The sequence below is a fragment of the Engystomops pustulosus genome, chromosome 5 (genome assembly GCF_040894005.1).
Source record: "Engystomops pustulosus chromosome 5, aEngPut4.maternal, whole genome shotgun sequence".
In the NCBI taxonomy this organism is placed as follows: domain Eukaryota; kingdom Metazoa; phylum Chordata; class Amphibia; order Anura; family Leptodactylidae; genus Engystomops; species Engystomops pustulosus.
This window is the reverse complement of record NC_092415.1, coordinates 153620765-153885765: the sequence shown is the minus strand read 5'-3', so window position 1 is coordinate 153885765 and position 265001 is coordinate 153620765. Positions and strand designations below refer to the sequence as shown.

At 42.6% G+C, this 265001-nt stretch overlaps 4 protein-coding genes across 10 annotated transcripts; 3 read left to right on the top strand and 1 right to left on the bottom strand.

Annotated features, from left to right (window-relative positions):
- Positions 1 to 45302: 45302 nt before the first annotated feature.
- Positions 45303 to 76868, top strand: LOC140133369 (prostatic acid phosphatase-like). 4 transcript variants are annotated; one of them, XM_072153473.1, is made up of 11 exons: positions 45307 to 45612; positions 54084 to 54179; positions 56216 to 56302; positions 60047 to 60199; positions 62850 to 62948; positions 64704 to 64802; positions 65588 to 65720; positions 65941 to 66026; positions 66245 to 66351; positions 72706 to 72884; positions 73790 to 76868. In XM_072153473.1, the coding sequence occupies exons 1-11, from the start codon at positions 45454 to 45456 to the stop codon at positions 73900 to 73902; spliced, it is 1311 nt and encodes a 436-aa protein (XP_072009574.1). In that variant the 5' UTR covers positions 45307 to 45453; the 3' UTR covers positions 73903 to 76868. The 4 variants fall into 4 exon arrangements, with proteins under 4 accessions (XP_072009575.1, XP_072009576.1, XP_072009577.1 ...); XM_072153474.1 differs by lacking the exon at positions 56216 to 56302 and having other exon boundaries at positions 45303 to 45612; XM_072153475.1 differs by lacking the exon at positions 60047 to 60199 and having other exon boundaries at positions 45303 to 45612.
- Positions 76869 to 87609: 10741 nt separating this feature from the next.
- On the top strand, positions 87610 to 195993 carry DNAJC13 (DnaJ heat shock protein family (Hsp40) member C13). Of its 3 annotated transcripts, XR_011855879.1 has the most exons (58): positions 87610 to 87912; positions 108940 to 109020; positions 116073 to 116148; positions 117335 to 117484; positions 117693 to 117734; positions 118906 to 119106; positions 120272 to 120478; positions 121138 to 121233; positions 122726 to 122817; positions 123640 to 123806; positions 126842 to 126921; positions 133379 to 133548; positions 137169 to 137268; positions 139709 to 139816; positions 140035 to 140190; positions 143322 to 143378; positions 143740 to 143861; positions 145973 to 146048; positions 146332 to 146427; positions 148512 to 148655; positions 150783 to 150797; positions 158037 to 158119; positions 160402 to 160555; positions 162547 to 162650; positions 162746 to 162905; positions 163964 to 164026; positions 164135 to 164236; positions 164480 to 164584; positions 164699 to 164901; positions 167232 to 167316; positions 167537 to 167691; positions 168426 to 168471; positions 169842 to 169996; positions 170447 to 170648; positions 170758 to 170873; positions 172256 to 172334; positions 176960 to 177095; positions 177538 to 177719; positions 177887 to 177961; positions 178710 to 178829; positions 179509 to 179688; positions 180629 to 180796; positions 181775 to 181888; positions 181982 to 182098; positions 183023 to 183200; positions 184014 to 184105; positions 184347 to 184446; positions 184656 to 184730; positions 184855 to 184967; positions 185124 to 185293; positions 186056 to 186098; positions 186222 to 186395; positions 186886 to 187065; positions 187144 to 187284; positions 187573 to 187716; positions 187800 to 187899; positions 192772 to 192880; positions 195097 to 195993. XR_011855879.1 is itself a non-coding variant. In XM_072153471.1 (57 exons), the coding sequence occupies exons 2-57, from the start codon at positions 108953 to 108955 to the stop codon at positions 195192 to 195194; spliced, it is 6735 nt and encodes a 2244-aa protein (XP_072009572.1). In that variant the 5' UTR covers positions 87610 to 87912; positions 108940 to 108952; the 3' UTR covers positions 195195 to 195993. The 3 variants fall into 3 exon arrangements, 2 of the variants coding, with proteins under 2 accessions (XP_072009572.1, XP_072009573.1); XM_072153471.1 differs by lacking the exon at positions 192772 to 192880; XM_072153472.1 differs by lacking the exons at positions 150783 to 150797; positions 192772 to 192880.
- A 14704-nt stretch (positions 195994 to 210697) lies between these two features.
- TOPBP1 (DNA topoisomerase II binding protein 1) lies at positions 210698 to 245579 on the top strand. The gene is made up of 28 exons (XM_072153470.1): positions 210698 to 210866; positions 212177 to 212266; positions 213495 to 213629; positions 213744 to 213887; positions 214005 to 214186; positions 214281 to 214474; positions 215385 to 215564; positions 215780 to 215949; positions 217687 to 217850; positions 218881 to 219125; positions 219472 to 219791; positions 226413 to 226585; positions 227786 to 227997; positions 228318 to 228616; positions 230224 to 230397; positions 231173 to 231285; positions 233666 to 233792; positions 234217 to 234357; positions 237223 to 237313; positions 238064 to 238256; positions 238344 to 238573; positions 238680 to 238834; positions 239183 to 239288; positions 241124 to 241287; positions 242854 to 242991; positions 243264 to 243353; positions 244309 to 244470; positions 245347 to 245579. The coding sequence occupies exons 2-28, from the start codon at positions 212183 to 212185 to the stop codon at positions 245479 to 245481; spliced, it is 4521 nt and encodes a 1506-aa protein (XP_072009571.1). The 5' UTR covers positions 210698 to 210866; positions 212177 to 212182; the 3' UTR covers positions 245482 to 245579.
- An 11491-nt stretch (positions 245580 to 257070) lies between these two features.
- Positions 257071 to 264377, bottom strand: CDV3 (CDV3 homolog). Of its 2 annotated transcripts, none has more exons than XM_072153467.1 (5): positions 263998 to 264377; positions 259947 to 260023; positions 258310 to 258446; positions 257985 to 258144; positions 257071 to 257257 (listed from the first exon to the last, which is right to left on the bottom strand). In XM_072153467.1, exons 1-5 carry the CDS (start codon positions 264346 to 264348, stop codon positions 257131 to 257133), a joined length of 852 nt encoding a protein of 283 aa, XP_072009568.1. In that variant the 5' UTR covers positions 264349 to 264377; the 3' UTR covers positions 257071 to 257130. The 2 variants fall into 2 exon arrangements, with proteins under 2 accessions (XP_072009568.1, XP_072009569.1); XM_072153468.1 differs by lacking the exon at positions 263998 to 264377 and adding an exon at positions 263475 to 263583.
- Positions 264378 to 265001: the final 624 nt, after the last annotated feature.

Genomic DNA, 265001 nt, shown 5'->3' with positions numbered 1-265001 from the left:
CAGCATGTCCCCATTCTGGGCAGTATGTGGTGATGTCAGAAGCATGTGATCAGTCACATGATTCTGACATCACCACAGGTCCTGTAGGACACCTGGGAGAGGAGAGAGCAGTGTGGAGGCTCTCCTCTCTGGGAGATCGGGTGCAGCTCTATATCAGGGCATCACACGATCTCCATTACAGTGGTCAGGAGGGTCTGACAGTGCTGGACACTCCTGACCTTCAGTCTATAAGATGCAGGCACTTTTTAGCAAGATTATTTCTTGCTAAAAAGTTTGTCTTATAGTCCAATAATATGGTATATATTAATTTACTTCAAATTACATGGTTTTACTTGTGATTGTAAAACTCTGTTCACAACATGTCTGAGCGTTCAATACAAGGCATATTCATTGGAACTTCCATCAAGTCCGATGTATTCGAGCGTAGGATGGCGGCTGTATACTAGCCATATAAACAGCAGCTAGCAAACGGCTGCTAATGCTATACAAGTGCATTGTGCACGACACAGTAAGCACAGCGATGTGCACCCCACCGAGCATCACCATACTCTATCTTTTACCAGAAATATGGAGCCGCTGCACGACTCCCTGTGGAGAGGGGAGGAGTGAGAAGCCCCAACTTGGGCGTAACATGCGTTCGTGTACATGAGACCTCAGGTGAATGGAGTTTTATTAAATACATTCTACATACCCTGGGAACTCCCCTGGCATTCATGATATAGAAAATTTAGGGTAACTAAACTTGATGTCAAAACCTTGTTTCAATAAGTGACAAAGCTATTTACTTGATGCCTGGACCACTTCACCTTTCTGGCTGGCTCTGGCACTGCAGTGGCGGGTTAGGGGTGGCCCCAAAGCTTTTCTGGGTCCGCCAGGCAATGTTGAGGGGTCACCATGAGTTGCTGCTCTCTGGAAGGGATGGTAAGGGGTGGTGCACCCCAATGGGAAATAAGTCCAGAGAATCAGGGTCTTCAGTCAAGTTTCCTTTTTTAATTGAGAAATACAGGTGCAAAGCAATACAAGGGCTGACGTCTCCAATCTTCTTCCTGGCACAATAAGGGTTAATGCTGAGGAAAGGCCTGAGCTAGCTGTCCCTCTGTTTCTCAGAAGCCTGGTAACCTGTTTACAGGCAAGGAGCCTTGGGTCTATGGCACAGTATCCCCAACTCAGCTACTTCTTCTGGTTGCTCAGTCTTCTCCAAGCTCTGTTCCCTAACTATATATCTCATACAGCTTCTACCAGTGGTTACATTTTATCACAAAAACAATGACAAGGTGTTTTCCCATAGACTTACATTGAGTCACCATAATATTCTGTGTATACAAGTTTCCAGACAGAACTTGTCATTCTAAAGATCAAGATGTCTGTTTGTCTGGTAAATAAGTCTGTTTTTCTTCTGCAAAACAATCTCTACTATAGCTAGAAAATTACTAATTTCTCTGAGAGATAGAAATACACAGTCAGAAATGTCTCTCAGTGTTCTTTAACCCTTTCTACAAGTTCATATAGATACAGTAATAATAAGAGAGAATGTATATAACAAAACACTATACAGTCATGGCCATAAGTTTTGAGAATGATATAAATGTTAATATTTACAAAGTCTACTGCATCAGGTTTTATAATGGCAATTTGCATATACTCCAGAATGTTATAAAGAGTATCAGCTTAACAGCAATTAATTGCAAAGTCAATATTTGCCTAGAAAATGAACTTTTTCTCCCAAAACACATTTCAACTTCATTGCAGGCCTGCCTTAAAAGAGCAGCTAACATTGTTTCAGTGATTGTTCCATTAACACAGGTGTGGGTGTTGATGAGGACAGGGCTGGAGATCAATCTGTCATGATTAAGTAAGAATCACACCACTGGACACTTTAAAAGGAGGCTGGTGCTTGGCATTATTGGTACTCTTCTGTTAACCATGGTTATCTCTAAAGAAACATGTGCAGTCATCATTGCACTGCACAAAACTGGCCTGACAGGGAAGAGTATTGCAGCTAGAAATATTACACCTCAGTCAACAATCTATCGCATCATGAAGGAATTCATGGAGAGAGGTTCCATCGTTGCCAAAAATGCTCCAGGGCGCCCAAGAAGGACCAGCAAGCGCCAGGACCATCTCTTAAAACTGTTTCAGCTTCGGGATCGGGCTAACAGCAGTGCAGAGCTTGCTCAGGAATGGCAGCAGGCAGGTGTGAGTGCATCTACACGCACTGTGAGGCGGAGACTCTTGGAGCAAGGCCGGGTGTCAAGGAGGGCAGCAAAGAAGCCACTTCTCTCCAGAAAAAAACATCAGGGACAGACTGACATTCTGCAGATGGTACAGGGAGTGGACTGCTGAGGACTGGGGAAAAGTAATTTTCTCTGATAAATCCCCTTTCCGATTGTTTGGAGAATCTGTAAAACAGCTTGTTCGGAGAAGACAAGGTGAGCGATACCACCAGTCTTGTCTCATGCCAACTGTAAAGCATCCTGCAACCATACATGTGCGGGGTTGCTTCTCAGCCAAGGGAATCGGCTCTCTCACAGTCTTGCCTAAAAACGCATCCATGAATAAAGAATGGTACCAGAATGTCCTCCAAGAGCAACTTCTCCCAACTGTCCAAAAGCAGTTTGGTGATCAACAATGCCTTTTCCAGCATGATGGAGCACCTTGCCATAAAGCAAAGGTGATAACCAATGGCTCAGGGAACAAAACATTGAGATTTTGGGTAAAAGGCCTGTAAATTCCCCAGATCTTAATCCCATTGAGAACTTGTGGTCAATCATCAAGAGACGTGTGGACAAACAAAAACCAACCAATTGTTACAAAATGCAAGCATTGATTGTGCAAGAATGGATGGCTATCAGTCAGGATTTGGTCTAGAAGTTGATTGAGAGCTGCCAGGGAGAATTGCAGAGGTCCTGAAGAACCAAGGGTCAACACTGCAAATATTGACTTGCTGCAGTAACTCATTCTAACTGTCAATAAAAGTTTTTGTTACTCATAATATGATTGCACTTGTATTTCTGTATGTGATAAAAACATCTGACAAACACACATAACAACCAGAGGGCAACAGATCATGTGAAAATATATTTGTGTCATTCTCAAACCTTATGGCCATGACTATAGTATGTAAGTTATTGGTATCTGAACATGGCAAAGTGAAGAGGTTTTAATTTTTTATAAAATCTATTGAAACAAGAAAAAACCTATATAAATTTATCCCCATGATCATACCGACCCCAGGAATAAAGAGGAGGTTTAAATTGGAATGGAAAGTGAAAAATGTAAATACAAAGCACCATATTTGGACATTTATTCCCACTTCTCAATACATGGGATGAAATATGACATATGCTCGAAGATGGAGTCTCTGACTGAAACTGCAGAATAAGACCATGTGCTCCCACCCACCAGGGATTTATATACTCCCTAGGTCAGTTGGTAGCACTCTCCAATCAGCTTCCAGCTTGCTTTACAATATCATAGGACATATCATTGGACAATAACATTTGGCATTGTTACCTCTTGTCTTACCAGGCAGTGGCTACAGCTGCAATTACAAAGTTCTTCAGTGGTCGGCCTCTCTAACAGCTTCTGACTTGGGGAGGACACTATTCGCAACTACCACCTTGCCTATGCGTTGTCAGGGGTGTTGCACATGTTATCCAGAAAACAAGCCCTAATACAGCTCTTTACATGGAAAAATAAAAAAAAAGTTTTGAAAGTGGGGAGCAAAAAATGGAAACAAATGAAAAAGGGCCAAATGTGTAAGGTTTTAAAGGGAATCTGTCACCAGAGGCCCTTTTTGTAGCCTCCCCCATAGCCCCACATGCAATTAATAGCATCTCCAATTAGTTTTTATCAAAAAATTTTTCGTGGATTGAATTATAACTTATGTTAAACTTTACTTGTCTCCCTCCCAGCTGTGTCTCCTGAGCGTGTTCATCACAGAGCAGAGTCCCCCACCCCTCCTGTGTAAAATGCTCCTCTTCTTTCAATTTGAAACAAACATCCTCCCTCCTCACTCCCAAGTCACTGCTTGCCCTTTTGCTTCCTCTTCTGGGAATCTGCAGTTAGAGTGAAGGAAGAGGAACATTTTACATAGGAGGGGCGGGAACAGGGCTAGATTACAGGTTGAGCTCACATGACGTGCACCCCGGAAACCCCATTGCTTTGCCCTTTAAGGGGTGCCCACCAAATGTGGCCGATTCAGACTGTCGGATGTCCGCCCAAAATGCCCATAAAATGTGCAGGTCCGGCTCCCCGGCTTTTCTCTGAGCCTGGTTGATGCTTTAACAGCCAGTTCAGAGAACTGAACAGTTCCCAATAGACTTGAGTCTACAGCAGACCGAGCTATAGTTATTATAGGGGGTTCTATATAGTTATTACAGTGGGCTGTATATATTTATTATAGGGGGCTATATATAGTTATCACAGTGGGCTGCATATAGTTATTATAGGGGGCTGTATAAAGTTATTACAGTGGACTGTATATATTTGTTATAGGGGCTATATATAGTTATCACAGTGGGCTGTAGATAGTTATTATAGGAGGCTGTATATTGTTATCAAAATGGGCTGTATATATTTGTTATAGGGGGCTGGATATAGTTATTACAGTGGGCTGTATATACAGTAGTTATTATAGGGGGCTATATAAAGTTATTATAGGGACTGTATATAGTTATCACAGTGGGCTGTACATAGTTATTATAGAGGGGTTGTATGTTATCACAATACGCTGTAAATATTTATTATAGGGGGCTGGATATAGTTATTAAAGGGGGTGGGATATATTTATCACAGTGGGCTGAATATATTTTTATTACTGGGGGAAATGTATATATATATGTATTACCGGGGGCGGCTATATATATTTATTACTAGAAACATTTACTTTAATGAAAAAAATTGTGGGAAGGGCCCTCACCAGTCTGTGCCCAGGGCCTCCACCACCCTTAATCCGGCCCTGGCTCTTGATATTCTCTTGATGAGCTTCATCACCGAAAAGGTTTTCACATCACAGGTGTACCCTGTCAGGTTTAATAAGTGGGATTTCTTGCCTTATAAATGGGGTTGGGACCATCAGTTGTGTTGTGCAGAAGGCAGGCAGATACACAGCTGATAGTCCTACTGATCGGACTGTTAGCTGATTTTTTTCTAGCCATAATTCAAATTCTAAGTAAAGAAAAATGAATGGCCATCATTACTTTGAGAAATTAAATCTGTGCTCTGGGCTGATGAGTCCAAATTTGAGATCTTTGGTTCAAACCACTGTGTCTTTGTGTGATGCAGAAAAGGACTACAAATGGACTCTATGGGGCTCATTTAATAAAGGCTCCGCGGACGCACTTTCGTCGGGTTTCCCAAATTTTTCCATTTTGTGCCGAATTCCGCCTTCGGACAACCCAATGGATTCAGAAATAAACACGGAATTTAAAAAACAAAATGTGTCGCAAGATCAAGCACTTACATGCACCGAGAAGAAGCAGGTGAACTCCGGCGGACCTCGGCGCAGCAGCGACACCTACTGGATATCAGGCGCACGACCTTAGTGAATCCCGGCAGACCTGAATCCTCATCGAACAACGCGCCATGGGATTGCGACAGGACCGGGTAAGTAAATGTATATGCCTGTATAGGCATGGAGGAGGTGTGATGGTGTTGGAGTGCATTGCTAGTGATACCTTTGGGGAATTATTCAAAATTGAAGGCATATTGAATGAGCATATTTACAACAGCATCTTGTAGTGGCATGCTATTCCATCCGGTTCGCGTTTAGTTGGACCATCATTTATTTTTTAACAGGACAATGACCCCAAACACACTCCCAGGCTGTGTAAGTGCAATTTGACCAAGAAGGAGAGTGATAGGGTGCTATGCTAGATGACCTGGCCTTATCCAGATGGTTTGGGGTTAGCTGGACCGCAGAGTGAAGACAAAAGGGCAAACAAAGTGCTAAGCATCTCTGGGAACTCCTTCAAGACTGTTGGAAGAAAAATTCAGGTGACTACCTCTTGAAGCTCATCAAGGGAATGCCGAGAGTATGGTCAAAGCAGTAATCAAAGCAAAAGGTGGCTACTTTGAAGAACCTAGAATATAAGACATATTTAAGTTGTTTCACACTTTTTTGTTAAGTATATAATTCCACATGTGTCAATTCATAGTTTTGATGCCTTCAGTGTGAATCTACAATTTTCATAGTCATGAAAATACAAAAAAACGCATTAAATGAGAAGGTGTGTTCAAACTTTTGGTCTGTACTATAGTCATTATAAGGGACTGTATATAGTTATAGAAGGGGTGTATATTGTTATCACACTGTGCAGTATATATTTATTATAGGGGGCTGTAAATAGTTATTATAGGGGGCTGGTAGTAGTTATTAATCTAGTTATAAGTCACACTTTTGCTTTTAGATGAAGGGTTTAAACCTAGAGAAAGTGTCTACCTGGGTGTACGACTTGCTACATGGAGTGCAGTTATCTCCCTATATCCAACCTATTGTGCCAGTGGCCCCCACTAGCCTTCTAAGGGGAGCCCGTCAAAGTAGGGTTATGCCAGCTTCATTTGTATAGAATTTTGGGCCTATTCCACATGTTGTTTGTGACATTTGAAGCATTCATGTCAATGTAGTTAAGAGTTGTTCAAACTGGGATTGTTGCAGATTACTAAAGATTAAAACGTGATGGCAGCACTCCTACTGTGAGTTGCATGTATTTACCTGGTAGGCAGTTGTCATCTTTTTAGGGGCTTGCAAGCGCCATTTTCTATGCGTGTCCATAGAAGCTTGACAGTGGGGATTAAAAATGGCAGCTTCCAGAGGCAGAAAAATACAAAATGTTTTGCTGGCAGGTGTGGCTGTCTCACTGCTTATTCTAGCTCTGTAGCTCTTCAAGGAAGCAGGGGAGATGCTGTGCGCTGGGGCAGTCATCTCCAGGTTCATGGAAACCCCAGGAGGTGTAATGGCTTGTGCCAAGAAAGCTAGGCTTAGGGAAGATTTAATGTGTATAAAAGAAAAAAGTCGGGCATCATGTTCTTTCGCGGGGGACCAGATAGCCGTCCCCTTTAATCCTGCAGACAAATATGTTTTCGGAGCATAATAACGACAGGACAAGTCGCAATGTAGAAGTCCCTTACCTCAGGGGACAGCCATCTGGTCCCATGCAAAAGGGCATGATGCACAACTTTTGTGCTTTGAGCATTATGGTCTGCTATGTGCTTTAAATCTTCCGTAAGCCTAGCTTTCTTGGCACAAGTCTTTAATCTTCCTGGGGTTTCCATGGACCTGGAGATGACTGCCTCAGCGCAAAGCATCTCCCATTGCTTCCTTGAAGAGCTGCAGAGCTTGAATGAGCAGTCAGACAGCCACAGCTGCCTGCCAGCAGAACAGGGCTCTTTATGATGTCATGTTCATCACGCTTTAATCTTTTGCAATCTGCATCGATCCCAGTTTGAATAACTCTTAACTACATTGACATGAATGTTTCAGATGTCACAAAACACATGTGGGATTGGCCCAAAATGCTATACAAATGAAGCTGGCATAACCCTACTTGGGCAGGTTCCCCTTAGAAGGCTAGTGGGGGACACTGCCACAATAAGTTGGATGTAGGGAGCTAACTGTACTCCATGAAGCAAGTCATACACCCAAGTAGACGGTTCCACTATATGTAGACCTTTCATTCCAAAGCAAAAGCGTGAAATTTAACTGGATTAATAAAGACTGGTGTTTAGCAGACAGGAGCAAGTGGCCAAGGTTGATACTACTTTGCATTGAAAAAGCTGGGAGTGGGGGCGTCCAGATTGTGACTTGCCCTGCCGCAATTATGCTCTGAAAACATATTTGTCTGCAGAAGTAAAGGGGACGGCCATCTGGTTCGATGCAAAAGAACGTTATGCAAGACTTTTTAGCAATATGGTCTGCTATGCGCTTTAAATCTTTTCTAAGTCCAGCTCTCTTAGCAGAAGCCATTACTCCTCCTGGTGTTGCCATAAACCCGGAGATGAATGCTGCAGTGCAAAGCATCTCCCATTGCTTCCTTGAAGAGCTAAATAGCTTGAATGAGCAGTGAGACAGTCACAGCTGCCAGCAGAACTGGGCTCTTTATGATGTCATGGTCCCAGTTTCCAAGGGACCCAATTGTGACACGTACATTGTTCCATGGGATGCAAACTGACCTCATGTTTTTTCTGTGGGCAGTCATTTTGTATTTTTCTGCCTCTGGGAGCGCCCATTTTGAATCCCCACTGCCAAGCTTCTATAAACATGCTCAGAAAATGTCGCTTGCAAGCCCCTAAAAAGAAGATAACTGCCTACCTGGTAAAAAGATGCAGCATACAGCAGGGGTGCCACTATCACGTTTTAATCTTTGGTAATCTGCATCAATCCCAGCTTGAGCAATTCTTAATTACATTGACATGAATGTTTCAGATGTCACAAAAAATCTATGTGGAATTGGCTGAAATTGCTCTACAAAAGGATCTGGTATAACCTTACTTGGATGGATTACACTTAGAAGGCTAGTGGGGGACAATGGCACAATAAGTTGGATGTAGGGAGCTAATTGCTCTCCATGAAGCAAGTCGTACACCCAGGTAGACACTTCTCCTATATGTAGACCTTTCATTCCAAAAGCAAATGTGTGACTTTTAACTGGATTAATAAAGACTGGTGTTAAGCAGATAGAGGCAAGCGGCCCAGGCTGATGCTACTTTGCATTGAAAAAGCCGGGGGTGGGGACGTCTAGATTGTGACTTGCCCTGCCGCTATTATGCTCTGAAAACATTTTTGTCTGCAGGATTAAAGGGGACGGCCATCTGGTCCCATGCAAAAGAACATGATGCACGACTTTTGTTCTTTATACAAGCTGGCCCTACGTGGACGGGTTCCACGTAGAAGACTAGTGGGGGACACTGGCACAATAAATTGGATGGAAGGAGCTAACTGCACTCCATGAAGCAAGTCGTACACCCAGGTACATGCTTCCCCTATATGTATACTGTCACGGGTGCTCCCACGATCCATGTCGCGGACCCGTGCTCCGCTGCCTGCCGGTCCCGTCTCCCTGCCCTGGTGTGTCCTGTCTTCCAGCGTTTCCAGAGGCCTCCGTGTCTCCTGTCTCCGGCGTTCCCATACGCTCCTGGTGTTCCTGTCTCCAGCGTTACCAGGGTACCTCCGTGTGCTTCTGCCATCCTGTGTCAAGTCTTCAGTTTGCCTCCTTGCTTCTTGCTGTGCCTCCCAGGGTTCCAGTCCAGCGGTGTCTGCAGTCCATGCCAGCGTTACCAGTGTTCCTCTGTGGTGCTGCTGTCATCCCAGCCTTGGACTGTTTCCTGCACATCCCTGTACCTTGGCTGCCATCGTGGGCCCTTATACCATCTCCCGCGGTGGTACAGAGGGTCCACTGGTCCACAGACTCCTCCCTCCAGGCTCTTCCCATAGAGACTTTTATTTCTGTTGTCTGTGTGACCCGTTACAGTAAGATCTGGCCATGGACTCCGCCAAGGCCATGGATCCCATCATGGACTGTTCCAAAGACCCATACCAGTTGCTGACAGATGTTCTTGCCCAGCAATCTCATCTGATTTTTTCTTGGGGAGAGGATCTGAGCAGGGTTGCCACTCTGCTCCAACAGCTGCTAGACTCCCGGCTACCACAGGCTCCAATCCTGCAGCTTCCCAGTGCTGCTCCGGCTTTCCAAGAGCCACTCCAGCCTGCCTCCATGCCTCAAAAGCTGTTTGATTGCCAGCAACCACAAGTCCGGCTTCCATGTCGGCCTCGCTTGGCTCCGGTGTCCCAAAAGCCGGCCGCCGTGCTTCCTCAGCTTCCAAGCTCTTATACAGTTTTCCAAGAACCACTCCAGCCAGCCGCCATGCTTCCACCGCTTCAAAGTTCTCCTCCGGCTTTTCCAGAAGCTGCTGCAGAGCCTCCGGCCTTCCCAGAGGTCACTCCAGTGTCTCCACCAACCTTCCCAGAGGTCGCTCCAGTGTCTCCACTGGCCTTCCCAGAGGTCGCTCCAGTGTCACCACCGACCTTCCCAGAGGTCGCTCCAGTGTCTCCACCAGCCTTCCCAGAGGTCGCTCCGGTGTCTCCACCGGCCTTCCCAGAGGTCGCTCCAGTGTCTCCACCGGCCTTCCCAGAGGTCGCTCCAGTGTCTCCACCGGCCTTCCCAGAGGCTGCTCCAGTGTCTTCACTGGCCTTCCCAGAGGCCTCTCCGGCCTCCGGCTTCCAAGAGCCGCTCCAGCGTCCGCAGCTTCCTAAAGCTGTTCCAGCTTTCCAAGAGCTGCTCCTGCCAGCGCAGCTTCCCAGTGCTGCTCCGGCTTCCAAAGAGCCACTTCAGCCTCCAGTTGTACTGCTTGCAGATGAGTCTATGCAAGTTTGTCCTGTTTCTGCTTTTCTACTTAGGTGTTCCGTCACCAAGATGAATTGGAGGAGGCGAAAGAAGAGGCTGAAGAAGAAGAGAAGAGGGGCCCTAAAGGGGGGGTATTGTCACGGGTCCATGTCGTGATCCATGTCGCGGATCGCGGGTACACCCGTGCTCCGCTGCCTGCTGGTCCCCGTCTCCCTGCCCTCACTTACCTCTCCTGGCTCCTGTCTGTGCTCCGGCTCCCGCCGTGTAGGCCGCACGTCTCCTTGCCTGCAGTCGCACGCTCTCACCACTAGAGGGCGCGAGCGCGGACTTCTCAAGTCACAGACTCTTCCCATAGAGACTTTTAGTTCTGTTGTCTGTGTGACCCAAAACCCCACTTCTTTTTATGCGCAACCCCACAGGTGGACCCCTGTCAGTGCAGCAGAGATGGAGAAGTACTTGTGCATAGTACTTTTTATGGGACTGGTCAAATAGCCCGCTATCAAGGACTATTTGAGCACAGATGAACTGTACCACACCTGATTTGTATACTCCAAAGAGGCACATATCAGTAGATGAGTGCCTGGTATATTTTTAAAGAGAGATGTCAGTTCCTGCCCAATAAGAGGGCAAGGTATGGCGTGAAGATGTACAAGCTGTATGAGAGTTCAGCAGGGTACACTTTTAGGTTCAGGCTATATGAAGGGAAGGACTCCACAATAGTGCCCCCAGAATGCCCCCCTTCCTGTGTATTGCTGGAAAGATAAGGAAAATTAGGAATGTTAGGAAAAATCAGAGAGGTCTCCCGAGGTTTCTGCTAGGGGAAAGGCTCAGGAAGCACGAGAGCCGAGCACTAAGCAGCTACTCAGTATTGTGTGTTCGAAATCCGGAAGTCTCGTCTGACACGGTCCCCATTAATACCTCACCATGCCTTAGTGTATTCCTGTATAGCATATAACATGGTGCATCATCTTAAAACCACGGACCAACATCAATCCGGACAGTAAGGAATAATAGGGTGGATCTCACCAGTCTTCGGTACGTCGTCTCCTGGTCAAGCGGTACTGGTCCGGAGATACAGGACCTACTGTATCAAGCTCTACGATCGGTTAGTATACTGACCCCGCAATATTGCTCCCGTTCGGGAGTCCCAGTACTGTTCCTTATAGACCCTGTTTGTCCCTAATATATAATGGGTGTGACGCACTCATCAGGGGAATAAAGTAATGTAGTGGAATATGTAGCCTTGATACTAAGTATGGCTGCAAAAGCTCGACATCAAGGGGTTAGCTATATCGCCTAGGTGTGCTCTAATTCTTCTCCTAAACTCACAGAATGTTTTGCCCACGGATTCCATTTTACATTCACAGACTACTCTATAGATTACTCCTACAGTTAATGAACTGTTTAATCATGTAGGAGTTCCCAGTGACTGATGATGTGAAGGACTTGCATCTCTTCATATAGGGACAGGCTACACATCCACTGCACCCAAAATTGCCTGTGACATTCATTTTGTCCAGCCAAGTCTGGTCCAGATGTTGCCTGAAATAACTGTGAACAAGCCTGTCCTTCAGTGAACGTCCTTTCTATAGGTTACTGTTGGATGCGAGCTGATGGCATTTTTCAGATCTGGGTCCATCATCAATATGTCCCAATGCTTATCCAAAACCCTTTTTGCAGCCTCACCCCCATTGTTAAATGTGGTGATTAGCCTAATAGTTTTTTCCTCTTTCTTTATCACCTGTTTTTTTTGCTGTTAAAAGGTGACTTCAGTCATTCTTAAGGGCATCCTGGAAAGCTGTTCTAAGAATTTTGTCTGGATAGCCTCTTTCCAGGAATCTATGACGTAGATCCCTGACTTGCTTGAGGAATAGTTCTGTGGTGGAACAATTCCTACTGAGGCGTAGGTATTGCCCCTTGGGGATGCCATGCCTCAGGGATAATGGGTGGCTACTTTCCCATCTTAAAAGTGAGTTGGTAGAGGTTGTTTTACGATAAACCTCGGTGAGTATGGTGCCCTCACTATTCTTAGTTTCTACAATAGGGTCAGTTTTTACGGGTTTCAACTGTTCTGGTCCTTAAGGACATCTACAAATGTTTCATTATGCCAAAAAAGATAAAAGAATGTAAAATGTGTGTGCTCCAAATGATATTCTCTTCTGAATCCTGCAGATGGTTCATCCTGTAGACTATTGCCACACATGGGGTATTACCATACCTGTATTTTCCAGCAGAATGATTTTTTTTAGATAAAAACACAATTTTACTTTGCACCATTTACTTGGCATTACATTTTGGCCAGCATGTTGGGGGTTAAAATGCTCACCAAAACCCCATAAATTCTTTGAGGGGTCTAGTTTCCAAAATGGTTTATTTTCTCGGGGGTTTCTATTGCACTGGTTCCTCACAGGGCCTGCAAACATGACATGGCACTCCAAATCCAAACATGTGAAAACAGAGATCCAATAGCTAAATTTCACTCCTTCCGTTCTCATCCCTTCTGTGTGCCCAGCCTGTCAATTATTGGCACATGTGTGGTATTGCCGTACTCAGGACAACCCGCAGAATGATTTGGGGTCTTTGTCTAAAGTGGCTTGGGTTGGTCACAATTAGAGATGAGCGAACATACTTCGCCCGCTCGAGAAAATGGCAGCTCCCGCCGTTTTGCTTTTTGGCGGCCAGAAACAGAGCCAATCACAAGCCAGGAGACTCTGCACTCCACCCAGCATGACGTGGTACCCTTACACGTCGATAGCAGTGGTTGGCTGGCCAGATCAGGTGACCCTGGGATAGACTAGCCGCTGCCCACGCTGCTCGGATCATTCTCTGTCTGGATGCCGCTAGGGAGAGAGCTGCTGCTGGTCAGGGAAAGCGTTAGGGTGTTCTATTAGCTTACTGTTAGGCAGGAGTGATTCTCCAAGAACCCAACAGCCCTTCTTAGGGCTACAATAACGTTATACTTTTTTTTTTTTTATTTGCAGCTAGTACCATATTGTGAGGAATTTGCAGGGGGACTTGCTACCATTGTGTTTAGCTCTTAGTGACACACATATCCACCTCAAACACCAAAGTGGGAAAATTTATTAGGGGTTTGATTTCAATTAGGCACAGTCTGCCATTTACTTTTTATTTTACGTTTATTTTTTTAATAACTCAGTGTCATCTCATCTTGCATAGTAGTGTGCTTTCATACTTGGCTAGAAAATAGCCATAGGAGAATCCAAACGGCTTACTTACGCCTACAGTAGCGTTATATATATTTGATTTCTGGTTGATCTGCTGGTGGCTGTACTTGCTGCAGTGCATCTACTAGCAAATTGTGAGCAATTTGTAGTGAGACTTGCGACCGCTGTGTTTTGCGCTTAGTGACGCACATATCCATCGCAAAGACCGAAGTGGGAAAATTTATTAGGGGTTGGATTTCAATTAGGCACAGTCTGCCATTTCCTTTTTTATTTTACGTTTATTTTGTTTAATAACTCAGCGTCATCTCATCTGGCATAGTAGTGTGCTTTCATACTTGGCTAGAAAATAGCCATAGGAGAATCCAAACGGCTTACTTACGCCTACAGTAGCGTTATATATATTTGATTTCTGGTTGATCTGCTGGTGGCTGTACTTGCTGCAGTGCATCTACTAGCAAATTGTGAGCAATTTGTAGTGAGACTTGCGACCGCTGTGTTTTGCGCTTAGTGACGCACATATCCATTGCAAAGACCGAAGTGGGAAAATTTATTAGGGGTTGGATTTCAATTAGGCACAGTCTGCCATTTCCTTTTTTATTTTACATTTATTTTGTTTAATAACTCAGCGTCATCTCATCTGGCATAGTAGTGTGCTTTCATACTTGGCTAGAAAATAGCCATAGGAGAATCCAAACGGCTTACTTACGCCTACAGTAGCGTTATATATATTTGATTTCTGGTTGATCTGCTGGTGGCTGTACTTGCTGCAGTGCATCTACTAGCAAATTGTGAGCAATTTGTAGTGAGACTTGCGACTGCTGTGTTTTGCGCTTAGTGACGCACATATCCATTGCAAAGACCGAAGTGGGAAAATTTATTAGGGGTTGGATTTCAATTAGGCACAGTCTGCCATTTCCTTTTTTATTTTACGTTTATTTTGTTTAATAACTCAGCGTCATCTCATCTGGCATAGTAGTGTGCTTTCATACTTGGCTAGAAAATAGCCATAGGAGAATCCAAACGGCTTACTTACGCCTACAGTAGCGTTATATATATTTGATTTCTGGTTGATCTGCTGGTGGCTGTACTTGCTGCAGTGCATCTACTAGCAAATTGTGAGCAATTTGTAGTGAGACTTGCGACCACTGTGTTTTGCGCTTAGTGACGCACATATCCATCGCAAAGACCGAAGTGGGAAAATTTATTAGGGGTTGGATTTCAATTAGGCACAGTCTGCCATTTCCTTTTTTATTTTACGTTTATTTTTTTAATAACTCAGCGTCATCTCATCTTGCATAGTAGTGTGCTTTCATACTTGGCTAGAAAATAGCCATAGGAGAATCCAAACGGCTTACTTACGCCTACAGTAGCGTTATATATATTTGATTTCTGGTTGATCTGCTGGTGGCTGTACTTGCTGCAGTGCATCTACTAGCAAATTGTGAGCAATTTGTAGTGAGACTTGCGACCGCTGTGTTTTGCGCTTAGTGACGCACATATCCATCGCAAAGACCGAAGTGGGAAAATTTATTAGGGGTTGGATTTCAATTAGGCACAGTCTGCCATTGCCTTTTTTATTTTACGTTTATTTTTTTAATAACTCAGCGTCATCTCATCTGGCATAGTAGTGTGCTTTCATACTTGGCTAGAAAATAGCCATATCAATAGGATAGCATCGTTTGGTTTTAAAAACTAAAAAACACAAAAAAAAAACAAAAAACACAAAAAAAAGTTTAAAAAAAATTAAAGTTATAACTCTCATTTTCAAAATGTTTAACCCGAGGGCTAGGGGTAGAGGACGAGGGCGGGGACGTGGGCGTCCAACTACTGCAGGGGTCAGAGGCCGTGGTCCTGGGCGGGGTGAGACACCACCTGCTGATGAGGGAGCAGGGGAACGCCGCAGAGCTACACTCCCTAGGTTCATGTCTGAAGTTACTGGGACTCGTGGTAGAGCACTGTTGAGGCCAGAACAGTGCGAACAGGTGATGTCGTGGATTGCCGACAATGCTTCGAGCAATTTGTCCACCAGTCAGTCTTCCACGCAGTCCACCCATGTCACCGAAATCGCCACTCCTCCAGCTCCTGCACCTCAGCCTCCTCCCCCCCAGTCTGCCCCCTCCCAGGAAAATTTGGCCTTTGAACCGGCATACTCTGAGGAACTGTTTTCTGGACCCTTCCCACACTCACAAACCACTTGTCCGGTTGCTGCTGAGCAATTTTCCGATGCCCAGGTTTTCCACCAGTCACAGTCTGTGGGTGATGATGACCTTCTTGACGTGGTGGAAGAAGTGTGTAAAGAGGTGCCCGACGATGAGGAGACACGGTTGTCAGACAGTGGGGAAGTTGTTGTCAGGGCACGAAGTCCGAGAGGGGAGCAGACTGAGGGATCGGAGGATGATGAGGTGACAGACCCAAGCTGGGTTGATAGGCTGGGTGAACACAGTGCTTCTGAGACGGAGGAGAGTCCTCGACCAGAACAGGTTGGAAGAGGCAGTGGTGGGGCCAGACGGAGAGGCAGGGCCAGAGCTGGTGCATCAGCGCCAAATGTGTCAACTAGTGAAGCTCCCGTGGCGAGGGCTCTTGCGGCGAGGGCTAGATTTTCAGAAGTCTGGAGGTTCTTTAAGGAAACACCGGATGACCGACGGACTGTGGTGTGCAACATTTGCCAAACCAGGCTCAGCAGGGGTTCCACCACTACTAGCTTAACTACCACCAGTATGCGCAGGCATATGAATGCTAAACACCCCACTCAGTGGCAACAAGCCCGTTCACCTCCGGCCGTGCACACCACTGCTCCTTCCCCTGTGTCAGCTGATAGTCAGCCCCCTGCCCAGGACCCTGCCACAAAAACCCCATCGTCGCCTCCACGATCCTCCACAGCATCCACCAGCGTTCAGCTCTCCATACCCCAGACGCTGGAGCGGAAACGCAAATATAGTGCAACCCACCCGCACGCCCAAGCCCTTAATGTCCACATCTCCAGATTGCTTAGCCTGGAGATGCTGCCCTATAGGCTAGTAGAGACCGAGGCCTTTCGCAACCTCATGGCGGCGGCCGCCCCTCGGTATTCGGTCCCCAGCCGCCACTACTTTTCCCGATGTGCCGTCCCAGCCCTGCACCAGCACGTGTCAGACAACATCATCCGTGCCCTGACCAACGCCGTTTCTGACAAGGTCCACCTGACCACGGACACGTGGACGAGTGCTGCCGGGCAGGGCCACTATATATCGCTGACGGCACATTGGGTTAACTTGGTGGAGGCTGGGACCGAGTCTGACCCTGCGGCTGGTCATATACTGCCGACGCCGAGGATTGCGGGGCCTACCTCGGTCCAGGTGTTTCAGGCCTACTATGCCTCCTCCTCCTCCCACCCCTCCTCCACCTCCTCCTCCGAACTACCATCCGTGGGCATGGCGCCATCAGTCGGTAGCTCTAGGCACAGCAGCAGTGCCGTCGCTAAGCGACAGCAGGCGATGCTCAAACTGCTGAGCCTAGGCGATAAAAGGCACACCGCCCAAGAGCTATTACAGGGCATCACGGCGCAGACTGATCTGTGGCTGGCACCGCTGAACCTGAAGCCAGGCATGGTTGTGTGTGACAACGGCCGTAACCTTGGTGGCGGCACTGCAACTCGGCAGACTGACACATGTGCCATGCCTGGCCCATGTGTTAAATCTGATAGTTCAGCGTTTCCTCAAGACGTACCCCAATCTGTCTGATTTGCTCACGAAGGTGCGCCGCATCTGTGTGCATTTCAGGAAGTCCAGCACAGATGCTGCCACTCTCAGGGCAGCGCAGCGCCGCCTCCAACTGCCCGCTCACCGACTGTTGTGCGACGTGCCCACGAGGTGGAATTCAACACTGACCATGTTATCCAGAGTTTACCAGCAGCGCAGAGCGATTGTAGACTGCCAGATGTCAACTTCCACCAGAACTGGTAGTCAGGTCAGTCAGCTTCCTCAAGTCTACAATGAGGAGTGGACGTGGATGTCTGATATCTGTCAGGTGCTGAGTAACTTTGAGGAGTCAACACAGATGGTCAGTGGCAATGCCGCCATCATCAGCCTCACCATCCCGCTGCTTGGCCTGTTGAAAAACTCTCTGATCAGCATGAAGTCGGAAGCTTTGCGCTCGTCACAAGAGACGGGGGAAGAAGATTCCCTTGTTGATAGCCAAAGCACCCTTAGGTCTGTTTCTCAGCGCATATCGGAGGAGGTGGAGGTGGAGGAGGATGAGGAGGAAGAGGAGGAGAATGTTGGCGAGACACAAGAGGGGACCATTGTTGAGTCCTTCACTGTTCAGCGTGTATGGGCAGAAGAAGAGGAGTTGGAGGAGGAGGAAATGGACAGTCAGGCCAGTGAGGGGAGTGAATTCTTACGCGTTGGTACTCTGGCGCATATGGCAGATTTCATGCTAGGCTGCCTATCCCGTGACCCTCGCGTTCAAAGAATTTATTCCAGCACCGATTACTGGGTGTTCACTCTCCTGGACCCACGGTACAAGCAAAATCTTTCCACTCTCATCCCTGGAGAGGAAAGGAGTGTGAGAATGCATGAATACCAGCAGGCCCTGGTGCACAAGCTGAAACAGTATTTCCCTTCTGACAGCGCTAGCGGCAGAGTGCGTTGTTCTGCGGGACAAGTAGCGAGGGAGAGTAGGCGAGCAGGCAGCTTGTCCAGCACTGGCAAGGGTACGCTTTACAAGGCTTTTGCCAGCTTTATGTCACCCCAGCAAGACACTGTCACCTGTCCCCAGTCTCGGCAGAGTAGGGCTGATCTTTACAGAAAGATGGTGAGGGAGTACGTAGCTGACCATACCATCGTCCTAAATGATCACACAGCTCCCTACAACTACTGGGTTTCAAAGCTGGACATGTGGCACGAACTGGCGCTGTACGCCTTGGAGGTTCTTGCCTGCCCTGCCACTAGCGTCTTGTCCGAGCGGGTTTTCAGTGCAGCTGGTGGCATCATCACCGATAAGCGTACACGCCTGTCGACTGACAGCGCTGACAGGCTGACGCTTATTAAGATGAATAAAGCCTGGATTTCTCATCATTTCCAATCTCCACCAGGTGAAGGAAGCTCAACCTGAATAATTTATCCACTCCTCCTCCTCCTCATTTTCCTCCTTCTCCTCCTCTTTGTACAGTAAAGCAGAGGAAACTGGCTATTTTTTGACAGGGCCCACTGGCTCTAGCTATAGTACTTTATGCATTTAATTTTTCTGGAGGGCCACCGACCCGGTCCTCTGTTTTAAACAATTTTTGGGAGTGCCACATACAGGCACTCAATCTATTCAATTTTTCTGGAGGGCCACCTACCTGCTCCTCTGGTTTGAAAACTTTTTTGGACTGCCACATACAGGCACTCAATCTATTTCATTTTTCTGGAGGGCCACCTACCTGCTCCTCTGGTTTGAAAACTTTTTTGGACTGCCACATACAGGCACTCAATCTATTCCATTTTTCTGGAGGGCCACCTACCTGCTCCTCTGGTTTGAAAACTTTTTTGGACTGCCACATACAGGCACTCAATCTATTCCATTTTTCTGGAGGGCCACCTACCTGCTCCTCTGGTTTGAAAACTTTTTTGGACTGCCACATACAGGCACTCAATCTATTCCATTTTTCTGGAGGGCCACCTACCTGCTCCTCTGGTTTGAAAACTTTTTTGGACTGCCACATACAGGCACTCAATCTATTCCATTTTCTGGAGGGCCACCTACCTGCTCCTCTGGTTTGAAAACTTTTTTGGACTGCCACATACAGGCACTCAATATTTTCCATTTTTCTGGAGGGCCACCTACCTGCTCCTCTGGTTTGAAAACTTTTTTGGACTGCCACATACAGGCACTCAATCTATTCCATTTTTCTGGAGGGCCACCTACCTGCTCCTCTGGTTTGAAAACTTTTTTGGACTGCCACATACAGGCACTCAATCTATTCCATTTTTCTGGAGGGCCACCTACCTGCTCCTCTGGTTTGAAAACTTTTTTGGACTGCCACATACAGGCACTCAATCTATTCCATTTTTCTGGAGGGCCACCTACCTGCTCCTCTGGTTTGAAAACTTTTTGGGACTGCCACATACAGGCACTCAATCTATTTCATTTTTCTGGAGGGCCACCTACCTGCTCCTCTGGTTTGAAAACTTTTTGGGACTGCCACATACAGACACTATCCAAATTAAATTGTCTCCATAGCAGCCTCCACACGTTGTCTCCATTGCTACCTCCAAAAGTCGTCCATATAGCTGCCTCCATACATCGTCCCTTTATCAAACGAGGTGTGTCAGGCAGAAATTTGGGTTGTTTTCATGGATTCCACATCAAAGCTGTTAACTTTGTCGCCACCCAGCTGTGTTATCCACAAAATATACTGGCAAACTTTTATCATTTACCAATATTATTTCAGCGCTTCTTGCGCATCTGTTTACATTCCCCTCACCCGCCATATCCCAAACTTATAAGAACGCTACTACACTTGATCTTATACAAAAGGTTCTTAGAAGTGCTGTTTGGGGAGTAGCCTAGAGACAGGGGCTTGGATTGGCGAAAGCTCGCCTGGCAGCGGAGCGCCAGCTCCATGCCAAGATCCAACTAACATAGTTTTAACTGCAGCACCTTTAATCTACTACTAGTTCACTGCCTCCATACATGGTCCCCTTATCAAACGAGCTGTGTCAGGCAGAATTTTGGGTTGTTTTCATGGCTTCCATGTTAACTTTGCCGCCACCCTGCTGTGTAATCCACAAAATATACTGGCAAACTTTTATCATGTACCGATATTATTTGAGCGCTTCTTGCTCACCTCCTTTGGTTCCTCTCTGCCACCCATTGGTTTGAAGCCTGAGTCCATTTAGGGTATGTCGCCATGCCACTCTCTAGCCTGCCGCTGCTGCCGCTGCCTCTGCATGCCGTCCCCTATAGTGTCAGGGTCAATTATTGGATGTTTTACATGCTATCTAGCTTCATTCTGTCACTCTGTCATGGCCATGCTGTTGCCCATAGTTTTGGCATAATGGTGCGATTAAGCAGCCTCAGAGGCATCCATGCATGCTGCCCCTGCTGTTTCCTGTCCATTTCCGTGGTGTTTCCATCCTTTTCTGAGGTTCCCAGGTGTTTGGCCAAGCTTCCCTGTGCAGAGCCTTGGTCCCCTTGAAAAATGCTCGAGTCTCCCATTGACTTCAATGGGGCTCGTTATTCGAGACGAGCACTCGAGCATCGGGAAAAGTTTGTCTCGAATAACGAGTACCCGAGCATTTTAGTGCTCGCTCATCTCTAGTCACAATATATTAGGCACTAAAATGACATTTTTGAGATAAAAACACAATTCTTACCTTGCACCATTTACTTTGCATTAGATTTTGGCCAGCATGTTGGGGGTTAAAATGCTCACCACAACCCCAGATAAATTATATGACAATAATCTTAATCAGAAAATTTCAAATCCATTTTGTTTGCTTCCAGAGAAAAAAATAACAGACTTCTCAAATGCTGATTTGAATAGGTCGAGATGATAGGTTCATAAATTGGTGTTACTTGTGGGGGTATATAGCACAGAAGCCTTTATATGGCACTTCCAAACTGAATTGTACACCAAAAGTGTAGCATTTTTCAAATTTCTTGAAAATCTGAGAAGTTGCTACTAAAATTTGAAACCTTCTCACATTCATAAAAAAAATGGAGATGTAAGACAAATTATGAAAATAAAAAGAAGACCAATGGCAAAAGGTTTCTTTGAAACTTTGAAAATTTTAATTTTTTTTCAAATTTTTCCTAAATTGTTGAATTTTTACCCCCCAAAAAAGAAACTGATCACCAAAATGATACTACTAACATAAACTACAATGTCTCACGAGAAAACAATCTCAAAATCACAGGGATATCTTAAAGTGTTGAAAAGTTTCTACCATAGGAAGAGACACTGGTCAAATTTTCAAAAAAAAAGGTCTGAGCCTTAACTTACAAACAGGCTGCGTAGTTAAGGGGTTTAAAGGGGGTTGGATATATATTTATTACTGGGGGAAATGTATATATATATACATATATATGTATTACTGGGGCATGTATTTATTGCTAGCAACATTTACTTTAATGAAAAAAATTGTAAGGAGGGCCCCCACCAGTTTGCGCCACCTAAACCCGGCCCTGGGTGGGGGACTCAACTCTGTGATGAACACAGCCAGGTAATACAGGGGACACAGCTGGCAGGGAGTCGGGTAAAGTTTAATATGTTTTCATTTGATCCATAAATTACAGAATTTTGATAAAAACTGTTTGGGAATATGCTATTAAGTGCTTGTGGGGGCATGTGGGAGGCTAAAAAGGGGTCTTTGGTTCCCTTTAAAGTCCACAGAATATACAAAAGTAGGAAACCACGCGGGACTATTGATTTGTGTTACAGTCCTCATCACATGCACCAATCATCAATAAGTGCTTTTTCCAATTTTAAGAACAAAGGTAAGGTAAGAAAAAAAAAGGAAAAAAAGTATGACGTGCACTACAAATACAGTAAATAACTTTTCTCCTTATTTTTCCATGTATTTTTCCCCTCTCATCATGTGGATAGACTATGCTTCACACACATAACAGGGTGCAATAATATAGGCTTTCAACAGGTGGTGCTCTGTTACTCTTACAATGGTAATTAAAAGATAAAAGATTCTGCTTTTTTCTCTTTTATTAGGAATGCATACTTACAATAGGGAGATATAATACAAGTTCACAGAACCAGCATGAGAAAAAAACATTTAAGGGAAATTTATCATATGCCTGTGCCCTTCCACTTTGCCGTCACTGGCATAGCTACAAAAGTAATAGCAATTTCTTGTACTGTGCAAGAAATTTGCAACTGTGTCAGTGCTTCTATGTCAGAAACTGGCCGCCTACGACTCACACGAATGTGAGGGTCCACATTGATTGTCTGGAATAATGTAGAACTGGTTTTTATGATTTCTTTAAGTAAATAAATTATGACAAAGAAATAATAAACCTTGGGACACACCTTTAATCATTATATGTTTAATAAAGAAAGGGGCTGGCCTACCAAGCTAAAAGAGAAGCACACAAGGATTATGGGAAGAAGAAAGGAGGAGTTAGTCTGTTGCAGGATGATGTAAGAGGAGACAGGCAGGAGATCTTAGGTGATCTGAGGAGCCAGGCTGAAACAGAGGCCGAGTGAGTTAGCACAGACAGAAAAGTTCAGTACATATGAGGAGCAATTGAGACAGTTAACGTTCAAGTACAAGTGTGAAGTCACGTCAAGAACAAGTGTGGGCACTGCCATCACCACAAGGCAAGTGACCTTCTCTATCCATCCCCAAGGAGCCAGCTCTAGTCAAGAAGGGTTAAACATCACGCTGACCCACAGCACCTATCTCCCAGGGGCCCAAATCAACGATCATCCCAAGTGGCATCACGTACTTTCCCCCCCTTTTTCCCCCCTTTTAGTAAGCACTGTATGTGGCGGCCCCTCTTGCCCCAATTTGGAAAGAACCTCGCCTAAGGGGAAGGGGTGCTACATTAACCCTCACAATGATATTACAGGTGTCACTTCAGCATTCCGGCAGTAGGTGGTAGCAATGGGTAACATATGAGTGGAATTACAGAGGTACGATTCCCAATGGTAGCGAGGAAGAGCTGGTCAGACTCTTCCAGCTTACCAGGTGGCTAACTGGCAATAACTTCAAGTACTGACCTATACAGCATTTTTTATTATTGTATTTTTTCTATTTCTTTGTTTTTTTAATGTTATGTTATTATTTCAAGAACTTTCCTTAGCCCACTGAAGACAGGGCAACTGCCCTGTTATTCACACCATTCTAGTCATTATAAACTCTATTTTCCAGCATTTTTGGCTGTTAAAATTAGGGTCCCCATTGACTTCAATGGGGTTCATGTTCGGATCGAAGTTCGGCACAATATCTGGGTCCCAAACTGATTTTTGTCAGCAAATTCAAACTCATCGATAAAGAATTTCAACCAACCCGCTCAATTTTATTCTCCATGAAATAAAAATCCAGGTTCAACTCTGGTCTGCTGTATTGTTAATTATAAGCTGTGACCCTCAGGCACTGTGAAAACTTTGTGAACACACCCGAAAAAGCTCTATGACATTGACCACGGGATTTACAACTCCTTTGTTAGAAACATGTATTGTCCATAGGTAAATTTCTCCACCTTGTATTTGCTGCCGCGGAAACCATTAGAAATGGGCTTGTTTGACCAGGAGAATCCCCCACTATTAGCCCAGTGATAGTTGGCATGCTATGGATTTAAAGACCACAACACAACTTACTTTGCACTGCAGATGCAGCATGTTGATGGAATTTGTATTCGCATACTCTATCCTGCAACTGAAAATTGCCCTAGACTGCCTTCCTACAATTACACATATGCTAATCCTCTGCAGTCTTGTAACACGTGTCTCCAACTTCCAACAGGTCTAAGCCATACAGTTTCTGTGGCAGTCATTAACCCCTTAATGACCGCCGTATCGGATTTTTACGAGGTCATTAAGGGTACTTCTTCTGATGCGACGCCTTTCTACGGCGGTGTGTCAGAAGAAGATTTTGGGACACCGGGTCTTGCTGGTGCCGGTGTCGGGCTGTGATATCATAGCCCAGACCCGGCACTAACACCCGGGATCGGAAAAATAAAGTATATAAAACACAGAAAACGTACATATTTGGTATCACCGCGTCCGTATTAATCTGTACAATAAATTTCAATCAATATTGAACCCGCTCGGTGAACGACAATAAAAAAAACACACGAAAAACTTACCATAATATACAATTTTTCATCAAACAACATCACAAAAATTGTTCTAAAAAGTGATCAAAAAAAGCTACGTTCCCTAATATGATACGACTGAATAGAACAACAATTTACGCAAAAAATAAGCCCTCAACCAGATCTGACAACAGAAATATACAAAAGTTATGGCCCTGAAAAGTTGTCAATAGTAAAAACAATGTGATTTTCTCCAATATTGGTTTTGCTCAGTAAAATTGAGCAAAGATAAGAAAAACTATATAAATGAGGTATCACCGCAATCGTAGTGAACCAGAGACTAAAGATAAAATATTATTTTTACAAAAAGTGCTAAAAATCCAAAATAAAAATTGATTATTTTGTTTGTGTCCCCCTTGAAATAGTTAATAAAATCTCATGAATAAGCTATAGACCCCCAAAATGAATTATCTATACATTGTATCTAGAGATGAGCGAACATACTTGTCCGAGCTTGATGCTCGTTCGAGCATTAGCGTATTCGAAACTGCTCGTTGCTCGGACGAATCCGCTCGAGAAAATGGCATCTCCCGCCATTGTGATTTTTGGCGGCCAGAAACAGAGCCAATCACAAGCCAGGAGACTCTGCACTCCACCCAGTATGACGTGGTACCCTTACACGTCGATAGCAGTGGTTGGCTGGCCAGATCAGGTGACCCTGGAATAGACTAGCCCCTGCCCGCGCTGCTCGGATCATTCTCTGTCTGGATGCCGCTAGGGAGAGAGCTGCTGCTGGTCAGGGAAAGCGTTAGGGTGTTCTATTAGAATAGTGTTAGGCAGGAGTGATTCAACAAGAACCCAACAGCCCTTCTTAGGGCTACAATAACATTTTATTTTACTTTTTTTTGGTTTGCCTGTGGCTGGGCTTGCTGCCATTAGTAGTGCTAGTACCATATTGTGAGGAATTTGCAGGGGGACTTGCTACCGTTGTGTTTAGCTCTTAGTGACACACATATCCACCTTAACCCCTTCCCGACATTTGACGTAATAGTACTGCATCGCGGGAGGTGCGTTCCCGCAAAATGCAGTACTATTACGTCATGCTTCTGGCACCGGCTCCTGAACGGAGCCGGCGCCAGAAGCTGCAGGTGGCAGCTATACATTATAGCCGACACCTGCCTCTAACACCCGCGATCGGAGATTTCTCCGATCGCGGGTGTTAACCCCTGACACGCCGCGGTCGCGCTGACCGCGGCGTGCAAGGGGCATTTCAGAAGAATCGGGCCCCCCCGCGGCGCTTACCGGGGGGGGTCCGCTGCTCCGATCGCAGCCCCGGGACTGCCGGTGCCCAGGGCTGCGCGATCCTCCTGCCGGGAGCCGGGTCCTGCCTTCTGACAGGACCCGGCTGTAACACACTGAGCATGCGCAGCATGCTCAGTGTGTTACATTACACAGTGTAATACATCTGTATTACACTGTGTAATGTGAAGAAGAGCTTGAACAAGTGATCAGTGGATCACTTGTTCAAGCTAACCTGTAAAAGTTAATAAAAATGTTAAAAACACTACATAAAAACACTACATAATAAAAATAATTAATTAAATAAAGTTAGAGTCCCCTAAACACAAATATTCCCTATACACATGCAATAAAGTGAAAAAAACACAAAATCGCCAAAAAACCCCACATATTTGGTATCGCCGCGTCCGTAACAATCCGTACAATAACTCAGAAACATTATTGGACCCGCTCGGTGAACGTCGTAAAAACAAAACCCGAAAAACACGCCAAAAATGTACATTTTTCATAAAATCTCTACACAAAAATGTTCTAAAAAGTGATCAAAAAAAGTTATGTGCGCAAAAATGGTACCACTGAAAAGAACAACTCAACACGTAAAAAATAAGCCCTAAACTAGCTCTGTCAACCAAAAAATATTAAAGTTATGTCTCCGAAAAGATGGCGATGCAAAAACAAATGAGATTTCCTCTATATTAGTTTTTATCCAGTAAAATTGTAAAAATAAATGAAAAACTATATAAATGAGGTATCACCGTAATCGTAGTGACCTATAGAATGAAGATAATATAATATTTTTAGTGTACGGTGTACGACCCCCAAAAAATATGAAAAGAAAGTAAACCAAAATTAACAATTTTCTTTTCACCCATACATTCAAGAGTTAATAAAATCTCATCAATAAGCTAATGACCCACTAAAATGAAGTATTTGTAAAGTGCATCTCATGTCGCAGAAAATAAGCCCTTATATGTCCAAATTGCCAAAAAAATAAAGATTGTATAGCCAATAAAAATTGACAATGCATAATCTGCTCTGAATGGCGCAGCTCCCTTCGATGCCCTGGCGTGTGCCCATACAGCAGGTTACCACCACATATGGGGTATTATTATATACGGAAGAGATTGGGTATCAAATTTTGTGGAGCGTTTTGGTATTTTATCCACTGAGAATTTGTACATTTTTTGAAAAACATATTAATTTAGCCAAAAAAATTTTACTTTCAAAATTGCATCCGATTTTGTTTTAACCCCTGTAAAACAATTAAAGGGTTAACAAACTTCATAAAAGTTGTTTCACGTACGTTGAGGGGCGTAGTTTCTATAATGGGGTAATTTATGGGGTTTACTTTTATTTAGGTCTCTCAAAGTGATTTGAAACCTGAGCAGGTCCCTCAATAGCAGGATTTTGCGTTTTTTATGAAAATGTGAAAAATCGCACCTAATGTTCAAAGCCCCATAACATCCTACAAAAATAAGAGTATGCATAAAAAACCATGTCCACATAAATTAGACATTTAGTGAATGTTAGTTATTATGTTTTTTTGCGGTTATGACTATGTATGGAAAAAGTAGAACATTTTGAAGTTCAAAAATCAAAAATTTTTCCAAATTTTCACCAAATATCTGATTTTCTCATAAATAAATGCAAAACATACCACCAAAATGTTTCAAATAACCTGAAGTACGATGTGTCACGAGAAAACAATTTTAAAATCACTTGGATATGTTAAAGCGTTCCGAAGTTATAACCACTTATAGTGACACAGGGCAGATTTGAAAAAATGGGCCGTGTCAGGAAGGTGAAAAGTGGCTTCAGCGTTAAGGGGTTAAACACCGAAGTGGGACAATTTATTAGGGGTTTGATTTGAATTTGGCAGAGTCTGCTGATTTATTTTTTTTTACCTTTATTTCTTTTTATAGCTCAAACTAATCTGGCAAAGCAGTGTGCTTTCAGTGTAGGCTAGAAAATAGCCATAGGAGAACCCCAACGGCTTACTTAGGCCTACAATAGCGTTATATTTTCCTTTTTTTTGTTTGCTTGTGGCTGGGCTTGCTGGCATTAGTAGTGCAGCTAGTACCATATTGTGAGGAATTTGCTGGGAGACCTGCGACCGTTGTGTTTAGCTCTTAGTGACACACATATCCACCTCAAACACCGAAGTGGGACAATTTATTAGGGGTTTGATTTGAATTAGGCAGAGTCTGCTGATTTATTTTTTTTTACCTTTATTTCTTTTTATAACTCAAAGTCATCAGGCACAGCACAAAATCCAGTTGTGTGCTGTCAGTGTAGGTTAGAAACTAGCCATAGCAATAGGATAGCATCGTTTTGTTTAAAAAAAAAAAAATTAAAGTTTACACCTTAATTTGGAAAATGTTTAACCCGAGGGCTAGGGGTAGAGGGCGTGGACGTGGGCGTCCAACTACTGCAGGGGTCAGAGGCCGTGGTCCTGGGCGGGGTGAGACACCACCTGCTGATGAGGGAGCAGGGGAACGCCGCAGAGCTACACTCCCTAGATTCATCATGTCTCAAGCTACTGGGAGTCGTGGTAGAGTACTGTTGAGGCCAGAACAGTGCGAAGAGGTGATGTCGTGGATTGCGGACAATGCTTCTAGCCATTTGTCCACCAGTCAGTCTTCCAAGCAGTCCACCCATGTCAACGAAATCAGCACTCCTCCAGCTCCTCCACCTCAGCCTCCTTTCCCCCAGTCTGCCCCCTCCCAGCAAAATTTGGCATTTGAACCGGCATACTCTGAGGAACTGTTTTCTGGACCCTTCCCACAGTCACAAACCACTTGTCTGGTTGCTGCTGAGCTATTTTCCGATGCCCAGGTTTTCCACCAGTCGCAGTCTGTGGGTGATGATGACATTATTGACGTAGTGGAAGAAGTGTGTAAAGAGGTGTCGGACGATGAGGAGACACGGTTGTCAGACAGTGGTGAAGTTGTTGTCAGGGCAGGAAGTCCGAGGGGGGGAGCAGATAGCTGGGTTGATAGGCCGGGTGAACACAGTGCTTCTGAGACGGAGGCGAGTCCTATAGCAGAACAGGTTGGAAGAGGCAGTGGTGGGGCCAGCCGGAGAGGCAGGGCAGAGCTGGTGCATCAGCGCCAAATGTTTCCCGTAGTCAAGCTCCTGTGGCGAGGGCTAGATTTTCAGAAGTCTGTAGGTTCTTTAAAGAAATACCGGATGACCGACGGACTGTGGTGTGCAAACTGTGCCAAACCAGGATCAGCAGGGGTTCCACAACTACTAGCTTAACTACCACCAGTATGCGCAGGCATATGAATGCTAAACACCCCACTCAATGGCACCAAGCCCAAACACCTCCCGTGCGAAAACCCCATCTTCGCCTCCACGATCCTCCACAGCATCCACCAGCGTTCATCTCTCCATACCCCAGACGCTGGAGCGCAAAAGGAAGTATAGCGCAACCCACCCACACACCCAAGCCCTCAACGTCCACATCTCCAAGTTGCTTAGACTGGAGATGCTGCCCTATAGGCTGGTAGAGACCGAGGCCTTTCGAAACCTCATGGCGGCGGCCGCCCCTCGGAATTCGGTCCCCAGCCGCCACTACTTTTCCCGATGTGCCGTCCCTGCACAAGCACGTGTCAGAGAACATCCTCCGGGCCACTATATATCCCTGATGGCACATTGGGTTAACTTGGTGAAGGCTGGGACCGAGTCTGACCCTGGGGCTGGTCATATACTGCCGACGCTGAGGATTGCGGGGCCTACCTCGGTCCAGGTCTCAAAGGCCTACTATGCCTCCTCCTCCTCCCACCCCTCCTCCACCTCCTCCTCCAAATTACCATCCGTGGGCATGGCGGTGCTCAAACTGCTGAGCCTAGGCGATAAAAGGCACACCGCCCAAGAGCTATTACAGGGCATCACGGCGCAGACTAATTTGTGGCTGGCACTGCTGAACCTGAAGCCAGGCATGGTTGTGTGTGACAACGGCCGTAACCTGGTGGCGGCTCTGCAACTCGGCAGACTGACACATGTGCCATGCCTGGCCCATGTGTTAAATCTCATAGTTCAGCATTTCCTCAAGACATACCCCAATCTGTCTGATTTGCTCACGAAGGTGCGCCGCATCTGTGCACATTTCAGGAAGTCCAGCACAGATGCTGCCACTCTCAGGGCAGCGCAGCGCCGCCTCCAACTGTCCGCTCACCGACTGTTGTGCGACGTGCCCACGAGGTGGAATTCAACATTAACCATGTTATCTAGAGTTTACAAGCAGCGCAGAGCGATTGTAGACTACCAGATGTCAACTTCCACCAGAACTGGTAGTCAGGTCAGTCAGCTTCCTCAAGTCTACAATGAGGAGTGGACGTGGATTTCTGATATCTGTCAGGTGCTGAGTAACTTTGTGGAGTCAACACAGATGGTCAGTGGTGATGCCGCCATCATCAGCCTCACCATCCCGCTGCTTGGCATGTTGAAAAACTCTCTGGTCAGCATGAAGTCGGGAAGCTTTGCGCTCGTCACAAGAAACGGGGGAAGAAGATTCCCTTGTTGATAGCCAAAGCACCCTTAGGTCTGTTTCTCAGCGCATATCGGAGAAGGTGAAGGAGGATGAGGAGGAAGAGGAGGAGAATGTTGGGGAGACAGAAGAGGGGACCATTGTTCAGTCCTTCACTGTTCAGCGTGTATGAGCAGAAGAAGAGGAGTTGGAGGAGGAGGAAATGGGCAGTCAGGCCAGTGAGGGGAGTGAATTCTTGCGCGTTGGGACTCTGGTGCATATGGCAGATTTCATGCTAGGCTGCCTATCCCGTGACCCTCGCGTTCAAAGAATTTATTCCAGCACCGATTACGCTTGTCCAGCACTGGCAGGGGTACGCTTTACAAGGCCTTTGCCAGTTTTATGTCACCCCAGCAAGACACTGTCACCTGTCCCCAGTCTCGGCAGAGTAGGGCTGATCTTTACAGAAAGATGGTGAGGGAGTACGTAGCTGACCATACCATCGTCCTAAATGATCACACAGCTCCCTACAACTACTGGGTTTCAAAGCTGGACATGTGGCACGAACTGGTGCTGTACGCCTTGGAGGTTCTTTCCTGCCCTGCCGCTAGCGTGTTGTCCGAGCGGGTTTTCAGTGCAGCTGGTGGCATCATCACCGATAAGCGTACACGCCTGTCGACTGACAGCACTGACAGGCTGACGCTTATAAAGATGAATAAAGCCTGGATTTCTCCGGAATTTCATTCTCCACCAGGTGAAAGAAGCTCAACCTGAATAATGCACTCCTCCTCCTCATTGTCCTCCTTCTCCTCCTATTTGTACACTAAAGCAGAGGAAACTGGCTATTTTTTGCCAGGGCCAACTGGCTCTAGCTATAGTACTCTATGTATTTAATTTTTCTGGAGGACCACCTACCTGCTCCTCTGGTTTGAAAACTTTTTTGGACTGCCACATACAGGCACTCAATTTATTTAATTTTTCTGGAGGACCACCTGCCTGCTCCTCTGGTTTGAAAACTTTTTTGGACTGCCACATACAGGCACTATCCAAATTAAATTGTCTCCATAGCAGCTGCCTCCATACATGGTCTCCTTATCAAACGAACTGTGTCAGGCAGAATTTGGGTTGTTTTCATGGCTTCCACATCAAACTTGTTACCTTTGTCGCCACCCTGCTGTGTAATCCACAAAATATACTGGCAAACTTTTATCATTTACCGATATTATTTCAGTGCTTCTTGCGCATCTGTTTACATTCCGCTCACCCGCCATAACCCAAACTTATAAGAACGCTACTACACTTGATCTTATACAAAAGCACCTTTAATCTACTACTAGTTCACTGCCTCCATACATCATCCCCTTATCAAATGAGCTGTGTCAGGCAGAATTTTCAGGTGTTTCACCAGATACATAGTGGAACTCGGCCCATCTGTCGCTGCCATGCTGGAGACCTGAAGTTGCAATCATAGCAGCGCAATATGGATGTCCCATACTGTCGCTCTTAATCATGGAACCATTTCCGTAAAAACAATTAAAAATAGAACCACTATGCTATTCCATTATTCCTAGGTGAAATATTCCAACGACCCGGCCTGCTTTGAAAATTATAATTTTTTCAAAGTAAACGCTTCTGGCCCTCAGGCCCATTTTGGGTGGGGAGGAGCCGAGAGACAGGGGCTTAGACAGGCGAAGGCTCGCCTGGCAGTGGACCGCCAGCTCCATCCCAAGATTAGGCAGCCTAAGAGGCATCCATGCATGCTGCCCCTGCTGTTTCCTGTCCATGTTGCCTCCACGATCCTCCACAGCGTCCACCAATGTCTCATTTCAACTCTCTATACCCCAGACGCTGGAGCACGAGAGGATATGCAGCACATCATCCCCTTATCAAACGAGCTGTGTCAGGCAGAATTTTCAGGTGTTTCACCAGATACATAGTGGAACTCGGCCCATCTGTCGCCGCCATGCTGGAGACCTGAAGTTGCAATCATAGCAGCGCAATATGAATGCCCCATACTGTCGCTCTTAATCATGGAAGTCGTCTCCATGGCTGCCTCCACATGTCGTCCCCTTATCAAAAGAGCTGTGTCAGGCTCATTTTTCTGGGTGTTTCACCAGATACGTTATGGAACTTGGTCACTATGTCGCCACCATGCTGTGTTATCGACTAAATATACCGTCAACCTTTTGTTCACATAGGAAATCATTTCAGCGCTTCTTGCTCACCTCCTTTGGTGAAGCCTGAGTCCATTTAGGGTATGTCGCCATGACACTCTCTAGCCTGCCGCTGCTGCCGCTGCCTCCGCCTCTGCATGCCGTCCCCTATAGTGTCAGGGTCAATTATTGCATGTTTTAGATGCTATCTAGCCTCATTCGGTCACTCTGTCATGGCCATGCTGTTGCCCATAATTTTGGCATAATGGTGCGATTAAGCAGCCTCAGAGGCATCCATGCATGCTGCCCCTGCTGTTTCCTGTCCATTTCCGTGGTGTTTCCATCCTTTTCTGAGGTTCCCAGGTGTTTGGCCAAGCTTCCCTGTGCAGAGCCTTGGTCCCCTTGAAAAATGCTCGAGTCTCCCATTGACTTCAATGGGGCTCGTTATTCGAGACTAGCACTCGAGCATCGGGAAAAGTTAGTCTCGAATAACGAGTACCCGAGCATTTTAGTGCTCACTCATCTCTAATTGTATCGCATCCCGTAAATAATAACATTAACAAAAAAAATTAAAATTTATAGCTTGTACAATGTGACAATACAAGTCTGCTGTGAATGGCGCCTCCATTCATTCTATACTTGGCCGTGCGCCCATACAGCAGTTTACCACCAAGTATGGGGTATCAGTACACTCAGGAGAAATTGGGCATCAAACGTTGCAGAGCGTTTCATCATTTAATTTATTATGAAACTGTCAGTTTTGGCCTAAATTAATGTATTTTCCAAAAAAATTGAAACGTTTCTAAATCGCAAATCCGTATTGTTTTAACCCATGTGAAACACTTAAAGGGTTAATGGACTTAATAGAAGTTGTTTTACATACGTTGAGGGGTGAAGTTTCTATAGTGGGGTAATTTATGGGGTTTTACTATTATTTAGGCCTTTCGAAGTCACTTGAAAGCTGAGTTGTCCCTCAAAATGTGCGTTTTGGCAATTTTCATGAAAATGAGAAAAATCGCACCTAAAGTTCTGCCCCTCATAACATCCTAGAAAAATGACAGGACGCGTAAAATATCGTCTCAACATAAAGCAGATATTCCTTAAATGTTAATTATCAAGCTTTTTGGGTAGTCTTACTTCCTTTCTGGAAAGCAGAACATTTCAAACTTGGAAAATGAAGAATTTTTACAAACTTTCACTTTTTTTCAGAACGAAATGCAAAACTTATCACTTAAATTTTTCAACTAACATGAAGTCCAATGTGTCACGAGAAAACATTCTCAAAATCACCTGGATATATTAAAGCGTTCCGAAGTTATAACCAATTATTGTGAGACATGTCAGATTTGACAAATCAAGTCTGGTTATTGAGTTGAAAACTAGTGTCGGTGATAAGGGGTTAACCAACCTTGGTACCCATAAGTGCAAACAAAGAGTATAAAGTAGATGTATAAAATACATGTTTTCAAATAAACCCTTTAACATTTTGTTGCACTGCCTATTGAGACAAAGGGGGAGATTCATCATAACTAGAAATGAGCGAGCACTAAAATGCTCGGGTACTCGTTATTCGAGACAAACTTTTCCCGACGAACTTTTCAAGGGGACCAGGGATCTGCACAGGGAAGCTTGGCCAAGCAACTGGGAACCTCAGAAAAGGATGGAAACACCACGGAAATGGACAGGAAACAGCAGGGGCAGCATGCATGGATGCCTCTGAGGCTGCTTAATCGCACCATTATGCCAAAAGTATGGGCAACAGCATGGCCATGACAGAGTGACAGAATAAAGCTGGTAGCATCTAAAACATCCAATAATTGACCCTGACACTATAGGGGACTATGCAGAGGCAGCGGCAGCAGCGGCAGGCTAGAGAGTGTCTTGGCAACATACCCCAAATGGACTCAGGCTTAAAACCAATGGGTGGCAGAGAGGAACCAAAGGAGGTAAGCAAAAAGCACTCAAATAATATTGGTAAATGATAAAAGTTTGCCAGTATATTTTGTGGATTACACAGCAGGGTGGCGACAAAGTTAACAAGTTTGATGTGGAAGCCATGAAAACAACCCAAAATTCTGCCTGACACAGCTCGTTTGATAAGGGGACCATGTATGGAGGCAGTGAACTAGTAGTAGATTAAAGGTGCTGCAGTTAAAACTATGTTAGTTGGATCTTGGGATGGAGCTGGCGCTCCGCTGCCAGGCGAGCTTTCGCCAATCCAAGCCCCTGTCTCTAGGCTACTCCCCAAACAGCACTTCTAAGAACCTTTTGTATAAGATCAAGTGTAGTAGCGTTCTTATAAGTTTGGGTTCTGGCGGGTGAGGGGAATGTAAACAGATGCGCAAGAAGCGCTGAAATAATATTGGTAAATGATAAAAGTTTGCCAGTATATTTTGTGGATTACACAGCAGGGTGGCGACAAAGTTAACATGGAAGCCATGAAAACAATCCAAAATTCTGCCTGACACAGCTCGTTTGATAAGGGGACCATGTATGGAGGCAGTGAACTAGTAGTAGATTAAAGGTGCTGCAGTTAAAACTATGTTAGTTGGATCTTGGGATGGAGCTGGCGCTCCGCTGCCAGGCGAGCTTTCGCCAATCCAAGCCCCTGTCTCTAGGCTACTCCCCAAACAGCACTTCTAAGAACCTTTTGTATAAGATCAAGTGTAGTAGCGTTCTTATAAGTTTGGGTTCTGGCGGGTGAGGGGAATGTAAACAGATGCGCAAGAAGCGCTGAAATAATATTGGTAAATGATAAAAGTTTGCCAGTATATTTTGTGGATTACACAGCAGGGTGGCGACAAAGTTAACATGGAAGCCATGAAAACAATCCAAAATTCTGCCTGACACAGCTCGTTTGATAAGGGGACCATGTATGGAGGCAGTGAACTAGTAGTAGATTAAAGGTGCTGCAGTTAAAACTATGTTAGTTGGATCTTGGGATGGAGCTGGCGCTCCGCTGCCAGGGGAGCTTTCGCCAATCTAAGCCCCTGTCTCTAGGCTACTCCCCAAACAGTACTTCTAAGAACCTTTTGTATAAGATCAAGTGTAGTAGCGTTCTTATAAGTTTGGGTTCTGGCGGGTGAGGGGAATGTAAACAGATGCGCAAGAAGCGCTGAAATAATATTGGCAAATGATAAAAGTTTGCCAGTATATTTTGTGGATTACACAGCAGGGTGGCGACAAAGTTAACATGGAAGCCATGAAAACAATCCAAAATTCTGCCTGACACAGCTCGTTTGATAAGGGGACCATGTATGGAGGCAGCTATATGGACTACTTTTGGAGGCAGCTATGGCGATGACGTGTGGAGGTAGCAATGGAGACAACGTGTGAAGGCAGCTAAAAAGACGACGTGTGGAGGCTGCTATGGAGACAATTTAATTTGGATAGTGCCTGTATGTGGCAGTCCAAAAAAGTTTTCAAACCAGAGGAGCAGGTAGCTGGTCCTCCAGAAAAATTACATAGATTGAGTGCCTGTATGTGGCAGTCCAAAAAAGTTTTCAAAGCAGAGGAGCAGGTAGCTGGTCCTCCAAAAAGATTAAATAAATTGAGTGCCTGTATGTGGCAGTCCAAAAAAGTTTTCAAACCAGAGGAGCAGGTAGCTGATCCTCCAGAAAAATTACATAGATTGAGTGCCTGTATGTGGCAGTCCAAAAAAGTTTTCAAAGCAGAGGAACAGGTAGCTGGTCCTCCAAAAAGATTAAATAAATTGAGTGCCTGTATGTGGCAGTCTAAAAAAGTTTTCAAACCAGAGGAGCAGGTAGCTGGTCCTCCAGAAAAATTACATAGATTGAGTGCCTGTATGTGGCACTCCCAAAAATTGTTTAAAACAGAGGACAGGGTAGTTGGCCCTCCAGAAAAATTAAATACATAGAGTACTATAGCCAGAGCCAGTTGGCCCTGGCAAAAAAATAGCCAGTTTCCTCTGCTTTAGTGTACAAAGAGGAGGAGAAGGAGGACAATGAGGAGGAGGAGTGCATACATTATTCAGGTTCAGCTTCTTTCACCTGGTGGAGAATGGAAATGCGGAGAAATCCAGGCTTTATTCATCTTGATAAGCGTCAGCCTGTCAGCGCTGTCAGTCGACAGGCGTGTACGCTTATCGGTGATGATGCCACCAGCTGCACTGAAAACCCGCTCGGACAACACGCTAGCGGCAGGGCAGGCAAGAACCTCCAAGGCGTACAGCGCCAGTTCGTGCCACATGTCCAGCTTTGAAACCCAGTAGTTGTAGGGAGCTGTGTGATCATTTAGGACGATGGTATGGTCAGCTACGTACTCCCTCACCATCTTTCTGTAAAGATCAGCCCTACTCTGCCGAGACTGGGGACAGGTGACAGTGTCTTGCTGGGGTGACATAAAACTGGCAAAGGCCTTGTAAAGCGTACCCCTGCCAGTGCTGGACAAGCTGCCTGGTCGCCTACTCTCCCTCGCTACTTGTCCCGCAGAAGTACGCCCTCTGCCGCTAGCGCTGTCAGAAGGGAAATACTGTTTCAGCTTGTGCACCAGGGCCTGCTGGTATTCATGCATTCTCTCACTCCTTTCCTCTCCAGGGATGAGAGTGGAAAGATTTTGCTTGTACCGTGGGTCCAGGAGAGTGAATACCCAGTAATCGGTGCTGGAATAAATTCTTTGAACGCGAGGGTCACGGGATAGGCAGCTTAGCATGAAATCTGCCATATGCGCCAGAGTCCCAACGCGCAAGAATTGACTCCCCTCACTGGCCTGACTGTCCATTTCCTCCTCCTCCAACTCCTCTTCTTCTGCCCATACACGCTGAACAGTGAAGGACTGAACAATGGTCCCCTCTTCTGTCTCGCCAACATTCTCCTCCTCTTCCTCCTCATCCTCCTCCACCTCCTCCGATATGCGCTGAGAAACAGACCTAAGGGTGCTTTGGCTATCAACAAGGGAATCTTCTTCCCCCGTCTCTTGTGACGAGCGCAAAGCTTCCGACTTCATGCTGACCAGAGAGTTTTTCAACAGGCCAAGCAGCGGGATGGTGAGGCTGATGATGGCGGCATCACCACTGACCATCTGTGTTGACTCCTCAAAGTTACTCAGCACCTGACAGATATCAGAAATCCACGTCCACTCCTCCTTGTAGACTTGAGGAAGCTGACTGACCTGACTACCAGTTCTGGTGGAAGTTGACATCTGGCAGTCTACAATCGCTCTGCGCTGCTGGTAAACTCTGTATAACATGGTTAGTGTTGAATTCCACCTCGTGGGCACGTCGCACAACAGTCGGTGAGCGGGCAGTTGGAGGCGGCGCTGCGCTGCCCTGAGAGTGGCAGCATCTGTGCTGGACTTCCTGAAATGCGCACAGATGCGGCGCACCTTCGTGAGCAAATCAGACAGATTGGGGTATGTCTTGAGGAAACGCTGAACTATGAGATTTAACACATGGGCCAGGCATGGCACATGTGTCAGTCTGCCGAGTTGCAGAGCTGCCACCAGGTTACGGCCGTTGTCACACACAACCATGCCTGGCTTCAGGTTCAGCGGTGCCAGCCACAGATCAGTCTGCGCCGTGATGCCCTGTAATAACTCTTGGGCGGTGTGCCTTTTATCGCCTAGGCTCAGCAGTTTGAGCACCGCCTGCTGTCGCTTAGCGATGGCACTGCCAATGTGCCTAGAGCTACCGACTGATGGCGCCATGCCCACGGATGGTAATTCAGAGGAGGAGGTGGAGGAGGGGTAAGAAGGAGGAGGAGGCATAGTAGGCCTTTGAGACCTGGACCGAGGTAGGCCCCGCAATCCTCGGCGTCGGCAGTATATGACCAGCCCCAGGGTCAGACTCGGTCCCAGCCTCCACCAAGTTAACCCAATGTGCCGTCAGCGATATATAGTGGCCCTGCCCGGCAGCACTCGTCCACGTGTCCGTGGTCAGGTGGACCTTGTCAGAAACGGCGTTGGTCAGGGCACGGAGGATGTTCTCTGACACGTGCTTGTGCAGGGCTGGGACGGCACATCGGGAAAAGTAGTGGCGGCTGGGGACCGAATACCGAGGGGCGGCCGCCGCCATGAGGTTTCGAAAGGCCTCGGTCTCTACCAGCCTATAGGGCAGCATCTCCAGGCTAAGCAACTTGGAGATGTGGACGTTGAGGGCTTGGGCGTGTCGGTGGGTTGCGCTATACCTCCTTTTGCGCTCCAGCGTCTGGGGTATGGAGAGCTGAACGCTGGTGGATGCTGTGGAGGATCGTGGAGGCGAAGATGGAGTTTTCGCACGGGAGGTGTTTGGGCCGGGGTCCTGGGCAGGGGGCTGACTAGCAGATGACACAGGGGAAGGAGCAGTGATGTGCCCGGCCGGAGGTGAACGGGCTTGGTGCCATTGAGTGGGGTGTTTAGCATTCAGATGCCTGCGCATACTGGTGGTAGTTGAGCTAGTAGTGGTGGAACCCCTGCTGATCCTGGTTTGGCAAAGGTTGCACACCACAGTCCGTCGGTCATCCGGTGTTTCTTTAAAGAACCTCCAGACTTCTGAAAATCTAGCCCTCGCCACGGGAGCTTGACTACGGGCAACATTTGGCGCTGATGCACCAGCTCTGGCCCTGCCTCTCCGTCTGGCCCCACCACTGCCTCTTCCAACCTGTTCTGCAATAGGACTCGCCTCCGTCTCAGAAGCACTGTGTTCACCCGGCCTATCAACCCAGCTTGGGTCTGTCACCTCATCATCCTCCGATCCCTCAGTCTGCTCCCCCCTTGGACTTCCTGCCCTGACAACAACTTCACCACTGTCTGACAACTGTGTCTCCTCATCGTCCAACACCTCTTTATACACTTCTTCCACTACATGAATAATGTCATCATCACCCACAGACTGCGACTGGTGGAAAACCTGGGCATCGGAAAATAGCTCAGCAGCAGCAGGACAAGTGAATTGTGACTGTGGGAAGGGTCCAGAAAACAGTTCCTCAGAGTATGCCGGTTCAAATGCCAAATTTTGGTGGGAGGGGGCAGACTGGGGGGAAGGAGGCTGAGGTGGAGGAGCTGGAGGAGTGCCGATTTCAGTGACATGGGTGGACTGCGTGGAAGACTGACTGGTGGACAAATGGCTAGAAGCATTGTCAACAATCCACGACATCACCTCTTCGCACTGTTCTGGCCTCAACAGTGCTCTACCAAGAGTCCCAGTAACTTGAGACATGATGAACCTAGGGAGTGTACCTCTGCGGCGTTCCCCTGCTCCCCCATCAGCAGGTGGTGTCTCACCCCGCCCAGGACCACGGCCTCTGACCCCTGCAGTAGTTGGACGCCCACGTTCACGCCCTCGTCCTCTACCCCTAGCCCTCGGGTTAAACATTTTCCAAATTAAAGTGTAAACTTGAAAAAAAAATTTGTGTTTATTTTTTTTTAGTTTTTTATTTTTTTTAACAAAACGATGCTATCCTATTGCTATGGCTAGTTTCTAACCTACACTGACAGCACACAACTGGATTTTGTACTTTGCAAAATGAGTTTGAGCTATAAAATGAAATAAAGGTAAAAAAAAAAAAAAAACCAGCAGACTCTGCCTAATTCTACTCAAACCCCTAATAAATTGTCCCACTTCGGTGTTTGAGGTGGATATGCGTGTCACTAAGAGCTAAACACAACGGTCGCAGGTCTCCCAGCAAATTCCTCACAGTATGGTACTAGCTGCACTACTAGTGCCAGCAAGCCCAGCCACAAGCAAACAAAAAAAAGGAAAATATAACGCTATTGTAGGCCTAAGTAAGCCGTTGGGGTTCTCCTATGGCTATTTTGTAGCCTACAATGAAAGCACACTGCTTTGCAAGATGAGTTTGAGCTATAAAATGAAATACAGCTAAAAAAAAAAAAATCAGCAGACTCTGCCTAATTCTACTCAAACCCCTAATAAATTGTCCCACTTCGGTGTTTGAGGTGGATATGCGTGTCACTAAGAGCTAAACACAACAGTCGCAGGTCTCCCAGCAAATTCCTCACAGTATGGTACTAGCTGCACTACTAGTGCCAGCAAGCCCAGCCACAAGCAAACAAAAAAAAGGAAAATATAACGCTATTGTAGGCCTAAGTAAGCCGTTGGGGTTCTCCTATGGCTATTTTGTAGCCTACAATGAGAGCACACTGCTTTGCAAGATGAGTTTGAGCTATAAAATGAAATACAGCTAAAAAAAAAAAATCAGCAGACTGCCTAATTCTACTCAAACCCCTAATAAATTGTCCCACTTTGGTGTTTGAGGTGGATAGTCCCCCTGCAAATTCCTCACAATATGGTACTAGCTGCACTACTAGTGCCAGCAAGCCCAGCCACAAGCAAATAAAAAAAAAAAAAGTATAACGTTATTGTAGCCCTAAGAAGGGCTGTTGGGTTCTTGTAGAATCACTCCTGCCTAATTCTATTCTAATAGAACAGCCTAACGCTATCCCTGCAGCAGCAGCAGCTCTCTCCCTAGCGGCATCCAGACACAGAATGATCCGAGCAGCGCAGGCAGGGGCTAGTCTATTCCAGGGTCACCTGATCTGGCCAGCCAACCACTGCTATCGACGTGTAAGGGTACCACGTCATGCTGGGTGGAGTGCAGAGTCTCTTGGCTTGTGATTGGCTCTGTTTCTGGCCGCCAAAAAGCAAAACGGCGGGAGATGCCATTTTCTCGAGCGGGCGAAGTATTCGTCCAAGCAACGAGCAGTTTCGAGTACGCTAATGCTCGAACGAGCATCAAGCTCGGACGAGTATGTTCGCTCATCTCTAATCATAACCAGTTGGTTTAAGGGTGTTAGCTACCAACTTTACAGTCCTCATTTATGTACTTAGTCCGACACCAACCCCGGTGCCTGTAGCCAGAACTGTGGGCAGTTTGTCTCCCCTACACTGCACATAGCCAGCACTTACCCTAAAGTGCACTTTATTACCTGTGCCCCTACATGCTGTAGTGTGCTTGGACCATCTTGAAACTATATGCTGTTGGCCATCTTTTGCCTACCTTCCCATCTGGTCCATAGCCGAGTCATGGGCGGCTCTTTCAGTTACCAAGGGGGTATTCAACACCCCTGCCAACGTATAGGCAATGTGGTAGTTGTGAATAGCGTCTCTCCATGTCAGGATCTGGTGAGCCTGCGCAACTCACCCAGAGGATAATACTAGGAGAATATAATGTAATTGCAGCTGTAGATTCTGCCTGGAAAGGCAACAGCTAAACTGGTGTAAGTAATCATCCAATTATGTGGCTGTGTTGGAAGCTGGAGTGTAATTGGAGAGGTGCTACCACCTAACCAGGGGGAGTATAAAACCCCTGAGCAGGGGCAACACATGGTCTTAGCAGGTCGTCAGAGTGAAAAGAGAGACAGTGGGGCACATTTACTTACCCGGTCCTGTCGCAATCCCCGCTGTGCGTTGTCCAACGATAATGCTTTCTGCCGCGATTCACAAAGATTGTGCACCGGATATCCTGCATGTGTCGCTTCCCTGCTCAGGTCCGCCAGAGTTCACCTTCTTCGTGGTGCATGTAAGTGCATTGTCTTGCAACACAATGTAAACGTTAAATCCCGCGCTCAGTCCGAAAAGGAAATGATGATTACTGTGGGATGTATACAGTGATTAGTAGGTGCTGTATATAGTGATTGCTGGGGGGCTGTATAAAGTGATTACTGGGGGTCTGTATTTACTGTTTACTGGGAGCTGTATAACGTGATTGCTGGGGGAGCTGTATATAGTGATTGCTGGCGAAGCTTTATATAGTGATTGCTGGGTGGGCTGTATACAGTGATTTCTGTGGGCTGTATATAGTTATTTCTGGAGGGGTGTATTTAGTGATTACTTGGGGGCTGTATATGGTGATTACTTTGGGGCTGTATATAGTGATTACTAGAGTACTGTATATAGTGATTACTTGTGGCTGTATAAAGTAAATACTGGGCACTATATATGGTGATTACTGGGGAGGCTGTATATAGTTATTGCTGATGGGCTGTATATAGTTATTACTGGTGGCTGTATATAGTGATTGCTGGGGAAACTGTTTATAGTGATTGCTGGAGGGCTGTATATAGTGATTGCTAGGGGGCTGTATATAGTGATTGCTGGGGGGCTGTATATAGTTATTGCTGGAGGGATGTATATAGTGATTGCTGGGGGGGATGTATATTGTCTTTTATCCCCCCTTTTCTTTTTGTTCATTTATCCCTAATATTATTGTTGTCATAGTTTGTACTTCACTCTCTGTACCCTCTCTGCTGCTGTAACGCTGTGAATTTCCCCACTGTGGGACTAATAAAGGATTATCTTATCTTATAGTGATTTCTGGGGGGCTGTATATAGTGATTACTTGGGGCTGTGTATTGTAAATACTGGGAACTGTATACAGTGATTATTGTGGAGGCTGTTTATAGTAGTTGCTGGAGAACAGTACATAGTGATTGCTGTTCCCTGTCTGTACTACTTTCAATAAGGGCCCCCACCAGATTTTGCGCCTAGGGCCCCCCACCAACCTTAATCCAGCCCTGGTTTGGTTGTGGGAAGCTATAGTGTAGACAGAGAATGTCTTACCCCTGAGGAAGTCACCCTTATGTGATGATACGCATGGGGTCTACCTCAATCTCCCCAACTCTCTGACCAGCCTGACCAGCCTGCACAGTCTCTTCCACTTGGACTTTTGACTAGGACTGTGGTATTGTATTGCCTTGGCATATAACATGTTTAGGGGCTAATTCCTTATGTATTTTTTCCACTTGGTGCTTACTCCATTGTATATATGCCTCCTTATATCTCCACATTCATGGCATGGTGACAGATTGAGCTAGGGAGGAGAGGGTCCACCATTGTCCCTTGGTAATCAGGTACACCTTGATGACGTATCTTCTTAAGTGTTTTTAAATTTGTCCTCTCTTTGTTATTTACAATATTTTTTCAATAAACTTTGTATTATATTGTTGGTCCTGTGTACACATCCAACTGCTTTTTGAGTCTTTAAGGTGATTGTTTTGGGATGCGTGGACTTCTTAGATAAATTACGGTACATTGGTAGTGCCTGTCCTCTCTTTTGGTTTCTCTGCCAGAGAATGGGAGCTGACTGCTATCGGCTTTACCTCTCCCACCTCACAGTGCTAGGTCCTTTATTCTCAGTGAGCGAAAGGTCAGCTACTTATTAGATCTGGAACAGTAAACAGGTGTTTGCATAACAGGGGTGGGTCTTTTGCCACAGTAAGATGTTAAACTTGTTCTGCGAACTCATTTACTTAGGGAAAATTTTGTAATCCTGGGTAAGATTTCGACAGTGAAAACTTAAATTAGACAGTCCAAAAATGTGCCACGCTTAACAAAGTGGTAAATCTGGTTGGATTGCCTTGTCATATTCTGTTAAAAGTAAGTATATAAATAATTTCTGGCTTTGTAAATTTGTTAATTATGTGAATCTAAGTTTTAAAAAATTGTGTTTTAACTTAAATAAAATGAGGTATGAGCAGACAAATGTCAGACGGTAGAAGGTGCCAACATCAAAAGGAAGTTTCATGTAACATTCAAATTATATAATTGATGAGATTTCAGGAGAGTGCTGCTGCTAAATGTCCCAAATTTCCTGAATCAATTAGGCACAAACAGATATCCAGGTTATTCAATGTTGAGTAAAATTCTATGATTATCTGCTATTTATAGGCATTTAAAAGTACATGATATAATCAAAGGATATAAAAATACAAAAGCTACAGTATAATAGACTTATTAACCAAGCCAATAAACTGTTCTGGATGCGTTCATTTCAGTGTAACTGACATTGTGTGTATGAGAAAATGTGAGCCCTGACGCTAATATATTTTACTTTAAACTAAATTTGTAGGTAGTACAGCAATATCTTAATGGCCCAGTCTCATTACAATTTGCAGCTACAGAATCATCCTGTAATTTCTTAAATATGCAGTCTCAGCTCGATTAGCATTTATAGCATCATGCAGAAATATTTTAAAGTTACAGTTTCAGTAGAATTTACAGTTTCATGTATCACGCTGCATCATCCTAAAGGTGTAATCTCTGTATTATTAGCATTTACAACATCATCCAGCAATGTCTAAAAGGATAAAGTATATGTCTGCAACTGGGGCAGGGGCAGGTTGATGGCGACTGGAATCCCGGCTAGGAAAGTTAGGGCTTTTCACAAAAGAGGTGAAAGACAATCTGATCAACTTGAAACACTTTTTGCGATGTAATTGGCCACTCCATGAACTTTTTCTGGCCTCTCCATTCTGGGAATGCATATGCAGTACTTCACAGTGCCTTAAAAAGGAAAATTATTCAACATTTCTAGCTGCCCCTCACTGTCATTCTTGGTCAAGTCCACTTATCACTGCTTATACAGTCTTCTAGCGCATATTTTTATGTTATGTTAGTATTTTAAGTACTTTCTCTAGCTCCTTTTGTTCAGAGCAACTGCCCTGTTATTACACCTATTTTCCAGCCCTGTAGCCCTTGAAGCCCTATTTTACAGCCATTTGTGGGTGTTAAAATTTAGGTCCACACTGATTTCAATGGGATTCGTGTTCCGGTTTATGTTTGTTTGCTCAGATATTCAGATGAACTCATCTGATCCAATTTTCACCCAACACGCTCATCACTGTTGACAACTGAAAATAAGTTTCCTTTTCTTTCTTTCTTTCACATTCTCATTGTCACTATGGGTTCCAGTGGTCAGTCCCACATTGATTATGCCCAACTTTCTTGGTACAACCCCTTTAAGGATAGATGCACATGACAACAGTCTCTCCATTCCCAAGGTGCATTTAAATCGGGAAGAAAATCTGCTTTATATAAAACATACAGATTTATAGTGGAGTTTCATACAGCTCATTCTAGAGAGGATTTATCTTTTCCCGTTGAGAGAAGACAAGTGTACTTTGGATCAGAAAACGGACTTGCTGTCGGTTATAAAATCTGCAAAGTCAATAGTCATAGTTAATTTCCATGGAGAAGGCTATGTGCATAGTAACACGCTAATCTATATAGTTTATATAATCTGTAAATATATAATCTGTAAGATTGTATATGTAACACAATTGTATTAGGTTCTGACTTGAGGGATATAAACTATATGATGTAAAACTTTTCTTGTAGGTCTTTAGACTTTGCACATTATGTAATATGCAGAGGCTGTAATGGAAGCACCCAAATCTATCACTACTATGCAGGAAGGACAGGAAGGGTGAACCAAATCTTCCAGGTGACGCATTCTTTGAACTCACTCATGATTTATTTTACATTTGCATTGAAACACTAGATGGGCTCCACCCAGCTTCCCTAAGTATGCCATGTAATGTCTAAGCACCTGCCAGATCTACCTGTTCAGCAAGGTTACACCATGTCTCCAGGGAGCCACTCAAGATGGGTTTTATCAAGTTATTTTTCCCTTACCTTATGTTTTCTTGTTTTGGGCCAAATAAAGGCAGAGAAAAAGCTGAAGTTTGTTGTTATGGTGAGTATAAAGATTACCGTACATTGTGGTTATAGGCATATGGCTATAGTCATACATTTATCTGTAAGATCTAGAGAATTCCAGATCTAGCAGAGCTCTATCAGTCACTTCACATTTTGAAGCTGTCTTGATTGTACAATCAATAAATGTGCTAATATAAAGTAGTAAGTTAGTCTGCAGCCCCATGTAAAGCTATACATAATACAGTTATTTATATCATATTTGTGTGCTCTGTTGTGTTCAGCGTTAGACCTTTTTTTTACACAGTACATGACTTGTACATATACAGACATTACAAAATGAGACAAATTGGGATTTTAGGTAAATTATTTTTACATGCTTTTTACTAGTGATCATTATTTACTGATTCATTTTTATGATCAGAGTCTTTAATGAAGTTTTCCCACAGGTCTGACCCCTTGCGTTCACAGTCATACCCCAGGTATCAGGCACTAATTCCTTTTTAGTAGGGGATCGGTTTAAATTGTAGACAATCCCTTAGCACAGCACCTCTGTTGCATTGCTATATGCCAGATTTTAGCTATGGTAGCGCTTTTTAAGCTATCATCAAGTATAAAGGAAATCTATCATCAAAATCAAGCATAGGTAAACCAGACACACTTAATAATAGATATAGGCACTCTGACTGTGGTAATCGTATATATATTATATCGTAATCTTATATTTGTTATTACTGGCTTCCTTTCTTCTAAAATCAACCTTTTGCATTATGCTAATTAGCCTAAGGGGCTTTGAGGGGTTTCCAAAGCCCCAATGTTGCAGTGTCACAGGCTGTTACAATGAGCAGAACATATCTCACCCAACCCCCTGCTCCCCCCTACCTCTGCCTGTGTAATCTAGCAGCAGCAGGAAGAGCAGGGGGAGGAGATACCTGTTCTACTCATTGTAACACCCTGTGAAAAGACGTCACTGATGAGCTCTGGAAACAACCCCAGAGCCCCTACGAATCATTAGCATAATTTTAAAAGTTGATTTAAGAAGAAAGGGGGCTATGGATAAAAAATATAAGAAAATATCCGCAGTCACTGTGCCTGGATCTATGAGTAAGTATCCCTAGTTTATCATGATAGATTTTGATTTTCTTTAAGTTGCTGCTACCACTGCTGCCAATACCTGGCAACAGAAGTGACTACTATACAAACACCCTGCTGCATATTGATAGGCTAACGCTGAGGGCTATGACTGGCTGGAGCGAACGACACTTGCAGAATTTACACACTGATTACAATGTGTTTTCCATGGTGGAATAAAATTCCTGCATGCAAAACCTGGGATCTGAACAATAGAAACAGCCATTAATCATTGCAATGTTAGGATACAAAAACACAGTAACGTCATGCTGCTGTTATACTGTTTATTTGAAACATTCAGTCATCCTTTTCTTTTGAATTATTACAATAGCATGGTAATTGACCATTTTCAGCCAAACCTTGACCGCATCACGACTGTATCATGAACGCACTGTGTCATTGACCCTTGAGGATGTGTTTATTTCACAGCATTTTAATATATTCTGAAACACACATCAGATGCTACATTATGATCACCAAAATAGGACATTTTTTTACCACATATATGTGGAGATTAACATGTGGGACAATTCACAGATTCAGGTCCACTTCGATCTTTCTTTCTAGCTCCGGTGGTTTTGGGGATATAAATCCCACTATCTGACCATTGTGATCCTCTCCACTGTCAGAGAGGAGGTGCTGGAGCAAATAGGAGGCATGTGTTATGATTATCCTCACAGATACTATCCAATCAGCATCAAACAATGTAAAGTAAGCTACTGTGGACTAGACAGTGTAGGTATTATCTTTCTAGGCTCATCTAGATGCTGTATTCGCACACTGGATTTACATTCCACTAATGTTCAATTAACATTGCATTAATACTGTGTTTACATAAACACAATGCTACAAATATGCGGCCGCACTTTGGTCGGATAGTCCGACGATTTCTGATCGGTTCCGCATTTAGCAGAGGATTTTGGCGCACGTGATCGGATTTTGGCACATTGGCGCCGGTTTCATGCGGCACAAATTGGGGGCAGGCCGTCGGACGATCCGACGGATTCGGACTACGCGCAGGATTTAACAAATCAAATTGTCTCGCAAGACAATGCACTCACATACACTGGGAAGAAGAAGGTGAAGGTGGACCTGAGTGGGGGAGCGACACATGCAGGATCTCTGGTGCATGATCTTGATGATTTGTGGCAGACTTCATCCTCGTCAGACAACGCACCTCAGGGATCGCACAGGGACCGGGTAAGTAAATGTGCCCCAATGTGAACGCTAGTGAGATGTGAATGTAAAAATGTAAAACGCAAATGCATTGTTAATGTGAAGCCCACATTTACTGAGGTCCATTCACCAGTTTTCTGGCAGACATTGCAAAGGTATTTAAAGGAAACCTACCACTTGAAGTGGCAGGTACAAGAGGGAACTACCGAGCACCAGCTCAGGGTGAGCTGGTGCCGGAGCTTAGTTTTGTTAGTGTTTTAAACCGCAGCATTGTGGTTTAAAACACTTTTTAAACTTTATGGCCGAAGCTGCTTCGGCGCAGGGAGGTACGCGCTCGGCGCACCATGCGCGCGACCGTGCACGCGGCTCTCATTTACTTCCTATGTAGCCGCGTGCACGGTCGCGCGCATGGTGCGCCGAGCGCGTACCTCCCTGCGCCGAAGCAACTTCGGCAATAAAGTTTAAAAAGTGTTTTACACCGCGATGCTGCGGTTTAAAACACTAACAAAACTAAGCTCCGGCACCAGCTCACCCTGAGCTGGTGCTCGGTAGTTCCCCCTTATACCTGCCACTTCAAGTGGTAGGTTTCCTTTAAGATATGTCTGAGACACATTTCTGGCGCACGCTTCACTACTCTTCATGCGACACAAATTTCTGCACTGAGCGTTCTGGTGCTCAGTAGGACCCTGCTCCACATTTATTATTCAAAGTTTGACAGAAGTGTGTTGCAAACCCTATGTTGAAGGTGCACCAAAAAAAAAAAGTGATGCACTCTGTTGGAGCTGTGCAGGGAGCACCAGAAATCCTGAACCTGTCGCACTCTGCACGCTACACATAGTGCAGTTGCACTGTTCTTTTTAAATGTGCGCCAATATCAATTAAAATGCAAACAACAATGTAATTACAAACAATATGTAAATGTCATGTTGACACAAATGCAATGTAAAAGTTATGTGAAAGCAAATCAAAATCACATTCAGTTTACATCTCATTAGTATTTAAATTGCATTTGTGGTTGCGCTTGTGTTTTCATTGTGTTTGTGTTCACTTCACAGTTACTTCAGTTACATCATTTGTACTTCATGTTTGCATTTACATTGTGGTTGCATTCACATTACATTAACCTTGCATGTTAAAAAATGTTTGCACAAAACTTTGCTTTGTGACTTTTAACCCCTTAATGACCGCCCTATCGGGTTTTTACGGCGGTCATTAAGGGTACTTCTTCTGATGCGACGCCTTTCTACGGCGGCGCATCAGAAGAAGTTTTCGGGACACCGGGTCTCGCTGGTGCCGGTGTCGGGCTGTGATATCACAGCCCAGACCCGGCACTAACACCCGGGATCGGAAAAACTCCGATCCCGGGTGTTTAACCCCTTGCACGCCGCGGTCAAGCATGACCGCGGCGTGCAAGTGTGTCCCCCGTGGATCGGACCCCCCTGGTGTGCTTACCGGGGGATCCGATCCCTCCTGCCGCTGCCCCGGGTTCCGACGAGTGACCCGGGGCTGTCGGCTCCTCTTCTCACCGGGTCCTGCCTTCCTGGCAGCATGCTCAGTTACTTTCACTATACACTGCAATACAAGTGTATTGCAGTGTAAAGGCTTGAATAAGCGATCGGATGATCGCTTATTCAAGCCAAGAAGTAGAAAATGTAAAAAAGTAAAAAAAAAAAAAATTAAATCTTTTTATAATATAATTAAATAAATAAATTAAATAAATAAAATAAAAGTCCCATAATCTCCCCAGTAACACATAAAATGCAAATAAAGTATATAAAACACAAAACACGTACATATTTGGTATCACCGCGTCCGTATTAATCTGTACAATAAATCTAAATCAATATTGAACCCGCTCGGTGAACTACGTAAAAAAAAAACTCGAAAAACTTCCCATAATATACAATTTTTCATCAAACACCATCACAAAAAATGTTCTAAAAAGTGATCAAAAAAAGTTACGGTACCTAATATGATACGACTGAAAAGAACAACTGTTTTCGCAAAAAATAAGCCCTCAACCAGATCTGACAACAGAAAAATACAGAAGTTATGGCCCTGAAAAGTTGTCAATAGTAAAAACAATGCGATTTTCTCCAATATTGGTTTTGCTCAGGAAAATTGAGCAAAATAAGAAAAACTATATAAATGAGGTATCACCGCGTCCGTATTAATCTGTACAATAAATCTAAATCAATATTGAACCCGCTCGGTGAACTACGTAAAAAAAAAACTCGAAAAACTTCCCATAATATACAATTTTTCATCAAACACCATCACAAAAAATGTTCTAAAAAGTGATCAAAAAAAGTTACGGTACCTAATATGATACGACTGAAAAGAACAACTGTTTTCGCAAAAAATAAGCCCTCAACCAGATCTGACAACAGAAAAATACAGAAGTTATGGCCCTGAAAAGTTGTCAATAGTAAAAACAATGCGATTTTCTCCAATATTGGTTTTGCTCAGGAAAATTGAGCAAAATAAGAAAAACTATATAAATGAGGTATCACCGCAATCGTAGTGAACCAGAGAATAAAGATAAAATATTATTTTTACGTTACGGTGAGCGGGGGGGGGGGAATGCTCACAATCCAAAATAAAAATTGATGATTTTGTTTGTGTCCCCCTTGAAATAGTTAATAAAATCTCATGAATAAGCTTTAGACTCCCAAAATAAATTATTTATACATTGTATCTCATCCCATAAAAAATAAGCCCTCATATGATCGCATTACCAAAAAAAAGAAAAATTTATAGGTCGTACAATGTGACAATACAAATCTGCTGTGGACGGCGCCTCCATTCATTCTATGCTCGGCCGTGCGCCCGTACAGCAGTTTACCACCACATATGTGGTATCAGTACACTCGGGAGGAATTGGGCATCAAGCGTTGCAGTGCGTTTCATCATTTAATTTATTCTGAAAATGTCAGTTTTGGCCTAAATGAATGTATTTCCAAAAAAATTCCATAGTTTCTAAATCGCAGGTCCATATTTTTTAACCCATGTGAAACACTTAAAGGGTTAATGGACTTAATAGAAGTTGTTTTACATACGTTGAGGGGTGAAGTTTCTATAGTGGGGTAATTTATGAGGTTTTACTATTATTTAGGCCTCTCAAAGTCACTTGGAAGCCGAGTTGTCCCTCAAAATGTGAGTTATGGCAATTTTCATGAAAATAAGAAAAATCGCACCTAAAGTTCTGCACCTCATAACATCCTAGAAAAATGACCGGAAGCATAAAATATCATCCCAACATAAAGCAGATATTGTGTAAATGTTAATTATCAAACTTTTTGGGTAGTTTTACTTCCTGTCTGGAAACCAGAACATTTCAAACTTGGAAAATGAAGAATTTTTACAAACTTTTGCCAAATTTTCACTTTTTTTCAGAACGTAACGCAAAACGTATCACTTAAATTTTATAACTAACATGAAGTACAATGTGTCACGAGAAAACATTCTCAAAATCACCAGGATATGTTAAAGCGTTCCGAAGTTATAACCAATTATCGTGAGACATGTCAGATTTGAAAAATCGAGTCTGGTCATTGAGCTGAAAACTAGTGTCGGTGATAAGGGGTTAATGATAGAGATATAGGGGGATATTTATCAGGACCTCTGCGCACCGCCAGTGGCGCAGAGGCCCTGATATAATCGCAAATGCTAGCTTATTGCTAGCTACGAGATTATTTGCCCTGATCCGCCACCTTCCCGCCAGTGGGGCACTTGCTGCTGCCGGCGACTTTTCATACGTGAAAAGTCGCCTGCTGCGTCTTTTTCTACGCCAGGCCCTGCCTGGCGTAGGATAAACGCTTTGCGGCCTCCCGCCCCGATACATCAAGAGGCAGAAGCCTCTTGATGTATCGGGCTGCAAATTTGCAGCGGCCAGGCTATCATACGCTGGCGCAGATCCCACATAGGGTGTAGGCCTTGATGTGCAGAACATCACTTTCCGGTAACTGTGATAAATGATATCTGAAGTTTTCCCCATTCTAAAAGCATACCTCCCAACATTTGTGAAAATGAAAGAGGGACAAAATGGCGGCACGCGTAGCCCCCTAAGCCACACCCCCAATCACTTCCTGGCCACGCCCCAAATTTTAGCCATATTATAATAATAAAAATGATCTCAATAAAAAAAAAATATATATTATCCTCATTGGGATTAGAACCCAGAACCTGCAGTGTCCATGTATAATAATGCCACAGTGCCCCAACCCACTGAGCTATAATCTCAGTGATTATCTGGGTATAGAATTTTGGTAACTAAGAACTATGACTGCTACTGTTACACTGTGACACAGATTTAATGCCTTGGTATATAGGGAGGGATCTTCTCAGAGATTATTGTAATTATTGAGACTATTATTATTATTATTATGGAGATGATTATTATTATTTTTACTATTATTAATAATCATCTCCATAATAATAAAAATAATAAAATGTATAATAATAATAATAATAGTCTCAATAATTACAATAATAATCTCTACGAAGATCCCTCTCTATATATCAGTGCATTAGTCTGTGTCACAATGTAACAGTGGCAGATAACACTTCTTAGTTACCAGAAATCCTCAGCTCTGTATCACTGGGCTTATAGCTCAGTTAGTTAAGCTCCTGTCTATGGTGCACAAGGTCCTAGGTTCAAATCTCAGCTTGGTCAAAACTTTATTTAATTTAATTATATAAAGAGCTTGTGTCTGGGGAAGCCCTGGAGACCATATATGGACAGATGCTGATCTGACCTGATGAGGTGGTCCCTGCTCTCTCTGCTAAGCCGACACTTCTCTGAAAAGGATTCCCTGCCCGATGTCTGCTCTGGGGAACCCTAGGAGATGCAGTGACCATATATGGACAGATGCTGATCTGAAGCTGATGACGTGGTCTCTGCTCTCTCCGCTAAGCCCGACACTTCTCTGAAAAGGATTCCCTCCCGATGTCTGTAGAAGCCATTCTGTACTGTGAGTTCAGACTTTCAAAGTATTTACTATGCGGACACAGCGCCGGGACACAGCGGGACCTGGGGGGAGAATCCGTGACAATCTCATAGCTGCCCGTGACGCGGGGCAGAGGTATGAAAAACGGGAAAGTCCCGTCAAAATCGGGACGGTTGGGAGCTATGTAAAAGGAACCTGTCATGTAAAATAGTCTGTGCTGTCTGCATGCAGCACATGGACAAGTTGAGCAGATTTGTGTGAAGTTTGTGCTTGTGAATCCAGAGAGAAATCATCATATTCGGTTCTTGACAGTCTTACCTATGTGAGAACACATACACCAATAAACTTTAGTCACTGCTTAGAAAGACACAGTGGACGCATACAAAACCTATAAGAAACTTTTACTGAGTGATGTTCATCAATCTGCTCAGTTCATCCTGCTCTATTACATGCTACACACAGGCTGACAGTGACACGTCCCCCTCACAGCTTTCTAACTTGTATTCATAAAACGCAGGATATACAATAAATCTGTCACTGAGTGCAGAAAATCATTGTCATGGTCCTGCACCTTCTTGTGTAAAATGTCTCTACCCAAAACATAATAATCCTAATATTCTACTTGATTTTTCTGTGACGCCACTTTGAACTCTATTTATTATAAAGTTGCTTTTCAACCATATTCCTCTTCATGGTGTTTCTTGTGCATTACAGACAATGACAATTCTAATTTGCTGCAACAAAGTGCCATTTACGGCATTAAAGGAAATCTATCTATTAATATGATAAACTATGGACACTTACTAATAGATCCAGACACTGTGATGGTGAAAAAAAAACTTTATTCTTCGTTACTTGGCATCCAACAGCAATAAACAGGTTTACAGGGCAACGTCAACGCGTTTCTAGCACTAAACCGTGCTCTTACTCATGACTGAGTGCTCTTACTGAGTCATGAGTAAGAGCACGGTTTAGAGCTAGAAATGCGTTGACGTTGCCCTGTAAACCTGTTTATTGCTGTTGGATGCCAAGTAACGAAGAATAAAGGCGGTTTTATTGTTTACAAAAAACTGGATCCGTGGATTTTTCGTGATCATTGCACTCGTGCAGTCGAGTTGGATCCGTGCTACTTGAAGATTTGACCGCAGATTTAGGTGAGCTGGAGAAAATCTTGATTTATCCATAACCAGGGGACTGACTTTTAACTTTATTTATTATTAAAAATTTTTTAATTGGGCTGCATATTATTTCACAGGTATTTCGTCATGGTGATAGAAGTCCAACTAAGACATATCCTAAGGACAAATATCAAGAAGACTCTTGGCCTGATGGGTTTGGACAACTCACCGAGGTAAACAAAAATGCATAAGAAATTATTCAAATAATAATATTTCATAAAAAATTACAATTTTCTATACTTTATTTACTTTAGTCAACTGTTTTTATATAATGATCCTATAAATATGCAGGAAACAGTAAGGCCCATTATTACAAAGAGTAAAATGTATGTATAAATAAAGTGAAATTCTTTGTAAACCATAAAATAAATGGGGGCAGATGTACACCAGTTTCATACAAACTTTTATATAGTCTCAATTCTAGAGCAAGGCCAGGAATTGTGACTGTTTGTTCCCTTATGCCACTTTCATGCCAAGTGGGCCTGAGGGAGGTGAAATGGGCCTTCTACAGCCAATCCTGCAAACTAGCTATAGCCTGTGCTATGAACTGTTGGACAACTTTGCAACAAAAAAAAACGAATTGTCCAATGAAATCAACCCCTTTAATCCCCTCCCATTTGCAAGAAAGAAGATTGCTTTGTAAAGAGGCTCCATTCTTTGTGTCACATGTACCACAGCTTCCCACAGCAAATAAGTTAGTTGTTTAGGTGTTGGGATCAGAAAAAACCCCTTTAATTCCTTCCTGCAATTATTTTTTGATTTTTATTATACATTTTTAGGGGCAGTTTAAAAAAACCTACCAACAGAAATCTTCCTATTAAGGTAGATCCAATGGTAGGTTCCTTGTAATCTTCAAACTCTAATCTCTCTTTACCTAATAATACAATAGATTCTAAACTAAACTACACTTTATCTAGCTAATATGCTAATTTCCACCAGAGGGTACTGGGGCGTGGTGTAGCCTCTCTGGGGAAAGGAAGCAATGTGACACTACGCCCCAGCACCCTCCCTACCTGCACGTCCTCAAGGTGGTCCTGTTGCTGAAACCCTGGCTCCGCATTTAGTGCCTATGTGCGAGCGCATAGTGGAGCTCCCATCGGCACTGTGCCTTCTGCTGTGCCATGACTGCATCATGGTATGACGTTGGAATTTACTTGGTAAGTACAACATACTGTCACAGGTGCTCCCGCAACCTACATCTCAGGTCGCTGGCTCACCTGTGCCCCTCTCCGTGCTCCTGAATCCTCCCCCCCCACCCCCCAACTCACATGTCCACACTCCTGTTTGAGCGGTCAGTTGTTGCGCGCGCCCTAGGAGAAGGGAACATATGCGCACTGACTACAGAAGATTTAAAGGGCCAGCGCACCATTGATTGGTGCCAGCTATTCCCGGGATTCCTCATAAGCCAGCCTCTTCCTGTAACCCTTTGGATCTTCGTGCCGTTTAGCCATTGAGAAAGCTTGTCCCTGATGCCCTGTATTTCCTCTGCAATTTCCTGTTGTGACCCGGGTTCCTTTATTAACCCTGATCCCGTGCTGCCTGCCCTGACCTACCGCTCCGTCCCCAACTCTGATCCTGTGCTGCATGTCTTGACCCTCTGCCTGTCCCCGACCACGTTTGCCTTGCTTACTTCTGTACTCCTCTTTGGCGGCCACCCCGGACAAAGTCACGCCTGTGAAATAACATGGTGCTACCACGCCACAATAATTCCAACCTGCTTTGCGCCAGGCTCTGGTGAAAACTGGGTACCACTTAGACTCCGGTCCCAGGTGTTGGCTTACTTCATCGTCCGTGGAGGTCCAGTGGGTCCACTGCCCCAGGTGCCTGACACGACACATACTTATGTACAACAAAAGGACAAGTAGGAGGCAGAATTAATAAAATAATCTACATTCTAGTATTAATTTTTGAGCTTATAGGGTACCTGCAATCTTAAAAAAAAAGTTTTGATACATTAACAGTTTTGCTCATTAGAGGTCTGGGTGCCATTTAGTTTCTGATCAGTTCTGGATAGCTGTTAAAGAATACAGCAGGTAGTGAATGGATCCATAAACACAGTAGGGAGGAATCTGGAAAAAGGTGGATATTATTAAAATGTCAGTCTATGACTTTTCCCTTACAGTACAATGTGGTCTTCTAATCCTGTACAAACATCATCAAATAATAATAACATAAACATGAATCAATACTTGTCTCTCCCAATTAACAGCTTGGCATGGAGCAACACTTTGAACTGGGAAAGTATATGAGGAAGAGATATTCTGGATTTCTGAATGAGACTTATAGTCGGCATGAGGTAAATATTTTATTGCTTTCAAAATGTGTTTGTGAAATAATTATACTATACAAGAAGTACAACAAATTCACCTTCAAGTCAAATTTACAGATAATCTTTCTCTGTCCTTGCTGCCAGTTAGAATCTAACATGAGAAAACATGGGTCCACCACAATTACGTTACAGTACAAGCTGTGTCATGTAACGTTCCTTGTACATTTGTCATTGTCACATGACCAGGGTTGATTTTTGTTCACTTGGGAATGGTAATTATGGTTTCTGTTGAATAACAGCAAGCAATGATCTTGAAATCTGTAAAAAATTAATACAGGAGTTGTCTTGGGAAATATATTAATTATAGAAAGTATATTTTTTATCTAAAGGTGGAACACACTTTAGAATTGAGGCCATTCAAATACATGGCTGTCAACTAATGCAGTCCATGGACAGGCCAGGTCTGTCAGGATCAGTGGCAATGGACCCACTGGACCACCGCGGACGATGACGTAAGCCGACACCTGGGACTGGAATCTAAGTGGCACCCGGTTTTCACCAGAGTCTGCTGCAAAACGGGTTGGAATTGTTGCCGTGTGGTACCACCAGGTCGTTCCACAAGGGCGACTTTGTCCCCAGTAGCAGCCAAGGTGAGGTCCAAAGACGTTAGGGAAGGGGGTCAGTACAAACTGTTTATACCTAGATTCCTCCTCCCATTCTCCTCAATGATGTCCCTTCCCTCAGCCTCTCCACTGCTCCACAGCCCTGCCTACGTTAGCTCACTACCATAAGCAATTCTCATGCTTCCAATGTGAGCTGTAGCTTTCTATCATGCATAATGAGACCTTTCTTCACTCCTCAATGTGCATGCGTCGCGTAGACTCTACAGTTGCTATACAGTGAGTGCAACGCAACTCACTATGTAGTTTGCATACCACTGGCGCCTAAGTGTCTAGGCTCCCACACACAAAGGTGCGGCAATGTCATGTTGTCGCTCAGCCTGTGAAGGAAGTTTAGACATTGAGGCGATGGCAGTACACAAACAACATATTGGGGCACATTTACTTACCCGGTCCAGTCGTAATCCAGCGGCGCGTGGTACGGCGCTGATTCGGGTCTGCCGGGATTCACTAAGGTCGTGCATCAGGTGTCGCTGCTGCGCCGAGATCCTCCGCAGTTCAGCTTCTTCATCCTGGTGCATGTAAGTGCTGATCTTGGGACACAAATTCTTTTTTAAATTCCGCGTTTTTCCAAATCCGTTGGGTTGTCCAATGGCCACGCCCCCCCCCCCCCCATTTCTGTCGCGTGAAAGCCGGCACCACAATCCTACCGCGGGTGCGGGGCAATTCGGCGTTAATCGGAAATATTCGGGAAACCCGACGAAAGTGCGGCATTTTGACCCTGTCACTCCCTCTGGGTCACTTATAATTGTGCATAACTAAAAGCTACAGCTCCCCGCACGGTGTTGAGCTTATGTATGCAAGTGGTGGGATACAGGGAAGAAGGTAGGGAGCAACGGAGAGGGTGGGGGAGGGACAGAATTGAGGCGGTATATACAGCTTCTTAAAGGAAACCTGTCATCACATTTGCACATATACAGCCAGTGCAGGTTTCTATAGAGCCCTATTAACTGACACCCTTCTTTTCGCCAAAAATTGTTTCGCTGACATCCACATAAATCACCTTTTATCTTAAATTACCTGTCATCAGAGGGGTGCAGTTTGATATTCTTAGCAGTCTGAAGGATCTGTGATGATGTCACTGGTCACATGTCATAAATGTAACACAAGGCACCGTGTAAAAAAATTGACACAATATTTCCCATCTGTAAATAGAGCATTATACACTCACCGGACACTTAATTTCTAATCAGCCAATCACATGGCGGCAACTCAGTGCATTTAGGCATGTAGACATGGTCAAGACAATCTCCTGCAGTTCAAACCAAGCATCAGTATGGGGAAGAAAGGTGATTTGAGTGCCTTTGAACGTGGCATGGTTGTTGGTGCCAGAAGGGCTGGTCTGAGTATTTCAGAAACTGCTGATCTACTGGGATTTTCACGCACAACCATCTCTAGGGTTTACAGAGAATGGTCCGCAAAAGAAAAAACATCCAGTGAGCGCCAGTTCTGTGGGCGGAAATGCCTTGTTGATGCCAGAGGTCAGAGGAGAATGGGCAGACTGGTTCGAGCTGATAGAAAGGCAACAGTGACTCAAATCGCCACCCGTTACAACCAAGGTAGGAAGAAGAGCATCTCTGAACGCACAGTACGTCGAACCTTGGGGCAGATGGGCTACAGCAGCAGAAGACCACACCGGGTGCCACTCCTTTCAGCTAAGAACAGGAAACTGAGGCTACAATTTGCACAAGCTCATCGAAATTGGACAGTAGAAGATTAGAAAAAAGTCTCGATTTCTGCTGCGACATTCGGATGGTAGGGTCAGAATTTGGCGTCAACAACATGAAAGCATGGATCCATCCTGCCTTGTATCAACGGTTCAGGCTGGTGGTGGTGGTGTCATGGTGTGGGGAATATTTTCTTGGCACTCTTTGGGCCCCTTGGTACCAATTGAGCATCATTGCAACGCCACAGCCTACCTGAGTATTGTTGCTGACCATGTCCATCCCTTTATGACCACAATGTACCCAACATCTGATGGCTACTTTCAGCAGGATAATGCGCCATGTCATAAAGCTGGAATCATCTCAGACTGGTTTCTTGAACATGACAATGAGTTCACTGTACTCAAATGGCCTCCACAGTCACCAGATCTCAATCCAATAGAGCATCTTTGGGATGTGGTGGAACGGGAGATTCGCATCATGGATGTGCAGCCGACAAATCTGCGGCAACTGCGTGATGCCATCATGTCAATATGGACCAAAATCTCTGAGAAATGCTTCCAGCACCTTGTTGAATCTATGCCACGAAGAATTGAGGCAGTTCTGAAGGCAAAAGGGGGTCCAACCCGCTACTAGCATGGTGTACCTAATAAAGTGGCCGGTGAGTGTATGTCTGTAGTTGAATATTAGCAGACGGTCCCTAAGTACAAAGAGACAGGGCAGGGATTTGAAGAGACACAGAGCTGTCAGTCAGAATAAGAGGGTGTGATTCAATGCCAGCCGGAGAGAGAGAAGAGTCACAGATACCAGACATGAGTCACAAAAGCTAATTTACATATCAGAAAAACATCTATAATTAAGGTTCAGTGGCTCACTGGCAGCTAATTTTAGGTGATATGAGAAGGACTTCAGAAAGAACCCTATATCAGTAGGCAGTTTTACTCAGGGTTGTCAAAATCTGGTGACAGATCCTCTTTAATTTTCTACTGCCCCCTCCCCCAGGACTTTAACAGAAGCTGCTGGCAGGAAGCCAGGTAAGGTAAAATAAACAATTATAAAGCACTACTTTTATTCAGGATTTTGACAAAGGGATATTTTAAATTAACAGACAATAGCCTAATGGAATCTGTCATCATTGAAAAATTATCTTCTTGATGACAGGTTCCCTTTAACTTTCAATCTTTGAAAAAATTGAGCAACAAAAAGTAACAGCAGTAGTAGGACCAAAAGTCTGTCTAGTATACAGTATAGAGTGGAAACAAATCTTAAATTATACTAATGTATAAACTACCATCAACATTGTTATAACCATTTGATTAAAAAAAAACAATATTAAGTACTGTCTGGGGCCAAATCCTCGAAATTCCACAGGGGCACAGAAGCTCCATGTATGTACAGTAATCTGATATGATTTGTTCTTCTTTTAGGTTTATGTGAGAAGCACAGATATGGATCGTACATTAATGAGTGCACAGACAAACCTCGCTGGTTTATATCCACCAGTTGGCAGGCAAATCTGGAACAAAAATATGACATGGAAACCGATTCCAGTCCATACAGTGCCTCTCACAGAGGACAAAGTAAGTTTGAGGAATTTTTTGTGCAAACCCATTCTAAAGAGTAAGTCCCAAAATAATCAATAGTTAGGCAAACTGCACTAAGTGCAATTGGCCTGACAAATGTGCATGGTGCGCCTCATTATTAAATACTATTGTTATCTCACGCTCCCTGCACTGTTTGGGGAGTGTGCACCATCTTTTTTATGGTGCATTTTTAACATACAGAGGCACATTTACTTAGCTGCCTGCTGGAGTTCACAGAAAGTGCATTGTCAGACTCCGCTAAGACTCACTAAGAACGTGCACCCGGTATCCTGCATGTGTCGTTTCCCCGCTCAGGTCCTACGGAGTTCAACTTATTTTTAGTGGTGTATGTAAGTGCCTGGGCTTGTAACACAATTTCAAAGCTAAATCCTGCACTGAGTCCGAATCAGTCGGATCATCCAACGGCACCCCCTAAATCGTGTTGCATGGAAGTCAGCGCAGCTGTGCCAAAAAAGGATCACATGCGCCAAAAGCCCAGTGCAGACACCTGTTTAATACCTGTGCAAGCCGTGCAATCCCTGAAAAAGGTGAACAGTCTGACAAAAGTGAGCAGCGCTACCCTTAGTAAATGAGCCCCATTTTGTTGACGGAATTCTTTTTTTAACCCTTTAAAGATCTAGCCCTTTATTGTTTTTTAATTTCCATTTTTCACCCCTTAAATCAAAAATCTATAACAAATTGCACTTCATAGTGATGGTATTTATTATTCCATACCGTGTACTGGGAAGCGTGAAAAAAAATTCCAAATGCTGTTTTCTTGTGGGCTTGGATTTTACGGCTTTCACTGTGCGCCCCAAATTACATGTCTTCTTTATTCTATGGGTCGGTGCAATCATGGGGATAACAAATTTGTATAGGTTTTATAATGTTTTCATACATTTACAAAAATTAAAAAAATTCTAGCAACCTTCTAGCACTAATAACTTTTTCATATTTTGGTGTAGGAGCTGTGAGTGGTGTCATTTTTTGCGACTTTTGATGAAGTTTTCAATGCTAGCATTTTTAGGACTGTACAACCTTCTGATCACTTTTTATAGAATTTTTAATATTTTTCAAAATGGCAAAAAAGTGCTGTTTTCCGTTACAGCGTTAAACGCAGTGAAAAACCATTATTATATTTTGATAGAATGGGCATTTTCGGACACGGTGATACCTAATGTGTTTTGGGTTTTTTTATACTATTTATATTTATATCAGTTCTAGGGAAAAGGGGGTAATTTGAATTTTTATGTTTTTTTAATTATAATTTTTTTTAACTTTTTTTATTTTTACTATTTTTCAGACCCCCTAGAGTACTTTAATCCTAGGTTGTCTGATTGATCCTACCATATACTGCTATGCTACAGCATGGCAGTATATGGGGATTTTCCTCCTCATTTATTACAATGTGCGAATCACACATTATAATCAATGGGTTAAAACCAGTCGGAAGACCTGAGGCTGTCATGGCAACCGATTGCCGCTTCCCGATGATGTCATGGGGAGCGGCGATCTCCAACAAGATGGCGGCGCCCAAGTATTACATATTTTCACACCACTTTTCTTGGGCAAACATTTGCAACTTTTGCCAAATCATCTTTGTGTGATCCTGCTGTTGCCTACATCCTTACATCCTGCATCTGGTGCTAGGATCCCCTTATAAAACTTTACATGTGTTTGTCAGGTGCATGTCACAGCATGGATAACAGACCATGCACTTACCTTGGAAAGCTGTGATTCTGGTGGTTCAGGGTAATGTGCAGAGAAGAAATAATGGGGCACATATTTACGAAAGGCTTTGCACCACACTTTTGTAGGACTGTGCACACTCTTCTAGGCCAAAAATGGCTTGGACAAGTGTTTAAGAAGTGTCTGTGCTGCTATTGTGTTACACGCAACCCTTTGGTGGTGCAGCTAGCCTCCATGCGACACAAATTAAAGTAGTGCCGTTGGTCGGTCCGACTGATTCGGACCAAGCACCGTATTTAACTTGCAAATTGTGTTGCATGCCCTATGTTAAAGGTGCACCACAAAAAAGATGGTGAACTCTGTCAGACATGAGCAGGGAAGCGACAGATTCATGATTTCTGGCCCACGATCTTAGTGAATCGCCACACCCAGCATTATATATACGGAAATAGCATTTTTAGTGCAGGTTCCCACTTTCTAAGTAAATATGCCAGCAATGTGTATCATCAGGGAGTATTATGACTCAAATACATCAAATAAGTATTTATTATAAAAAGGTAATAAAAGAATTTAAGAATTCGGCGTAAATTATTTTGGGAGCTGATGAGGTACGCTGCATCATAAAAATACCTGTTACCTAAAATACCTAAAATATATGTATCTTGGATATCAGAATTTCAGAGCATTGTGGGTGCAATGCTTAGGTTACCCTTTTTGTTCCTTGAGTAAAAAAACCCTGTTACCGCTGTGAACCTGACAAACAGAGGATGCACCTCAACTTCTGAATGCTATAAAGAAAAGTATGTAAAAGTTGAGTGACAAATAGTACAGTCATGACTTCTGGTCTCACATTTTTTTCTATTTCAGATTCAAATTTAGTTTAGACTAGACTCTGAATGTAATTGCTTTATAGGTAATGGATGTAGCGGATAGCTGTAATGCTTTTTTTTTATTTCAGCTGCTTTCCATGCCGCTAAAAAATTGTCCTCGGTACAACCAACTGCAAATTGAAACATATACATCAAAAGAGTTTAGCAATCTAGTTGAGCCATATAAGGTAAGTTATATACTATCTACTTTTAATAGAAAAAGATGGTTTTACTTTTACATAATACGAGGAAAAGCTGCCGTAGGGGCAAAGGCATAGCTTAAGGGAAAGAAATTCCCATCTTTTGTCCATCTTTCACCACTACAAAAGTTGTGCTGGTGTGTTGAAGGTGTGCTGATGATGGATGATAAATATGGTGTAGTATAAGTGTCAGTACCTGTCCATCAACCGCACACCCACAACCAGGTTTGGCGCTAGCTGTCAGACTAGGTAAGTGGTGGCGAACTCACCCTGTGACGTCCCTGCGGGCTAAGGCCCTGCCTAAAGAGGATAAACCGCCCTGATAAGGGCGAACCCACTATCAGGAACCTAACTGACAGTCCCTGAGTGACCCTACAAGATGACAGGGGCGACTTACTTCGTCTGGCAGCTGCTGGTTGCTGGAGCGGAGAGGTAACTGGAATACAGGAATAGACCAGTGTTCACATTGGTTCACAGAACACAGGACTGAGACAGGGAAAGTTGGATAACACTGGGAGAGACACAACACTGAGGGACAAACAACAGATACAGACAGACAAGCAGAGTCGGACGGAATCGGGTCAAAACTAAGATGGCAGCAAAGGTACAGAATCGTATAGCAAATAGAATGGTCAGTAGGCAAAGCAGAAGTCGATACACAGTATAGCAAGAAACAAGCAAAGCACTAGATAACACAGGAGACTGAATTACTAGCAGGTCTGATGGGAGTAGGCAGGTATATAAGGCAGTTCCTGGACACGCCTCCAGCAGCACACTGGGGGAACTGTCAATCAGGCTAGTAACCCTTGCCGGGCAGGGCTGAAGTGCAAGGATAAGGTGTGGCTCAGTTAATCCAAGCCACAGTTCACACACAAATTAACTCCACCTATTCTGCCAACTGCAGATAGAGGGATGTTTCAGCATGGATGTGACAATAAATTGTCTAATGTGCAGACTTTTTCCTATGAAACCCCATTCTCCTTTTCATGGACCACATCCCCTTACATACCGTTGCACCAGCAGTAAAAGTGCCTAAATACATGTGGTGTAAGTTTTTGTATATTTTAAAAAATATCTGTCCACTATTTAGATGTCTATCATAAAGGATTTACTTTGTGTGATGTGAGCAACATCAGATATTGAACTATAATGGTATGTTGTTTATCTGTATACAATCATACCGGCTGTGTTTTATAGCAAATGAAACCTCGTTTCACTTCCCAGCTCTGGTACCAAGACACTACATGACTCCTGTATATATATACAGTAAGCAAGGTTACCATACTTGCACAAGGCCCTGACTTAAGTGTTTGGTGTATTTGGAAAGAGGACATCAGGTGTTAGCTCAAATTAGCCCTCAAATTACAAGTGACATATGAGAGCCAAAGCCTCCTTTATCTTTGCTGGTCAATAAGATCTATTATTTTATGAACCACACTTATGGGATCAGCCATGGCTTGGATGGTGGAGGTCTCATGTATCTGGCCAGTTATCTATCTTAACTAAAATGACCCACTCTTTATCATACAAATACATACCTATAGATGATATATAAGTTTAATGCAAATTAGAAACAATGTGGGGGAATTCATTAAGACTGGCATTAACACCAGTCTTGAAATTACTCCCACTGGCACTCCGGCACCCGCCTTCCAGCCTTCTACCCCACAAAACTGGCACAGAAGGCAAAATTAATCTCGCTCAATGTGTCTGGACATCATAGTGATTGTTTATTTCTTACAGGACTTTATAAATAGTTTACCAAATATGACTGGTTACTCACCCAAGGAGATACAAGATGCTTACAGGTGGTGGATATTATATGATGCTTTACTCTGTGAGGTAAATATAATTGTGCTTTAAATCAATAAACATTTTGCATATTCATGGGTTACTTGTATTGGCCTGCTTCCCTTTTCCTGATTGACAAGTCTCACTGCTGCAGAACAGGCTTGTCTTTCACACCAAACTCTACATGGATGCCACCACTGCACTGATTGCCTGTCTCCTTCCGAATACAGTGTAAAATAATAACCCTAAGAAACCTACTGGAGACAAAACTAGATTACATATAAGGAAACCTAGTGGAGACAAAACTAGATTACACATACAGGTTGAATATGCAGAGCAGGGCTATCTCAGAGGTGAGTCGATGGAGGTATCACAGAGGTTCCCAAACCGTAGTCCACAACAAGTCCAGTCCCCCACATTCCCACCAGATATGGGGCATAGTTCTCAGGATGCTACAACATCTCTAGCAAACAGGTGACACCAAAGGGTAGGTTGTAGCCTCATGGGGTTTCATATCACGAAGTAAGGATCTTGTAGTTGGTCTTTTGGAATGTACCTGAAATAGGAAATTTGGTTAAATGAACTCCTGGACTCCTGGACTTCTTATTTAGCTTACTATTTTAACAGGACATTTACAGTATATGACAGGGGAAAGTCCCAAGCCTCGCTCATTTCCAGAGTAGAGCACACAAGAAATAGCTATTTATATATGTTTATAGAGTAAAGGTAGGCTGGAATGTAGGTCAGGTACAGAAAATAATTGCCTGCTTGGTCATGTGTGTGAAATAGTTGTATTTAAAATAAACTACATGTGGAAAAATGTGAATTTATTCTAGCAAATTCACAATTACTCTCTGCCGGTCTGGGCAACCGATGACGTCCTGAACAAACTGTCTCGGCTATCAGATATTGGCTTGGCAACTATATTTGGAGTATATAAGCATCATGAGAAATCCAGGCTACAAGGAGGTAAGTTACTATCCTCTTACATCTAGTTTTATATTACAGTTTGATCACAGCAACATAACTAACTGTGATGCAGTAAGTCATGTTTCTAAGAGTCTCTGAGAAACAAAGATGACCCATAGACCATGTATTTTGAATTCATTTCAATCACCTGAAAGGACTATTATTGTTCTGATTACAATGATTTAAAAATATAGTAATATGTATTTTCTGTCATTTGTAGGTGTCCTTATGGGTTCTATTATAAAAAATATTTCAAATGCAGCAAGGAATGCCTCCAGCAATCTGAAGCTGATCATGTATTCTGGGGTATGTAAAACATTGAATGTGTGTTTGTACTGTACTGCTATATTTAGTAAGACATTTATGTATAGTAAAAAAAGATGAAAATGATGACAAATCTCACACAAATTAACTTAATGTAATACTTTGTTTGATTGTTTGAAATGAAATTGCAAAAAAAGTGATGTGTTCACCTATATGTGTCTTAAAGGGGTTGACTAGCTTTTACTATTTCTCTTTTGCAGCATGACACCACTATAGCTTCTCTCCAGATGGCTCTCAATGTCTCCAATGGAAAAATCCCCCCTTATGCTGCATGTCACATTTTTGAACTTTATAGAGGTGATCAGGGGTAAGTTACACATGAGCAGTGGCATTGCTAGTGTGGTAAAATATCTGAGGCACGGGTCCCAATCAGCTCTGTATTTAGACTTGATGCTGCCCTAGGCATTTACAGCTCGTATGCCCCCTATTGGTGTCATCAGGTTATGGCTTTTGTCTAGCAGTGGTCTCCCTTCACTAATAATATGACCAGTATTGGCCTCCCTTCACTAATAAAATGTTAAGCAGCGACCCCCCCTCACTAATAACATGTCCAGCAGCGGCCTCCATTCCCTAATAAAATGTCCAGCAGCAGCCTCCCTTCATTAATAACATGTCCAGCAGCAGCCTCCCTTCATTAATAACATGTCCAGCAGCGGCCTCCATTCACTAATAACATGTCCAGCAGAGGCATCCCTTCACTAATAACGGTTCCCAGCAGCTGCCTCCCTACATCAATAAAATGTCGAACAGCGGCCTCCCCTCACTAATAGAATGTCTAGCAGCGGCTTCTCTTCACTAATAAAATGCCCAGCAGTGGCCTCCTTTCACTTATAAAATGGCCAGCAGCGGCCTCCCTTCACTAAAAAAATGTCCCAGTAGCCGCCTCCTTTCACTAATAACATGTCCCAGCAGCTGCCTCCCACCACTCATAAAATGCCCTGCTGTGGCCTCCCTTCACTGATAAAATGCCCAACCGTGGCCTCTCTTCACATGCCTATATAGATGTATCTGTGGTTGCTGGGGGGATGGGTGCCCCAACAACCATGGATACATCTATAAAGTCTGTATCCATTGTTCTTTAGTGGGAGAGGGGCAACAATAATGGATACAGACAATATGTATGGATACAGACTATATAGATGTATCCGTGGTTGTTGAGGGGAGGGACACATATCCCCCCCCCCCCCCTTCCTCTCTCCAACAACCATGGATACAGACATGTGAAGGGAGGCCTCCTCCATGTTGGGGCACAATGGCATGTCACCCTCCTCCCTCCCCCAATAACCATCCCATGACAACCCTCCCCCCCATGCGATAGCCCCCCTGTGACACTCTTTGTCTGAAACTCATACAATTACCTTCTGAGACAACTTGCGCCTTAAGCACGCTGTCTCCTTTTCTCATTCTTATCAAACTCCTGGAACATCTGGTCTATTCTCAACTAACCCACTATCTCTCTGCTAACTAACTCCTCAACCCCCTACAGTCTGGTTTTCGTACTATGCATTCTACTGAAACTGCTCTTTCTAAAGTCTCTAATGATCATCTCACTGGTAAATGCAAGTGTGACTATTCTCTTCTCATTCTTCTGGATCTCTCAGCAGCATTTGATACTCTGGACCACCAGCTCCTCCTCAGGATGCTTCGCTCTATTGGTCTAAAGGACGTTGTACTCTCATGGTTTTCTACCTATCTCTCTGACCACACTTTCTGTGTCTATTTTTATGGATCTCTCTTCTAATTTTTCTCTCACTTTTGGGGTTCCTCAGGGCTCAGTCCTAGGTCCTCTTCTCTTTTCAATCTATACTGCCCCCATCGGACAAACCATCAGCAGATTTGGTTTCAGTATTATCTTTATGTTTATGATACCCAGCTGTATACATCTGCACGTAACATCACCCCCGCTCTACTAGAGCACTACTGATTGTCTCTCTGCCGTCTATAACATCATGTCCTCTCTTCATGAAACGTAAAGGGAATCTGTCATCAGAAATTGGCCTAATAAATCACAACTAGTATACTGTCAGGTAGTGTAACCCCTTCTAGTTTTTGTTTCTTTTATTATCCAGTGTGGTGGCATCATTCAGAAAATCTACTTTGAAGTGAGATGTAAATTGGTTGGATAAAGTCAAGGAGAGAATTTAACACTGAAATTAAGGTGGGGAACTCTGAATTTCTATTGTTCTGTGACTGATATTGTGCATCGGACTTCAGGAGATCTGGTTAGTGATGTCTCTGGATGTAGGACCATCAATTACAGTGGAGTGGGCTTTCTGAGTAAAAGAGCTTGATTTCAGTGTTAAAATTTCTGCCTCCTTTACTTTGTACAACCAATTTACATCTCACTTCAAAGTTGATTTTCCAAATGATACCCCCACACTCCTTCATGCTCCGGAATGAGGTCAGCTGCTTGGAAACATACAGCTAGTGGTTTATTAGGTCAATTTCTGATGAAAGGTTCCCTTTAATCTTTCTAAGACTGAATTTCTTGTCTTTCCACCATCTGCTAACTGACAAAACCCTGACATCTCCATCTCAGTCTGTGGGATAACTATAACACCGAGGCAACAGGCCCACTGTCTTAGGGCTTTGCTGGACTCCGACCTCTCCTTTGAATCGCATAGTCAATCTTTTGCTCATTCTTGCCGCATGTATCTCAGAAACATCCCCAGAGTTGGCCCATTTCTTACAACTGAAACCTCTCAAATGCTAATTGTTGATTGATTCCCTCGTGACTAGACTACTGTAACCCCTTACTAATTGGTCTTCCACTCACTAGACTCTCTCCTACAATCTATTCTTAATGCAGCAGCCAGGCTTGTCTTTCAGACCAAATGCTACATGAATGTCTCCAGTCTGTGCCAGTCACTGCACTAGTTGCCCACCTTCTGAATACAGTTTAAAATAATCACGCTCAACCACAAATCTCTGAATAATGCTGTGCCTACCTACCTCTCCTCTCTTATCACCCAACCTGTGCTCTTAGATCTGTAAGATTAATCTCTACTTTAATTCAAACCTATTACTCACCTCTCCAAGACTTCTCCCAAACTAATCTCTTTAGCAAGCCTATCACACTCACTAATTGTATAAAATTTCACCTCTCGTTACTAATCCATTTTATGTCCTCCTCCCATATGTTATCCAGCAAACACCAGATAAATACCAAGCTCCAGGCTTCATTGTAGTCTTTGGACTTTGTATATGAGATGGCGGCTAATGGCTGGTTCAAGCAGCAGCATTTATATTTATTAAATTATTTTATACTGTTCCCTTATAAAGAATGGCTGGAGCATTATACGAGCTCTTATAGCTCTTTTGTCACCCCATTCTTCCTCATAGACTGTAAGCTCTTGCGAGCAGGACTCTCACTCCTATTGTTCCATATGACTGTTTGTAATCTGTAATGTAATATCATATTTGTATATGTCCCCTATGATGGCACTTATGTGATAATGCATCTGCATACATATCAATGATCACACGCTGTATACCACTAGGACATCCACCCTGCAGGATGGGAGTGCTCTGCTGGTAACCACAGAGAGAAAACTAAAGAATCCAAACAATGAATATTTACAACAATATATAATTACGATTTTATGTTCTAAGTATAAATGTGCTCCCTTTATTAGCTTTATATACTGTGCCCCCTATTAGATATACAGTATATATACTCTGCCCCCAATATTAGATGTGTATACTGTCCCCTCTTCTATATATATGATGCCCCTTCTATTACTTATCTATATTCTGTGTCCCCTCTTCTCTTCTTCTTTAGCAGTAGCACGGGCAGAGCAGAAGGTCACACTATGATGTCATGAGGTGTTGACCCGCCGCGTCATTGTGTGTGCACTGGCAGAGTGTGCAGACCTGGCTCTACCCGCGCTACTGCTGAAGGAGAGAAGAGAAGAGGAGTTGGAAGATGAGTACTTAAATTTTTTTTTATGTGATGGGGGCAGTGGGCAGTTTCTGGCAACCCCCCTGCCTCCCCCCCCGTCCCCCCCCTGGCATTTCCCCTTCCTGTTGAAGAAACAATCAATACAAAAGAAGAAACAACTAAACAATACATATGCAAGCTCCAAAGACACTTTTTCATGCAAAAAACTGATGCAGACACATCTACGTTGCTGAGTGATTATGTATGGGAATATATGCAACTGCTGAGAGGATGTCTAACAATATCGGTATACAAATGTTGAGAGGATAACAGCATGGATGTGAGGTGATGTGTCCCCCTACATATATAGAGAGGGTATAGGGCAGTGATGGCTAACCTATGGCACTGGTGCCAGAGGTGGCACTCGGAGCCCTTTCAGTGGGCACTCAGGCCATCACCAGAGATGACTCCAGGTATCTTCCTGCAGTCCCAGACAGTCCAGTACTTGCTGTGCACAGAGATATTTTAAAGTGACAGCTGTACCTGGGACTATTTTCTGCTATATTGGTGCCTCAGAGAGCTGGTATCAATGACAACTTTGCAATGGCACTTTGCGATAAATAAGCGGGTCTTTGTTGAAGTTTGGGCACTCGGTCTCTAAAAGGTTTGCTATCACTGGTATAGGGTATGGATGGAAGTGATAGAAGTATGGATGTTAAATGTATATTTGATACGGTTATGGATAGGTGAATGTATGTAATGGGTTATGTATTACATTATGAGGATTGAAAAGGGATGTTGTGGGTTTTGAAGTACAATCTCAAAAGTAGAAAGAAAAAACGTATATTTGGAATAGATATGTGTAGAATACGCAAGTGCAACTACTTATCATTACTGCACCTAAAACAAATATATCCATTGTTACCAAAAGAAAAAAAACATTGTAAAATTCTACATGGAGTAGGAGAATTACATATACAGTAAATACAATTCATAGATGAAAAATCCTGAAGCTACATACGTTTCTTTTTCCTCAATATCGCACCCTTCGAAACACTGGGGAAAAAATTTAGACACTGCCATCTCCCAACAGGAATGGATAAAAGCTTTTTCCTTAGTTCATAAGTATTTGAAAAGTTGCTCGCAGGTTGTAGCTTCCATTAAAACTATACTAAACTGGTATTATACTCCAGACAGACTTAGCCACATGTATCCAGACACTTCTCATCTTTGCTGGAGGGGTTGTGGAGCTAAGGAACCCTTTACCATATTCTATGGTCATATATCACATTTTTGGCACAGCGTATTTTAATTACTGAGTGATATTCTATGCAGGCTATCTGCAGCTTCCAAAATTGCCCTGCTGTTAATAGATCTGCCACTGCGCTATACTAATAAAATGTTTGCAACCAAAATTCTTACAATCGCAAGGATCTTAATAACGAGGAGATAGTATTCCTCATCTATTCCCACACTGGAAGATCTTATAGCTGAGATTAACCAGATTTACTCTTATGAAGCAACATTGGCATATGGTTTCCTCATATTCCATAACCTTTTCAGAATATGGCAGCCTTGGATGTCTTCGTCATGGGCTGTGGAGTTACAGTAAATGGATCTCTCTCACCTTGGTCTGTAAAAACTTTCTTGTTTCCACTTCGTGGAAGCAATTTCTGTACCCAGACAATCTCCTGCAAGTGTTCTTTTTCTTGTTGTTAATGGATAAATTATCTCTATAGACAACCAGTATATGTATACAGCTTTAAAGAGGACCTGTCACCCAATTTATCGGCACTAGGAGCTGCTTACTAAAGTAAGCAGCTCCTAGTGCTCGATCAAACGCCCCAGTGTTAGAGTGATAGCGTTACCGGAAACCTCCGGTAACGCTATCTAACACTGTGGTGGGGTACAGTGTAATTGTCGGACAGCTCGCAAAGCTGTACGATGTATTCATGAGGGGGCGGGGTTGGGGCGTGCCTAGGGGCGGGGACTGCCGCCTAGCGCGCGGCAGTCACTGCTGGCCTATGGAGCGGGCTGTCCGATGATTACACTGTACCCCGCCGCAGTGTTAGATAGCGTTACCGGAGGTTTCCGGTAACGCTATCACTCTAACACTGCGGCGTTTGCTCGAGCACTAGGAGCTGCTTAGTTTAGTAAGCAGCTCCTAGTGCCGATAAATTGGGTGACAGGTCCTCTTTAATATGAGAACATATAGCATTGGATATTTGAATTATAAGACCTAAGATGTACGCTTGTAGCTGTTCATTACTATATACCTACTTTAGTAAACCGGAATTTGTGCTTTTATTCTGCTAATAATAAAATTAAATTAATAAAAAATTATTGAAACTGAAATTTAGTTGTTACTAGAGATCAGCAGATCCACACAAAGTTCAGGCCCAGGTTTCTGTTATGTCCTGTGCAGCCAATCCAGAAAATTGATGTCCCTAGCTACTGGCCATAGGGAACACATTTTGCCTATCACAGCCATGGCTAGTAGCTAGGGACATAAATCTGGATGCACGGCTGCCAGTCTGGCAATATGTCTCATAGTACGCAACAGAACTCCAGACCTGAACTTAAAGTCATCTCTAGTATTAACTAGTTTTTAAAGTATTCATAAAGTTCTAGGAGAGACAACAGAAGAATGGCACAATAATAGTAGATTCAAAAAGGTTAAATGAAATATATAAGTACCAAGAAACATAGAAGTTTAGTTACATTGTAGTTTTGACTGGTTGAACATCATCATTACATTTTTCTTTTGTTTAAAATATCCAGGGAATATACAGTGGAAATGTACTACCGGAATGACTCTTCAGTAGATCCATACTTGGTCATTTTGCCAGGCTGCAGTTCATCGTGTCCTTTGGCAAAGTTTACTGAACTGTCATCTTCAATAATTGCTGAAGACTGGGAGAAAGAATGTGGAGTGGGAGTCAATGGGAATAAAAGCTCAGGTTTGACCACATTATGTTTATTTAAAAAAATCCAGTCATTTAGGAGGAAGAAAAATGAGAGTTCTGTTACATCATTGGCCACTTCATGTTATGTTACCAGCGTTATGTTACATTTGCAAGTCTACCCCATGTGTATATCTGATTCCATGAAATCACACCTCCATGGAGGATGGGGAGGACTAGAAGTCCATAGAGGCATGCTGTGATCAGATATATACATGGGAGTAGATGTGAGTGGCCGGCTGAGGAGAACATGTCCCCTCTGATGGCAGGTAATATAACACTAAGTTGAATTATGAGTTTGGGATGGAAACAATTTTTAGATAAAAGAAGAGTTTCAGTTAGTTAACAGGTCTCTATGGGAACCTGTCATTAGTATTTGTGGAAATGTGGTGACATGTTCTCTTTACACTTTCTTCCATAAATTATGGTTAATAGAAAAAATGTGTGATAGTGACCCTACCTGTTCTCTGTTTCCTTCTGGTCCTCATCTGTGTCATGTAACCAGCGAAAATAAATTTTTGTTGACACAATAGAGGGTATATACTCATTAAAATGAAAGTATCAGTAGATTTCTAGCTGTTGCACCCACAACAAATTTACTAAAGTCTCCACTGGAAAACAAGGGAGACTGCTCAAGATTTTTTGACCAGTTTTGACTTGGTCTAAACCTGTCAAAAAATGGGAGAAATCAGGGTAGAACACTGGCTTGGAGGAAAATGTCAGTCTTAGTAAATCCCTCACATGGAAAGGATTTATTCCCAGTGAAATAAACATGAAGGTCTATGTGGTGAGCGTTGATTCATTTTTTTATTGTTCCCTGTTGGAAAGTGGATTTATGTTTTTTCTTTATAATAAATAATATTTATAATAAATTACTTAAGGTGTTTTTTTATATTCTGCAGGTGCTGTTGTTGCACTCTCCATTGCAGTGTTCTTCCTGAGTATCGCAGTGTTTATTATGCTGATCTTATACAGAAGCTATAGGAAAGGTTCCTTAAACTATGAAACAGTGTAATAATTGACCACTGCCTCTACTTGTGGAAATTAAAAAAACAAGTCTTGTGTGGCCCAGGAAACAAATAATGGTGGAAGCTGAAAAGAATGTCACCAGAATATATGCTTTATCCTGATACAACAGGACCATGAAGATAGAAAGAGGAAGATATTTAATCCCCAGGAGCAATGTGAAGGAATACGGAAAAATGAGTGGAATATGTTGGTGCTTTATTAAGATTAATGTTATTATAATTACATAAAATAGAATCATTTAGGCTTGATAAATTCTATTTTATGCTATATTCTCAAAATATATTCTCAAAAGTCATTTTGCATAAAGCTACTCAAAATGTTATTCATCATTTTCAAGGTTGCACTTACAAGGGTTGGCCACTCTACCTCTTGATTTTTGTAATTTGTGGAAATGTGGAGGGCAGAATATTATATAATTTACCAATATACATGTATAAAAGGAAGCCTACTGTGAGAATTCTATTATCAGAAGTAGATCTGATGGTATATTCCTCTAACCTCTGCCCTAATCTGTAATTTACTGGGGGAGGCTACTGGGGCATGAAGTAGTCTTAGCTCTTAGTGCCTGGCCAGGCTAGTAAACCTCCCAGTAGCCTTTGCAGTTAATTTACATATCACTAAAATAAAGTTTTAAAAAAAATTAGGTTAGGTTCCAGGATTAATTAAATTACACATGAGAGAAGATTCCAGGCAGGAAGAATCTACAATCAGATCTACTTCTGATAATAGAATTCTCATAGTAGGTTTCCTTTAACCCCTTAATAGTACGACTCGCGTCGGGTGCAGATACATGGAGAGGGCTAACGGGCTGAGCCCTCTCCATAGCCAGTAAGTCTTTAAATAAAAGCAATATTGCAACAAAGACTTACCGATAACACCCGTGATCGGTGCTAGCACCGATCACGGGTGTTATCCTTGGATCGCTGCCGGCAAAGCTGCCAACCACTTCAAAAAGATGGCGGCACATGGGAGCCGCCATCTTGCCGAAGATCGTTGCTCCTCATCGCGTGGGGCGATCCGTTGTTATGAGAGCCTCGGGTAATTAAAAAAAATATCAAAATTCTAATCACCCCCTTTCCCTTGAAGTCATATAAATAAACAGTAAAAATCATGAACACATTAAATATTGCTGCGTCCAAAAATGCCCGATCTATCAAAATATAATATCGTTTTTTTTTTTTCACTGTGTTTAACTCCGTAACGGAAAATAGTCGAAAATGCCACTTTTTTGGCATATTGAAAAATTTAAAAAATTCTATAAAAAGTTATAAAACTGTCGTACAGTTGTAAAAATGATAGCATTGAAAACGCCATCAAAAGTATCAAAAATAGACACCACACACAGCTCAGTACACCAAAGTATGAAAAAGTTATTGGTGCCAGAAGATTGCAAAATAAGAAAAAAAAATTGTTTTAATTTTTGTAAATGTATGAAAACATTATAGAACCTATACAAATTTGGTATCCCCGTAATCGCAACGACCCAAAGAATAGAATAGACCTGTCATTTTGGCACAGCTTTCATTTCCAACAGTTTATAAAATGAAAGCGGAGATAAGAATAGTTGCTATATGCAACTGAAAGAGTATTGCACTCAGACGCTTCTGATACATCTCCCCCTATGTGATTCATATATTAATTTACTACAATTTACATGGTTTAACTTCTGAGTATGAAGGTCTGTTCACAACATGTCTGAGCCTTCAATACAAGGCTTATTCATTGGAACATTTCCTGATGAAAGATGGAGCACTGTAGACAATTAAAAAAGGGGATGCCCTCATGTATAAACCTATCAGATACCAAAAAAACTATTTTGCCTCTGTCAGGTGCATGGAGCCATATTAAAGGATATCTACCATCAGGATCAAGGATTGTTAACCAAGGTGGTGTGTGCCTGCTCTTTTTCTTAGCTTCCCATGCTCTTGTTTGTACAAAAAAAAGCCTGAGAGGCCTCGGGCTCAAGAACAGCTATGGAGCCCAGAGACCATTAGGCTCATTTGCATAATTTTAAGGGGGTTTGCCCATGAAAGAAAATTCTCAAATTTCAATCCCCTAGTGATGTTTACACAATAAAGATAATTTTAACCCCTTACTCTACAATTTACTTAGCTTTATTGTTGTTTTAGCTCCTATCACTCCCTAGGCTGCTCAGTGTAAAATTCCAGAGTGTGGGCGAGGGCTCTCTAAGCAGACACATTGGGGCACATTTACTAAGAATGTAGGAAACTTCACTAAAAGTGCTATTCCTGTGTATAATGCTGGGTGCGACCGATTAATTAAGAATGTGCGCCAGAAATCATGAATCTGTCACTTCCCCACACTGGCCCGATAGAGTTCACCAACTTTTAACATAGGACAAGCGACAGACTTCATATGTTAATTTGTGTCGCATGGAAGCCATCGCAGCTGTGCCACAAAACGGTTGCATGTGACACAACAGTGACGCAGACACTTCTTAAATACCTGTGCAAGCAGTTTTCACCTAAAAGAACATGTAAAGTCCATCAGAAAGCCCTTAGTAAATGGCGCAAAACCCTTATTAAATGTGCCTCATTATGATTCCTCTGTGCTATGAGATGCTGTGTGCTGACAAGGTGGTTAGATTATCAGGGTCCAGGTTTTTATACATTTTCATTTAGCTTCTGAACATTGTGGTAGTATCTGACAAATAGAAAGAGAGAGTAGAGATGATGATGAGATCCATGAGATGCATATAACACAAATACATCCTCAGCATCCTGCCAAAGAAGGCACACACCATTATGTAAATGTGCTTGGAATAAATTCCTTGATCCTGGTGGTAGATTTCCTTTAGATACATTCAATTTAGGGTAAATAAACTTGATGTCAAAAACTTACTTAAATAAGTGCCATGAACTTGTGAGGCTGTTTTCTTCATCTTTCAATAGTCAACTGTAAAGTTTAATTAATAAAAACTTTGTAATTTTACATATTCTTTGACTCGTTTTGTAATATTGACGTTTACCGAAACTCCAGACAGTTTTTATACTACAAATAGAGATGAGCGAACATACTCGTCCGAGCTTGATGCTCGTTCGAGCATTAGCGTACTCAAAACTGTTCGTTGCTCGGACGAATACTTCGCCCGCTCGAGAAAATGGCATCTCCCGCCGTTTTGCTTTTTGGCGGCCAGAAACAGAGCCAATCACAAGCCAGGAGACTATGCACTCCACCCAGCATGACGTGGTACCCCTACACGTCGATAGCAGTGGTTGGCTGGCCAGATCAGGTGACCCTGGAATAGACTAGCCCCTGCCTGCGCTGCTCGGATCGTTCTGTGTCTGGATGCCGCTAGGGAGAGAGCTGCTGCTGGTCAGGGAAAGCGTTAGGCTGTTCTATTAGAATAGTGTTAGGCAGGAGTGATTCTACAAGAACCCAACAGCCCTTCTTAGGGCTACAATAACGTTATACATTTTTTTTTTTTATTTGCAGCTAGTACCATATTGTGAGGAATTTGCAGGGGGACTTGCTACCGTTGTGTTTAGCTCTTAGTGACACACATATCCACCTCAAAAACTTATATATTTTATTTCTGGTTGATCTGCTGGTGGCTGTCCTTGCTGTAGTGCATCTACTACCATATTGTGAGGAATTTGTAGTGAGACTTGCGACCGTTGTGTTTAGCGCTTAGTGACGCACATATCCATCGCAAAGACCGAAGTGGGACAATTTATTAGGGGTTTGATTTCAATTAGGCACTGTCTGCCATTTACTTTTTATTTTACGTTTATTTTTTCATAACTCAGCGTCATCTCATCTGGCATAGCAGTGTGCTTTCATACTTGGCTACAAAATAGCCATAGGAGAATCCAAACGGCTTACTTAGGCCTACAATAGCGTTATATATTTTATTTCTGGTTGATCTGCTGGTGGCTGGCCTTGCTGTAGTGCATCTACTACCATATTGTGAGGAATTTGCAGTGAGACTTGCGACCGTTGTGTTTAGCGCTTAGTGACGCACATATCCATCGCAAAGACCGAAGTGGGACAATTTATTAGGGGTTTGATTTCAATTAGGCACAGTCTGCCATTTACTTTTTATTTTACGTTTATTTTTTCATAACTCAGCGTCATCTCATCTGGCATAGCAGTGTGCTTTCATACTTGGCTAGAAAATAGCCATAGCAATAGGATAGCATCGTTTGGTTTTAAAAACTAAAAAACACAAAAAAAAAAAAACACAAAAAAAAGTAAAAAAAAAAATTAAAGTTATAACTTTCTTTTTCAAAATGTTTAACCCGAGGGCTAGGGGTAGAGGACGAGGGCGGGGATGTGGGCGTCCAACTACTGCAGGGGTCAGAGGCCGTGGTCCTGGGCGGGGTGAGACACCACCTGCTGATGAGGGAGCAGGGGAACGCCGCAGAGCTACACTCCCTAGGTTCATGTCTGAAGTTACTGGGACTCGTGGTAGAGCACTGTTGAGGCCAGAACAGTGCGAACAGGTGATGTCGTGGATTGCCGACAATGCTTCGAGCAATTTGTCCACCAGTCAGTCTTCCACGCAGTCCACCCATGTCACCGAAATCGGCACTCCTCCAGCTCCTGCTCCTCAGCCTCCCCCCCCAGTCTGCCCCCTCCCAGGAAAATTTGGCATTTGAACCGGCATATTCTGAGGAACTGTTTTCTGGACCCTTCCCACAGTCACAAACCACTTGTCCGGTTGCTGCTGAGCAATTTTCCGATGCCCAGGTTTTCCACCAGTCGCAGTCTGTGGGTGATGATGACCTTCTTGACGTAGTGGAAGAAGTGTGTAAAGAGGTATCCGATGATGAGGAGACACGGTTGTCAGACAGTGGTGAAGTTGTTGTCAGGGCAGGAAGTCCGAGGGGGGAGCAGACTGAGGGATCGGAGGATGATGAGGTGACAGACCCAAGCTGGGTTGAGAGGCCGGGTGAACACAGTGCTTCTGAGACGGAGGAGAGTCCTCGACCAGAACAGGTTGGGAGAGGCAGGGCCAGAGCTGGTGCATCAGCGCCAAATGTGTCACGTAGTGAAGCTCCCGTGGCGAGGGCTCCCGCGGCGAGGGCTAGATTTTCAGAAGTCTGGAGGTTCTTTAAGGAAACACCGGATGACCGACAGACTGTGGTGTGCAACCTTTGCCAAACCAGGATCAGCAGGGGTTCCACCACTACTAGCTTAACTACCACCAGTATGCGCAGGCATATGAATGCTAAACACCCCACTCACCTCCGGCCGTGCACACCACTGCTCCTTTCCCTGTGTCAGCTGATAGTCAGCCCCCTGCCCAGGACCCTGGCACAAAAACCCCATCGTCGCCTCCACGATCCTCCACAGCATCCACCAGCGTTCAGCTCTCCATACCCCAGACGCTGGAGCGGAAAAGGAAATATAGTGCAACCCACCCGCACGCCCAAGCCCTTAATGTCCACATCTCCAGATTGCTTAGCCTGGAGATGCTGCCCTATAGGCTAGTGGAGACCGAGGCCTTTTGCAACCTCATGGCGGCGGCCGCCCCTCGGTATTCGGTCCCCAGCCGCCACTACTTTTCCCGATGTGCCATCCCAGCCCTGCACCAGCACGTGTCAGACAACATCATCCGTGCCCCGACCAACGCCGTTTCTGACAAGGTCCACCTGACCACGGCCACGTGGACGAGTGCTGCCGGGCAGGGCCACTATATATCGCTGACGGCACATTGGGTTAACTTGGTGGAGGCTGGGACCGAGTCTGACCCTGCGGCTGGTCATATACTGCCGACGCCGAGGATTGCGGGGCCTACCTCGGTCCAGGTCTTTCAGGCCTACTATGCCTCCTCCTCCTCCCACCCCTCCTCCGAACTACCATCCGTGGGCATGGCGCCATCAGTCGCTAGCTCTAGGCACAGCAGCAGTGCCGTCGCTAAGCGACAGCAGGCGGTGCTCAAACTGCTGAGCCTAGGCGATAAAAGGCACACCGCCCAAGAACTATTACAGGGCATCACGGCGCAGACTGATCTGTGGCTGGCACCGCTGAACCTGAAGCCAGGCATGGTTGTGTGTGACAACGGCCGTAACCTGGTGGCGGCTCTGCAACTCGGCAGACTGACACATGTGCCATGCCTGGCCCATGTGTTAAATCTGATAGTTCAGCGTTTCCTCAAGACATACCCCAATCTGTCTGATTTGCTCACGAAGGTGCGCCGCATCTGTGCGCATTTCAGGAAGTCCAGCACAGATGCTGCCACTCTCAGGGCAGCGCAGCGCCGCCTCCAACTGCCGGCTCAACGACTGTTGTGCGACGTGCCCACGAGGTGGAATTCAACATTAACCATGTTATCCAGAGTTTACCAGCAGCGCAGAGCGATTGTAGACTGCCAGATGTCAACTTCCACCAGAACTGGTAGTCAGGTCAGTCAGCTTCCTCAAGTCTACAATGAGGAGTGGACGTGGATGTCTGATATCTGTCAGGTGCTGAGTAACTTCGAGGAGTCAACACAGATGGTCAGTGGCGATGCCGCCATCATCAGCCTCACCATCCCGCTGCTTGGCCTGTTGAAAAACTCTCTGATCAGCATGAAGTCGGAAGCTTTGCGCTCGTCACAAGAGATGGGGGAAGAAGATTCCCTTGTTGATAGCCAAAGCACCCTCAGGTCTGTTTCTCAGCGCATATCGGAGGAGGTGGAGGAGGATGAGGAGGAAGAGGAGGAGAATGTTGGCGAGACACAAGAGGGGACCATTGTTCAGTCCTTCACTGTTCAGCGTGTATGGGCAGAAGAAGAGGAGTTGGAGGAGTTGGAGGAGGAGGAAATGGGCAGTCAGGCCAGTGAGGGGAGTGAATTCTTGCGCGTTGGGACTCTGGCGCATATGGCAGATTTCATGCTAGGCTGCCTATCCCGTGACCCTCGCGTTCAAAGAATTTATTCCAGCACCGATTACTGGGTATTCACTCTCCTGGACCCACGGTACAAGCAAAATCTTTCCACTCTCATCCCTGGAGAGGAAAGGAGTGTGAGAATGCATGAATACCAGCAGGCCCTGGTGCACAAGCTGAAACAGTATTTCCCTTTTGACAGCGCTAGCGGCAGAGTGCGTAGTTCTGCGGGACAAGTAGCGAGGGAGAGTAGGCGAGCAGGCAGCTTGTCCAGCACTGGCAAGGGTACGCTTTACAAGGCTTTTGCCAGCTTTATGTCACCCCAGCAAGACACTGTCACCTGTCCCCAGTCTCGGCAGAGTAGGGCTGATCTTTACAGATTGATGGTGAGGGAGTACGTAGCTGACCATACCATCGTCCTAAATGATCACACAGCTCCCTACAACTACTGGGTTTCAAAGCTGGACATGTGGCACGAACTGGCGCTGTACGCCTTGGAGGTTCTTGCCTGCCCTGCCGCTAGCGTGTTGTCCGAGCCGGTTTTCAGTGCAGCTGGTGGCATCATCACCGATAAGCGTACACGCCTGTCGACTGACAGCGCTGACAGGCTGACGCTTATTAAGATGAATAAAGCCTGGATTTCTCATAATTTCCAATCTCCACCAGGTGAAGGAAGCTCAACCTGAATAATTTATGCACTCCTCCTCCTCATTTTCCTCCTTCTCCTCCTCTTTGTACACTAAAGCAGAGGAAACTGGCTATTTTTTGACAGGGCCCACTGGCTCTAGCTATAGTACTTTATGCATTTAATTTTTCTGGAGGGCCACCTACCCGGTCCTCTGTTTTAAACAATTTTTGGGACTGCCACATACAGGCACTCAATCTATTCAATTTTTCTGGAGGGCCACCTACCTGCTCCTCTGGTTTGAAAACTTTTTTGGACTGCCACATACAGGCACTCAATCTATTTAATTTTTCTGGAGGGCCACCTACCTGCTCCTCTGGTTTGAAAACTTTTTTGGACTGCCACATACAGGCACTCAATCTATTCAATTTTTCTGGAGGGCCATCTACCTGTTCCTCTGGTTTGAAAACTTTTTTGGACTGCCACATACAGGCACTCAATCTATTTCATTTTTCTGGAGGGCCACCTACCTGCTCCTCTGGTTTGAAAACTTTTTTGGACTGCCACATACAGGCACTCAATCTATTTCATTTTTCTGGAGGGCCACCTACCTGCTCCTCTGGTTTGAAAACTTTTTTGGACTGCCACATACAGGCACTCAATCTATTTCATTTTTCTGGAGGGCCACCTACCTGCTCCTCTGGTTTGAAAACTTTTTTGGACTGCCACATACAGGCACTATCCAAATTAAATTGTCTCCATAGCAGCCTCCACACGTTGTCTCCATTGCTACCTCCAAAAGTCGTCCATATAGCTGCCTCCATACATCGTCCCCTTATCAAACGAGGTGTGTCAGGCAGAAATTTGGGTTGTTTTCATGGATTCCACATCAAAGTTGTTAACTTTGTCGCCACCCTGCTGTGTTATCCACAAAATATACTGGCAAACTTTTATGATTAACCGATATTATTTCAGCGCTTCTTGCGCATCTGTTGATTACACTGCTGTGTAATCCACAAAATATACTGCCAAACTTTTACCATTTATGGATATTATTTCAGCGCTTCTTGCGCATCTGTTTACATTCCCCTCACCCACCATATCCCAAACTTATAAGAACGCTACTACACTTAACTTGGTGGAGGCTGGGACCGAGTCTGACCCTGGGGCTGGTCATATACTGCCGACGCCGAGGATTGCAGGGCCTACCTCGGTCCAGGTCTCAAAGGCCTACTATACCTCCTCCTCCTCCCACCTCTCCTCCACCTCCTCCTCCTCCGAATTACCATCCGTGGGCATGGCGCCATCAGTCGGTAGCTCTAGGCACAGCAGCAGTGCCGTCGCTAAGCGACAGCAGGCGGTGCTCAAACTGCTGAGCCTAGGCGATAAAAGGCACACCGCCCAAGAGCTATTACAGGGCATTCCACATCAAACTTGTTAACTTTGTCGCCACCCTGCTGTGTAATCCACAAAATATACTGGCAAACTTTTATCATTTACCAATATTATTTCAGCGCTTCTTGCGCATCTGTTTACATTCCCCTCACCCGCCATATCCCAAACTTATAAGAACGCTACTACACTTGATCTTATACAAAAGGTTCGTAGAAGTGCTGTTTGGGGAGTAGCCTAGAGACAGGGGCTTGGATTGGCGAAAGCTCGCCTGGAAGCGGAGCGCCAGTTCCATCCCAAGATCCAACTAACATAGTTTTAACTGCAGCACCTTTAATCTACTACTAGTTCACTGCCTCCATAATAATAATAATAATAATAATCTTTATTTATATAGCGCCATCATATTCCGTAGCGCTTTACAAATCATAGGAAACAAATACAAATGTAATATAACAGAGCACAACATTTGTATGGAACAACAGGAGTGAGGTCCCTGCTCGCCAGAGCCTACGGTTTATGAAGATGATGGGGTAACACGGGGTAAAAGAATATTTAATGGTCAAGCCATTCTTCTTAGGGAATAGAACAAAATATAATAAATGGAATTGCTGTCGCTTGAACCACTCAGCCGTCATCTTATATACCAGGTCCAGGGTGAATGGGACTGCAGAGAAGTTTGGTGCCTGTTGGTTGCTGGATAACAGATGGGAGGACGACACAGGACGGGTTAGTAGAAGAGTTAAAACTTCATGCAGTTAATGAGTGTTATAGGCTTGCCTAAAGAAATGGGTTTTAAGAGCATGTTTGAAACTTTGGAGGTTAGGTATTAGTCTGATAGTCCGGGGCAGAGCATTCCATAGAATTGGTGCAGCTCTAGAGAAGTCTTGGAGACGCGAGTGGGAGGTCCGCACTAGGGTAGAGGTTAATCTAAGATCACTGGCGGATCTAAGAGCACGGGTTGGGCGATAGACTGAGATAAGAGAGGAGAGGTAGGGGGGTGCAGCATTATACAGAGCTTTATGGATGAGGGTTATTATTTTAAACTGTATTCGAAAGGAGACTGGCAGCCAGTGCAGCGACTGGCATGAACTGTAGGCATACATGGTCCCCTTATCAAACGAGCTGTGTCAGGCAGAATTTTGGGTTGTTTTCATGGCTTCCACAACAAACTTGTTAACTTTGTCGCCACCCTGCTGTATAATCCACAAAATATACTGGCAAACTTTTATCATTTACCAATATTATTTCAGCGCTTCTTGCGCATTTGTTTACATTCCCCTCACCCGCCATATCCTAAACTTACAAGAACGCTACTACACTTGATCTTATACAAAAGGTTCTTAGAAGTGCTGTTTGGGGAGTAGCCTAGAGACAGGGGCTTGGATTGGCGAAAGCTCGCCTGGCAGCGGAGCGCCAGCTCCATCCCAAGATCCAACTAACATAGTTTTAACTGCAGCACCTTTAATCTACTACTAGTTCACTGCCTCCATACATGGTCCCCTTATCAAACGAGCTGTGTCAGGCAGAATTTTGGGTTGTTTTCATGGCTTCCACTTGTTAACTTTGTCGCCACCCTGCTGTGTAATCCACAAAATATACTGGCAAACTTTTATCATTTACCGATATTATTTGAGCGCTTCTTGCTCACCTCCTTTGGTTCCTCTCTGCCACCCATTGGTTTTAAGCCTGAGTCCATTTGGGGTATGTTGCCAAGACACTCTCTAGCCTGCCGCTGCCTCTGCATGCCGTCCCCTATAGTGTCAGGGTCAATTATTGGATGTTTTAGATGCTATCTAGCTTCATTCTGTCACTCTGTCATGGCCATGCTGTTGCCCATAATTTTGGCATAATGGTGCGTTTAAGCAGCCTCAGAGGCATCTATGCATGCTGCCCCTGCTGTTTCCTGTCCATTTCCGTGGTGTTCCATCCTTTTCTGAGGTTTCCAGGTGTTTGGCCAAGCTTCCCTGTGCAGAGCCTTGGTCCCCTTGAAAAATGCTCGAGTCTCCCATTGACTTCAATGGGGCTCGTTATTCGAGACGAGCACTCGAGCATCGGGAAAAGTTCGTCTCGAATAACGAGTACCCGAGCATTTTAGTGCTCGCTCATCTCTAACTACAAACTTTTCCTAAGGATATGTCATGACTATATGATTGATGGGTCTTGATAACTAGGCCACTTCACTGGCTCCAGAAAGTATACAGCGGGCTGAGTCAGAAACAGAAGGCTCCATCCATTGGATAATAGCTAAATGGGGGAGCTGCAGCTGTCCTCTATTCTTTTGAGTGGTAGCTGAGCTGCAAAACCGTGACACCTGTGATGTAGCTATAGGAATTGCAGTACTATTACATAAGCGCTAAGACAATCAATTATATCCGCATCTTAAATGGTGCAGTCACACATGGTCTTTTGCATAAGGTGGTCACTTATGGCAGGGGCGAAGCTCACCCGATCACATATGCGTTTCCATTGCGTTTCCAATGAAACAGAAATGTGATTGGGCCAAGCCCAATGTGCTTACGGTTCCACACCTGGGAGGCAAACGGAGCTGAAATACTGGAGAAAATAGGACATGCTCTATATTTTTGTATGTCTCACTTACAGTACGGTGGACATAGATGGCCATATTGCCTATTGAAATTTATGTGGCCGTATGCTACCTGTATGAAAAGGGTATGGTACGGCCAGCATAATAGGCGTTTTCATCCATTTGTGTGATAGAGGCCTTAGGGTGCGTACACACGTACTGTTTTGACTCCGCTTAGAAACTGAATCAAAGTGCACTGGGCGTTTCTGTGGAAATGCATGGGATCAATAACCAACACCCTGTGTCTTGCATTTGAATAATACAAGACAACGGGTACTGGCTACCCATTGCATGTGTTTCCATAGAAAAGCATATGCGAACATGCCATTGCTAACAACTGTTTCCATTTCTAAATCGAGTCAAAGTGGTACATGTAACCACATCCTTATAGGATGGAATCTGATCCGATGTTTGACTGATATAAGGTTTAATGCAACTGGTAACCGATATTTAAATTTTTTTTTGATGATGGAATGAGTCTTACGCTACACGCACATGAACGTATGCCTGCCATGCCGTAGCCGGCGGGCATACATTCGCTATGATGGAGAGGAGGAGGGGTGACCCTTCCCCTCTCCATAGTGATGTATGGCGCACGGGGCAAGCTAGGACATGTCCTAACTTTTCCCTGTGTACGCGTGCTGCACCATATCGCTCCATGCGCCCATTGATGTCTATGGGTGACATATATATGGCCGCAAGCTTGCAGCCGTACATACATGCCCCCTGACGGTCGTGTGAATGCAGCCTTAGTGTATTATTTTCATGTAGACTTAGGGAGGGAAGGAGAACAGGGGGTCACAGGAGAAGGCTGGATGACAGGATGCCAAAGGAGGAGGCTGGAGGACAGGGGGTCACAGGAGAAGGCTGGATGACAGAAGGAGGCTGGAGGACAGGGAGGAGGCTGGAGAACAGGGGACCACAGGAGGAGGGAGGATATGTCGAAATTATACTATGCTTGCGGGTGGGGTAAGGGGCCATGGTTTATGTTGTGGCAAGCTAATAGTTAAAGGAAAGGTACCATCTGATTTGATGCATTATGAACCAAACATAGCTTGAGACTGCTGTAGCTACACTGATGCAGGATCATATCTTGTTTAATCCCTGAGCTAAGTGGTTTTGATGATGAAACAATTGTGGCTGGTTCAGTGCTTCTCCTAGCACATTAGTTATTCACTGCTGCACAGGATGATGTAATCCCTGGGTTGTGCCTGAAGGCAGAATAATCCATTACTGAACCACCCCCAGCTGCTGTGTATGAGTGATCCAGCTCAGGTTGATTAGCCATGTCTTGACTAAGCTCCATGTGTAATGTGTTTATGTAGGCAAGCAGCCTGACCCAGCTTTCCCAAGGTCCTGAATGTTATAATAGTTTTTTTCAGCAAAACCACTCAACTCACAGATTAACCAAGATATGATCCTGCATCAGTGTAGCTATAGCATTCTCAAGGTATGTTTGCTTCATAATGCATCAAATCAAATGGTAGATTTCTTTAATGCAAGTTTGCAGCTGTCTCACTCCTCTGACCAGATATGAGGTCTGTGCTAGGAGGCTTTTTTAAATGTTGAATTCACACAGTATTTAAGATCATGACTAAGGCCATACACCGAAACAAGTCAATTGTTTATACTACGGTGCACCTGTAAATATGATGCGCTATGTCAACTTCACAAGATCCTGAGTGCTGGACCTTCATTCTGTTTCAAATATAAAAGGGCGGTGTGACTTTTTGTCCCTCTTTCTCTCGGTACGTGTGTGTATGTATATAGATACAGACACATTTATATCTACAGCTGAAGTTTACATACACTATATAAAAAGACATGTACGCATGTTCTACTCAGACATGAAATCAGAATAAGCCTTTCCCAGACCGCCCAACATTTTTAGCCGCAAAAGAGGATCAAAAGAGGTAACATGTTTAGTCCCCCGCATAAATATTTTTCACCCTAAAAGTCTTGACTTTTGCTCCATCTCCGAGCAGTATAGGTTCCCCCCCTTAGTGCCATCCATCTCCCTGTCACATAGTAGTCCTCCCGATGGAAGCAGTGACCTGAACGGGTGACCTCTTTTTGCCCTCAGCTCTTAAAGTTACGACTTTTCAGTTTGCTAAGTAAGACAAAACCAAATTAGTTTACACACAATAAGGAGTACGTTTGCCCATTGTAAAAATGGCGGTGCTGGGACTGTAGTCACTTCCTGATGTCATTACGTCACCCATTCAGTCAGCTGACAGTCGCCTGACAGGCACTAGGGAGTGGGGAGAGCGAGGGCCCGGTGCGCATGCGCGCTGCTGCTACTGGGCTGTGGACTGGAGCTCCGGGGAGGGGAGTAAACATGGCGGCGTCCAGTGCCAGTCTTTGAGTCAGACAGAGAAAACGGTGCAGTCTTATAAGCAAAGAAGAAGGGAAGAGCTGCCATTCCTGGAGCGAGAGAACCTCGCAGACTGGGAAGAAGGAGGAGGGACTGCGCGCCCCTGGAGCCGGGAAGGGGCGGGACTGCAGCCCCGGGAACATCGCGGCTGCTGGTAACGTGCAGCTTACTACTAGACGTGCAGGTAAATGACAGGGTCCGGGAGAGGGAGCTGCGATCACGTGATGGAGATCCTGCTCATAAGCATAACCACCCATATACACAGGACCATAGCCTGGCACTGCTCATATACATAGGACCATAGCCTGGCACTGCTCATATACACAGCAGCATAGCCTGGCACTGCTCATATACATGGGACTATAACCTGGCTCTGCTCATGTACACAGTACCATAGCCTGGCACAGCTCATATACACAGGACTATAGCCTGGCACTGCTCATATACACAGGACTATAGCCTGGCACTGCTCATATACACGGGACTATAGCCTGGCACTGCTCATATACACGGGACTATAGCCTGGCACTGCTCATATACACGGGACTATAGCCTGGCACTGCTCATGTACACGGGACTATAGCCTGGCACTGCTCATGTACACGGGACTATAGCCTGGCACTGCTCATGTACACGGGACTATAGCCTGGCACTGCTCATGTACACGGGACCATAGCCTGGCACTGCTCATATACACGGGACCATAGCCTGGCACTGCTCATATACACAGGACCATAGCCTGGCACTGCTCATATACATGGCACTATAACCTGGCTCTGCTCATGTACACGGGACGGTAGCCTGGCACAGCTCATGTACACGGGACGGTAGCCTGGCACAGCTCATGTACACGGGACGGTAGCCTGGCACAGCTCATGTACACGGGACGGTAGCCTGGCACTGCTCAGGTACACGGGACGGTAGCCTGGCACTGCTCAGGTACACGGGACGGTAGCCTGGCACTGCTCAGGTACACGGGACGGTAGCCTGGCACTGCTCAGGTACACGGGACGGTAGCCTGGCACTGCTCAGGTACACGGGACGGTAGCCTGGCACTGCTCAGGTACACGGGACGGTAGCCTGGCACTGCTCAGGTACACGGGACGGTAGCCTGGCACTGCTCAGGTACACGGGACGGTAGCCTGGCACTGCTCAGGTACACGGGACGGTAGCCTGGCACTGCTCAGGTACACGGGACGGTAGCCTGGCACTGCTCAGGTACACGGGACGGTAGCCTGGCACTGCTCAGGTACACGGGACGGTAGCCTGGCACTGCTCAGGTACACGGGACGGTAGCCTGGCACTGCTCAGGTACACGGGACGGTAGCCTGGCACTGCTCAGGTACACGGGACGGTAGCCTGGCACTGCTCAGGTACACGGGACGGTAGCCTGGCACTGCTCAGGTACACGGGACGGTAGCCTGGCACTGCTCAGGTACACGGGACGGTAGCCTGGCACTGCTCAGGTACACGGGACGGTAGCCTGGCACTGCTCAGGTACACGGGACGGTAGCCTGGCACTGCTCAGGTACACGGGACGGTAGCCTGGCACTGCTCAGGTACACGGGACGGTAGCCTGGCACTGCTCAGGTACACGGGACGGTAGCCTGGCACTGCTCAGGTACACGGGACGGTAGCCTGGCACTGCTCAGGTACACGGGACGGTAGCCTGGCACTGCTCAGGTACACGGGACGGTAGCCTGGCACTGCTCAGGTACACGGGACGGTAGCCTGGCACTGCTCAGGTACACGGGACGGTAGCCTGGCACTGCTCAGGTACACGGGACGGTAGCCTGGCACTGCTCAGGTACACGGGACGGTAGCCTGGCACTGCTCAGGTACACGGGACGGTAGCCTGGCACTGCTCAGGTACACGGGACGGTAGCCTGGCACTGCTCAGGTACACGGGACGGTAGCCTGGCACTGCTCAGGTACACGGGACGGTAGCCTGGCACTGCTCAGGTACACGGGGCGGTAGCCTGGCACTGCTCAGGTACACGGGGCGGTAGCCTGGCACTGCTCAGGTACACGGGGCGGTAGCCTGGCACTGCTCAGGTACACGGGGCGGTAGCCTGGCACTGCTCAGGTACACGGGGCGGTAGCCTGGCACTGCTCAGGTACACGGGGCGGTAGCCTGGCACTTCTGGTGTTTACGATAGCAATGCTACTTTAAATGGCATTCTAGCCTGGCATTGCTTGTATACGTAGAACCGTAGCCTGGCTACTCGTGCTGCTTAGTGTTTAGCCTGGCATGGTATACACGGGACATTAGCCTGGCACTGCTGGTATACACAGTGCAGCCTGTATGTGGAGAAGCAGGTAGCTTTGGTCATTTGCCATCTGTGAAGGATTAGACCTGAGCAGGGAGATCATTTAGGTCCCTAGGAACCCTGTTAAAGGGGTTCTCCAGAGCTAACCTGCTCATTGGGGGTTCTCAATGCAAGTTATCCTTTATTCTGTGCTTAGGGGTGAACGTGTTATGTGTCTGGAGAACTCCTTTTATGGCAAATACTTAAAGGGATTAAAGGGAGTCTACCAGCAGTTTTGATAGTGATAGGTGTTGACCTTCTGCTACTAATATACATAATAAGAATCATCCCTTTAATTATTTTCTTACAAAGCCATTTCTTGCTGCAGCTTCACAGAGAATAACTGCGGCCAAGCAATTCATACCAGTCAAGTTATGTGATGGTCAGCACAGTCGTCAGATTGCTAGGCTAACTCTGCATGGCAGCCAGTTTTTCCTTTGGGTTTTTGGTAAAGAAAGGTAGAAGAGAAGCCACGCCCACCTGTCGCTATTCCCAGCGCTGTATCATGCTCTGAGATATGTGGACAGGTAGGCGTGGATGGCCACAGAGGAGGTGAGTACAGACTTGAAGTGTCTGACAAGTCACTTTGAATTTTCTTTCTAGCCACAGCAGTTGCAGAGCTATCAGTTCCAGTATCACAGAGGAGGTGGAGGGGGCGTGTTTTTCTCTAATAAGTAGCAGATTATCATGACACATGCCCCCTCCTCTCTGACAGTGCAGAGGATTATAATTACCCCTTACAGGAACTGATATCTCCGCAACCGCAGGGGCTAAAAAGAAAGTTCAAGTGCCCCTACATTATGGTTATATATATAATCTCCACATATGGGAGGTGGCGGCAGGTCCTCTTTAAGGGGATGCTCAAAGGTGCTCAAACACTGTATTAGGTTGTGCAATGCTTAGGCACAAGTCAAAGCCTTTATTTAATACTGTTAGGTGCTGCCTCCATAAGAATTCATCTAGACACAGGACTCACACTGGCGTGCAGAGGAAGGATGGGTTTTGTTTCTCGCACACTAATAGAGAAAGGAGGATACATTGCATTGAGGTATTATAAACTGACTTTATTGATGTCTTAATGCCACAACGCGTTTCGGGGCTGACAAATGTCCCATTTTCAAGTGTAAAAGACTGGAGTTTAGGGGTCAATGTAGAAATGGAAGCTTCCTTTGGGTTGGCAGGGAGCAGTTTGGAATCTGCCAGTCTGCCCTCAATCTGCAGTTTTGCAGTTGACGTTATAAAAAAGAAAATTTCCACCAGATCCTTCACCTTTCCTTTGTGGAATAGTATTCCAGGATCAGTTCTGCATTGTGCAGTTCCTCTGTGATTAGTCCTGGAATTGTGTGAATAAATTGCCATCTAGGCATATCCCTGAGGACCCTTTTGCTGTCCAATCCGTGATTATCATGTTAGGGCAGTGGTGGCGAACCTATGGCACCCAGACCATCACCAAGCACAAAGGTCACCATGCAGGACTCAAGACCTCCTCCTGCAGTCACAGGCAGCCCAGGACGTGCCACGTTCAGCGTTATTTTAAAGTGACTTGAAGTGCAGGAGGAACAAGGAGGTGCGGACAGAGCTGGATTATCATTGTAGCCCCTTCTCCAGACCTAGGATTCTTTCTTCTCCTTCTTTTTACTGTCCTCAGGGCACCAATACTTTGAAACCTGTTGCTTTAACCGATTCACAACCGACCACCGTGTATTCACGGTACTTCGGGTCCCGGTGCATGGAGAGGGCTCATGGGCTCCATAGCCAGTAAGTCTGCATATTGCAGTAAAGACTTACCGGTAACACCCGTGATCGGTAACACCCGCGATCGCGGCGGCTTCAAAACTGTAGTATGGAAGTATATGATAGAATCGATCAGACAACCTAGGGTTAAAGTACTCTAGGGAGTCTGAAAAATAGTAAAAGGAAAAAAAATTTAAAACAAAATTATAATTAAAAAAAACCCCTTTCCCTAGAACTGATATAAATATAAATAAACAGTACAAATCATAAACACATTAAGTATCTCCGGATGCCGGATCTATTAAAATATTAATTTTCACAGCATTTAACCCCATAACGAAAAATGGTGCCCAAAGTCAAAAATGGCACTTTTTTGCCATTTTGAAAAATATAAAAAAAAACTATAAAAAGTGATCAAAAGGTTGTACAGTACTAAAAATGATATAATTGAAAATATAATCAAAAGTTGCAAAAAAATTTCATCACCCACAGCTCTGTACAGTGAAGTATGAAAAAATTATTAGCGCCAGAAGATGGCAAAATAAAAAAAAAATTGTACAGGAGGTTTTAATCTTTGTAAATGTATGAAAACATTATAAAACCTATACAAATTTGGTATCCCCGTAATCGTATTGACCCAAAGAATGAAGTAGGCACAGTGAAAGCCGTAATATCCAAGAAATATGTATATTTCTTATATTTGGATTTTTTTCCCGCTTCCCAGTACATGGCATGGAATATTCAATATCATCACTATGAAGTGAAATTTGTTACGTAGAAAACAAGCCATCACACAGCTCTTTTTGTGTAAAAATAAGGTGGGGAGTGAAAAATGGAAATGAAAAAACAGGAAAGGGCCTGGTCCTTAACCGGTTAAATTTGCATCTGGCACTTTGTGAAAAATATGTGGCTTTTGCCCTAAAAGGTTCGCCATCGCTGTGTTGGGGTATAAGACAAGGAGCTGGTACTCTACTCGGATTCCCCCACTGCCCCTCAGAAGGAAGAAGGTTCTGTTATCCTAAGGATCCGCATGCCCATCCCTATAAGATCCTGTCAATAAGAACATTTCTATTATTTATGGGAATTCCCTATATGCTCCCTCTAGGCTGTGCATTATACAGGCAGGACATTGATTGAAATTGAAGCCATGTAAATGCTTTGTTTTCCAAACGGTTATGGAAAGGGTGACAAATCGGGAGACGTCTGGCGTTTGTTGACTATAGAAGGCTGTATTGTTTTCCATCCATGTGTCTATTAACTGTAGGTCAGTCGGATCATAGAAGTGAAAACCTAATGGGTGCGTAACCCTTTTGGGTGGCAGTAAGACTCTGTATAAGGGAATCTGAAGTGAGTGTGCAGTGTCCCTCCGCTCTGCCTATATGACCATCTAATCCCTGATTGTAAGCCGCTGTCACTATAGATGGTGTGAATGACACTCTGCAGTGATTCTCTGTAGTATAGTGTATCTCTATGGTCATACATCCTGCAGTCATATTGAAGTGGTTGCTGGCTTGGGCTTCATCTTGCACCACTTATTGTCCAGCGCCGTTTCCTGCCATCAGCTGACTCTTGCTGATCTCAGCACCCACGCGGCTCATGCAGGAAACAATTCCCAGCAATGTGCTGTGGATGTTACATACTTGTCAGTTCTCGTTCTGGGATCATATTGTGTTTCGCTACTTCCTCTTCACATACTCTGGGGCTGTCAGCCTTGTTATGGATCTATGGGATAGGATCTCGCTATGCTGCTGCAGGGACGCTGATGGGCATGTGGTGCTTGTAATTCTCATATCAATTTATGTGAATTGTGAAATATTTTCTATTATTGTATCACATGTTTATATCAGTGTTTCAGATCTTTACAGGGTTATAAACAAAGGAAGATCTTTCTTTCGCATCCCAGTGCAAATTCTGCAAGCCATTTATATTGCCTCCAATATTCTTATATACTAGAGGGACTTTTGGGTCCCTTCTGACTCCTGTTTGGGACATGACCCTGGAAAACCTTATAACTATGATAATGAATTGCTATTGATGCAGATTCTTATCATCTCAATCTCCCACTTTTTAAAACCTAATTATTTCTATAAATGAGAAATTCCTTTTTTAAGGGCTATGAAGACATACAAAGGGGGATATTTAAGTGTATAGTAGGAAGTTATGAGGGATGTGGAACAAACTTTTTTCACTTTCTGACTTCACATCCCACGTTTGTACATTTTTTTTTTTTTTTTTTAATTTTTGATTGATAAAACATAGCATTCATTTATAACATAAATTAAAACTCTACAGCTAATAAATGTCCAACATAGTTATTTAATAACCTTTTAAAGATTTTTTTGGACGCATGTCCGCTAGCAATAGGGTATTGTATTTTACGGAATTGTTGAAATATCAGAGCTTAGTGTTTGCTCATTTACACCTGTGTTCCACTTTTCATGTTCCTCTACTAAGTGAGTAGTGATTTGCTATATACTGCTCTATTCAGCAGTGAGTTAGTTACATGTCCAGTGTATAGATACAGATGGAGCTGAGCTTGTCACATGACACAACCCATGATGTCCTGATGTGTTATCTGTTTTTTTCCATAGGTCTGCAGATAAACTTTCAGAAATAGATGAGAACTGTGAAATATCAGGAAAAGGCAGATACATGACACATATGATAGGATAGCTTTGCGTTAGGCCTCTTACACACAAACGTATGAAACGGCCTTATGCTACCTGTACATTTTTCATACAGATAGCATACAGCAACATTTAATTCAATGTGCAATATAGCCACCCATTTAACCTCTTAAGGATTCAGCCTTTTTTTTCATACATTTTTCGCTTCCCACCTTCAAAATTCTATAAATTTTATACATTTTCCCATGTTCGGAGCTGTTTGAGGGCTTATTTCAGCAGAACAAATTGCACTTCACAGTGATGGTTATTTCTTGCCTTGTTCTAGAAAGCAGGAAAAAAAATTCCAAATGCGGTGAAATCAGTGAAAAAACAAATTTGCACCATTTTCTTGTGGCCTTGTTTTTTTTTTATGACTTTCAATGTGCGCCCCAAATAACACCTCCACTACCTCAGGGATACAAAATGTATATGTGAATAGCTTGTGTACGAATAAAACATTTTTTTTTCACTATATTGTGCTGCTAATACCGTAACTTTTTTGTACAACTGTGTAAGGTGTCATTTTTGTGATAGATGAGTTGACTTTTTCATTGCTACCATTTGGAGGACTGTACCACTTTCTGATCACTTTTCGTAAATTTTTTTATGAGGAAAAAGTTTTTTTTTTTTTTTTTTTTGGGGACATTTGGGGATTTTTTTTTTTTGGGGGGGGGGGGGGTTCAACACCGGGAATTCCCTTTATTATATTTTGATCATACATTTTTTGGATGCTGTCATACCTTACATGTTTATGATTTTATAGCAGTTCTAGGGAAAGGGGGTTGATTTGAACGTTTTATGTTTTATTTATTTACTTTTTTTAAACAATTTTTCAGACACCCTAGGGTACTTTAACCCTAGGTTGTCCGATTGATCCTACCATACACTGCCATACTAAAATATGGCGATTTATGGGCATTTTCCACAGCATCTATTACAATGTGCACCATCTATGTGTAATAGATGGTCTAAATAGATGGTGTTAGCACTGATCATGGGTGTTAGCAGTAGGTGTTTGCTGCAATTCAGCAAACCACATGTCTGTATGACAAGAACTCAACCCGTGAGCCCTCTTTATACATCTTAAGAGCTCCATGACGTATAGGTCATAAACGGCCGTATTGTCAACTGTTCTGTACCGTGAACGAGACCGAGAATATAGAGCATGTCCTACTTTCTCTAGTGTTTTCGCTCCATACACCCCATAAAAGTCTAAGGGAACCTTTAAAATACATGTTGCACCTGTGCTGCATACGGTTGTGGTCGTGCATGTATCCATGGAGACCAGAACAAGTGGGAGGAGCCATCATTTCCCAGCCCACTGTATTTTATACGGTACAGATACAGTTACATACAAATGAACAACCTCATGTATGGATGGATTTATATGGCACAGAAATACAGGACTGGAGGTCCCTTTCACACTGCACGTATGGGGACATATATCACGGCTGCATATATGTTCTCTTACACTGCTATAGCCGACTATAGAACATGCTCTTTCCCATTTGGAGCTGTTCCCTATGGAGAGGGGAGGGTTGAGCAGCGATGATCCCTCCTCCTGTCCAGTGAGCTCCTTTTACTTAAAGGACAAAGGGTATATGTAGCATAATAAAAAAAATTCCTGAGATACAGCTGCCCCTCCCCCCCCCCCCCCCCCAAAAAAGAACATTTTTTAGTTTGGAGATACATCAACCAGAATTGGCAACGTGACCAAATATGTAATATATAGCAAATACCAAATTGGGCTGCTCCACAGGTCCGTGATGTAGTCACTTAATCGGCACAATTAGAAATATGGCCTTGGTATTCTTTGAGGCTTGCTGTATGGTTGTGTCACTAGCAGTGAGGGCTGCTCTTTGTATGCCGTTCCTGAATGACGCTTCTGAGTGTGTGGTGTGTACTAAAAACGGGCTATGGCGCCCCACACCAGTGGACAAAGTAACTACCGACCAGTTTCTAACCTCCCTTTCATCTCCAAACTCCTGGAACGCTTGGTCTATTCTCGACTAACCCGCTATCTCTCAGCTAACTCCCTCCTTGACCCCCAGCAATCTGGTTTCCGCTCTATGTATTCCACTGAAACTGCTCTTTCTAAAGTCTCCAATGATCTCCTCACTGCAAAATCCAAAGGTGACTATTCTCTCCTTATTCTCCTGGATCTATCGGCAGCGTTCGATACTGTGGACCACCAGCTCCTCCTTAGGATGCTTCACTCCATTGGCCTAAAGGACACTGCACTCTCTTGGTTTTCTTCCTATCTCTCTGACCGCACTTTCAGTGTCTCCTTTTCTGGATCTTTCTCTTCTCATCTTCCTCTCAGTGTCGGGGTTCCTCAGGGATCAGTCCTAGGCCCTCTCCTCTTCTCTCTCTATACTGCCCCCATTGGACAAACCATCAGCAGATTTGGTTTCCACTATCATCTTTATGCTGATGACACCCAGCTATATACTTCTGCACGTGGCATCACCCCTGCCTTAATCCAGAACACTAGTGATTGTCTCTCTGCTGTCTCTAACATCATGTCCTCTCTCTTCTTGAAACTTAATCTTTCTAAGACTGAACTTCTTGTCTTTCCATCATCTACTAACCAACCCAACCCTGACCTCTCCATCTCAGTCTGTGGGATCACTATAGCACCGAGGCAGCAGGCCCGCTGTCTTGGGGTTGTGCTGGACTCTGACCTCTCCTTTTTACCATATATTCAATCTCTTGCTCGCTCTTGCCGCATGCATCTCAGAAACATCTCCAGAATCCGGCCGTTTCTGACATTTGAAACTTCTAAAATGCTAATTGTTGCACTTATTCACTCTCGACTAGACTACTGTAACTCCCTACTAATCGGTCTTCCACTCTCTAAACTCTCTCCTCTTCAATCTATTCTTAATGCAGCAGCCAGGCTCGTCTTTCAGGCCAAACGCTACACGGATGCCTCCAGTTTGTGCCAATCACTGCACTGGCTACCTGTCTCCTTCCGTATTCACTTTAAAATAATAACCCTCATCCATAAAGCTCTGAATAATGCTGCACCTCCCTACCTCTCTTCTCTCATCTCAGTCTATCGCCCTTCCCGTGCTCTTCGATCTGTCAGTGACAATAGATTAATCTCTACCTTAATTCGAACCTCCCATGCACGTATCCAGGACTTCTCCCGAGTTGCACCAATTCTCTGGAATGCCCTTCCCCAGACTCTGAGACTAATACCCACCCTCCAAAGCTTCAAACGTGCTCTTAAAACCCATCTCTTTAGGCAAGCCTATCACTCTCGCTAACTGCATGAAATGTCAACTCTCCCTTTACTAATCCATCCTATCTCCCATCTGTTATCTGGCAAACAACTGATATATACCAAGCTCCAGGCTTCTCTGCAGTCTTTTTCACCTTGGACCCTGTAAATAAGATGGCGGCTGATGGCTGGTTCAAGCAGCAACATCGTTGTTTAGTAAATTATTTATTAAATTATTTTATATTGTTCCCTTATAAAGAATGGCTGGACCATTTTACAACCTCTTGTGTCACCCCCTCATCCTCATAGTCTGTAAGCTCTTGTGAGCAGGGCCATCACTCCTATTGTTCCATATGACTGTTTGTTCTTTGTAATGTAATATAGTTGTATATGTCCCCTATGATTTGTAAAGCGCTATGGAATTTGATGGCGCTATATAAATAAAGATTATTATTATTATATTATTATTATATAGTGAGTTACATAGGATGTAAGTAGTGTGAGTAGCAAGGATAATTTGACCACATGGATCAAGTGAAAGAGCTACATAATATTACATGCCATGCCTGGGTAACATGTGTAAATGTTTTTTTTTTTTTTGGCTGTCGATTTTGTTTAAATCCAATGTACCAACACGTATAGGGATGTCATTCATGTTTTATACTTGGCTTCTAGTGTAAGATATAAATCGTATGTAGATATATAAAGCTTCTAGAAATAGAGATTCAGTAGAATATTTATCACCCTTTGGCTCTGCTTAGGTCACTGTGAGCCACTACAAGTCCATGATAACTCCCAATACATTAGGAATAGTTCTGTAGCCAATGTGGGCAGAGAGCTTGGCAGACCATGGCATCCGTATGGAATGAACACTACCAGAACCCCATAAATGTCACAAGTGCGTATTGCTACATACAGCGAGGAGGAAGGAATTTTTTGTGGTATTGCCGACCCTAAGAAGCTTCTATTGTCTTGTCTTCACCGATAAAGGGGATGATCTTCCTCATCAGAACAGCTTTGAACATGAATCACAGGAAAGATCTGTTTCATCCTCTTCTGTAAATGGATTTGAATTGCAATTTGCTTCTAAAAATAATCGCTTTTAATTGAATCTCATTTCCAGATGCAGTTGGTCCAATTACTGTTCCTGTGTTAGATGGTTCTTCAATAAACCACATATTCACCCTTTGGTGCCTTAAAGAGAACCCGTCATGCAAAATAACCCCCCTAAACTAAATATATTTTCATAAACTGCCATTAGAGAGCGTTGCCTCTATCCCTTCATTGTCCCTCTACATGCCTGTAAACCTAAGCAATGAGGTCCTAAAGCTGTATGCAAATGACCTGTGAAATGTCCAATGAAGCATTAGCATATTCAAGCTGTCCACTCTATTCATGAGTGGGAGGTACAGCCACACCCCCAGTGCATGACTGACAGCCTGTATAATGGAGTGAGGCTGTATAATGATGTGCTTCCTGGTGCTGGCGCCCCCTGCAGCCTGTGTGTGTATAGGAGAGATACAACAGCTCCAGGCAGCCATGTTACAGCAGAACATGTCAGATTCATGTGTAGCTGATGTCTGTGTCTCTCACCTGTATATTACGAGGATGCAGCATGTCAGCAGATGCAGCACACACTAGCCATGCTTTACTATACATTACACACAGACATGAGCAGGGGGAGGAGAGGGGAGGGGTAACAGGGGTGACATCACTGCCTCTGACCATGTGACCAGCCTCATTTACATGATAAAAAATAGATGATTTTACAATGAATAATGTATGAAATAACTAGATAAAGGCTGGGATGGGATCCTTGTGAGCTGCTCCAACAGGTAGTAGTGACAGGACAGGTGTCCTTTAAAGGGAAATGTCAGTAAATAAAGTAAACAAATCAGTGGTGATCATTAGAGTTGGGGCTTATTCTTTCTGGACTGTCCGTCATGCATCCGTTAAAAACAGATCCGTTTTATTTCCGTGTCCGCATCAGTTTTTTTTTCTTGTCCATATCTTATCTTATCCCTTTTTCTCTTGTTTCTTTTTCCCGTACACTAAAAGTCAGATGGCTTAACATTAGTTAAAAGAGATAACTGGTTCCCCAGCATCATCAGTGAATAAAACTAACTGCACATTATTTATTTATTTATTTATTTATTTTTTTTGTGAATATTTTTTGGGGCATGTAAACAGACGCATAGCATATCTGTGAAAATCACTTACTTACCTGATTTCAGCATCTATACTTGAGTAGAAGGGATTGTGGCCTGCAGGTCGAGGACAGCTACCATTGTGATATAACATGCAGGACTAGTGTAGTCCCACTTATATCATAATAGTTGCTACACGCAGTGTAAGTTCTGCTATTGAAGAGACATCTCTTATGCTTAAACAATAAAAAGTCTCTTGTTCAATAACTTCTAACCCACAGACTCATCTTTGTTCAATTTACTGGATATTTTGTGACCTCAGCTTCATCCACATCTATATTATGCCCATAGGAGTGGTGGGTCATGTGATCCTGTGGCTGCCGCTTTAAATAATTCTCGAGACGTCCGTGTCATTTGGACTTCTGGATGGTAAAGGGGTTGAACTCTCGTTATGCAATGCCCTTCTGTGACTACCACTTCCATCTCACTGGTAATATGGAAGTGGTGTTAATGGAGGAGGGGGGAATTCCTTAATGGGAGCGTGGCCACCTGACACGGGGTAAGTCTGAAAGCAGCTGACCCTGTGGTTCCGATGGGCAGAAGGGGAAAGTTCACCAGGATAAGCTCAGTATGGGTGACCCTATTGGGCTCTTGTGCTTGCCCTGGTAAACTTTCTGATAGGTTTGAGAAACTGCATCAGGAATGATCCTATTCCTACCCTGCACTTTGTATTTCATTCTATGCCAGGATTGTTCTGTCACATACTCTTCATTAAAAATTTCATATGGAAAAAAAAAATAGCTTGAAAACCTGAACGTGTGATTTCAGCCCTATAGTGATCAGTGATTCAGAGGGCCAGCTTATATGAATGCACCAGAAGTGAAATAACTGTACAGTGTATGCTATAGTAACCTGGAAAGTCTCATGCTGTACAGGACTTCATTAGAGCAGCCATAAACATTTATGGCCGAAGTTTACAAAGGTAATTGCGTAATCTTTCTCAAGTAGTAAGTGAGGTCATTTTCTTAAAATCCAAAAAATCTTGGAAATAAAAACCTTAGGCTTTCCTGTTTTTTCAGCTAAGTTCATTCTGTCTTTAGATTAGGAAGATGCACTGACTCTAGGAATGATCTTTTTCCTCAGATTTCTTGTAGCTGGCTTGGAGCATGCGCCTGCCATGTGTTCTCCATCTGTAGACATGAGGACGTGCTTCTGTACAGCTTTCTTCAATTTATGCAGAATTGGAGCGATGATACATACAGGAAAACAAACCAAATACTGTAAAACATCAGGTTCTTTGCAGAGTTAATTGGAGCCATGGATGTTTTTTTAACGATCTTCCCAGGACTTGTCTCCTGTTCTGTCATCCTGTAGGTCATTATTAGGTCCACCATGTAGTAAATAATGCAAGTTTGTGTAAGTCTATTAAGGGGACCTGTGAATATGCAGAAAAAGGTATTATCTAGCTACAAATGCATTATTGCTCTGTTTCGCAAGGGACCATAATAGAACGCTCATAGGGGGCATTTATCTTTTTTTTTGGATCTAAAATGTAGCCTCTTCAAAGGTTGCTGCATCTGAGTTTTACTTTTTTGCACATGATGTGGAGCCAAAAGCAGGTGCGGATAATAATCGGTTGAGACAAATAATCGAATGCTGTTTCTCCTCCTACTTTTACTCCATTCCTGGTTTGGACATCTAAAAAACTGAACATGTGGTCGCACTCCTCGTAAACGAGAATGTGTGCACTTTGTGGGTGATAATCAGGCACGTGATCCCCTGCTTCCGGCCCTTCTTACACCGATAGGTGAACACACACCACTGATGTCAATAGAAAATGACAAGTCGCTCAGTCACAGAGCCCAGTGAGGCCATGGGATAGCGAGAAAAAAATATCTAGCTCACAGCCAAAATAAATGGTCCTGTGCCTGAGGCCTAACATTGTACAGGTTACAGATCTGAAAAAGTTAATACAAATATTTTTGGTGACGCTGCTTGTCTACAATATATATAATGATCCTAGCATTAATCACTTCCATTTTAGTAAATGTAATGGGGAAGTTTTGTCAACTTGAGTTTTAATGATTTTTTTTCCCCTCTGCTATTTTTGCATTGTAATAGAAGCACGTGTTGGAATGTTCCATTTACAGCGTACTACTACTAGCAAACTTCAGCACCAACACTCATTTGTCTTTCCATTCCTAGCCAGAATAACCTAATAAGTCGGCAAACAAAACACTGGGGAACAGGCTTCGGCCCGATCGCACATGTATTTCCTGTAATTCCGATTGCTAGGCCTGTCCCTGACCCTAGCATTTTGTTTGCAAACTCGACGCTAGCAGCACGTGTGGCCGCACCCTTATAGTATGACAGCAAACAGAGATCTACAAAAATTGTGAGACACTGAACAATCCCATCAAAAAGTCTGGCTATGTACTGGGGCGCGTGCTGTCTGGCTATGTACTGGGGCGCGTGCTGTCTGGCTATGTACTGGGGCGCGTGCTGTCTGGCTATGTACTGGGGCGCGTGCTGTCTGGCTATGTACTGGGGCGCGTGCTGTCTGGCTATGTACTGGGGCGCGTGCTGTCTGGCTATGTACTGGGGCGCGTGCTGTCTGGCTATGTACTGGGGCGCGTGCTGTCTGGCTATGTACTGGGGCGCGTGCTGTCTGGCTATGTACTGGGGCGCGTGCTGTCTGGCTATGTACTGGAAGCAGGGAGCTGAATAGCTATATAATGGGGGGAGGTTGTGACCAACGCCTTTCCCACCGTAGGCTTGTTTCCTCGAGTCAGTAGGTTTTCCTAGTTTTTTTCTGGTAAAATTAGGGGCCTCTGCATAATAATAATAATTAATAATAAATCATTTTTATATTTGGGCTTATACTCGAGTATATATTTGGGATTGTTTAAGTCTTGCACTAACTTAAACTTTTTCAACAGATTAAGGGCTAATAAACTGAACATCTGCTGTAAACCAGTGACATGATCAGTAACTAACACCAAGTGTTTATCTTGTAAATGATTCTTGTTACCAATTGCATGTATTTCACTGAATATGCAGATGCGATCGGCTGAGCCCCGCCCCTGAACCCTTGCGTTGCATTTTCACTCCACTCTAACTCCCTGTTTCTTCGGTTCTGTAATTCACAGAACCACAGGCCTGATGCAATCTAAAAAGATTCTTTAATAAGACAACGGCATCATGGTACTAGGTTCTATAAAACCGAAGTGACCCTTCCCCCGCAGCCTCTAAACTGGACTTTAAAGGTAACAGAGTCCCTTTAACTCTGATACTGTAGGAAGTATGTTGGCAGGGGATCACATTGTGGAAGTAGCCGTCATCCATGAAATGTGAGTGTATGAATTACCAGCTCATACACCAATATCAATGATCACATTGGCAGATGTCCCCAGCCTTGCATTAGAGAGCCGAAATCCACATTGCAGTCTTAGCTTTTAGTGACAAGACACTATATACGGTAACCTTTGCACGGGCAGGTTGTACATCTTGACCTTTGTGTGTGTTAATGAATAATGTCTGTCTCCAATAATCATAGTGACGACAATAGAACCAGTATGGAAAAAGACAGCTTAGTACCTGGCATGTGTCCTGGTGTGGATAGTCAGCACATTTTCTGATGATTTGTGCTTTTTCATGCATAGAAGCCGTCGAGACCTGGGAAATGAATGTAAATATCCTTGGTAAAAGTTTTGTAAAACTTTTTTTCTTCTGTATCCTGTAAAAAAATAAATAATTAAATAAACTTCTGGAAATAGGATTTAATAAGTAGCACATGGTGACCTGTCCAGTCTGTGAGTAACCAGCTTTGATCCACACAGTCTGTTTAGATACAGGCCGGCGCCACCAGTAATGTGGCAATGTTTTGTCCTTAAACTGATTATGTAATTTTTTTTCATTTTACAATTAAAATATTTGCTCTTGTGTCTGTGAAATGTTGCACTTTTTCAAGTTGCTCTGTCTTGGCTTGGGATGTGACCTCCATCACTCCTCTGCTTACAGGCAGCAGGTGCTATGGAATCTTATAAGTGGATTTTCCATCTGAGAGATTACGGTGGCAGGATTAGGTCTTTCCAAGTGACATGTTTCATGGCTTTGATGAATGCTTATCTACTTCTTTATATACGGTGTGCGTGTGTATATATATATATATATATATACACACACACACACTCACCGGCCACTTTATTAGGTACACCTGTCCAACTGCTCGTTAACACTTAATTTCTAATCAGCCAATCACATGGCGGCAACTCAGTGCATTTAGGCATGTAGACATGGTCAAGACAATCTCCTGCAGTTCAAACTGAGCATCGGTATGGGGAAGAAAGGTGATTTGAGTGCCTTTGAACGTGACATGGTTGTTGGTGCCAGAAGGGCTGGTCTGAGTATTTCAGAAACTGCTGATCTGCTGGGATTTTCACGCACAACCATATCTAGGGTTTACAGAGAATGGTCCGAAAAAGAAAAAACATCCAGTGAGCGGCAGTTCTGTGGGCGGAAATGCCTTGTTGAGGTCAGAGGAGAATGGGCAGACTGGTTCGAGCTGATAGAAAGGCAACAGTGACTCAAATCGCCACCTGTTACAACCAAGGTAGTCAGAAGAGCATCTCTGAACGCACAGTACGTCGAACTTTGAGGCAGATGGGCTACAGCAGCAGAAGACCACACTGGGTGCCACTCCTTTCAGCTAAGAACAGGAAACTGAGGCTACAATTTGCACAAGCTCATCGAAATTGGACAGTAGAAGATTGGAAAAACATTGCCTGGTCTGATGAGTCTCGATTTCTGCTGCGACATTCGGATGTTAGGGTCAGAATTTGGCGTCAACAACATGAAAGCATGGATCCATCCTGCCTTGTATCAACGGTTCAGGCTGGTGGTGGTGGTGTCATGGTGTGGGGAATATTTTCTTGGCACTCTTTGGGCCCCTTGTTACCAATTGAGCATCGTTGCAACGCCACAGCCTACCTGAGTATTGTTGCTGACCATGTCCATCCCTTTATGACCACAATGTACCCAACATCTGATGGCTACTTTCAGCAGGATAATGCGCCATGTCATAAAGCTGGAATCATCTCAGACTGTTTCTTGAACATGACAATGAGTTCACTGTACTCAAATGGCCTCCACAGTCACCAGATCTCAATCCAATAGAGCATCTTTGGGATGTGGTGGAAAGGGAGATTCGCATCATGGATGTGCAGCCGACAAATCTGCGGCAACTGTGTGATGCCATCATATCAATATGGACCAAAATCTCTGAGGAATGCTTCCAGCACCTTGAATCTGTTGAATCTATGCCACGAAGAATTGAGGCAGTTCTGAAGGCAAAAGGGGGTCCAACCCGTTACTAGCATGGTGTACCTAATAAAGTGGCCGGTGAGATATAATGGTGAAGTTTAAGCTGTTGTCTGTCACGGATCACGGAACAATAGAAAGTGTTGGCTCAGTTCTACAAACCTTGGCTAGCTGACAGGTGAGCTGGACTGTCTAAGGTGTGTGGAGATGCATCCTATACGTGCTGTAAACTACAGCACCCAGCTGTAAATTTATTCTTACTTTTTTAGAGGAATAACTGAGGAACATCACCATACAGAATTCTAAAAAATATGCTAGAATTGTTGTTTCACTGGGAATACGAGTATTAGTACTATTAGTACTGTTTGTCTAATATAATGCTTCCTTTAATACTTATCCATCTGATTTGTTCGTCATACAGTTGATGTACTTATTAGGCTACACTCACACCATCACATAAGAGGAAACAAAAACAGGATGTTGAATAAAATACCTTTTTATTAGAACAATTAAAACAAATACATTTAAAAAGACAACAGAAACAGTCCACCAATGGTCAAAATAGCTAAATATACATAATAAATAAATCACAATAAGCCTGTATGGAGGTATAGATGGTATAGTTCTCAGAACAAGTCAAGGTATTTGCTTGCAAACAAGTATTGCACATTACCCAGGTAGTATCCCACTGTATGCACGCAGTGGGATACGTACTCCTTTTTGTCTCCTCCCCCCTAAAAGTGGGAAGAGTGAACATAAGGAGCATCTAGTGATTTAATGCTGCAACAGGACACTGGACTCTGTAAGCCAAACCTCTGACTCCTAAAGCATGGTTTAAGTCCTAAATAAAGCTTATTTTTACTCTTGTGATACAATAACAAGTTATTTAGGTAGGACAAAAAATATTTATTGGAATACAAGCTTATAACTATAAGTTTAAAGCGTAAAGTTACTTGACAAAAAATAGTTTTAGCACAACTGGAGAGAGCCTTTGACAACAATTCCAACGATACCTATATCATGCTTCTAGCTTATTCCTATCCTGAGATATAGGACTAATAGGTATATGAGGCTATCTATAAAACCCTCTCAGCTTTTCCTGAAGTGGAATTCCTGGTTGTGACATCAGCTATGTGCAATGATGCTAATAGCACTTGATGTAAACGGGGCATTGACTTGAACATACAGCTCAGCCAATTAGGATGCAGAAAGCAGAATCGTTGGTGCTTGTACAGAGATCTAGTGCAGGGAAGACAGAGCACTGGAGCTCTGCATCATGCTACATCACAAAAAAAGAAATATTAAGGGTGGGTTCACACGTGGCATTAACGTTGTGTTTTCAAACGCATCAGAACAGCTGAGAAGAGGAGATTTGTCTGTTTACACAGTTGTTAACATTGCGTTTACAAATTGCATACGTTTGTGTTAGTAAACAGTTTTGCCCTCATTTTCTAAATATAGAAGCAGATAATGTCTACAAACTTGAACTCAGAGGAAAAGCAAACAAATACATAAAGCTGTATACAGAGAGAACTCGCAGTGGACAATACTGCCTTAATCCAGTTTTCCTGATCACTCTAGCACCTCTAAGATGAGAGCAGACATTCCTTCCTCTCTGATATGTAGCTTCGCTACTGAGCATATACATAATGTACAGTCACATTCACTTCAACTAAAATCATGCTAACTAAAGTGAAAAGCGTCCTACAGAGAGAATCTACACTGGAGAATTGATTTATGAACAGTTTATTGAAACTTCATTTGTGTCATTCTGACTCTTCTGTTTGGTTCTAATGATGTTTATATCACCTCCCCCACTGTCATCACACCCTTTTCCTCACCCCTTCTTCACTTAACATTCACTTTACCACTAATAAATCAAGTTGTTTATAGATTATATGAAATAAACTGCACTTATATTTATTTATGTATTATAGTAAGGGTAATTATGAAATTTCTTGCATAGATGCGTATATACATGTCTAAATATTTTCAGTATTATCTACAGCCTATCTGGTGATCCAGTAACTGGCATTTTGTATTTTTAATGATCATTGTCTTATGTGCCTCCAGTATAATATTGCACTGTAGCAATAGATATGTATATATTGCCTTATCACTAGGACACTTCAATTCGCTTAGCCAAGCAGCCTTTTTTATTGTATTTATTATGATGAACGCTGGTATATCACACATGTCGCTTCTGTTTACATGCCACTGCGCATGCTCGGCCGCACCACTGCTTTTTCCCCGACGTATTTTGCTTTACCTTCGGGTTCTCGTCCGGACCTTACACTGCGCACGCACGGTTAATCGGAATACCTTGTTGTTTGCCGTCTGTCGACGTCTCGCGATACGCTGATATCACCACAAGATGCGCTATCGCGTCTGATCACATGGTCTCTATCCAGCTCAATCATTGGCTGTTTGGGTCTTCTTAACCTGATGACCACACCCCCAGACGAAAGCTGTCTATCAGCCGAAACGCGCGTCGGGTTGCTGCTATCTCGGGCAACGGTCAAACCAACATGGGTAAGCTTCATACATCATTCTCTGTAAACTTTCTTTAAAAAATACTGCTATACATTTCTTGTGCTTCCCAATAGTACTGTCTTACACTTGCAAATGGCCATTGTTGCCTATACTTGTTTACATTTTTAATAACATGTTTTGATCTGTTGCCTGTGATGCAACTCTTGCTTGTGTCCCCTCTGGAGTGGGATCATTTTTAACCAGTGTGTTATTTTGCTTCAATAAAGTCTTTACTTTTACTATCATAATGTCCTTTGTAGTTATTGTTGGGTCTTTCATGCCCCTTTACCGAGGGCTGAACAATAGGTCTCACTAACGTTTTCCAACAAGCTTCATGGTACTAAATTGATAATGGGGAAGAAATATCATCACATTATGATAAATGCTGTACGTCTACCATAACACTGTTGTTTTCCCTATTTTGTGTGTGTTCAATTTTGGTTAATAATGTTTGATTCTAATGTCTCAATAACCTTCTGCCACAATTAAAACCATATCAAATAAAAGTTCCCTGTGTAAGGTTATTATTTGAGTGACTAATTTTCATAGGCTTTGGGGTTGTCTGCTCTTAGTGCAATGTTCTATTGTCTTAGATGTTATGGCTGGAAGTCTGTGCTATGGTTTTACATAGGAGATCAGACATGTGCATCTCTTTACTTTACATACTGGAGTAATTTCATCTGCTTAATAGCATTATGCGTGTACTTTAATATTGGCTGATGATTTAATTAAATGTGGAAAATCTGCAACCCAATACGTTACCATTAAAGTCTACGAAGGCATCATCAGGTAGGTGTTGCAGGTTGACATACAGGGGCAGATTTACTTACCCAGTCCAGTCGCGATCCAGCGCCATAGAAATTCATGGCGTACGGGCCTATCTTTTCCCTTTGTATGGTGCCGCACGTGTGCAGCACTGTATCGCTGTATCATTGCCATCTATGGGACCCAAAGAAGGGAAGCTACATGTACCCTTCTTCATACCAGCGGGACTTCCAGGTTTTGTAAGCTAATGCAGAAGTCCACAGATCCCGCACTGTCCTCCATTGAATTCCACTGGACTTTCTAAAACTTGGAATTTCCAGCTGTTGTGGAGCAGGTAGGGTCTCCTGTTCTGCAGATCACAGGATGTCTTGACTTGTACTCCCAGGGTTCTAACATTTATCCCCTATCCTGTGACTGGGGTATAACTGTTATACAACAGAAGTCCTAATTTCATTTGGCATGTGACTTTTCTATGTGAATGTTAATTATTTACACTGTATTTTTTTTTTTCAGGCCTCCATGCAAAATGAATATAATTCGAGAGAACAAGGATCTAGCCTGTTTCTATACAACAAAACATTCCTGGAGAGGGAAGTAAGTGATTGCCTACTAGTTGTGAGAAATATATTGCTATCTTATTTAGTAAAATTCTTTCTATCCAATATTTTAAAATCTTAGGGCGTCCACACATTATAATAATAATATTAATAATAATTCTTTATATAGCGCATACAGGTTAGGTAGAGCTGCACAGAGCTTGCCAAATCGATGCATGCAGTGCATTACCTGTGGATTTCCTCTGATTTTACGTACAAATGCACCACTCTTTGGGTTAGTCGACAAATTACATGCCAGTGCCAAAAATTATAGAGCTGGTCCTATTCCTGCTTATCTTTGCGGTCCAGGCAGTAATTTTCTGTTGTCGTCAATTTTGTGAATGGCGTTTGCATAATGCTGACAGACGGTCTGCAAACAAGGATTTACTTCATTTGTTTGTGGTCTGAGAAGTGTACACGGTCGTAAAATGCTTTAACACTTGTTTGGTACCAGATGTGAGTGGAACCTAACTTCCTGCCAATCCAGCATATTGACGCCCCTAATAACTAGCCATGGCTTTGACTGACGAGGAGTGTCCCCTTGGCCAATCACTGTCATGGCTTTTACCTAGGGGGGTTAATTTGCTGGCAATATGTCCAGGTCGCGAGGGGCACACACGATCCCTGAGTCCTGAACCCAAATGGGAAGTTTGGGTCTGCTCATTTCTAGTTGTTACCATATAGTCTCAACATATTTTCTTCTTTGTGATTTTGGCATCAACATTAACTGCAAGCATGCATGTACTTGCCCTCAGGGCACAGTGCCATGTGCCATAGTGCCCTCAGGGCCCTGTCAGTCCAGTTGTTTCTTATTTTTCAAGTTAGCAACTGGAATCCTATTCAAACACAATGATCATAAAGGTTCCATGAGGATGATGTCCATGTGGTGCCAGGAATCATCTGTGAAAAACAATGAACTACAAACAAAAATAATACAAGTCTGGGCTGCTGTATGTAATCGTGGAGTGCTGTATGTAAATGTATATTCATATACTATTTTTTTTTTTCCCCCCAAACATTTAATCATAAACATGAAATAACCTCTGGCTATCCTCCATTCGGGAGCTTAGCCACCCAGCCTTTACATTTTATACTTTATTTTTTACTATTCTCATTAAAACTGAAATTAATACTTGTGGAGTATAGTAAGGTAGCTGTTTCAACTCTTCTTCTTGGAGCCTTTTTGAAGGCTGACGGGTAAATTCTCACTAATAACTGTTGAAATTTGCCCGTGGCAGGCTTCCATAGATATTTGGTAAAATATAAGAAAAAATGGCATGCAGCACTTCAAGGATATATATAGATGGAAAAAAATGTGAGTTTAAATCCATCTCACGTGAGCGACGTTTCGGCAGTAATGTCAGTCTTTCTCAAGCTTGTCAAAGGATGACATTACAGCCGAAACTGATCGATACAGGCTGTTAACCCTGTATAGACTAACTATTCTACAACAATATTTCATTAGTAGATGATTGGCGGTGCAACACCTTTGTTTGTAGTTTATTCACTTCTACCAGAGCTGTGCCCTCAGAGCGACCAGACAACCTGTATGCTCCATTTGTAGTATTGCAGAGCCACATAGTTTCTTGTAAGAATAACGGCATAATGGCGACATGTAAAGTTCTAAAAAAAACGCTCCAGAATTGTTATTTTGTGGGAAATAGAAGTATTCATTAAAATGGGGATGTCCAGAGAGATTACAGGCCTTGTATAAGCATTAGTTCCCATATATTCTGTCCGTTTATGGTAACACTTTTCTAGTAAATGAGGTTTTCATTTTCCTGTTGTGGGACTGCAACATCCTTTAGATTTATTTAAGAAATGGGGAAGCTCAATGTAGAAACAGTAGCAGAGAAGAGTTTCTTTCTCTCTGGAATTGACTAACTTTACTTTCTACAGTTCACAACAGGGAAGAGAAAGAACTGGTTCTAATAAAGTTGTGGACATAGCGGTCACGATTCTCATCCAGTAAGGACAGCATATATAACCAATGTCACAGTTCTATTCTCGCTATCGAGACCCCATTCACACTGCTGTTGTGGAGACGTATATATATGGCCGCAAGCTCGCAGCCTTATATACCTCCCCATAGACGGCTATAGGAACCTGGCGGAGCATGTTCTATCTCCCCCAGCCCCCCCCCTCCCCCGCTCGTACAGCCGTGCATCACTATGGAGAGGGGGGTGCACTCCTACTCTTTAGGGCGCCTGCCGTATGCTCGCCAGGTCGGTAGTGGGAATGTAGCCTAAAGATGGTGTGTCAGCACAAACGCTGTAGAAAAGAAGCTGGCCATGCCAAGTGCCTGACCATGATGGCACCCATTGCATATATGTACCTACAGAGGATACCTATACTACATTATCCATGCTTAGACATTTCACTCTATTCTTCTCCTTGTACCTTAGTTGCTTTATTCATCTCCCCTTATGGGTCACAAAGGGTTTTTATTACCAGCTGGGTATAAATAGTTTCCCAGGTCTTTGTAGCTTGTGTTCTGTACCAAAAATAAAATGTAAAACTGATAAACTAGGACATTGTTGTTGTAGGACATTATGGCAAACAAGTATTTTTCCAGGACCGAAGAAATTTCTTATTCTTTAAATAATTTATTATATGTTTGTTGAGTCGGATTGTTTAATTACGACCCAGCATCGTAGCAGCATCTCAGCGAGGGAGAGGAGCAGACTGGACAAACTGATTAGGAAAGCCAGTTCTGTCCTGGGGGGTCCTCTTGACACAGTGCAGGTGGTAGCTGAGAGGAGGACACTGTGTAAGTTGAAGTCTATTCTGGAGAATAGCTCCCATCCCTTGCATGAGACTGTGGTGGCATTGGGGAGCACCTTCAGTGACCGCCTGCTTCACCCCAAATGTGAGAGGGAGCGTTATCGTAAGTCATTCCTCCCCGCTGCCATCAGGATGTTCAACAAACAAGGCCCAAACAGAAGTAACCTGCGCCCCCCACCTAACCAGTCCCTGCAGGTCCCATCCACAGACTAAACATCAAACTGCCGATCATTGCTTGTCTCTTTTTTGTCTTTTTATCCCCCTTTTCTTTTTGTTCATTTATCCCTAATATTGTTGTTGTCATAGTTTGTACTTCACTCTCTGTACCCTCTCTGCTGCTGTAACGCTGTGAATTTCCCCACTGTGGGACTAATAAAGGATTATCTTATCTTATCTTAAAATGGTCACCAACTCCAGAGCCCGGGTAATTACAAGCTGTAGTATATGGGGGTGGGAGCACTTCAGTACACACTTATAGCGTGTCGCTATAGATTTTAACCCCTTCCCGCACCCTGACGTGATACTACGTCATAGGATGCGGGTCGTTCCCGCACCTTGACGTAGTATCACGTCATGGCGATCACCCGGGCTCAGAAGCTGAGCCCGGGCGATCGCCGCGGGATCCCGGCGGTACGCGGTAGCCGGGATCCCGCAGTAACAGCCAGGATCGCGACTATCGCGATCCCGGCTGTTTAACCCTATAGACGCCGCGGTCATTGTGACCGCAGCGTCTATAGTGAATCGCCGCGACGATCGGCACCCTCCGTGCATGGCACAGAGGTGCCGATCGTTGCCATGGCAACCCTAAAGCCCGATAAGGCCCCCAGGGTTGCCTTCACTAGAAGCCTGTTAGAATCATGCTTACAGCACGATCCTAACAGTGCTGATGTCAGCCTATGCAGAATGCATAGGCTGACTATGTAATATGATGCAATACATTAGTATTGCAGTATATTACAATGAACAAGTGATCAAATGATCACTTGTTCATGTCCCACCCTGGGACAAAATAAAACTGTAAAAAAAAGTTTAAAAAAAAAAAGTGCAATTAAAAAAAATTATTAAAAAAGAATAAAAGTCCCTTGAAGTCCCATCCCATGCAATAATACAATAAAACATAAAAAAGTGAAAATCACAAAAAAAAACACAACGTATTGGGCATCACAACGTCCGTTACAACCCGTACAATAGAATAAAATCGTCACTGAACCCGTACGGTGAACGGCGTAAAAAAAAACCCACAAAAAAACTTGCAAAAATTATGAAATTTTCACATCTGACCTCATAAAAAGCGCATAAAAAGTAATCAAAAAGTAAAATTTACCCCGACATGATACCAAGAATAAGTACAGCTTGTCCCGCAAAAAATAAGCTATAAACCAGCTCTGTAAACCAAAAAATATAAATGTTCTGCCCATTGTTACACGGCGATACAAAAACAAGCAAATTTCTCACAAAATTAGTTCTATATTCTGCAAAACAAGTTAACCATAAAAAAGCCATAAAAATGGGGTATCGCTGTAATCGTGATGACCCGTAGAATAAAGATAACACATTATTTTTATGGTATGGTGAACGTCCGGCGAAAAAAATGCTAAAAACCATAAACAAGAATTGATTTTTTTAACCACCACCAAGAAAGAGTTAATAAAATCTGATTATTGGCTATTGAGCCCCCCCATAAATGATGTCCCTGAAAAGTGGATTTCATCCACAAAAAAAATAATCTCCCATATGTCCAAATTACAAAAAAATAAACATTTTATAGCCTGTAAGATGTGACATTGCAGATCTGTTCTGAATGGCGCCTCCTTCCCTTCTATGCCCGGCCGTGCGCCCGTACAGCAGTCACCACCACATATGGGGCATCCTTATACTCGGGAGAAATTGGGTATCAAACTTTGTGGAGTTTTTTTGTCATTTAATACTTTGTGACGGTTTAATTTTTGGCCAAAATTAATATATTGTCTAAAAAAAATGACAGCTTGTAAATTAGACCTCCATTTTGTTTTAACCACTGTGAAGCATCTAAAGGGTTAACATACTTCTTAAAGTTGATTTTTTACACATTGAGGGGTGTAGTTTCTAAAATGGCGTGATACATGGGGTTTTACTGCTGTTTAGGCCTCTCAAAGTCACTTAGACCTGAGCATGTGCCTCTAAATAAGGGTTTTGGCGATTTTCATAAAAATGAGAAAAATTGCACCCAAAATTCTGAACCTCCTAACAACCTAGAAAAGAGAGAAGATGCATAAAACCCTGCGCCGATATAAAGCAGACATTCGGGAAATGTTAGTTATAAAGTTACTTGGGTGCTATGACTATCTGCCTGAAAAGCAGAACATTTTGAACTTTGAAAATGAAAAATTTTCAGAAATTTTAGCCAAATTTCAATTTTATTCATAACTAAACACAAAAGATATCATCAAAATTTTTCTATTACTTTGAAGTACAATGTGTGACGGGAAAACAATCTCAAAATCCCCTGGATATGTTAAAGCGTCACAAAGTTATAACCACCTATAATGACACAGGGCAAATTTAAAAAATCAGGCCTGGTCCTGAAGGTCTAAAATGGCATAGACGCGAAGGGGTTAAGAAAGGTAATTTTAAAGGAACTTATGATCAGCTGATCGAGAAGACCCTTACCAATCTTTATTGAATGATCGACAGTGTGTAATAGGAATGTAGGATATACACAATACACTGTAATACAAAAGGGATCAGACTGTGAATCCTAAAAAGTCTAGAACATAATAAGAATAAACAAAGTATAAAAATTAGACCCAAAATATAGAAAAAGAATACAGAAACCAAAAAAAAGCATATTAGATATTCTAATTATGACAGTCATATTAAAATAGTAATAATAATTCCTTTATTGATATAGCGCACACAGATTATGCAGCGCTGCACAGAGCTTGCCAAATCTCTCCCTGTCCCCAATGGGGCTCACAATCTAATCAGTATGTTTTGGAGTTTGGGAGGAAACCCACACAAAAATGAACATACAAAATGTTTAACACGCTACCAAAAAATATCACAATACGTGAATTTTGCCAATTTGTGTTCCCCAAAATATAGAATAACAGGTGATCACAACACCATGCATTAACAAAGTTGGCATAAATAAAAACTACAACTCATTGGGGGTCATTTACTAAGGGCCCGATTCGCGTTTTTGCGACGGGTTAACCAAATATTTCCGTTTTGCGACGATTTTCCCTGTATTGCCCCGGGATTTCGGCGCACGCAATCGAATTGTGGCGCATCGGCGCCGGCATGCACGCGACGGAAATCGGGGGCGTGGCCATGCGAAAACCCGACAGATTTGGAGAAACTGCCGCATTTAAAAAAAAAAAAAAAAAGTGTCGCACTTACCTTCACTTGGCAATGGATTGTGCACTCCGGCGGACTTAAGCGCAGCAGCGACACCTGGTGGACGTAAGAGTTCAAATAAATCTGACAATTTACGCCTTCTTGTAACCCTTTACTGAGTTCTGTGGCTCCAGGCCTTAATACTCACATTTGCTTATTTAGTCTGAGTATGTATTTGGTTAAATGTAGGTTTTTGTTTTTTTTTTACAATCACTTTTTTTGACACATCCTCTTTCCTTTCCCACTTCCAGCTTTGTGTAACTTCTCAGTGACTCTTTAATGCTTTGCCCTGTTTTGTGCTCCAATCCCTCATCCGTTTTGCTTCACTGCAGAAGATAAAGTCTATAACAAAACCTTCTATTCTTTCCTGTTGTCTAAAATGTTCGTTGTTCAGCTAAATGCTGTGTCAGCTTTTATTTCATTTTAGGAAAGCAAAATCCATGATGACCTCTATTAGTGGGAAGGAAAGTTCCCTAAACATCACTTCTTAAATCATTCAAGCTGATGCTGGCATTTATTACCCAGATCTATTTATTTGATTTTTCCTGATTTAGAGTTTGATAATTGACATTTCATAGAGTGATATTGGCTTTCAGAATTTGTAATAACTTACTTTTTTCCCCCTTTTTTTTATCTAGTTTTGTCTGCTAATTCTATAAAAAAAAGTTAATAAAACATTTGATTAAGTTTAATGTCTGACATGTCTTGAAGTAAAAAAAAAAAAAGCTAATTAAAAATTGTTATGATTTGTAAAGCAGTTCCAAAGATATTGTTGTTTACAGAAGAGCAGAACAGAACTGCAAAAATTGACCTAGACCTTCAGGTACCAATGACCCTTGGTCACAGATGGGTTAACAATGTGGTTTTTTTTTAAATTTTATTTTGTAGATATAAAAGAGTTTTTTCAGTGGGAACCCACGCCATAACAACCTACAACCCCACAACCCTTGAAGTTACAAATCAGGTATTTTAACTTTCATTTTGTTTACCCTTTTAAGGCAACTGTTGAATCCCCTCAGTTCCTCTTCTGATCCAGTGCCTTCAGGTGTAGCGTCAACTGCAGGGGGCACATTAGGCACCTTGCCGATGGCTGTGTCCTTACGCGGGCGTAGCACAAGGCCAGGTGCAGGAAGGAAGGGTCAATGAGGGCTCCTCAACTTTCCCCTCTTTGGACATTAGAAGCTGTGCAGCCGCACCTTAAATCTGTCCAAAAATATGACATATCCTATCTTTTACTGTACGGCCTCCAGGCTTGTACACACTGTGGTGGGCAATACAGCTATTCAAATAAGTGACTGTACTGCCAATCCATAGGACTGGCAGAGAAATATAAATGTATGAATGACAAGTTATACTTAAAGGAGTTGTCCCTCAAAGCAACAGGATAGGTCTTGGTGAGGGGTCCCCCTTGGATCACGAGAACGGGGGCCAGATGTCCCTCATGCACCCCAAGTCGGCTATCTCCGTCAGCTCCAATGAGGCAGTCCGCGCATCAATACCAGATGCTTTGGTCATCTTTGGGTGTTTCTGAGACATCCACCGATCAACACTATAGGTCCTATGCTGTGGATAGGGCCTAACTTTCATTACGAGGAAACCTTATTGCAAGGTATCCACAGGATAGAAAATAAAAAGCTTTTTGGTGAGGGTCCGATTGCCAGGACACCTAAAACAATCTGGAGAATGGGAGTCCTGTTGTGACTGTGTGGAGCAGCAGGTCATGCCTGCGTCCTGGCACTCCATTCAGGGATATGAGTTTATGGAGTGTATTGCTTGGCACAACTCTGTTATATCTGGCACTCACATAGACATTGAATTGGAGTACAGAAGATACTCTAGCCGACTCTCCAGTAATAATGAATGAAGCTCCATCAATTAATGAGAATGTGAACCCCATTCTCCGGAGTGCTGGGATTCCGGCTGACACGATTGAACCCCCACGATGCGGCTTGTTATCCTCCTATCCTGTGGTTAAAAATCTATACATTGTGCTGCTCAGTGCCTTCTCTGTAACATGCTGCCTGCAGATCTGGCAAATGCAGCTGTTTCTGTATAAAATATGTTTTTGTTGCAGCATAAGAAAACGTATTACTGTAATCCTTAATGCAAACCAAAGAAATAGAGTTCTGATTATGGGCTTTGTGTCTCAGTGGCCTTATGGAGACATTTGCAGCATCAGTCCCGTGGGCAAAGGGCAAGGATCAGAATTTGCCCTCACATTTCGGAAAGGCAGTGGGAAGAAATCGGAAACATTGAAGTTTTCTACAGAGCACAGAACAGAACTTCTGACGGAAGCCCTGGTAAGATATTACCATCAGCTTATGGATCGTCCGCACTGGAAAAGGGGCGATTTCCATGTGGATGCGTGTGTATGTGTGTGCATTCTCAGCGGTTACATGCGTTGGATGCCTGTATGTGTGCTCTAAATTTTACTTTGCTTTTTTATTTTTTTGAGCACAGCACATTGTTCTCAATGTTTTGTATGTTTCTTTTTTTTCTCTCCAATAGCGATTCAGGACGGACTTTGCTGAAGGGAAAATTACTGGAAGGGCAAGTATCTTATAAATTATATATGTCTGATTTCTCTAACTCTGTGCTGTCATTCTCAGCACAACATTGCATGTGCACCTAGAGACTGTACCATCTCTATCTGCCGGGAGGAAAGTGTGATTATCCTTATTTCTATATATAGAATCTAACAGAAGTAATGTATAACTGTGGAAGTAGTATGCATAATTATTAGCAGTAACATTAACTCCCTTATACGTTACTTTGGAAACATCCAAAGTAACATTGTTTAATCCCAGAGTTGAGTGGTTTTGCTGAGAAACCAATTCTAACATTCAAGACCTTGGGAAAGCTCGGTTGCATTCAGCCTGCAGTTCATAAACACATTACACGTCCAGACAGGACTAATCAACCTGAGCTGGATCACTTATACACAGCAACTGGGGAATTGTGCAGTGATTGATTACACAATTGGGCAGGTTTACTAACCTGACCCTGCGCGATCCCTGAGGTGCATTCCCCCCACTCCAATGAACAGCTGCCACAATTCACTAAGATTGTGCGCCCTATATCCTGCATCTGTCGCTTCCCCGATCAGGTCCGCCAAAGTTCACCTCCTTCTTCCCAGTCCATGTAAGTGCTTGATCTTGCAACGCAAATTCAAAGTTAAATCCCGCGGTTTGTCTGAATCCGTCTGATCGTTCGACAGCACGCCATCCCCCCGCCCCCCGATCTCTGTCACATGACTGCCGGTGCGGATGCGCCAAAATCTGATCGCGTGCAATACAATCCCCGGCGCAAAAGATGTAAAACCCAACGAAGATGCAGCCGCGGGACCCTTAGTAAATAAGCCCCAGTGATTACATTATTCTCTGGAGCAGTGCATACTTAATGTAAGAGGAGAAGCGCCAGGGCAGCCACATGAGCGACAGTGGTTCATTATCATAATTTTAGAATTTTTTTTGGCAAAATCACTCAGCTCAGGGATTAAACAAGATATGTTTCTGTGTCAGTGAAGCTACAACATTCCCAAGGTATGTTTGGTTCATAATGCATGAAATCAAATGGTAGATTTCCTTTAAGGTGGAGAGTCATAGTTGTAACATTTGCTGTTTGTGAAGTGTCAGGAGGCCCCTATATAATTTAGACGGGTCAGTGTGCATGTAATGTGTGTAGGAAACTTGAGTGTAAAAAGTCTTTTGTTTTGTTTCAGAGGTACAACTGCTACAAGCATCACTGGAGTGATGGCAGAAAATTAGTCACTCTGGAAGTGACACCTGGGGGAATAGACCAAATAGATCCAACAAACAATCGTGTTCTTTGCTCTTATGACTATCGGAATATTGAAGGTTTTGCAGAACTTTCCGATTACCAAGGAGGGTTCTGTATCTTATACGGAGGCTTTAGTCGATTGGTAAGTGTTTGTGGCCATTTCATGGGCTGGAATGTGAGAGCTGTTTAAAGGGTTATTCCCGGCCTTGGCATTTTAGGCATAACCAGAGGGTACACTGTAAATGCCCAATAGATGCAGGCCCTTCTATGGGGAATATTCAGAAGGGGCACAGTAAATAGTGGCGTAGATGTTCAAACATGGCTCTCTCGATCCACTGGTATTGGAGTTGTGAAAATAGCTAAGGCTTGGCTCTTTCCCAGATGTCCCATAGAAGTGAACGTAGAGAGTCATCCATGCATGGCCATCTGTCTTTATGATGCCGTCAAGAGAAGGTTTATGAATCCACTGCTCCCCAGATAGGTGACACGAATGCCAGATGTCAAACATTCCTATATGAATGTAAAAACATTCCTTGCACATCCCCACATTAGTAGTTCAGATTTCTAGACTAGTACCAGCTTTTTTTCCATAGATTTCACCCTTTAAAGGGAACCTGTCACCAGGAGACCCATTTTTAACTCTCCCCCAGTCCCCACAGTGCATAGTACATACACTGCCAAAGTGTTTTTGTATAAAAAATAGGTTTTACAGAAAAAAAGATATGTTATATTGTACCTTTCATTAGCATCTGTTGTGTGACTAGGGAGTTGCCCATTGGGAGGGGCTGGAAAGGAGCAGTTCCCCCCCACCCTTGGGAAACAAGTGACCTTTTCAAATATATGAATAACTCCCATCACTCAGGATTGGCTGTAGAGGAGCAGGGGGCGTCGCTAAGCCCAGTCATGGGTGTTTTCATATATTTGAAAAGGTCACTTGGAGTAGCTGTTTCCTCAGGGTGGGGGGGGGGGGGAACTGCTCCTTTCCAGCCACTCCCAATAGGAAACTGCCTAGTCACACAGCAGATGCTAATGAAAGGTACAATATAACATATCTTTTTTTCTGTAAAACCAATTTTTAATACAAAAACACTTTGGCAGTGTATGTACTATGCTCTGTGGGGACTGGGGGAGTGCTAAAAATGGGTCTCCTGGTGACAGGTTCCCTTTAGATACACAATGCACACATTTTGTAATGTATTTCCCAAATGCCACGTACCATTCTCCAATGTAGGCCCCAGAACCGTATAAAAGAGATGTGTGTTCCAGAAATTGATAATTCTGTGATACTACCTATGTTTGTTTTTCAGCATTTGTTTGCTACAGAACAAAGAGATGATATAATTAAGAGTGCTATAGAGCATGCGGGCAACTACATAGGAATCTCCCTGAGGACAAGAAAAGATCCTATAGAGTTTGAGCACTTTCTGAACCTTCGTTTGGGGAAATATAGTACTGATGAATCCATTACGTCATTAGCAGAATTCATTGTTCAGAAGATCAGTCCAAGGCATTCTGTAAGTAGAAGCGCCCTGTTACAAATGTAGAAAGTCACCAGAGTCACCACCTCTAAAGTCCAGGCTGCTAAACCCCTGTGAGCACCTGGTATCATGGTGAACCATGGCCATTGTCGCAGGTTGCTGAAAAGAACCCAGTGGATATGTAGCTTCCTCCTGGACAGGTCCTGGGCAGAATTTTTGATGTCCATACAACACAAAGGGCATATATACACTCTCTTACATTGACAGTTTTCTGTTATAAGTGACTCTCTGCTCTGGAATATGGAGCAAGGAACTGTCTCCCATGTTTGTGCCACCATAAAATACATGGTCTTGCATAGTGCTCTAGAACAGATGCCACTGTTATTACAGTATATGATCTTAGCTTTACATGAGCAAAAATGTTTTTTTATTAATTTTTTTAGATTTTTATTTTAATGGATGGATCATTGGTGGACTATGGAATGTGTCTTTCACAAAATTTGGTTCTATAATTGTAGACAGGGGGCCTCTAGACCGCATTGCATTGGATACTACTTTGTCTTGTGCTTGTGAAGAGTTACCCAAATGATCAAGCTAATAATTGAGTTGTAATAATCCAGAGATATCCTCTCTTCTATTATCTCATTAGGAGGAAGTTGTGGAAATGTTTATCATTTCATTGTGTTATTTTTTAGGAGCCAGTGAAAAGACTATTAGCACTTACTGAAACCTGCCTGGTGGAACGAGACCCGGCTACCTACAACATTGTAACACTGAAACCACTAGGGGAGGTGAGTCCCATTCTCAGGTTTTGATAGATTTTGTATGAGAATAGCTTGTGCCGCTTCAAGCGGAAGATGCAGTCTTGGTCCTCTGCCATAATCCTTAGCTCATAGCTTTGGGAAATGCTTGGAAGTGTCAAAGAGCACAATAAAATATCTGTTCTTTCTACAACTACCATAGGGTGGGCGAAACTGAACTATCTGCTGTCTTTACAGACTAGACTTTCACTGATGTCTGACACGAGAGCGAATCAATGTTAAACAGGGGTGACCTACAGTTACTTCCACATACTGCACTCAAAGCTAATCCTTGTCGACTTCAATACATATATTCAAGTGTGTTTTACTGCAGTGGTTTCCCACGAAAGTGAGAAAATTTCATAGTCTACATTATTTTCTTCAACTTGTACATACATAGAAGTACATCTTATATGTGCTTTGCGATCATACATGTTTATCTGTAATATATACCTTTTGGTTTTTTGTAGTGTACTACTTGCACAGCTATTGTCCATAAAGTTCATTTGTAAAGGGCCAATTGCTGTCACTTTTTTCCGATATTCAGTCCAGATTGTAGTTTGAAATCCTAGGCCTGGGCTGCCAGATGAGACCAAGTCTCCACACAATGTACATCCGTAATTGCGAGTATTTGTAAGTGCTTGTTTTGGTCGCAGCATGTCAATAAGATTTTTTATAAATCTCAAAAATGCAGCCACTTAAGATCACAGGGAGTGTTCTAAAATGGCTGCATTTTTGAGATTTCTAAAAAATCTTATTGACATGCTGCGACCAAAACAAGCACTTACAAATACAGGCGGTCCCCTACTTAAGAACACCTGACTTACATACGACCCCTAGTTACAAACGGACCTCTGGATTTTGGTCATTTACTGTACTTTAGTCCTAGGCTACAATAAACAGCTTTCACAGTTATCAATGGTGCCTGTAATTAAGATTTATTGTTTATCCTGGTTCTTATTACAATCCAACATTTTTAAAATCTAATTGTCACAGAGACCAAAAAAATTTTGACTGGGGTCACAATAATAAAGTATACGGTTCCGACTTGCATACAAACTCAACTTAAGAACAAACCTACAGAACCTATCTTGTATGTAACCCGATGACTGCCTGTACTCGCAATTTCGAGTGTACATTGTGTGTGGTCTCCTCCACAATTTATGAGAATATATTTTGCAAAAAAATTGACATGTGGTGTATGTCAATATTTGTATATATTTTGATTCTTTTTTTTTCTCTTTGAAATAAGTATGCAAAAAGCTAATACACGTAATCATTGTGGATTTTAACTGTGGATCCACAATAAATTTTGCAAAGCATTGTTGACATTGTTGACCTCTATATCTGTTGACATTGACTGTACCAAACCCCCGTTTAAAAATAATTTGTTAATGAATTAGATTCTTCTTTAATTGCTGAAACAATGGAGTTGGTTTTTGAGGATGGTGTTTCTTCTTTTTTTTTTTTTTTTTTGTTATAGATTTTTGCACTTGTGTATGACCCAGAAAATCCTCAAATCTTTACCATTGAATTTATTAAAGGCCAGATTCGGAAATACTCCTCAACGGAAAGGTATAAGTCTTTTATTTTTAATTTGGCAAATGTATATATTTTTTTTTTAATGGAAAATCCTTTCTGGAATGATGTTTTAAGATTACATTCTTTTCATCTTGTAAACCAACACTATGAGCGAGTGTGATCAGTAAAACTCGCTGCGTGTGCTGCGCAAAATGACTGCCCAAGCACTGAGCAGCCAGGACTGGACAGACCTTCAGTTCCGGCTTCTCGGCATACGAGCCGGTCATTCCAAGCAGCAGATGCACGCTTTAGAGCCAGGTATATTTAGTTTGAAGCAAAACAAATAAAACATGCCTGGCACAGATTAACTTACTGATCCTTTTGTAGTCTTTGATCAGTTTTCTTTTTATACAGAGAATGAATAAAGTAAAAGTTGGAAATAATAATTAGAAATTAAAAATTCACTCATTAACTGTTACAGAACAAAATAAAATAATTTTACAAAATAAATAATTTGATGCAAAATATACTAAACTAGAAGCCAAAACGGAAAATAAGTTGCAGTCTGAATCCCATAATTTTCCACAAAAAACTTCCACAAAAAATGTATTTTACTATAACCTGATATCTGAGGGAACTTGTTAGGACTGACAGATTTATTCCATTTAGAATTGAATGTAACTGCAATCCCCACATTTTGCAGAGGTGCACCTGGACTTGCTCTTGTTGGATGATCCAGGTCCAAGTGTACTCTACAAAATAATCCCTGGCCTCTGTGGTTATGTAAAAGCACTTTTATTAGTTCTGAATATTAATTATTTAAACTAAAATGAGGTCAGAGAGTCTGAATTACATTGCGGAGATCTGTATTTTCAGAGATTCCTTGTTGGCGAGCCTTTTAGATGGGGTCAGAGCTTCTGGAAATAGAGATGTCTGTGTCAAAATGACTCCAACACAAAGAGGCCAGCGGTGGGGTCTCATGAGTGTACCTGTGGATGAAGAAGTAGAAAGTCTTCACTTGAGATTTCTTGCTACTCCTCCAAGTAAGTAGCAAATATATAATCTTATATATAAAGAATGCATTATACAACTTATTTCTCTCCTTCATATTTGTTAGAGCAGTGATTTTCAACCAGTGTGCCGTGGCACACTAGTGTGCCGTGACACATTGTCGGGTGTGCCGCGGGGAAAGTTCCCCAAACTATGGTGCCCCCTGTGTTTTGTTTCCCAGAGAAATGTAAAATGAGAAATACTATAGTCATGAGGCTGGAGTACTACAAGTACCAGCTCATATGCTGAGTATATGAGCTGGCACTCGTACTCTGGCCTCATGGTCATAGTACTTCTCACTAGTGTCTGTACCCCTTTATTTTGCAGTATATGAGCCACATAATAATCAGCACCATATACTAAAAACAGGGAGAAACTCTTGGGGAAGAGCTTCGTGTGTGTCTTTCCACCACTCCTGCCAGGATATCCCTTTTGTGTTTATCGAAACAGGCCCAGGTTTCACAATGAGTAAAATAAATTTAGAATCTATATTATTAACTATATGTGTAATATGACTGTTTTAGTGTAATTTTGTGCTATTTTGGTGGTGGTGTGCCCCAGGATTTTCTAAGTATAAAAAGTGTGCCGCGGCTCAAAAAAGGTTGAAAATCACTGTGTTAGAGGATAGTTGCATCATACTTACTTTATCCATGCTTGTAGAATAAACTTCTTCAGTTCATATCAACATATCGCAAAGGGTTCCCTGCCTCCCAGGGATGGGACACAACATGGAACACTTAATAAGGGTCCCTCGTTGTCGATTTTTTTCCCTACCCCCACATCTGCACTTTGAGGGATGTAAGGAGTTATCACGTGGAGGAGGAGGAGGAGTAGTTGTCTCGTGGAGGAGGAGGAGTAGTTGTCTCGTGGAGGAGGAGGAGTAGTTGTCTCGTGGAGGAGGAGGAGTAGTTGTCTCGTGGAGGAGGAGGAGTAGTTGTCTCGTGGAGGAGGAGGAAGAGGAGTAGTTGCGTGGAAGAGGAGTAGTTGCGTGGAGGAGGAAGAGGAGTAGTAGTCGCGGGGAGGAGGAGGAAGAGGAGTAGTTGCGTGGAGGAAGAGGAGTAGTAGTCGCGTGGAGGAGTTTGGAGTGCAGAGGAGGTTGTCCGGGTGTCGTACGTTTTCCCTGTGTCAGGGAAAATCATGTCCCGGATAACATACATGGCATTGGAGGCATATACTTTTATTGCCTCTGATACGGAGTCTGTGAGTGGGGACGAATGTCCATTTTATTTGTCCACCTTGTCCTCACAAAGTGACCCCGAGGAGCCCCCGAGAAGGCGCCTTCGGAGTAGTGCTAAAGTGGCAGGGGCTTCTACTGAAGTGGCCGGGGCTTCTGACCTCACATAGGTGATCACCAGTAACTATGCCCCTGAGGTCCCTGAATTTACAGCCAGTCCTGGGATACACAGAGACACAGCAGGGCTTTTTTTTTTTTTAATAACTGTGGACCTAATTGGTTTGATTGTATCCAAGACCAATCTCTACGCTGCACAATATCCCACTTTTTTTTAAGCGCAACCCCGTGGGTGGACCCCTGTCAGTGCGTCCATGCGATCTCTCGGCAGGTGCATACTATGATTCGGCGGTGTCGCTGCTGATGACGTCATCATAGTATGCGCCTGCCGGGAGATCGCATGGATGCGACTCTGCAGCCAAAAGAAGAGAGGAGCCCCCGAGATCTGCGCCGAAGATCGGGAGCCTCGTACTGAACATTCGGACACCGGAGGATTAGTTTTAAGTTTTTTTTATTTTTTTGGCAGGGGGATGGCTGTATACTACATGGGGGGGCTGGCCGTATACTTCACTACATGGGGGGGCTGGCCGTATACTTCACTACATGGGGGGGCTGGCCGTATACTTCACTACATGGGGGGGCTGGCTGTATACTACATGGGGGGGCTGGCTGTATACTACATGGGGGGGCTGGCTGTATACTACATGGGGGGGGCTGGCTGTATACTACATGGGGGGGGCTGGCTGTATACTACATGGGGGGGGCTGGCTGTATACTACATGGGGGGGGGCTGGCTGTATACTACATGGGGGGGGGCTGGCTGTATACTACATGGGGGGGGGCTGGCTGTATACTACATGGGGGGGGGGCTGGCTGTATACTACATGGGGGGGGGGGCTGGCTGTATACTACATGGGGGGGCTGGCTGTATACTACATGGGGGGGGGGCTGGCTGTATACTACATGGGGGGCTGGCTGTATACTACATGGGGGGGGCTGGCTGTATACTACATGGGGGGGGGCTGGCTGTATACTACATGGGGGGGGGGCTGGCTGTATACTACATGGGGGGGGGCTGGCTGTATACTACATGGGGGGGGCTGGCTGTATACTACATGGGGGGGGCTGGCCGTATACTACATGGGGGGGCTGGCCGTATACTACATGGGGGGGCTGGCCGTATACTACATGGGGGGGCTGGCCGTATACTACACCCTCGGCTGGCCGTATACTTCACCCTCGGCTGGCCCTATACTTCACCCTCGGCTGGCCCTATACTTCACCCTCGGCTGGCCCTATACTTCACCCTCGGCTGGCCCTATACTTCACCCTCGGCTTATACTCGGGTCGGCTTATACTCGAGTATATACGGTATGCAAATAAAAAGTCCAATGGCAAGAGGTATCTACAAAAAAAATTTGCTCTGACTTTTTGTGTAAAAAGTAGAACATTCGAAACTTTGAAAATTTTTATTTTTTTCATATATTTTTTTTCTATATTCTTTAAGTTTTACCCCCCAAAAAGTAAATGATCAGCAAAATGATACTAGTAACATAAACAACAATGTCTCACGAGAAAACCTCAAAATCACAGGGATATGTTAAAGTGTTGAAAAGTTATTACCACAAGAAGAGTCAAGAACTGAGCCTTAACGTACAAACGAGCTACGTCCTTAAGGGGTTAAAGCAGCCGTGATATCACATAATTGAAACTTATATATAAATTTATTCAGTATTGATAATCTTTATTCTGTTTTATATTTTGCTGTTTTAATCATATATCTTTACTTTCCTGCAGATGGAGTATTTGCAGATGCAGTCTTTAGGTTCAATTCCAACATCTCATACAGTGGAGTTCTGCATGCAGTAACACAAGATGTACGTACATTTTCCGTATCAAAATTTTGTGGTTACCTACTATATATATAATGTTACATTTGTTTGATGTTTAAAGCGGCGGTAAGCTCCCTTGGTGAATAGAATGGGGCAGATTTACTTACCCGGTCCATTCGCGATCCAGTGGCACGTTCTGCGGCCGGGATTCATTAAGGCAGTGCCTCTGACGTCCACCAGGTGGCGCTGCTGCGCTGAAGTTCCCCGGAACGCACTGGAGTACACCGAGCCGGGCTGAGTGAAGGTAAGTGCAAGCTCCGCGACACATTTTTTTTTAAAATGCGGCGGTTTTTCCGAATCCGTCGGGTTTTGTTCGGCCACGCCCCCCGATTTCCGTCGCGCGCATGCCAGCGCCGATGCGCCACAATCCGATCACGGGGCAATTCAGGGGAAATCGGCGCAAATCGGAAATATTCGGGTAACACGTCGGGAAAACGCGAATCGGGCCCTTAGTAAATGACCCCCAATATCTACAGTAGTCATAAGGAGGTTCTTTAGAGAGGACCTGTCACCCATAAAAAGGCACTAGGAGCTGCTTACTAAAGTATATTGGAAAATTTTATAACTTTTCAGCAAACAATAACATTTATTTGCTAAAATGTGAATATTCATTAAAAATGGTCTTCTGCCATGTATTATTTATTTTCTGTTTTTTTTTTTTTTTAAATTTTATTTTTACTGTACTGGCGTTCCCCTACTTAAGAACACCCGACTTACAGACGACCCATAGTTACAAACGGACCACTGCATATTAGTAATTAAAGGGCACCTACCACCACGAATCTACCTATAAAGGTAGATCGGGTGGTAGGTGGATGTATGGGACGTGAGGATAGCCCTTTTTAGAGCTAATCCTCACGTCCCCGCTAGCGTAGCATAAACTTTATTGCCCTAATATGTTAATTTAATTAAGCGGCTACCGGGGCGTGGAGTAGCCGGACACGAGGCTACACGGCGCGGCTACTCCACGCCCCAGTAGCTGCTTTCCCCCGCCTACCCTGTGATCTTCGGCGCGCAGCTCCCGGCAGCTGCGCGCCCTCGTCCGAGAAGCCGGAGTTCTGCGCATGCGCAGTAACTCCGGCCAAGATGCGCGATCTCGGGAACGAGGCCGGAGTTACTGCGCATGCGCAGAACTCCGGCTTCTCGGACGAGGGCGCGCAGCTGCCGGGAGCTGCGCGCCGAAGATCACAGGGTAGGCGGGGGAAAGCAGCTACTGGGGCGTGGAGTAGCCGCGCCGGGTAGCCTCGTGTCCGGCTACTCCACGCCCCGGTAGCCGCTTAATTAAATTAACATATTAGGGCAATAAAGTTTATGCTACGCTAGCGGGGACGTGAGGATTAGCTCTAAAAAGGGCTATCCTCACGTCCCATACATCCACCTACCACCCGATCTACCTTTTATAGGTAGATTCGTGGTGGTAGGTTCCCTTTAACTGTACTTTAGTCCTAGGCTACAATAAACAGCTCTAACAGTTATTAAAGATGTCTGTAATGAAGATTTATTGTTAATCCTGGTTTTTATGACTACCCAACATTTTTAAAATACATTTGTCACAGAGACCAAAAAAATTCTGGCTGGGGCTACAATTATAAAATATACAGTTCCGACTTATATGCAAATTCAACTTAAGAACAAACCTACAGACCCTATCTTGTATGTATCCCGGGGACTGCCTGTACTGTAGAAAAGTTAACAAACATTAAAGAGGACCTGTCACCCATAAAAAAGGCACTAGGAGCTGCTTGGCAAATTAAGCAGCTCCTAAGCCCTACCCCATTTTTAGCTAGCTTTAACAGAACCCTCTGATACAGCTCACAGACACTGCCGTGCATTACAATAGGAACACCGCTCCGCCTATAGAGTGGATATGCCGGACCACTTTGAGCATGGTTAGGTGTTCCTATTGTACTGCTAAAAATGGGGTAGCGCTAGGAACTGCTTACTTTAGTAAGCAGCTTCTATTGCCTTTTTTTATGGGTGATAGGTCCTCTTTAATGTTGGTTAACTTTTTTTTTTTACAGTAAAGTAAAAAAAGATTAACAAAATAAATAATACAAGGCACATAATGTGCAGAAGACCGTGTTTAATGATCTCATGCTGCTGTATGGAACATTGAAAAGGAGCTCTGTTCCATCATTGGGCATTTAGTCAAGTAACCATGATAATGTCATCTAAGGTCCTGTTACATCTCAAACGTCTACCCCATCTATGTGTCTGATCACATGAAATCACAGCATGCCTCCATTGACTTTGTACATTATAAAGGGTCAGGTTGTTCAGAATTTGAATAATAATTCTAAATAATTATACTTTCTGCTTTGTTCTAAGTCGCCTGATTACTTATACAATGGGGAAAAATTATTTAGTCAGCCACCAATTTTTAAGTTAAGTTAAAAAATTTGAGAGACCTATAATTGACATCATGAGACAAAATGAGAATACAAAAGCATAAAATCTAAATTGTAAGATTTTTATTGAATTTATTAGCAACTTATGGTGGAAAGTAAGTATCTGGCCAATAACAAAAGCTCATCTCAATGCTTTGTTATATATCCTTTGTTGGCAATGACAGAGGTCAAATGTTTTCTGTGAGTCTTCACAAGGTTGGTACACACTGTTGATGGCTAGTTGGCCCATTCCTCCATGCAGATCTCCTCTAGAGCAGGGATATTTTTGTGCTGTCACTGAGCAATATGGACTTCAAAGGTTTTCTATGGGGTTGAGATGTGGAGACTGGCCAGGTCACTCCAGGACCTTGAAATGCTTCTTACGATGCCACTCCTTCATTGCCCTGGTGATGTGTTTGGGATCATTGTCATGCTGAAAGATGTTTTATGGGGATCTGAGATAAACAATGTATAGCTAAAAGAAGAGTGTCAGTTAGGTAATAGGGCTCTATGGGAACTTGCCTCTAGCTGTATTTGTGAAAATGTGATGACAGGTTCCCTTTAAGCATGGGGACATGTCTGGCACTGCAGGTAGTGTGTTACTGATGGTAGCCTTGAGTTGGCCCCAGCTTTCTGCAGGTCATTTGCTAGGTTCTCTCAAGTGGTTCTGGGATTTTTACTCATCGTTCTTTTGATCATTTGGTGCAGATCTACAGTTTTGTTTCTGATGTTCAACAATTCTTTGGTCTGCAACATAGTTGAATTTGGAGTTGTGAACAGGGGTCTTTTATACTGATAACAAGCTCTAACAGGAGCCTTTACTACAGGTAATATGTGGGTGATAGAGGAGCCTCTCAACCCCTTCCTGACGCGCGCCGTACTAGTACGGCGCGCAGCGGTTCCCGGTGCATGGAGAGTGCTCGCAGGCCGAGCACTCTCCATAACTGGTAAGTCTTTGCTGCTGCTGACGTCATCGGGGAGGCTGTCTCGTTTTAACCCATTCATTACAATGTTCTAATTGCACATTGTAATGAATGAGGAGGAAAATCCCCATATACTTCCATACTGTAGTCTGGCAGTATATGATAGGATCGATCAGACAACCTAGGGTTAAAGTACCCTATGGAATCTATGAAAAATTACAATAAAAAAACCTAAAAATTCAAATCACACCCCTTTCCCTAGAACTGATATAAATATTAATAAACAGTAGAAATCATAAACACATTCGGTATCGCCGCGTCCGAAAATGCCCGATCTATGAAAATATAATAACGGCTTTTCACTGCGTTTAATACCGTAACGGAAAATAGCGCCCAAAGCCTTTTTGAAACATATAAAAAAATCAATAAAAAGTGAACAAAAGGTTGCACGGTCCTAAAAATTATAGCAATGAAAACGCCATTAAAAGTCGCAAAAAATTACACCACCCACAGCTCCGTACATCGTGGTATAAAAAAGTTATTGGCGCCAGAAGATGGTAAAATAAAAATAAAAAATTTTTGTACAGAAGGTTTTTTATTTTTGTAAATGTATGAGAACATTATAAAACCTATACAAATTTGGTATCCCCATAATCATACCGACCCAAAGAATAAAGTAGACTTGTCATTTGTGGCGCACAGTGAAAGCTGTAAAATCCAAGCCCACAAGAAAACGTTGCAAATTTGGTTTTTCACCGTTTTCACTACATTTGGAATTTTTTCCCGCTTCCCAGTACATGGTATGGAATATGAAATACCGTCACTATGAAGTGCAATTTGTTACGCAGAAAATAAGCCGTCACAGAGCTCTTTATGTAGAAAAATAAAAAGATTTTTGATGGTGGTGAGTGAAAAATTGAAATGAAAAAACTAAAAAGGGCCAGGTCGTTAAGGGGTTAAAGAAGTTATAGGTCTGTGAGAGACGGAAATCTTGCCTGTTTGTAGGTGTCAAAATACTTTTTTCCACCATAATTTGCAAATAAATTCTTTAAAAATCAAACAATGGGATTTTCTGAATTTTGTCTCTTGAGTTGAGGTCCACCTATGACAGTGATGGCGAACCTTTTAGAGACCGAGTGCCCAAACTGCAACCCAAAACCTAATTACTTATCGCAAAGTGCCAGTACGGCAATTTAACCAGAAAACTGACGGTAAAGTTTAGAATCAATTTACACAGGACTGTCTGAGCTCGGATTCCAGCAGTCCTATACACACTGAAACGCCACTTTTACACCATTTTACATCACATAAAAGAGTAATAAAAAGTTATCAAAAGGTCACGCAGTCCTCAAAATGGTAGCAATGAAAACAACGGCTCATTAAGCAAAAAAACTCACACCTCCCCAGCTCCGTGCACTAAAGTTATTAGCGTCACAAGATGGCGAAACTATTTTCTTTTTCGTACACTGTTTTAATTATTGAAAAAGTATTAAAACACAATAAAACCTACAAGTCTGGTATCACTGTGATTGCATCGAACCAAAGAATAAAGGAGACAAATGATTTGGAGCGCACAGCGAAAGTATTAAAATCCAGCTTCCCAGTACACGACATGGAATAGTAAATGAGAAGTAAAATATGTTACGCAAAAAATAATCCCTCACACAGGTATAAATATATAAATGCACATATAAATATATAATATAATATGCACATACATGAATACATACATAGAAATACATATGTTACTTACTCTTTGGTTGTCCAAGGTGGCGGCCATGCTGGCGGGCAGAAGTTCAGGTGTCTGTTGTTCCGGGGGAGGGGGGGGGGGGTGTCAGTAGGGTAGATGGGTAGAGGGTGGGCGGCCTGAGTTAGGGCTGGGGGGGGGGGTAATGCAGCATCTGGAGTTCGGGGCAGTGGGGTTATGAGGTATTTGTTCCAGGGGAGGGGGTGATGGGGGGCAGTGACCAGAGTTGAGGGGGGGGGGGGTAGTGAGAACGGCCGGAGTTCGGGCAGGCAAATTGCAGTAGTGGGCGGAGTTTGGGCGGGGGGGGGGTTGGGAGAGGGGGTGCGATAGCGGGCTCGGGTTCGGGGGGGGCTTGTGATAGCGGCGTTTCGGGCCGGTTGCTTAGGGCAGGGGCGGGAGCGGGCAGGAAATCAGCCTCCTGCTGATCTATGCCCCGTGGATGCGCTGAACAAAAAAAAAAAAACTCACCTCAGACTCCGCGTTCCTCTGGCTGATCACTGCAGCGCACACGGAGTAAGGTGCACAGCGCTGGCAGCGTAATGACATCATTATGCTGCCAGCGCTGGGACGCTTACTCTCCTGTGCGCTGCAGTGATCGGAGTGACAGAGCAGGAAGTGTCAGCGCCCTGCTCTGTCATGGCCGTTAGCAGTATCGGAGCGTAGCTCCGATACTGCTAACAGCCATGACAACCAGGTGTGGACAGTGGTTGTCCGCACCTGGCAGTGGTTGGGAGGATGGGGCGCGTGCCAGCAGTGAGGGCTCTGCGTGCCCTCTCTGGCACGCGTGCCATAGGTTCGCCACCGCTGACCTATGATGTCAATTGGGGTCCTCCCATCTTTTTCAGATTTTTTTCCTCCACTGTATAATGGGGAGAAGGGGCTTCATTGTACCACAGGACACTTTATTACCATTTATTTTCTATTTATAAAGGAACTGGCATCTAATAGAAGAGAGAAGTCAGAGTTTTGCCTTACTGACTCCCAGCCATACGTTATATAACCTTTCCACATTACTGTGCCTCTATGAGAGCACTAAGTCTGTGCTTGATGGAGATAAGCGGCACATTCTCCATTTGAGCAGGATCCAGTAAAGGGGTCAGCAACCACACCTATAATGTATCCTGTGGATATGTGATAACTACAAAAGCCGCCTATAATGTTACTGTGCTTTAGCTGGAGGACATATACAGTATACTGCACTGTAGATGGGAAGCTTTACCAGTAGCCATTGGTTTATATGGGTATTTTTATGTGATTGTTCTGAGAGCCACATGTCACATGATAGGTCCTGTTTTATAGAGTTATACAATATGTGCCCTAGTGTACTTTGTACTTTTCCCCCTCTCTGCTTTAAGCTAACCTGTTTTTTGTATATTCTTCTACAGGGTCTCTTCTCTGAAAACAAGGAGAAGTTAATAAATAACGCCATAACTTCTTTGCTCTCCCAAGAAGGAGACCTGACTGCTTCTAATGCAGAGCTGGAAAGCCAATTCCAGGCAGTCAGGAGATTAGTGGCTTCAAAAGCCGGATTCCTGGCCTTTACTCAGCTACCAAAGTAAGCGGGATATCACAACGAGCATCTGCCTTCTGCTGCGTCCGATCTGCCTGAGCCTTGCATGCAGTCGTGTGTGCTACTCGGACACTTACACATATTAATATTTTCCATAGTTTGCCCTCCTTTTTTTCTCCTATGAGTTTTGTATACTTTACCAGTATTGACTGAATAGCATTAAGGACTTGCAGAGTATTGGAGAAAGTTGAGAAAGTGGCCATGTGATTTTATCATAGAATTTATTTCCTAAAGTTATTTTTTTACTAAGGTGTCCATCTGGGATAAAATACACCAGCAAATATAAAGGCTTATATTCTTTTGTTACCTTTTTTATAACCCTTTTGTGATTTTATGGGCATTAGTAAAGCTATAGTATTTAAAGGAAACCTACCACCACGGATCTACCTATTAATGTGGATCGGGTGGTAGGTGCCTCTATTGTACGTGAGGATAGCCCTTTTTAGGGCTAATTCTCATGTCCCATGTATCTTTTTCTAATTTTTATTGCCCTAATATGCAAATTATCTAAAGAGGCTATTGGGTTGTGGAGTAGCCACGCCGTGTAGCCTCAGCTCCGGCTACTCCACGCCCCAGTAGCCTCTCTAGAAAATTAGCATACTAGGACAATAAAAGTTAGAAAAAGATACAGGGGACGTGAGGATTAGCCCTTAAAAGGGCTATCCTTACCTACAATAGAGGCACCTAGCACCCGCTTTCCTTTTAAGCCGCGTGCTGTAACCGTTAAAGGGGATGTCTGACTGTTTGTAAAATTCTTCAGGTGGGCTGTACTCCCCTCCTCCATCGCTTTTGGTGTCCTGTGCTGCCATCTTGCGGTGGGCATGGAAGCTGCGCTGCGTTCAGCTTCTGGTCGACCACGCCCACCCCCATATCTTGGCGCATGATACAGTATTGGGAATAGGCATGGGTGGGCGTGGTCGACCGCCCTGAAGCTGAACTCTGAGCAGCTTCCATGACCCTTTGAAAAAAAGTGGCACAGCAAGATGGCGGCGCGGGACCCTGAGAGCGACGGAGGAGGAGAGTACAGCTTTGTTTGTTTTTTTTCCCTTCCCTTTATCGCTTCTCAGCCTGCCTGAAAATGTTTAAAAACAGTTGGACAACCCCTTTGCTTAAAGCATAAAAAAAAAAAAAAATTCAAGTTAAAGTGTAACTAAAATTTTTACACAATTTTTGTTAATAGTTCAAATGGTTATAGTAAACTTTGTGATATAATTGCTTAAATAAATGCCTTGCCTTTCATCTTTATTTAAGCAGTTTGTGTAAATCAGCTTTCTGTCCTGTATCCACTGTATCGACTTCTGTCCTGTATCCAGCTGAGAGATCTCAACTCAAGTGCAGAAACAAGACTCAGACAAGCTGCTTAACTTAATGAAGTATATAACAAAGTTTACAATTGTCATCTGCTGTATTCATTTCTGAAATATCCCTTAGCCCATCCAGTGACTGTAAAAAGTTAAGTCATTAGGAACATTATGAGGTTCAGTAATCCCTCAGTTATCAGTGGTGTACAGGGAGAGAAAGCTGATTTACACAAACTGCTTGAATAAGGAAGAAAGGAATGGGGAAAATGACACAAGAAGATATTTATTTAATGAACTATATGAAAGGTTTACTATTTTTTATTTACACTATTTATTTATTTAAAAAAATAAAGTTTTTTAAAACTTTTTCAATATTTGGTGTTCAGAGGCAGTCTACACAATAATCAAAGATATAAAATTAGTTCTCTACTCCTTATACTGTTTGTCAAATGGCGAGAGCCTCTCACCACCTCTTCATGGACTGGAAATAAAAGATATCCCCGCCTCCTTGCATCGCCAATCGTCCTCCTTTAGTGGGTTGAAACACAATCCCCGTCTCGTTACCGTGTCCGCGGTGTGTTCCCGATCCTACATCAGGAGGTATGCGAAAGGATAGTGCAGATTGCCAGGTTCAAAAGGGAAATAGTATTTATTGTATATACTCACACATTCCAATTTAAAAGCGCGCATATAGTAAAAGCATAAGACGCCTACAACACCTCGCCCGACCCAGGTTTCGCCTATTCAGGCTTCTTCCGGGGCATGGTGTTTGGCGTCATCTCCGGTCACGGCAAACACCATGATGACACCATGATGACGGAGATGACGCCAAACACCATGCCCCGGAAGAAGCCTGAATAGGCGAAACCTGGGTCGGGCGAGGTGTTGTAGGTGTCTTATGCTTTTACTATATGCGCACTTTTAAATTGGAATGTGTGAGTATATACAATAAATACTATTTCCCTTTTGAACCTGGCAATCTGCACTTTTCGCATACCTCCTGATGTAGGATCGGGAACACACCGCGGACACGGTAACGAGACGAGGATTGTGTTTCAACCCACTAAAGGAGGACGATTGGCGATGCAAGGAGTCGGGATATCTTTTATTTCCAGTCCATGAAGAGGTGGTGAGAGGCTCTCGCCATTTGACAAACAGTATAAGGAGTAGAGCACTAATTTTATATCTTTGACTATGTGACTTTGTGGCGTATCCGGGAGTATGCCGTATTAGTGGCTCCTCCATATTTTGTATGTTACATTTTCCATCTTTCCCGGATATTTTATTATTTTTTTCTGTGTACTGGCCTACACAATAAGGCTGAATGCGCAAAAACATATGGTGAGACAATATGGTGCAATATGGTGAGACACCGATTGCTCATTGCATGGTGAACGGGTGACATAGACATTTTTGCGGCAACCAGTTCACAGCCCCCATAGAGGTCTAAGGCATCCAGTCACGGTGCAATTAGCAATGTGTCTCTCTGCACTGTGACCTGGCTGGTCGCTCAGCTTTAGGTCATAGGATGTGTGCATGAGGCCTAAAGCTTACAAATACAGGCAGTCCCCGCGTTACGTACAAGATAGGTTCCGTAGGTTTGTTCTTAAGTTGAATTTGGATGTAAGTCGGAACTGTATACTTTATAATTGTAACTCCAGTGAAAAATTTTTTTGGTCTCTGTGACAATTGGATTTTAAAAATGTTGGATTGTCATAAGAACCAGGATAAATAATAAAGATTAAAGATCAAATGTAATTGCTTTATCATGGGGCCTGTGCCAATCACAGGCCCTTCTACTGACTATGATGTACTGTTTTCACATTTATGCTGGTTTATACTTCGATATACAGTATTTCAGTGATTTCTACATTCTCAAGAAAAAGAATTTGTGGGTATCAAGGGTTATAGCTGGCATTAATAGGTATACAGGGTGCAGATGGTATTGCTGTTCAGTCATTTCTCTTTTTATATTATTTGACTTTGCACTTTTACTTTGCAGTATGTGGGAAAGTACTGCTGATGTTATTGCAATCCATTGTGTTTTAGTCCTGCATTATTGGACTACATTAAATGTGTGACTTTTGCCCTGAACCTTCTGCATACATCAGATTCATAACCATAACCTTGGAGTGTTATAAAAGAAGAGCTGTGATCGACTGAATATATCTGTTGTCTTGCATATGTTGCACATGGCAGCTCTTTGTTTTATGAATCAGTAGAAGTTTAATATAAACCTCTTGTACTTTGTACTTTTTGTATTTGTGATTATTCTTTTAATGCTTTTTCTCCTTTGACCTGAAGGTTCCGGGAACGTTTGGGAGTAAAAGTAGTGAAGGCCCTAAAGAGGAATAATGATGGCGTGACCCATGCTGCTATTGACATGCTTTGTGCCCTCATGTGTGTAAGTGGTGATATTCCTCATTGCAATAAGGATAATTCAGACAAATTACTGTCCCAACTTGTATTCCTAATATAGGGATCTGTAGAGAATTCTTGTCAGATAAATATGACCTATTATCCTGTTTACAGAGCAATTATGGCATTTTACTTTAAACGCCTTATGTATGGCTTCATCAACATTAACCATACATAAGAGAAATGTCTACACATCATGACCTTACAGCCATTTTTCCTTTAGGTCTCATAAATGACATAAATCTCAATATGAAAATAAAGTTTTTGATTCACCACTATACTATAAAACTAACAATTTATTTAACCCATCCCGTGTTTTTTTTTTTTTTTTGGTGCTTCGACTTCACAAAATGGAACTTTTCGGCCTCTTAGATTTATCCAAGAGGGTAATTGCCTATAGATAAATTATTCTTTGCTTTTTTGCAACTTTTTTGCTGCAATTTTGCCACCCCTTCTACCATATACATTTCTATTACATTTGACTGGTAGGTACTGGAGTATTTTTTTCAATTTTTCTTGTGACTTTTTAGTTGCATAATCTATGCCTACTCATCTCAAAACATGCAAACTTTGAAGACAAATTTAAGCACAACCCTGGGTTCTCATGGTGTGATGAACTGCAAAGTCTGCTTGAAAAAATAGCAAAAAATAGACCATTAGGCCCAAAAAACCTATAAAAAAAAGATTAAAAAATAGAACGAAGTATCAAACAGCTCTTTACATGTCAAAATAAAAATTATAAAGAAGCAAGTTTTTTTAAATGTAGTAATATGAGAAAAAACTGTGGAAATTAGGTATTGATGGAATTGTACTGACCCATGTTATTTAAAGGGAACCTGTCAGCAGAAATTGACCTAATAAACCACTACCATTATGTTCTCTTGCAGCTGTCACACATTCCAGATCCTATATTTTTCATCAATGTCAATGTGATGGCATCATCCAGGAAATCTACTTTGAAATGAGATGTAAATTTGTTGTATAAAGTCAAGGAGATGGAGAGCTGTCTTTCTTCCTCAGATCGTGCCCTTCACTGCAATTGATGGTCCTGCATCCAGAAGCATCACTAACCAGATCTCCTGAAGTCTGATGCACAATATCGATTACAGAGAAGGGGGAATTCCGAGCTCCCCACCGTGACTTCAGTGATAATCTGTCCTCCTTGACTTTATACAACCAATTTACAGCTCACTTTAATGTTTATTTTCTGCATAATAGCACCACCTTGGATCATGAAAGAAACAAAAACAAGGTGGTGTTATGCTGCTTGACAATAATTTTGGTAGTGGTTTATTAGGCTAATTGATGATGACAGGTTCCCTTTAAAGGGAGCTTAGGCTCTTTATTATAGCTGGATCTGATGGAACCCTAGCTTATTCCATGATAGGTTATATGTCACAGTTCCAGGAGAATAAGAAGAATAGTATCCAATTCAGTGTGAACAGTGTCATTGGTAGAAACTTACAGAATGGTTCTAATTGTGTTTTATACCTTTCGGATGTGTCGGGACTTGTGACAGAGTGTTGCTTAAAGCATGAGCTATGCTTTGCCAGGAAATTAGCCATCACCCGATTCTTTTTGGCAGTTGTAAAAACTTGTGATTTCAGATCACATTTTAGCATATAAAACATATCATTGTAAGTTGAACATCAATATCACTCTGCTCTGTGTAATGAGCAACATTTGGTTTCCTCCGGCTATGCACTCAGCAAATATAAAATCTGAAACCAGTCAAGTCGTTGCTTTTTTAAATGGAGTGTATAATGGTGTCAGGAAAGAACTGTTCTTGTTGACTTTTTAGAAGTTTATGGATCAATAATGTACAGACCCTTAAAGGAAACCAAGCATGATAAACCTTTCAGGGTAGCACTCTTTTTCAAATTAAGCAGTCGTGTTTTTCGTCCCCCTTTTAGATGGTGTTACTTCTGTCAGACACCCAACACCCCCACAGATCGGGTGTTCTCGGCAGGAAATGGGAACAGAAAGTAAACAGCTCCTATTTAAAATTATATTAATAAGCCTGTAGGGCTCCTGGGGGGTACCAGAGCCCCTCCGTGCTACAGCGTCGCGTGCGATTACAGTGTCTTCCCTTTCTGCCCACTTAGCCCCCTCTTCCTCTGCCCGCTGTAATCTCACAGCAGCAGAGGAAGTTTCAGCACACAGTAACAACCTATAAAATAAATATAAGAAGATTACCGCAGTCCCAGTGCTTGGATCTTTAAGTAACCGCCCCTGGTTTATTACAAAAAGTAAAGATATTGTGCACATACTGTATTAAAGATTTCTTATTCTCTGACTACACTATGTGGCGTCCTTCAAGGCTTTACGTAGGCAACACGGGCCTGTGGATGTTTTCTGTATTGTATATATTCAGCATATGCCCTCTGAAATACTGACTTTCTTTATCAATCCCCTTTGTTTCCCAGCCAATGCATGACGACTATGACTTGAGGCAAGAGCAGTTGAACAAAGCATCTCTTCTTTCTTCCAAAAAGTTTCTGGAAAACTTGCTAGAAAAGTTTAACTCCCATGTGGTAAGTGTGCATAACAGAACATATACACCTCAAATGTTAATACTTATTTCTAAAACAAAACCTAGTATTCCAAAAGTCCCAGAAAATATGTGGCCTGTGTAAATACATTTACCTTCCTTGTTTCAGATATCTGTGCCTTTCGTCAATCTATTGTATTTTATTTCTTGTTTGGATTTTTGGTTAAAAGTCAAATCATATTCTATTTTTCTGTATCTTAGAATTATGGGACCGGTGCTTTGGTCATCAGTTCGCTCTTGGATTTCCTCACCTTTGCGCTCTGTGCACCATATAGCGAGACAACAGAAGGGCAGCAGTTTGATATGCTGCTGGAGATGGTAGCATCAAATGGTAGAACACTTTTCAAACTCTTTCAGGTATAGTTTTATTTGGTTCCAGTACATTGACAATTTTGTGTTGTGCTGGCTGGATTTCAAGGGCCGACCACAGAAGTCCCTGCTTCCCCTCAAAACACCAGCACCGAACTATTATCATCATTATACTAGTTTTTATTATTATTGCATATTATAATAATAATAAAAAATATTAATAATTCTTTATATAGTGCACACAGATTACGCACCGCTGCACAAAGCATGTCAAGTTGGTCTCTGTGCCCGTGGGGCTCATAATCTAAACAACCCAACAGTATGTTTTGGAGTGTGGGAAGAAGCCGGAGTACCCGGAGGAAACCCACGCAAACACGGAGAGAACATACAAACTCTTTGCAGATGTTGACCTGGGTGGTATTCGAACCCAGGACCCCAGCGCTGCAAGGCAGAAGTGCTACTCACTCAGCCACCGTGCCGCCCAATATTATACATCTTTTTTTAGGCACTATAGTTAAACTGTTGTTATTCCCCCTGCTCTTTTTGTTAATATATACATTTCAGGAGCAAGCATTTTAAGACTTTCTTTTTTTGCTTGAAGGGAAACTGTCATCCAAATTTGGCCTAATAAACCATTACCAGGATGTTGTCTAGCAGCTGAACAGCTTCTAGATCATGTTTCTTTAATGACCCAGCTTGGTGGAAACATCCATAAAATCAACTTTAAAGTGAGATGTAAATTAGTTGTATCAAGTCAGAAGTCAAGCTCTCCCTGCCTCTGAACACCTCCTCCCATGTGATTGTGTCCCTGGATGCAGGACCATATTTACAGTCATGGCCATACGTTTTTAGAATTATATAAATGTTAATTTTTACAAAGTCTACTGCATCAGGTTTTATAATGGCAGTTTGCATATACTCCAAAATGTTATAAAGAGTGATCAGCTTAATAGCCATTAATTGCAAAGTCAATATTTGCCTAGAAAATGAACTTTTTCCCCCAAAACACATTTCAACTTCATTGCAGACCTGCCTTAAAAGGAGCAGCTAACATCGTTTCAGTGATTGCTCCAGTAACACAGGTGTGGGTGTTGATGAGGACAGGGCTGGAGATCAATCTGTCATGATTAAGTAAGAATCACACCACTGGATACTTTAAAAGGAGGCTGGTGCTTGGCCTCATGGTTTCTCTTCTGTTAACCATGGTTATCTCTATAGAAACACGTGTAGTCATCATTGCACTGCACAAAAGTGGCCTAACTGGGAAGAGTATCGCAGCTAGAAAGATTGCACCTCACAATCTATCGCATCATCAAGGAATTCAAGGATAGAGGTTCCAGGGCGCCCAAGAAGGACCAGCAAGCGCCAGGACCATCTCTTAAAAGTGTTTCAGCTTCGGGATCAGGCTACCAGCAGTGCAGAGCTTGCTCAGGAATGGCAGCAGGCAGGTGTGAGAGCATCTGCGCGCACTGTGAGGCGGAGACACTTGCAGCAAGGCTCAGTGTCAAGGAGGGCAGCAAGGAAGCCACTTCTCTCCAAAAAAAACAACAGGGACAGACTGATATTCTGCAATAGGTACAAGGAGTGGACTGCTGAGGACTGGGGTAAAGTCCTTTTCTCTGATGAATCCCCTTTCCGATTGTTTGGAACATCTGGAAAACAGCTTGTTCGGAGAAGACAAGGTGAGCGATACCACCAGTCTTGTCTCATGCCAACTGTTAAGCATCCTGCAACCATTCATGTGTGGGGCGGCTTCTCAGCCAAGGGAATCGGCTCTCTCACAGTCTTGCCTAAAAACACATCCATAAATAAAGAATTGTACCAGAATGTCCTCCAAGAGCAACTTCTCCCAACCGTCCAAGAGCAGTTTGGTGATCAACAATGCCTTTTCCAGCATGATGGAGCACCTTGCCATAAAGCAAAGGTCACTAAATGGCTCAGGGAACAAAACATAGAGATTTTGGGTCCATGGCCTGGAAACTCCCCGGATCTTAATCGCATTGAGAACTTGTGGTCAATCATCAAGCGACGGGTGGACAAACAAAAACCAACAAATTGTGACAAAATGCAAGCATTGATTGTGCAAGAATGGACGGCTATCAGTCAGGATTTGGTCCAGAAGTTGATTGAGAGCTGCCAGGGAGAATTGCAGAGGTCCTGAAGAAGGGGCAACACTGCAAATATTGACTTGCTGCATTAACTCATTCTAACTGTCAATAAAAGCTTTTGTTACTCATAATATGATTGCGCTTGTATTTCTGTATGTGATAAAAACATCTGACAAACACACATAAAAACCAGAGGGCAACAGATCATGTGAAAATATAATATTTGTGTCATTCTCAAAACTTATGTTCATGACTGTACAGTGAAGGGGGTGTTCTAAAACAATTTATATCTCACTTCAAAGTTGATTTTCTGGATGATGCCACAACACCATGCAATGAAAGAAACAAGCTGCTCAGCTGGTTGACAACATACTGCTTTCTAACATCCCTTTAATTCTGTAGGCTTGTTTCTTGTAGAGTAAGCAATATTTTCCATTGAACAAATTTTGAATGCTAATAATCTTTTAATTCAGAAACCCTTAAAGGAAACCTACCACTTGAAGTGGCAGGTATAAGAGGGAACTACCGAGCACCAGCTCAGGGTGAGCTGGTGCCGGAGCTTATTTTTGTTAGTGTTTTAAACCGCAGTATCGCGGTTTAAAACACTTTTTAAACTGTATGGCCGAAGCTGCTTCGGCGCAGGGAGGTAGGCGCTCGGAGCACCATGCTCGCGACCGTGCCCGCGGCTACATAGGAAGTGAATGAGAGCTGCGGGCACGGTCGCGCGCATGGTGCGCCGAAGCAACTTCAGCCATAAAGTTTAAAAAGTGTTTTAAACCGCGATACTGCGGTTTAAAACACTAACAAAAATAAGCTCCGGCACCAGCTCACCCTGAGCTGGTGCTCGGTACTTCCCTCTTATACCTGCCACTTCAAGTGGTAGGTTTCCTTTAACACTTAACATTTGTTTCAGCTTGTTTTTGCAGGACCACCTTTACATTTTATTGGCTTTATTGCTGATTACGATCCTGTTATAACCATACTTTGTATATGGTTCTCTGAAAAGGCTTTAGTTTTTGTTTGTACATTTTGCAGTCATTAATGTGATTTGTTCTTCTATCTTTATTTTAGCATCCTTCCATGGCTATTGTAAAGGGAGCTGGCTTAGTAATGAAGGCTATCATAGAAGTAAGTCTTTCAATGTTTCTATGCTATGTTGCATGAGATTGATTGATTTTATTCAAGGAAATGTAATATTTAAAGGAAATCTGTGATACTTAGCAGTTCAAAAGCATAAAGCTGGAATCCTTTTATTGAAGATAATAGTTGGCTGAAGTGCTCTTGGGGGCCTTACTGGAGTTTCTCCTGTACAGAAGCATTTTTAGATCTGACTTCTACTTTGTCCCATCTTTACATTTGGCTTCATCAGCAATGTAAATTTGAGCATTTTCATGCCTTATTCTTTCAAGTGCCAAGAAAATTCTTTTGACTCGAAATGTAATAGATATTTACAGTTCTGACAACTCTACAATTCTTTTTTGTTTTCTAGGAGGCTGATAAGGAAATTGCAACAAAAATGCAGGAGCTTGCTCTGAGTGAAGGTGCCTTACCTCGACACTTGCACACTGCAATGTTTACAATAAGTGTTGATCAAAGAATGCTCACAAATAGGTAAAGTTTTATACGTTATGTTTTAGTTATTATTGAAGTGAACTTTTTAGGTGATTACTCTTCTCTCCTGTGAGATAAGTATATGATGGAAGAAGAAGATAGATCCTGAGTAGAGATCGTCCTCACCACCCACCTTAACCCTTTAAGGACCAGGCCGATCTAATGTTTTGCGTTCCATTTTTGGGTTGATACAATAATGGCAATACCAAAATTATTTAGGTTTTAATGATTTTAAATAAACGGAAAAAATGTAGTTGTGCCCTGTTCTGACACCAATAAGTTTATTATACTGCAGCGTACAGAGCTTTGCTTCATTTTTAGTGAGACGGGATGACATATTCATTACTGCCGTTTTCGGAACTATGACTTTTTGATCATTTGATCGTGGCGGTGTCCGTGATGAGACCCCCATAGATCACCTCAGTCTGTCCCTTTGTTGCTTTGTCAGAGTAATGGAGCAGACTGCCGTGCATGAACGTTTCTATGGAGCTGACAGAACTTGCCGAGCGCCACGTTCACCGGTCTCCATCAGCTCCGTAGAGAGCAGAACGTAAAGACCTAGGCTAAAATCTTGAAGTGTCGGGATGGCAACAGGCCTTCAAAGACATATATTCAATCTTTCGCTGTACTAGCTATCAAGAAGCAACAATTAAGACGAGCCTGCAATGGTACTATACGCCCTCCCGTCTACATCTCACATTTCCAAATTCGCCAAAGCGTTGGAGAGGTTGCGGGAACATGGGCTCTCTGTTACATACACTATGGGGGTGCAGATACAGATCTCCTTTGTGGTCTAAAACTGAGTTTCTTATTTCACAATTGATTGATAGAGCTTAACGCGTTCAAACAGTCTCAGAATGTGGGACGCTTGCTTCTAATAATAATAATAATAATTTATTTATATAGCGCACACAGATTACACAGCGCTGTACAGAGCTTGCTAGATCAGTCCCTGTCCCCCATGGGGCTCACAATCTAATCAACCTACCATATGTTTTTGGAGTGTGGGAGGAATCCGGAGAACACGGAGGAAACCCATGCAATCATCGTGAGAATATACAAACTCCCAAAGTCCCTGTTTTAGACAGTGAATGAGGGCATTATCTCTGCACCTCTTTGTTGTTGTTTAACGGGAACACTAATTTCAGATTAATTTGTCTAAGCATCTTATCATATGTGAAGCAGTATATATGTTACTGTAATGGATTCAAACAACTTATTTTCTAATATGATGTCTCCAACTGTGTTCGGACTGTTACGGGCATTAAAGGGGTTTTCCCACTAAATAAAGAGACAGATCAGAGCGGATGAGATGATTACACAGAGGCTAATAGATAATTACGCTGTTACACTATGAGCTTTGCTACATGACATGTACCTGCCTCCCCCTTCCCCCTGATCACTTATCTCCTTGTAGTTTGCAGCCTCTCTCTCTGCTCACCGTGTGCTGACAGGAAGTAATCAGTGATTATCCCTGAGCTCCGTGCAGGGGGTGTGGCTACAGACAGAAATCTTATCTGCACGATTTAATCCAAGATGGCGCCCGACCCCAAGTCAGAAGTTACTAGGTCTTGTCTAGAGGCAACTGAAATTGTGTACAGCAGGACTGATAGAGACAGCTTGGACAGACAGCTTGGACTTATATCTGTGAAATGCTGCATTATTGTTAATAACAAATAAAATACTATTAATATAAAACAATGTTTCCCCCTATTATAAGTTATTTTCCAAAGTGCAAAAGAAAAACTGAACCATCTACCTCCCAACACATTGCTACATGTACAATTGGTAGCAAACTGTAATATACTCCAAATATACAAAATCATTGTACTCACCAAAAATAATGGCCTTCATTAACACACATTAACATTATTTACCGATAAAAAGCTTAAGGGTAAGACACCACTCCCAAAACCAAACTAAATATGTTTTGCGTAACATACATTCATTTTACTGCCGAATGTGGACGTCATAAGTTGGAGAAAATGCACCTCATATGTCAATCTGCTGGTGTATATTCCTTGTACCATGTGGTTTCTAATAACCAAAAATCAAGAAGTAATTAAATATGTTAAATTTTCCTTTAAAACGTGATTTGAATGTCTTTTCAGACAGCTGAGTAGACACTTGGTTGGCCTGTGGACTGCAGATAACACAACATCTTTACATTTGTTAAAGCGCATTTTGGTAAGTTAAACATGAGAAGACTGTCTAGGAGTTTTATATACAGTATTTGTTTTATTTTTGAGATCACAAGCACACACCCAGTATCTGCTGCATATATCTATTATTATGGCCCAACCAAGTGATGCAGCAACCTCAATTCGGTCAACAAATAAATGCAGTTGCCACCTTCATAATATACAGTGGAGGTGCTATCCCACATGACTATACACATATTGTAGCTGTTTAAACATCTGTTCAAGCAACAACTGACATGGAGACTTCACTGGTTTGCTTTATCTCCCAGCCCCCAGGTTTGCTGGCATACCTGGATAGTAAGGACCCTGTTCCAGAAAAGGATATTGACCGAATGCACATCAGGGACAATCTGAAAATTGCTTCTGTAAGTATTTGCATCTAGAAACTACTGTAAGATGGCTGTAAAGTTTTGTTGGCATTCTTTTTTTTATGTATCTTCCCTTATTACAGACCCAATACCAAGATCTTTTGTTTATCAGAACCAGTGTTGGGGTATTATATGGTTCTACAGTGCTCAAACTCCAATTATAAGTAGCAATAGGTACATATTGCATATTCTCTGAGCACTTCACGACCCAATGCACAGCCCAGCAGCCACCATGACTGTCGAGTAAACCATATGTTACAATGTCATTTCAAAACTATAGTTTATTGAATTAACTTTAATTTGTAACTTATTAGAGGTAGATGGCTGTCTGTTACTCTTGTCTTTTATAAAAAGAGCAGAGATGTAACCAGATGATTGACGATTGATGGTTATACTTATAACAATTTCCTGATCTCCTCCTGCTCTATAACATTATATCTGCTAATAACACAGCTTTGTTTATGGTGACATGGTTTTTCAAGGTACTTAAAGGGGTATTCCCATTTCAGCAAATTAGCGTGATTGTATGATGAAAACTTATAACATTTTCAAATTTATCTTCTGTATAAATTATAGAAGCTTTCCATAGAATGACAGCAAGCAGAGTTCTAGAAAAAGATGAGGAATTGATACAGAAAGTTTATTGGAAAATTGTATAATTTTTCCTTATACAAACAATAACATTTATTTGTTGAATTGGAAACACCCCTTTAACCTTTTAGATACGTTTTTCTGAAATGTCATTAAATAACAACATAATTTCCCTGTGTGGGATTTTGAAAGTTTTATCCTATCCTATATAACTTCAGCATGATTCACTAGTTTTCCCCTCTGCACGCTATACAGGCAGTCCCTTACTTAAGAACACCAACTTACAGACAACCCCTAGTTACAAACTCGCCTCTGGATGTTAGTAAATTACAGGTGGTCCCTTACTTAAGGACACCCGACTTACAGACAACTCATAGTTACAGACAGACCCCTCTGACCTCTGGTGAAGTTTTCTGAATGCTTTACTATAGTCCCAGACTGCAATGATCAGCTGTAAGGTGTCTGTAATGAAGATTTATTGATAATCCTTGGTCCCATTACAGCAAAAAATGTTTAAACTCCAATTGTCATTGGGGACAAATTTTTTTTGTCTGGATCTATAATTATAAAATATACAGTTTCGACTTACATACAAATTCAACTTAAGAACAAACCTCCAGACCCTATCTTGTACGTAACCCGGGGACTGCCTGTACTGTACTTTAGTCCCAGGCTACAATAAACAGCTATAACAGTTATCACAGGTGTCTGTACACTAAACATTCGTGTTAATCCCGGTTCTTATGACAACCCAATATTTTTAAAATCCAATTCTCACAGAGACCAAAAAAAATTCTGGCTGAGGTTACAATTATAAAATATACAGTTTCGACTTACATACAAATTCACCTTAAGAACAAACCTACAGAACCTATCTTGTACGTAAACCGGGGACTGCCTGTATTTTTCATTCCAAGTTTTCTCTAGGCTAGTGGGTGGGGAGTAGCTGTTATGATGTCTCCCATGGCAATGAAAACCTAGATTCTGCTCCCCTACCTCTCACAGAAGTTTGAACAGTATTGGCGTGATGAGAGAGAGACAAATAACTTTTTAGGTTCACATGTCCTGCAAATGCAAGGCCTGGAGGGGCGGTGTATGAATTCTCTTGTTGGTCTGGTGCATCAATCCTCCTTTACTGGGAACAACACATTGGGGGGAACATAAAGGCTTATACTGGCATGCAATCCTTGGTATAGTCTCTATTCCTGATGCATTACTGGGAAATGTGATATTCCTCTTACCTCACTCCACGCCTGTGCACTAGCTATACATCCAGTTCCTATTTCTGACAAGTATGGAATTATGCGGCTGCACGGTTTGGCACCAGATAGGCTAAGAAGCTGGAGCCTGTTTGTATATCCGCAATCCCCATGGTCTCCCTTCTTTCTGGAATGTTCCTTTACTCCTAGATGTCAAGCAGCTCTACTAAGCATGTTACCTACCTTTTTTTTCACCCAATAAATTAGATGTTGGTTTTCCTCATTAAACAGGACCAGTACGGCAAATTTAACAAAGTTCCAGAATGGCAGAGGTTAGCCGGGAAAGCTGCTAAAGAAGTTGAAAAATTTGCCAAGGAAAAAGTAGACTTTGTTTTATTGCACTGGAGGGATAGGATGGGAATTGCACAGAAAGAGGTAAGAATACATTAAAAGCATGAATGTTTTTATCCATTTTTATTTTCCATACATATTGGATATTGCCACATTTGTAACAACGTGAACTGTATCATATATATATCACTATATTACATCTGCATAAATCATCTTTTATCTTCTATTCCCTGGCATCAGAGGGGGTGTGTCCTGATCAGCCGGACCCTCCCATTTATAGCTTCCCATGCCTTATGCCTCCTTACTGGTCGCAGTTCATGTCATGTGACCAGAGTGACATCATCTCAGGTCCTTTAGCCTCTTAAAAATAGCAAACTGTAATTCATGTATGTATCATGACCACATGAAGTCACAGCAGCCCCCATGGACTTTTACTCCTCTCCATCCTCCATGGAGACTGCTGTGATTTCATGTAATCAGATACATGTTGTACAGTTTGCTATTCTTAGAAGCCTAAAGAACCTGCGATGATGTCACTGGTCACTTGACATGAATGTAACACAAGGAGGCACCATGTAAAAAAAAAATTGACCCAATATTTTGTACATAAAGCCTTATATGTCTGTAGTTGAATATTAGCAGACGGTCTCTTTTAGATGGCTGAGAGAGAGAAGTCACAAATGCTAATTTGCATATCAGAAATCTGTCTGTAATTAAGATACAGTGCCCCACTGGCAGCTAATTTTAGGTTATATGGAAAGGACTTTTATCAGCAGGTATTGCTTGTCAGGGTAGTAAAAATCTGGTGACAGGTCCTCTTTAAAGGGAACCTGTCACCAGGAGACCCATTTTTAGCGCTCCCCCAGTCCCCACAGAGCATAGTACATAGTACTGTAGTACATACTACAGTGTTTTTGTATTAAAAATTGGTTTTACAGAAAAAAAAAAGTTATATTGTACCTTTCATTAGCATCTGCTGTGTGACTAGGCAGTTTCCAAATGGGAGGGGCTGGAAAGGAGCAGTTCCCCCCCCCCCACCCTTGGGGAACAGCTTCTCCATGTGACCTTTTCAAATATATGAAAACACCCATCACTTGGCTTAGCGACACCCCCTGCTCCTCTACAGCCAATCCCAAGTGAGGGGAGTTATTCATATATTTGAAAAGGTCACATGTTTCCCAAGGGTGGGGGGGGGAACTGCTCCTTTCCAGCCCCTCCCAAAAGGCAACTGCCTAGTCACACAGCAGATGCTAATGAAAGGTACAATATAACATATCTTTTTTTCTGTAAAACCAATTTTTTATGCGAAAACACTTTGGCAGTGTATGTACTATGCTCTGTGGGGACTGGGGGAGTGCTAAAAATGGGTCTCCTGGTGACAGGTTCCCTTTAAGAATTCCACATCTTTCTCTAAAGTCAAAGCGGTTTTATTTTTATATTTTAAAAAGCGGTTTTATTTTATTTTTATTTGGTGGTCTGAGTTGTATTTTTATGTGCCACCTTATTGTTTTTATGCTTTGCAGGTACTGCATGGAAAAACTTCAATTCTATCGTTTATAGGGTTACATTTTTATGCCTTTTACTCTATGGGGTGAAAGGAGAATGCAACAGAATTTATATATTGTACTTTTTACTTTTACAAAATAATTCCCCATTTTTAACTTATATTTTATTTAAATGCACCATATAAATGCACCAAACACTGTTCATGCCTTACCTGGAGTAATGATGCACAAAACAATTTCCCAACGGGATTAATAAAGTTTTATTCTATTCTATATACCGAGTGGTATTATTTTGTCTTTATTTAGTAGAATCTCTGTGTGGCTAGTTTTTTGTCGGTGATGACAATTTTTATTTTTCCATTCATATGTATAATTGGAAAAAAATAAAAAGTTTCAATATTTTTCTCACTTCCTCAAATTGAATAGAACCTACAATGTCTTGATCAATATAGTGATGGATTAGTGTAGACCGCATATATTAGGTTAACTTGTGTCTGTGGAGATTAAAAATGATTGAGATACAAGTATAGCAGTGTTATACAGGGATACTTTGAGGCATCTAATTTTGGGCCTTTAAATCAAATGTAAATATGTTATCATTGGATGACTTGTGTAAAACATACATGTGTGTGGGGGGTGCTGTCTGTACCTGGTTGTTATCTAAACTCTATTTCCCTTGTTTTTATTTTCTCTACATTCTTATCAGGACAGAAATAATATGGTGAGTTGTCTGTGTTTCCCTGTGTTTTGCACTGCTTGTCCCTCTATGGCTCTGCTCATATTTTCTATTATGGGAAATCTGAGCAGATGTGTTTGTGTAATGTAAGTGGTGACGGGTAATAAGCGGTGTGATATTCAGTTTTTGAATGAGATCTCGCTACGTTAACATATTATGATGCATGCACTTTTTCCATGGAATGTTATTTTTTCATGACTCTTTATAACATATGCATGACTTTAGGATTATGGTGGTGGTGTCTGTACTTGTCCGCATCCTTACGTCTTTGTTAGCTATTTTAACCAACCTCACCCCATGAGGACTTGGCAGTTCTCTATTCTTTCATCTAGGCTTTTCCCCTCAATTTATAAGGAGCCATAACTTTTCTATGTTTCCACATTTGTAGCTCTCTGAGGTTGCGTTTTGATGGTGCTATAAGGCCAGTGTGAATCCAGCCTTACTAGTGTTATTTGCCTTGTTCTGATTCAATTTACATTTATATTTGAGTTCTCACAATTCTGCATGGCTGAAGAGCTCAAGTATTGTTTAGCACCTGTACGGAGCTTGGATTGGATTATTCAAGTCTATACTATAATTTAGTGAAAATAATACAGTAAAAGAGTTATAACTTGGCACAATTAGATCTTGGCAAGTTCCTTTTAGGGATCTCTGATCTAAGAAAACTACTAGTACATACAAAACACATCTATGAAGCTCCACAGTTACTTTACAACTCAAAACAGTGCGATTAACCATCTTCCCAGCATATATGGGCTCATTTACTAAGGGTCACACACGCACCTTTGTCGGTCTGTGCTCCTTTTTAGGGGATAAAACTGCTTGCACATTGTTGTATTTAATAAGTGTGTGCGCTGGGATTGTGGCGTACGTGACCCTTTTTTTGGTGCAGCTGCGCTGGTTTCGATGCAACACAATCCGTCGGCATGATGCGCACTCAGCGTGGGATTTAACTTTTAAATTGTGTCGTAAGCCCTAGCCCTAAGATGCACCCCAAAAAAAGATTGTGAACGCTGACCTGAGCGGAGAAGTGACACATTCATGATTTCGGGCGCACGAGTTTAGTGAATCGCCGCACTGTGAATAGTCGGACAATGCACTTTCTGTGAACTCCAGTGACTGGTAGTAAATGTGCCCCATAGTGTTGAAAGTGTTGTGTCTGTTGGTAAGCCTGCACATCCAGGAATGTGAATGCACCACTAGACTATATTATAGCATGTTACAACACTCGACTTACATACGACCCCTAGTTACAAACGGACCACTGGATATTTGTAATTTATTGTACTTTAGTCCTAGGCTACAATGATCAGCTGTAACAGTTATCACAGGTGTCTGTAATGAAGATTTACTGTTAATCCTGATTCTTATGACAACCCAACATTTTTAAAATCCAATTGTCACAGAGACCAAAAAAGTTCTGGCTGGGATTACAATGATAAAATATACAGTTCCGACTTACATACAAATTCAACTTAAGAACAAACCTACAGACCCTATCTTGTATGTAACCCGGGGACTGCCTGTATTACGAACCAGATAATACAATATGTTTTCAGTCTTTCTATATCCTGGTAAGCTAAAGGATTATTTGTTAGCAAGTGGTTAAATAGATTTATTTTATTGCTATATAAAATTGAGACATACATATACTGTATAAAGTTTATTGCTGATACTTTTTGACTAAATAAAAAGGATGATGTTAATTGCAAGCTCCCTAGACCATTAGGTCTCTTCTCTACAATCTCTGATGAAGAGTTTCAAAACTTGCAACTTACATCATCCTTTTAGTTATCCAATAAAAGGTATCAACAACTGGGGGACTCTCAACTTTTATCTGTAGCCTGGTATTCATTTATATTTTTATTGGATACTATCCAAGACATAAAAAATAAAGTTAGTGTTGCCACATTTAATAAAGAACAATTGACCCAGGTCCATGAATCTGTAGCTCAGTGGCAAACTAAACGGACACAAAATCTAAAGTAACAAAAATTTTACCGAAAATGTATAAATAAAAGTGCAGATGATAATAAACTTTGTAATACACTTTATCAGTGAAAACTTTCCTTCTTTTCCCTTACCTGTCTTATTTAACCGGCTTTCTATCCTATACACCTCTGACTGCTGGAGAAAGTCATTAAATAGTCTAATCTCCCCAGAGAGTTGAATAACTTGTACACATGGAAAGAGTTAATAATTAGCCTTCTTATCGGTCTGAAATGGTCAGACCTCAGAAGGCTTTCGCTACAGGAGAAAGAGCAGAAAAAGGCAAAGAGAAGCTGTTTTACGAACTTAAAGGGGTATTCTAGTCTGGGCATTTACATTCAGTTTGATTAATCTGCCATATATAAACATTTCTTCAATTAGATGTTATTAAAATTTTTTTACCTGTGTGAAGATAATTTCTCATAAATGTAGTCATATGGTCCCTTAGAAACAAGACTGTCTTTGGATACGGCCACCTCTGCTGGAGTGATTGCACAAAGAAACAAAAGGTTTTTGTATATAAAATGTCTGGGAGTTACTACATGTCCCCGCAGCCGTCCTGTGGTAATGAATGCTGAATCCAGGGGGTCAGACAGGGCTCAATAGCGCATGTCTGGCCACCGCTGCCAGAGTGCGGTGTGGTCGTATCCAAGGAAGCCATCTCATTTCTAAGGGACAACATGGCTACATTTATGAGAAATTATCTTCACGCAGGAACATTTTTTTAACAACACCCAATTAAAGAAATGTTTACATATGGCAAATAAATTAAATTAAATGTGAATGCCCCTTTAAGTATATTAAACCATAATTCCTAAATTTAAAAAAAAATGCTTCAAAGGTGTAGTTTGACTTTTTTTTTATTTCCAAAGAGCAAACATGCCATATTAGTCTACATTCAGGTCATGTTTTTGTGATACACTCACCGTACAAAGCAGACGGAGGCATCCTGTAAGAAACACGGGGTGAAGCAACCTAGCAAGCTGGTTCTTTCCATCCTGCTCCTACCCGCTGAGCTATGTATACACATAGCTAAGGGTATTGAAGCCTCCACTGAGTGTATTCTCTTTATACACTGGAGGAAACACCCTGAACCCTGATGTTCACTTCTCCTGCAGGAAGGGAGGAATAGGACGACGTATCCCCACTCTGAGATTCATTATGTCGTCTTCACCATTTTTATGGCAGAGAAAGCACATTAATCTCCCTTTCAAGTTTTGCTGTTTACCTGGCCCACACTTCACTTGTGTCGGGGCAGAGGACGCGAACACCCGGGCCGCCATATTTATTATAGTCTTTGCCTGAAAAGCTATGATATGAACCTAGCCTTAGCGGAGGATATGTCCTAAGTATCCAATGCATGTTCATTGGAGCCTTTCTGTTCATCACTTGCAAATGTAGCAGGGCATCTGTTGTGTCAGGCTGCCTCGCAACCTGTCTCCCTTGAAATTAAGTCTGTTAGGGCGGCTGAGATGTCAAGATTTTTTAAATAAAGTGCTATTCTATGTAATTTAGCAGTTAATGTTCCAGTAATACAAGTCTGCTGTCTTGTAATGTGATTTGAGCCCTTATTTTTTGTTGAATAAAGAAATGTCAGGTAAATAAAGTAAAACACTCATCTGCACTCATCTGGCTTCAAAGCCAAGTACGCGCCACTCTGCATAGACTATGAAGCGGAGCAGGTGAGTGTGCGCAGGGGCAGAGAAAGCATGTTGTACAGAAGGTGGTAGCTGGCATGTGTGGGCAGGGGGAAGAGGAATCGCACTGTACAGAAGGTGGTAGCGGGCATGTGTGGGCAGGGGGAAGAGGAATCGTGCTGTACAGAAGGTGGTAGCTGGCATGTGTGGGCAGGGGGAAGAGGAATCGCACTGTACAGAAGGTGGTAGCGGGCATGTGTGGGCAGGGGGAAGAGGAATCGTGCTGTACAGAAGGTGGTAGCTGGCATGTGTGGGCAGGGGAAGAGGAATCGCGCTGTACAGAAGGTGGTAGCTGGCATGTGTGGGCAGGGGGAAGAGGAATCGTGCTGTACAGAAGGTGGTAGCTGGCATGTGTGGGCAGAGGAAGAGGAATCGCACTGTACAGAAGGTGGTAGCGGGCATGTGTGGGCAGGGGGAAGAGGAATCGTGCTGTACAGAAGGTGGTAGCTGGCATGTGTGCGCAGGGGGCAGAGGAATCATGCTGTACAGAAGGTGGTAGCTGGCATGTGTGGGCAGGGGCAGAGGAAGCACGCTGTACAGAAGGTGGTAGCCGGCATGTGTGCGCAGGGGGCAGAGGAAGCATGCAGTACAGAATGTGGTAGCTGGCATGTGTGCGCAGGGGCAGAGAAAGCACGCTGTACAGAAGGTGGTAGCTGGCATGTGTGCGCAGGGGGCAGAGGAATCGTGCAGTACAGAATGTGGTAGCTGGCATGTGTGCGCAGGGGCAGAGGAAGCACGCTGTACAGAAGGTGGTAGCTGGCATGTGTGCGCAGGGGGCAGAGGAATCATGCTGTACAGAAGGTGGTAGCTGGCATGTGTGCGCAGGGGCAGAGGAATCATGCTGTACAGAAGGTGGTAGCTGGCATGTGTGCGCAGGGGGCAGAGGAATCATGCTGTACAGAGGGTGGTAGCTGGCATGTGTGCGCAGGGGGCAGAGGAAGCACGCTGTACAGAAGGTTGTAGCTGGCATGTGTGCGCAGGGGGCAGAGGAAGCACGCTGTACAGAAGGTGGTAGCTGGCATGTGTGCGCAGGGGGCAGAGGAAGCACGCTGTACAGAAGGTGGTAGCTGGCATGTATGCGCAGGGGCAGAGGAAGCACGCTGTACAGAAGGTGGTAGCTGGCATGTGTGCGCAGGGGCAGAGGAAGCACGCTGTACAGAAGGTGGTAGCCGGCATGTGTGCGCAGGGGGCAGAGGAAGCATGCAGTACAGAATGTGGTAGCTGGCATGTGTGCGCAGGGGCAGAGGAATCATGCTGTACAGAAGGTGGTAGCTGGCATGTGTGCGCAGGGGCAGAGGAATCATGCTGTACAGAAGGTGGTAGCTGGCATGTGTGCGCAGGGGCAGAGGAATCATGCTGTACAGAAGGTGGTAGCTGGCATTTGTGCGCAGGGGGCAGAGGAAGCATGCAGTACAGAATGTGGTAGCTGGCATGTGTGCGCAGGGGGCAGAGGAAGCACGCTGTACAGAAGGTGGTAGCTGGCATGTGTGCGCAGGGGGCAGAGGAATCATGCTGTACAGAAGGTGGTAGCTGGCATGTGTGCGCAGGGGCAGAGGAATCATGCTGTACAGAAGGTGGTAGCTGGCATGTGTGCGCAGGGGCAGAGGAATCACGCTGTTCAGAAGGTGGTAGCCGGCATGTGTGCGCAGGGGGCAGAGGAAGCATGCAGTACAGAATGTGGTAGCTGGCATGTGTGCGCAGGGGCAGAGGAAGCACGCTGTACAGAAGGTGGTAGCTGGCATGTGTGCGCAGGGGGCAGTGGAATCATGCTGTACAGAAGGTGGTAGCTGGCATGTGTGCGCAGGGGCAGAGGAATCATGCTGTACAGAGGGTGGTAGCTGGCATGTGTGCGCAGGGGGCAGAGGAAGCACGCTGTACAGAAGGTGGTAGCTGGCATGTGTGTGCAGGGGGCAGAGGAAGCACGCTGTACAGAAGGTGGTAGCTGACATGTGTGCGCAGGAGGCAGAGGAAGCACGCTGTACAGAAGGTGGTAGCTGGCATGTGTGCGCAGGGGGCAGAGGAAGCACAATTCACAGAGGGTGGTAGCCGGCATGTGTGCGCAGGGGGCAGTGGAAGCACGCTGTACAGAAGGTGGTAGCTGGCATGTGTGCGCAGGGGGTAGAGGAAGCACACTGTACAGAAGGTGGTAGCTGGCATGTGTGCGCAGGGGGTAGAGGAAGCACACTGTACAGAAGGTGGTAGCTGGCATGTGTGCGCAGGGGGTAGAGGAAGCACACTGTACAGAAGGTGGTAGGTAGCTGGCATGTGTGCCCAGGGGGCAGTGGAAGCGCGCAGTACAGAATGTGGTAGCTGACATGTGTGCACAGGGGGCAGAGGAAGAATGCAGTACAGAATGTGGTAGCTGGCATGTGTGCGCAGTGGGCAGAGGAAGCGCGCAGTACAGAAGGTGGTAGCTTCCATGTGTGCGCAGAGGAAGCGCAATGTACAGAAGGCAGTAGGCGTCGTCGAAACAGGCTACTGGGGAAGGGAGTAGCCTTTACTCCCTCTCCACGGCGTAGCTACTACACCCCCTATTATCTAATTTGCATACATCATAACAGAACTGTTTTTAATGGTTATACTTTATACAATGGCAATCCATGTTATGGCTGCAACCTACTATGGGATTAAGATTATAAGGTAGATCCCTGATGATGGGTCCTTTAAATAGAGCGTTTTAATAAATTATATACAATGCAAGTGGAATACAACGGTCTCGGTCATCAAGTGTAAACCGTTTTGTATGCCACAAATCAGAATATATAACAAGTATTTTAGTTCTCCTATAGCAGTGATGGCGAACCTTTTAGAAACCAAGTGCCCAAACTACAACCCAAATCCACCTATTTATCACAAAGTGCCAATATGGCAATTTATTACCTAACTTATTGCTCCCTGCTCTGTTCTAACTTTCAATCGTATCAGTGTTTTGCTGAAAACAATACAGTAGATAGAAGGATGACTAAATTAAGGTCCCCAAAACCGGAAGAATTTTTTTGCCTGGAGAAGGAACTACAATGATAATTCTGATCTGTCCACACGTTTCCACTCCTCCTGTAGTCCCAGGCAGCGCTTTTGCTTAATAATAGCATTGAGTGTGACAAGTCCTGGGCTGCCACGGAGTACAAGTAGATACCTTGAGTCTTATTTGCTGATGGCCTGGGTGCCCAGAAAGAGGGCTCTGAGTGCCACCTCCGGCACCCGTGCAATAGGTTCGCCACCACTGTCCTATAGCAAACAAGCCTTCTCTGATGCATTTCTCCATAAAATCTAAAACAATTCCAAATCTTTATATCCATTTGACTAACAGAATAGACTTTGAGGACATGACATTTTATAATTGTTAGATCTGAGATGTGAATGTACTATGTTTTAACATACAAGACATCAGCTTTTTAAGTCATTATCTAGGTAGGTATGATTAGGGCTGTTATTCTTGTACCAATTATTGCAAGACAATGGCCTTACTTGGGGAGTGTTGATCTATGGAAAGCACTTCAGATGTGATTACAATAAGTATTTCTTTTTAACATTTCAGAACCTAAACCAAAAACCTGTTATCCTACGTAAAAGGCGGCAAAGGATAAAAATAGAGGCCAACTGGGATCTTTTCTACTACAGGTGACAAACAAAATCTGACTTTTAAAAAAATGTGAAATAACAAAATATGTTAATGAGCTTGTTAATGTTCTACGTTATTCTTGTTTATGTCTGCTAAAGCTAATATTGGTTAATACGTTGGGGGGAATTCATCATTGTGATGATGAATCTGTTACAGTTAAAGACTGTGGAGTTCTACTTTTAGACCTGCTTTTAGTCGCATGTCTCATGCCTAATTGTTTGACTAATCACGAAAGGAGAAAAAAATGGTCTAAAAGCCTTAAAAATGTGTCGGAAGGTGATTTTTGGCGCAGATTACATCAGTCTGGCCAAAGTGGCTTCATGAATTCCCCCCATTGAGTTGGAGTGAATGTTGGAAATCAGATAATATTGGTAAAGCTGGAATATATGGAATATTGCTTCTGGAATCCTTCTAACAATTCCCACAACATTGTATCTAGCCTGGTTTAGTCTATGTAACTAATTTTCAGACTTCTTGAACAGGTCTGTGGAGTCAGTAAGCCAAACCTCGACTGCTTAATTTCCTTAACTCTTGACTTCTACATACATGGGACATGTTTAAGTGATAAAACCCACATTGAGAGAGAAAAAAAGAACTGGACCCCACATGACATTCAATGTGCAATACATGCAGCTAGGCTACATTTACTAAATAAAATGGAGATTCTTAGTTACGTTTTGATCAAATTGCATAAGCCCACTAACCACTTTAATTTGACCTTGTTGCTTTGGGTCCCTACGCTGTTAGGTGCGGCATCGCATGACATCCACCGCCGCTTCAGAACCATAAGTCTTTATTATCACCATTGTGATACAATAACCGAGATGGTTATAAGATATTGTTTAGTAAGACTATGAATTTGTTCTTAGATACAGTATGCCCTCCATCAGAACGACCATCATAGATCACCTCTAGTCTGACTTAATTATTTTAAGGCTAGAGTGCAGCCTCTCTGAACTGACTTGGGTTGGTGACAATGCAGTATCTACAGAGGCAACATCTCTAACAATTTCTATACATAGAGGAATCTCCTCATGAGCAGTCAGTTGACGAACTTTCAATATCTGGCTTTTCTTTGGGAACAGCTCAAGTGTTTCACATCATAATGCTACACAGTCTAGCATTGTCAGATAACATGAAACCTTGGCTTCTATATCTATAGTACTTTTTCATGTGTGTGTTTCTGTATTTCTGAATTTGAGAATTTAGAAAATATTTTCCCCCTCATATTCATACGTGTAGTTTATAGAATCCATCAGAGCAGCTAACCTCTACAAAAATAAACTCAGAGGAAAAGCAAACTAAAACATACAGCAGTATATAGAGAGAAGATACACTGGCCAATCCTGCTTTAAAGGGAACCTGTCACCAGGAGACCCATTTTTAGCACTCCCCCAGTCCCCACAGAGCATAGTACATACACTGCCAAAGTGTTTTTGTATTAAAAATTGGTTTTACAGAAAAAAAGATATGTTATATTGTACCTTTCATTAGCATCTGCTGTGTGGCTAGGCAGTTGCCTTTTGGGAGGGGCTGGAAAGGAGCAGTTCCCCCCACCCTTGGGGAACAGCTTCTCCATGTGACCTTTACAAATATATGAAAACACCCATCACTTGGCTTAGCGACGCCCCCTGCTCCTCTACAGCCAATCCCAAGTGAGGGGAGTTATTCATATATTTGAAAAGGTCACATGTTTCCCAAGGGTGGGGGGAACTGCTCCTTTCCAGCTCCTCCCAAAAGGCAACTGCCTAGTCACACAGCAGATGCTAATAAAAGGTACAATATAACATATCTTTTTTTCTGTGAAACCAATTTTTTATGCAAAAACACTTTGGCAGTGTATGTACTATGCTCTGTGGGGACTGGGGGAGTGCTAAAAATGGGTCTCCTGGTGACAGGTTCCCTTTAATCAAGTTTTCCTGATTACTCTAGCAGTTCTAAGATACAGTAAGTGCTGACATTTCTTCCCATCTTATCTGTAAGGGAGGAGATTCACTACTAAGCATGAGCAAAGACTGCATCCACATTCATCTCAACTGAAAGCCGACATCCTTAAATCAGTAATAGAACAGACATTTTTAGGGAATTCCACAATTTCCCCAAATTCTGATGGGAAAGAAATATTCAGCATATACTGCAGTGAACTAATTGCAAAAATGTATTATATATTTTTGGAGTCCAAGTCACTTCACATCCCTGGTCTTCAAAAGTGTCAAACCAGAATAGATCAGCCAGGCATGTATCATTATAATAGTGGACTAACTATTTCCACTTTTCAAAGATTTCATCAGGACCATGCTCGATCCAACTTGATCTGGAACTTCAAAACAAGGGAGGAGCTAAGAGACACGCTTGAAGCTGAAATGAGAGCATTTAATGTTGATCGGGAACTTGGAAGCTCAACAGTGATTTCATGGAATTATCAAGAGTTTGAGGTATCATTGCTATCCTACTCGGGTCTTCATGGATAAGGACACCATCTACCATATATACTCGTGTATAAGCTGAGTTTTTCAGCACAAAATGTGCTGAAAAACCTCACCTCGGCTTATACACGAGTCAATAAAAAAAAACTTACATACTCCCCTTCAAGCATCAACTGATGCTTGGCGCGGCTCCCCGATGCTCGGCTCCTCTTCTGTCTTCTCTTCTATGCTCTAGTCCCCGGTGGTACACACTATGATGCGGCCGCTGATGGCACACACTATGATCCGGCCGCTGATGGCATCATAGTATGCGCCAGCAAAGCGCATTGCCGCATCTCTGCAGGCTGTTACAGAAGAGGAGCCACGAGGACCGGAGAAGCATGGCGCCGAACATCGGCACCGCCCAAAGCTGATTATTTAAGTTTAGTTTTTTAAGTGCTGGGCAAACTGAGTACTAGCTAGCTGTGTACTAAAGGGCGCTGGCTGGCTACTAAAGGGCGCTGGCTGGCTACTAAGGGGCGCTGGCTGGCTACTAAGGGGCGCTGGCTGGCTGGCTACTAAAGGGCGCTGGCTGGCTGGCTGGCTACTAAAGGGCGCTGGCTGGCTGGCTGGCTACTAAAGGGCGCTGGCTGGCTGGCTGGCTACTAAAGGGCGCTGGCTGGCTGGCTACTAAAGGGCGCTGGCTGGCTGGCTACTAAAGGGCGCTGGCTGGCTGGCTACTAAAGGGCGCTGGCTGGCTGGCTACTAAAGGGCGCTGGCTGGCTGGCTACTAAAGGGCGCTGGCTGGCTGGCTACTAAAGGGCGCTGGCTGGCTGGCTACTAAAGGGCGCTGGCTGGCTGGCTACTAAGGGGCGCTGGCTGGCTACTAAGGGGCGCTGGCTGGCTGGCTACTAAGGGGCGCTGGCTGGCTGGCTACTAAGGGGCGCTGGCTGGCTACTAAAGGGCGCTGGCTGGCTGGCTACTAAAGGGCGCTGGCTGGCTGGCTACTAAAGGGCGCTGGCTGGCTGGCTACTAAAGGGCGCTGGCTGGCTGGCTACTAAAGGGCGCTGGCTGGCTGGCTACTAAAGGGCGCTGGCTGGCTGGCTACTAAAGGGCGCTGGCTGGCTGGCTACTAAAGGGCGCTGGCTGGCTGGCTACTAAGGGGCGCTGGCTGGCTGGCTACTAAGGGGCGCTGGCTGGCTGGCTACTAAGGGGCGCTGGCTGGCTACTAAAGGGCGCTGGTTGGCTGAATACAACAGGGGGCTGGCTGGCTATATACTGGGAGGCTTTGACCATGCATTTCCCATCCTCGGCTTATACTTGAGTCAATAGGTTTTCACTGTTTTTGGTGGCAAAATTAGGGGCCTCGGATTATACTTGGGTTGGCTTGTACTTCAGTATGTACGGCATAACTTTCCACCTGCCTGGCCTTTCTGCATGCAGAAAATTTTCTAAATTCCTTAGATTTTTATTTGTATATTCGATTGTATGTACTCTGGCCAGGTACAAGCAGATCTACTTCTTGCTTTTTTCTCAAAACATGCCAGATTTAGGACCGTTTCCTATATGCTGTTTTTCTCAAGCAACTCCGATTCTAATGATATTAAGGCTGATACCTTTAGCTACCAATACAACTCAAGTGGGAGGTCCTCCGCTTTTAAGAGTTAGCAAGGATCAGTGGAGGACTGTGTATATATACTGATGTATATAGGCCGTCCCAATTGCTCAATTACTTGACACTTTATTGGGTTACCAAAATCCATGGCACCAATGTCTTTTAATATGGGGAATGGTAGAGAAAAGTATAGTATGTAGAGAAGCAGCGCCAGTCCATGGGTATTTACAACTGAGGAGGTTAGAGGACATAACCTATCCTCTTCAAGTAAAACAAACATATAACCAATTCATTAGCCGCTGCATAGGTGTGAGCAGAGACTTGAGTGTCTAGGTGTTCATGGTTAGCATGGTTAATGTTACATTGCAGATGATGTATTGACACATTGTTCTTGCATGTGTTATAGGTGAAGTACGAATGTCTGGCCGAAGAGATAAAAATCGGAGACTACTACTTACGATTGCTGTTGGAGGAAGATGAGAATGAGGAGAACAGTGTTATAAAGCAATCGTAAGAAACCATTTCTTATAAGACGGAGAATTTGGATCATAATCAGCTCAGAATAAGGTCATTAATGATGAGGTCATTTCTTTGTTTCTTTATAGGTATGATTTCTTCAATGAACTCTACCATCGATTCCTCCTCACTCCAAAAGTGAACATGAAGTGTTTATGTTTACAAGCCCTGGCAATTGTGTATGGCAGGTGCCATGAAGAAATTGGGCCATTTACAGATACCAAGTACATTGTTGGAATGCTTGAGAGGGTATCTTGTTTTTATTTACTATCTTATATAGTTATAGATAGAAAATGGAAAACCGAAGTATAAACTTTTTTTTTTTTTTTTTACTTTATTGATGATCTTCGGGTCATTATAAACTGCACCGAAAGTGGCTGCCATCATAAGTGGCCTGTAATGACATATATATGTCTTAGGGACATTGGGTTGTATGAATAGCCACCTAGTTGACGCTAGTCATATAATTATTACAGGGATACTATCCTTATTGTCCTTAGATAAGCTGATATTGATTATATTGATCACCTTTCCTATCACCCAGAGAAACTGCCACTTAGTTGTTGTAAGTGGTTTCATTGAAAGTAAACACCTAACGGAGCACCCTACATAGAACTGTGGTTGTACTTGGTATTGCAGCTGAGCCCAATTCACTGATAAGTGACCAAGCGGCGAACAGACCATGTGATGAAGTCAAATGATGTCACTGACCTGTGAAGCACAAGAAGTGGTCACTTGAGTGCTGGGTGTCTCTTCAAACAGCTGATTTGCAGTTGTGGGACCATTGCTGATCTGATCTCTTGAGAATATATGATAAATATTTATTCCTGGAATCCTCCTTAAAATGTTTTTGAAGATATTAATGAAGATTAAAAGTAACAAACCTGCAACTTGTCCCTCTATGGCGCTCTTACAGCATAGCTCGTCACTGCCGACCCCATCTTTATACAGAGGATTGGCATTAATGGTATTTCATCAACCGCGCACCCACTACACACTGCAATAGCTGCTGTAATGGGGGTGTGTGGGTGCTTGCCACTTCTCCACCACTGACAGAAGCTGGCGCTGATGGGTTGCATAGAACCGTAGTTCTGCAGAAGTGTGGTAGTTGTATGCTCAGATCTAGATCCATAAAATTATGAAACTCCAAGATATAGAAATATATACTGTATGAGGGTTGAGCGCAGACCAAGAGTCAACTCTGAAGATTAATTTCTTCAGAGCTCAGACATGGAGAGAAAAATAAATCCTCCCAGTTTTACACAAACCAATATTTCACTAGGTTGTGTCTCTTCTCTCTTTCGCAGTGCACTGACAGACTGGAAAGGGACAGGCTCATCTTATTTTTAAATAAGCTGATTCTTAATAAGGTCAGTGATTCTGGATCCTCTGCCATGTTTTCTTAAGAGCTTCATCTTTCTTAACATGAAGAGTAATGCGTGTGTGTGTTTTTTTTAATGTTTTTTAAAATATTCTAGAAAAATGTGAAAGATGTTATGGACTCCAATGGAGTTAGGATCCTGGTTGATCTTCTTACCTTAGCACATCTTCACACCAGCAGAGCTACAGTTCCACTTCAGGTGAGTTGTGAAGATCATACACATCGGATAGAAGTTGATAGATGACTGAAAAACCAGAATACGAAGAATCATAACATCTGTTCTCCTAAAGTTTTCCGAATCCTTTACACCCATTTTCATTTAGTAAACATGTCATATTCTGTAAATACAACACATGTATTGATGTCCATAGTATGAAGGGATTGTGAAGCAATAGTATGGGATTTAGAGATCTGTAACTTAAATCCTGGATTCTATTACCAGAGCAATGTCATAGAAGCATCTCCTGATATGAAGAGAGAAAGTGAGAAGGAATGGTACTTTGGCAATGCTGACAAGGAAAGGAGTGGTCCATACAGCTTTTTGGAGGTATACTCTGAATATAAAAGTTCCTGCTTATGTTATTGAGTAGATATTGTCCTGCCTCCCTCTTGGTATAATATTGTATATGAGCAAAACCTAACTTTAATTATTTTTTTGCAGATGCAAGAATTTTGGACCAATGGAGTATTGAGCCCCAAAACTCGTTGCTGGGCCCAGGGCATGGATGGTTGGCGCCCGCTGCAAGTCATTCCCCAACTGAAATGGTGTTTGCTAGCAAGTGGGCAAGCTGTCCTCAATGAAACGGATTTGGCCACCCTTATCCTAAATATGCTCATTACCATGTGTGGGTACTTTCCTAGCAGGTGAGTCATTGTCTCTGAATTCTAGGCAGAAATAAGACAAAGTAATGTTTAGTTGATAAAAGCTCCGGTAATAGTTCCTTACCTACGTTACCTTTACTGTATAAGCCGAGTTTTTCAGCACAAAATTTGTGCTGAAAAACCTTAGCTCGGCTTATACTCAAGTCTATAAAAATATTAACACTGTACTCACCTTTCCAAAGTCCCCTATAGGTCCTCTTCTGCTTCTGATGCTCCAGTGCCTCCTTGGGTCCTTCGTATCCACTTTGTGTTCTTCCACTCCTCTTCGGCTACTCTTCTGGTCGTTCCGCTCTGCTCCTGTTCGGGTCCCCTCGCGATGCCAGCTCACAAACAATGATGGCAGCAAGCGGCTTACCTGAAGAGGAGTGGAAGTACCCGAAGAGGACTGGAGGACCCGAGGATGCAGAAGAGGACCTACGGGGGACGTCGAAAAGGTGAGTACAGTGTTTTTTGGGGGTTTTTTTACTACAGGGGGCTGGCAGGCAGATTATATACTACAGGGGCTTGCTGGCCATATACTGGAGGCTGTGACCAATACATTTCCCGCCCTCGGCTTATACTCGAGTCAATAGGTTTTCCCAAGTTTTTTGTGGTAAAATTAGGCGCCTCGGCTTATACTCGAGTATATACGGTATGTTACGTAGCAAATAGAGCAAAATTAAAAAAAAGGGACTCCTCGCTGGCTTCGGGAAAGCAACATGTATATGAAGGGGAACATCTAGCACCATTTAGGTAGGTATAGAAGATCTGCATCTTTATTTCGTATTTTAAGTAAAAAAGAGGTCCTGAGCTTGGGCCTAAACATTTTATGACTTCTTTAATTTTTTAATTTTATTTTATTTCATTTTTTTTTTTAATACCTGAAACATGTAAGCTCAAGTTTGGGTAATTTTTTAAACTTTGATATATAATAAAGAAGATGTTTTATACCTGAATGATACCAGGCATTCCACTTCTTTCTGCATACATTTTATTTATATCACACTTGCATTTAGGAAGAATTCATACGTTTCCCCCAGTTTATTCCAGGTGATGTATTACTTGCAGCTGGTCTGAAAATAACTTGTTTGTCGCGCGTTTGGTCAAATGCCTGTATTTATTTGATGTCTTTTGAGGAGGACTCGTTTTCCACTCAATAGTACTATGATGCCTTCCAAATGGCCCACTATGATATCTGACGTTCAAGTAGAAGTTTACTGCTGACTCCCATACAGCCCCAGCCGGTGGCTGATTCTAGAAACGAAAGAAAAAATAGCAGTGTTTGCGCATACCACTCCAGTGACATCACCTTCAGCTAAGGATTGTGGCAAGAGACAAAAACTCCCACTATTTTAGAGGAAAAGGGTCTTCTGGATTTGAAAAGGGACAAAAAACCTTCAACACGTTTCAGAAGAAGATGATGATTGTGGTAAGGGATAAAAACCCACGCATTTTAGAAGAAATGCATCTTACATCATACAGAACAGAGAGACTAATTTCTTCCGAAACGCATGCAAGAATTTTTTTGTACCGCACTATGATACGTAGGTGAAGGTTACGTCACTGGAGAGGTATCTGCAAACACTGCAATTTTTTCTTTCACTTATTATAATCGGCCACCGGCTGGGGTAATACCAGAAACGGCAGTAAGCTTCTATTGGAACGCCAGAGAAACGTGGACCGTTTGAAGATCATCATCCTACTATTCAGAGAAGAACAATTCCCTTTTGAAGGAATCTTTGGACCTTAAATAACTACAAGTGCATAAAATGTATTGGGGAACGGTAAAGATTTGATATATGTATGTTTTTACAATAATTGATACTGTGGTAGGGGGCAACTGTTAGACAATAGAATGTATATGGTCATTGCGAGTCGGTAAGAAACACTCTACATGCGGTCCCCTACTTAAGGACACCTGACTTACAGACAACCCATAGTTACAGAAAGACCCCTCTGACCTCTGGTGAAGCTTTCTGAATGCTTTACCAGACTGCAATAATCAGCTGTAAGGTGTCTGTACTGAAGCTTTATTGATAATCATTGGTCCCATTACAGCAAAAAATGTTTAAACTCCAATTGTCAGTGGGGCCAAAAATTTTTTGGTCTGGATCTACAGTTATAAAATATACAGTTTCGACTTACATACAAATTCAACTTAAGAACAAACCTCCGGACCCTATCTTGTACGTAACCTGGGGACTGCCTGTACTGTATTGAAGATGTATTATTGTTTGTTTTCGGTGCAAAAGTATAACATATAAGTGCTTTATAAATAAAATATTAATAGTAGTGATGGGTATCAAGCTCTAACATTGTTTTTTGTCTTCCAGGGACCAAGACAATGCCATTATCAGACCGCTCCCTAAAATAAAAAGACTGCTGTCCGATAACACTTGCCTTCCTCATATCACCCAGGTCAGTAGGATTTTGTAATTCCATGACTCAGCTGTTTTATTTTCTGGGCTGTATTCTTCCCATCTACTTCTTTATTTTTTTCATCAATACATGAACAATGGCAGCTAATGAAAAAACGGCTTAGAAAATATTCCGAATCTAAACCTTTTTTCCTGTCAAGCCGCCGCTTTGGTTTATCTGCTTTGGCTGAATGCAGTTGTGTCTCCATTTCATTCCTCAGCTTTTGCTGACGTTTGACCCCATCCTGGTAGAGAAGGTTTCCATCTTACTCTATCACATCATGCAAGACAACCCACAGCTGCCTCGTTTCTATCTCACTGGAGTGTTCTTCTTTATAATGATGTACACTGGTTCCAACGTGCTTCCTGTCGCCAGGTAAGAAGTCACAGGTTATCACAGGTTCGTCTTCACATTAACTGTAAAGGTCTTTCTACATGGCCCAGCAGGTGAATATTGGGATTGGATGCTTCTATCACTCCTTTGCTGTATTGTCAATTCCATACGGATTAAATCTTATGAACTTTTATGTACTGCGGACAGTTTAGCCTCATTGGATTGCTTAAAAGATGCAATCACCCAACAAATGAGCATTTGCTTGTTTGTTGGGTATTTTATTTTTAGGAATAAGCATTCGTAGGAACAGTAGTTCTCAACAACAAAGCCATTCAATGGGACCTTAACCAATGTGGCATTGTACCGGAGATCAGTTTTGGTCTTAGCTCTGTAAAATGATCATATAACTGAAGTCTTCTTCCCGTTCTGGAATGCCCAAGATGATCATTTACCATATGAATAATTGGATGTGCATTTTCTCTTTAGCGTAGTAGATCTGCTATATACAGTATATTGGTTGTATGTTTGGTTGCTGTGGCATAAGGAGACCTTCTTGGCAAAGACGCTCATTGTTCATGTGTAGTATTGGGCATGTAATCTGCAGAGCCAGCCATGGCACCAGCATTTGTAGCCAGAGTGGTGTTTATAGGCAGCTAAAGCAAGGGAACAAGATTTCCTGTCTTTGCAATCAATGTTCTTTATCTAATACTATTTACATGCGTACAGTACAGTATAACATTTTGTAAAAAGTGATCGGTTCCATTTTTGTTTTATAGATTTCTCAAGTACACTCACACTAAACAAGCCTTCAGATCAGAAGAGGTAAGCACAATGTATGGAAATTATATCATTTGTATTGTCACACACCAGATGTTTAATAATTCCTCAGTAACAGATTGTTTGGAGGGGGGGGGGGGGGTGTATGACACCCGTCTATTGCATAGTGGCCTGGCAGGATTACTGCAGGCTCCATTAAATAAGAGTGGATGTTAGTTGTCAGTCTCACACAACCAAATTGCATAATGTTTCTATGTTCTATGATAGAACCGTGCTCGGCCCAGTTCACTCCTGCGTCTGGCCTTTCAACAACCTTCTCTGTTTAAGGAGAGTGTAGCAAAACCTAAAATGTACGATAAACCGTAGGACATCTGTTCAGCTGCCATTCCCCTTAGGCTACATTCAAACTAACCGCACACATCGGCGCAAGGGAGAGGAGGAGGGGGTGATCCCCGCTCACCCCAGCTCCATAGCGATATATGGCGCACGGGGCTGTATTATGTGGAAAGATAGGACATGTCCTATCTTTTCTCCGGCTACGGAACGGTACGTGTGCATCACCGGACCTCTCCCGTACGGCACCCTGCGCCCATTGCGATGTATGGGGAATGTATATACGCCAGCCTTATAAACATCCCCCATACGTTTGTGTGAATGTAGCCATAGACTTTAATGGACCTTATGCTGTGCATCTGTTATTAATGGCAGGAGAGATGCAGGCTGTTGTGCTATTTTTCCCACTGTAAGGCCTCATGCATGACCGTATGGTCTTTTCTGTTCTACGGGACGTATTGCAACATTATAGCAACATATTGTACCGTATCCGTATAAAATACAGTGGGCTGGCAGATGATGGTTGGTTTACAGAATGCACCACCCACTTGTTCTGGATACTGCACGTATATACGGCAGCATATATAACATATATGCACAGCCATATGCAGCACGTATTTAGCACATATACATTCCCATTGACTTCTATGGGCTGTAATAGGATATGCTCTATATTTTTATATGGCTCGCTTATGGTACGGTGCGGTGGACAATACAACCACGTACAAGGATATCCATATTGCCCTTTGGAATGCATGGGGCCGTATTCCGTCCATATATACGGCCGCTTTTATACGGTCGTGTGCATTGGGCCCTTTTTTTTTTAACTGCTAAATTCTGGAAGGTCTTCTGTTCATATTCCACTCCATATACGGTGACATTTATGAATGGCCTCTTCTGTCATGGTGAAAAAGGCTGTGGGATGCTTCACTACTTTCACCGTTATATAATAGTGGGACATAAGTGTGCTAATGGTGGTGTGAACTGACCTAAACAGGACATTTGAGTATAAATCTGTAAAAATACATAGAACTGTAGTACTTAAAATACTTATTTAGCAATTGATTTATTTTTTTTTCCAGAACAAAGGAACGGACATCTTTCAACGGAGTATCCTTGGTCATATTCTCCCTGAAGCTATGGTATGCTATCTGGAAAATTATGAGCCAGAAAAATTTTCAGAGATTTTTCTTGGAGAGTTTGATACTCCAGAAGCTATATGGAGCAGTGAAATGAGGTAGGCATTACTGAAAATGCAATTGGGTTATTGTATTTTTCTCTTGGCACAGGCTAATCTGCTTTTATGACTAATGGGGAACACAGAAATATTTTACTGGGGTCCAAAAGTATTTGCTCTACGTATTTCGTGCACAATAGGACCTCTTTGAGACGACCACCAAAATAGATATAGGATAAGGGACTTATTTGGGTGTTCTTCTGAAAGAAGATAGTCAGTTTAGAGGAGATTTGTTTGGGCGCATAGGGGGTAATTCATTAATGTTTCTCTGGCTCCAACAGTGCAAAGCTCAACCCTAGTCTTTTTCTGCGACCGATTCATCATTGTGATGATGAATCTGTTGCAGTTTAAGACTGTCGAGTTCTACTTTTAGGATGTATTCACACGACTGGGGGACTTTTTTTTTTTGTGCTATAATTCTGCTGATACCTTTAAATTGTTGAATTTCAGACGTCTTATGATTGAAAAGATAGCTGCACACTTGGCTGATTTCAGTCCGCGGCTGCAGAGTAACACCAGAGCCCTTTACCAGTACTGCCCCATCCCAGTCATCAACTATCCCCAACTGGAGAATGAGTTGTTCTGTAACATCTACTACCTGAAACATTTCTGTGACACATTAAGATTTCCAAATTGGCCTATTAAGGATCCTGTAAGTCCAAAACTACTTGTCTTTTTACTATGCCTTGTTTTGATGTTTATCTGCATTTAAAAAAAAAATGTATCTGTAGAATATAAATAGTCCTTTTTTCCCTAATCAGGTGAAACTTTTGAAAGACACATTGGATGCATGGAAAAGGGAGGTGGAGAAAAAACCTCCAAGTATGTCTATTGATGATGCTTATGAGGTTCTTGGTCTTCCCAAAGGACAAGGCCAGTAAGTCGATGAACATAAATGCAGGATATTAAGTGAAATATTTTAGGAAAATAGAAACATGTTTCTCCATAATATTATTGAATACATAACTTGGAACATCCAATGTCCTATGACACTCATGGCCATCTCTGGTTGGGCACCTAGGCCATCACTCCAGAGCTTGCTAGACAGCACTCAAGTCCTGCTCCTGCATTCCCAGGTAGCCCAGGTCGCCCAGGTCATGCCACGAATCCATCATGAGCTGCCTGGAATTACAGTAAGAGTGAGGACTGAAGGACAGACCAAGTTTATCCTTAGATCTCCTGCTCTGCCTTAGGACATGCAATTCTTCCTTTTCAGGGGATCCTGGAGCAGACACTACAATGATAATCCAAATTTCTTTGCCTTCTTTTTACTGTATCGGTGACCTCAGGACACCAATACGGTTGAAAGATATTACTGCTTAAATTGCCATGTTTGCACTTTTCAATGAATAAATGGGTTTTGATTGTAGTTTGGGCACTCGGTCTCAAAAGGATTCACCATCGCTGTCCTACGAGGACCTCTGCCATAGAGGGAACTTCATGTTCACAGATTGGCGTCTCAGCATCTCCATACATCTAAGTCACCATATCTCCCTTCGGAAACTGCATATCTTGTAACCAAGATGACGGCCAACTCACATGCCATACGCTGGCAAATGCTAAGCTTACACACATTTAAAGGGTTGAGATATATTTCATAATCTAAGCCAACCGTTTTTAAGAAGAAGAGCTTTACTTGGTTTAATTTGACTTACATTTGACATTGAGTAAATTGTATTTTACAGTTTTTGCTTTCTCCTACAATGCACTTTGATCTTTTGTTGTCCTAGAGCAGTGATGGCGAACCTTTTAGGGACTGAGTGCTGAAACTACAAGAAAAAGCCACATATTTTTTACAAAGTGCCAAATGCCAATTTAAAATAAACTCTTAAGGACACCAATACAGTAGAAAGAAGGAGAAATTAGGATTATTTTTGTAGTTTCCCTCTAAGGTCCCCTTAACAGGATGAATCCCAGGTCCGGAGAAGGGGCTACAATGATAATCCAGCTTTGTCCACTCGCCTTGTTCCTCCTGCACTTCAAGTTACTTTAAAATAACGCTGAACATGGCACGTCCTGGGCTGCCTGTGACTGCAGGAGGAGGTCTTGAGTCCTGAATGGTGATCTTTGTGCTTGGTGATGTCCTGGGTGCCATAGGTTTGCTATTACTGTCCTCTAGTATTATTTAGGATGCTGCATGTGCAGATTTGGAAGAGAGTAAAGAGAATTGTTCATACAGTGTAAGGTGCTTTGGCCATTATGGCATTATGTTCTGCGAACATCAGAAATCTAATTTGTTTCTTTTTCTTTTTATCTAAGGCAAGATGAGAGTAAGATAAGGAAAGCATATTTCAGACTTGCTCAGAAATACCACCCAGACAAGAATCCTGATGGAAGGGTTTGTATATATTGTATATGTTAATAGCCGTATAAAAGTAGAGGATAGAACACTGTAATGTCATCCTTTAGTGTCCTTTAGACATACTGATAAGGCTATATTCAGAAGAAGGTGTGCCCGCCATACCGTAGCACGGCGGGCACACGTCAGGGCCTGGGAGAGGAGGAGGAGGGGGTGAGCGCTGCTTACCCCTGCCCCTCTCCATAGAGAAACATGGCGCCGTATACTGGGACATGTCCTATCTTTCTCCTGGCTATGCAACAGTACGGTGCCGCATGTGTGCAGCACCGCAACTCTCCATACGGCGCCATGTGCCCATCGCTGGCCTATAAGGGGCTCATATCCGACGTTTATATACGTCAGCGTATATACGTCCCCCAACAGCTGTGGAATGAGGCCTAAATCTGTGTACGTATTGTATTAGAATACTACAGATTTTAACCCTTTATCATAGACAAAAAGAAAAAAATAGTAGAGATTCAGCTCACCCTTCTGTGGTCAAGACATCAGGAGCCGGTGCGCGGATATGCTGAGCGATTCAGTGCATCTTGGACAAACAAATGATTGATCCAGCATCCAGGCTTGAAATAAGTGCTATAAAACTTCTATTTATTTCATCAAGGTATAAAAAGGTTTAAAAAAGGTACCATTATACAGACATCTGACGCGTTTCGAACTCTCAAGAGTTCTTAGTCATAGATAAGATTCTAGTAAATGTGAGCATTCATTATAAAGACATGTCGAACGGAAGTAAGAAGGTTTGCGAGCAGGTAATTAGTCACGTCATAGAGCCAGAAGGTGAAGGGGAGGAGGAAGAACGGGAGCAGAAGGAGAGAAACAGACTAATTTAAAAAAAAAAAAAGCTATGAAAACATGAAAAAAGAGGAAAAAATTCAAGAGGCAACATAATAATTGTAAATTAATATATATATATACATTAAGTCATTTTTCAAATTTAAACCATACGGAGATCGAGTTTGCATGGTAAGTATCCAATATGCTTCTCTGTTACGCAAGGCTTTAACCCAATCTCCACCTCTTTTTGGGCGCTTAACCCTTTCAATGGGTGTAACTGATAAATGTAATGTCTCTCCATTGTGTATATCCCTACAGTGTTTGGAAACTGTGGATATATGGCGTTCACGATCATGACAAAGAGATGAATTGATATGGGCTTGTGAGGTATGTTCTGCAAGTTTCATTCCGTCAACAAACATAAATTTATACCAAACGGTGAAAGACGTGAATAAATTTGAGACTTTTAACCATTAAAAAACACTTTTTTCAAGCAGATAAAACTGAATTGGAAACAAGACAATCAAAAAATGTTTTCATTGATATGGGCTTGTGAGGTATGTTCTGCAATTCTAGTTTTGAGACTACGTTTTGTACTACCTATATACTGTAATGAACAGGCTGTACAAGTAATTAGGTATACTACATATGTGGTATTACAATTTATGAATGATTGTATTTTATGTTCCATATTGTTTTGTAATGATGATGTGTCTTTTGCATATATTTACAAGCAGAACATCGTGGCGAGCCACATTTGAAACTGCCTTTTAAAGTTAGCCAGGTGTTAGGTTTCTGTGTGGAACAAAATAAATTTGGGGCTAGTAAGTCTCCCAAAGAAGCAGAATTTCTAGCAGAAAAACGGCAACCTGGTTTTACAATTTCATAAAGAATTGGATCCTGAAATAATATAGGCAGATGTTTTTTAATGATATTGATGACTTGGTTGTATTGACAGGTATATTCAGTGGAAAATGTCAGCTGGTTAGTGTCATTTTTAACTTTATCAGATCTCTCAGTGTAAAGTAAGTCTGATCTGGATCTAGAGGATAAGTTTTCTTTAGTGCGCCGTGTAAGTGTTTTGTTGTAGCCTCTATCATGTAATCGTTGTGCTATTTGTGTGGATGTTTGTTCATATTGGCTCTCTTGTGTACAGATGCGTTTTGCTCGTATAAATTCTCCTTTGGGGAGATTTCTAACTACATGCGGAGGATGACAACTGTGTGCATGAAGCAGGGTATTGCCTGCGGTGGGTTTGCGATATAAGCTACATATTACATCATGGCTTTGTGAAGATCCAGTTAAACAGAGATCTAAAAATGTTATGGTGGTAGGAGAATAGGAAAAGGTAAATTGGATATTGTAATTGTTGCAATTTAAGTAATTGATAAACATAGTTATATCTTCTTCTTTACCTGTCCATATCATGATACAATCGTCAATGAAACGACCGTACCATTGAATATTGGATATGTAGGGATTATGTGAGGAATAAATGTATTCCTCCTCAAACCATGACATGAAGAGGTTTGCCAGAGATGGCGAAAACCTTGAGCCCATTGGGCAGCCTTGCTTTTGAAGAAAAAATCCTTTGTCAAAAGAGAAAAAATTATTAGTTAATAAAAATTGTAATACATCCAGTATAAAGCAAATTTGTGTTTTGGGAAAGAGACTGTACTTCTCAAGGTGATATTGTACTGAGGTTATAGCTAAATTATGAGGTATACATGTGTATAATGAAATTACATTGCAGGTAACCCCAAAAAAATGCTTATTCCAAGTAAATGAATCCATAATTTTCAACACTTCAAATGAATCTTTGATGAACGCTGGGGTCCTTGTGACAAACGGTTGTAGAATATTATCCAGCCATGTAGAGGTAAATTCCAATAAAGATCCAGTACCCGAAATTATAGGACGCATGGGGGGAGGAAAAATATTCTTATGATATTTTGGAAGGGCATAGAAAATGGCCATATTAGGAAATTTTGGGACAAAGGTCTCCTGAGTTCTTTTATCAAGAATGCCTAAAGCGATGCCATCCTGAAGTAGTTTAAAGAGTCTCTCTGAAACACGTGCAGTTGGATCATTCTTCAGAGGTGAGTAAACATTTTTGTCTAGTAAAAGTTTTCTGCACTATTGAACATAGAAACCAGTATCCAATACAATGATGCAACCACCTTTATCCGAATTTCGGATTATTATGTTGGTATTATTTTTCAAATATTTAATTGCTGTTTTTTCGGCATGAGTGAGATCATTTTTAGATTTTACTGTAGCTTTGTTTGATAACTCAGCCAGCTCTTTTTCCACACGTGTCTGGAAAATATCCATAGTGGAGGCTCTGGATTGAATTGGATAGAAGCTGGGATTAGGCACCTTTGTGATGTCTGACAAGTTAACATGAATCTCCCTAGAGGGAGATGAAGTTTCTTGTAGCTCAAGCAGTTGCATAACAGCAACTTGCTCATTGAAGTTCTTGATGTCTGTAAAGGATGTAGTTCCCTGTAGATTGAAAACATTTTTTGATTGTCTTGTTTCCAATTCAGTTTTATCTGCTTGAAAAAAGTGTTTTTTAATGGTTAAAAGTCTCAAATTTATTCACGTCTTTCACCGTTTGGTATAAATTTATGTTTGTTGACGGAATGAAACTTGCAGAACATACCTCACAAGCCCATATCAATTCATCTCTTTGTCATGATTGTGAACGCCATATATCCACAGTTTCCAAACACTGTAGGGATATACACAATGGAGAGACATTACATTTATCAGTTACACCCATTGAAAGGGTTAAGCGCCCAAAAAGAGGTGGAGATTGGGTTAAAGCCTTGCGTAACAGAGAAGCATATTGGATACTTACCATGCAAACTCGATCTCCGTATGGTTTAAATTTGAAAAATGACTTAATGTATATATATATTAATTTACAATTATTATGTTGCCTCTTGAATTTTTTCCTCTTTTTTCATGTTTTCATAGGTTTTTTTTTTTTTTTTTTAATTAGTCTGTTTCTCTCCTTCTGCTCCCGTTCTTCCTCCTCCCCTTCACCTTCTGGCTCTATGACGTGACTAATTACCTGCTCGCAAACCTTCTTACTTCCGTTCGACATGTCTTTATAATGAATGCTCACATTTACTAGAATCTTATCTATGACTAAGAACTCTTGAGAGTTCGAAACGCGTCAGATGTCTGTATAATGGTACCTTTTTTAAACCTTTTTATACCTTGATGAAATAAATAGAAGTTTTATAGCACTTATTTCAAGCCTGGATGCTGGATCAATCGTTTGTTAACCCTTTATCATAGTATTACAGTTGTCCTTATCTTCATTACCTTCTGTATACGCAGTCTACTGCACTTTTTTCTACTGCCCCTATTTAATAACAGAAGGGGGAACAGAAGAAGACCATTGCAGGTGTGGACATGGCCTTAGTTTGATATACGATAAAGGAAGAGACGTATAAATTCTGTGGCCATTCCACTGGCGGGATACTGACATTTTTCATTTTGCACTCCAAAGATTGTTATGGGACTTGTGGGACAGCTCACAGTCCAAACCGGAAGTGAAAGTCTACATCACAATCTGCCAGCGGGAGGTCCCTAGATTTAATTTTTGGCATTTGTCTGACAGGTTTAGGTATAAATTACTTATAACAATGTCTTTACACAATATTACATACAAATTAAACTTAAGAACTGCCTGTAGTAATTTACAAATGTTACTAAGACTGCTTTGGAAATAGATGTTTTAAGACGCTCCACAGAGAATTATTACATGTATAATGATGGCTGCTTACCTTTTTTTTTTTTTTTTTTTTTTTCTCCAGGATATGTTTGAAAAAGTGAACAAGGCCTATGAGTTCCTGTGTACAAAGTCAACTAAGGTTGTGGATGGACCAGATCCAGAAAATATTATTTTGATCCTTAAAACTCAGAGCATCCTTTTCAATCGGCACAAAGAAGGTAAATGTATAAACACATTTTTGGTTGCTGTTGTATGTATGAATATATCCTAATTGCCAAATCACATTCATTTCTCCAGTATCTTTTTTTTACTCGAGTCATTCTCGAAAATTGCTCTCAGTTTTTGCTCAGTCTCCTCTAATTTTATTTATTTGGGAGATGGGAAGGCTTTTTTTTATATGTCCATCTTTAGGATACATTTTGCTTTTTATATTTAGATATTGTCTGCATAGTATTGCATAGAGTTACATCCTATGTTATATTGGAAAGTTATCTTCACAATTAAGTAAGATGTCATTGGAAATTAAAGACCTACTTGAGGTCATGTTTTAGAGGCTGATTTCGTGCTCATTTGCATCCATGTAGAGAAGATTGAGGACTATCTTGACAGTTTGTTCAGAAAAGTAGAGTAAGATAGTTTTCTTCATGATTTTTTCCTTAGATCTTCAGCCTTACAAGTATGCTGGCTACCCTATGCTCATCAGAACCATAACCATGGAGACCTCGGATGATCAGCTGTTCTCCAAGCTTTCCCTGCTTCCTGCTGCCACTGAATTGGCTTTTCACACCGTGAATTGTTCAGCACTCAATGCAGAGGAACTAAGGAGAGAAAATGGCATTGAGGTATCTTCCACTTTAGAAACCTCATGTATCAGCTTCTGTTTTGTAACTAAAATGTTTACACCCGCCCTTATAATCCTCTCACAGTCCTGTAAACCCTGATCTTACATGTGTTTTGTTGTTGTAGTTTACGTCACCTTGGTGTGAACCAAATCTCTCATTTGTTTTAGGTACTACAAGACGCTTTCTCTCGCTGTGTCTCCGTATTAACTGGGTCAAGTAAGACAGAAGACATGCCAGTGCAGGTACATTGTCTTGTAATATGGCAGATATTCACCTCTGTTTGTGTCCTTGTGGTGTTATGAACCCCAACATGGGTGACTAGGAAATTTACTATGAAAATGAAACCTGATAATCCAGGGACACTTAATCATATGGGACTGTGGTAATCTTCTTATATTTGTTATCCATGGCCTCCTAATATCAACTTTTAAAATTATGTTAATACGCCTAACGGGCTCCTTAGGGGCATTAACAGAACCCCTTCGAGCTCTGGCTTCGCAGGCTGTTACACTGTCTTACCCTCCCCCTGCTTTCTTGGCACTTATTTCCACCCTCTCTCTGATGTGGAAGAGGGAGTGTTCTGCATAGTGTAACAGCCTGTGAAGCTGCAGCCCTTCTGGCTCATTATCATCATCTTAAAAGTTGATTTTAGAAGGAAGGAGCCCATGGATGGCACATTTATTAAGATTACCAGAGTCAGATATGATAAAGAGTCCCTGGTTTATCATGCTTGATTTTGATGGTAGATTAGGAAAGGCCTAATCTGACACCAAGGTACACAGTGTTTTTTTTGTTTTGTTTTGTTTTTTTTTTGTTCATGAATCTTTTGCAGCTTCACAATAGATGGTACTTTTTGGTTAGTTTTAAAGTATAATACAGTAGGCTCCAACTTGGTAGACACCGTGTCAAAAGAAATAGGATAAAATAACTCATCTTCACGCCAAGGTCTGTTTCTTCTCATCCCCCTCTGCGGTAAATATTTTTTTCCAGGTGTGTGGACATATATGCAAGTGTTACAGTGTAGCAGCTCAGTTTGAAGAATGCAGAGAAAAGATTATCGAGATGCCAAATATTATCAAGGATCTTTGTAGAGTATTGTATTATGGCAAGGTAAGTGTGTGTTGTATGATTGGGGTATGAGAGCCGTTATGTAATATTTGGCAGATGTATTTATCTTATTATTATAGCTATTTATAGATCAAAGGGAATCTGTCTGCATTTATGACCATATAGAGTTCCTGACATGTTAATGTGGTAGCTCTGGTAACCTGTTGAATCCTACTACTATGTATATTATTAGTAGCAGCAGAACCCTGCAGCAGGGTGCTTCATCCTGAAGAGCTTTCTGCTCTGTACACTAGGGGACTAATGTATAGGTCTAGTAAGCTACTTCAGCTAATTTTTCACATAACTTTATGCATGATGGTAAACCGATCTGCAGCACTTCTTCCTAGTATGGTCAGCAGTTCTACACGCCAACAGGCGGCCTTTAAGGTATTATTGTGTTACTTAGCTTTTATTATAGCATCTCTTTTTTTACTTCAGTCCATATGTCATATTTTAAGGTCAGGAAGTGAGAGAAATTCTCACCATATTCATGTATAAAACTCTTTTTGCCTGAAACTGCAGACTCCTTATGTCTCTGACAGTGTAGTACTTTTTTGTATTATTATTTGACCAAATAAAATTAAATGAATGAATATTGGAATATGGACCCAGTCAAGTATATGTCCACACTTGGTGTAAACATTGGAATATACCACTAAACCTCGAGCTTGTGTGTCCACAGAAAGTCCAGAGACTGGCATCGCTGGCAGTGGAATGCGTCAGCTCCTTTGCGGTGGACTTCTTTCTGCAGACGCATTTGTTTCATGCAGGGATCTTGTGGCACCTGCTTATTTATCCTTTCAACTACGATTTTACTTTGGAAGAAAGTGGTATCCAGAAGAATGAAGACACGAATCAACAGGTATGTGCACATAATAAACCATCCATGTATTTAGAAGAGCCGTCCAATGTGAAGAACAATTTAATTTTCCATTGATGACATTTCCATTGGTAGCATACACTTCCTCAGAACTACAGTAGTGAACTTGAACTGTGTGTAACATGAGCAGTGCGGTTGTAAGCTTCGCTGCCTACCACACCTGTGTGGCTTTAGTTTTGGCAACTTATGAATTGATAGTACTATCTTTCTCAAGACAATGTTCTTCTTGTATTAAGCGTTAACACACTCTGTGCAGATGTATTTAGGTTTTACCACAAAAGGTCATAACTGTGCCAAAATCCCAAATGTCTTACATGCACCACATTTATCAAGGGTTGTGGCAAAAATGTCTGGGTATTGTGTTTGGCCTCACTGGAAAAGAGTATGTGCAGAAAATAAGGCAAAAGCACTAGAATTTAGAATAGGAGGGGTAAATATAGATTACACATTTTTATTTTCCACCACATTTTATCATCCAGCATCAGACACTGATAATTCTGGTGCAGTATAGGAGTGACCAGTCTAACTGTGCACTTCTCTACTTTAAGATTTTTTGGTGAACCTGTCCCTCTGTACATAAATTAAATATAAGTATAAAAATCTGATACAGTCAGCATTGATTGGACAGTGCAAGGCATTGTCATGAATTCAGTAAAACACACCAAAGTGAGCCCCAAGCCAGAAATACCAATTTTACATTGACCATATAGCATTAGATCATAGGGTTTGTTCCCAACATCCCCAAACAACTCCCTAATCCCCTCTGATCCATACCTTTGTAGTTGGGAAGACATCAAGAAATACGTTCTCAAGGTAGTGTTAGAAATGATTCATTGCAATAAATGTGTTCTCTCCTCTACATTTCCTTTACCAGCAGAGCACCCGCCTGTAAATTTACAGTATTTTTATCATTGTATAACAGGAGGTTGCCAACAGTCTTGCCAAGCTCAGCCTCCTTGCACTAAGCCGATTGGGGGGATACTTAAGTGAGGAGCAGGCAACCCCTGAAAACCCAACTATACGGAAAAGCTTAGCTGGAATGCTTACACCTTATGTCGCCAGAAGACTCTCTGTGTCAACTCCTGAAGAGGTACAGTCATTGCACAACCTGGTTACTGCTTTTATAGTCATTTGTGAAGTAAAGATGTTGTAATACTGAATTTATAGCTTTTTACTTAATTAATAAAGTGATGCATACCTTGTTATTCTCTATTGATGAACCTCGGGCAACTCTTAATGATGAGCTGTTAGGTTAATTTGGGACACTAAATCACTACAGATCCTTATTGACTTGTGGTTCAGTGCCCTTTATCTAGTACCTCTGTGCCAGCTATAAATAAATAGCACACCCTTATACTTGCCTAAAGATGTGTCTGTTGAGGCGCATCAGACCCATCTCTGGTGGTCCCTGTGCCTGCACAGTAATTTAATGAAGTTGGGGCAGTACACCCCGACTTTTTTTTGCAGTGACACTACGGTGCATTACGCCGGCAGGGAGCTCCGGAACTAGGTAAGTATAAAGGTTTTTTAATAGCGGGTACAGAGGGACTTCCTAAAGGGTGATTTTGGACACTAAATCACCAGTCCATAAGAACCAAGATCCTCGTTAAACCAGAAGCCTATGAACTCGAGACACCTAAGAAAGGCACTAAAAAACCTACAAAGAGGATCAGAAGTACATCTGATGGTAGATTCCTCCTGCCTGCCTCTGCCCTAATCTGTAATATAATAATCCTGGAACCTAACCTAACTTGTTAAAAACGTTATATTAGTAATATGTAAATTTACTTCAGAGGCTACTGGGGCGTGTACTAGCCTGGCCAGGCACTGGGAGCCAAGGCTACTCCACCCCCCAGTAGCCTCTGTAGTAAAATCTTTATTTTAGTAATATGTAAATTAACAACTTAGATTAGGTTCCAGGATTATTAAATTACAGATTAGGCCGAGGTAGGCAGGAGGAGTCTACCATCAGATCTACTTCTGATGGTAAATTCATCATGGTAGGTTTCCTTTAATATTGGACAGTGATAAATAAACACTATTATATTAATTCTTTTTTGCTCCCCAGATCCTCAAAATGCTGAACTGTAACACAGAAAGTCCATACCTGTTATGGAACAATGGTACCAGAGCAGAACTTCTGGAATTTCTTGAATCTGAGCAGGAAAGCATGACAAGACGAGTAAGAAATAAGGGATCAATTTTTTTTTTTTTGCAATCAGTGGAGAAATCCCAAAGACAGATTTTACAAAAAAAATATACATATCTTTTCCAGGGAGAATGTGATAAAAGCTACGGGGCTGATTTTGTGTTCAGTGATCATGCCAAGGAGCTCATTGTAGGAGAGATTTTTGTGCGCGTGTACAATGAGCAGCCCACGTTCCAGCTTGAGGTGAGTTTTTATTCATCATTGGAACATAAACTTGGGGAGGGGGGTGGGGTGGTAAGTGTAGTACAACATATATGACCTACAGTATTTACCTGGATCCATTTAAAATTTGACTAAAACCAGAAAACAAAATGTATGTTAGTCTAGAGTGTAGATTTTTTCCCTTCTAATTTCTGTCCATGATTATGGGGACTGCCATCTTGTCTGTGCTTTAGTAACAGCATTTGGTGGTATGCTTTACAGCAGAAACATGGCCATGGCCAACAGTCCACAGATTACATACAACATATATTCTATCGGTTTCTTCTTAAGTTTAATTTGTATGTAAGGTGGCAGAGGTATATGTTAGTGCAACTCAAACCAAATGTTTTGGCCCTGTGGATTGAATTTTAATTAATTTGGGTAGACAAACGGAACAAGTATTAATAAAATTTCATTACAGTTGGTAATTGCGTCCTGGGGCTAAAGAGAGGTTGCAGTGGGCAGAGGTCAGTTTGAAACTATGGGTCGTTTGAAAATCGGGTGTACTCAAAGGAGTTGTCCACTTTCCGCAAATAATTGATATGGTTTGTGTAAGGAAAAGTCTTACAATTTTCCAATACACACTCAGCACCCCTGCTGATCAGCTGCTGCCAATTTATCAAGGGTGATGATAAAATCAATTCTGAAATACCCCTTTAATTACTTTTGTCTTACTCCTTTTACCTATTTTGAAATACAAGTAATAAATCCATAATAGCTCCATCATATTTCTTAGCACTTTACATGGGGTACAAATACAAGCAAAATAAGACATTACAGAGTAATAAAATGATCAGATGAAACAATAAGAGTGATGACCCTTATTGAGATAACTAACCTGGGAATTGGGATTTGCATCTGTCATTCAGTCATATATGTCTTTCCTTTCTGTTTTCTAATGCACAGGTACCGAAAGCTTTTGCTGCTAGTCTTCTAGATTATATTGGATCCCAAGCACAGTACCTCCATACACTCATGGCCATGACCCAGACTGGAAAAGTAGAGTCTGAGCAACATGGAGAAAGATTACAGAAGGTTGAGATGGCACTGGAGGCTTTGAGGAATGTGATCAAGCACAACCCGGGTACTTTATTATTTATTGTTCATCATATCAGAAATTATGTTCTGGGATTTTAAATGTCGGACCTTACTCAAGCAGGAATGACTATAATGTATAACATACAGGCAGGAGGAGGAGAGCAGTTAGTATATCATTCATATTAATCGCTTTTTGCCCCTAAGCCCATGCACCAATCGGTGAGGACAGGAAGGATTAAAGTTGATGTCTAATGGTCACTAGCAAGCATTGGCAAATTCTCAATCGCAAATTATGGGGCATGGAGAGAAATTGCAACCCCCAAGCGCAACTTCCACACAGAGTGGATGTGTAGTGGGTATAGATCACAGAGAAATTCTACGCCAGGCCGGAGCCTCTTGGTACATCAAGGTGATCTGCGTGGCAGGGATAACATACATACCCCTTCCCCTATTGTATTCTGTGTGTTTGCAGTTTTGCATTGTTTAGACACCATTTCTATTATTCAATTGTTCCTAAACAAGTTGTCATGATGTCTCCATGTACAGGAGATTCACAGTTGTAATCAAAGCACTTGGGATGAGGGAGAGCTTGCTAAGTAGCTGCTGCAGTCTCTGGTACCTATGTCAGCTAAAGACAGAGGGCAGAATAAGTGGAGAAAATGAATTTTACAAAGTTTCTAATATTTTCTTGCACTCTTGATTTATGCAAAGATAGTGGAAATGTTGGTGACCATTGAAACTACAACTTCCTCCTCTTATTATGAAACAATAATTCACGTTTTTATCTATAATTTGTAGGAAGTAAAATATAGATGTATCATACATATCTAAAGTAGTTTTTGTTTGCTCTCCATGTTAGGGTCAGAGACAGAATGTATTGGACATTTCAAACTCATCTTTTCTCTTCTGCGGGTCCATGGAGCCGGAAAAGTTCAGCAACTTGCTTTGGAGGTAAATAGTCAGTACAGTACTTGCCTTCCTACATCTGAAATTACTGCAGAAGAGCCATCACTACAATCCTAAAGACCTATTGCCGTCCATTATACTAGATTTATACTACGGTTAGGGAATTATCCCCCAATAGTGAAAAGTAGACTAGCGGGGTATGGGATCACATGATGTCAGCCAGGTAGCAGGAATTCTCTATAATGAATAATATTTCTATGTATTTTCTTTTTGTTTTGCACACCAGGTAGTCAACATTGTCACCAGTAACCAGGAATGTGTTAACAACATTGCAGAGTCCATGGTTCTCTCCAGCTTATTATCTCTTTTGCATTCATTACCAACAAGTAAGAACTGCCTTCCTTTTTGTAATGTCTGAGATATATAACTTTATGTGCAGACCACTGTCCCTGTTATTTTGCATCTTACAGATTTTTTTTTTTTAAATATAAGCTGTGCAATATTTTTGTGTATTTATCATATGATGATTTGGGTGGAAAGAAAGGGTAGTTGCACTACATATCTTCATGAAAATTTGCCTCTGTTTCCCTTTCAGGTCGACAGCTTGTTCTTGCAACCCTGTATGCCTTAACATCAAATACAAAAATCATTAAGGAGGCAATGGCCAAAGGTAAGTACAGGATTATATGTAATGCCCAACATCGTGGGCATGGTCTATGACTGTCTTAACCAAATCCTTTTCGGTGGCATCTAATTCTTCTCTGTTTATTTTTGGCATTTTTTCCTTTTTTTAGGGGCTTTAATTTACTTACTGGACATGTTTTGTAATTCGACTCACCCTCAAGTCCGCACACAAACGGCAGAGCTGTTTGCCAAAATGACGACTGACAAACTTGTAGGCCCGAAGGTGAGTCTGTTTTCTTATGTTACATCGATGGCTTTATAATATAATATTAGTACAGTCTCAGTCCATAATGAGTCAAGCATTGATTGAAGAATTTATATTACAGCTACATTTTTTAAATGAAATTAGATGATAAAGAATCTGTGCTTATGCTTTTAGGTCCGAATTGCTCTTATGAAGTTCCTGCCTGGCGTATTCATGGATGCAATGAGGGACAACGCTGAAGCTGCTGTTCATATATTTGAAGGAACCCATGAAAACCCAGAATTAATTTGGAATGATAACTCCCGGGAAAAGGTTTCAACCACAGTTCGAGAAATGATGCTTGAGTAAGTAAATACAGCCATCTGTACAAACCTATATACATACAGTATAAACAGGATATTACGCCTCCTTCATATTATTTTAAAGGTTGCATAACTTTTTGGATGACTCTTCAGAAAAGGCTGCTGTTTGTATCTGGCCATTAAATGATTTGTATTCAGCGTTTGTAGAAGTTTTCCAAGATTTTAGTCTAGTCTGACTTTGTACCCAGTATTAGGCTGTCTGCCCTCCAGCTGGTGCAGTATAAGAAAAACGCTCCATGCACTGGAGTGATTTCCCAGCCTAAATCTTGCATCACTGGAGGGAACTCGGCATGTCACTACACTCCAGTGATAGGAGGTTCAGTCCAGAAAATCACTCCAGTGCATGGAGCGTTTTTCTTGGACTGTTCTCGCTCATGGCTAGTTGGCTTAGTTTATGCCTGAACACTTTTCCAAAATTGCATATTTCTTGTTGTACTAAAAGTGTATAAAACCTGTCTCCAGCCCTGGCTAATGGTGGTACGCACATTTGGAGCATTGCTAATGAGAAACATCATGGCAGTTTTTATTGCCCAAATTTGTCATTGTTCTTTGTTGATATACTCTGGGCAATGTAACGTATTTTCATATATATTTTGCAGATTATATTCATAGAAAGGTCATTTAACAACATTTTTTTTAAAATGTGGGACAAATGACTTTCTGTTGTTGAAACTTATATTAGGAATTGTATATTTTATCCGCTATTTATGTAGACATACAGTAATGCGCTGTTTTCACTCTTAGACACTTTAGGCAGCAGGTAGAAAACCCTGATGCAAACTGGAGGGTGAGTGTATACTTATACTTGTATGTTTCTTTTGTTGCATCATTTATACATTTTACCTTTTTTTTCAGTGTCTAGCGATTTGCCTTTTAAAAACATTTCTAAATAATTTTTGTTCTGTTCTAGTTGCCAGATGATTTCAGCATCGCATTTGGGGAGGCACATGGAGAACTATCAGTTGGCGGTGTTTTCCTGAGGATATTTATCGCACAACCTGCATGGGTTCTCCGAAAGCCAAGAGAATTTCTTGTTGCTCTACTGGAAAAGTTTACTGAACTTCTGGAAAAAAATAATGTTCATGTAAGATATTTGGAAAATGTTTAAGTTTTAGTAATATAGATGTTTTATAACGTTTTTAGGCTTGGGTATATACATTCTCTCTTAGGTTGGGGGGGATAAAACAGAATTTTCACTGTTTTGTTCTATATCTTTTTGTTAGCGGTTCAAGGATTACAGCTTGCCATTATTCTTCTTTCAAAGAAGATTACATTGGTGGAATTTCTTTTGTTTCTTCATTCATCATAATATAAGCCTTATAGTAAAAAAAGTATAGTCATGTGTACCCCAAAATAGTGACAAACTGAAGGCCGCTGGCATATTTGTCATAAAAAGACTCTCAAAATATGTTGAGCATGCTCTATCTATTCACCCCCAACATCTCCTGTCGATAAAGAGTCGGGAGATAAACATAGCTGATCGCTGCTTAAAAATTGGCAGGTTCAGATGCCCTTGTACTTGTGTGTACAAGGGCAAACCGGTAAACACTTTAAACATTGTATTTCTCCTCTAGGGTGAAACTTTAGAAACAGTAACTACTGCAACAGTCTGTCTGTTCAACGCTCAGCCTCAATTACTGGACCAAGTCCCACCTTTGGGTCACCTGCCTAAGATTCTCCAGGCATTTAACCACAAGAATAATGCCATTCCAAAGTGTGCCATAAGGGTCATTCACACCATGACGGATAATGAGGTACTTTATTCCTTGTCGTGGTTCGTCACTTTGTGTCACATGAGCCATGTTTAAATGAAAGTTCTATGTTTCATCTAGCTATGTGTACGAGCAATGGCTTCTTTGGAAACGATTGGACCCTTCATGTGTGGGATGAGGAAACGCTCAGACATGATTGGAATAGCATGTGAAGCACTTAATAGGATGTTCCAGAGGGAGCAAACCGAGTTGGTGGCACAAGTGAGAGAAATTTTGTTATAGCATCTTATTATAACCATAGGAGTATCTTGTATCCAATTGTACAGTTGAGGGTTTTTTCCAATGGTGATTTTTTTTTGTGCTTTCTATAGTACTAGAACTCTGTTCACTGTGATAAAAAGAAGGACTAAAAGGGGCAGGCCTTCTCCAGGAGACCAAAATATTACAGTTATCTCATACCACGTGTTAGGTCTTACCCATGTAGTAGACCAGTATTATGACTGAGGTAAACACTTGGCTATTATTACATATAATTTTTATATTTTCCAGGCATTGAAAGCAGATCTAGTTCCATATTTACTGAGGTTGCTTGAAGGGCAAGGTCTTGAGAACCTAGAAAGTCCTGCAGCCACAAAGGCTCAGATAGTTAAAGCTTTGAAGTCCATGACGCGTAGCTTGCAGTATGGAGAGCAGGTGGGTTATACCCAACAATACCACGATGTCTCCACCTTCTCATCTTCATCAGAAATGGTAACGCCTATATATTCTTTTTCTAGGTAAATGAAATCCTGTCTCGATCCTCTGTATGGAGTGCCTTCAAAGATCAGAAACATGACTTGTTCATTTCTGAATCACAAACAGCAGGATACCTCACTGGTAAGCAGCTTCCTTCACTTTTCCATATATCTTGTCTCATTCACTCGGAAATTCATACTTCACATTTACTATATGCAGTTATTATTTACAGAAACAATTGGCTGACTTTTTATATACAAAATATATTGCTCTTGTATTCATTCTCATTTAATGCACTGTAGTTCAGAGCTGTACTCACAATTTTGCTGATGGCCTACCTTAGTTAAGAGAGTTGGCCCTCCCTCAATAACCAATGTATGTCCTGCATGAATATATGGATATAGTAGGTGGGAGATTACTTTGGACCACCTTCTGCAGCAGCTATCTTCTCTGGTAATCAGAATGGGTGCCATGTAATCTTTTTTATGTAGCAGTCACCACATTACAAGTATGTTGTACCCTTCAGCGTTATTGGTAAGAACCAGTTATTGTCATGATTTTAGCAGTTTCATTTTTATAAGCAATACATTAATATCTTTACAATATAGGTATAAACCCAATGGTTGTAGTGCAAGAATACTGTGACTAGGCCAATGATTACTTCCAGCTCTAATTTTGTGTCGGTTTTCTAGTTAAAAAAGGACAAATATTGCCTATGGGAAGAAATTAGGAAATGCCTCCCACTTATGAATAAAATACAAAAATGGTTATGGGCTTGATATTATTGGGTATATACATACGGATGAGATCCTAACAATGTGGGCATGTAACCAACCAATTACAGTCAGAAAATGCAATCTGCTTATACAATACAGTGGGTAACGGCTCAGCGGTGTCACGTGCCTAAATGCTACTACCAGCTGAAGGTCACTACCTTCTATACAGACATTTTTATAAAGTTTAGAGAAGGGAAAAAAAACACAGGCTGGAACCGCACTGCTCAATGTTCATATTTAATTCAAGATCACAGTGGACTGTGATCTTGAATTAAATATGAACATTGAGCAGCGCGGTTCCAGCTTGTGTTTTTTTTCCCTTCTCTAAACCCTCCGACATCATCCGCTACAACTAGCAGTACTGGATGTCAGGTTTACTGCAGAAGCTCTACTACCCAGATACGAGTTACCATCACTGTTGTGATTTATGCTAGGCATATACTGCCAATTCCTGTTTTCTATTGTTAGACAAATTGCTACATATCTTGCGCTGTGTTTCATCCTTTTTTTTCTCTATATATTTTTATAAAGTGGTATGAGTCAAGACTAGAAACTGTAATATGATATTAAAGGGAATCTACCACCAGGATGAAGGATTGTAAACCAAGTACACTGACATACTGGTGTGTGCATCCTCTGGCAGGATATGCTCTTCTTTAAGCTTCTTATGCCCTATTTTTAAAGAAAAAAGGATTTAAAATTATGCAAATGAGCCTTAGGGGCTCCAAGCTCCATAGATGTCCACGGACTCATTTGCATATTTTTTAAAGCCTTATTTTGTGAAAACCAGGGCATAAAAAGCTAAGTGAAGAGCAATTCCTGCCGGAGGGGGCACACACCAGTATATAAGTGTGCTTGGTTTACAATCCTTCATCCTGGTGATAGATGTCCTTTAAAGTGCATCTTTTTCTACTTCGCTCCTCTTTAGGTTTAAATTTAACCATTAGGCTACATACACGTGAACGTGCATTTTGCTAGCCGTTGTTTCATAAGCTTTCATGTGCTCACACACTGTTTTCAATTGCAAAATTCAGAGAAAGTCCCATACATTTCGATGACTAACGGGCTGATTACCAGTCATATAATGCCATTTGGAAACAATGGACTACTGATTTATTCAGCTTGTTGGAAGGTGATATATACTTTAAAAGACGTCTACTACTAGGAACAAAGATTGTAAAACAAGTACACAGACATGCTGATGTGCCCCCCTCTGGCAGGATCCACTATTCTTTAAGCTTCCTTTGCCCTTGTTTAAAAAAGCTTACAAATTTTGCAAATGAGCCTGAGGGGCTCCAGGAGCCCAGAGCCCCGCACTCTCATTTGCATAGTTTTTAAAACTTTTTTTTTTTTTTAATAAACCCTAGTGCATAAGAAGCTAAAAGAAGAGCAGATCCTGCCATAGGGGGCACACACCAGTATGTAAGTGTGCTTGGTTTACAATGCTTCATCCTGGTGTTAGATCTCCTTTAAATAATCGTTAAAGCAGGATTTACTTTAAATCTAATGTCAACAGTCCATTGGCCAACAGTATACAATGCTTAATATAATGTGTATGTCAAGATATAAGTACAATATATAAAAATGTATCTGAGCATCATTTTATATTTGATTTTCATGTTTCTATTACCCTATTGTTCCTTATAATGATGGGGGATAGTTTAAGGGCTTGTCGAGTCACAACAAGTGACCAGGGAAGAAGATAACTTGCTGATCATGGGACTTCCATGGACGATGAGAAGAGAGGTCCAATATATCACAAATAAATGTATTGGAAGTTTGACTGCGACGTCATTCACGGTCTGAGGCATTGACTGAATTAGCCGAATACTGTGCTCAGCTACCTCTGTTAGTGTCATAGACAAAGCAAAGCAGAGACTATAGCTACAGGGAGCATGTGCGACCAGTCAATTTGGGCGCGGGGGTGGGGGTGTACCAACTTTCTCATACACCGTAGGAGTTCCACCACTGGGACTCCCATAGATCTGCATGGGGACAGCCTATTTAATTTACAGACACATATTGTAGACATATTGAAGCACAGTTAATGGGGAATGGGACAATACTTCATGTTCATCTTCTTGCCAGAGCTCCAACAAACCATGGTTGCTGGTGTAACGTCAAGTCTTCCTACAGTTTTTGAGCAGAATGTATGTTAATTTAATGAAAAGTATATGATGATTTAAACCCAAAATAAAGAGCACAACCAAATCACAAGATTTACTGGATACATGGACCATACAGTGCAGTTACTGATGCAATGTAATTGATGTTGTATGTGGATGTATACAGCACAATGTCTGCACGGCATGCTTGCATAACTCCGTATGCCAAATCTTTTGGAATTGAAGAATTTGTGGCTAGTTAATGCACATGGACTGGCTTCTATAATAAAGTGGTTTTCCTGGAAATTATTATAATACAATTTCAATCTTGACCTGTGTATTCACTGCAGTGACCTGATTAGCTCTGGTTTACTGGACCAAAAACATTTTTTTTTTTTTTCTAGAAAACCAATATGCATGACGAGTTAATAAGTAATAAAACTGCATTCAGAAGGTCTTGAGACCATTTCATTTTTCTTTATGTTGCTGCCTTTTGCCAAAATAACAAAATTCCCTCAACAATCAATTAATCACTTAATACCCCAGAATGACAGCGAAAACAGAATGTTAGGAATATTTGCAAATTTATTTAAAAGGAAAAACAGAAATATTAAGATACAGAACAATTTACTTTAGTTAGAGCATTTTTGGCAGCAATTACAGCCTCCAGCCACAAAATTTACACAACTGGATTTGGGGATTCTCACCTTTGTGGACAATCTCAATCCCTTTCATGTTGTGTGGGGGCTGTTAGTGAACAGCTATTTTCAGCACTCAGGTCCCTCTAATGCAATCCTGGACCAATCATCAGGTTATGACATTTAAACCTAATGAAAGGTTTCAATATCCAATATAATCCAACATACTTTTATTATAACAATTGTAGTTTCATTCACTTGAAAATGTAGATTAAAAGTACACCTGGCTGGCTGCCTGCTAACAAAGCATGCTTTGTCATTTGGGAATCCATGTGAATCCTCTCCAAGCCATTGTGTCTATTGGGATGTACCTTCCAGCTATTTGGGCAGCACAGTGGCTCAGTGGCTAGCACTACAGCCTTGCAGAGCTGGGGTCCTGGGTTCAAGTCCCAGGTCAACACCTGCAAAAAAATTGTATGTTCTCTCCATGTTTACGTGGGTTTCCTCTGGGTCCTCTGTTTCCTCCCACACTCCAAAACATACTGGTAGGTTGAATAGATTGTGAGCCCCCTGGGGACAGGGACTGATTTGCCAAGCTCTGTGCTGCACTAAGTAATCTGTGTGCGCTATATAAATAAAGGAATTATTATTCCCTCCTCCCCCTCCCTTCTGCCTACATCAACCTATGACTACAACTAAATGTCTGCACTCATGCTGTGCTCACACTCCACTTGGAACTGAAGACACTAGCATAAGATTTACTTGTAGCAGTCGGCTGACGTAGGAGGAAGGGAGAGGATAGCTTGGAGGTACATGATGACTTAGAGGACTCACATTGATGCCCACATGACTTGGAGGACTTCTGCTGGAAGGGAATCAGAAAATTGTCGCAGCCAGTTTAATAAATGTGGCCCATCAACTGCAAGCTACAAAACAACAATAATTCTTAAGAAAAAAATATTTCCCAAACTATCCAGTCTCCCTGTTATGGTTTGACCCATTAGTTTACATATGATTGCCACCATTTTTTTCATAACTCATGAGGTAAAAAAAAAAATACAGGAAAACCACTTTAAAAACTAAATCTATATTTACCAATAGAAACCCTGTATCTCTTTCTTAACTGGACACTCGCACCTTTTCTGGCATGTCCAGGACATATAATCTTTATTGTATAAAAAAAAATTTTTAGAAAAATTCTGGCACCCGCATTTGTTATAAAATAACAAAGTATTTCAGATTGTCCTGGTAAGTCCTGCAGAGCTCCAGGGCTGGTGTCCTAATGGAAAGGAGCTTCCTGGATGCCATTACATTGTCCTGGGAGTGCCCCTTAGATCTTTGGTGGTATTTGGCTCTGTACTAATGTCATGGAAAGTGTCAAGTGTGGGTGTCCATTAAGATGAATGGTGAAGTTGTACACCCTTATGCTTGTTGCTCTCTGCTTCCTTCCTAACCTCTTCTTCCCTTGCTTTTTACTTTTCTTTTCTTCCTTAGGTGTCTCTCCTTCCCTTCTTACTGGTAGCAGCCCCCTTCATCTCAGAAGTGGGCTTTAGTGGCTCTCTTCCAGGCCGCTTGCTAACTGCTGTGTAGCTCTGTAACACAGGTACAATGCTTGCTGCACCCGCTGCATCTTGTGCTCCATCACCCCATTGGTTTGTGTTCAGTAGAAACCACTTCTACTATAACTCTGTCTATAATCAATTCCTCAAGGAATATTAGGGTGTTAGTTCTGAGGGTTCTCCTTATCCTGGAGAAACCACACTGTACTAATAAGGAAACCATTCGGAAATCTACCTCCTTGTTCTCATCTGATTTGTTGTCCGTCATTGTTATGTTTTAGCTCATAGTACTTTATTAGCTTTTTGCCATAAATTTAAGCGTATTGCTACACATGTTTTTAACCAAATTGTTCTCCTTATCAATGTATTCAGACATTACTAGAGTCAGTCTTGATACCACACTCCCTCATGTCATATTCACAGGGATCCTGGAAAGTGAGATAAGTAACGCTAGGGCTACTCAGAGACTTGTTGTAGTCCACAGGCTAATTACATTTTAACTCAATGGAGGGAATGTATTCAAGAAAATCTACCACCAAGTTAAAGAATGATAAACCAGGGACACTTACTCATAGATCCAGGCACTGTGACTGGTAATCTTTTTATATTTGTCATCCATGGCCTTTTTCTTTCTAAAAATAAATTGACAATTATGCTAATGAGTCTGAAGTGCTCTGGGGGCAGTTAGCAGAGCCACTCCATGCCGTGTCTCGCCTCTCCACTGGTCCCTCAGCACTTCCCACAACTTGCTGTAATAGTGGGATAGGGTAAGTGCTCCTGCACAGTGTAACAGCCTGAATCTGCATAAAGCCTTACTAAGCCCTTCTGGCTCATTATCATAATTTTACACGTTAATTTTAGAATGAAAGAGGCCTTGGATAACAAATATATGATTATCACAGTTATATTACCTGTATCTATGAGTAAGTGCCCCTGGTTTATCATGCTTAATTTTGATGACAGTGATCCTCTCACACACCAGTCTTTATCCATAGTGGCATACATGGAATAAAAGTGAAAAAGTTTCTCACTGTGCCACCAATACACCTATGGACATCTACCACCATGATAAAGGTTTGTAAACCAAGCATTCTTACATGCTGGTGTATGCCCCCTCTGACAGGATCTGTTCTTTTTAGCTTCTTATCCCCTTGTTTTTTTTAAAAAAAAAGGCTTTCTAAATTATGCAAATGAGCCTGAGGGGCTCTGGGCTCAATTAATAGCTATGGAGCCTAGAGATCCTAAGGTTCATTTGTATCTTTATAAAAACCTTTTTTTGCCAAAAAAAAGGACGGAAAAAAGCTAATTCTGCCAGAGTGGGAGTACACCAACATGTAAGTGTGCTTGGTTTACAATTCTTCATCCTGGTGGTAGATTTCCTTCAAAAGGGTTTTCTGAGAATATGCCTATAAACAAATATACCCCTATATGAATCTGTGCTAAAATTTCATTAAAGAGTGGATTTAAGAGAAGAAGGTATTGCTTCTGTTTTTTATATTCTGGAGTAAAATTAAAATTACGGGAAAAGAAAACCATCAGTATTTCCTTGATGTGTAGGGTAGGTAAAACACAGAAATAGTTTCACACAGCCGTATTTTGCATCACCATGTTTTAACCAAAATAGGCAGTAGATCCGGAACATAAATTGTATAATGGAAAGTATTTGTATATCTCCTGTGATTTGGATCCATCCCAGATTTTGGCTCCTACCTACAGATGCAAATACTGACCAGAATACTGCTCTGATAATACTGCCTTCTTATAACATAGCTATAATCTAAGCTATAAAATCTGATGCAATGCCATTGGGAAATAATTACGAAGGTGAATGTTATCAGTAAGGGATGACTTGGCACAATGAGGAATGGCATGATGGGAAGAGCCAGGCTGGGGATATGATGTAAGTCGATCAATATGTGTGGTAAAGTTAGTGTCTAAACATGCTCCAATTTTATCATCCAATCTTAAAGATTCTAAAACTTATCAAGATTTATGACCCTTGTGACTGACACGGGAAAGTAGGCGTTTTAACTATCTACAGTTACAAGAGAATTTTCAGGTTCTCCTAGGGGTGAAGCGGAGTAAGATCTTGGGGATTTTTGCATGAAGAAGTTCAACTTTCTTTCCAATAGGGTAACAATGAAGTTGTGTAATATCACAGCAATTCATCACAGAGCTGTAGCCATAATCATTACTCATCTCGGATGTTTGTTATAAGTAATGATACATACAACTAACACATTCATTCTGGTTTGTTCAGGACCTGGCGTTGCTGGCTACCTTACTGCAGGGTCTTCATCTACAGTTCTGCCCAATGTGCCACCACCGGTGGACCATGAAGTAGGAGATCTTGGCTAGTCGACACTGATGTTACACCATTGAAGTCTCCAAGGATCTGCTTGTTGTTGCACGAGGAAAAGTTTTGTCAACCTTTTCCTCCTCCCCCAGGGTTGATTCAAAGGACTTTATTTTCTGCCTTCCTTGTTTTAAGACAAAGTGTTATTCCTTTTTGTAATAAATCTATTTTTATTTAGGGATAAATACATAAACGTCATTTGCGATGTGATCCTGATGAAGCATCACTATGTAACATACACATGAAAGCACTCTGAATCAGCTGTCTGGTTACCCGACCTGTTCTGTTCCTTTCCTTTTGTATCTAAGCACATCCTGTTCCTTTTGTATTTGTTTACAAGACTGTGAATCAAATGATTAATAATCTCCCCAATCTGAGTTTTATATTCTAAGAATAGGCAAAGCCGTAATCTGGAATGAAGGGGCATCCGTGTTGCCGTTCTCTGCCATGTTGGAAGTATGGAATCCCTGTCCGTGACCTGTGTCCTATACAAAGCATTTACACTATCCTCCACTCTAGAATGAAGAGAAGATTATATTCCCGTGTACAGCATAGCTTTACCAAATAAATAAAAATGAATATCAAAATGTCAGCTTGTTATGTAAGAACCTAGTGTAATAGTGACATGATTCCTCATTATTCCCCAGTATATACAGCTTTCTATGAATGTACATTATACAGATCATTCATCCCTGTACAGAAAATTTTAAGAAAATAAAGGGAAATAATGACCTTAATTAATGGAACTTGTCAGATGCTGCCATGTTGCCTACAAATTTTTATATTAAAAATATGACTCCATTGTTTATAGTATTTATTGACACACAGTAAAACCCCTTGCTACATGTAAGGACAGGGATACCTTAGTTACATTAGTTACATTAGTACTACACTTGTATTACTAATGACACATTCATAGCATAGGCCACTCCTGTTGGAGCCTAATGTACAGTAAATGATAAACCAGGGACACTTACTAATGGATCCAGGCGCTGTGACTGTGATAATCTTCTCATATGTGTTATCCATGACCACCTTCTTTTTAAAATCAATAAAAATATATATGCTAATGAACCTATATATATGCTGCAGTTTCACGGGCTGTTTCACTCCCACCCCCCTTGCTATAATCTCTGCAGGAGAGTAAGTTTCAGCACACAGTGGGAGGGGGAAATGCTCCTTGCATACTGTAACAGCCTGTGAGTCTGTAGCACAGAGGGGTTTTGGTAACGCCCCCGAGGAACCCCTTTAGAAGGAAGAAGGTGCCATATATAACAAATATAAGAAGAGTACCACAGCCATAGTGCCTGGATTTATAGTAAGTGTCCCTGGTTTATCATGCTTGATTTTGATAGTAGATTTCCTTTAAAGGAAACCTGCCACATGGATGCAGTGCTCCTAAACCAAGCACACTTACATGCTGGTGTGTGCCTCCTGTAACAGAACCCATTCTTCTTTTTGCTTCAAAAAGCTTAGCTTTTGAGAAAACAGTCTTTTAGAAATATGCAAATGAGCCTCCGGGCTCTTGTCTAGATCACAGAAGCCCCTTATAGCTCTGTGGTCTGCTAATTATTCATGTTTTAAAAGACTGCATTCTCAAAAAATAAGCTATTAGAAGCAAATAGAATGGATGCTGTTTCCGGAGCTACACCACAGCATGTAAGAGTGCCTGGTATATAAACACTGCATCCATGTGGGAGTGAACGTGCAGGCTAACCGGTAATGTAGCCTTAGTCCCAGGCTGCACTGTTAATTCTTGTTCCCTTGTCACCCCCAAATTTTTTTAAATCTAATTGTCACAGGGACCAAAAAATGTTTTTTTGTATCGGAGTGTACCACACACCTCTAGTTTGTGAAGTCAGGTGCTCTGGATACAGTCCCTGTCCCATAAGTATTAAAAAATACGGAATCCAGTCACACTGAGCTTGACTTTGCAGGAGTGAAAATTTATATCCAAATATAGAGGTGACGTTTCAGTCAATCACTGACCTTCATCAGACAGTTTGCTGTATAATGGACTATACAGTCGCTGCTATGCATGGAATAGGTGCTGGGAGGAAATCGGTGGGAAACCGCTCTGTGGTGAATCAGCACTGACCTATTTTACAAACAAATATGTTATCTGGAGTTACAATTACATAATAGATCTGTTTCCACATGTATACAAGCTCAACTTAAGAACAAACATTTATCAGAAGTGTCAAAGGTAAAACTGTTCTAGCTGCTCATGGATCCCAATCGGAGATCAGCTCTTATTTCAAAAACAGCTGTGGGAAAATGAAAGCTGAGCTCTGGTTGGTTGCCATGGGCAACTAGAACAGTTCTTCTTTCTAGACACAATACTGTATTATCCATTTAGTTCTGTGGGGTGACAATGTGGTTACATTATCAGGGTACAGGTGTATATACACTTTCATCTGACTTCTGACATTGTACTAACACACTGGCACATAGACAGAGATGAGACAGATCAGAGATGCATGAGATAATTACACAGAGGCTGATGGACTGTTACACTGTGAGCTCTGTTACATCTCACAGACATGTGCCTGCATCCTCCTTTCTCTGTATAACTTATCTCCTTGTAGTTTGCAGCCTCTCTCTCTGCTCACAATGTGCTGGCAGGAAGTGATCAGTAAGGGTGATGCCACACATGGCGTTTTGAAACCATTTTTGGTCCGTTTTTAAGCAATCCGTTAAAAACCGCATGCATTAAAAAATGCATCCGTTTTTTAAAAACTCAGTTTTGACAATGGACAAAAACGGATGTGTTTTTAAAAACGGATGTGTTTTTTTAACGGACTGCTTAAAAACTGACCAAAAACGGCATGTGTGGCATCGCCCTAAGTGTCTCTGAGCTCTGGGAAAGATGCATGGCTACAGTCACACAGCATAGACAGACAGTACAGTAATCTCATCTGCACGATCTCATCCAAGATGGCGGCCAACCCTAAGTCAGAAGTTACTGGGTCGTGTCTAGGGGCAACTGAAATTTTGTACACCAGGTTGGACTTATATCTGTGAAATGCTGTATTTTTGTTAATAACAGTGAATTAGAGAATGTGTTATTTTGTTATTCTGAGTACATATAAGAAACTTGTCTTAGTGGGAATACCCCTTTAACTCAATCGGGCACATTTACTTACCCGGTCCCTGTGCGATCCCCGGATGCGTTGTCCGACGAGGATTGAGTCTGCCGCGATTCATCAAGATTGTGCGCCCAATATCCTGCATGTGTTGCTTCCCCGCTGAGGTCCGCCGGAGTTCACTTTCTTCTTCCCAGTGTATGTGAGTGCATGTCTTGCGACACAATTTTACTGGTTAAAATTGCTGGCTGGTTCAGTGAAGAGCACAAGGAAGGAACCACTTGTTGTTGAAGAAAGTTCTGATATGCACTTGCATTTACTTTGTCATGTAGCTGCATGAGAGGTCCAACTCCTGCTGCTAAAAACATTCCCTAAACTATGAGTTTGATAATTACAGAAGGATCAAGTGGTGAGCAGGATATCGTATAGTTATATATGCGCCCTTTAATAATATATATTTGCAACATCTAGCTACCTACCTAGCGACTGATTAGATTTTTGAGGCAAAGCAGATGTGCTACATGAAAAAAAGGATGTGTTAAATTATCTATCGCACAGCTTTGTGTCAGAGTTTAGTGCTAGTCCATTGCGACGACGGCACGAGAAAAATGCTTGTGGGCAAGAGGCCTAATTTTGATTTCCAGTGCAGCTCCTCCCTGATGTGCTTGAGTTGTGTTTCAAAATGCAATGTGTGAATACCACCACACTGTCAATGGGGACCGTGGCTGCAGTTGCAGCTTCCACCCAGTACATGAAAGTGTCCCCTTCAGCCATTTTGTGTATCTTCTGCAGTTTCCCCAGAAATAGCTGTTCCATGAAAGTCAGCACAAGATGAACACTACAAGGTCCCTGATAAAGTATAAGCAAGAACATCTTCGTTGTACTATTAAGATAAGAATGTATCGCCCCCATCCTATTTACACAGATGCTAAGGAGCATATAAAAAAGCCTGACCTGACTAATAAAGTATGAGTTATTGTTACTCAGTTGTGTGTCTTGTGATATAGCTGGTCTGGATTAACTGATCGATCACCAATTTGGAATTCACTCTACAACTCTTGCATGGGGTTTGGAGACCTAAAAATATCTCTAACAGGAGGCAACTATTTCTGGCTTCTTTTGACAGAATTTTTCAACACAATGCAAGGGCTGCTGCCAAAATCACACAATGGGGCTCATTTACTAAGGGGATTGCGCCACACTTTGGTTGGATAGTCCGATGATTTCCGATACGCATTTTGCCGCACGCGTTAGGATTTTGGCTCCTCGGTGCCAACTTTCATGTGACACAAATCGGGAGCCGGGCCGCTGGATTCGGACTAGGCGCGGGAGTTGCTGTCTCCGTCACCTGACCAATCAAATCGGTCCCGCCCGCCGATCACCGTGATTGGCCAGTCAAACCTGACTGGCCAATTACAGTGATTTTAGGCTAAAAAACGTGTTTTTAGCTCCTTCCTCTTCCTCCAGCGGCACCATTTTGGTTTGGTATCGCTGGAGAGAGGAAAGAGCGTTACTGTGTGCACCAAAATACACTTTTACACTATAATTACTGTTCTGATCCCTATCTGATCCTTATTGTTCCCTACAAATCCCTATCCCTATCTGTTTTTTCGCCTGTGATCGCCTTGTGTGATCCCACGTGTCTTCCGTTTTTCCCTGTCTGTCCCTTCTGAACCCAAACGCACTTTTCAGTGCGCTGTGTTAGCGTTGTTCTGCACTGGACGCACTTTTCAGTGCGCCGTGTGAATAGCGCTGCACAGAATCTTTAGCAGTAGTTAGTTTGTCTTAGGGCAAGCTAGGTGCATTTGTAGAGCCTTTTTGCGCGGTGCACATAGGTTTTTTTTTTTCGGTGCCTGGTAATATTTTTTTTTTCCCAAAGCGCCGTAGGTGTACCCGTAGTTGGGTGCACTTAGCTATTTTTTGTGTGTGCCATCTGTGCGGCTGGTCCGTGTGGTTTGGTGTGCATTATCTTTTTTTCTTTTGTGTGCTATCTGTGCGGCTTGTCCGTGTAGTTTGGTGTGCATTATTTTTTGTGTGTGCCATCTGTGCGGCTTGTCCGTGTAGTTTGGTGAGCATTACCTTTTTTTTTTGTGTGCTATCTGTGCGGCTTGTCCGTGTAGTTTAGTGCACATTATTTTTTGTGTGTGCTATCTGTGCGGCTTGTCCGTGTAGTTTAGTGCACATTATTTTTTGTGTGTGCCATCTGTGCGGCTTGTCCGTGTAGTTTGGTGCGCATTATCGTTTTTTTTTTGTGTGCTATCTGTGCGGCTTGTCCGTGTAGTTTAGTGCACATTATTTTTTTTGTGAGCTATCTGTGCGGCTTGTCCGTGTAGTTTAGTGCACATTATTTTTTGTGTGTGCCATCTGGGCGGCTTGTCCGTGTAGTTTGGTGCGCATTATCTTTTTTTTTTTTGTGTGCTATCTGTGTGGCTTGTCCGTGTAGTTTAGTGCACATTATTTTTTGTGTGTGCCATCTGTGCGGCTTGTTCGTGTAGTTTGGTGTGCATTATCTTTTTTTTTTTTTTTTTGTGCCTGCTAGACAGTTTATCCGTGTAGTTTGGTGCACATTATCTAATTTTTCTAGTGTACGTTGTGTGCAATGTCTCAGAAGACGTACACCGTGTTGGAGGCATATAACATGCTTGCCTCTGACACCGAGTCAGCTAGTGGGGATGATGTCCCCTTTTACCTATCATCATCCTCCTGCTCATCTTCCAGTGACCAAGAAGGCGCCGTAGGGTTCCAGGGACTTCTGCAGGAGAAGTGTCTGGGACTTCTGCAGGAGAAGTGTCTGGGACTTCTGCAGGAGAAGTGTCTGGGACTTCTGCAGGAGAAGCGTCTGGGGCTTCCACTGACCCCACATGGGTAGCCCCAGATAATTATACCCCTCAGGTCCCTGACTTTTTGGGCCATCCTGGCATTAACTTTGACACGACAGGGCTCAGAGCTGTGGACTTTTTTAAGCTTTTTTTTTGATGAGGAGCTGCTGAATGTTATTATATTTCAGACAAATCTCTACGCTGCACAGCATATTGCCCAAAACCCCACGTCCTTTTATGCACAACCCTACAGGTGGACCCCTGTCACTGCAGCAGAGATGCAAGTATTGGGGCATAATACTCCTTATGGGGATAGTAAAAAGGCCTTCAATCAGGGACTACTGGAGCACAGACATACTGTACCACACCCCCATGTTCCGCATGGCAATGAGCAGGATGCACTTTGAAGCCATCCATAAGTTTTTGCACTACACTGACAACACACAGTGCCCACCCAGAGGTGACCCCAGTTATGATCGTTTATTTAAGGTCAGGCACATATTAGATCATTTTAGTGCCAAGTTTGCCCAGGCATATACCCCCGCCAAACATGTGAGCATAGACGAGTTCCTGGTACAATTCAAAGGAAGACTTCAGTTCCGACAGTACCTGCCCAATAAGAGGGCAAGGTATGGTGTGAAGATGTATAAGCTGTGTGAAAGTTCATCAGGGTACACATACAAGTTTAGGATATATGAAGGGAAGGACTCCACTATAGTGCCCCCAGAATGCCCCCCCCCCCCCCCTTCCTGGGTGTTACAGGGAAGATAGTGTGGGATTTAGTGCACCCACTGCTGGACCAGGGCTACCACATCTACCTGGACAATTTCTACACCAGCACCACCCTGTTCAAGTGCCTCACTTCCAGAAATACTGCGGCATGCGGCACTGTACGCAGAAATCAGAGAGGTCTCCCTAAGTCGCTGCTTGGGCAAAAACTTAAAAGGCACGAAAGCAGGGCACTATGCAGCGACTCTGTATTGTGTGTTAAGTACAAGGACAAGAGAGAGGTCCTTGTATTAACCACAATACATGAGCACACCACCACCCCTGTCCCAGTACGAGGTGCCAGTACAGAAACCCCCAAGCCGGACTGTATTTTAGATTATAACAAATACATGGGAGGGGTGGACTTGTCTGACCAGGTGCTTCAGCCGTACAATGCCATCCGGAAGTCGAGGGTGTGGTACAAGAAGCTGGCCGTGCACATCATGCAGATGGCATTGTATAATGCTTATGTGCTGCATCGATATGCCGGCCAGAGGGGAACTTTCCTGGAATTTCAAGAGGTGGTAATAAAGTACTTTCTTTTTGGAGACCAGGAAGGGGGGAGTGCTAGCACATCTGAAAGGGAGGCCACATCACGTATTGTACCAGGGCAGCACTTTCCAGGAGTAGTTCCCCAAACAGCCAGCAAGGGAAGGTCACAAAAGAGGTGCAGGGTGTGCTCCAAAAATGGCATTCGGAAGGACACCATTCATCACTGTGAGACATGCCCAGAAAAAACAGGGTTATGTATTGCTTCCGAATTTATCATACATCCCTTGATTTTTAGAGTACCCTGTTGTTACCCTGACGCACAGCTTATACATCATGCCGCACCTTCCCTTCTAAGCCCTGCCATGTGCCCAGCCTGTAGATTACTGTCCCGTATGCTTTACTCGGGAAAACATGCATCATGATTTTTAGGGTGTTTGTCTCCCATGGCAGCAGCTGGGCACAAAATGACATAATAGATATTTTTTACTATGCACTATCCATTATGCACTTTATCAGGGGTCCACCTGTGGGGTTAAAATGCTAACAATACCCCTAGATTAATTCATGGAGGGGTGTAGTTTACAAAATAGGGTCAGTTCTTAGGGGTTTCTACTGTACTGGCCCCTATTGGCATCTACAAATCTTTCATGATGCCAAAAAGAAAAAAAAAAGTACAATGTCTGTGCTCCAACAAGTTATTCCCTTTTGAGCCCTGCCGTGTCACCATCCTACAGATTATTGCCTCCTATGGGGTATTGCCCTAACCGGGGTAACCTTTTGTCACTTCAATGGCATATTTGATAAATTGCAATACAATTGTTTCTCTGCACTACTCACTTTGTATTACATTTGAGCCAGCACCTTAGGGGTTAAAATGCTCATACAAGCCTACATACATTCTTTGAGGGGTGCCCTTTCCAAAATGGGTTCACTACTTGGGGGTTTCTATTGTACTGGTACCTCGGGGGTACCCCCCATTACCAATCTAGTGAAAACGAAGCTTGAAAACCTAAATTGTGCTTCTTTCTTCCTGACCCCTGCCGTGTGCCCAGCCTGTAAATTATTGGCACATGTGTGGTATTGCTGTACTCGGGACAAACCGCAGAATGATTTTTGCGGTGTTTGTCTAAAGTGGCATGGGTTGGGCACAGTATATGAGGCACTAAAATGACATTTTTGAGATAAAAACGCAATTTTTACTCTGCACCATTTACTTTGCTTTCAATTTTGACCAGCGTGTTGGGGGTTAAAATGCTCACCACAACCACCGATAAATTCTTTGAGGGGTCTAGTTTCCGAAATGGTGACATTTTTGGGGGTTTTCTATTGCACTTTTACTTCAGGGACTCTTGAATTACACTGTGGCACCACAAAATATTTGCAGCAAAATTGCCTTTCCAAATTCCCAGTATCGCTAACTCTGTTCTGGACATCGCTGTGCGGAGAAACAGCACTTGACATCCACATGTCTGGTATTGCCGTACTCGGAAGAAGCAGGGCAAGAAATTAGGAATATATATTTACCGCAAATTCCTTCTGAATGTATCCATTTTAGGGCTAAATTAGAAATATTGAAATCAAAAATTGAAATTTCAAAATTTCCAATCCAGTTTCGTTTGCTTCCGGAAAAATAATTAAAGGGTTAACAGACTTCTTAAATGCTGATTTGAATAGGTTGAGATGTTAGGTTCATAAAATGGTGTTACTTGTGGGGGTATATAGTACAGAAGCTTTTATAGGGCACTTCCAAACTGAATTGATCACCAAAAAGTTTGCATTTTTCAAATTTCAAGAAGATCTGAGAAGTTGCTACTAAAACTTGAAACCTTCTCACATCCATAAAAATAATGGAAACGTAAAACAAATAATGGAAATAAAAAGAAGACCAATGGCAAAAGGTTTCTATCAAAAAAAATTTGTGGTATCACTTTTTGCCTAAAAAGTATAACATTTGAAACTTTGAAAATAGTCATTTTTTTCAAATTTGTCCTAAATTTTTGAATCTTTACCCCCCAAAAAAGGAACGGATCACCGAAATGACACTACTAACATAAACTACAATGTCTCACGAGAAAACAGTCTCAAAATCACAGAGATATCTTAAAGCGTTGAAAAGTTATTACCACAGGAAGAGACACTGGTCAAATTTTTTAAAAAAGTACCGAGCCTTAACGTACAAACAGGCTGCGTCCTTAAGGGGTTAAACAACATATGTGTTCTGCATCAGTGTAACTATAACATTCTCAAGGTATGTTTGGTTCATAATGCATGAAATCAAATGGTAGATTTTTGCTAAATAAAGAAGAAACTGCCAGATAGGACTCATGACGATGAATATGGACAAAAAAGGGAAAGTAAGGGTAAATATATAACATTAACCCCTTCCCGACATTTGACGTAATAATACTGCATGGCGGCAGGTGCGTTCCCGTAATTTGCAGTATTATTACGTCATGCTTCTGGTACCGGCTCCTGAACTTGCCAAATATGTATTCAAAATTTTTTCATTAAATCGCTTCACAAAAATGTTCTAAAAAGTGATCAAAAAAAGTTATGTACGCCAAAATGGTATCACTGAAAAGGACTACTCAATACGTAAAAAATAAGCCCTAAACCAGCTCTGTCAACCAAAAAATATTAGCGTTATATCTAAGTAAAGATGGCGATACAAAAATAAATTAGATTTTCTCTGTATTAGTTTTTCTTCAGTAAAATTGTAAAAATATATAAAAAACTATATAAATGAGGTATCACCATAACCGTAGTGATCCATAGAATAAAGATAATATGTTATTTTTATGGTACGTGAAGGGCCCCAAAAAAATACAAGAAGAAAGGAAAACAAAATTTACAATTCTTTTTCCTGAATACATTTAAGAGTTAATAAAATCTCATCAATGAGCTAATGACCCATTTAAAGGGGTTATCCAGGTTTTAAAAATTACTGAGGGCAGTGCTGGGACTGGCAATTTAAACATAATAAACATGTACTTACCTCGTCCGGCGCTGCTGATGTCCCGCGCCGCGGCCGGTCTTCTCTGTGCGCCGGTTTCATTACAAGGGCGCACAGGGAGCTTCCGGCCGGCCGGAAGCTCCCATCCGACACCATCTCCCAGCGCTTACAACGCTGAGAGATAGGGACGGATGGGAGGACCCGGCCACATCGCGGAGCGGAAGCTCCCTGTGCGCGGCTTCCATGCCCCTGTAAACAAACAGGGGTACGGATCGAAGGGACCGCGGCGTGGGACATCGGCGGCGCCGGAGGAGGTAAGTGGATGTTTATTATTTTTAAATAGCCCTCCCCAGCCTGGCCCTCACTGGTTTTTAAAACCTGGATAACCCCTTTAAATGAAGTATTTGTAAAGTGTATCTAATGTCGCAAAAAATAAGCCCTTATTTGCCCAAAATTTCCCCCCAAAAAAAGATTGTATAGCCAACAAAATGGGACAATTCATAATCTGCTCTGAATGGCGCAGCTCCCTTTGATGCCCTGGCGTGTGCCCATACAGCAGGTTACCACCACATATGGGGGATTGTTACACTCAGGAGAATTTGGGTATCAAGCTTTGTGGACCGTTGTGGTATTTTATCCACTGAGAATTTGTAAATTTTTTGAAAAACACATTCATTTAGCAAAAAAAATGTGAATTTCAAAATTGCATCCGATTTTTGTTTTGTCCCCTGTAAAATAATTAAAGGGTTAACAAACTTCACGAAAGTTGTTTTACATACATTAAGGGGTGTAGTTTTTATAATGGGGTAATTTATGGGGTTTTACTTTTATTTAGACCTCTTAAAGTGACTTGAAATCTAAGCAGCTCCAGCAAAAGCGTGATTTTGTGTTTTTTAATGAAAATGTGAGAAATCGTACATAAAGTTCAAAGCCCCATAACATTTTACAAAAATGAGAGGATGCATAAAAAACCATGGAGACATAAAGCAGACATTCAGTTAATGTTAGTTATCAAGTTTTTTTTGCGGTTATGACTACGTATGGAAAAAGTAGAACATTTTCAATTTCAAAAATTCAGACTTTTTCCAAATTTTCACCAAATATCTGTTTTTTTCATAAATAAATGCAACGCATACCACCAAAATTTTTCAACTAACATCAAGTACAAAGTGTCACGAAAAAACAATTTCAAAATCACTTGGATATGTTAAAGCGTTCCAAAGTTATAACCACTTATAGTCACAAAGGGTAGATTTGGAAAAATGGGTCGTGTCAGGAAGGTGAAAAGTGGCTTCGGCATTAAGGGGTTAATACTAATAATCTTAATTTATAACCCCATCAAATTCCGTAGTGCTTCACAAATCATAGGGGACATATACATATATAATATTACATTACGGAGTACAAATGGTGATATGGAAATATAGAAGTGAGGCCCTGCTCGCAAGAGCTTACAGTCTATGGGGATGATGGGATGACACAAGAGGTAAAGACCTAGTATAATGGTCCAGCCATTCTTTATAAGGGAACAGAATAAAAGAAATTAATAAATAAAAATTCTGCTGTTTGAACCAGCACATTAGACCTACGCATGGAGAAGACATAATGTAGCAATAACATAAGTATCAGGGATAAACCAGACAACCTTATAGATGATGGGATGGAATACTTAGAAGCTCTTTTGGGTAGTAGTTTGTCGCTGTAGCTAACACTTTTTTTCATATCCTGTTTGTGAACTAATAATGAACGGTCATTATTAGAGGTCTGTGGTAACAATGCAGAAAGTGATAGGAGATGGTGACACGCATCACATTAATAATTGCACAAATTATAGGAACATAAAATTGATAAAGACCAAGGAGGCTTCCACGTATCATTCAATATAATTCCATATCAGGCAACTGCTATAAACACGGAGAAGACGCTACATGTGATTTTATACTGCGATCACCAGCTCTAAAGCATTTGCCTCTAGTGACCCCCCTCCAGCAGTGTGACACTATACAATAAGCCCTCCATGGCGATACAATCCCCACAGCTCCAGCGGAGTCCACACTCCTCCACCTCGCACTTCAGTCTATCGCTGGGTGATCGGTTATACTTTGCAGAAGCCAAATAACCAGCCAAATAACCCACGTTTGACCACTTGGTGGCGCCTGTGTACCTGTGACTATCACAATGTTGTGGTGCTGTATGCCAAGGGTGTTCGTCTCTATGGCACAACATGCTGGGCACTGAAAGAACATATTTGTTGACAAATATACAATTTGCACTTTGTACCAAGACTGGAGTGAATTTGCAACTTTTTAAAGTCACAATTTTCTGTCTACCACACCTTGATCGATAAATCTGTCATAAATTGGCTAAAGTGAAAAGTAGAGTAGGTTGGCAAATGTTGCGTAAAGTTTCATGGCATGATTTATATGGAAACATACATAAGACTTTATTGGTGTTTGAACCTGTTCTGGCTGCATGATGTATGATTACTTGCAGATAGCGCTCCATGCCGTAATACTGTGTCATGGAGCAGATTCAGCTCATCATCGGAGCTGAACTTACATCGAGAATTTGCAGTGTAGCACCCACAGTCCAGATGAGCTCCGATTATGGGTGTTAACCTGATAAATGATCCGGTCAGTGCAAACGCAGCATTTAAATGGACTTCTGTGGGTCATTGATATGGTAACCCTGTGTTCCGATCAGGACTGCAGGGTTGTCCACAGGCAGTGCCTGTAAGATACTATTTGTGACAGGATCTTACAGTCATAGTTCCAGCCTATGCATGTGCTGACTTAGCTAATATTACAGGGTATTATCATGACATGGGCCATGAACAAGCAATCCAGTGATTGCTTTTCCCTTTCCATGGTGGAACTTTTGTCATCAAAAATAGGCCTAATAAACTACTACCATAATGTTATCCAGCAGCTGGACAGCTTCTAGATCATGTTAGTTTCATGGCCCAGCTTCGTGGCATCATCCAGAAAATCAACTTTAAAGTGAGATGCTAACTGGTTGTATAAAGTCAGGGAGGCGGAGAGAGTTTAACACTGAAGTCAAGCTTCCCTGCCTCTAAACACCTCCACCTCTGTGATTGACATCATGCTCCAGACTTCAGGAGATCTAGTAAGTGATGTCCTTGAATGCAGGACTATCAATTACAGTAAATGTGGCGTTCTAAGGCAGGGAGATCTTGACTTTATAAAACCAAGTAACATCTCAGCAAGGGAAACGGTGGATCCAGCAACCAGGCAGGTATAAAGGCGAGACAATGGTAAAATAAAACTTCACATTTATTTCACCTTCTTAAAAAAAGGTACCATGACAGAGGAGAGACTGACGCGTTTCGAACTATAACAAGTTCTTAATCATAGACTATAATTTCTTTTTTAAGAAGATGAAATAATTGTGAAGTTTTATTTTACCATTGTCTCGCCTTTATACCTGCCTGGTTGCTGGATCCACCGTTTCCCTTGCTGCATTTGTTCCTTACTCTGCTCAGTCTGTCCGTGCACCGACTCTCTACCCGTGTCTACTATATCGGGTGAGCTGAAAAAAAAACTTTTTTTTTCTTCTTTTCAAGTAACATCTCACTTCAAAGTTGATTTTCTGGATGATGCCACCACACCAGGCCATGAAAGACACATTATTTAGTAGCTTATCAGCTGCTTGACTACATACTGATAGCGGTTTGTTAGGCCAATTTCTAATGACAGGTTCCCTTTAACACCTTGCCGACCGAGGACGAACTATATCGTCCTCGCGCGGCAAGGGGTGTATGGAGAGAACTCATGAGCTGAGCTCTCTCCATACACAGCGGGTAACGGCTATATAAAACAGCCAACACCCGCCTGTCACTGCCGCGGTCGGTGCTGGCACCGATCGTGGCAGTTAACCTGTTAAGTGCCATGGTTGAACCCAACCACGGCACATAACATACCGTTATATGGACGCCGCCATCTTGGATGGACGATCGCCGCCCCCTGGAATGTCATCGGAGGGTGGCGATCGGTTGCTGTGGCAGCCTAGAGCTAGAGTCTCATTGAGACTCGTAGGCTTCCATGTGCAATGATTTATAGTAGCCAGCAGAGGGCAGGCTATTAAAAATCATTGTAAAATTGCTATATACTGCAATATAGTAGTATTGCAGTATATAGTATTAGCAATCGGACCCTGCAGGGTTAAATTACCCTGGAGGATCTTAAATAATGGTAAAAAAAAAAAAATAATAAAAAACATATGAAAAAATTGTAAAAAAAGTAAAAGTTTAAATCACCCCCCTTTCCCTAGAACTGATATAAATATAAATAAACAGTAAAAATCATAAACACATTAGGTATCATCACGTCCCAAAATGTCTGATCTATCAAAATATATTAGCAAATTTTTCCGGCGTTTAACCCCGTAACGGAAATTGGCGCCCAAAGTCAAAAATGCTAATTTTTTGCCATTTTGAAAAATATAAAAATTCTATAAAAAGTGATCAAAATGCCATACAGTCCTCAAAATGTTAGCATTAAAAAAGTCATCAAAAGTCGCAAAAAATGACACCACCCACAGCTCCGTGCACTGAAGTATGAAAAAGTTATTAGTGCCAGAACATGGCAAAATGAAGAATTTTTTTTTTTTGTACAGAAGGTTTTCATTTTTTTTAAATGTATGAAAACATTATAAAACCTGTACAAATTTGGTATTCTCGTGATCATACCGAACCAAAGAATAAAATAGACATGTGATGTGGGGCGCAACACGAAGTGGCCGCAAAACAAAGTAAGTACAAGTTTATATTTTGTGCAAGTTTATTTATATTTTCTTATTCTTGGACAACCCCTTTGGGGGACTTTCACCTGTGTATATGAGATGGCAGCTGATGACTGGTTCAAGCAGAAGTTTTATTTATTACATTATTTTATACTGTTCCCTCATAAATAATGGCTGGACCATTATACAAGTTCTTATACCTCTTGTGTCACCCCTTCAACCCCATAGGACTGTAAGCTCCTGTATCACCCCTTCATCCTCATAGACTGTAAGCTCTTGTGTCACCCCTCATCCTCATAGACTGTAAGCTCTTGTGTCTATGATATGATAGCGCTATATAAAGATTATTGTTATAGATTATTATCTGTGCTCTGCTGCATTATGTATACTACCCCTATAGCCAGTGCAGAGGTTGTCCCAGTAGTACCATACGTGCCATTCCACATCACTACTCTGCTTGCAGGCAGCCTCCACACGGCCCTTCTGTTGACACATCTATACAGTCAGTGATTGACGCGGGTCCTCCCCTGCTCCGTTTTGTAGCGCATTCAGTAGGGCCGCCTGGTGTCTGCCCGCGCATGCTCACAGGAAGGCGCCTCCTAGCTCAGTGACCAATGAAAGCTCTCGTTACAAAGACTAGGTACAGGAAGGGCTTCTGCCATTGGTGGATACGAGCTCCGCAGCCAGTGGTCCGGAGTTTGGCGGGTCTGTAGTTCGGAGTGTTGTGGCTCCTGCACCCGGTATCCGCAGTGTGGGGTTCCGCTGCTCGGTGCAGGAGTGCTGGGCGCTGAGCAGGTACGAGAGCCCGTGCTGTACTGTGTGACCCCCGTGTCACTGCGCTGCCAGCCCTGCACTGGGGCCATTGCTGATGGACTCCTCTCCCCAGTGCTGTGTCTATACTGTGTGAGAGTGTAATGTCCCAGGCATCCTGTACCCATTGTGTAAATGATCGGGCTCTACACCTGTAGTGAGGGGCCACTTTATTAAAGGAATATTCCACTTTTGTGGAATTGTAGTCTGAGCCATTGCCCAGTACTGGGTCTTATTGTGGAAGAGGTCCCCATCCTATTCATTGAGGTGTCCTGCATTCAGTAAATGTGGAGGTCACGTTTAGGGTTCCCATATGATGTTTTTGTTGCATTTTTAAACGCATAGAAAAATGAAGTAGAAATAATGAAACCCATGCACGCTTCGGCCAAGGAAGCTCCCTTTTGATGTGTTTAAAACGCCATGTATGAACAAGCTTTCGGGGGGAAAAAGGCTGTCTATATTTTGCAGAATTGTGTCTGCAGGGGTTTGGCTTCCTGTTGCTTCTCTTTTATACAGATTCCCTCTAATCAGTGGGATGTGGACATGGGATCCCACACGTGGTCCTGTATTAATGTATCCAGCACCTTGTGGTTGACTGCTCTCATAATAACACATCTTTATTTCTGTAGTGCCATCATATTTATCCCATGATCATACAGATCATGGGATAAATACACACATTATATGAAATAAAAGCAATGAAGGCCCCGTTGATTTTCAGGAGTAATAAATATGACTTCAGTGGAATCTTGACCTGTCATCTTGTCTTGATTTGCTTTTAGAGGGAGGGGGGGGGGGTTGTTATTACATTGTATTATCTGCCTTGAATATCTGTTGCAGAATATATTACTCTTATAACGGTATTACACACTTGGTACAGAATGTTTACGCTTGAAATTTGAAAATGTCTGTTTAAAATTTCTGCTGTGAGTTTGCAATGGATCACTTCTTTCTCAATGAGTGTGTCCTCTATAGAATTTGCTGACCCCAGGCCTAAAATATGTGATATTATATCACTCTGCATCACTCTTATAATAGTTGTCAAGGAACATACTGAGAAATTCTAACCCAGGAAGGTGCCCTGGATGCCGATGCCCTGATATCTGAAGACATGGGTACAGCATCATAGGACAGTATGCTGTGTGACTGCTGAAAAAAAAATGAACAACATCTGCTTTATACAGTAAAATATTTATCTGTTATAACCATAATATAACATGGTGGAATTTAAAATTTTAATGTATTGTGTCGTTGTAAACATATACTTTTTTTTTTTTTTCCCAATTCTGTTCCAGTTTATTATGGCAAAAGGTGACAATGACCCGTTTTTTGTCAAATTTGTGAAAACTCCAGAGAATACAGATTTCTTCTATGAGGCCCATGAGGTAAAGCGATTTTAAAATTCTGACCCACACATACCCGCACATAGGTGTAGCTGAGATATTGCAGAAACATATCTTGGTTAAGCACATAATCTGGCAATTTTGTTATAAAATCGATTCTTATATAATGCTTACCACCCATTCTGCACTTCCTTGTGCGTCACACAGGCGCTTATGCATTAGCATAATAGGGCAGGCACGTCTTAAAAGGAACCTGTCACCGTGGTTTTAAAACATTAAGTTGCGGGCAGGTTCCCATAGAGCCCTTATAGCATAATGGCAACCTTTCTTCATCTAATAAAATCTCTGCTCCGAAAAGGAAAAAATTAACATTGATTCCCAGGCAGAGAGTCTAGCGAGTCAAGGTGGGCGTATACATATGAGCGAGTCTGAGTCTTGCTTACACCTACTTTCCCTACATCATCCGGCTGTCAGCTGAATTATCACACAAAAGAACAAGGGATTTTCAGACCCAGTCATCACTACTTTACTCCAGAGCAGAAAGCAAATAAGGTCAAAAATATATAGTTTCTAAGAAACTCCAGATTTGTCCCGAGTGTTCAAGAAATCTATTTAAGATACCTTTCCCTTAAAACTGTCTGACCATCACTACAGCTGGAAAAATCTCTTCACTTTCTTTTGTCCCTATAAATTGGACATTAGTTTTTCTTTCGATCTATTTTTGGGAGGAAAATGCTCTCAGCAGTTGTCCCTAGTTAGTACCCTTATATCCTGTCATGTGCTGTTGTGGGGGAGCTAGGAAAAGTATGAGGCCACCTCGGTCTCCTCGGTTTACCTTCCCACCCCTGCCCACAATGAATGCTTGATTGCTGGTGGGACCGCATCCTAAGCCTGTCATCTAAGAACTAGGTATGTTTCTGCCGCCCTTACCCTTCCCTTGTATTGTCATATTTGTCTTTGTCCCCACTCCAATTTTCTAGTTATTCTTGTTGTTATATCATTTTCATCATATGATATATATTTTATGCTAAAACGCACTATTGCTGCAGAAGTCTCTTGATGTATGCCTCTGCGAAAATGCAGTGGCGGGTCACTCATACAAACATGCGCCGTTGTTTCATATAATTCCTCACACTTTGCAAGCCATTGAACCACAAAATTTGAACAAACTTTTTAGATTTTGGGTAAGATGTCTGACTATTGGTTGTATATTGGACATAGCCCCATATACGCTAATGCTATCCTATCTACTTTGTCTTTATTTTTATAGGAAATCAAAGCGTTTCAGTCTGATGAATATCTCCACTTAATTGATGAAAAGGAAGCTCTCAGCGTAAAAGAGAGAGACAAATCTCTTTACATATGTGACCCATTCAGTGGGGCTGCTTTCAACCATCTCAAAAAGGTTTGTCAGCTTGCATGACTTTCTCTATTTAATATTTTTTTTTATATACATATACTGATAGTTTTATGTATTTCTGTATATTACCTCCTCTGTGAATAACAATTGTTCCTTCAGCTTGGTTGTAGGATCGTTGGACCCCATGTTGTTATATTCTGCATGAGACACCAAAGATGTGTTCCCAGAGCTGAATACCCCGTCTTTAACATGGCAATGGCAGATATTACAATTTCTTGCACAAGCCTTGACAAAGAAACCAGGGTCAGTGTTGTTATTAGAAGTATCTAAGCTTTCTTGGTTTATATGTTTTGTGTTTCTATAGGTCTTGTTATGTATCTTTTTAGAATGTGTGTAAATTTATTAATTTTTTTTTTTTAGGAAGAAGTGCATCAGTTTGTGCAGTTGATGGGTGGTTGTGTGTACAGGGATCTGAATGTTTCAGTCACCCACCTAGTTGCTGGTGAAGTTGGCAGCAAAAAGTATCTCGTTGCAGCTAGCCTAAAAAAACCCATTCTTCTGCCCTCGTGGGTGAAAACCTTATGGGAGAGGTCGCAACAGAGGTAAGGGCTAAGACATGACTTTTGTATTTCCTGCACTGCTGTCACTCTTTTGTTTTGTTCTTAACATTGTCTTTAATTTTCTTTAACCTTCAAGGATAATAAGCCACACAGATGTTGATATGGAGGAACATTTATGTCCCATCTTCCTTGGTTGTACCATCTGTGTGACTGGATTGAGCAGTCTGGATAGAAAGGAGGTTCAGAGGCTTTCTACTCTGCATGGGGGCCAGTATACTGGGCAGTTGAAGATGAATGAGTCTACACATCTTATTGTGCAAGAGGCTAAAGGTAAATCCTACTTGCTGTTGAACAAATCTGGGGGGGGGGGGCAGATTTACTATTACCGTATATACTCGAGTATAAGCCGAGGCCCCTAATTTTACCACAAAAACCCAGTAAAACCTATATATTTTTACTCGAGTATAAGCCGAGTTTATTTGTGCATTTTTTTGTGCTGAAAAACTAGACTTCTACTTGAGTATATAAGGTAATTTCTAAAAGTTGCAGGCGAACTATATGCCAGATGCAATCTTATTCTGAAAATGGCTATTCATCATTTATTGCTATTTTGTTTGCATGTATTATATAGTTCTATGTATCTTTTATTAAACTTAATGGAACTATAAAAGTAACAGGCTCAAACTGCATCAGATTTATCCCTGGCTGAATCAATTTTACAGTTAAGAACTGTTCTCTGGCCAAAAGATCTGTATGATGCAAGGGCTCCCTTCTCCTTTACTTTGCTGGTCTATAAGAACTGATAAGCACACAGTCAAGTTTCCATGATTTTTCATGTTACTGACCTAAGAAACTTGGGTCAAACTTTGCATCTCCCTTTTAGTCGCTTTGTTTGCACCAGAGAAATGTGACAAAGTTTTGCTTATATGCATAATTTTTGGTTTGTTAGGTCATATCCATTGTAAAGTAAAAATACCATCAAAATCACACATGATAAATAATAAGGCGACTCTAGTGGAATATTGGGACCAATAGTGCATGCTGCGATTTCCAAATGACAAATGTTAATTGCCCTCCCCATTTTTCTACATCCAGTGTACTTGGTTGTTTGAGTGATTGAGTCACAAACAATTCTATCTCACAGGAAGTGTCTAAACCTTTTTATGTGCATTTATTATTTAGAGTTGAATGTAGGAAATCAGTTTTGTAATAACATCAATAGAATTTTTTTTTTTGTTAGGTCAAAAGTACGAGTGTGCTAGAAAATGGAATGTGCATTGTGTTTCAATCCAATGGTTCTTTGACAGTATTGAGAAAGGCTTTTGTCAGGATGAGAGCATGTACAAGATGGAGCCTACGTTATCAACTAAGACAATGCCAGAGACCTCCACTCCAACAAGCGGCAACAACAAAATAGACAGTAAGTACTCTGACCGATCAAGCATCTGGAACTCAAAGGTTACGTTTATTCTTGTATTTTAGACATTGGGGGGGTTGTATGTGAAAAACAGAAAAGCTTAATGTGACTACTAAATATCTCTCTACATTCTTGACTTTTTACAATTAATTAACCTAGTAAATGACTGCCTTTTAGATCGGTGATCTTCTCATATGTCACATACATATTATCTACAGATCGGGCCTTGTCTGATGTCAGCCATATCTCTAACATCAGTACCAGCTGTGTGAATGAATCTGCCTTTAATTCGGTGATGAATACGAGATTGGAGCCTCCTCCAGATACACTTGAAAACTTGGACATTAGTTCCTTACAGGCTCCAGATGATCTTCTTGATGGCTGCAGAGTGAGTATTGAAAAAATACTACCCACCTTCAAAAATCTATAACTTTTTTATTTTTCCATGTAAAGAGCTGTGTATGGGCTTTTTTTCTGCGTAACAAATTGCACTTCATAGTGGTAGTATTCAATATTCTATGCCGTATACTGGGAAGCGGGAAAAAAATTCTAAATGCAGTGAAAATGATGAAAAAACACATTTGTGCCATTTCTTGTGGGCTTGGTTTTTACATCTTTCACTGTGCGCCCCACTGTGCGACGATCAGAGCCAAGATGGCGGCGGTCAAAGGGTTAACAACCGGAATCGGTGCTAGCACCGATCGCGGGTGTTAGCGTTTGCTTCATTGTGAAGCAAACGCCCAGTGAGTATGAAGAGGGCTCAGCCCGTGATGGGGTTAATAAATGGCACTGTATAGTATACTCCAGTATAAGCCAAGCACAAAGTCTGCTGAAAAAATTCAAACTCTGCTTAAACTCGAGTGTTTAAAAAAAAAAAAAAAAACCCAGTCAAACCTAACCTTTCCGTCGCCCCGTAGGTCCTCTTCTTGGTTCCGGGAGCGGCATGTCCATGCGTGCCGGCCATGCACACACAATGATGTCAGCTGCTGCTCCCGGAACTAAGAAGAGAACCTACAGGGGCGACTGAAAGGTGAGTTTTGACTTGTTTTTTTTTTTAAGTCCTAGTCATACAGAGGGATTTCTGTATATTGGAGGCTGGCCGGTGGCTGTATACTGAGGGCGGGCTGGTGAGGCAGGGGCTAGCTATATTCTGGAGGGGGGCTGGCTAGCTATGGGCTAGCACCAATGCATTTCCCACCCTAGGCTTATACTTGAGTCAATGGGTTTTCCCTTTTTTTTTTTTTGTCGTAAAATTGGGTACCTCGGCTTATATTTGGGTCGGCTTGTACTCGAGTATATACGGTATCATAAACTTATGACGGCCTATATGTACATGGTGCAGTGCATCATTGAATAAAGATTCCTAGATTTTTGGAGATGGACATTTGTAAAATAAAATTAGTAAAGACAAAAATAGGGGCCTGTCCAAATGCTGAAAATGCCGCATAACATGCCACCTTTTAATTGTGGTTGATGTTCCCCCTCATAGATTTGCATTGGTTCACTTGTTTAAAAGATATGGCTTTAAGAAGTTTGTACTTTTAAAAGGTTATACGTTATTTTTGCAGAAAACACAGATGCACTCGCCCTTCATCCAAAGATGTATTGCCCATTTAGCTAGGATGAGCTAATTCATGTATTAATATCTTTTACAAATGTCAAACTTATTAAAAGCACGCTAGCAATGTTATGTCACTCAGCATCTTGTACCTGGGGACAGTTCCTCTCCCTGACAAAGTTTCATTATCTTGAAACAATATATTTTTAGGAGGGATATCAAAGTAACTCCACAAGATAGATTTACTAGGAAAAATGTGCTAGAGTTGTTATAATTTATTTAGGACCATTAAGGCCAAGTCAGGAGCAGTGACTGTTCCTATTCAATTGAAATCCAGGACTATTTGTCCACTGTTTAATTTGCAATAATTAGTAAATGGGGATTTAATTCATGGATTTATTCATGAGATTTAAATGTCCCGACCTGGTGTACATGTTCATGTCATTATCTTCTGACTTCTGTTACCTCTGCAGAAATTGTAATAAATATGTCCTTTTCTTCACTGCAGACCTTCAACCTCTTTGAATGTAAGTCTTGATTTTCCTTTCCCTGTATGTTCGACCATAGATATACGTGTGCGGTTTTGGAGGAAGAAAATTGGACAAGTTGAGGAAGCTCATAAACAGTGGAGGAGGAGTACGCTTCAACCAGCTCACCAGCGACCTTACCCATGTTATAGTGGGAGAAAATGACGAGGAACTGAAGCAGTTTTTAGACAAAACTGATCACAGGTCTGGAGAGAAATCTCGCTGTTATACAATCCTAAGAGCTTCACTGTGTTCTCTAGTGTTTTTAGGTTCTGAAGTTTTAGCATTATTAGAAAAGACTGGTTGGCAGAAAACTCACCCCCATTATAAATCATCAGCTCCACCTAGACCTGTTTAGAGGAATATCAGAATCGACTTACATAATCTTATGACTACTGAAGGTGCACAGAAGCCGGTGAAATGGAATTCCTTTCAATGCATCACCAGCTTTTGCGCTGCAGTCGGCATCACTCATTGTATTACTCATACCCAATGTACTCCAAAAACCACCATTATTGGTTACTTATAATACATCAATTATAGCTGGCACTAAAGAGGTCTTAGGCCAGGGGGTTTCTCAATTTCCCCAACATCTTATGTCCAACCAATCTCACCCATTGACATAATTCAGTGCAATGTGGGCCACTTAGAACTTGCACAGGATTTTTGTGATTGGCTTATGGCAGCAAGAAATCTGCTAGAAAAAAAACTATATTTGAGGAAGCAGAAATCTGAACTGTTTAATCCTCGTGAAGCTTTGGTAAGTAAGAAATGTGGTTTCAGGAAATGTGTCTCCCTCACTTCCATGCAATCAGTGTATACACTGCAATAGAAATGCATTTTAACATAGCTATATAGATTGTTCAATATCTGGTCATAGCTGTCCTATACTGTCTGTACTGCTCTCTTTCTCTCCTGTTATGTGCTAGTCACAGTGAGGCGAGGGGAGAGCAGTGGCTGGCATTGAGAGGAGAGCTGTTTAGCAAAGTATTGTTTGTATGAAACATTTTATGGACCTGTTTATGGTCCAATATGCATTTCTATTAGTCGCAGAGAGCAGAGCCTTCTTCTGTTTTAATAGTGGTGTATTCAGGCTTAATATGGACCTTTCTTAGCAATGCTTAGAACAGTTTTTACATTGGTTGTGCAATGCAGATATAATCACAGTACCTTTTTGATAATCCAGCAATGTATATTGAGTACTGTCCTTGTTTGTTTGAATTTTTAAATATAGGCCCTATGTTCTTACTGTAAAGTGGTTATTGGACAGTTTTACAAAGGGAGTCCTGCAACCTGAGGAAACTTACTTTCACTCCTCATATAAGCCTGCCGAGATCCAAGCACCAGCTCAGCCTGTTCTCAATTCCTCTATTCGGAAAACCAGCAGTAAAGTCGCACCCAAAACCGACAACCAAGTACGCAGTCATCAAGCTGATGAAGACCTACTGTCTCAGTACACAGAAAATGACTCTACCATGAGTAAGTTCTCCAGAGAGTAGTGTCTTTAAAGGACATCTTTCACCAGATCAAGGATTGTAAACCAAACATAAATACATACTGGTATGTGCCCCATGCTGTTTTTTTAGCCTCTTATGCCTATAAATTATGCAAATGAGCTCCTATGGAGCCTGGAGCCCCTCAGCCTAATTTGCATAATTTTATAAAAAAAAAAAACAGGGCATAAGAAGCTAAAAGTGCAGATCCTGCCAGAGGGGACACATACCAGTATGTCTGAATGTTTGGTTTACACTCCTTGATCTGGTGATTAATGTCCTTTAAATTTCACATTGTAATAACACCATTATTTTTGGTTCTGTTATTTCAGTAGATCCAAAAAGTCATGGGACTTTCCACCAGAATGACTTCTCCCAGTTAAGTGTACAGGGCGACCTGCCTTCCTTCAACAGCCAGAGTGGTTTTGGAGAAACTTCTACAATTATTGAAGGTGGCTTATTCAGTAAGAAAAGATTCTTGGTTTTGGGGTTTGTTGATGAGGATGAAGCCTGTATAATAGACATTATAAAGAAGAATGCTGGGAAAGTGTTATCAGCGCAGAAGAGGATTATAGCAGACTTTGCTGTGGTGCCCTTACTGGGGTGTGAGGTGGAGGCTACCGTGGAAGAGGTGGTGACAAATGCCTGGCTGGTAAGTTATAAAGTTATAGGTTTTCATGTGTGGGTTTTTTTTGTTTTAAATATTATTTATTCATTCGCAAACGGTGATTTCAAAATGTCTATTATATACGCTTTGTGTGGTTTTCCTCAGATTATTTATATTGCTGCTACCTGTTTATATTATTTTACCCTGCTTTATATCATAAGTAGAAGTCACTGATGAGTTTGACCAAAGAAGATGGTGACTAGAGATGAGTGAACATACTCGTCCGAGCTTGATGCTCGATCGAGCATTAGCGTACTCGAAACTGCTCGTTGCTCGGACGAATACTTCGCCCGCTCGAGAGAATGGCAGCTCCCGCCGTTTTGCTTTTTGGCGGCCAGAAACAGAGCCAATCACAAGCCAGGAGACTCTGCACTCCACCCAGCATGACGTGGTACCCTTACACGTCGATAGCAGTGGTTGGCTGGCCAGATCAGGTGACCCTGGGATAGACTAGCCGCTGCCCGCGCTGCTCGGATCATTCTGTGTCTGGATGCCGCTAGGGAGAGAGCTGCTGCTGGTCAGGGAAAGCGTTAGGGTGTTCTATTAGCTTACTGTTAGGCAGGAGTGATTCTCCAAGAACCCAACAGCCCTTCTTAGGGCTACAATAACGTTATACTTTTTTTTTTTTTTATTATTTGCAACTAGTACCATATTGTGAGGAATTTGCAGGGGGACTTGCTACCGTTGTGTTTAGCTCTTAGTGACACACATATCCACCTCAAACACCAAAGTGGGAAAATTTATTAGGGGTTTGATTTCAATTAGGCACAGTCTGCCATTTACTTTTTATTTTACGTTTATTTTTTCATAACTCAGCGTCATCTCATCAGTGTGCTTTCATACTTGGCTAGAAAATAGCCATAGCAATAGGATAGCATCGTTTGGTTTTAAAAACTAAAAAACACAAAAAAAAGTTAAAAAAAAATTAAAGTTATAACTCTCATTTTCAAAATGTTTAACCCGAGGGCTAGGGGTAGAGGACGAGGGCGGGGACGTGGGCGTCCAACTACTGCAGGGATCAGAGGCCGTGGTCCTGGGCGGGGTGAGACACCACCTGCTTATGAGGGAGCAGGGGAACGGCGCAGAGCTACACTCCCTAGGTTCATGTCTGAAGTTACTGGGACTCGTGGTAGAGCACTGTTGAGGCCAGAACAGTGCGAACAGGTGATGTCGTGGATTGCCGACAATGCTTCGAGCAATTTGTCCACCAGTCAGTCTTCCACGCAGTCCACCCATGTCACCGAAATCGGCACTCCTCCAGCTCCTGCACCTCAGCCTCCTCCCCCCCAGTCTGCCCCCTCCCAGGAAAATTTGCCATTTGAACCGGCATACTCTGAGGAACTGTTTTCTGGACCCTTCCCACACTCACAAACCACTTGTCCGGTTGCTGCTGAGCAATTTTCCGATGCCCAGGTTTTCCACCAGTCACAGTCTGTGGGTGATGATGACCTTCTTGACGTAGTGGAAGAAGTGTGTAAAGAGGTGTCCGACGATGAGGAGACACGGTTGTCAGACAGTGGGGAAGTTGTTGTCAGGGCAGGAAGTCCGAGGGGGGAGCAGACTGAGGGATCGGAGGATGATGAGGTGACAGACCCAAGCTGGGTTGATAGGCCGGGTGAACACAGTGCTTCTGAGACGGAGGAGAGTCCTCGACCAGAACAGGTTGGAAGAGGCAGTGGTGGGGCCAGACGGAGAGGCAGGGCCAGAGCTGGTGCATCAGCGCCAAATGTGTCAACTAGTGAAGCTCCCGTGGCGAGGGCTCCTGCGGCGAGGGCTAGATCTTCAGAAGTCTGGAGGTTCTTTAAGGAAACACCGGATGACCGACGGACTGTGGTGTGCAACATTTGCCAAACCAGGATCAGCAGGGGTTCCACCACTAATAGCTTAACTACCACCAGTATGCGCAGGCATATGAATGCTAAACACCCCACTCAGTGGCAACAAGCCCGTTCACCTACGGCCGTGCACACCACTGCTCCTTCCCCTGTGTCAGCTGATAGTCAGCCCCCTGCCCAGGACCCTGCCACAAAAACCCCATCGTCGCCTCCACGAACCTCCACAGCATCCACCAGCGTTCAGCTCTCCATACCCCAGACGCTGGAGCGGAAACGCAAATATAGTGCAACCCACCCGCACGCCCAAGCCCTTAATGTCCACATCTCCAGATTGCTTAGCCTGGAGATGCTGCCCTATAGGCTAGTAGAGACCGAGGCCTTTCGCAACCTCATGGCGGCGGCCGCCCCTCGGTATTCGGTCCCCAGCCGCCACTACTTTTCCCGATGTGCCGTCCCAGCCCTGCACGAGCACGTGTCAGACAACATCATCCGTGCCCTGACCAACGCCGTTTCTGACAAGGTCCACCTGACCACGGACACGTGGACGAGTGCTGCCGGGCAGGGCCACTATATATCGCTGACGGCACATTGGGTTAACTTGGTGGAGGCTGGGACCGAGTCTGACCCTGCGGCTGGTCATATACTGCCGACGCCGAGGATTGCGGGGCCTACCTCGGTCCAGGTGTTTCAGGCCTACTATGCCTCCTCCTCCTCCCACCCCTCCTCCACCTCCTCCTCCAAACTACCATCCGTGGGCATGGCGCCATCAGTCGGTAGCTCTAGGCACAGCAGCAGTGCCGTCGCTAAGCGACAGCAGGCGGTGCTCAAACTGCTGAGCCTAGGCGATAAAAGGCACACCGCCCAAGAGCTATTACAGGGCATCACGGCGCAGACTGATCTGTGGCTGGCACCGCTGAACCTGAGGCCAGGCATGGTTGTGTGTGACAACGGCCGTAACCTGGTGGCGGCTCTGCAACTCGGCAGACTGACACATGTGCCATGCCTGGCCCATGTGTTAAATCTGATAGTTCAGCGTTTCCTCAAGACATACCCCAATCTGTCTGATTTGCTCACGAAGGTGCGCCGCATCTGTGCGCATTTCAGGAAGTCCAGCACAGATGCTGCCACTCTCAGGGCAGCGCAGCGCCGCCTCCAACTGCCCGCTCACCGACTGTTGTGCGACGTGCCCACGAGGTGGAATTCAACACTGACCATGTTATCCAGAGTTTACCAGCAGCGCAGAGCGATTGTAGACTGCCAGATTTCAACTTCCACCAGAACTGGTAGTCAGGTCAGTCAGCTTCCTCAAGTCTACAATGAGGAGTGGACGTGGATGTCTGATATCTGTCAGGTGCTGAGTAACTTTGAGGAGTCAACACAGATGGTCAGTGGCGATGCCGCCATCATCAGCCTCACCATCCCGCTGCTTGGCCTGTTGAAAAACTCTCTGATCAGCATGAAGTCGGAAGCTTTGCGCTCGTCACAAGAGACGGGGGAAGAAGATTCCCTTGTTGATAGCCAAAGCACCCTCAGGTCTGTTTCTCAGCGCATATCGGAGGAGGTGGAGGTGGAGGAGGAAGAGGAGGAGAATGTTGGCGAGACACAAGAGGGGACCATTGTTGAGTCCTTCACTGTTCAGCGTGTATGGGCAGAAGAAGAGGAGTTGGAGGAGGAGGAAATGGACAGTCAGGCCAGTGAGGGGAGTGAATTCTTACGCGTTGGTACTCTGGCGCATATGGCAGATTTCATGCTAGGCTGCCTATCCCGTGTCCCTCGCGTTCAAAGAATTTATTCCAGCACCGATTACTGGGTGTTCACTCTCCTGGACCCACGGTACAAGCAAAATCTTCCCACTCTCATCCCTGGAGAGGAAAGGAGTGTGAGAATGCATGAATACCAGCAGGCCCTGGTGCACAAGCTGAAACAGTATTTCCCTTCTGACAGCGCTAGCGGCAGAGTGCGTAGTTCTGCGGGACAAGTAGCGAGGGAGAGTAGGCGAGCAGGCAGCTTGTCCAGCACTGGCAAGGGTACGCTTTACAAGGCTTTTGCCAGCTTTATGTCACCCCAGCAAGACACTGTCACCTGTCCCCAGTCTCGGCAGAGTAGGGCTGATCTTTACAGAAAGATGGTGAGGGAGTACGTAGCTGACCATACCATCGTCCTAAATGATCACACAGCTCCCTACAACTACTGGGTTTCAAAGCTGGACATGTGGCACGAACTGGCGCTGTACGCCTTGGAGGTTCTTGCCTGCCCTGCCGCTAGCGTCTTGTCCGAGCAGGTTTTCAGTGCAGCTGGTGGCATCATCACCGATAAGCGTACACGCCTGTCGACTGACAGCGCTGACAGGCTGACGCTTATTAAGATGAATAAAGCCTGGATTTCTCATAATTTCCAATCTCCACCAGGTGAAGGAAGCTCAACCTGAATAATTTATGCACTCCTCCTCCTCCTCATTTTCCTCCTTCTCCTCCTCTTTGTACAGTAAAGCAGAGGAAACTGGCTATTTTTTGACAGGGCCCACTGGCTCTAGCTATAGTACTTTATGCATTTAATTTTTCTGGAGGGCCACCGACCCGGTCCTCTGTTTTAAACAATTTTTGGGAGTGCCACATACAGGCACTCAATCCATTTCATTTTTCTGGAGGGCCACCTACCTGCTCCTCTGGTTTGAAAACTTTTTTGGACTGCCACATACAGGCACTATCCAAATTAAATTGTCTCCATAGCAGCCTCCACACGTTGTCTCCATTGCTACCTCCAAAAGTCGTCCATATAGCTGCCTCCATACATCGTCCCTTTATCAAACGAGGTGTGTCAGGCAGAAATTTGGGTTGTTTTCATGGATTCCACATCAAAGTTGTTGCTTCTTGCGCTTCTGTTTACATTCCCCTCACCCGCCATATCCTAAACTTATAAGAACGCTACTACACTTGATCTTATACAAAAGGTTCTTAGAAGTGCTGTTTGGGGAGTAGCCTAGAGACACGGGCTTGGATTGGCGAAAGCTCGCCTGGCAGCGGAGCGCCAGCTCCATGCCAAGATCCAACTAACATAGTTTTAACTGCAGCACCTTTAATCTACTACTAGTTCACTGCCTCCATACATGGTCCCCTTATCAAACGAGCTGTGTCAGGCAGAATTTTGGGTTGTTTTCATGGCTTCCATGTTAACTTTGTCGCCACCCTGCTGTGTAATCCACAAAATATACTGGCAAACTTTTATCATGTACCGATATTATTTGAGCGCTTCTTGCTCACCTCCTTTGGTTCCTCTCTGCCACCCATTGGTTTGAAGCCTGAGTCCATTTAGGGTATGTCGCCATGCCACTCTCTAGCCTGCCGCTGCTGCCGCTGCCTCTGCATGCCGTCCCCTATAGTGTCAGGGTCAATTATTGGATGTTTTAGATGCTATCTAGCTTCATTCTGTCACTCTGTCATGGCCATGCTGTTGCCCATAGTTTTGGCATAATGGTGCGATTAAGCAGCCTCAGAGGCATCCATGCATGCTGCCCCTGCTGTTTCCTGTCCATTTCCGTGGTGTTTCCATCCTTTTCTGAGGTTCCCAGGTGTTTGGCCAAGCTTCCCTGTGCAGAGCCTTGGTCCCCTTTGAAAAATGCTCGAGTCTCCCATTGACTTCAATGGGGCTCGTTATTCGAGACGAGCACTCGAGCATCGGGAAAAGTTTGTCTCGAATAACGAGTACCCGAGCATTTTAGTGCTCGCTCATCTCTAATGGTGACTACTTGTATTCTTAGAGGCGTCTTCCACTTCCTGCTTGAAATTGTTGCTCTATGGTTTCTCTCTGTTGGAAAACCTGATCCTTTTTGTTTGCATACATTGATATTTAGAAGCCCTATAGATCTGTGTAACCAAAGCCTTTGAAGAGTGAAGTTATAATCTGGGTCTGCAGCTCCTCTTAGTGTTCTGGGCCTGTCGTTCTGCCTATACAGACATTTGCTCTTCTCACTGAGAAGCTCCACAGTCCCTCTCGCCTGCTCTTAGTAAGAGTTGTAGCAAGATACTGGTTGGATACTACAGCCGTCACTCAGAAGAGGGGGGGCTGTTAGCAGTTCAATGCACAGGGCAGGATGTTCTTCAGTCTTTAAGCTCTGACCAGGGACTTGCTTACAGTAGAAGCACAAATGTATTAAATGTTCTCTTTTCACAGTCCTGCTGCTTGCAACGCCCCACACAGGTAACAACCATACAGATCTCTTTGTAACTCTTTGTCAGTGTATGCACCTAGAATAAATGCACTACAGCTCCTAGATGGTTTAGATTTCAGTCACCATCAGAGATCTGGCAAAAGTGTTGATTAAATGGGTTTTCCCACAAACTAAAGTTAGGCCCTATCCATGGGAGACCCCAGACCCTCACAGATCGCTCTGTCACACTAACAGAGCAGACAGCACACATGACTGTTCTGCTCCATCAATCTGTATGGAGCTGATGGAGAACGGTGAGCGTGGCGCTCGGCAATTTCCGTCAGCTCCATAGAGATTAATGGTGCAGAACGGTCATGCGCGACCGTCTGCTCCATTAGTCAGACGGAGTGACGGGGGGTCCGACGGACCCCTCTTTCTTGCAATCTGTGGGGGTCTTGGAACTGATCAGCAAGTTGGGCCCTATCCCGTGGATAGGGACCAACTTTAGTTTGTGTGTAAACCCCTTTAAGCTGTGGATAAAAAACATATTGGAAAGCACAGAGATTTTTTATTACTTCTTTCAGCAGATGATTTGACATCATACTTTTGGTTTTTCCTTTTTAGGGCATGTGCATAGAACAGGAAAAGCTCCTGGATCCCCATTCAAATGCTCTCTTCACACCCGTGGTATATGTGGAAGGTAGCACCCCGCTGAAAGACTGTGTCCTTTCTGTCAGCCAGTTTATGGGTGCCGAGAGGGATTCTTTAGTTTATCTTGCAGGACTTCTTGGAGCCAAGTAAGTTTGTCCCCCTTTTTTTGTTTTTTTTTTTTTTTTTTTCTCCCCCATAGATGCCATTGAGACTGGGGGGGCCTAGGTTGCAGTGAAATAGATCTGCTGGGGCCTGCTGCTATATGGAAATATTACATGTACATTTTATTGGCTGTCTTCACACAGATGTGTTTTTAAGTGCGCTTTTCTCATTGTGTTGTGCATTACTTTTCAAAATGCATTTAAAGCACAGTTTGAGCACTGCCCAAGAACGTGTTCACAAGATGCAATCGCATTGAGCTTTGCAATGCACTTCAAGCGCATTTTGGAGTTGCTTCTCCCTGAACACAGATGTGTTTTTTGTAAATGGCAATATGTGTTTTGCTGTGTTTAAAAAAGAGCAGGCAAAAAAAACACTTGTTTCTAGTTACCAGACAGGTTTAAACACATTCAGGGAGGAGAATTTCCAGATGAGCTTTAAATACATCTTAAAATGCAATTGGAGCATATCGTGTGAACATGGCCTTGGGGTCCAGCATTAGGATGAACCTCTTATTAAAAGCTATCTGTGCCTCTGCCAGCTCCCCCTCCACATTGTTGTCCCAGCTTCTCTCCCTCATATTGTTGGTCACCTCTCATCTTGCCCTCGTATTGTCTCATTCACCCCCTCACATTGTGACCCCTTTTAGTTTCCCTCATGTTGTGGCCCCCCTCCACCCCTCATCTGTAGGCTCTCTGCCCTATCACTTTATTCAACACTGTGTCCAGAAGGAGATGGAGTTGAAGACCCGAACAGTAGTTGGTAGGGCAGTAAACTTTCTCATATTTGGCCAACCCCTTTCACTTTATCAATTCTGGGATTCGGTTGGGACTGATCAGTTTTTCTACTGTTTTAAATGTATGTATGTGCATATATAACTGTTTATTAAACAAATGTTAACTGAAATGCTTCTTTCTATAGCCTGGATTTGTAGACTAATATTGTAAATTTTTAAGAACAGAACCTTGTGAGTGGAGAATACTTAACCCATGTATTAATATCTTTTATTTCTTTAAATGATTATTTCACATTTGTTACCGTTTAACTTGCATTGCTCATTTACGCTACTGTACATTACTGTCATTAGTTCCATATTGGGAACTACTGACTTTTACATTTAGATAAATGGTATTGTTTCTTGAGCAGATGTACACAGTGGAGAATTAATGATGGGTACTTTGTTGCAGAGTTCAAGAATTTTTTGTGAGAAAAGCAAACCCTAAAAAGGGTATGTTTGCTAGTACTCACCTTGTTCTCCGAGAACCTGAGGGCTCTAAATATGAGGCAGCAAAGAAGTGGAATCTGCCTGCAGTAACTATGGCCTGGCTTCTGCAGTGCGCCAGAACGGGAAAAAAAGTAGATGAAAACCGATTTCTCGTTGAGAACACCTGTGAGGATGGTAAGATGTCTTTATAATTATGTAGCTTACAGTATAAAACCCATAAGTGTGTGAAAAAGTGTAAATATTTAGAAACACATTTTAGTATGCAAACTTATGTACGTATGTACTTATGCTGTATGAATTTCATTGGTAGGATGTAATTCCTACACAATGGGGTAATTGGCATCAGCGCAGGGGAATGGCTGATGCATGCCAAAAACCTTTCACAGCTGTGACAATGGAAAAAATGTAAATTGTATAATAAAACAAGAGTTGTGATTTATGGGGTTAATTTTCAATGTGCTTTTAGTTTATATGTATATTTCCTTTTCTTGTAGATAAAGAGGAAAGTTTTGTAAGTCAGACATATAGACCAGCAGTAGCTAGACCAGCACTGGATACACCAGACCGTCAAGTAACCTGTCCAGAAGCCTTGAAAAAAGCAGCAGTGACTCCATTGGACATGAATCGCTTTCAGAGCAAGGCGTTCCAATCTGTACTGTCCCGGCACAACAGAAATGTCCCCACCCCTGGTAGAGAGAGTAAACTGACTGTAAGGGAACCATCTCTGCATCTTGATACCCCATCCAAATTTCTGTGTAAAGACAAACTCTTCAAGCCGTCATTTGATGTCAAGGTATCGTACGTACAGCCACTTTTAGAAAATTATATGAAAAAACCTTGGAAACCAATGAATTCCCACTCATTTGCTATCAATTTTTTCATAAACCCCAAAAGGGATGCCCTTAATGGTATCTGAGGCTTACATGGTAGGGTCTGTGTACAACAGTTATCTATTACTGTACCTGCCCTTTTTTGGTATTGATGGCTGAGTCTTAGAATAGGCCCTATTGTAGACCCTGAGTTTACTCCATTGGCGGACCCTAAACATGGGATGAAGTTCCCCTGAATGGCAGTGCCTTAGTTTTGCAGCTTTGCTTCTGCTTAAAGGGAACCTGTGAGCAGAAATTGACCTATTAAACCACTATCTGTATGTTGTTAAGCAGCTTAAAGAAAATCTACCATTTGATTTCATGCATTATGAACCAAACATACCTTGAGAATGCATAGCTACACTGATGCTGGCACATGTATTGTTTAATCTCTGAGCTGAGTGGTTTTGCTGAAAAAACAATTAAATTATGATAATGAAGCTCTGTCGCTCCTTTGTCGGGCTCAGCGTTTTTACTCTTACATTAGCTATGTACTTCACCAGAGAATGATGTAATCCCTGTTATTCCTGAGAGGCAGAAGTAATCAATCGCTGCACCTTCCCCCAGTCATCCACCTCAGGTTGATTAGTCTTTTCTATACTATTCAAAAACTCTGTGTAATGTGTTTATCAATGGCAAGCTAAAGCAACCCAGCTTTCCCAAGGTCATGAATGTTATAATTGAAAAACCATTCAGCACAGGGATTAAACAACATAGGCGCCAGCATCAGTGTAGCTACAGCATTCTCAAGGTATGTTTGGCTCATAATACATGGATTTAAATGGTAGATTTCCTCTAACACCTTAGCGATCATGTTACTTTCATGACCCAATGTGATGGCGTCATCCAGAAAATCAACTTTGAAGTGAGATGTAAATTGGTTGTATAAAGTCAAGCTCTCCCTTCCTCAGAAAGCCCCTTTCAATGAAATGTATGGTCCTGCATCCAGAGACTTCACTGAACAGGTCTGATGAAGATGCACAATGTCCGTCACAGAGCAGGAGGTGTTTAGAGTTCTCCGCCTTCACTTTACACAATCAATTTACGTCATACTTCAAAGTTGATTTTCTGGATGATGCCACTACAAAAGTCCATTTAAGAAACAAAAGCTAGGTGGTGTCACGGTGCTTAACATTATACTGTTAGTGGTTTAATAGGCCAATAGCTGATGACAGGTTTCCTTTCAATGGAAGCAGAGCTGCAGTTACCCCCGCTGGAGGCAGCCTGGAATAGCTTATTAGTTTCTGGACCAGAGAGATCTAATAATGAAAAAGTTCATTGATATCAAAAGTAACCAGACTGCATTTTAACTTATTTAATCTCCACTGTGTCCGAATAACCATTTACATCTCTGCATCTTGAAGATTGTTGCCGGCATGGTCTCTTTCTGCGTCTTCAGTCTTTTATCTTTTCTCTGCACTTTTGTGATATGTTTATGAATCTCTTGCTAGTAAAACCACAGAATGACTTTTTACTGGACTCGCTTATTAGACGGCCTCTCCTAACTTTACACCATGATTCGGCCCTACAGGACGCCCTTGCCGCACTGGAAACGCCAGGTGGACCCAGCCATAGAAATAGGGCCCAGGGTACGCCATTGTCAGAAGTTGTTGACAGAAATATGCAGCTCGCTCTTGCAAACAGTAATCGACAAACTGCTGCTGTCACTGCTAGCCCTCAACTAAAGAGTGCTGAGCAAAAGGAGGTAAGTGATTTTCTGTGTATATTTCATCTCCTACCCTGCCACACCAGACCTGGAGTTATCAGTGGCCAGGTCTCTTCAGAGCCAAAATACTATACTTGGATGCGATGCACAGCATCGGATAATATCGTCTTGTGTCTCTTATAGCCAAGATCACCGGTAACTAAGGACGCATGCATTGGAAAAGTCTCCATTACCTCATGGTCTCAGTACTTTGCCATGAGAGCAACAAACTAACCAACTCCAGCAGCAGAATCGGCCTCTGACTGTTCAAAACCAAAGTTTTCATATCTGTTTATAGTTACTTAGCCTCATGTGCTTGGATGTTTGTCTTTTTCCTTCCTTTTATCTTTCTTCCTCTCCTATTCTTTTTGTCTCTTCCCTTTTTAATGCCTTTCTTCCCTTCTTAATGCCTTTCTTCCCTTCTCTTCTTCCTATTGCCCTCCCCTCAGGGTCTGCATTGTATGACTGTTGGGTTAGTCTCCAAATCATTTCATTTTGTTTTGAGAGGAAATGGGGGACATGGATCTTGTCTTTTTTCTTTTTGCACATATTTTGATTATTTTTCTTTGTGCCTTTTTCTTTGCACCTATGCCAATGTGTTGCGAATTACATTACAGGTTTATTTGTTTTTTCTTCCTGTGGGACCTGCCAATGCTATATCCTTCTTTATTGTCCCACCTTTTCCTGATTTTCATTTCATTTTTTGTTTCTTTTCGTTAGCTTTATTTATGAAATATTAAAATGGAACAACCTTGCAAGTTAATTTTTCCTACAGGTGGATCAAGAACCCAAAATCCTTAAAGATGTAGTTATTTGTGTGAGCAAGAAGCTCAGCAAGAGACAAGGGGAACTCAATGGCATCGCTGCTTCACTTGGAGCAGAATACAGGTATTTTAAAATGCTCTAATTCAAACAGGACGATTAGCAATTGACTTTATCTTGTGAACAACCACCTGCTGTGTGGTCCTTGCGACCATTAAAGTGTGGCCATGAAGGGGTTATGAAATTTGAAGATTTTTTTTTATTTTACAGAAATTTGTTTTTCTTTTTAACCCCTTAACGCTCTGCGCCGTAGCTCTACGGCGCAGAGGTATAAGGGAAGTATGAAGAGGGCTCACGGGCTGAGTCCTCTTCATACAGAGGTGGGGGTTTTTGCATTTTGCACAAAACCCCCACCGCTAATAACCGCGGTCGGTGCTTGCACCGATCGCGGCTATTAACCCTCTAAACGCCGCCCGCAAAGTCGCGGGCGGCGTTTAAAAGACGGCGGCGCGCGGGCGCCGCCATCTTTTTTTCGATCGCCACGCCCCCGAACGTCATCGGGGGGCGGCGATCGGTTACCATGGTAGCCTCGGGTCTTCTCTTGACACGAGGCTACATGGTTTATGCAGGTTCGTTACAATGAGCCAGTGGCTCATTGTAATGTAAGACCTGCAAAAACGCCATATATTGCAATACTGTAGTATTGCAGTATATGGTAGGAGCGATCTGATCATCTAGGGTTATTGTACCCTAGATGGTCTAAAAAATAGTGAAAAAAAAAAGAAAAAAAAAAGTTTAAAAAATAAAAAAAATTAATAAAATATTAAAAGTTCAAATCACCCCCCTTTCCCTAGAACGGATATAAAACATAACAAACAGTAAAAATCACAGACATATTAGGTATCGCCGCGTCCCAAAATGCCCGATCTATCAAAATATAAAAACGGTTACGGACGGCGGTGACCTCCGAGGCGGGAAATGGCGCCCAAATGTCCGAAATGCGACTTTTACACCTTTTTACATAACATAAAAAATGAAATAAAAAATGATCAAAATGTCGCACAGACCTCAAAATGGTAGCAATGAAAACGTCGCCTCATTTCGCAAAAAATGACCCCTCACACATTTCCGTGCGCCAAAGTATGAAAAAGTTATTAGCGTCAGAAGATGGCAAAAAATTTTTTTTCTTTTTTGTACACATTCGTTTAATTTTTGAAAATGTATTAAAACACAATAAAACTTATATAAATTTGGTATCACCGCGATCGCACCGAACCAAAGAATAAAGTAGGCGTGTTATTTGGAGCGAAGAGTGAAAGTCGTAAAAACTGAGCCCACAAGAACGTGACGCACATGCGGTTTTTTTTCAATTTTTCCACATTTGGAATTTTTTTTCAGCTTCGCAGTACACGGCATGTTAAAATAAATAACATTACGGGAAAGTAAAATTTGTTACGCACAAAATAAGCCCTCACACAGGTCTGTACACGGAAAAATGAAAAAGTTATGGATTTTTGAAGTTGGAGAGCGAGAAATGAGCCGGAAAACCCTCCGTCCTTAAGGGGTTAAATAATTTATAAATAAATTATAAAATTTTACTTTTTGTATAAGCTTAAAGGGAACCTATCACCTCATTTGCACATTTACAGCCAGTGACAGGTTCCTATAGAGTTCTATTAACTGACTTACCCCCTTCTTTTAGTTAAAAAATAGTTTTGCTTACATCCACATAAATCACCTTTTATCTTATATTACCTGGCATCAGAGGGGGCGTGTCCTACTTGGCCGGCCGCTCCCATCTAATCCTCCCCATGTCTTATGCCTCCTTACGAGTCACAGTTCATGTGACCAGAGTGACATCATCATCAGGTACTTTAGCCTCTTAATAATAGCACCCCATAACTGTACCCCATGTCTGTATCTAACCCAGTGAAGTCACAGCAGCCTCTATGGACTTCTACTCCTCTCTATCCTCCATGGAGGCTGCTGTGATTTCATGTGATCACATACATGGTGTACAGTTTGCTATTATAAGAATGGTAAAAGATGTCACATGTCATGAATGTAACACAAGGCACAATATTTCCCATTTGTACATAGAGCTGTATATGTCTGTAGTTGAATAATTTGAGGCAGAGCAGTGATTTGAAGAGACATAGCTGTCAGTCACAGATACCAGACATGAGTCAGAAAAGCTAATTTGCATATCGGAAAAATGTCTAATTGAGGTACAGTGCCTCATTGGCAGCTAATTTTAGGTGATATGGGGAGGACTTGTAACCCTTTATCAGCGGGCATTGTTACTCACGGTGGTCAAAATCTGGCGACTGGTCCTCTTCCAAAATTGTAAAAAATGTCTATGCATTTTGTTGTAACACATTTTGTCGTTAACATATGTCATTATCTACTGCAAATCTCTGTGTTACATATAGGTTAAGAATATATTGGTAAAATATATCTTTCTGAAACTTGAAGATTCAACAGTAACATTTTTCTCTTATTTTAGGTGGTGCTTTGATGAAAGTGTTACTCACTTTATTTATCAAGGAAAACAGAATGACACTAATCGGGAATTTAGATCTGTGAAGGAAAGAAGCGGCATCCACATAGTTTCGGAACATTGGTTACTGTCTGTGTGTATCCTCTATATTTTCTTTTCTCTATATGCATCTAAAGTAGTTATATCAACGTCATTTATGTATTTAAGTGGATTTTAACAAAGTAAATGGATAACTTGGTATAACTTGATCAGTGGTGCCCCGCTGCCCTGAATCCTCCAGTGAGACATCAGTGGCTGTAAGTCTATGCACACATACAAGGCAGCCAATATTAACTAGCTTTCGACTAGAAAATACATTTTGATGCCATCTGGGGTACCCAATGATCAGTATATTTGCAATTACAAGAAGAATTTTTTTCCCTCTTTTAAGCTCTACATTAGGTTTTTTTTTTTTTTTTTAGAGTTTTTTGTTTATATAATTTAAACAATGGACTGTTTTTATAGTGTCAATTGTTTTATATATAGATTAATGGATTTCATTTTCTTTGACTCTAAAGTGTGCTGAAGAGCAAAGGCGAGTCCCAGAGTCTCTTTACCCTCATACTTTCAATCCAAAAATGAGCCTAGACATAAGTGCGGTACAAGATGGAACGCAAAATAGTAGTAAGATTTCCATTACATTCTCCAAACACGATGAGGTAAGTTTCAAAGTAACTAGCTAGATCTTTCAACTGAAATGGTTAAATGTTAATTGTTTAACTACTCAAAAAACACAAAGATAACACAAAAATATTCACCTTCATCCTGGCCCCCTACAGTCACTAGTCTTAACACGCTGAGATCACCGCCGTGGGCATGGAAGAGCAAGGTGACACCATGCGAAAGTTCACCTCCCTCTCCCAGCATGGGAGAGGAAGGTGCGGGCATGTGCAAAATTGGCAGCCCAGAGCGCCAGACATCTTGTCCCCTTGCTGCTTATTATAGTTTCTTTTCTAGGTGATCCCGGCGTGTCAAGACCTAACAACGGACAGTGCTGGGATCAAGATGAAAAGGAGTATTTCTAGTTTGTTAGGTTTTTTTTTTTTGTGTGTTGTTTTTTGAGTGGATGATTTCCTAACTCTTTTAAGTCGACTCCCTACATATGCATATTCATGTTCTTCCAGCTCAGCCAATTTCCTGCTTGACAAGGGGTCTGTTTTCTCTTCAGCCAAGTTAATGTGTGACTGATTCGCTCAAGAGAGCTCAGCTTCCTCATTAACCCCTCCCTCAGGAATTCTCTTCAGTGAGTCACACAGCTGGGGGAGGGAGGAATGAACTGGGGGCGGCTGGGAAATAAGGACATGAATATCAAAGAAATGATGATGCTCAGACTCGCATGGGGTCATTTCTATAAATGTTGAGTCAACTTTATGAACAGACTAGGGAACCTTACAGACCTGTGGAGGAACAATTTAGGGGTCCGTTTTTTGTTTCCAAACGAGGTAAAACCATAGGTAGTTAATCTCAGTTTCTACAGAGAAAACAAAAAGAGAAATGTTTGGTTGTCACAGAAAGGTGTTTATTTTTTTCCTTGTCATGGGAGTAGGTGCAACATGTGTACTGTATGTATGCCATAAAATGTAACAATGTGTCTGCAAATCACCACTCCTTTGACATCCAGACATTTATAAATTGCAATACAGAATAAGCAATCTATGTCTTAGAATGTTCAATTAAATATATTGCAAGAACTAAAAGAAAGATCAAAGCTTGCACAGGAGGGAGATTGTGTCTCTAAATACAAGAATTCCTCTAGGAATGAACTATTATGATGATTTATGAGACAGATCTGATGTCATTTAGAAAATATATGTGTGTATATAATTAACGAAATGTGTTCTGGCCATGACAAAAGGAAATCAAGTTGTGTGAACGCCCAACTTGTCTGTATGTATTTTAAATGAGGCTGTGTTGAAACTTAAGATGGCCATGGCTAAGGGGTGAACCCTGAAATGCGTAGGGTGCTTGTTTCTGGACTTTTAATCATGTTTTCAAATAAAGAAGAATGATTTTTATTTATTGGATGCTGCGCTAACTTTTTTAAAATTTAGGGATAGTTGTACTGGTTTCAACAATGGCTTTAGTTAGTGTGGGTTAGTTGAACTGACTGGAGAATCTCCTCCTTTTATATGAATCCAAAATTGTGTTTCTAACATTGTCAAACAATTTTTATAGTAAAACTGTTTTTTTCCAAAAAAAAGATAAGTTAGATGAAAGTTTACCATTCTGAATGCAGAAGTTTGTCCCTAGTCACCTGGTCAATCTCAAATTTATAAAAAAAAAAAAAAAAAACCTCCCAGAAATGACTGGCAAGGAAAAGGTTAAGGGGCAGTACATTTCATATTACAGTTTTGGAAATGATCTGTATTAGGCTACCTGTATATGAACTGTACACTTTTCAGGAGGCCCTGTGGTCTTCCTAAAACAGACGGCCCGTGGCCATTGTCGCTGTCATGTGAGGGCATGGCTTATAATATTGCTTTTATAAATCGGGCAGTATTTTTCAGTACAGTGTCTAAAATGCTAAGGTTTAATTAATTGTTGAGATTTAGTGGTCTGACTCAAACCGTTACACAGTTTAAGGCCTTTCTGACAGAGTAGTCATGTACTATATCAGTGATGGCTAACCTATGACACGCGTGTCAGTGCTGACACACGTAGCCATTTTCACTGACACGCGGCTGCCTGAGAGTTAAGTTTCATCCTACATGATCAGGTGCAGTAGCCGGGAGGCTGATAGATTGCACTGAGCTTCCAGCACTCCAACCCCCCTCCCCCCTTTCCTCCTCCCCCGTGCCGGCCCCTCCCCATGTGTGAGCTGTGCCTAGTGTCTCCAGTCAGCACAGGTATCAGCACGGGGCACAGCAGGAGAGGTGGCCCGGCCGTACATCCAGGAGGCTCCTCTGCAGCTCCTGATAGTTGTGGTGGGGGTAGGATGGCAACACAGTCAGAGGTCACATCGCTGCTGCCTTGTGTGATGTCCCAGCAGCTGCCACCTCTACACTGACCAGCTCCAGAGCAGGGATGAGGGAGGACAACCACTCCCATCATACAGTGAGTAAGGTCAGTGCACTGTATGATAGAAGACAGTCATCAGGGCTTGTGTGTCAGTTTTGTGACGTACAAGCCCTGAAATAATCGCAACGCCTTGTAAATCGCCAGACATTGCGATTATTTTGCTCCGCACACCTTCTCCATGCCAAGAGGGCATGAAGGAAATGCGGACCGCGGCGCCTGCGCCCTCGCTGTAACCTGTGAACTTTCATGACTGAAAGTTTGCAGGTTACTAAGCAATTTCACACCTGTCTGATTGTATGGCAGTACATGGTAGGATCAATCAGAAAACCTACGGTTAAAGTACCCTAGAAGACACACCACCCGAGTTATGCTCGTTTTTTTGGCGAATTTTGACACACCAAGCTCAAAAGGTTGCCCATCACTGTACTATATGTTTCGTCAGTTTATATTAGTAAAAAAAAATTAGTTTTAATTGGCCAATTTTTTTTTTCTTTTTGTGTTTTTAGAAAAATGTATCAGACGAAGATGATCAAGTAGCTGAGATTTCACCTATTCGGGCAAAAGGAAAGGCTCAAAGTGAAGGTGTAGTTAAAGGAGGTAAAATATATATATGCACTGACGTAGTTTTGTGATTTCCTTAACCGTGGTTTATAAGCCTACTTATTAACAAAGTCATGAAGGAAGAAATCCTTTTATGCTTTGATGCTATTTGTTTGTATTTCATAAATGATTAGTACAGATGATAATCCACTTTGTAATCTACTTCTCTGTGCCTTTTGTTCTGCTGCTTCCTCCTGTAGTGAGCAGTGTATCTGAAAGCCTTCAGAAGTCTTGTCCACCTCAGACAGATGAGGAGGCTAATGAATAAATATTTCCCTACCTTGGGAATATATAATAATTGATGATTCATTACTGTATGGAAATTTAGACTATTCATGGGATTGTCTGTAAAGTGTTTAGTCACTGGACACTTTATCGGGTTCCTTTTATCTCTCCTATGTCAGTGGAGGAAAGGACAGAAAGCTGATTTGCACACAAACTGGTGTTATCCCTTGTTTATGGCCAGCTGTCCTCAGCGGTCCAGGCCACAAACTTGGGCAGGAATAGGTTCTGCTGTATCTTTTGCGACCCAGGTAGCTCATGCACAAGGCTGTGGGATGCACAAGGCTGTGGGATGCACAAGGCTGTGGGATGCACAAGGCTGTGGGATGCACAAGGCTGTGGGATACACTGCTGTGTGCAGGGTTCCGTGGAAAGAAGTGGGGACATGTGCTTACTTTGAGGTTTTTCAATCACTTAAAAAAAAAAAAACTCCTTGATTTTAATGTTCTTTGCTTGTATAACCAGCTCTTACACAGACCTTAGAGATGAGGGAGAATTTCCAGCGACAGCTTCAAGAGCTAATGTCAGCAACATCAATGGTGAAGGCACAAGGGCAGGGGACATCAATGAGCAGGGTAGGGTTTGATAACTCTCCTTGCACCCCTGAAGGCATTCGTTCTACTAGAAATGGCCGTAGCCGGGTGCTAGAAGCAAGAAGGTACTGCCAGTATCCATACTAAATACTATGTACTGTATAATTGCTGTATGAGTATTTTATATAAAAATTGTTCTACTGCACTTTTAGAAATTCTCGACAGGCAGCGGCAGATCTCAATACTGAGCCTTCTCAAAATGAACAAATTATCTGGGATGACCCTACTGCAAGAGAGGAGCGAGCTAAACTTGCCAGCAATTTGCAGTGGCCCAATAGTCCTTCCCAGTATTTGGAGCCTCCCCAACCAAATATGAGAAACAAAAATGAGGATGAAACCCAGTTCAAGGAATCCTTAACGGACACAGACTTGGCTGATATGGGTAATCAAGGATAATGTGTGTAGCTACATTGTTTTGTGTGGATTTATAAGTAGCTCTTACCCCCAGGGATTGCTAATAACACCTTCATGTTTATTTTGTATTATAGAAGCCTGTGAAATGAATAACATTACAGCTGAGGAAGTGTTAAGGAAAGGAAAAGATCTCCAATCTCCAGCTAAAGACGACCAGCTAATCCCTACTCCACAGGCTCCTAGTATTGCATTCCCATTAGCCAAACCATTGGTCGCTCCACAGCCCATGGTAATGGTTAGAATTCGATTTACCCTGTTATGTTGTCTTTACACAGATTCTTCTTTACCTTGCACAAATTTCACTTAAGCATGTGCATCTTCTGAAACTTATGCATGAAGTCTTACAAGCACTGTGTGATTAATATTACATAGCAGGTTACATCCATTTTCAGTTTCTAGAATATCTTTTTTAAAAAAAATTAAATTTATGGGGAATTTGAGTATTTACAAATACAGACATGAGAGGCTTAAGTAAAGTAGAAGACCTAAAAATGAGTAATGTGAATGGTATTCTTGTAATCCATGTCATCCACCTCCTACATTTGTAGTAAAATAATAACATTTTTTATAATTGCAGAAGGAAAACCCAGTTAAGGAAGAGAAAGATAAGGAGCGTCGCTTCCAGCTTTCTTCTTTGAACCCCCAGGAAAGAATTGACTACTGCCAGCTCATCGAGGAGCTAGGTAATTGATTTCACTATACAATTTCTTGTGTTTCTATAGCACAGTACAACATAGCATTTCTTAAAGAAAATTTACCTACCAAAACAAATTGCTATGTTATGTAAGGCTATATCCATACCATACGATTGTTTTATTTTCCAGCTGCTCCTTCCATGACAAAAGTTTACTTTAGCAATATGCAAATTAGGCTGAATTCCTCGAGGGGGGGGGCATGTAGGTGGCCCCACATCAATAACCTCGCCTCTTGCTACACTGCCATTGCCCAACGTCTACTCTAATCCCAGGTCCGCTATGTCACTTCTGAATCTTACAATGTGTGGAGATGGAGCCATGAGATGCGCTGCCAAAGCATTTCAGCCTCCTTTGGATTTTTCCAAAGTGAAGGAGCAGCTGGACACTTGACACTTAGCAGAAGACTTAGCATAGCATGGGTAAATTGTGCTAAATTGCTTACCGCACCTTGACAGTTGCGTCATAGCGATCACCAGTGGTAACAAGCAGAGCCGTGTGAAAGTTGGGCTCCCACCATAATCATGGTGACCACGGCGTCTATAGGGCAGTAACGTGTACTTACCCGGCAAATTGGCACCCTTTGACCAGACATGCAGCCCTGCCTTCAGTAGATGCCTGTTATATCTTGCTTTCAGCCTATGCAGAATACTAAGAATGAGAAAATGTAATCTGCTGTAATACATCAGTATTGCAGTACATAACACTGAACAAGTGATCACACATGTTCTTTTCCCACATTGGGACAAAATAAAACTGTAAAAATGCAATTAAAAAAATATTTTAAAAAGTCCCTGAAGCCCACATCCTATGTTACAATCACATTAGACATAAAGTGAAAACGCCAGAAAAACACTAGATCACCACGTCCGTAGCAACCCGTACAATAAAATTACAATTTTTAAGAAACCCGTACAGTGAACACCCTAAAAATCATGACAATGGAACTCTGCTCTGAATGGTGCTCCATCACATTCTATGCCTGGCCATGTGCCCATACAGCAGTTTACCACCACATATGGGGTATCGGTACACTCAGGAGAAATTGAGTATGAAAATTTGTGGAGCTTTTCGTCGTTTTAATCCGTGAATGTTTAATCTTTAGCCAAAATGAATGTATTGTCTAAAAAAAAAATTACAGTTTGTAAATTTTACCTCAGTTTTGTTTTAACCCCAGTGAAACACCTAAAGGGTTAACACACTTCTTCGTTTGTAGTTCTTGTCGTTTCTAAAATGTGGTAATTAATGGGGGCCTTACTATTATTTAGGCCTCTCAAAGACGGGCTGTGCAGATGCATAAAAAAGCCATGTCAATATAAAACAGACATTTGGAAAATGTAGTTATGAAGTTATTTGGGTGCTATGAATATCTGCCTGAAAAGCTAACAATTTAGAACTTTGAAAATGGCAACTCTTTAAAAAAAAAATTTAAAATTTCTGTTTTCATAACTAAACACAAAAGGTATCATCGAAATTTTTCAACTAATTTGAAATATAATGTGTGATGAGAAACCGACCTCAAAATCACCTGGATATGTTTAGTCTTCCAAAGTTATAACATCTTATAATTGCAAAGGGCAGATATTAAAAAAAATCTGGCTTGATCCTGAAGCCCTTAAATGGCTTAGCCCTGAAGGGGTTAAGTCACCAATGATATCCATGCAATCTGCTCAATACTTACTGATCCACTTTAAACATGTGGCGAAGCAACAAAATGGAGAGAGTTTACCTCGCTTGTGTATCCTTGTACTGAACACTGCAGATTTTGCTTATTGTACTTTACATGCTACGTTCTCATACATTTTAACCTTTTCATTTGCTTGCAGGTGGAATAGTGATAGACAAACAGTGCTTTGACCCCAGCTGTACTCACATTATTGTTGGACTTCCACTTCGTAATGAGAAGTATCTTGCTTCAATGGCAGCAGGGAAATGGGTTCTTCATCGCTCTTACCTGGAGGCCTGCCGAGCGGCAAAGCGTTTTATTAAGGTTGTTAGTTTGAAAGAAATAGTAATAGAAAACTAGCGTGTTGTTTATAAAGGAAATGTTAGTGATCCATTTAAATAAAGACTGTTAATAGCAAAGAAGATCGCAGCACAGGAACGGATGATCTCAAAAAGAGTGCGTTATTCCAACCAAAAACAACGTTTCAATCACATTGCGATCTTTATCAAGCGTTTCTAGGCGCTGTAGTGTCTGCTGGCTTTATGGGAGGGTTCCGATAAAGATAGCAGTTTCACTGCTCAATATAGGGTATGCTTACTTTTTTAATAGGTGACAGGTCCTCTTTAAATAAATACTACTCATTGGCAAATACAAAAAAGTCAATATAGAGGATTAACATTCTGAACGTAAAAAAGATGTTTGTTGGCTGTATTGCAGGCTTTTAAAAAAAAAAAAAAAAAAAAAAAAATTGAAGGACACTGCACCATGGTTATACTAGGTATGATAAGTGTTTGCTTCAGGACTGCTCTTGGACATTCCATGGTCCTGTCCCCAAATTACATTAATGGGAAGATGCATTCTTGTTGATTGGGGGACTCTGATCCCATTCTCTGTTGTTCCAGTTAATTTCAGGATCCATTTCTGTTTGCCATCAATTTCTCCCAAAGATCTGATTATTAGTTCTGATTATTTTTATTTATTTATCTTTCCTCACATTTACTGCATTTGTTGCAAATAAATGAACCTACAGCACGTGCAGGGGATATATAGCTTACATGCAGCCAGCACTATAGATCCATGGTCTAGGGATGTAAGAGCACTCCGGCAACCTTCTAGAGAGCCATTTATCCCATGTACAGTGTATCCCATGTAGTGTATGGCAAGCTGTCTAGCATAGAATATTGACCTACAGTAAGAAAATATTTACTCGCCGAAGATTTATTGCCAAAATGTCTGCCAGTATAAATTCATCCCATTAACCTTAATGAAGTTGTTCCTGAAGACTTATGCGGGCCCGTCAGATTAGTGGAATGTTTGCAGAAGTTTTTGGGAAATATGCAAGGTGGGAAATGGGAAAACAATGCCTCCTTTTGTTACCCTGAAAGGCAGCCCCCTTTAACACCAAGCATGACTTACAGGAAGCTTGATAACATGATGTGGGATTAAGCCAAACCAGCATTTCTATTCCAGAAGGAACAGATTGTTTGGACCTGGTTGGGTCTCTTCAGTACAGTGTAGGCACTGGTTAGGCTGAGTTAGAGCCTATTGACAAGGGACAGGAAGTAAGAGTTCTCCTTATGGAGGAGGCATTTCCCACCTTGGACAACATTTGCATATTTCCCAGAATCCCCTAGTGGAGCATCAATGGCTAGAAGTCTCCACATGGGTATAAGGTAGCCTTGATTGCAGTAGTTTCTGTAATTTATCTGCCTGATATTTTTATTAGGTGTCTATTTGAAGCATCATAAATGATAAAAAGAAGGCCCAGTTCTCATGGGGCAGGCATGTAAAATGTAAAGCACTTGCAAAGTTTTACAACCAAATGACTAAATTGAGTTTAAAGACTAAACCATCTGTCTTTTCTTACATTATTGGTGGCTGCTGTTCCAGGAAGATGACTATGAATGGGGAAGTTCCTCTGTACTGAATGCTGTTAGTGCCATTAATCCCCAACAACGGATGCTGGCTGAAGCCGCAATGAGATGGAGGAAGAAGCTGCAGAAAATGAGGGAAGATGGCAGTGTAGAGGTGAGTTTATACCTGGCAACCAAATCTGATATGAGAAGGCCAGCTGCACATGACTATGCTCAGTGAGTAGAAATGGGACCATGTGCTGGTTGGATTCCCTGGAATACAATGCAGTGGATGGGAGTCCTTGCATCATAGTGCTATATGATGCAAGGAGTCCCTGTCTGCTTGCAGTACAGAAGTGAAAACTGTTCAGTTTTTGCAATTTAATTGCTGTATTTTAATTCCAATTTGCAATCTTTGACATTGAACAGTGTTTATCTTTTTTTCAGGGAGCTTTCAGCGGCTGGAAAGTTATATTAAATGTCGACCAAGCAAAAGAGGCTGGATTTAAACGGCTCCTACAGTCCGGAGGAGCAAAGGTCTGTCTGCTTTATTGCCTTCTTTTTGTTGAAAATTCTATCTTAAAAACTTGTTGTGTCATAATTTTTACGGTACAAGCAGCTCGCAGGGGAGAAATGAACTACTGTTCAAGTTACTAACAATAAGGCTCAGGTCACACCTGCATCCAGCAGGTTCTGGAACCCTTGGTTATGAAATAGTGGAAACAATAGCGCAACCGCCTTGACCTTTTGTTTCCACTATTATAATGTAATTGTTATGGACATTTATGTCAAAGGTAAACAGAGACTTTCTATTCCCCTTCTGTTCTTCGGCTCCGTTCACATCCGTGTCAGGGAAACTGAGCCTAAGAATAGGTCTAAGGGGCAGTTAAAATCTGTCATTTCATCAGTTTTCTTGCATATTTGTAATTGCTGATCTAAAGCCAGTAGTGGTGTATCTGGCTCTAATATAATAAATAAGGAGAGGACAGCTATACTTATTTATTATACTGACTGTATACTTGTGGTATGGAGATTTTAGTCAAAATAAACCGTGCCATTCCAGCTAGTATAGATGGTTTGTCTCTGCTATTCATGTTCTGCTGATGCATCATGGAATTAATAGCAGTGGGAATCGAAAAAGCAATATAGGCTCCAGTATGTATTAAAGTGTTGGGGTTGTGTAGTCAAGTATAGGGTATTGGCGAATCAACTTTATCAAGGGCATTTTACCACGGCTTGTGGTTTTTCAGAGGATTGGCCAAACCATGTAGGGAGCAGGGAAACTATTTGGTTGTCTGAGATTTCCAAGCAGCACTCATACACTTTTGTGATCCGATTTCTTCTCTTGAGAAACAGGAGGCACAGTGAGTAACAAATAAAAATACTAAATAAACAAAAATCAAGCTTTTTATGATGCATGTATTGAGTCGGTCAAATGCAAGATGTTTTACATTCCTTTAATCCTGTTCTCTTGCTGTCATTTGTGTGCTAGGTATTTGCTGGCCATTCTCCTTCACTGTTTAAGGAAGCAACTCACTTGTTTGCGGATTTTAGTAAGCTGAAACCTGACGATGCTAAAGTCAATATTTCTGAAGCCGCAGCACAAGGGGTGAACTGTTTAAAGCCAGAATACATAGCAGATTACCTAATGAAGGTTTGTTCACCAGTGCTTTTTGAAATTTCTTCTGTAAGCTTTTGCCATCATGTTTCTGACCCCCGGAAAAAAGAACTATTTGATCTCACACCAAAGAGGGAATTCTAGAAAGAACATGACCTTTCATACCCTCCCTGTGGGGGTTCGTATGGGCAGGTTCCATGTGCAATGTCTAGGTGTCATTTAATTATGCAAAAGAAAAGGAAAATCCCAGAAACTGGAAGTGGCACGGCATCCGCCTTGTTTGCAAAAGCATAGACAACTCAAGAAATAATCCAATGGTTCTGCCAGAGTCCAGTGAATTTCCAATCTTTATTGAATCATATTCTTATATCCACAGTGTAATTCCATAATTCCCACGCGTTTGACACTGTGGATATAAGAATATGATTCAATAAAGATTGGAAATTCAGTGGACTCTGGCTGGACCATTGGATTATTTCTCGGGTCATTTAATGATACAGGAACAGATTTTGAAAGCCAGTCAGAGGAAGGGTGAGCGCTGCTCGGTCCCGCCCCTCTACATAGAGGAACATGGCGCCTTATGCCGAGAAAAGACAGGATATGTCCTATCTTTTCACGGGGTACGGTGCCGCACCATACCGCTCACGTAGGCCGCCGGGCACCCATTGCCGTCTATGGGGGGCGTGTATAGGTCGTATATACGTCCCCCGTACGGCAGTGTGAATGCAGCCTTATTGGAATAGAGAGGAATACAACTCTTAATTAAAACCGACCTGTCAAAATGGTTTTATGGCAGCCATCAAGGGGAATCAGTTTGAAGCCAGATCTGTCAAGATACTTCAACACTTGCTGTGTAACAATTAAGTGATGACCAAAATATTCTTTAATGGTTTTTTTCCATCATATTACTAGGAACCCCCACCTCCTCCCAACAACTACTGTCTACCAGATGCGTTTCCCCATCTGCAGGTAGCAAACACCACAGTATCCCGCAAGAGGAAAAACTCTGGGGAATCCAGTGATGTGAAAAGGTCTAGACTGTATTAGGATCCAGGATTTTTATGTAATGTCGTGTTATATGTATAATTTATATGTGTTTTTATGCTTCATTCAATTCATTTGTGTAAAAAATAATAATTTTATTAATAAAAAGTGATACATCACTAATAAAAAGTGTGTAGCTGTGCTAGCTTTGTATTATAGTTTGCTACTGTAACAAAGGTGGGCAGTCTGCAGCACAGACAAGTCATTGTGTTTTTTTTTTTTTACATCATTCTTTTTATTGAAATAGAAATACAAACAGAGCACGGGACACGCAGGTCCTAAACATGACACATTAAGATGTAAGTATATTTCTATACATTCAATATATAGCGATATGGGAACATGTTTGTAGCGTATCACGGTACATTAGGTTGTCTATTAAATGCAATATTTGAGTGAGTATGAAACGGGTGACATGGTGAGCTTTTTTTGATCATGCTCATACAACAAAACTGGGGGATCAACAGGGTTGCAACATGGTAAACTTAGACCCGTCTATACTCTATGATCGAGTATTAATTCTAAAACAGAACTGGCGCAAGCCTTTTGGGCTAAAACCCGGAGTGGTGGAGTGAGGGATTAGGGGAGGAGGGTTAGGGCAGAAGCGGGTCATGAGTAGTTAAAAAAAAAAAAAAAAATGTTGCAGACTGTTTAAATGTCAGCCATGGGGCCCAAGTTATTGAGTGGTCTGCGGCTTTGTTGTGTGATATTGCAGTGGCCTCTTCCAGACTATGCAGGAATGATATTTCTCCGAACCAGTTGGATAGTTGGGGGGGTCCTTGTGGATTTCCATAATCTGGGTATTAGGGAGTGTGCTGCTATAAGCATGTAGCCAATCAACGATCTCTTTGCTTTGGTCGCAGAGGTGGGTAATATGGACAGCAGTAATGCTGCTTGCTCATTTTCCAGGCTGATCCCAGTTAGGTCTAATATCAGTTTGCGTACCTGGTGCCAGAAGGGTTGTAAATTCGGGCATCCCCACCAGATGTGAGTCATGGTGCCTGGCGCCTCAAGGCATCGTCAGCATCTATCTGGGCAGGATGGGTAGATCATATGGAGCCTACTGGAAACCCAGTACCACCTTGAGAGTACCTTATAGTTAGTTTCCTGTGCCTTGTATGAAACTGATAGTTTATGGCATAATTAAAATTCTTTCAGCCAGTCGTCCGTGGTGAATGTCTTGCTCCACTCGCCTTCCCAGGTCGTTATATAAGGAGGGTCAGTGGAGCCCCATTTGTCTAAAAGGAGATTATAAATTGTTGAAATGGCATGTGGGGTCCCTGAGGCTGAGGCACACAGTGTTTCAAATAGTGTCATACTACGGTGTAAGTTTGCTCTGCTCTGGTTTTGATGCAATAAAAGTATTAGTTGCTTGTACTCCCATTGAAGCCTTGGTGTGTGGGTGGACTGTGGGAGTGCGTTCTCAAGGGATTTGAGGGTCTCTGTTTCAAGGAGGGTCTGGAAGCGTAGCATTCTTAGAGGACGCAAGAAATCGTTCACATTTGTGTTTTAAATTCATCCAAACCAAAGCCCAACCCCTGGGACTGCACAGAGGATTCTGTCAGGGTGCAACGTAAGCTATAACACACAATTATATTGTAATGCAAATGCTTAGAGAAAGCAGAAAGGCATATTTGCAATACAGATGTAATGCACTTCTGTAATTGTTCTTTAGTGGGGGGGGGGGAGAGGCCCCTTTTGAAGGTGCACCAAAAAAAACGGTGCACTTGTAGTGGTGTTAAAGAAGTGCAGAGGGCACCAGGTTCATGAAAAATATGCACCAGAAATCCTGAATCTGGCCCATCTGCACAATACACAGACAAACTGCACATGGTGCAGATTGGGGCACATTTACTTAGAACAGTGCAGAGTGCCCAAACTACAACCAAAACACACTTATTTTTGTAAAGTGACAACATTAAGCAGTAACCTATATGTCCCTGCTCACAACTCACAACTTCCTATCATATTTGTACACCAATACAGTACACAGAATCGGTTTGCCACCAATGATCTATACTGTACTTTTTTATTTCAATACTATGTTGTCTTTGCAAATCTCCTACACAGATTTTGTTTATTTCTTGGACTTGTTAGAATATAGAAAAAAAATCTACCTCTTAATTTAGTTTCGTTACAGTAAAACTTTTAATAGAGGTGTTTTTTTTTTTTCTGGTGACCATCAGCCATACCTGCTCATTCAGCTGACCGCTAAGCACATGGAGGCCCTGAGCTGAGACTACATTGGGGGGGTAGGGGGACGGAATATGTTGCTGTGGGGGCTGACCTCTAGTGCATAAAGGAACACGATGGAGTAAAGATGGAGTCCAGTTTGCTGCATCTATTATTCCCTGTGACTCTGTCACATCCCCGTGTATCCAAGGGGTTTGACAGAAAATGTGTATGGGTTGACTTGGCATCTGTAACATTCTAGCTAAAAACAGACCCTTCTATAGCCATTGAGTCTAGCCTGTAACGCCTGATGAAGGTTTAGGAAGACCACGTAGCGGTTTTGCAGATTTGGCACAATGGGATGTGATTTGTAACAGAACCAGGGGTTATGGGGTACAAGCCGGGTCCTGCCTTCTGGATATTTGTATATATTTTTATTTTCAACTTGGCATATTTTTCCAGAATCCCCCTAGTGGAGCATCCATAGCTATAAGACTCTACATGCCTACATGGTGGCCTTAATTGACAGTCTCCGCAAGGAGAACTCTTACTTCCCGATCCTAGTCTGCAAGGATATACACTCACCGGCCACTTTATTTGGTACACCTGTCCACCTGCTCGTTAACACTTAATTTCTAATCAGCCAATCACATGGCGGCAACTCAATGCATGTAGACATGGTCAAGACAATCTCCTGCAGTTCAAACCGAGCATCCGTATGGGGAAGAAAGGTGATTTGAGTGCCTTTGAACGTGGCATGGTTGTTGGTGCCAGAAGGGCTGGTCTGAGTATTTGAGAAACTGCTGGGATTTTCACGCACAACCATCTCTAGGGTTTACAGAGAATGGTCCGAAAAAGAAAAAACATCCAGTGAGCGGCAGTTCTGTGGGTGGAAATGCCTTGTTGATGCCAGGGGTCAGAGGAGAATGGGCAGACTGGTTCGAGCTGATAGAAAGGCAACAGTGACTCAAATCGCCACCCGTTACAACCAAGGTAGGCAGAAGAGCATCTCTGAATGCACAGTACGTCGAACTTTGAGGCAGATGGGCTAGAGCAGCAAAAGACCACACCGGGTGCCACTCCTTTCAGCTAAGAACAGGAAACTGAGGCTACAATTTGCACAAGCTCATCGAAATTGGACAGTAGAAGATTGGAAAAACGTTGCCTGGTCTGATGAGTCTCGATTTCTGCTGCGACATTCGGATGTTAGGGTCAGAATTTGGCGTCAACAACATGAAAACATGGATCCATCCTGACTTGTATCAACGGTTCAGGCTGGTGGTGGTGGTGTCATGGTGTGGGGAATATTTTCTTGGCACTCTTTGGGCCCCTTGGTACCAATTGAGCATCGTTGCAACGCCACAGCCTACCTGAGTATTGTTGCTGACCATGTCCATCCCTTTATGACCACAATGTACCCAACATCTGATGGCTACTTTCAGCAGGATAATGCGCCATGTCATAAAGCTGGAATCATCTCAGACTGGTTTCTTGAACATGACAATGAGTTCACTGTACTCAAATGGCCTCCACAGTCGCCAGATCTCAATCCAATAGAGCATCTTTGGGATGTGGTGGAACGGGAGATTCGCATCATGGATGTGCAGCCGACAAATCTGCGGCAACTGTGTGATGCCATCATGTCAATATGGACCAAAATCTCTGAGGAATGCTTCCAGCACCTTGTTGAATCTATGCCACGAAGAATTGAGGCAGTTCTGAAGGCAAAAGGAGGTCCAACCCGTTACTAGCATGGTGTACCTAATAAAGTGGCCGGTGAGTGTAGAAGTCCCCTCGGCCATGGAGAGGAAGCCTGGTTGAGGCTGGACTGAGAAACCAGGTACCTCCCCTGAGACAGACAGACAGACAGACACAGAGTAAGAGTGCATAACGCACTCGAAACGTGTAGGCAAGAAACTATAGTCCATATCGTGGACGCAGTGCTTGAGCGTATGTAAGTGTACTCTTGTCTATATTGGAGCCAATAAAAAGAGCTTAAAGATTTTCTTCACTACCCTGCGCTGGATCGTTGTATTTTTTCGGATTCTTCCCTGTTATGCACGCTGGTCACGTGGAGATCCGAGTCGCAGAAGTGGGAGTTGGTGCCACGAGGATCCACTGGGTGAGCGTTTTTTGCCTTTCTTTCTACAATGCTTTTTCTTTATCATCAGACACAGACAGACACCTACACACTTACTTCCTGGAGGAGGGGAGAGGTATTCTCAATCCTGACCTGTGTAGGTACAGGAAAACACTGAGGGAGCTAATGGCTGGAGTACATTTACATACCGTATATACCGGCGTATAAGACTACTTTTGAAGACAGAAATATCTTCTGTCTTCTCTGGGGTCGTCTTATACGCCGGTAATGTTTCTTCTCACCTTTTCCGCGATCCACCGAAGCTCCGCTGCTACGCTCCGGCCGCCGGTGACAGCTACGTGGGTGCCGGCGTCGCAGAGAATATTACGTCGGCACGCGGCTGACATCATATTCTGTGAGCCGCCAGCGCTCAATGAGCTGTCACCGGCGGCCGGAGTGTGGCAGCGGAGCTTCGGTGGATCGCGGGAAAGGTGAGAAGCTGTTTTATTGTTAGTGTGCCATGCAGGCTGGCTATATAGAGGGGGAGGCGGCATTCTGCACAATTGGGGTCCGCCAGGCTGTATAATAGCTGGCTGTATACTGGGGGTACAGGCTGGCAGTATACTAGGGGGGGGGGGGGCAGTTTGGCTATATACAGGGGGGCTGGCTGTATACTGGGGGTACAGGATGGCAATATAAAGGGGGAGCTGGCTGTTGGAAAAGGGGTAGTCTTATACAGCGAATATATCTTAAACTCTATATTTTTAACAGGAAAGTAGGGGGGTCGTCTTATACACCAGGTCGTCTTATACGCCGGAATATACGGTAATCTCTCAATTTCCTGTCCCCCACAGAAGGTCAGAGAGCAACCACCAGGGGGCCGTCATGGGAATGAAATAGAAAAAACAACTATATTGGGGACATGTATCACTCCTTTGACTTCCTTTTTCTTTTTTTTTTTTTTTTTTGCTACTCTTTGCAGTTTGCGACTTTTTAGGCGCAGAATCAAGCATTGTACCAAAGTTAACTGCCTTAAGGATGTAAGGCAGTGGCCGTATTCACCTTTGTAGCCCAGATATTTGTTTAACTTGTGTGATCTATGAATAAGGACCTTATCAGTCAAAAACGCGTAAGATGATGCTTTTTCCTGCACTTATGTGTCAATACCTGTAACTTGCTGTGTCACCATGTATGAAAAAAGGATTCAAGATTTCCGGTGAATCAAAAAGTGGTGACCTCATTTGTTCAGAAGTTTGTTTGCTTGGGAGAAGAGAAGTACTCTCAGAGGACCGTGCACATGGAGTTTTGAGCAGGTTCGTTTGGTGTGTATTCACACACAACAGTGACTTAACGTTGGGCTTGGAATTGCCCCATTCTTGCGCCTAATAAGTTGCGTTAGATCCAGACTTAGTTTTGGTATTCTACTTTTTGGGACTAAATAGTTGCACACCACAAAAAGTTGCAAAAGTGAGAATAAACAGGCAAATCATTACATGTATCACAAAGGTAAAAAAAAAGATTGAGTAGGCCAACTTCAGTAAAACTTGAAAAAGTGGCAGCCGAAAAACTATGATACATGTGCCCCTATGTGCTGCAATTATTTGAAATGTCTTTTAAAGGGAACCTGTCACCAGCTTTTACCCCAGTAAACTACCAGATGCCTCAATGAGGGAATGAAATGTCTTTTCTTGCATTGATTCTGTTTAAAATGCAGTCAATGCCGGCCTATGGAGTGAGCGGGGCGGTCCGGGGTAGAGGCAGCGTCTCGGACCGCCCCCTCATGAATACATCGGAGGCGCTGCCTCTACCCCGGACCACCCCGCACGCTCCATAGGCCGCCATTGACTGCCGCGCGCTTGGCGGCAGTCACCGCCCCTAGCCACGCCCCAACCCCGCCCCCTCATGAATACGTCGTACAGCTTTGCGAGCTGTCCGACAATTACACTATACCCCGCCGCAGTGTTTGATAGCGTTACCGGAGGTTTCCGGTAACGCTATCACTCTAACACTGCGGCGTTTGTTCAAGCGCTAGGAGCTGCTTACTTTAGTAAGCAGCTCCTAGTGCCGATAAATGGGGTGACAGGTCCTCTTTAAGTGAAAATTGCCAAATCATGCCCAGCTTGTCAATATTTTGTTTGTCCAGCACTGCCTTAACTCTCTTGGACATGGAGCTTGCATGGAGCTTCACAGGTTGTGACTAGAATCCCCTTCTACATCTTCTTGATGACATCATACAGTCGGATAGTCCCGGTTTTGATTTATCCCGCAGCGGGAGGTATGTATCAGGACATCGACTCTGTCAGCATCCTCCGGACACTAACAGTTGTTTACAATGATAATGCAGAGAGCCGGCAGCTCCCTGCACTATCCTTATGGATCTTCTGTGTGTAGAAGGGTTCGGCAGGCGCAATGTGATGTCATCTTCAGAGCTACCTACAGCAGAAGGAAAGGAGAGAGGAGCTGCTGCACGAGAACAGGGAAAGATGAATACATGTGTATTTTACTGTGGGGGCACAAGAGGCTGAGCAAAAATAAGAGGAGCTGCTGGGAAGGCACAATAAGAGCGGGAACTGCTGGGAGGCAATACTACAGTGGCAACAATTGTCAGGGAGCGGAGGGGACAATCGTAGAGAGCACAAAGGGAAGAATTATACTGTGTGGGGGTTAGTGGAGGAATAAAAGGCCTGGATTAGGGCCAAAAAAAAATAATTTGGCCCTGTTTCTCCAATACGAAAGTTGGAAGGTATGATGTTGGATGTGGTACTGCTCCACCTTCTGTTTTAGGATGCTCCACAGATGCACTAAAGGGTTTAGGTCTGGAGACTTGCTCAGTTGGTAGCAAGTTGGTAGCAAGTGGTAGTCTTGGGGGAGGGGGGGGGTGTTTAAGTGTTACAAGGTCTCTTTTGTAAAGCAGAGAACATGTTAATGACAAAGTATTAATGGAAACCCACCATTTGATTTGATGCACTATGAAGTAAACATACCTTGAGAATGCTGTAGATACACTGATGCAGGGTCATATCTTGGTAATTCCCTGTGCTGAGTGGTTTTGCTGAGAAAACAGAGAACATGATTATGAAGCTGTCTCGCTTCAATGCTTGGTTCAGCACTTGTCCTAGCCTATGAGGTTTTTCTCTGCAGGAGAGGATGATGCAATCGCTGTTCTCCCTGCCAGACAGAATAATCAATTGCTGCACCATCCCCCAGCTGCTGTGTTTGAGTGACCCAGCTCGGGTTGATAAGTCATGTCTTGTAATTACTAGCGCCTGTGTATAATGTGTTTGTCAGCCAGCCTGACCCAGCTTTCCCAAGGTCCTGAATGTTTTTTTGTTTTTTGTTTCCAGCAAAACCACTCATATCAGGGATTAAACCAGATACGATTTTGCATCAGTGTAGCTACAGCATTCTGAAGGTATGTTTGCTTCATAATGCATCAAATCAAATGGTAGATTTCCTTTAAAGAGCATTTTTAGTTAATTTTTGGATGTAGTGGCGATTGCGCAATTTTTCTTACCTAAAAAACTTGTGGCAATTTTTTTTTCAGGACAGGTAGGGCTAGATAAAAATTAACAAATTTAAAAAAATGCTTTTAAGTGGGAAAAAGGCTTTTTTCAGTAATGTATAGTATATTTCATATATTCAGATTCACTCAAATTAACCTGTATGAATGAATTCATGTGCAATGGTTGTTTTGATATGCAAAATGTATAGTAAGGAAATTTGGCAAAAATTTCAAATTGCTCAGTTTTAAAATTTTGAGAGGCCTAAATAGCAGTAAAACCCATACATTATAGCATTTTGGAAACTGCACCCCTCAATGTGTGAATAATCAACTTTAACAAGCGTGTTAACCCTTTGGATGTTTCACAGGGGTTAAAACAAAATGGAGGTGTAATTTACATTTTTTTAGACCATTTTATTAACTCTTTCTTGGTGGTAGTTTAAAAACCATAAACAAGAATGATTTTGTTTGCTTTTTTCCCCTTGGACGTTCACTCGACCCATAAAATAAAGAGAACCCATTTTTATGGTAATCACGATAACAGCGATACCCCATTTATATGGCTAACTTATTTTGTAAGAAATGTGCTCGTTTTTGCATCGCCATGTAACAATGGGCATAACTTTTTTTTTCATTATTACATAGCTGTTTTAGAGCTTATTTTTGGTGAGACAAGCTGTACTTTCTTGGTATCATGTCAGGGTAAATTTACTTTTTTTTAATTACTTTGTAAGAGGTTAGATGTGAAAATTTCTTAATTTTTGTGCATATTTTTGCACCTTTTCTTTTACGGCGTACGGGTTGTTACTATGACTGCGGTGCCTATGGGGTTAAACAGCCGGGATCGCGTTTAACTGTTACCACCGGGATCCCGGGCAATCGCTATGATGTAATTCTACGTCAAGGTGCGGGCACTACTCGTATCCTATGACATAGAATCACTTCAAGGTGCAGGAAGGGGTTAATTATTTTATAGGGAAGTGGTGGGAACTGCCAGTATGGTGTACCGGTGAACACACCAGTAGACCCGACACCTTCTGGCTAAACAAAAACATAACACATTTGTATATTTCAATCATAGTTTTATTTTAGGTTGTCTTTTAGCCTAGTCCATACCCATGACACTCTTATGGACAGTCCAGTTACCCATCATACAGAAATAATGATAAAACCTAAAGATTCACGTTTTCTAACAAATTCTCCAAAATGGAACCAGATTCAAGAAAAAAAAGTGGGAGCCTTTCACACATTTACATAAATAACCCTTTAAACCCAATTCCTTTTATATAAATTATTTACTTAAAGAGCTCGTGTTTGCTGGCACAGAGTCTCACGGGTGACTGCGATGTCCCTCCTACTAGACCTTTTGGAAACCATAAATTTGGGGCTGATAGAGGATTTTTGGCAAAGAATAAAATTCTGCCACCAGGTTCAGAATAGGTTAAAAAATTAAGATGAGAACATTGACCACCCCTGGCCTTTTCTTTTTCAATGCTTGCTAGATGCGTTTCTGGACTGTATAACCCATCCTGAAGGGAATTGCCATTACAGTCCAGTGATTGGCTGAGCAGGTATTTCCTGTGTGTCAAGATTGGACCAATGGGAGCCCAGCACTACCGGAATGGTGAATATTATTTAACCTATGAGCCAACTGATTTTCCTCCTGAAAAAATTAGTTTATATGGGTGCGGTCACAGTTTGTAAACGCAGCGCTAGGGTACAAGGGCGGGCCGAGGCCCCGACGCGTATGCGCTTCAATGGTACCATACAGTTGATAACCAGAACCCGGTGTCTTGCATTAAAACAATCGTTTGAGTTCCCATAGAAGCGCATATGCAATCGGCCCAATGCCCACCCCTGTAAATGCAGCGCAAGCAGTACATGTGACCACACCCTAATAAAAACTCAAGCGCTATCATGTGACAGTACCCAAGCCACATAAAAACTTGAAGCAGGAACTCAAGTGATGCGCTATAAATGGTTGTTGCACTGCACAAAAGTAGAAGACAAAGTCAAGTAGTTTGTGCCAGGATATTTGGGATATTTTAGGAAGTGAACTGATCATATTGGATCAGAGCGACTTACAAAAGGTTATCCCATTGTTGAAGGGCCACTCCAAATAAAGGAGCTAGCCACAGCCATGTACATTTGCATCCAGTGCTGGAGATGCAGACCACTCCCTATGTGCTGAGCATTATGGTTCCACATTACCAATCCAAATGTATAAACCGTAATTAACTGCACAGCAAGCAATTTTATGTCTGCACTCTTCCACATTATAATACAACATCCATTCCTGGCAAAATTCTACCCAGAGCTGATATTGGCACTTTAAGGAAGGGGGGAGGTTTAAAAAACAAAAAACACTGAAGTAGTAGTCCAGGGGACTGTCGCTTCTGTGCTTTCTTTCTTTTTTTTTGGATTTACACAGACTGTGGAGTCAGGTTGGCTTTCAAGTGTGTGCTCCAAGGACAAGATCCTCTACTTACACAGCGCTGCTACACTCGTGGTTCTACTTTGAGGACTGTTTGTAGTGACCACACAACATGCACCCATTTAGATTTGGTAGATACCTGAAGTGGATGATCCCTTTAAATCTGAACAAAACATCCATGGCAGAGCAGCCAATACCAGATCTGACAGAAATAGAAGACCTCAAAAGTAAAATGAGAAGAATCACATACGTACATATTTCAAGTATTATAGAGATTTTGGACAAATGTTATGAGTTTGGGATGAAAATGCTTCAAAAGTGCTTATTCAGCTCTAAAACCGATGGTTGCTCCTTTGGATAGGCACACAATATTGGATGACTAATGTTCTCTGAATGGGTCAATATTATTGCTCACTGAACACTCCAGACTTGTGGCATTTCACTCCAATCAATTCAATGGGATGAGGATTTATTGTGCTATATCAACTGAACAATGAGTAGGGCAAGTCAAACGCCTCCCACTCACCTAACAATTCTGACCTATCCAAAATGATAGGACATCAGTTTTTAAGAAGCAGATAAGCCATTTAAGCAGCCTATACCCCACCCTTCAGCCACAGAGTAGGACAGGCAAGTCATTGGGGAAGTTACATAGTAAGCGGATGGAACGTATGGCAGCCTGCTGGGAACAAACTCGATAGAGAAGGTGACCTGTAACATAAAAGAAGGGCAATGTAGGATTTATTACGCCAGTTCTCACAGTTTGGTAGACTGATTTCTTGTGAATTTGTCACTTTAAAAAGGCAACTACAGCTTTGCACTAGACTATGAAGACCCATGTATCAATTACCCATCTACAGAAAAACCATAAAGAAGCCATTACATGGTCTACACCAAATCCCTTTAAGGTCACTTAACTGATCGACACATGAAGCAGTCAACAGTAACAAGGTGAAGCGCTATCCTGTTAGGTGTACCAACACAGAAGAGGGAATCCCTGTTCTAATACAGCTATAGGAAACATACAATCTCTGGTTGTGTGTAAGTGATGCTCCTCCAGGTGGTGTCTACTATGGGTGTAGCAAAACTGAGGTAGTCAACCTTGATGAAGGCTCAGCATAAAAAGATTTAATAACCACTGAAAACTGCTTATTCATTCTCCACTTAGATGTGTGACATTACAACAAGGATTTGTGTTCTATTCTCAGGGCCTCACGTGTTGCCATATGCAAATAGACAAAAAAAGCCAAGGGGAATGGGAGAAGGGGATGTAGCAAGAAAGAAAAGGAAAGTTTTTTTGTATATATACTGGAAGGATGGAGGGTCCAGTCATCTGTTTCATCCAATGCGCAGTAGAGAAGATCACACAGTTCAGATGATCTCAAGTCCAACAGCTGTAGTTAGTTTTCCTCATGGGCGAGTTTATAAAGGTTGTATACAATGTTTTTTTTTTTTTTTGCCGATTTATTGTTCACCAAGAACCGCATACTGGTTGTCTAGCTGGAGCTGAACGGCCTGATTCTTTGCCGCTTCTTCTCTGGCGCGGTTTTTGTGTTTTACAATTTCAAATGTCTTCTCCATTTCTTTATCCCTAGTTTAGGAAACAAATACGAGGGTTGTTAGAAGTGTAGAAGCAGCACGTACAGGATCATCATATATGGATACAACAACTAACAGACCCCACGCGGGATGACAACTTATATCCGACCCCAGGTGGGGTGCAGGAAGCACGGCAGGTAGGGAACTGCACCACACTCTTAGGCTATATTCACACTCTTAGGCATACTATTAGGCATACTAGCATGTGTGCACTAGCCAAACTAAAAACTCACACTGGTACAATACTTCAAAGAAAAAGACTTGTGTTAACCTTAGCCAAGGCATTAGGAATACAATTAATCTTTATTTAAGGGATACAGCAAAATCACATACAAAAGTGGCACAATAAAAACACTTAAAATAGTACAACTACAAATAAACCTGTACAAGGGTGGGGACAATATAGTCCCCTTAGATACATGCCTACAACTAATATGAAGATTTGGCCACCTGCCTCCTGTCCCAAGAAAATGTCAATTTGTAAAAAATATGTCAGGAATAAAGTTACCCCCTTCCCCCCACATTTCTGATTTAAATATGCGAAAACTGGCACAAATGCATTGATATTCCCCCCTCCCCCTCTGTTCTAGAATACTGCATATACCGTATGTACAGTTCAGTACTATAATGTATAAAATTCAACTAAAGACTTTCAAATAAAGATGCTAAAGACTACATACTAGTTCCATTACATTACGTAGTAGTGAGGAAGCACTTACCTGCGGGATTCTATATGCTTGGCAGTGGCTTGTAGAGACGGGAACTGGGCATCACTAAATATTTCAGGGGGACCTTGCGGCTTTCGTTGTGGTGCAGACATTCGGGCAGCAGGGGGTCTATACACGCCGCTGGGCTGTGCAGGCTCTGGGGCTTCTGCAACTGAGGAAAAAAACATCCAAATTAGATCCAATGAAGATGATTGGCAGCGGTTATTAGCAATTAGCCATAACCTGTACTAGAAAGCAGAGATCAAACTGCTCACCATAAGCAGCTTATAAATGAGACTCAAGACGTGTATACCGTACACAGAGGATCTTGTCTTACCAACACTTATAGGAGCTGGAGCAGGGGCAGATTTATTCCAAGGACCCATCGTCTTGTCAGAGCCATAGCCTCCAGCCTCTTCCCAGTCTCCACCCTGTTCTTCCTTTTTCTCACCTTCATCATCTTCCTTTTCATTGCTACAACAAGATTGTAGGAACATTAGGTCCAGAACACAGGGATCACAGCTACAGGACAGGGCTTATAAGGAAAAGGAACAATCCCATCCCAATGGTTTTGCTTTATAGAGAACCTATCACTTCTTGACTGCCTTAGTAAATTACCTGCCCTAGAAAACTGAAGCATCCATTACGAATCTGGGTTGAATTGTTCTTCGGTTATTCCTACTAAAAATGTGAATACATTGAAGAAAAGTAACGCCCACTTGTCTTCTAGCGTGGCTGTGTTTATTTCTCCAAGAATTGTTGATTTTATAGCAAATACAAGCAATTTCTTTAAGACATTTCAGGAGAGATTATAGATTCTTTTCAATAAAACAAGTGGTTACATTTCATTACTTGTAGCCACGTTGAATGTCTATCCTCTGAGCCTCAATCTCAGGTAAGAGATCATTGCATTCCTAGCAGGTTATACAAATTCAGCACTTATGTAGAAATTATAGCAGAAGATACTTGATTTTTCAACATGCTGCCACAAGGCTTCAGTGTCGGGCAGCTTAAATGTGGCTACAGGCGACCATGTAGACAAATACACTGCGTGACAGTGAATGGCACTTTGTACACTGAACAGAGCCTAATCTAGTTGCTTTTCGGCTCTGTAATCTTGTTGCACCGAGGAGCCCAGGACCGGAGTCCTACATTTCATACATGACCTCAGAGGCTTTTAAAAAAAGACAGCAATTAATATGGATCATCCGTTTTTCTTTTATACAGCCCAAAACCTTAGGACTTGTATAGAAACTGCGGGCCTAATAAGTAAACAGTCATATTTAAAGGGGTTGTCCAGGCAATTCTCCACTGCACTTTCCGCTAAGCAGACAGTACTTTGGTTGCTTTTGCAGCTAAACCCAATTCTGTACACAGACTAAGTCTTGTTTAGATAAGACTTGGGTGTCTGTTCTGTGACAGCCACACTTGAAACTGTGCTCACAAGGGTGAACAAGGCTTTGTGGAGAAGCGAGAGCGCTCCTTACTCCACTAACGAGGCCACACTGCAAATCCAGGATCACAGCCCCCACTATGGTTGTGTGTATGGGGATCTTGTGTAATGTACATTACAGGTCACTGCCTGCAACTTGTTCCGATACATGTCTGCATGACAGATAACACAAAAAGCGCCAATTGTTCTAGTGAAAATGCGTAAAAGTAGCCAAAATAAATAGTTCCATGGTATCATGTGCTCTTCTGGGTGGATAGAGATAGAAGTTGAACTTCAGATGTTTACTGACCAAAATTGGATGACAACATTTTGACGTCATAGGTTACAACGCTATAAAAACAGATGAAAATTAAGCTAATTCTATAAAGTTTATAGTAAATTGATGAAATTAGATAAGTGACAAGAACTGTTAAGTAGAAATAAGATTATAAAATCTATAATAGATGGTAACCTGCTCCTATGTTACCATAGGACCATCATATTTCACTGGATTTAAACAAATAGGAATTAGGGCCCATTACCTTATCTGCAAAGACTGAATTCTTAGGCCACTGTAGTCAACTTCTTTTTGCTCAAATTCTTTCCATTCATCATCAACCTACAAAAGAAAAAAAAAAAAATTTTAAAAATCTAGTAAATGCTGAAATTTACCATCGCTGGTAGTCAATAAGACATCTAAGCATTTCAGCTCGTTTCTGAATCTGTACCTCATCATAACAATATGTTCATGTCGCTGTTATATTAAGTGCATTTCACTAGTATATCCCAGAGCAATTACCACCCCCAACTATATAATAGGGACTATTACAGCAACCATGACAATATATAGTCTCAAATCCACTCCAAGCAGACAGCAACATTCAGCACTTAACCCCTACATCTTTGTATAAGAAGCCAGCGATCCTCTGAAATACTATTCAGCTATGCCCCATGATCAGCACAATGCAGGGCATGTCACATGCAGTTCTCCAGGATTGTACTGCTTACACTTAGAATAAAAGTGAATTGCAAAGCATATTCATAAAACAAGTCTCTAGTACTTACCGTATTTTTTGGACTATAAAACACTAAAACGTGCCTGCATCTTGTAGACCGAAGGTCAGGAGTATCCAGCACTGCCAGACCACCGTGACCGCTGTAATGGAGATCGGGTGATGCCCTGATATAGAGCTGCACCAGAACTCCCAGAGAGGAGCCTCCGCACTGCTCTCACTTCTCCCGGGTGTCCTACAGGACCTTTGGCGATGTCAGAATCATGTGACTGATCATGTGAGCTGCGTGTGTAACTGCGTGGATGGAGCAGAGCTGCGTGTGTAACTGCGTGGATGGAGCAGAGCTGCGTGTGTAACTGCGTGGATGGAGCAGAGCTGCGTGTGTAACTGCGTGGATGGAGCAGAGCTGCGTGTGTAACTGCGTGGATGGAGCAGAGCTGCGTGTGTAACTGCGTGGATGGAGCAGAGCTGCGTGTGTAACTGCGTGGATGGAGCAGAGCTGCGTATGTTGTGCATTAGTGCGACCAACAGGAATATTTTAATTGGTGTAAAATATATTTTTCATTTTTTGGAAGCCAAAATCTGGGGTGCGTCCTATAGTAAGCAGCATCTTATAGTCCGAAAAATACGGTAGTTGCCGATAACTAGAATTCCGCTATTATATGGGGAAACCCTATGACTTGCTCCCCATAGGTCAGTGTTGAAGCACTGTCTAAAGGGACTTACAGGGGAAACTAACATTGTAGATATTGTATCAAAGGAAACACCCCCTCACTTATCAGCATTCACCACTATACTGGCCAATTCACTAAATGAAGTCTTCTGTTACAGCAGCACAGAAAAATTAGTGCTGTGCACCCAAATACTGCTCATTCCTACTGATCTGAATCCGCTACATCGTCCTTGTACAGATGGAGTGCTTTATTCGCCATCTCTCAGTTTATGTAACTGGGAAGCTCCACATATGAAGGGGAGCCCATTAGTTTTTTGCTCCCATGAGTAGATGCGGAACTCAGGGAGATATAGGTTTATTCAATTTGGAGCAGAATTTATGAAATAAAGTAAATTGTTCCAGGATTCTTGGGTCTTGTTCATCCAACCCACGCCCTAAAGCTGGTTATATACAAGGGAGTTTGTCCAACTTGTTCTGCATCCGTTGGATTTAAGAGAACAGAACTCAGCAGCTTAGCATTGGGCCACTCAATCCAGCAGAGACACAAAAGGGCACTTATCATGGCTAGTACACCGTATTCTGACATACAAACCATTAAAAAAGGGTCAATTCCTTTAACATGGCCAGGAATTACAACTGAATGGAGCAGAATGGGCAGGGGGCCGGTTGTATAGCACAATTCCATGTCAAGCAGGACCTGGCATAGAAATAATTCAGGCCTCTTAGTATATCTAGTGTCAAGTGGAGAAAATCAAGAACAGAGGCATAATATGCCAGGTCATGATCACTGGTCTAATTATCGGATGCAAATCCTATAAGGAGGCGAATAAGGGCACTATTACACGGCAGTTGTGATGCAGACAAAAGTTAACCACCAGAGGGGTGCTTGCTTCCAACTTTCAGCTGTTGACCCCAATTTCTTTGGGTTTTATTACGTCTTTATAGATTTTACAAAGAAATCTTCGCTCATCTTAACTTTCATATTTTGGTTTATGGAGCTGAAGTTTCATTGCTACCATTTTGGTAACTACAATCTTTTGATCACTGTTTTTATGCATAGCACAATGGTGTAAAAATGGTGATTTGGATGTCATTTTGCATTTTGGGGCTCGGCATCAGGAACAATCATTTTTATATTCTCTATATTGTATTTTAAGACCACCTTGAGGCTTTCAAAATTTTTCTCAACTATTTTTTTACCATACTTCTTAGACCCCTAAAGGTACTACAACCCATGGGGGTTTAATTACTTCCACCATGTAAAGCAATGCTACTGTAATGCAATTTTTAGGCAATTTTGCTAGAGATATGTATCTGATTGTCAAAGCAGACTGCATTCTCCGCCAGAATTTAAATGGTTAAGAGCCACACAATGATAGCATAATACAGCAAACATCCACCATACATGAAGAGGGCTCATGTGTCATTTACAAAGGGAACCTGCTAGTAGAAATTGACCGATTAAACCAGTACCAGTATATTATGAAGCAGATAAACACCTTCCAGATCATGTGTCTTACATGGTCCAGTGTGGTGGCTTCACATAGAAAATTGAGAAGAGATCTAAATTTGTTGTATAAAGTCAGACAGAACTCAGGACTGAAGCCCTGGCTGCCACTGCCACCAAATGCCCCTTCTACGGCGACTCACATCACACACCAGACAGTAGTAGAGTCGGTTAGTCCTGGAAATAAACGCATCAAGTGCAGGAAAGTGCATTCTGATGCGAGGAGAGCTGGACTTCAGCGCCAAACTCCCAGCCTACATGACTATACAACAATATTGTTTCTCACGTTAAAGTTGATTTTCTGAATAATTCCACCATACAGGACCACAAAAGAAACATGAGCTGCTAGGTTTATTTGGTCAATTTCTGCAGACAGGTTCCCTTTAAGTAATTTTTGATAGATATCCACCACAGTAGCTATAAGGATTTTTGGTTTACAGGAGAAAGGATATAGAAGCCATACATCTCAGAATCAGGTTACTGACCCTTATGAGAATAAGGCTCATACCTCATTCTAGGGGTCAGAGGTGATCATTTTCATAGTTAATATCAGGGACACAGTTGTCCCAGGCTCACTAGGCCTTAGTGACAGACCTCTAATGAGCCCTCTCCTACAACATCCAAGGCTGTACAAGGCCAGATCTGGCCTCCCTCAATACAAAAACCCAGCCAACCATAATAATGTCCACTCAGTTTTTCCTGAATTTTTGGCCTTCTTTATACCAGAATTGGGACATTACCTACAACCAGTGAGCTGGGTAAGTAGGGGTGATGAACACCAGGTCAATTGTAAGTGACTATTAAGTAGCAGTGGTGCACAATGCACTGTAGGACCATAGCCCTGGATATAAAGACGCACTACATGTATAGAACATACACTTTCTACCAAAAATTCTCCAGCAATCATTTGGCACTGACTGCACAGCTTCTATAACCCTGAAGCATCATGGAGGATGCCCTGCAGCAAATATCCGGCTTAGTTCTAACGCCGAGTCACTGGATGAGCCCCTTATCTACTGCAGACATCACAGGGGTACACGAGAAATCGAGGTACCACAGGCCACATGTCCCTGGGTCCAGCATGAGCCATGACTACAGGGCCCCACATTCACACATGCTGTGCCCACACACTGCAGGTAGAGCAGGTGCCTGGTCTATATCACATGTATTATGACGTCACATGTGGCCAAGTCCCGAGAGGCCATGTCCTCACTACCCTCCATGTGATGCCCATAGACCTCCAGCAGGGCCTACGTAAGCAGACGAGGCCTGGAGTACTACATACTTTACCCTGCGCCCACCTACAGATTCTGCATTAGACTGCACAAGTTCCGGCGCCCCCTGTGCCAGGGTCACTGCCGCCTCTCCCCCCACACGTGTGCCCCGGGCGCAGCCTGTACCTTCTCCTGCTGCGCGTCCTGCGCCTCGCTCCTGTAAGACTTCTCCTTCTTGGAGACCTTGGCCGCTCCGCTGGATGTGAGCGCAGACTGTGTCCCCTCTGCCGGCCTCGCTGCCCCCTTCCCCCCGGCCGAGCCGCCGGAGCCTCCCTTCTCTTTCTTCTTTTTCTTGTCTCTCTTGGCAAAGAAGTCGTCCAGGCTCCTCTCCTCGGGCTCGGCCATGTTGGCAACAGCTGGCACACGCGGCGGTAGGTGCGTCTGTGACGACGAGCGCTGAGCACTGCACGCACCGGTCACACCAACTGAGTAGCGCTGAGAGGCCGGAAGCGCTGCCCACACCCGGGAACAAACCATCCTGGCGCATTCATAGGGGGAGGATCGAGTGATATCTCGCTGCTCCTATAGGGCGGAGAAGATCACGTGTGCCTCCTCCATCCCCCCTTCCTTAAAGTGGTATCGTCTTCCTCTCTGCCTGTACTCTACATGGAACGTGTCCGGCCACTTGGGGTGGTGTTATTTATTTATTTATTTTTTTCTTCACTAACTTTATTCATCATGTAACAATCCCTGGTCGTATGACTGAATTGCCTTGTGCGCTGTCACCAGGAGACCCCGTTTTGCCCCGTCTCTATAGAGCATTGCACACACACTGCTAAACATTTTTTGTATGTAAAAATCGGTTTTACAGAACAAAAGATAAATTATATATTACCTTTGAAAGACGTGCTTTGTGACTAGTCAAGTCGCCCCCTGGAAGGGGCTGAAGAGGAGCAGTCCCCCCACCCTTGGGAAACCGTCCTCCGTGGGTGATTTTCAAAAGAATACTCCAGCCCTTCACCTGCCCTTGTCCTTCATCATTACACCCCCTGGCTGACCCTCCCTGCACACGTCGCGCCCACTGGGGGTCATTTACTAAGGGCGTTTTCCTGACGTGTTACCCGAATATTTTCGATTTGCGCTGATTTTCCCAGAATTGCCCCGGGATTTTGGCGCACGCGATCGCATTG

Coding starts and splice junctions, on each gene's coding strand:
- DNAJC13 (XM_072153471.1), top strand. CDS start 108,953: ATGAATATAATTCGAGAGAACAAGGATCTAGCCTGTTTCTATACAACA. Junction 120,479..121,137: donor AGATCAGTCCAAGGCATTCT/GTAAGTAGAAGC, acceptor GTTATTTTTTAG/GAGCCAGTGAAAAGACTATT. Junction 146,049..146,331: donor ATTTGTTAAAGCGCATTTTG/GTAAGTTAAACA, acceptor TTTATCTCCCAG/CCCCCAGGTTTGCTGGCATA.
- TOPBP1 (XM_072153470.1), top strand. CDS start 212,183: ATGGCAAAAGGTGACAATGACCCGTTTTTTGTCAAATTTGTGAAAACT. Junction 227,998..228,317: donor TGAGAACACCTGTGAGGATG/GTAAGATGTCTT, acceptor CTTTTCTTGTAG/ATAAAGAGGAAAGTTTTGTA. Junction 234,358..237,222: donor CATTCTCCAAACACGATGAG/GTAAGTTTCAAA, acceptor TTGTGTTTTTAG/AAAAATGTATCAGACGAAGA.
- CDV3 (XM_072153467.1), bottom strand. CDS start 264,348: ATGGTTTGTTCCCGGGTGTGGGCAGCGCTTCCGGCCTCTCAGCGCTAC. Junction 258,447..259,946: donor ATTCAGTCTTTGCAGATAAG/GTAATGGGCCCT, acceptor ATCTTGTTGTAG/CAATGAAAAGGAAGATGATG. Junction 257,258..257,984: donor AAGCATATAGAATCCCGCAG/GTAAGTGCTTCC, acceptor TTCCTAAACTAG/GGATAAAGAAATGGAGAAGA.
- LOC140133369 (XM_072153473.1), top strand. CDS start 45,454: ATGTCTAAGCACCTGCCAGATCTACCTGTTCAGCAAGGTTACACCATG. Junction 66,027..66,244: donor AGCTGATCATGTATTCTGGG/GTATGTAAAACA, acceptor TCTCTTTTGCAG/CATGACACCACTATAGCTTC. Junction 72,885..73,789: donor CAATGGGAATAAAAGCTCAG/GTTTGACCACAT, acceptor TATATTCTGCAG/GTGCTGTTGTTGCACTCTCC.